General features: G+C 37.0%; 8 protein-coding genes across 10 annotated transcripts; 4 read left to right on the top strand and 4 right to left on the bottom strand.

Annotated features, from left to right (window-relative positions):
* Positions 1-49,740: 49,740 nt before the first annotated feature.
* Positions 49,741-53,135, bottom strand: LOC121431225 (plexin-B2-like). The gene is made up of 3 exons (XM_041628736.1): positions 53,107-53,135; positions 50,732-51,767; positions 49,741-49,773 (listed from the first exon to the last, which is right to left on the bottom strand). The coding sequence occupies exons 1-3, from the start codon at positions 53,133-53,135 to the stop codon at positions 49,741-49,743; spliced, it is 1,098 nt and encodes a 365-aa protein (XP_041484670.1).
* Positions 53,136-64,208: 11,073 nt separating this feature from the next.
* Positions 64,209-118,166, bottom strand: LOC121431224 (plexin-A4-like). The gene is made up of 35 exons (XM_041628734.1): positions 118,056-118,166; positions 115,557-115,763; positions 114,035-114,175; positions 113,536-113,657; positions 112,082-112,214; positions 111,321-111,474; positions 110,937-111,036; positions 107,194-107,308; positions 106,249-106,386; positions 105,483-105,581; positions 103,438-103,531; positions 102,937-103,127; positions 94,697-94,851; positions 93,982-94,096; positions 93,278-93,411; positions 90,871-91,047; positions 90,070-90,163; positions 88,991-89,230; positions 87,677-87,865; positions 86,489-86,717; positions 85,946-86,085; positions 85,392-85,513; positions 81,320-81,385; positions 79,748-79,825; positions 79,417-79,483; positions 72,544-72,690; positions 71,976-72,129; positions 71,079-71,179; positions 70,334-70,439; positions 69,917-69,999; positions 69,317-69,427; positions 68,428-68,594; positions 67,774-67,912; positions 66,595-66,735; positions 64,209-65,738 (listed from the first exon to the last, which is right to left on the bottom strand). Exons 1-35 carry the CDS (start codon positions 118,164-118,166, stop codon positions 65,652-65,654), a joined length of 4,647 nt encoding a protein of 1,548 aa, XP_041484668.1. The 3' UTR covers positions 64,209-65,651.
* Positions 118,167-118,583: 417 nt separating this feature from the next.
* LOC121431223 (plexin-B2-like) lies at positions 118,584-131,138 on the bottom strand. Its single transcript, XM_041628733.1, has 2 exons — positions 130,068-131,138; positions 118,584-118,691 (listed from the first exon to the last, which is right to left on the bottom strand). The coding sequence occupies exons 1-2, from the start codon at positions 131,106-131,108 to the stop codon at positions 118,584-118,586; spliced, it is 1,149 nt and encodes a 382-aa protein (XP_041484667.1). The 5' UTR covers positions 131,109-131,138.
* An 11,700-nt stretch (positions 131,139-142,838) lies between these two features.
* On the top strand, positions 142,839-154,962 carry LOC121430466 (monocarboxylate transporter 14-like). The gene is made up of 5 exons (XM_041627733.1): positions 142,839-143,106; positions 144,339-144,482; positions 150,612-150,959; positions 153,222-153,740; positions 154,780-154,962. Exons 1-5 carry the CDS (start codon positions 142,911-142,913, stop codon positions 154,905-154,907), a joined length of 1,335 nt encoding a protein of 444 aa, XP_041483667.1. The 5' UTR covers positions 142,839-142,910; the 3' UTR covers positions 154,908-154,962.
* Positions 154,963-161,750: 6,788 nt separating this feature from the next.
* On the top strand, positions 161,751-195,072 carry LOC121430632 (ankyrin repeat domain-containing protein 29-like). 2 transcript variants are annotated; one of them, XM_041627949.1, is made up of 10 exons: positions 161,751-162,194; positions 165,588-165,698; positions 184,115-184,213; positions 185,962-186,060; positions 187,072-187,170; positions 187,594-187,692; positions 188,587-188,685; positions 190,641-190,736; positions 192,119-192,217; positions 193,567-195,072. In XM_041627949.1, exons 1-10 carry the CDS (start codon positions 162,183-162,185, stop codon positions 193,654-193,656), a joined length of 903 nt encoding a protein of 300 aa, XP_041483883.1. In that variant the 5' UTR covers positions 161,751-162,182; the 3' UTR covers positions 193,657-195,072. The 2 variants fall into 2 exon arrangements, with proteins under 2 accessions (XP_041483883.1, XP_041483882.1); XM_041627948.1 differs by having other exon boundaries at positions 161,757-162,194; positions 190,638-190,736.
* On the bottom strand, positions 194,077-212,148 carry LOC121430631 (monocarboxylate transporter 6-like). Of its 2 annotated transcripts, XM_041627946.1 has the most exons (5): positions 211,878-212,148; positions 207,274-207,417; positions 202,487-202,828; positions 200,774-201,280; positions 194,077-199,995 (listed from the first exon to the last, which is right to left on the bottom strand). In XM_041627946.1, exons 1-5 carry the CDS (start codon positions 212,071-212,073, stop codon positions 199,850-199,852), a joined length of 1,335 nt encoding a protein of 444 aa, XP_041483880.1. In that variant the 5' UTR covers positions 212,074-212,148; the 3' UTR covers positions 194,077-199,849. The 2 variants fall into 2 exon arrangements, with proteins under 2 accessions (XP_041483880.1, XP_041483881.1); XM_041627947.1 differs by lacking the exon at positions 207,274-207,417 and having other exon boundaries at positions 211,878-212,146.
* A 7,070-nt stretch (positions 212,149-219,218) lies between these two features.
* Positions 219,219-231,213, top strand: LOC121431222 (monocarboxylate transporter 12-B-like). The gene is made up of 4 exons (XM_041628732.1): positions 219,219-219,264; positions 222,152-222,295; positions 223,498-223,857; positions 230,512-231,213. Exons 1-4 carry the CDS (start codon positions 219,219-219,221, stop codon positions 231,057-231,059), a joined length of 1,098 nt encoding a protein of 365 aa, XP_041484666.1. The 3' UTR covers positions 231,060-231,213.
* A 9,892-nt stretch (positions 231,214-241,105) lies between these two features.
* Positions 241,106-255,169, top strand: LOC121431219 (monocarboxylate transporter 2-like). The gene is made up of 5 exons (XM_041628731.1): positions 241,106-241,301; positions 244,011-244,154; positions 245,574-245,933; positions 253,211-253,726; positions 254,753-255,169. The coding sequence occupies exons 1-5, from the start codon at positions 241,106-241,108 to the stop codon at positions 254,872-254,874; spliced, it is 1,338 nt and encodes a 445-aa protein (XP_041484665.1). The 3' UTR covers positions 254,875-255,169.
* The last annotated feature ends 323 nt before the right edge of the window (positions 255,170-255,492 follow it).

Below are 255,492 nucleotides of genomic sequence, written 5' to 3'. Positions count from 1 at the left end.
GATACATTATACTTAAAGCAGAAATCCAAGGGGTTAAATTTTTGTTGGGAAATGTTTATTTTCCTACAAGAGACAAAGTAGCATTGCAATGTGATCTTTTAAATGATCTAGATAAAAGTATTCATAAAGTTTTTGATTCGGATTATTCGATAATATTAGGAGGAGATTTTAACACTGTAATGGACGGGAGTATGGATTATAAAGGGCCAAACATATCAAACTCTAGGTTTAGTGCAGTTTTGAAAGAATTTTTGAATAAGTATGATTTAGAAGATATATGGAGAAAAAGGAATCCTAATGCTCGACAACTAACTTTTAGACAAAGGTCGCCGTTAGTCCAAAGTCGTTTAGATTATTGGTTTATATCATGCAGTTTAGAAAAATTAGTGAATAAGTGTGAAATCTTAGTATCAGTAACATCGGATCATTCGGGCATTATTCTACAATTTCGGAATTTGAAAGAAAAATTATGTTTATGGAAATTCGTACTGGAAATTTAATAATAGTCTTTGTATGGATAAAGATTTTATTAAAGAGATGTATGATATTATATCTGAATTGAAAAATGAATGGGCACCTAGGTTTTCGAATAAATTAGTCTTTTGGGATTTCTTAAAAATGAAAATGAGGGAATTCGCTATGAAATACTCTCGGGAAAAAGCAAAATTACGAAAACGCGAAATAGAAACAGTAGAGGCTGAAATCAAGATTTTAGAAAAGCAGATACTCGAAGGATCATCGGGATCTGTGATTGATACAATTAAATTGAAAAAAGATAAGTTAAATGAATTATATAATTTTTCTCGGCAAGGAATTAAAGTTCGCTCTAGAGCAGATTGGTTTGAGGAGGGGGAAAATAATATGAAGTACTTCGAACAACTGTTAAAAATAAATAAGAGGAAAAGTGTTATTAAAGAATTAGTCATTGAAAATGGAGAAATTATTAGGGACAAAAATAATATTTTAAAAGAAATAAAGATTTTCTATGAAAAATTATATTCTTTGAAAAATGAAAGTTATTATGATAACACTTTATTTTTTAACGAAGTCTTAAAGTTAAGTAAACAGAACAGAGAATTATGTGAAGGTAAAATAACAAAAGAAGAATGTTTTAAGGTGTTAAAAGAAATGAAATGGAATAAGTCACCTGGAAATGACGGTTTTACTGTAGAATTTTATGATACACTTTGGCCAGTGTTAGGGGATTTGTTGGTAGAAGTATTAAACGAAACATATATAAGAGGGGAATTAACAATTTCTCAAAAACAAGGGACTATCACATTGATAGAGAAGGAAGGAAAAGATGCTTTATATATTAAAAATTACAGACCCATTACGTTATTAAATGTTGACTACAAAATATTATCCAAGGTTTTGGCAGCAAGGATCAAACAGGTTTTAAACGAAATAATTCATTATGATCAGGTGGGATACATAAAAGATAGAAATTTTGGGGAAGCAGTTCGACTAATAGAAGATATATTATTTTACTCTAGACATTACTTGGAGCAAGGACAAGGATTTTTGATTGCGGTAGATTTTGAAAAAGCGTTTGACTCTGTTTCTCATCAATACTTATTGAAAGCACTCAATTTTTTTGGTTTTGGGGAGTCATTCTGTTCTTGGGTGAAAATACTATATAAGGATATAAGTAGTTGTGTTATGAATGGTGGGTATTCCACCGGTTACTTTAATGTAGAAAGAGGGGTCAGACAAGGTGACCCACTTTCGCCCTACTTGTTTTTTATTGCAATAGAATTGCTGGCACATGAAATAAGAAGGGACAAAATGATTAAAGGGATAAGTTTGGGGGAGCATGAAATGAGACAGGTCTTGTATGCCGATGATATGACAATTTTTTTGAAAGACATGGATTCAATAAAAAGGTTGCATTATATTTTTGAAGAATTTGAAAAAGTCAGTGGCTTAAAGGTAAATATGGACAAGACACATTTTATGTACATGGGTAAGGAAAATGGAAAAACAAATGACCCTGTATATGTATTTGGCAAATATGTTAGGGAAGTTAAAATTTTAGGAGTAATATTTTCAGTTGACTTTAGATTAAAAGATGATCTGAACTATAAAGAAATATTAAGTAAAATAAAAAAGCTTTTAGGTTGGTGGAAACAACGAGACTTGACTATTATGGGAAAAATACATTTATTGAAAACATATGCATTGACAAAGTTAAATTATGTTTCATCCATCCTTGTTGTCCCCTCATGGGTGTATATAGAAATCGAGAAATTATCATTTGATTTTATATGGGGAGGGAAAGATCGTATTAAAAGAAAAATTATGTATCAGAATTATAATTGTGGTGGGGTTAAAATGATAAATTTTGAAATATTTGTTAGAACGCAGCGTATAATGTGGGTAAAAAGACTTTTGTATGGAGAAAGAAATCTGGGGTGGAAGTTATTTTTTGATTATTCCCTAAGTTCAGTTGGAGGAAGGTTATTTTTCTATGTGATTATGAAATGAAAAAGATAAAAAGTAAGTTGAATATTCCATCTTATTATTTGGAAATGCTAGATGCTTGGCAAAAGATTGATAATTTAAGACATTTCAATGGTTCTAAAAATCCAATCATTTTTAATAATAAGAATATTTGTATAAAAAATAAAATGATATTTGATAAAGATTTATTAGAACGAGGGTTAATTAAGGTTGAACATATCATTGACAATGGACATGTTAAACCAGTCGCATATTTTTTGAACCTTGGTATAGGAGGTGATCTTTTGTTTATAATAGGTGAAATATATCATGCAATTCCAAGTGATTGGAGAAATGATTTAGGTTCGATACAATTTTGTGACATAGACTTAATTAATTATAATATAAACTTGCTTCTGTTGGGGAGGGAAATTAGCTTTAAGGAGGTATTATCAAGAAAAATATATGAATATTTTATTAAAGAATTGCAAAAGTCATATGATTTACAGATAAGAGATGGACAAAATAATTATAATTATACAGAGAAAGAAATTAGTGAATGTTTTTTTAGACCAAGAATAACATTATTAATTGGAAGACAGAGGGAATTTCAATTTAAGCTTCTGCATGGGGCAATTTACACTAAAGTTAATTTGTTTAGATTTGGATTTGTTGAAGATAATCTCTGTTCGTACTGTAAACTGGAAACGGAAACATATTCACATATATTTTTGTCTTGCTTAAAGGTCAAACTGATATGGGAAACTTTGATACAGCGATTTGAATTAGATGAAATAAAGGACTTGAATTGGCGGGATATATTTGTTGGTTTGTCAGGCAATACAAATAGAATAAAAAGTTGTAATACTATTATCTTTATGGTAAAATATATATTATTTATATTTAGAAAGGAGGGGGTTTTACCAACCATTGACGATATACATAAACTTATTTTAGAATATAAGCATCAAGAAAAGAAAATAGCTATTAAAATGGGGAAATTAGGGCGGCACTTGCAAAAATGGGAAACAGTAAAATTGTGACAAGGTTAAGTTGTAAGTCTTTATTTACTTTCAATATATGTAATGCTTCTCCCGTGAGCTTGTTATATTCAAAATTTTTCATCGCTTTTGTTTTGTACTTTTAAACATGATTTATTTATAATGAGTGTGAGCAGATCTTCTGGGCAGTGTTGTGTTGGGTGTGGGTGTGTGTGTTTGGGTGTGTTTTGGTGGGGGGGGGGGAAGTTTGGTCTTTAAGCATTTTTATAATAACTGATTTCATTGTAGATTTTTTTTAAAAGATATATATGACTCATGATTTTGTTAAGTTAATGGAAAAAAGTGAAAATATGAAGTGTAAAGTATTATATATGATTTGAAATGATAAATTGAAATGTTATGTTCATGAAATCAGAATAAAAACATTATTCAAACAAAAAAAAAGTGAAAGGGGCGGGAGGTAGTCCTGGGCACCGTCTTACAAAGAGTTATGATTGATCAAATCAATCGTAACTATGGAAAGCCAGCAATGTTAACATCTAAAATACATGTTTGTTAAAATATTTTCTACAAGTGATGCATTCATTATTTTCCTGACAATTCAGTATACTTCTCTTTGTGTTCAAAAGACATTGAGCAAATTGCATAAAGAAAAAAAATTACATTGATGGATTTCCATATACAGTACTTGAGATTGATTGGATCAATCGTAACTCTTTGTAAGACGGGGCCCTGGTGCACATACCTTATGTAGGCTTCCTTCTGTATCTCCTATGAATGCCACTGTGTGATGTCTTTCTACGGTGGTCACAATTGAGGTTGAAGTCACATAAGGGATAGTAATGGTGGGTGAGGCAGAAAGGGGATTCGTTGCACTGACATACTTGTACAGTACAAACCCGTCTTCAAATATACCCCTACACTGATACCAGTCCGGGAGTGGGCCAGGATACTGTCAGGTAAAAGTAGAAATTCATAATGCTTTTTGTGGGCAGGGAAAGACTACTTAGACTGCATGTATAAAAATGAATCTATTCAGCATAATCGATTTATGTCGTGTTGACCTGTAGGTATAAAACAAAGATCAATGTATCGTCAGGATCAAGTAAGGAAGAATGCATGACTACTTGCGTTCTTTTGGGGGTATGGAAAAAACACTTTTCAAATTGTACTAATTTTTCATTGCTTTATTATTGAAATGTATATTTTATAAACATGGGTGTAAGCGCGGAGGATTATCCATTGTTCATGGCAACACAGGAGATAATTCTCTGCGATGACGTACCTTTCTACCTCACATAGTAATGTAAAAAAAAACACACACATATCATTGATCAAACTTTATTTTTTGCCAAGCCAAAGCTGCGGATCGAATCGCAAAAATTGAGGTTTGAAGTCACATAAAGGGATAGTAGTGGTGGGTGAGGCAGAAAGGGGACTCGTTGCACTGACATACCTGTACAGTAAATACCCGTCTTCAAATATACCCCTACACTGATACCAATCCGGGGGTGCGTTAGGATACTGTCAGGTAAAAGTGGAAATCCATTTAATGCGTTTGGTGGGCAGGAAAAAGACTACTAAGATTATAATAGTGAATATATTCAGCAAAATCGATTTATGTCGTGTTGACGTGTACATGTTGGTATAACACAAAGCTTAATCTATTTTCAGGATCAGGTGAGGGAGAAGGCATGACTACCTGTGTGAGTAGTATAATGATAGACCTCATCCTATGACCTTTGACCCCATGAAATTCGACCTTTAACCCATGCCCTTTGACCCGACATTTGACCTGGTCAGCCATGACCTTTGACCACATGACCTTTAGCCACATGACCTTTGACCCAGTCAGCCATGACCTTTGACCCGACCTTTAGTCCGGTCAACATGACCCGGACAGCCATGACCCAAACGGCCATCACGCAGACTACCGGTCAGCCGGTGACGTCATCCCCGGGAATTCCCCTTCGGTTATTGCGCCATATTGCGCCACCGTTACGTAAGTCATAAATGACACAAAGCAGCGTCATAATATATGCACCGTGACGTCATTCAAGGGAATTCCCCCTTGGTTATTGCACCATATTGCGACACCGTGGCGTAAGTCTGTCACACGTAGCAGCGACATTGCATTTATATTATAGCAAATGACACGATGCGAGGCATCTATATTGTTTTATATTCAAAAAGTGAAATCCGACTCTCTCTACCTACCAGCAGGTATATCAAGTTATCGCGTCAAGGGGTCTATGTCGGTTTCATAATTATATGCGAAAAGTAAATTTTCACTCATGTTGTATATTCAATAGGCAATTTTAAACTTCCTTATCGCTATGGCTGGCGTTAACTTTCCATCTGCACTACCATCGTAAAGGATTACAAAATAGAAATGGTTCAACGAGAGGCGGGGGATTTTGCTGCCGGATCAAAATATACGCTGGAGGAATGATGGACGGAGGGTGTGAATAGGAGAAGAAAGAGGTAATGCATTATTTAAATCAATTTATTCTCTTTTTATTTTTTTTTTCTTTGTTTTTGCATTGTTTTTGTTTGTCTGTTTGTTGTTTTTTAATGAATGAAAGAGGGGGTAGTACATGTGTTGGGGATAATTCTCTTCATACTTAAGAAACAGAGCCGGTGATTATGTAGTGGTAATTTCCTTACGTCATGCATATTTAAGTATCAGATCGTCATATTCTATTTATGGTAACACGAAACGTGCAATACTTATTGGGGTCACGGGTTATCAATTTTAGTACCATGACGTATTACAATTATTGGTAATCCAACATGTGATTATAATCATGATAATAGTGACATCTCACGCTCTACTTATGCAGCAGACTTCCCCATCAATACCCTGTTTTTCATACTGTGTTGTTCATACTTCCATACTTTTCATAACTCACACGACCTACCCGGCTCTCTGACTCGCAAAAAGTAAACCAGTAGGTGACTCCTTTAGAGCAACTTCATTCATCCGCAGTACAGATAACATGAAACACTATACAGTCAAGGATGATTCTTTATTATTATTATCATTTATTCTATTTCATTTCAATGTAGATAGAATAAGAGGCATCAACAAAAGAATAAGAGGCAAAAGAATAAGAGGCATCAACAAAAGAATAAGAGGAATAAGAGGCATCAACAAAAGAAACCTTGGATGGATGCAAAGACCCTTGGCCTTGTGCAGGAGAAGCACAGACAGTATAGGAAACTGCGTGATATGCTAAAGGATGTTAATCGTACAAGATACAGTGGAAGGGATATTGATGAACAACGCCAATGTTACGCCCGTTCAAGTAATCAGGCCAGATGGGCATGTAGAAAAGCTGTTCATAATTTTGAGGGACGTATTGCATCTGGATCTAAACAATGCCCTAAAGCTTTTTGGTCCTATGTAAAATCCAAGACCACTGTCCGTGAGTCAGTTGCCAACATTGTCAAACCTGATGGGAGTACCACTACTTCAAACAAGGAAAAGGCTGAAGTTTTGCAGGATGTTTTCACATCAGTTTTTACTCAGGAGAATATGAATGACATGCCAGCTCCCCCTGTGGGTGTTTTTATTGCTCCGTTTGATGACATAGAGATATCTTCCAATGATGTATTCAATCTTCTGTGTAAACTGCAACCAAGTAAAGCTCCTGGGCCTGACCAAATCCATCCACGTGTACTCAAGGAATTAGCTGATGTACTTTGCTTTCCTATTTCCATTCTGTTTCAGAAAAGTGTAGGACAAGGAGTTTTGCCTGAAGATTGGAAGAGTGCTAATGTGACCCCTGTATTCAAAAAGGGTAGCAAATCAGATGGTAGGAACTACAGGCCTGTAAGTCTGACATGTGTTATTTGTAAGTTACTTGAAAGCTTGATAAAGACACAACTTATTCGTCATCTCCAGGAGAATGAGCTGCTCTCTGTTCATCAGCATGGTTTTATTGCTGGACGTTCTTGTACTACACAGTTTTTAGAAGTTTTGGATGAGTGGACCCGCATTTTGGATGATGGCGGTAGTATAGATGTAGTGTTCATGGATTTTATGAAAGCCTTTGACACTGTCCCCCATCACCGACTTCTTAGTAAACTACAAGCTCTTGGAGTCAAAGGGAAAATGCATGCATGGATTAGTGATTTCCTGCTTGGTAGACGTCAAAGGGTCGTTGTCAGTGGTCAACATTCCCACTGGTCAGAAGTTTGCAGTGGAATACCCCAGGGCAGTGTTCTCGGCCCCATTTTGTTTTTAATGTATGTTAATGATCTCCCAGATATAGTGCAGACTTCAGCCAAACTGTTTGCTGACGATACTAAGTTGTATGTTCGTTCTGATGTTCCAGGGGCCACCGGTAAATTGCAGGATGATTTGACTGAGCTTGAGGCCTGGACTGAGAAGTGGCAGCTACGTTTTCACCCAGATAAATGTACTGTGTTGAAGATTGGAAGAAGTAGTTCTGACTCTGAGTATCATATGACCAAAGGTTCACAATCGGTTGTTCTACGTGAATGTGAGAGTGAGAGAGATTTAGGAGTTCAGGTAGACTCACCGACAAAGTTTAATAAAAACAGGTAATACCAGGCGAGTAAAAGGAACGAGATGTGTGTTTAATAAAACGCTAGCGGCCAAGAGGCCGATCGCTAATCGAACAGGAATATCGATAACAGTCATAATCGATTAACAATATTTACAACAACAAAATGGCGTGGCTAATTTCCTTTTGTTTCTTTTCCCCATGAAATCACAATACTAGTAGTAAACCATTTAAAACGTACTTTAGAAATAAACATCAAAACAGACACTATATATGTTTTCCTATATACAATCCCAAAACACTAATGGTTAAATACAGCAATCTTTCTCAAATCTTTTCATGGTTAAAGCCACTTAAATAAACAGTCTAACCTTTTTAACATGTCTAACAAGTCTTGTACATTTAACAACATATATGCATAAAATCAATTCAATAAACTTTGATTATAAAACAATGTAGAAGTACATGCTTGACACATATAATCCATCACCAACTTTAAGGATTAAATCCATAAACATGTATTACAATAGACCCACTAAACAAAACCAAATTGTATTACCAGTACACTCTCTATGCATCTATTTAATGTGTATTTCCTCTTCTTTTCCTTTGCAAAAGCTGTTAGATCATAATCACAATTACAATCGTATTAACAGTAACTAACCCTTCTATACTTAATACATTCCAATACACTGTTATCGGTTACATATGGTTGTTAAGGTATTGGTGCAATAAACATGGTATTCATGCAAAAGCACATATCAACTATCAATATCGTCATCAATCAATTACATGTAACTGAACAAACGCATATCTGCTAAATACATCATTAAATATAAACGTGAAATAAGCACAGTAAATTATGTAAGAAGTCTCACCCTTTTTGACATAATCTAAAATTAAACAACTTCATGATAAAGTCCTGTCATTCTAATACATACACTTATATCGGCATTGTTTCTTTCTCCTTCTTCGAAAAGAAAAAAAACAAACTGTAAATGATAAATCATAAAAACAAATAAAATGAAGGCATTCGTAGACTCTGTCAAAATACCATCAATACGACGGCAAAGAAATGCAAGAGTGATCACAATACAAGTCAAGGCTAGCTCCTTAAATTAATGACAACACACTTCACGACTAAAACAAAACTATGTAGCCATGCAATATGATATCGGTCTTGACGCCAAATCCAAGATAATGTGTTACTCTTTGATCAGATACACAAGACATAGGCGTTGTAACAAAATATAAAAGTATAACTACATGAAAATGAAAATACAAATGAAAAGGACATATCAGCAAAACTGTTAACCTTAATTATCATCAATAGGAGAAACACATAATATAAAAAAGGCAAAAATTATCCATCAAACAAAGTTAAGATGTCATCTCAAAATGTAGTACAAACGTGTCTCCAGTAGTGTAAAGCATTAATTCCTGCATCTCCCTGATCTGTGTAACAGGTAAAAAGGAAATAAACAGCTAAAAATTCGTACGATAGTGAAAAGACCAAATAAAAAAAGTAATAAAAATAACATGATAACCAAAACCTGCAAACCAAGTGGGGGCACATTGAACTTCTCAATCACAGTACATTCAAACAACCACATCCATTCACACCAAGCAGGTACACTTTCAAAACCAACCACACACATCAGAAAAAACAAACAACTGTGTGTAACTGTGTATCAAAACAAAGCATTATAATCGACCAACCAAGTATGTATTACCAATACATAAATAACTGTCATAAACCGTCATAAATGGCACTCTATAATACATGTAATACAAATATCAATAAATCATGAATTCTCCAGCACTGTAATTAAAATCCTGTAATGCGTAATATAATCAACAAGGCAAAAATAAAACAAGTACAAGAAAATGCGATTTTACACTGTAAACAGAGTCCACAGGATGAGGAGGCACTAGGGGGGTTTAAAAGATAGATGGGACAGCAAGGCATGCATTAGGGGAGAATGAGGCCACGAATGGGGGCTAGAGTTCAGGGTACACGACTCTGGAGGATGGTTGTCAGCTGTACTGAAAGAGCCAGACCAGATCCAAAAGGCATCGCTCCATGATGGGAAGTTGGGTCCAAGGGTAGTTGGATAAGTTGCTGCACCGCGGGGGCCCAGAGGCTGGAAGGCAAGTACTACATTAGCAATGGTACTGTAGGAAACTATCACATGATAACTAAGATGGGACCTACCGAGAGTAGCATGGGATATGGGGGATATTACATATGGACAGAAAGGGTCATGGGTATCAGGGGCTCTCGTCAACAAAGGGATGGGGACATCTATAGTAGATGGGAACTTGTTGGATGGGACGCTGTCATCGACAGGCGGCTGGGGGTCCGGTGAAGTATCAACATCTGAGTAAAATGAAAAATCTACGTAATTGGTGGGGGCATCTACATCTGCTGGTGGTTGGTAGCGAAGGTCGACTACATCTGTGGGAGGTGGGACATCTAGGTACATGTAGTTGGTATAAGCATCTACATCTGTGAAAGGTGGGACATCTTGGTAGTTGGTAAAAGCATCTACATCAGTGAGAGGGTGGGCATCTAGGTAGTTGGTATGAGCATCTACATCTGTGAGAGGTGGGACATCTTGATAGTTGGTATTGGCATCTATATTTGATGGAGGTTGGTGAGTGTTAATGTCATTGTCACAACTATTGAAGGTAGCTAGTTGATGATGGGCAGATTTGTGACTATCTGCTATGTTGATGGCATGTAAGTGGGACTGAGTTAGAGGCTGTTGGTGCTCTAGCCCAGGGTAGCTATTGGGCTCTGTGTGACTAGTGGTAAGTGAAGTGGTAGCCTGTGATTGATTGATGCCTGAGGTTGTGTGTGTCACTGTGTGAGATAGTTGCTGCTGTGTGGTAGCGTTTACACTGCCGACATCGATCTGTAGATTATCACATGAAACGAGCATTTCGTCACACGGGACGGGCGAGCACATTTCGGTACGCAGAACGTGCGAGTCGTTACGTGGAATGATCGAGCGTGTTACATTTGACTAATGTGAATCCGTCATGCGCAAATTGTTAACCGAGACTGGGATGTTTACATTTTCAAGCGCTTTATTGTTGCATGAAGTTGTGCAAGGATCAGATGTGAGGGGATCACTTTCATCATTGTTACCGAGAGTGGGGCAGATGTTATTTTGCCCTGACAAATCGTCACACGAACCTGTATGAGTAGCCCTAAAACTAATAGAACTACTCTCAACACTATTCCCTGAAGTGAGATGATTATCGCCATGGCAACGCGAATTGCCAGCGGAACCAGAATGGATATGAGAAGGTTTAACCTCTTCAGACTCAGGAGAATCACTAAGGATGGGCTTTCTACCAGATGAGCAGGGCTCATCATACAATGCATCCAAACTCTCAACAGGAAGGTTTTGCTCGGTAACCCTAGTAACGGGTACCAGTCTAGATTCATGCACCACAGAACATTGTTCATTTTCATCGTATTCAAAGATTGCATTGTTACTGAAAATAATCTGATGCCTTGAAGGTCTTACCATGATATCATTGTCCTCCATGAAAGGTGACCCAGCCACAATACCAACATCTTCACCAACAACTATTCCAAGATATTCCATTTTGACACCACTACTGACCAGACTAAAGTATGAATAACCCACAACATCATACTTGATATTAACTCTATCCATCTCGTACACATCATACATGGCTTGTTCACCAATAACAATCTCCAATCCTAATTCATCAATTATGTTCTCACCAATCATGTTAATTTCACTCCCACTCTTCAATTCTACTCTTATTTTCCTTTCATCATCATGATCAAGATTAGCATAGAAGTAAGGAGGTGATTTCTTACCAGTTTTAACAACACTAGAGGCTGACTGCACTCTCGAGTCAGAAACTGATGAACGGGAGCACGGGAGCGGCTCCCCGGCAAAACTAACCGCATCGCCCTCTTGCGAAGCGGTGCCCTTGGCCACAGGCATTATTACAACACAGTCATCAATATGCAAAGAGAGACAAAACCCGACCTAAACCAGTCACCGTAAGTACAACGGAACGCCTGGCCCTCAGAATATAGGCTTGATTACCTGTAGCATGGGTGGTAAGAAAACTATATCAGGCCCTCAGTCCGAACCACGAGCTGCCACCACGACAAAGTTTAATAAAAACAGGTAATACCAGGCGAGTAAAAGGAACGAGATGTGTGTTTAATAAAACGCTAGCGGCCAAGAGGCCGATCGCTAATCGAACAGGAATATCGATAACAGTCATAATCGATTAACGATATTTACAACAACAAACCATAATTATAAACATTATGGCGCACGTCTTTCTTTCAAGGAGCACATTTCTAAAGTGGTGTCAAAGTCTAATAGACTGCTTGGTATTATTAGAAGAACTTTTGTACATTTGGATAAGACCTCTATTAAGCTTTTGTTTAAGGGTATTATTCGCCCTATCTTAGAGTATGGCCAGGCTGCGTGGTCACCGTATAAGCTGGGTGAGCAGAGGCGGTTAGAAAGTGTCCAACGTAGAGCTACTAAATTGATCCCAGGTATTAAGCACCTATCATACTCTGAACGTCTTCGCCTCCTGAAATTGCCATCACTCAGTCATCGACGTAAAAGAGGTGACATGATTGATGTGTACAAATATCTGCATGGTTACTATGATTCAAGTTCTGAACTTTTCTATCTGAGACAAGGTGGTAAAACGCGAGGTCATTCCTTAAAGCTAGAGAAAAGATATTCGCGTCTTGATGTGCGTAAGTTTTTTTGCTAACCGAGTGATAGATGTGTGGAACAGTCTCCCAGAAGATGTAGTTACTGCTTGTTCAGTGATTGCTTTTAAGAATAGACTGGATAAGCATTGGGAGAAGATTGCCTATGACTTTGAGTAATTTTCGTTTCTTGTGTGTTTCCATGGGATTTTCACTGTCTACGATACCCCTGCCACCCCTCCATGCCAACATAAGTAGCGCATCTAATTTTGTCTGAAGGAGAGCAACAATAGACATTTCTACTTTGATCGATGAACAGGCTTCGTCCTACAACATCGTTGGAGTAAACTAAAACTAAACTAAACTAGATAGGTTCAGAAAGTGTATACACGGCAGATTTTAATACAAAGGTAACAATAATGTTAGTTATGTTATCAAATTATGTTGACATAACAAAATAACTGTTAGCTGTTCATTGTTAATTTTGAAGTGAAGTTCTCGTTTTTCTATATTTTCGCTTAACTCAATGGATTGTAACACATGTATATGGATGGCATTCGGAAAATATCGGCTATGAACACAATGAAGTTCAATCTCTCATTTAGGTTGACGACGTTTTCTTGGATTATTATTATTTGAAAAGCTGATGTTTGTGCCTTTAGTTGTAGACTTCATCTTCACCCGTCGTTTCTTCTCCACCATCATCATTATCGTCATCGTCAGCTTGATACTGAAATAAACCATCGAATTGTGAACCATGCCTGGCTAACACTCTCTGTACGGCTTTCCGGAATTCCATGCCATTCTCCAATCTTTCCGTGAGATCGGACACGATTTCATGATTGATGTCAGCGTCTTCGAGGTACACGTTCTGCTGCAAGAACTGAGAGTAAAGATCGAAAAAGAGGCGTTTGACCGCCCACAGTAGTTTCACGGGAGCCTTTGCTTTAGCGTCTTTTTCTTCCATTCCTTCTGAGATGTATTTCTGATATTTTTCGTCTCTCAAGTCCTTGGTGGCTGTCATGGCTTGTTTTAACCATCCTCGATAAGCAAGGTTGTCTTCAATTTCATCCATGTTTGCTGCCCGGGGGGAGGCACTCAGTATATAATGCATAGTGGGTATGTGCCGCGGAGGGGACGGGATAAGCCCGTCGGTCATAAGGACCATAAGTCATAATACTAACTGGTCATAAGGACCGCTAGTCATAACGTGTAAAATCCTATTCCCAAAAGCTCGCTAGTCATAATAGGCAAAAGGGGTCGCTAGTCATAAGGTCATAAGGACCATGGGTCATAAGGTCCGATTTTCATAATGCAAGATAAGGGTTGCTATTCATAATGGACCATAAGGGTAATTGATCATAAGGATCGCCAGTCATAATCAACAATGAGGGTCGGAATTCATAATACTAGATGAGGGTCGCTAGTCATAAAAAGGAAGAGGCTACATTGATCATAAGGGTCGCCAGTCATAATAGGGGATGAGGGTCGTCAGTCATAATGGTAGAAGGGGTTCGCCAGTCATAATAATGGATGAGGGTCGCCAGTCATAATAATGGATGAGGGTCGCCAGTCATAATAGGAGAAGGGGTTCGCCAGTCATAATGATAGATGAGGGTCGCCAGTCATAGTAGTAGAAGGGGTTCGCCAGTCATAATGGTAGATGAGGGTCGCTATTCATAATAATGGATGAGGGTCGCCAGTCATAATAGTAGAAGGGGTTCGCCTGTCATAATGGTAGATGAGGGTCGCTATTCATAATAATGGATGAGGGTCGCCAGTCATAATAGTAGAAGGGGTTCGCCAGTCATAATGGTCGATGAGGGTCGCTATTCATAATAGTAGAAAGGGTTCGCCAGTCATAATAATAGATGAGGTTCGCCAGTCATAATAGTGGATGAGGGTCGCTATTCATAATAGTAGAAGGGGTTCGCCAGTCATAATAATGGATGAGGGTCGCTAGTCATAATAATAGATGAGGTTCGCCAGTCATAATAGTGGATGAGGGTCGCTATTCATAATAGTAGCAGGGGTTCGCCAGTCATAATGATAGATGAGGGTCGCCAGTCATAATAGTAGAAGGGGTTCGCCAGTCATAATGGTAGATGAGGGTCGCTATTCATAATAGGAGAAAGGGTTCGCCAGTCATAATGATAGATGAGGGTCGCCAGTCATAATAGTAGAAGGGGTTCGCCAGTCATAATAATGGATGAGGGTCGCCAGTCATAATAGTAGAAGGGGTTCGCCAGTCATAATGGTAGATGAGGGTCGCTATTCATAATAGTAGAAGGGGTTCGCCAGTCATAATAATGGATGAGGGTCGCTAGTCATAATAATAGATGAGGTTCGCCAGTCATAATAGTGGATGAGGGTCGCTATTCATAATAGTAGAAGGGGTTCGCCAGTCATAATGATAGATGAGGGTCGCCAGTCATAATAGTAGAAGGGGTTCGCCAGTCATAATGGTAGATGAGGGTCGCTATTCATAATAGTAGAAGGGGTTCGCCAGTCATAATAATGGATGAGGGTCGCTAGTCATAATAGTAGATGGGGTTCGCCAGTCATAATACTGGATGAGGGTCGCTATTCATAATAATGGATGAGGGTCGCCAGTCATAATAGTAGAAGGGGTTCGCCAGTCATAATGGTAGATGAGGGTCGCTATTCATAATAATGGATGAGGGTCGCCAGTCATAATAGTAGAAGGGGTTCGCCAGTCATAATGGTCGATGAGGGTCGCTATTCATAATAGTAGAAAGGTTTCGCCAGTCATAATAATAGATGAGGTTCGCCAGTCATAATAGTGGATGAGGGTCGCTATTCATAATAGTAGAAGGGGTTCGCCAGTCATAATAATGGATGAGGGTCGCTAGTCATAATAATAGATGAGGTTCGCCAGTCATAATAGTGGATGAGGGTCGCTATTCATAATAGTAGCAGGGGTTCGCCAGTCATAATGATAGATGAGGGTCGCCAGTCATAATAGTAGAAGGGGTTCGCCAGTCATAATGGTAGATGAGGGTCGCTATTCATAATAGGAGAAAGGGTTCGCCAGTCATAATGATAGATGAGGGTCGCCAGTCATAATAGTAGAAGGGGTTCGCCAGTCATAATAATGGATGAGGGTCGCTAGTCATAATAATAGATGAGGTTCGCCAGTCATAATAGTGGATGAGGGTCGCTATTCATAATAGTAGCAGGGGTTCGCCAGTCATAATGATAGATGAGGGTCGCCAGTCATAATAGTAGAAGGGGTTCGCCAGTCATAATAATGGATGAGGGTCGCCAGTCATAATAGTAGAAGGGGTTCGCCAGTCATAATGGTAGATGAGGGTCGCTATTCATAATAGTAGAAGGGGTTCGCCAGTCATAATAATGGATGAGGGTCGCTAGTCATAATAATAGATGAGGTTCGCCAGTCATAATAGTGGATGAGGGTCGCAATTCATAATAGTAGCAGGGGTTCGCCAGTCATAATGATAGATGAGGGTCGCCAGTCATAATAGTAGAAGGGGTTCGCCAGTCATAATGGTAGATGAGGGTCGCTATTCATAATAGGAGAAAGGGTTCGCCAGTCATAATGATAGATGAGGGTCGCCAGTCATAATAGTGGAAGGGGTTCGCCAGTCATAATAATGGATGAGGGTCGCCAGTCATAATAATGGATGAGGGTCGCCAGTCATAATAGAAGAAGGGGTTCGCCAGTCATAATAGTGGATGAGGGTCGCTATTCATAATAGAAGAAAGGGTTCGCCAGTCATAATAATGGATGGGGGTCGCCATTCATAATAGTAGCAGGGGTTCGCCAGTCATAATGATAGATGAGGGTCGCCAGTCATAATAGTAGAAGGGGTTCGCCAGTCATAATAATGGATGAGGGTCGCTAGTCATAATAATGGATGAGGGTCGCCAGTCATAATAGTAGAAGGGGTTCGCCAGTCATAATGGTAGATGAGGGTCGCTATTCATAATAATGGATGAGGGTCGCCAGTCATAATAGTAGAAGGGGTTCGCCAGTCATAATGGTCGATGAGGGTCGCTATTCATAATAGTAGAAAGGGTTCGCCAGTCATAATAATAGATGAGGGTCGCCAGTCATAATAGTGGATGAGGGTCGCTATTCATAATAGTAGAAGGGGTTCGCCAGTCATAATAATGGATGAGGGTCGCTAGTCATAATAATAGATGAGGTTCGCCAGTCATAATAGTGGATGAGGGTCGCTATTCATAATAGTAGCAGGGGTTCGCCAGTCATAATGATGGATGAGGGTCGCCAGTCATAATAGTAGAAGGGGTTCGCCAGTCATAATGGTAGATGAGGGTCGCTATTCATAATAGTAGAAAGGGTTCGCCAGTCATAATAATAGATGAGGTTCGCCAGTCATAATAGTGGATGAGGGTCGCTATTCATAATAGTAGAAGGGGTTCGCCAGTCATAATAATGGATGAGGGTCGCTAGTCATAATAATAGATGAGGTTCGCCAGTCATAATAGTGGATGAGGGTCGCTATTCATAATAGTAGCAGGGGTTCGCCAGTCATAATGATAGATGAGGGTCGCCAGTCATAATAGTAGAAGGGGTTCGCCAGTCATAATGGTAGATGAGGGTCGCTATTCATAATAGGAGAAAGGGTTCGCCAGTCATAATGATAGATGAGGGTCGCCAGTCATAATAGTAGAAGGGGTTCGCCAGTCATAATAATGGATGAGGGTCGCTAGTCATAATAATAGATGAGGTTCGCCAGTCATAATAGTGGATGAGGGTCGCTATTCATAATAGTAGCAGGGGTTCGCCAGTCATAATGATAGATGAGGGTCGCCAGTCATAATAGTAGAAGGGGTTCGCCAGTCATAATAATGGATGAGGGTCGCCAGTCATAATAGTAGAAGGGGTTCGCCAGTCATAATGGTAGATGAGGGTCGCTATTCATAATAGTAGAAGGGGTTCGCCAGTCATAATAATGGATGAGGGTCGCTAGTCATAATAATAGATGAGGTTCGCCAGTCATAATAGTGGATGAGGGTCGCAATTCATAATAGTAGCAGGGGTTCGCCAGTCATAATGATAGATGAGGGTCGCCAGTCATAATAGTAGAAGGGGTTCGCCAGTCATAATGGTAGATGAGGGTCGCTATTCATAATAGGAGAAAGGGTTCGCCAGTCATAATGATAGATGAGGGTCGCCAGTCATAATAGTAGAAGGGGTTCGCCAGTCATAATAATGGATGAGGGTCGCCAGTCATAATAATGGATGAGGGTCGCCAGTCATAATAGAAGAAGGGGTTCGCCAGTCATAATAGTGGATGAGGGTCGCTATTCATAATAGAAGAAAGGGTTCGCCAGTCATAATAATGGATGGGGGTCGCCATTCATAATAGTAGCAGGGGTTCGCCAGTCATAATGATAGATGAGGGTCGCCAGTCATAATAGTAGAAGGGGTTCGCCAGTCATAATAATGGATGAGGGTCGCTAGTCATAATAATGGATGAGGGTCGCCAGTCATAATAGTAGAAGGGGTTCGCCAGTCATAATGGTAGATGAGGGTCGCTATTCATAATAATGGATGAGGGTCGCCAGTCATAATAGTAGAAGGGGTTCGCCAGTCATAATGGTCGATGAGGGTCGCTATTCATAATAGTAGAAAGGGTTCGCCAGTCATAATAATAGATGAGGTTCGCCAGTCATAATAGTGGATGAGGGTCGCTATTCATAATAGTAGAAGGGGTTCGCCAGTCATAATAATGGATGAGGGTCGCTAGTCATAATAATAGATGAGGTTCGCCAGTCATAATAGTGGATGAGGGTCGCTATTCATAATAGTAGCAGGGGTTCGCCAGTCATAATGATGGATGAGGGTCGCCAGTCATAATAGTAGAAGGGGTTCGCCAGTCATAATGGTAGATGAGGGTCGCTATTCATAATAGTAGAAAGGGTTCGCCAGTCATAATAATAGATGAGGTTCGCCAGTCATAATAGTGGATGAGGGTCGCTATTCATAATAGTAGAAGGGGTTCGCCAGTCATAATAATGGATGAGGGTCGCTAGTCATAATAATAGATGAGGTTCGCCAGTCATAATAGTGGATGAGGGTCGCTATTCATAATAGTAGCAGGGGTTCGCCAGTCATAATGATAGATGAGGGTCGCCAGTCATAATAGTAGAAGGGGTTCGCCAGTCATAATGGTAGATGAGGGTCGCTATTCATAATAGGAGAAAGGGTTCGCCAGTCATAATGATAGATGAGGGTCGCCAGTCATAATAGTAGAAGGGGTTCGCCAGTCATAATAATGGATGAGGGTCGCTAGTCATAATAATAGATGAGGTTCGCCAGTCATAATAGTGGATGAGGGTCGCTATTCATAATAGTAGCAGGGGTTCGCCAGTCATAATGATAGATGAGGGTCGCCAGTCATAATAGTAGAAGGGGTTCGCCAGTCATAATAATGGATGAGGGTCGCCAGTCATAATAGTAGAAGGGGTTCGCCAGTCGTAATGGTAGATGAGGGTCGCTATTCATAATAGTAGAAGGGGTTCGCCAGTCATAATAATGGATGAGGGTCGCTAGTCATAATAATAGATGAGGTTCGCCAGTCATAATAGTGGATGAGGGTCGCTATTCATAATAGTAGCAGGGGTTCGCCAGTCATAATGATAGATGAGGGTCGCCAGTCATAATAGTAGAAGGGGTTCGCCAGTCATAATGGTAGATGAGGGTCGCTATTCATAATAGGAGAAAGGGTTCGCCAGTCATAATGATAGATGAGGGTCGCCAGTCATAATAGTGGAAGGGGTTCGCCAGTCATAATAATGGATGAGGGTCGCCAGTCATAATAATGGATGAGGGTCGCCAGTCATAATAGAAGAAGGGGTTCGCCAGTCATAATAGTGGATGAGGGTCGCTATTCATAATAGAAGAAAGGGTTCGCCAGTCATAATAATGGATGGGGGTCGCCATTCATAATAGTAGCAGGGGTTCGCCAGTCATAATGATAGATGAGGGTCGCCAGTCATAATAGTAGAAGGGGTTCGCCAGTCATAATAATGGATGAGGGTCGCTAGTCATAATAATGGATGAGGGTCGCCAGTCATAATAGTAGAAGGGGTTCGCCAGTCATAATGGTAGATGAGGGTCGCTATTCATAATAATGGATGAGGGTCGCCAGTCATAATAGTAGAAGGGGTTCGCCAGTCATAATGGTCGATGAGGGTCGCTATTCATAATAGTAGAAAGGGTTCGCCAGTCATAATAATAGATGAGGTTCGCCAGTCATAATAGTGGATGAGGGTCGCTATTCATAATAGTAGAAGGGGTTCGCCAGTCATAATAATGGATGAGGGTCGCTAGTCATAATAATAGATGAGGTTCGCCACTCATAATAGTGGATGAGGGTCGCTATTCATAATAGTAGCAGGGGTTCGCCAGTCATAATGATGAATGAGGGTCGCCAGTCATAATAGTAGAAGGGGTTCGCCAGTCATAATGGTAGATGAGGGTCGCTATTCATAATAGGAGAAAGGGTTCGCCAGTCATAATGATAGATGAGGGTCGCCAGTCATAATAGTAGAAGGGGTTCGCCAGTCATAATAATGGATGAGGGTCGCCAGTCATAATAGTAGAAGGGGTTCGCCAGTCATAATGGTAGATGAGGGTCGCTATTCATAATAGTAGAAGGGGTTCGCCAGTCATAATAATGGATGAGGGTCGCCAGTCATAATAATAGATGAGGTTCGCCAGTCATAATAGTGGATGAGGGTCGCTATTCATAATAGTAGCAGGGGTTCGCCAGTCATAATGATAGATGAGGGTCGCCAGTCATAATAGTAGAAGGGGTTCGCCAGTCATAATGGTAGATGAGGGTCGCTATTCATAATAGGAGAAAGGGTTCGCCAGTCATAATGATAGATGAGGGTCGCCAGTCATAATAGTGGAAGGGGTTCGCCAGTCATAATAATGGATGAGGGTCGCCAGTCATAATAATGGATGAGGGTCGCCAGTCATAATAGAAGAAGGGGTTCGCCAGTCATAATAGTGGATGAGGGTCGCTATTCATAATAGAAGAAAGGGTTCGCCAGTCATAATAATGGATGGGGGTCGCCATTCATAATAGTAGCAGGGGTTCGCCAGTCATAATAGTAGATGAGGGTCGCCAGTCATAATACTGGATGAGGGTCGCTATTCATAATAATGGATGAGGGTCGCCAGTCATAATAGTGGAAGAGGGTCGCCAGTCATAATAGTAGAAGGGGTTCGCCAGTCATAATAATGGATGAGGGTCGTCAGTCATAATAATGGATGAGGGTCGCCAGTAATAACAATGGATGAGGGTCGCCAGTCATAATGGTAGAAGGGGTTCGCCAGTCATAATAGTGGATGAAGGTCGCTATTCATAATAGAACAAAGGGTTCGCCAGTCATAATAATGGATGAGGGTCGCCAGTCATAATAGTAGAAGGGGTTCGCCAGTCATAATGGTAGATGAGGGTCGCTATTCATAATAGTAGAAAGGGTTCACCAGTCATGATAGATGAGGGTCGCCAGTCATAATAGGAGAAGGGGTTCGCCAGTCATAATGATAGATGAGGGTCGCCAGTCATAATAGTAGAAGGGGTTCGCCAGTCATAACAATGGATGAGGGTCGCCAGTCATAATGGTAGAAGGGGTTCGCCAGTCATAATAGTGGATGAAGGTCGCTATTCATAATAGAACAAAGGGTTCGCCAGTCATAATAATGGATGAGGGTCGCTAGTCATAATAGTAGATGGGGTTCGCCAGTCATAATACTGGATGAGGGTCGCTATTCATAATAATGGATGAGGGTCGCCAGTCATAATAGTGGAAGAGGGTCGCCAGTCATAATAGTAGAAGGGGTTCGCCAGTCATAATGGTAGATGAGGGTCGCTAGTCATAATAGTAGATGGGGTTCGCGGGTCATTTATAATGGATGAGGATCTCCAGTCATAATAGTACATTGTAAAAAATGAGGTGCTAATCTAGCGCTTACAGTGCTTGTATAGTGACTGCACTGGGAGTGTTGATTTTCTAGTTTAAATGTGAACTAGAAAATCAGCACTACTAGTGCAGTCACTATACAAGCACTGTAAGTGCTGAATTAGCAATTCATTTTTACAGTGTAGTAGGGGTTTGCTAGTCATAATAGTAGATGAGGGTCGCTAGTCTTATTAGTAGAAGAGGGTTGCTAGCCATGATAGTGGAAGTGCTTCGCATGTCAGTAGAAGGGAACTTTGTTACATAATAGCTGAGGTGGGCGCAAAGCGTGAGAACACAAAAAAGGTGATTTTCAAGCCTAATATGTATTATGTTGTAGTTCAAGAAGGGTATTTAATTTCGAATAAGAGCACATTTTTATTTTGAAAAATGGGATTTTTTTTTAATCATAACCAGCAGGAGCTATTAAAAATGACACCCTTTAAAAAGATAGATTATCTCATGTTATTGACATTACTTTTGTGACCATCCTGAAATGTTTTATGTTGGACTTCAAGAACAGTATTTAGTTTTGAAAAAAGCGCACTTTTCATTTCGCCAAAAGGCTTTTTACTTTTGAAAAAGGGCATTTTTTTTTTTACCTACGGCGATTTTTTTTCATCATAACCAGCAGAAGTTGTTAGAAATGATACCCTCCCCTAAAAAATCAAATTATCTTTAGGCGAAAAGGTGAAGATTGTGAATAATTCCAATAACAAGGAAATCTTCTTTGAATATATGCATTTAAGATAGTGTTGACCCAAACCTGTACCACAGTACTTTCTAAAAGCCTTTTTTTCAATAGAGGTTGGTTTTTTTTTACAGAAAAATGTCTTTTCTATCTATATTATACTTATTTTTATTTGATGTTGAATATGATATGAGCATGAAATTATTCCTTCATATTATATATTTCATTTTTGAAAAGGAAAAAAACCCAAATATTTATTGTTTACAGGACACTCATTTTGTAAAGGATTTGGAAGAAAACATATTAAACGAGTGGGAGGAAGGTTTTTTTCTCATATAAATCATCTAATGCAATGCTATATTATTTGATAAAAACATACAACTTGTTATTAAGAGAGTAAAATGCGATACTGATGGAAACTATGTTGCTTATTTCATTGATATCATTGTATAGGCAAAATGACCCTAAATTTTTTAGATGTATAGAAAATATCTTATTGGACTATGATGATCCTCATAAAATCCTATGTGGTGATTGGAACCTGGTCCAAAGTTTTGAGTCAGTGAGTTAATTTAGTTGATCCATGGCGTCAGTTAAATCCAAATTCAAAATGTTATACTTGGAGACAGTCCACACCATTGAAGCAAATTAGAAAACATTATTTTTTGATATCTTCAGATAATATTTCTTTGGTTAGAAAATGTGATATTGATTTAGGATATCGTACCGATCACACAATGATCAGTTTAGAGACTGTGTTAGATGAATGTTTTTACAGTATCTTGATATTGATTGTCTGCATGATAAAGCTTTTGAAACTGTTAGAAAAGAGAAACTCAGATTTATTATTGAATATCAGTTGTTTTGTTTATACACTGTTCATAGGCGGATCTAGGGGGCCCGAGGGGCCCACCCCCAAAAAAAAATAAAAGGGGGAAGAAAGAAAGAAAGAAAGAAAAGAAAGAAAGAAAGAAAGAAAGAAAGAAAAAGAAGGGAAAAGAGAGGAGAAAAAAGAAGGGGAAACACAAGAAGAGGAAGACGAGTGAATAAAATAAGATGAGGGGAAGCCTAGAAAAATGATTTTTAAAATCCTTAATGTCACTATAAAAAAAAATCGCTTGCGCTTCGCGCCCGCATTGCATGTTAGGTGATTTACATATCAATATGGAGATTGAAATATCAAATTTGAAGTCAACATAGAAAACATATTTCAGCTCAGAAATCGTACTTTCATTATTTTGTTTGATTTACAAATTAATTTTTAAAAAGTGCTCTGCAAACCTTTTTTTTATGGTCTGAATTTTTTAAAATTTCGGCTCGCGATTCGCGCTCGCATTGATTGTTGAAAATCTATCAACTCACGCATCTTCTTCATAAATCATAAATACAAAAGTGCTTTAAATGTACAGTTTTCAGGCCATAATATTAATAGATTTCACGCTCTCACATTAGGCTTATTAGGTTAATAAATAAGATATTAATTCAAGAATCAAATTGTCCCTTTTTCAGAATGCAATATCGACAAGTTTTATCTTGCGCTTAGGAAGAGAAATAAGAAGATATAGTCATAATTTTAATATGATGACATAATGCTCTTGGAATGTCCTGGTCCTATGTCAAAACTCAAAGTAATAATAATGAAACTTTTGAATGAAATTAAAATAATGAAACTCTTTTTTTTTAATGTCATCCATACACACCTCACAATTTTTCCTACAAAGTGCTTGAAATACAGAGCTTAAATTGACCCTTTTCAGATCGGAATATCAAATGTTTTAAGCTCCCGCTTCGCGCTCACTTTATCGATTTTAACGATCAAAAAAGGTATTTAGAATGCCCACTCAGATTCTAGGTCTAAATCTGAAACACGCGCGCGTTTATTCAGATACGCAGCTTGTGCTCTGTATAAATCATTATCCAGTTTTAATCCACAATATAAAAAATTTGTGCTCGCGCTTTGCGCTCGCAATATCGATGTAGAAAGATATCCAATTACTCATCCTTTTCACGATTTACAAAACATGAATGGAGTGTCCCGTTTTTAGGTGTAAACAGCGGCGTAACAGGGGTCGGTGGCCAAGGGGGGGGGGGGGCAAGAGCCAAAAATTTCCCGGTCATATCATGGTATAAACAGGCGCAATGGTGTAATTAGGCGACGATTTCGAAAGGGCAAGACATTGTGTATCAGGCAGAATTTATCTTTTAAAAAAAAGTTCCGAGAGAGCGATGCGAGCGAGCGAGCTATCAAAAATTTTGACATTTTTAATACAAAAATCCAATTTTGTGATAGATTTTGACATGATATCCAGAGAATATATTTCACTCTTCTCTCTTTCCATCCCTTGTTTGTGATCTGTACGCCACTGTTAACAGGATTTTTTGCGGCAGTAGCGTGCAGAGTAAACAAAACAAAACTCAAGGGGGCGCAGTATGGCGCATATGCTTAAAAGCTGTTTAATATAAGTCCCGAGCGAGAAAAAAAATCACCTTTTCATGAGAATCTAACTTTGAGATATATTTTTTTACATGGTAAAACTTTTGGGGACCATGGCCTAACCCTTCCATACTCATATACGGCAGTGCTATGCGGTTGGGGTGTGGGGCGGAGCCCCCGGAACTTCTTGATCTCAAAGCCATTTAAACCTCGCAGATTGCCGCTATTTAATCAAATTGCTGGTATATACAGAATATAGCTTTTACATAACACATTTATTTATTTATTTATTTATTCTCGAATATTTATACAGAGTGGCCTGATCAGCATTAAAATACATACAATGCACGAAAAACATAGTAACAGGACATTATGAGATACAGAAAAAGGGAATAAATACAAGGTAAAAATACGAAAATGTGTTACGAGTTACAGATGGCAAGATACATGATAAAAATATGCAAAATATTAACATTAAAAGCTGGTCTACCTCAGGGCTCTGTGATTATATAAGCATTTAAAAGATGAAAGATCGTTAAAACACAAGGCAATGTATTATACAGTACTAATAAATTTACTTTTGGAAATAAAAAAAAACAAAAAAAACCAAGCAGAAGACATATTGCATCATTTGATAATTTTATCACTTATATACATCAAGATAAAAAGATAAAAAAAAACAAAACAAATAAAACACAACACGTTTCAATGTCTAGATAATAAGTGGTAATAACAGAAAGACAAGAAATGAGCAGCAATCGATACCAAATGTACTATAGGTACGGCACGGACAATAGAATAGTGTATGATAAGTGTATTGTATAATGATTAAAATGAACGATATGATTTGTCTATATGTGTTTAAGTTGGAATTTAAAGGAATGAACAGATCTTGAAAATCTTATATGTTCAGGCAGTTTATTCCAAGTGAGAGAGCCTGAAAATAGGAAAGATTTTTGGTAGAAGGTCGTACGACATTTTGGCAATCTCAAGAGCAATTTGTCAGAACTACGTGTGGTTCTAGAAGAGACATCATCGACAAATGAAAGTCTATCGTATAAAATGGCGGGCGATAATTTATTGACACACTTATACATAAGAACACATGCGGCTCTATGGAGAACTTTGTATAGAGAGGGCCAATTTAGTTCTTTAAACACGATTTCAGAACGTGTCATCCATGTGCGATTTGATATCAGATACGCTGCCCTTTTATGTAACCTGTTAAGCGTGTCATAATTTCCTTCTGATCTTCCAAACCAAACATTAGAACAATAAAGGATATGGGGAATGACATATACCCAATAAAGTTTGGAAAGTTGAGATTGATTAAAATAATGTTTATTCCTGCGAATAATTCCAAGCTTACGTTTGATAAGATTTGAAATTGAATTGGTATGTTGCTTAAAGTCAAGGCAATTATCGATTGTTACGCCCAAACACTTCACTTCATTTTTACATTCTAGAGTACAGCCATGTATATTTATTGATATTTGCTGATTATGAGTAGTACTTAGTTTTTGTTTTGAGCCTAAAAGCATTACTTTTGTTTTATTATAGTTTAAGATCAGTTTGTTATTTCTTATCCATGAATAGGTCTCGTATAGTGCCTGGGTTAGATTGGTTTCGACCTCTGTTTTAGTCTTACCAGATACTGAAATAGTAGTGTCATCTGCGTACATATACACTGAGGCACTAGTAACATGATTCGGCAAGTCATTGATAAATAGTGAGAACAGAACCGGGGCAAGAATTGAGCCCTGAGGGACACCTACATTAATTTCTTTTGTAGAAGACTTTTCATTACCAATAGAAACGAATTGTCTGCGATTTACTAAGTACGACTCAAACCATTTTAAACACGATCGAGAGCAGCCACATGATTTAAGTTTATTGAGGAGAAGCGAATGGTCTACGGTGTCGAAAGCACGACGTAAGTCAATGAATGCAACACCGTTCAGTCTCCCATTATCTACCTGCTTCGACCAATCATCAACCATACAAAGTAGTGCTGTCTCGCATGAATGATTAGGCCTGAAGCCAAACTGATTTGGAGACAGTATTTCTTGTTGAAGAAGATGTTTAAGAAGGCTTGAACTTACAGCTCTTTCAATGATCTTGGAGAGCACAGGTAAAATAGCTATCGGTCTATAATTCTGAACAAATGCTTTATCACCTGATTTGGGAATTGGTTGAATTCTAGCAGTTTTCCATTCGGTTGGAAACAGTCCTTCATTTAATGATAGGTTCAAGATATAAACAAGCGTAGACAGAACGATAGGGACTGTAATTAAAAGTTTTAACAGTTTTACAGACAAGTTATCATGTCCAGTAGCTTTCTTGCACGAGAGATTATTGATAGTTTTTACCACAAAGTCGTGAGTAATCAATGGTGCATTGTATTCTACGTTTTCAGTGCGAACATCATATTGAGATGTCAAGGAAAATGGAGAGATTTCATTTGCACTATTAATTTCACCCACAAGTTCTTCGATCGAGTTGGTAAAATAATCATTAAAGCAATCTGCCACCTCCTTAGGCTCGGAGATATCATTACCGTTCTCTGCTACCAAGGCAATGTGTTTTTCACTTTGTCTTGGTCCTTTAGTGATGGTTTTCATAACATTCCAGAGAGCATTCGGGGCCGTATGATTATCATTGAGGAGATAATCCATGTAGTTGGTTTTTGCTCTTTTGAGTTCATATCTAACTTGTTTTTTCAAAGATTTATATTCATTCCAGTGAACTGGTGAGGAAGTTTTTCTAGCCTGTCTAAGACAGTGATCGCGCTTATTCATTAAGACTATGATGTCCCCGGTTACCCAGGGGCATGGGTTTTTTCTTAGACGCTTTCTTCTATACGGTATATGTTTATTCACACATGACATTATTTTTGTATACCAAAATTTCCATGCTTCATTAGTATTATTGAAGTTAAATATTTTATCAAGATTTTGTTCCGTTAGGTCACTATGAAATTCTTCGGTATTCAGATGCTTGAAATCTCTCCATTCGATAATATTTTCAACAGATTTTGAACACTTATTACCATAAACAGTAAATACAAGATAGTGATCACTGAAAGATGTCGTGTATACACCTGTTATACTGTTATACTTCATTCGAAGGGCGTTCAACCCAGTTGAACCAAATATTTTGAGGGGGCAAAACATAGCAATGTGGGGGGGGAAGTCGCAAGCGAGCAAAGCTAGCTGGAAAAAAATTGCCTATTGAAATTAAATTCTAATTATGTGATAAATTTCTCCATTATATTCAGCAAATAACACATTTCATTGTTTCCATTCATTTCATTATACGTTGTCTCCCATAAATTCTTTTATTTCCTCTTGGGTGTTGAACCAAGACCCCCCCCCCGCGCCTGTACGCCAGTGATTGAACGTAAAGCTTAATGTAGGAAGGGTCCCTAAGGGGGGGGGGGGCGTAATAGAGCCATTTGAAGGTCATAGATGAAGAGCCCCTACTGCTTGGGGTCTGGGGCAAAGCCCCGGTAGCTTTTTTTGCATAAAATTTAGCAAGCTAATAGCACAATGTTGTATGCAGTTCCTCTTTCTTCCCGCTCTTTATTTTCTATCCTCGTCAGCCCGGTCGTGTTATTAAGTTTTTATTTCTTGTCCCTTTTCTTTGTTTTCCAATTTAGCTTTGGACTAATTCCATTCTACCTTCATTTCCCGCTATTGTTTGCCATCTTTTAATTTATTTCCCATCATGCTATTGCACTCTATAGGTCTATTTCAGAATGATTTGTTCTTTCTCAAATGTTTTTCTTTCGTTCTTCTTCCCGCTTTCCTTCCTTTTCTATTTCAAAAAATACATTTTTCCTTGTTTTCTTTCCACTTTTCCCTTTCTCTTTCCTTTTCCTCCTTTCCTTTCTCTCTTTCCTTCCCTTTCCCTTTCTTTCTCCATCCCTTTTATTTTTCCCGTTTTTTTTTATTTCCCGGTGAAATCCGCCGGGGGGCAGCTTGCCCGCTGCCCCCCCCCCCCCGCCTGTTACGCCACTGGTGTAAATCTCGAATTTTTCCGCTTGCACTTCGCGCTCGCATCAATTGTTTAGTTACATACTTATCCTTTTTACGATGACAAAAAGTGCTCAGAATTTCGTTTTTCAGGTAGAAATGTCAAAATTTTTAGCTCGCGCTTCGCGCTCGCCTTATTTGATTATTGAAATATATAAGGTTCTTAGGTTAACTGCAAGCAGTCGTTAACAGATCATTTTTTATTACATCAAAACGTATATATTAAAAATTTCTGCTCGCGCTTTGCGCTCGCTATATTAAAGGTCAAGTCCACCTCAGAAAAATGTTGATTTAAATCAATAGAGAATAATCAGACAAGCACAATGATGAAAATTTCATCAAAATCGGATGTAAAATAAAAAAGTTATGACATTTCAAAGTTTCGCTTATTTTCAACAAAATAGTTATATGAACGAGCCAGTTACATCCAAATGAGAGAGTCGATGATGTCACTCACTCACTATTTCTTTTGTTTTTTATCGTTTGAATTATACAATATTTCATTTTTTTCGAATTTGACGATTAGGACCTCCTTGCGTGAAGCACAAAATGTTAAAATAATGGAATTCCACGTGTTCAGGGAGGAATGAAACTTCATTTCACAGACAATGACGACAAAATAAAAATATTTCATATTTCATTTAACAAAATACAAAAGAAATAGTGAGGAGGTCAGGAGGTGATAATGTGAAATATGTAAAATAAAGGGGAAAATCTGAAAATATGTGTACAAAACAATTCGAGAGTTGTCCACAAAATCAGCCATTCAGTCATTTCTGCTCGTGCTTCACGTTTGTAGTAGTTATTCATTTGCATGCACATCTTTTTCAGAAAAAATACAAAAGATTTCCCAAAAAATTAGCTCGCGCTTCGCGCTCACATTATATAAATAAAGATATGATATTGTCTATAAATGTTTATTCATAGGAATAAAGCTAAGAAGTAAGTATTAGGATTACCCCTTCAAAGAAACCAAAAATCATCTTCGAGTGGCCGATCGGGGAAAATATGTCTGAAAAAAATCCGCCGCCCCCCCCCCCCACTATTGGCGAAGGCTAGATCCGCCCCTGCTGTTGATGGAGTTGAGAGCCGCGACTATATTGTATGTAATGAGAGAGAAGAGAAAAGAAGAAAGTGAAGAAAAAAACCTCGAAATTGAAATACTTAATTTAGAAAAACTTCTAGACCAAAATATAAATACTAGAGAAAATTTACAAAAAATTAGGCTACTTAGGAAATAATTAGAACAATTTAGATAAGACTTCAAATAATGCAATATGGAGAAAAACCGTCTAAATATTTTTTTATCTTGAAAAGCAGAGGATAGCAGAAATAAACATTTGTTGAATTGATTCATGATAATGGTACAGTATTGCAAAACAAACAGACAATTTTATGAGAAATTGGCTCATATAATGAACAGTTATATAAATATGCAAATAGTGATGCTGAAGAACTTTTTTTTATCTTATTAGAGAAGAGAGTTTCCATAGTCTTACAGAGGAAGACGATTCTTCTTAAGGAGAAATATCTTACAGTGAAGTTGATTTAGCATTAAAAAAATATGAAAAATAATAAGCCTCCTGGACGAGATGGATTTTCAACTGATTTTTTTTAAAGCATTCTTTCAGGACTTAGGTATATTCTTGGTACGAAGTATGAATTTTGCTTATATTTCTGAAAAATTATCCATCTCACAAACAATAATGGCTTGATAACATTAATTCCTTAAGGTGACAAAGTAAGAGATTTCATCAAAAATTAGAGATCAATTTCATTGTTAATGTTGTTTATAAACTGTTGTAAAATTGTATTGCTCACAGACTTTAAAAAGTATTACCATATAATTATTCATGTTAATCAATCAGGATTCTTGTCTGGACGATTTATTGGTGAAAATAGGAAATTTTTGTATGATTTAATTGTGTATACGGAGAAGAAACATACTCCTGATCTGATTTTTCATGATTTTTTGTTTAAAACGCTTTCCATTTTTAAATTTGGCAAATCTTTCATGACATGAATGAACGACATTTATCAGAATGCATTTTCTAGTGTTATAGTCAATGGGCAAATGACATTAAGATTCGTTTTTGCTATGCTCTAAAATTCATGGGTTGTTAATTCGAAATTCATACTCTGTCACATGAATTTATGTTGGCTTAAAAGAATACAAAGTTCTTTAATATGCGGATGACACAGTTTTATTTCTCGATGGTACAGCTGCCAGTTTCTGTAATGTACTAAATATTTTGGATTCATTTGCTAAATGTAGTGGGTTGAAGGTCAATACGCAAAATCTACCATCTACCTCAGCTACCATTATGACTATCGACCCCATCTACTATTATGACTGGCGAACACTTTCTTCTATTATGACTGCATACGACCCTCATCCATTATTATGACTGGCGAACCCTTTCTACTATTATGAATAACGACCCTCATCTACCATTATGACTGGCGAACCCCTTCTACCATTATGACTGGAGAACCCCTTCTACTATTATGACTGGCGACCCTCATCTATTATTATGACTGGCGAACCCTTTCTACTATTATGAATAGCGACCCTCATCTACCATTATGACTGGCGAACCCCTTCTACTATTATGAATAGCGACCCTCATCTACCATTATGACTGGCGAACCCCTTCTACTATTATGAATAGCGACCCTCATCTACCATTATGACTGGCGAACCCCTTCTACTATTATGAATAGCGACCCTCATCTACCATTATGACTGGCGAACCCCTTCTACTTTTATGACTGGCGAACCCCTTTTAGTATTATGACTGGCGACCCTCATCCATTATTATGACTGGCGAACCCTTTCTACTATTATGAATAGCGACCCTCATCTACCATTATGACTGGCGAACCCTTTCCACTATTATGAATAGCGACCCTCATCTACCATTATGACTGGCGAACCCCTTCTACTTTTATGACTGGCGAACCCCTTTTAGTATTATGACTGGCGACCCTCATCCATTATTATGACTGGCGAACCCTTTCTCCTATTATGACTGGCGACCCTCATCCATTATTATGACTGACGAACCCTTTCTCCTATTATGACTGGCAACCCTCATCCATTATTATGACTGGCGAACCCTTTCTACTATTATGAAAAGCGACCCTCATTTACCATTATGACTGGCGAACCCCTTCTACTATTATGACTGGCGACCCTCATCTATTATTATGACTGGCGAACCCTTTCTACTATTATGAATAGCGACCCTCATCTACCATTATGACTGGCGAACCCCTTCTACTATTATGAATAGCGACCCTCATCTACCATTATGACTGGCAAACCCCTTCTACTTTTATGACTGACGAACCCCTTTTAGTATTATGACTGGCGACCCTCATCCATTATTATGACTGGCGAACCCTTTCTTCTATTATGACTGGCGACCCTCATTCATTATTATGACTGGCGAACCCTTTCTACTATTATGAATAGCGACCCTCATCGACCATTATGACTGGCGAACCCCTTCTACTATTATGACTGGCGACCCTCATCCATTATTATGACTGGCGAACCCCTTCTACTATTATGACTGGCGACCCTCATCTATTATTATGACTGGCGAACCCTTTCTACTATTATGAATAGCGACCCTCATCTACCATTATGACTGGCGAACCCCTTCTACTATTATGAATAGCGACCCTCATCTACTATTATTAATAGCGACCCTCATCGACCATTATGACTGGCGAACCCCTTCTACTATTATGACTGGCGACCCTCATCCATTATTATGACTGGCGAACCCCTTCTACTATTATGACTGGCGACCCTCATCTATTATTATGACTGGCGAACCCTTTCTACTATTATGAATAGCGACCCTCATCTACCATTATGACTGGCGAACCCCTTCTACTATTATGAATAGCGACCCTCATCTACCATTATGACTGGCAAACCCCTTCTACTTTTATGACTGACGAACCCCTTTTAGTATTATGACTGGCGACCCTCATCCATTATTATGACTGGCGAACCCTTTCTTCTATTATGACTGGCGACCCTCATTCATTATTATGACTGGCGAACCCTTTCTACTATTATGAATAGCGACCCTCATCGACCATTATGACTGGCGAACCCCTTCTACTATTATGACTGGCGACCCTCATCCATTATTATGACTGGCGAACCCCTTCTACTATTATGACTGGCGACCCTCATCTATTATTATGACTGGCGAACCCTTTCTACTTTTATGAATAGCGACCCTCATCCATTATTATGACTGGCGAACCCCTTCTACTATTATGACTGGCGACCCTCATCTATTATTATGACTGGCGAACCCTTTCTACTATTATGAATAGCGACCCTCATCTACCATTATGACTGGCGAACCCCTTCTACTATTATGAATAGCGACCCTCATCTACTATTATGAATAGCGACCCTCATCTACCATTATGACTGGCGAACCCCTTCTACTATTATGACTGGCGACCCTCATCTATTATTATGACTGGCGAACCCTTTCTACTATTATGAATAGCGACACTCATCTACCATTATGACTGGCGAACCCCTTCTACTATTATGAATAGCGACCCTCATCTACCATTATGACTGGCAAACCCCTTCTACTTTTATGACTGACGAACCCCTTTTAGTATTATGACTGGCGACCCTCATCCATTATTATGACTGGCGAACCCTTTCTTCTATTATGACTGGCGACCCTCATTCATTATTATGACTGGCGAACCCTTTCTACTATTATGAATAGCGACCCTCATCGACCATTATGACTGGCGAACCCCTTCTACTATTATGACTGGCGACCCTCATCCATTATTATGACTGGCGACCCTCATCCACTATTATGAATGGCGACCCTTATGATCAACGAACCTTTTTCCTCCTTATGACTGGCGACCCTCATCCATTATTATGACTGGCGAACCCCTTCTACTATTATGAATAGCGACCCTCATCTACCATTATGACTGGCGAACCCCTTCTACTATTATGAATAGCGACCCTCATCTACCATTATGACTGGCGAACCCCTTCTACTTTTATGACTGGCGAACCCCTTTTAGTATTATGACTGGCGACCCTCATCCATTATTATGACTGGCGAACCCTTTCTTCTATTATGACTGACGACCCTCATTCATTATTATGACTGGCGAACCCTTTCTACTATTATGAATAGCGACCCTCATCGACCATTATGACTGGCGAACCCCTTCTACTATTATGAATAGCGACCCTCATCTACCATTATGACTGGCGAACCCCTTCTACTTTTATGACTGACGAACCCCTTTTAGTATTATGACTGGCGACCCTCATCCATTATTATGACTGGCGAACCCTTTCTTCTATTATGACTGGCGACCCTCATTCATTATTATGACTGGCGAACCCTTTCTACTATTATAAATTGCGACCCTCATCGTTGATTATGACTACCGACCTCTATGAACAAAGCCCCTTATGAATAGCGACCCTTATGACTATTATGACTAGCGGTCCTTATAACTAGCGGGTATTATGACCGGTGGTCCTTATGACTGGCGGGTGGACCCCGAGGGGACCCCCATTTTCACACTCAAATTTCCGTTCCAAGGCATAGCATTTTTGCCTTGTTGAGAAAAAGAACAAAGAAAGCCGCTCCAAGGCATAGCATTTTCTTCTTATCGAGAAAGAAGAAGAGGGAAATCCGCTCCAAAGCTTCGCATATTTTTCGTTACGCCGCTCCAATCGCATTGAATGAGTCGAATTTTGATGAAAAGCGGCCGCAGAGCTCCCCCGGCGCGTTTCCGTTTTACACCCTGGCGAAGGCATTTTCCGGAAAAGTAGCCAAAAGCGACTAGTGAAGAGTCTACACACGTCGCTGGTTGCATGCAGCGTGCGACACAGGCGAGTCCACCACCGCATGCAATTTGCACAGTTACTGATCAGAGCACAGAGTTCTTCGACACTTCATGTACAGAGAGAGCGGCAGTCAGGAGTGAAATCAATATACATCTCTATGAGTGAAATCCGAACATGCTTTTGCAGTCGAGTTGTTTATGATAGTTTTTTTTTTCTAAAAATAAATTAAAATAAATAGAATGACAGACAAAATCAAAATAAACAGATACTTATAATGGAAAGACAAATTGAAGTTTGATGGATTGATACACTTAGAAGCTGCCGAAAGATAGATATAGAAGACTGATAAATTATAGATAGAGACAAGATAGACAGATAGATAGAAATAGAGAGAGAGGTGGATAGATAGATAGAAAGAGAGAGAAAGAGGGAGAGATGGAGATAGAGAATTTGAGAGACAGATAGATAGATGTTAGATAGATAGAAAGATAAAGAATGAGAGAGACAGGATAGACAAATTAACAGATAGATAGATACATAGATAGATAGATAGAGAGAAATATAGAAAGACAGACAGATGGATAGATAGAGGATTTGAGAGATAGATAGATGAGAGATAGATAGATGTTAGATAGATAAAGAGGGAGAGAGACAAAGAATATTAACAAATTAACAGATAGATAGATACTCTAGTTAAAAAAAATAGATAAATAGATAGAGAGAAAGACAGACAGATGGATAGATAGATAGATAGGGAGAGATAGAGAGAATTTGAGAGATAGATAGATGTTAAATAGATAAAGAATGAGACAGGGAAGATTATCAACAAATTGACAGATAGATAGATACTGTAGTTACAAAAATAGATAGAAAATAGATAGATAGATGGATGGGGGAGAGAACTTGAGAGATGGAGATATGTTATAGATATATGGACGGAAAAAGAGAAATAGAGAAAAAGACAGACAGATGGATAGATAGAGGGAGGGAGAGAGATAGAGAATTTGAGAGATAAATAGATGTTAGATAGATAAAGAATGAGAGAAACAGAGAAGAAATTAACCGATACTGTAGTTTCATAGATAGATAGATAAATAGATAGAAGAAAGACAGACAGATGGATAGAGAGAGAGAGAGCTGGAGAATTTGAGAGATAGATGTCAGATAGATCAAGAATGAGAGAGAAGAGCGACAAATTAACAGATAGATACTGTAGTTACATAGGTAGGTAGAGAGAGAGAAATAGAGAAAGACAGACAGATGGATGGATAGATAGAGAATTTGAGATAGATAGATGTTAGATAAAGAATGAGAGAGACAGAGAAGATTATTAGATAGATAGATACTGCAGTTACATAGATAGATAGAGATAGAATTTGAGAGATAGATATATAGACAGATAGAGAGAAACCCAGAGAAAGACAGACATCAGCAAATCGGCAAGGCAAATGATCAAGGCATTCATTCGTATTGAACCTAGAAAGTATAAGCTCAGCTGCATTTGCAAATGTACGGTATGTTCTGCGGATAAATTCGGTGCGGACTTTGGATCGCGCGCCCAGCTGATAATGTAAACAAACGTAGACGTAGACTCTTCACTAATCGCTTTTTGGCTACTTTTCCGGAAAATGCCTTCGCCAGGGTGTAAAACGGAAACGCGCCCCCCGGCGGAGGCCGCGCTAGCTGCATCATGCACGCATGACCGTTCCATAGGGATGCATACGCATTCACACGCTGGCGATCCGTTCCAAGGACCCCCGTTTTCACACACATTTGTCGTTCCGAAGCCCGTTCCGAGGACCCTCCTTTTTACAATAAGCCCGCTCCAAGGCCCCCGTTTTTTGTCTCGCCCGCGGCACACCCCCACCACATTTTTTGTCGAGTGCCCCCCCCCCCGGGGTTTGCTGTCATTCACGATTCGTGTCCATTGATTGATTGATTGAAAACGTACATGACCAAGGCATAAGATAATGCTGCGCACGTGGCGCCCGATATTATACAACCGCGTAGCCAGGATTTCATTTTGGAGGGGGCGGTAAATGCACGCAAAGCGTGCCAACACTTACAGAGCGCGCGAAGCGCGCTCCCTAGGGGTGGGTGCAGGGAGGGGGAGTTTCAGTGTTTCAGTGTTTCATAAATTAAAATGAAAAGGAGCCGTTTCTCTTGTCTCTAGTACCTCCAATTCGGTTGACTATATTGCGATTTTGAACCTTGTTTTCAAAAGTGATTGTGAACGCACAAAAGAGGTATACAATGGAGGAAATTAAAATGATAATAACTCCGCGCGAAGCGCGGAAGCTAAAGTGTTTTATTAATTTTTCTTGCCATAAAAAGGGTACCGAGCAAAGGGTATTCTCAAAGATATACTGAAACTTTCTTTGGAAAGATCAGATTTGATTACAAACAATTTAGCATCAGTGCATATTTTTAACTCGCAAACAAGAGGAGAAGATTGGTAGAGGAAGATATTCCTCCCCGCGCAGAGCAATGAAACTCTGAAATTTCAAAGGGCGGACGTTTCATCAAATGTAGATATCTCTAATACCCAATCGGCTCTAATTCAATTGATTTTCTAAGATTATTGAACTTCATTACAAGGAAAATAGTGCGCAAAAAGTTGAAACTTCTGTGATTTATTGAAATTATCTATCGATATAAAAAAGGATGCCTAATTTTTTTACTTATCCTGAAGCGCTTCATTTTAAATATAAAGAAACTTAAGTGTCATTCAAAATTTCAAACTGAGGGCGCAAAACAGGACAGGAGATGAATGTATACAGGGAAATGACATGAAGTTTAATACAATTTGATAAAAAATCTTTTACTTTTTTATCTAATAGGACACGAATTCCATACCTTCCTCTTTTTAAATTACATGTAGGAACCTGTTTGCCCCCAAATTATGGTTGTTTAGTAATGAGCTGAAAAGCGGGAGAAGTTGACTTTATGGAGGTGACGGCAGAAACTGATATAAAGATTTTACCCGCTCGGAGCCGACCAGACCAGAAGTTGCGCGATCAATTGAAAAAAAAGATAACTTCATATATTTACTTCGGCCTAACCTTACTCAAATTCATGCCCTAATGTATACAATTTTAACTTTAACTGGCAAGAAGCACATAGCTGAGGTGGAAAAACAGGGTTAGAGAAAAGGTGGGGGAAACAATGGAGAACTTCAATATTGTCATTTAACCGCGCGCAGCGCGGAAGCAAAATTCATATATGAATTTAGAGCAAGAAGAGTGAAGGAGTTTCTCTTTTGAGAAAAAAATAAAGAATAAAAAGAAAAAAAAACACATAGCTACCTTTCTTCCCTTTCCTCCATTCCCTTTTCCTTTTCTCCTCTCTTTTTTCCCTTCTTTTTTTTTCTTTTTGGGGACGTTTTTTTTGGGGGGGCGACCGCCCCACCGCCCCCCCCCTTGGCTACGCGCCTGCCGATATAGGGCTTCATCTTTGAGTGAAGAATAACCTCGGGGATAGACATTATCATTCGCATCGTTGACACTGGCTCTCGCGATCTGTTACTTACAATTTACATGTATTTGCCATAAAGACGGACAAACGCATGTTACAAAAAACACAAAATTTCGGGAAAAAATGATATCCAATCCAATATTTTCACACTGGTCACTGCACTGCAACTCCCGATTACAAGTGGTGCAACTTTCCAACCAATCGACTTGCGCGCCCTGGAATTCCGGAATTTACGTATTGCAATACAGTATGACAGAGGTGCATTTGTGCGAACACAAAGGCCATGAGCGTAAGTTAAAAGATAGTTTTGACTAGATCTAGCCCTTGAAATTGACTACATTGTACCAATCCAGTAAATATAACCATAAAAAAAAAAAAAAAAATCCGGCGAAAATAGGGGGGGGGGGGGGCGCGCGCCCGGGGCGCCCCCCTCTGGATCCGCCACTGTTCAACCTTAATTGTATTAATACGAATCATGAAACGCACGCGAAGGTACTTTGATTATCATATATTTTTACGGATTCTTACGGATTTTTACGGATGTTTACGGATTCTTATGGACTAATGCTTTCATATAATCTCAAGGAAAATATATTCATCCACATTGGAATGACCCATGCTGCACGGGTCATTCTAACGTGGGAAATCCGTAAAATTCCGTAAACGCCCTTAAGAATCCGTAAGAATCCGTAAACATCCGTAAAAAATCCGTAAAAATATATGATAATCAAAGTACCTTCGCGTGCGTTTCATGATTAGTATTAATACAAGGTTGAATGTTAATATTCTTCATTTCCCAACAAATAATCATCAAGTCAACATGAATACTTTGGATATGTCCAACCGTTACGCTTGTTCACAATGCGATAAAACCTTTAGTAGGAAGTATATGCAGAGGCATGAACAAAATGAGCGTGACACTGGAGAAGAAACGAGTGAAGATGAAGAATCCGACCCACCCTCTCAACTGCAAAAAGTTGAAGAATCCAACGGTGATTCCGAAACGAGCCTATCAGAAAGCGATGGACACGAATCGTCAATGACAGCAAACATGGATGAAATTGAAGACAACCTTGCTTATCAAGGATGGTTAGAACAAGCCATGACAGCCACCAAGGACTTGAGAGACGAAAAATATCAGAAAAACATCTCAGAAGGAATGGAAGAAGAAGACGCTAAAGCAAAGGCTCCCGTGAAACTACTAGTAGACTTGTTAGCTGCAAAAAAGGGGTGAGCGCTGCATTTTTTAGTACAAATGTCCCACTTGGCACAAATGTTCCTTGAGTCAAAAGGAAAAGATTCATCCAAAGAGACACGCTGTATCTTGAATAAATCTGCATATTATGTCGATATGTAAAAACAAGTAATTCAGAATATATATTTCACCAAAACTGCCCTAAAATTGGAAATAAAGACCTCGGGTAAGACAGGGAAGAAAATTGTCATAAATAAAGCGATCAATGGTATGTCATTCGAGATAACACAATCTCAACATAATAGCTTCCATCGGCTTCTCGTATCGCTTTTGTTGGTATGTCTGCCACACCGTAATCTGTGCTATATACGGGTAAAATGCATTACGGTATCGGTAAAGCACTGTTTGTTTTATTTGTTCTAATTTGTTTCTCTTGGAAAATTTACAGGAGACATTGCTTTGCTGGTTACTGCTTAAATGAAGCTCTGGCACATGAATCATGGCGAATGTACCCCACCTCAATCCATATTTTAACTTTGTTAAAAAATATGTCTTTTGGAGACCCCGAAGTGGCAAAACTGCTTTCCCCCGCGGCATTCCCGGTACTTTACAAAACCAGTTTGACTTGTATTATCGACTTGGAAAAGACAGATATATGAGACATCAGTTAACATGTTTCCTGAAGATATTTTTTTTTGGTTTATTTAAGCCTACGTCCACGGGAGCCCTCCAATTTACTCCATATCCTCTCTGTATTTCGACACTAAATAAAAAAAATCGTGTTTAAAAGCCGCCGGCAAGGCAAATTGCGTTTTTTGTAGTGCAATCCTTTTTGCACGTTTCGTGTTACCATAAATAGAATATGACGATCTGATACTTGAATATGCATGACGTAAGGAAATTACCACTACGTAATCACCGGCTCTGTTTCTTAAGTATGAAGAGAATTATCCCCAACACATGTACTAACCCCTCTTTCATTCATTAAAAACAACAAACAAACAAACAAAAACAATGCAAAAACAAAGAAAAAAATAAAAAGAGAATAAATTGATTTAAATAATGCATTTGTAATTACCTCTTTCTTCTCCTATTCACACCCTCCGTCCATCATTCCTCCAGCGTATATTTTGATCCGGCAGCTAAAATCCCCCGCCTTTCGTTGAACCATTTCTATTTTGTAATCCTTTACGATGGTAGTGCAGATGAAAAGTTAACGCCAGCCATAGCGATAAGGAAGTTTAAAATTGCCTATTGAATAGAGTGAAAATTTACTTTTCGCATATAATTATGAAACCGACATAGACCCCTTGACGCGAGAACTCGATATACCTGCTGGTAGGCAGAGAGAGTCGGATTTCACTTTTTGAATATGAAACTGTATAGATGCCTCGCATCGTGTCATATGCTAAAAATATAAATGCAACGTCGCTGCTACGTGTGATAGACTTACGCAACGGTGTCGCAATATGGTGCAATAACCAAGGGGGAATTCCCTGGGATGACGTCACGGTGGATATATGACGCTGCTTCGTGTCATTTATGACTTACGCAACGGTGGCGCAATATGGCGCAATAACCGAAGGGGAATTCCCGGCTGACCGGAAGTCTGCGTGATGGTTACAGCCCGATAGACCGCGGGTCCGTTAGACCGCGGGTCCGATAGACCGCGGGCCCGATAGACCGCGGGTCCGATAGTCCGCGGTGTGTGTAAAATTATGATCAGGACAATATAGTGAAATCCATGTCATCAGGAGGTCAAAAGGTCATTGATACGAGTTCATGGGGTTCTATAACGATGACCCACAGGACAATCGCCCCCTGACATATACTACTCAAAAAAAAATATCATCTCCATATTTTTATCGTCGGGGACTGTTACCCCCCCCCCCCCCCCGGAAATATGCCCTCTAGACGCCATGCGGAGCCTCTAAAATGCCATCGACTTGACGACATGGCTAGATACTTTATCTTGCCATGTCGACTAAATAAGCTTATTATGTCCGCATGGCGAGATACGTTATCCTGCCAAGTCACTCCACTTATAAAAAGTTATATGTCAACATGGCGAGATATTGTATCTTGCCAAGTCGACTTAAATAATTATGTTACATGTCAACATGGCGATATATCGGGATTCTTGCCGGGACTTGTACACTTCATATCTCGCCATGTTGACATATCGACTTGGCAAGATAGAATATATCGCTATGTCGAAATAAGAAGCTTATTAATTACTTAGGCGGCGGGAGGGGGGGGGGGTGCTTTCCCCCTAAATTTGAGGTGGGAGGACGGTCCCCCTAAATTTTTAGTTGAGATCCTTTTTTGGTCGTCAATTTCTTTTCTACGTCCCCCTAATTTGAGGTAGACCACCCTAAAATATTTTTGTCCCCCCTTAATTTTGGTTGATAACCATCTTTTTTTCCTTGTCAAAATATTTTGGTGGTCCCTCCTAAATTTTTGGTTGATTTGCTTGTCAATTTTTACCTGTGTCCATCCCAAAATTTCAGGTGGATCCCCCTAAATGTTTTGCATTCGGCCGCCAATGATTAATTAAGACATGGTAAGATAAAGTACCACGCCATGTCGTCACGTTAAGGCATTTTCACAATTATTTTTTTCATAATTATCTGGAGAGTAAATTTCCGGGGGGGGGGGGTAACAGTCCCCGGCGGTAAAAAATATGGTGATAATATTTCTTGAAGTAGTTGTCAGGGGGTGATTGCCCTAATTGTGTTATTGTTATAGAACCCAGGCGCGGATCCAGGATTTCAAGGGGAGGGAGGGGGAGCAAATTCGACCTGATGTTTGGCGCCCATGTGTACTTTTCGAAAAATGGCGCCCACGCCCTCCCGGCCAGGCTAACTTAAATTATCTTATAATCACATTAAAAAAATAAAGACCACTTTTTAATATGTTCTTGAAAAAAAAATCCATGAATACATAAATACCAAAAGGTAGGGGGGACACAGGGGCGGTTCCAGCCTTCGCCAATAGGGGGGATGGGGCGGAAATTTGTTTCAGCCATATTTTCCCCGATCGGCAGCTCGAAGACAATTTTTGCTTGTTTCTTTGAAGGGGTAGTCTTCATTAGTCACTTCTTGGCTTTATTCTTATGAATTAATACATAATATCATAATCCTCATCTATATGATGCGAGCGCGAAGCGCGAACTAATTTTTGGGGAAATTTTATGTATTTTTTCCTAAAACTTGAACTGATTCTGGGCAATGTTTGTTATCGTGAAAAAGACATGTATGCGACTTAATAATTACTACGAACGCAAAGCGCGAGCTGAATCTTTTTGAAATTTTCACCCAAAGATAGGAAATTCTAAGCACTTTTTTAACTCAAGCAGAATAGGTATATGAGTAAACAATTAAAGCAAGCGCGAGCGGAAAATTTATAGATTTAGTCCTATAATATTTACTGAACGAGACACTCTATTCATGATTTGTAAATCCTAAAAAAATATGAGTATTAATAATGCGAGCGCAAAGCGCGAGCAAAAAAAAATATACGTTTTAAACTGGTACCTGTTAAGGACTGCTTGCACTTAGCCATGAAGGCGTCACATATTTCAACAATCAAAAAAGGCGAGCGCGAAGCGCGAGCTGAACATTTTTGACCTTTTAAAAAAAAGAATGGAAAATTTCAATCAGTTTTTGTAATCGTAAACAGGATAGCTATGTAATTTAACGATTGATGCGAGCGCGAAGCGCGAGCAGAAAAGAAAAATCGAGATTTAGACCTAAAATTGGGCCACTCTGTTCATGTTTTGTAAATCATCAAAAGGATGAGTAATATGGGGTCTTCCTACATTAATAATGCGAGCACAAAGCGCGAGCAGAAAATTGTGATATTGTGATCTGAAACTGGATAATGATTTAAATTAGAGAACAAGTTGGGTATCTGAATAAACATGCGCGAGCGTGTTTCATATTTAGACCTGGAATCTAGGCATTCTAAATACAACTTTAATCATGGAAATCATGAAGCTTTGATAGTCCGATCTGAAAAAAAGGGTCAATTTCAGCTTTATATTTCTAGCACTTTGTAAAAAAATTGTAAGGTGGATATGGATCGCACTTAAAAAAGAGCTGATAATATTATTACTTTGAGTTTTGACATAGGACCGGGACATCCTTACAACATGCCATCATATGAAAAATGATGACTATCTTCCTATTTATCTTGCTAAGCGCGAGATGAAACAAAGGGGCAATTTGATTATTAAATTGATATCATATTTATTAATGCCTAATGAGGGCGCGAAATGTGATGATATCATGGCATAAAAACTGGACATTTCACTTTTGTGATTATGAATAGGATGCATCAGTTTATATATTTTTAACCATTAATGCGAGCGCAAGTCGCGAGCTATAATTTTTGATAAACTGTCATGAAAAGGGGATTTTAAGTAGTTTGTTGTATAAACAATATTGAAACATTTATATAACTCGCCAATCAAAATGCGAGCGTGCAGCGCTCTAGCTGATGCGCCTTAATAATCAGACCAGAAAAGGGATATTTTGAAAACTTTATGGAATACACGAAAATATAGGTACCTGATAAATCAAAATCTGCGAGCGCGTAGCGCAAGCAACAAATGTTAACATTCGAACCATAAAATTGACATTTTTACAGAGCACTTTTTAAAAACCAATTTGTAAATTACACAAAATAATGAAAGTTCGATTTCTGAGGTGAAATATGTGTTGTATATTGACTTCCAAACTTGATATTCGAACTCCACATTGAACAATATGTAAATCACCTAATAGGCAATGTAAGCGCGAAGCGCGAGAAAAAGTTTTATATAGTTGCACGAAAGATTCTTTTTATTTTCCAAGTCTTCCCCTCATCTTATTTTATGCCTTCGTCGTCCTTCTCTTCCTTTTCTCCTCTCTTTTTCCTCCTTTTTTTCCTTCTTTCTTTCCTTTTCTTTTCTTTTTTTTGCTCCGCCAAGAGGGGGGGGGGGGGGGAGCTCGGCCCCCTGGATCCGCCTATGGGGACAAGGGGCGGGAAAATATGACAAGCAAAAAAAAGGTTATCATCGCCAAAGTAAGGTCATCTCGTCCCAAAATACACGTGTTTTATTTCGATTTAGAATGATGTATTTCTATGATTATCAAAGACCAAAATAGTAGGGGGACATTTGATATTGTGCCCCCCTACTATTTTGAGTAGGTGGGACACGCCCCCTGTCCCCCTGGGATTTCCGCCCATGATGTAATATCAATGGGAGCGCGAAGCACGAGTGATTTTGGGGGGTTTCAATTTGGTTTAACTTCTCACCAGAGTAGGCCCAACTAGAATATTGTGAACGGGAGCTGTAGTTTCTGTACTGTTGTTTTAATATACCCTTCAATATTATTAATGATAACCTCTAGGAAATATGCAGTCTCGACTAATTATCCTCATCAGTGGCGTATTTATTCAGCATGGGTGCAGGGGGGGGGGGGTTGGGCAAGGGCACCAAGATAAAAAAATAAATGAAGTGGGGGGGGGGAGAAGACGTTAAACAAAATCCGAGATTTTATTCTTGAAAAACACATTGAGGTATCTCACAAGGCCTAATTAAATAATGAGAACGCGAAGCGCGATCTCATTTTTTAAAAAGAATTTTCCTGTATTTTATCCTGAAAGCCTAAGTCAGGGGCGGACCCAGCTTCCGCTAATAGGGGGAGGGGCCATTTTTCACTCTTATTTTCCCCGATCGGCCGCTCAAAGTCCAAGTGCTGTAATGAGCCAACAATTTCAAGGGGGCTCGATATGGCGTATCGCATAAAATTAATAAGAAGTTGGCAGTGAGCGAAGCGAGCAAGCAAATATGTTGACACTTTTATTACAAAAATACAAGGTCGTGATAGATTTTGACATAATATTTGGAAAATAATAGTATATCTCATCCTACTCCCTTTCCTTTTCTCTCTATTTTTTCTTAGCCTTGATTCTCTCTTTTTTTGTTGGGGGGGGGGGCAAACGCCCATGTCCTAACAGTCATTTCCTAGATTTACTTTATTAGCAACTGAATGTGTTATAATCTCATAAGCCATATGCAAGCTACAAATTAAATTTCATGTATATTGTCCTGAAAATTTAACATTCTGGGCAATGTTTGTGAACCTGAACAGGACGCGTATGTAACTAGATAATTACCACGAGCGCGAAGCGCGAGCAGAAATGTTAAATATTATGGACTGGTCGAAAAGTTAGTCATTAAGACGATACATATTTCAACGATTAAACTGATTTTTTTTATATTCCAACCTAATAAGATGAGATTTCAAATCCCCCAATCGGACATTCGACATTCATTTCCATCTCTCTTTTTGTTATCTTTCTTCCCATCTTTCTCTCTTTTTAATATTATTCTCTTCCTATTTTTTCTTCTTCTTTTCCTTTCTTTTCTTTTCTTTCTTTTCCCTCTTCCTCTTTTTTCTCTTTCCCCCATTACTTATCCCTATTTCTTTTTCTTTCCTTTCCCCTTTTTTCTCTTTTAATTTTTTTCTTCTCCCCCCCCTTCCACTCTCTCTCTTTTTATTCTCTTCTTTTCCCCTCTTCCTCTATCTCTCTTTTTTCCTTATCTTTCTTCCCATCTTCCTCTCTATTTAAATATTCTTCTCTTCCTTCCTTTTTTTCTTCTTCTTTTTCCTCCTTTTCCTTTCTCCTAGCTTTCTTTTCTTCTCTTCCTTTTCCCTCTTCTCTTTTTTCTCTTCTTTCCCCTGTTCTTCTCCCTTTTTCTTTGTCTTTCCTTTCCCCCTCTTACTCTCTTTTCTATTATCTTCTTTTCCCATCTTCCTCTCTCTTTTTATTCTCTCCATTCTCTCCTTTCCCCTCCCCCTCTTTTTTGAGCGGGGGGGGGGGGGTTGGGTGAGGCAGTTCCCCCTCGCCCCCCCATGGATCCGCACCTGATAGAACCCCATGGTCTCGTACCATTTGACCTTTGGACCTCTCGATGACATTTGATATATCTGATCATAATTTTACACGCACTGCGGACTATCGGACACGCAGTCTATCGGACCCGCGGTCTAACGGACCCGCGGTCTATCGGACCCGCGGACTATCGGACCCGCGGTCTATCGGGATGTCCCCTGCGTGATGGTCGTTTGGGTCATGGCTGTCCGGATCATGGTTGACCGGACAAAAGGTCATGGCTGACCGGGTCAAAGGTCGGGTCAAAGGTCATGGGTTAAAGGTCAAAGATCATGGGGTCAAAGGTCATAGGATGAGGACTATCATTATACTACTTGTGTGCTTTTACGGTTATGGAAAATACACTTTTCAAATTGTACTAATTTTTCATTGCATTATTATTGAATCCCCTCCCGCCAACACAAGAGATAATTCACTGCGATGAATTTCCTTTATACCTCACATAATGTAAAAAAAAACCCTGATATATTTGATTGTTCAAACTTTATTCTTTGCCGAGCCACAGCCCCGGATCGAATCGCAAAAGCTTTTACAATCATTTTGCAGACACTCTTCTACCTGGTTCGAAATATTATCTTTACTTAAGGCCCCGGCTAATCTGAATCAAGACCAACGTGAAATTTTGTTTGAAAAAAAAAATACACCTGATATTTTTCCTTCTCAGGCTTTCTATCGTGGTCTCCTCTTCCATCTCTTTTTTCCCTAGTTTTCCCCCTTCTTTTCACTTAATTCTCTTTTCCGTATTTGTTTTCTTTATACATTCATATATGCTTTCTGATGCTCGAGGGGGGGGGGTAGCATGATGGATCCTACATGGAGCGGGGCGCGCAACATTTTTTGAGAGTTGCTGTTTACTGCCAGGGCCTTTTTTCATACTCTCCCTCTTTTTTGGCGCGGGTGTGTGGGTGTGGAGATGGGAGGCGGCGATGCATGTCAATTCATCACGGCACCTCCCTTGTACGCTATTATTATTCTGGGGATATTTATGTTTGTTGTATACCCGTTCATCTCCTAGTTCCCCCTCCCTTGTTTTCCTTTTCTCCTTTTTTTTTGTTTGCACTGGGCTAGCCCCCTTCCCCCGAGTCATCGCAGGGTTTATTATTTCACATACACAAAGTTGTGAAACCAACATCTCAAGTTTTGACACCTCAGGTCCCGTAGGAATGAAGCTACATTCGTTTTGAATCCTTCTCCGTTTTCAAATTTCGCAAGTAATAAAATCTCGTCATATTTTAATGTAGCAATATTTTTTTTTAGATGACGTCTAATGGATTTTTGTTTTAAATTAGTCATTTTTTGTTAAGGTTAGAGTGCAAGGAAACCGAGGGAACGAATTCTTGGTTCTGGTTCTTTTCATTAACATATCGTTGTAAGGATACATGTGGGCGCATACATTCGTAATTCCGAAGCTTCGTAATTCCGAAGGTTCGGTTATTCCAAAGGTTCGTATTTCCGAAGGTTCGTATTTCCGAAGGTTCGTAATTCCGAAGGTTCGTCAATCCGATTGGCCCCTTTTTTGGCTCCCGCCAAAGGAAAATACGTTCCGCCGCCACTGGTTGAAAGACGCATCGTCTTCATGCTTGGCTAACTGCAAAAAGTTCTTAAAATGTCCCCTTTAAATCAGGTCAGAGCGTATGTTTAAAATTTCTGTTCGCGTTTCTTGCTAGCAGTTATTGTCTAATTTTAGTTACATAGGCATCTCGCTTTGAAGATCACAAACATATTGCCCATCATATTAACAAAAATATATAGCTCGCGCTCGCATTATTTAACAAGTGGAATGCCTCTGGCCGTCTCACCTGCATCACGCGGTTCAATATAGCAGCAGTGCTGACTTTGAATACTACTCTAACTCGCACAAGATGTTCAGTGATACATGGTTACTCTTATTTCCCTTTTTTATGAACTAGACCAATAAACTTACAGAGATATGATGGTTATTCAACAAAAACCCCCAACATGGCCAAAGTTCATTGACCTTACATGACCTTTGACCTTGATCATGTGACCTGAAACTCGAACAGGATGTTCAGTGATACTTGATTACTCTTATGTACAAGTTTCATGAATCAGATCCATAAACTTTCAAAGTTATGATGGTAATTCAACAGATACACCCAATTCGGCCGAAGTTCATTGACCTTTGACCTTGGTCATGTGACCTGAAACGCGCACAGGATGTTTAGTGATACTTGATTACTCTAATGTCCAAGTTTAATGAACTAGACCAATAAACTTTCAAAGTTATGATGGTAATTCAACAGATACCCCCGATTCGGCCAAAGTTCATTGACCCAAAATGACCTTTGACCTTAATCATGAGACCTGAAACTTGCACAAAATTTTCAGTGATGCTTGATTACTATTATGTCCAAGTTTCATGAATCAGATCCATAAACTTTCAAAGTTATGATGGGAATTCAACAGATATCCCCAATTCGGCCAAAGTTCATTGACCCTAAATGACCTTTGACCTTGGTCATGTGACGTGAAACTCATGCAGGATGTTCAGTGATACTTGATTAACCTTATGTCCAAGTTTCACGAACTAGGTCCATATATTTTCTAAGTTATGATGACATTTCAAAAACTTAACCTCAGGTTAAGATTTCGATGTTGATTCCTCCAACATGGTCTAAGTTCATTGACCCTAAATGACCTTTGACCTTGGTCATATGACATGAAACTCTAATAGGATGTTCAGTAATACTTGATTAACCCTATGGCCAAGTTTTATTAACTAGGTCCATATACTTTCTAAGTTATGACATCATTTCAAAAACTTAACCTCAGGTTAAGATTTGATGTTGACGCCGCCGCCGCAGCCGCCGGCACCGCCGCCGTCGCCGCCGCCGTCGCCGTCGCCGTCGGAAAAGCGGCGCCTATAGTCTCACTTTGCTTCGCAGGTGAGACAAAAAGGGTTTATCATGTTATTACATATTTATTTCATTTTATAAGTATAAAGCTAATTATTGACTGTTAGGACTACCCTTTCAAAAAACAAACAAAAATCAACTTTAAGCTGCCGATCGAGGAAAATATGGCTGAAAAAAAAAATGCCCCCCCCCCATTTGACAAAAGTTGGATCCGCCGGGAGGGAGGCAGGGCGCACTTGCACCCCAAAAATGAAATAAAAAACAGGGAAATGCATATTTTTTCAAAAAATGGGAAAGATCCTTTTTCAAAGATAAATATGCTGTTTTTCATGTTTTCGAAATAAAATACTTTTTTAAAGTAAAGTTTTCAGGCTGGAATATTGCAAATTTTCAGCTTGCGCTTCGCACTCTCAGTTATTCGATTGGTGAAATATGTATCCTAAAGAGGTCACTAAATTCTTTCTTTAAGATTCCTTTTCTGGTCAGTATGTTTAAGCTCGCGTTTTGCGCTCGTGTTAATTCTTTAGTTAGATGTACATCTTTTTAGTGACAGCAGAAATCTGCTCGGATTTTTAAAAACTTGTTTCCATTTTGATTGAAATTCCATAAGTTTTAGCTTGTGATTCACGCTCGCAACACCTCGCAATAATGCCATTTAAAGAATAATTGACCCCCAAAACGAGTTTTATAACTTCACCTTTGATTTTTTCACCAAGCCGCTCGCTCATTATACTCTCTCCTGAAAAATAAAGGCTAAATATACATTTTGCCATAATAAGAAGTCATTTCAAAAAAGTTTGTTTTTCCAAAGTGCCAATCTTGACGTATGAGTTTCATTTTTTGGCTTTACCCCCCAAACGAAAATTCGTTTGGCCGCCCTTGCCTTCCCATCCTCATAACAATTATTGAACGGCAAGTGTCCACCACCCCCCACTCCCTTGCCTCTGCCTCTGCTTTCCTAGTTTTCATTTTTCGGATTAACGAACCGTATTTTGTTTTCGGATTAACGAACCTTATTTTTTTTCGGATTGACGAACCTTATTTCGTTTTCGGATTATCGAAGCTTCGGAAAAACGAACCTTATTTCGTTTTCGGATTAACGAACCTTCGGAACAACGAACCCTATTTTGTTTTCAGATTATCGAACCTTCGGAACAACGAACCTTATTTCTTTTTCGGATTATCGAACCTTCGGAATAACGAACCGTCGGAATAACGCCGCAATGTTCGGATTAACGAACCCTTTTTCGTTTTCGGATTAACGAACATCGAGGTGTAGGCAATTTACGTGTTTCGGAATTACGAACCTTCGGAATAAAGAACCTTCGGAATTACGAAGTGTAACCACATGTGGGGGCAAATCCATTCTACCAGTCTGCTCTAATCGCGAGATGGAAAACCTTGACAAACCTGTGCTGATTTGAATACCATTTCAATATGTCTATATAAATAGATAAATTTACTAAAAAAAGAAGAAAAAGAACAATCATTCATGGTCATCAAATTAAAACAATTTACCTTTTCACATTTACTTTCATATAGGAAGCTGTTCTCGGTGCCAGTGCCCTTTCCTAGAATGCAACCTAAGATAGCATCTTCAAAGCCCTGCTGGACATCGATAATCTTATACACACAAAGAGAAGACAAAGGTGAAGATGAAAATATCGCGTACAATAAGTCATCCGTGGTGTTGATGTTCATGGATTCAGCTAGCTGGGATCCTCCTGGTCCAATGTAAGCTGATTGAATAATATTCTGAGATCCACCATGTGAACATTGCAGCTCTATCTCCGTGTACGATTCGAATTCGTCGTCGGATGAATCACGACAAATACGTCCTAAATAAGTTCTCTCGCCTCTTGATATAAAGTAGTACAGATAATCCTTGTAAGAAAGAAGATGTTTAAATGCGAATTTACCTTGTCCATTTAGATCGGTTACTTTTATTACATTTAATTCTTGGTATATTCCAAATTCTGCAATGCTGCGCTTTGAAATAAAGCTCTTCGCCCCGGAATTCGCCTGACCGCTGATCCCGTTGAATAAGTAAAATGATCTATCGAGTCTACCATTTCCATTACTTTCATATTTGGTTCCAAGAGCAACGACTCCAACAGTACGTAGGTCTCCAGGACCTGTTGCCACAATATCTCCAGTATTTTCTGGATATCTCACGTCAAGTGATATATTAGCCAGGTTCCTTATCTGGCAGCCATTCCCACAGCCTCCACAAATGATTAGTGTATAGTTCTGAGGTGTTACCACAGTTATTAAGAGTTTGTTATCATTAATATTATCTTCATTCGGTAAATAGCACTTTCCAGTGTCCACAGCCTCTTTGAGATTCAGGTCTGAGTCGAGTTGGAAGAGCCTCTCTCGTGCTCCTATATAGATGTCCCCAGTGATGTTGTTGATCGCGATGTGGTTTAATGGTTGGTTGAAGTCAGAAACAGGAGGTGTAAAAGAAGATACCAAGTAGGAGGAGAGAGGAGCTGATTGGATTGATCCGATCTGACATGATATCAGAATCTGGATAAGAATTACTCCCAATGCACTCTGAGTCATGATCTAGGATGCTTCCTACGAAGTAGGCTTTTATTTGCAGATCCAGCTGAAAAAAAAGATCAGAATACGAAATTTCAGACGGCTCTTATGGTAAAATCACAAAACACGGAAAAGCTTAGAATTTTAGTCTTATAGCAAGTTTGTTTGTTAAACATCTGCTTGGAATTAACTCAAAGACAGGTTACCTTTTTTATGCTGACACATGGCTAAATATGGTATTAGCTGTTATGTCTGCCCTTTTTTCCTGATATATTTTAATCGAAACCTTTTCCAGCGAGCAATTTATATTATAATAGTTCCAATTCAACATTATTACCCCTCTCGCTCTTATTACATTTACACCACTGCTAGCAAGTCATTTTTTCCTTATTTAGTTCTCCCAATTTATGCATTAATTACTGTTCCATTCCATCTGAATATCCCTATGATTGTTAATGTGTCTTTGTGGGTCTTGCAATTTTTCTTGAAATGCTTGAATCAAGTTTCTCTGCAGTGAACCCTTCCCATTGACTGAACAAACTTTTGCGGAATCCCTTGAAAATGTTCAAATGGAACTTCCTGGTTGGATGATTTGCAAATAGATCGTAGGGGGCAGTACGAACATCTGGTAGTCTCATATGTTTTTGATTTTCATTTATTTTTTTTTTTTAGAATGAAGTAACAATAAGTATGGCAATGCTTCAGCTAATTTCGTTTTACAACGTCACCGATATATTGTGAGTATGCATTTTCTAAAATAGGCTTGATTTTGTAATATATAATCATGATAATTGTACATACAGTATAATCAGATAATGGTGTGTTCATTAAAAGGTACAAGTATGTGATCTTCCCTACGGTTTGTATACATAGGTTCCACCCATTGGTTTCTGTGTAAGTAGTACAACTCAATTGTCTTGCGGATGTCATTGCAAAGAGAAGGGGGCTAATCGTTTCATTCACCAGTTTGTGACAAAAACGTATATCACAGTGTAAAGGAAGTATGCGAATAAGAGAAAGTTTTTTTTAAGGGATATATTCTGAAATTACAACAACGGTCAGCCTAGAAGAAAAAATCTTCGACCATTTAGGGTCAATACTGTATAATGAAAATGAAAAAAGTAGGAAATGATATGTGTGTATATGCTAAAGAAACGTGCTTTCTTTTTATCAACATAAAGAAAAACTTATATTCAACCATTAATCATGTTCCTATTATAAGCTATAGGGGGAACAGGAAACGTTCAAAATGTAATAACACTTTTTATATGCATGCTAAAATGCATGCAAGTCATTTATTTAGAAACAGAAACATTGGCACACCAACAAATAGGTAGTGACTGAGATACCTCATAAATTTATCGGCCACGGTATTCATTTCTTTAATATTCAATTATACTCTTGTAAATGAGGTTGAAATGCATATTTTTAAGAGAGGTCCCACTAAGTACATTGATAGTTTATGTAGTCATATGTCATTTGTCAGCAACTACGCTTTGAGTTCATAGTAACACGATAACGTCAGCTTAACTTGACACATAAATTAATTGCCTTATTTTCTCCTTAAACAGAAATGGAGTAAATTAGACTGATTTATCAGAATATATTCGATACTCACTTTTCAAGATAAGTTAAGCAGGAGAAAACATTTCGCTGACTTTGCAGAGACTCATCAGTCGGACGGCAATGATGTATAAAATATCTGGTTAGAAATGGAACTTCGATTGATTTTTACACTTCTTCCGCTTTTAGAATGTACCATATCTTTAAAAAGGGTAATGTCATACATTCAAATGATAATTTGAAGCTTTCTAAGAGTACCTTTGGCGGATTATGAACTACCTTTCTCATTTTTTTATATTTTTTTTTAAGTAGTAACACAAAAAAGCACACATCGGTGCATTTTTGGTAAATGAATTATCCACATTTCACGTTAATGGGCTAAAATATCCCCAAGAATAATGGAATGAACCACTGTTCAAGCAACACAAAATAAACAGTCTGAACAATAAAGTGCAACGTTTTTTTATCGACATGCATATGGTATTTAAATATGATATTTCTTGTCCTCAATGAGGGCGCTCAAAAGTGTCACGAGGCTTAATGCAACAGGAAGGCAAAAAATATCTATTCCATCCAATCCATTCCCATTTCGGGGAGGTTTAAATTGATCTAGCTGATTTACAAAATTGTAGGATCAGGATTAGCCATCTAACACTGATCATAGAAAGGACAACTACTAAACGTCCTAAGCCCAAATTTGGAGGAACTTTTGGAACTATTTGACTGGTGAAAGAATAAAGGATATCATACTGTTTCAGGTGATGAATTTGATCCCGTTAGGAGATCCCGCAGAAAATTTCGACGTCATAAATGCCTATTTATTTTTAAAATGAGTTGGTGCAGTTACCATTTTTGGTAAGAATTGAAATGGCAGATATAAATTGTATCCTACCCACTGATAGTTAACAATTCAACCCACTAATTTAGTTCCTAATCTTTAATGATTTTCTTTTTAAGTTTTATTTTAACACAACAATCTATGGAAAAGGTTTCACACTTGCGAACCTTAAAATAGTCACACTTTACATAATTATAAATATTCCAACTTTTCGTAGACATCACTACAAGCAAAGGAGGTGAAGAAATATATAGTTGAATTGTGAGAATTGAAATTTGTATGAGACTTTCGGAGAAAATATTATTTACATCGGCAAAGAAAGTACTCTGGAAGCGTTTTATGTACACTCCTGGTATGGCCATTGCATTACTTATATGCATATAATCTGATTTCACGCCTAACATATTTGACAAATCTTTTTTTTAACCCGTTACTGAACATAAAGTTGCTAATATCATTAAGAATATCAGGTCTGCAAAGAGCAATGGATATGATGCTTTGTCAGTTGATATGATTCAGCCGGTTGTGTATTTCATTATTCAACCATTGACTCGCATATGTAATTCATTTTTTCAAACCGGTGTTTTTCCTGATATAATGAAGTTAGCAAAGGTCATGCCTGTATGTATCAATGTGGTTTTACGAAAGACTGTTTTAATAAGTTTGCATTAATAGAACTAACTGATTTAATTTCAAATATTATTAATAAAATTTAACATGAAATCCTTATTTTTATGGATTTATCAAAAGTGTTTATACTTTGTCACACTCTATCTTGTTGTTGAAGCTTTCTTAGACTTATTGAATGACTGATTTAATCCGATGACTGGAGTAATTTATCTGTTTAAGCGCTTCTGATGTATTAGGCGCTATATAAAAGCGGATTTATTTATTATTATCATTTTATGGAATTAGAGGCTTGCCTCATGCCTGGTTCTGCAGTTATTTAAAAGATAGGAAGCAATTTACCGCGTATAATTACCAGTCATCCAATTTTAAAATCATTCATTCAGGTGTTCCCCTAGGAAGTATTCTCGGCCCCCTATATGCTTAATTTACATAGATGACATTGTCAGCCCTTCAGACTTCGTTAAATTTGTACAGATTGCAGATGACACCTCATTGATTGCCTGTCATATAAACTTTCATTCTTTAATCCATACGATCAATATAGATCTTAACTTTTTTATGATTGGCTTGTTAGTAATAATTTGTCATTGAATATTTTGTAAAAACAAAATTTGTGTGATTTCAGAAATAAGCAGAATAACAGATTAAATTACTCTAGCGTTAAACAGGTCCAAAATGAAACAATGTTCTACTTTTACATACCTGGGCGTACAATTAGATGAGTTCCGTACATGGGATTCTCACATTAATACAAGTACGAAAATATCTAAAATTAAGTTGCTGGTATTATCAATAATGTTAAACATATGTTACCACTAAAACTTTTATTTACAATGTATAATGCCTTTATCTTGCCTCATGTTTTGTATTTTAATGTGTTTTGGGCTTCTCTATGCTTCTAAGTTATCAAGAATTTATTGCCTGCAAAAGAAGCCCTTCACATATGTGCACCTGAAATGCCCACTACCTAGATACTTCCTTGCCTTTATTTCGCCGTTTTTCAACGTTGAGTGTATATGACTCTAACAAATTATCAGTTGCTTCATTGATACAAATGTTTTTTTTTACAAAACGTCTCCCTCGTTTAATATCTAACTCAAATGTTTTGTTTAAATGAGAATGTTCATTCTTATTCCACCCAACATTCAACAAATTTTCCCCTCTGGAAAACAAAATCCAATCATCAGTCCGTCATCTTGGCCACATTATTTGAAAGTTTTTGCCTCCTGAAATTCGACATACTCAATTCAATGTACTTAAAAAAAAAGGATTGAAAATGTTTTTTCTCTTTTCTCTCCAATTTAAAGGGATGATCCAGACTAGATGTATCTATAGCTCAGTAGATTTGGTAAAATTCGCCAAGCAAAATGCTGAATATTTGATCGAAATCGGACAGCAAAATACAAAATTATTTCATTTCAAAACTTTGCATTATTCCGGTAAAACAGTTGTAGGCATGTATTCATGAATCTATTAATCAGATCGACTGACGATGTCATATCCCCACTTGTTCTTTTATATTTCATTATATGAAATTAGGTTTATTCAACAGTTTCTACTAAGAACTTAAACAATCGGATTGACAACTAATAGTGCATTAATTACTTTTTGCCGCAACTTATTTTGTCAGAACGGAGACACATTACTTACACATATGATCTTATGTAATAACATAAGGAAAGAGAAAGTGGGGATGTAACATTATCAGCCCACCTGATAAATATCCATGACGATGTGTATATAGCTGTTTCCACAAAACGATTTAAATCGCAATAACTTATTTGTTATCCGATTTTAATTAAATCTTCAGCATTTTGCTCTGTGATTTTTCTTTATTTACATATGAGTTTTTTTTTCTTTTGGCCCGGACAATTCCTTTAAATAATCGTTAAAAAAATTCTCCGGTATTTAATTTGATACCTCAAATACAGAAAATGGTCAAGAAATAACAAAGTTCTGATTATTTGAAATGATATCATATTTCAATAATTTCATAAAATAAAGATTTACCGGCTAGCGTTCAGACTCGCTCAACACTCCGTTCTTTTTCTTTCTTTTTTTACGATCAGACATGCAATTAAATCTTTTGTTAACCATGCGATAGCTTCGTGGAAAAATAGTAAAACGCGTAAATTTAATGAAATTAAGGTAATTCAAGCTTTGTTTCGAGGTACCTTTTTTGTGTTTCTTGACAATTTTCTGTGATTAAGGTATCAAATAAAAGAGCAGATATTGAATTTTTTTAGGCATGTGATTTTCTTTTTGAAATTCTGATACCCCCGCCAAATGAGATTTTGGTATCCTTTCTTCAAATTTGTTTTTGCTCATGCGTGAATGAGGAATAATCTAAGTAAATTTAGATGAAAGACGAAATTTTATTTTTTACATTGACAGGTCATTTGTCTATCATTTTTTATGATTATGTTATGATAAATCATCGCTGAATCTCGGTTCATTTTTATGGGACGCACTATATATATGTATATATAGCAGTGTTGTAGTCAAGGCTCAAACCTCCAAGGCTAAGGCCAAGGCCAAGGCTTTAATACCCAAGGCCAAGGCTTCAATACCCAAGGCTGAGGCCAAGGCATGGATACCCAAGGCCAAGGCCAAGGCATTTCAATTGTTCAATATATGGAACAATAAGACAACAATGCTTAGGCGGCAGACATGACACACAGGACCAAATGTATAAAAGGTGTGAGCGAGCGAATTGAGCGAGCAAAATTTTTGACCCTAGTACATTTAAAACGAAAATGATTACATGATAGATCATGTAGATGTAGACATAAAATTAAAATAAATATATAGTTACCTTTGTACATTTAATTATTTTTCTAGGCTATTCACATTGCAATAATTATTATTACCAAGGTGATCTGATCTTGGCATGCCCATTCTCAACATGTCTTTTTTCCTCTCCCTGGGACAGGGGATCGAGGCAGAATGTATTTTTTTTTGGGGGGGGGTCAAAGCCAAAAATGCACTTACAGTATATGTCAAAATGAGAATTTTGGTGCAAACAGATATTTTCAAAATGAGATTTTCGACTGTGTTAATAAGTTGTGTGTTTTGTGGAAATTAAGTTCAGCAAAGCCTTTTTAAAGTAATTTTTAATTGATAAGACAGATATTTTGATTTAGGCTTTAATTTTCCACTATAGAAAGCATAGCGACCAAGGAAAAAAGATAAAAAGAAATCAATTTTGAAGTTGTAAAACTCGATTTTTTTGTCAATTATGGTGCTAATCACTGTTAAAAGGGCATCCTTGCGAGATAGATGTAATAAGAAATGAAATTTAAATATTCCGAGCTGTTTTTGTAATCACGAAAAAGGTATGCATCTTACTAAACAAATAAACGCGAGCGCAAAACACGAACTGAAATTTTTACTGACCAGAAAAGGAAGCTTTTGTGGACTGCATTTAGTGACTCATAAATAGGGTATTAGGATACATAAGTCACCAATCAAATAATGCGAGCACAAAGCGCGAACTTAAAAATTTGTGATATTCCGACCTGAAAACTGGACATTCTTAGCATTTTTTGTGTACCGGTAAATGGAATGCGAACCTTACTTAACAATAATTTATGCGAGCACAATCCAAAATTTGTTGATTTTGGAACCTAAAATTTTGCTCTGTATGCCATGCTTGGCCCCTCAAAATTTTTGGCTCATCATGCCATTGATGCCATAGCCCATTTGGAAATGACAAAATTGAAGTTTGTGTTCAAGTTTACTGAATCTTTTCAGAATATCATTAAGACTTAAAACATTCTTGTTTGTCAAAGAAAATAATACAAGAAAAACCCTAATGGAATAGAAATCAACCTTGTTATCATTCTTTAGAGTGAGCTATTTTTAAAGTATAAAAATTGTTGTAAAAATTGCAGTCAGACCTCCCAGAATTATTCCTGTCATAAAATCACTCTTATCGGTGGCGTACCGTGGGTCACGGCATGGAGGGGGGGCACCAGCAAAAAGTGACCTAGTGAGCGTGCGAAGCGCGCCCAGTTGCCAGGTATACTGACCTAATAGAGATATTTTAAGGACAGTGCCAATAAACGGATATGTATCTCACTAGTCAAATAATGCGAGCGCGAAGCGTGAGCTTAAAATTTTTGATATTCAGCCCTAAAAAGGGACATTATAATCAATCTTTTCTAATCATGATACGTACCTGTCTCGCTAAATAATGCGAGCGCGAAGCGCGAGCTGGAATTTTTGTAAATATTGACCCCAAACAGGAACATTTTAAGGACTATATTTTAGGAATCTATTATGATTATACACATATCACCATAGTCATCTAATGGGAGTGCCAATAAGCGCTTGCTGATTTTGTTAGAATTACATATAAACATGCACATAAAGCACTTGTAATCATGATTAACATACCCATGTCACTAATTCAATCTTGCTACCGCGAAGCGCGAGCTGAAAATTTAGGAAATTCAGACCTGAAGAGGGGCATCATTTTAAGGCTTGTTTGTAGGAATTCACGAAGACCTTACGTAGTTCACTAACCAAATGATGCGAGAGCGAAGCGCGAGCTGAATTATATTCAGATCAGAAAACAGAAAAAGGGACATTTTATGGACTCATTCTAGGAATTGATGGAGAGCAGACATATTTCACCAATCCACTACTGCGAACGTAAGCACGGACAGGAAATGTTTTATATTAAGACCTTAAAATGGGACAAAGACCTTAAAATGGGACAATCACTTAAAGTATTCATGAAAAAGAAGCATACTATTGTACATGTAAAACAATAACTCGAAGTGCGAGGAAATATATTTGGTAGTTTGGTGTATATTGACTTGAAAACGGGAGGTTTTAGTATAACAGGATTATCTCGGTAAACAGACAATGCGAGCACCAGGAACAATGAAGACATATGCCCTGAGCAAATTATGTTTCATAAAGTTATGAAAAATATGTTTCTTATTTAATGTAACATAACATAATTATAACATTATAATGAACAATAATGTCTTCTTTCCCACTACGTTTCTCTTCCCTTTTCCCTCTTTTTCTCCTTTCCCCCTTTTTTTTTAGTCAGCCGATTGGGGTGGGGGGCACGTGCCCCCCCTGTAGTTACGCCACTGACTATAATCCTAATCATAATTATTATCATTATTATTGATATTGTCATCCTTATTAGTCATGATTACAACATATAACCAATAAATAATATTAATATTCATCACTTCTCTTTGTTACATAATTATGTGATGATAATTGCAATTGATGGCACTGCAAAGTACACTTACTGCTGCTGCTGCTGCTACTGCTGACTGGTAGTATTTAGTGTCACTAGATATACAGAACAATTGAAACATTTATAATTACTTATATAAAACAAATGACAGTACAAAATACAAAATGCCTTGAAAAAGCCTTGAAAATGCCTTGAAAATGCCTTGAAATTTCAAGGCTCAAAATCCTCAAGGCCAAGGCCAAGGCCCTCTCAAGGCCAAGGCTTGAATGTTCAAGGCCAAGGCTTTGAAAAAATAGGCCTTAAGGCGCCTTAAGGCCAAGGCCGAGCATCAAGGCACTACAACACTGATATATAGTAACAAAATATGCTGAAGATAAATGGTAATGCTTTCAAAGCCAATATAGTTTTTATTTCCTCGAATTTTCGACGGACCTCCGTCTTCTTCAGGAGTAAATACAATATTGGCTTTGAAAGCATTACCATTTATCTTCAGCATATTTTGTTACTATAGTATTAGAGAAGCCAATACGTGAAACTTTAAGATATATATATATATATGTGTGTGTGTGTGTGTGTGTGTGTGTGTGTGTGAGAGGGTGTGCGTGATTTTGTATGTGTATAAATATGCATGTATATACACACACATACATATATATATTGAGTTTCTTCGTTTAATTGGTGCGCCATTTAGGAGAGACACCAAGGAAAGATTTTTCGGCACTTTGGGCAATCCCCGTAATTGCCTTGTTCTTAATTCAGTTTATTTGTACATCTGATGATATCATTGTACGTGTTTTCAGATTTCCCTAAAATTACAGCAAGATGAATAATAAAAATTAATAAGCAATATTATTCAAAACATTCGTGCATTATTTTGTACTCGACCATTTTCTATTGTACAATAATTTCTTAAATGAGAAGGACACATTTGTTGTAGACCTACGCCTAAAATAAGTTCATTTCCATGCTTAACACATGTTTTGAATTCGTTAAATTTGTGCTTTTCTCAAACTGCATATAATGGTGCACAGCGTTTATTACGCAGTGCATTATATTGTGTATTGACGCGCATAAGTATATTTGTTTAATAATAGCATTCACTGAATGCTAGGCTATCATTCACATCACTTCATTGTTATCCAAATATTACAAAGGTTTCAGTCCAGTAAATCAAACAAAGCGATGAACCGAGGCACACAATGCCTTGCCACAGTTGAGTTGATTTAGTGTTATTATGTTCATTTGTATTGCATTAGGGAATTATTGATATCGTGACATCCCCTTCATTCAGATTGAAAACGAAAGGTGTAGGAAGCTTACCTGGTAATATTTTCTGCTGGTACTGGGGACTATTGGTTTAAAGTGTAATGTAAAAAAAATACTCTATGATAATGTGAGTTAATAGTTAGTGATTTTTTCCTCACATTATAAATTATTTCATAGTTAGCAAGCCGGGGTCCAATGCAGAAAGAGTTGCGTTTAAACGCAAGTCATCGAAATCAATTGGAAGTCCGAAACGCGCGCTGTCGATGAAAAATCAAGTTACGCGTGATTGTTAGAGTTGCGATTGTTTGCATCTCTTCCTGCAACGAGATCCTGGACATGTGTATTTGTGTGGTGGGTGGGTTTGGGCACGTCTGTGCCTGGGAATATTTTATCATTATTACTTTAATGTGCATAATTTCGAGAAATCCCTCACCAAATCAAGCATTAAAAATGTCCGTAATGTCATTGAATTAACTTCATTTTTTCCATTAATTCGGTGATTGTTTAGAAATATTTCACTCCTTAATTTTTGCCACTCTTAATCTCAAGATCTCATAAAACAAAAAATTATGACTGGTTCCTCTTTAAGCATATGCATATTAAGTTGATGATATTTGCATAACCCCGTTACTCTAAGGAAAATGTCAATTATTAATAGATGCGAAACACCTAAAAATATTACCAAAAAAATCCTTAAATACATTGTCCCGGCATTGGGTGATGTGAGGGTTAGCCAACCGTTCAGGTAGAAAATGATTAATCATTTTACTACTGGAAAAAAGCGGACCCAGTGAAAACTACACATACTCTTTTTAACTCAGTAGTCAACATGTTAAATGTTTGTCTCATCTAACATGTCAACTCACTTCCTTCGCTGTAGTTACCCCGTACCCTCTCTGCAACGTCATTTTCTCGTGCACTTCCTCTCATACTTGCTTTTAGGCTGACTCCTTGATGGCTCTCTGCTTTCTCTGTCTACACACTATAAGAAATAGAGGTTTGAATTTGTACTATTGAAGTTGTATAGCAGCAAGCCAAAGGGTACCCATGATTGCAATTACGCTTATGTGTGCATCTTTAAGGTGCATTAAGCCTAGATAAGCCAACTGTGATTCTTAGTAGAACCGTGTAATAAAGATAAATTTTTTTTTTTTTTTAACCTCAAGTACCATGCATCTTAAATGTTAAAATTTGCACCTTTAAGGGTGCCGACGAAATTTTATTGGTGAAAATAATAAAAAAAAAATCATTTTCACCCTTTTCAACTTAAGGAGCAAGATTACACCCCAAAAAGTTGGCTAAAGTGTTTCCTTAAACCGGGTGCAAACATTTCTCGGTGTGTATTGCTTTCTACCCCCCCCCCCCTTATCTCCCCTGATCTGTCTCTCTTGCTGTGTCTTTCTCCCTCTATTTTTATGACAACATGAAAAAACACACTTATGCCCCACAACAAACACGCCAAAACAGTCATTCACGTTTATGGTGGGAGTCAAGGACTTTGTTCGAATTAAGATTTTGTCACCCTACATTTAATACCAAGACCTACTTTTGTGCATTTGATACATGTCATATCAACAACCTTTAAGTTAGTATGAATCTCTTACATTAAAGATCATTATGAAACTTAACTATTAAACCGATCGCATTGTTGTGTTTATCTTTCGAATCGAGCGCAACTCTGCTCTTCTACAAAAGAGCGTATAATTTTGGACGGTTAAAATGGGATCGCGTGCAGGGGACGTTCTGGTACGACCCTTGTTATTCTGTTTGCCCTCATGTCAATTGAGGAATTCATAAGGGTGATATGACATAATCATGCCATAATCCGTCATTCATTCACTCCAGCATGTCGAGTGAGTGAATGAAACTACATATTTTACCATCACTCACTAGAGAGAGTGATTGATTGAATAGTTTTATCCAATCAGATAACTAAAAATCGTTATCAAGTCCCCATTCACTGAAGTGGTTGTACATCCATTCGAGTGGATGTACAACAACTCGAGTGAATGTACATCCACTCGAGTCAATGTACAACTACATCAGTTAGGGGGCCTCAAAACAATTCAGGCTCTCTGATTGGATAAAACTGTACAATCATCCACTATTACGAGTGAGTGGTGGTATAATACGTACAAAGCATTCACTCAATCAAGTGACTGAATGAATGACGGCTTATGGCATGAACGGCCCGTCATAGTCCTCATTTTCACATGCTCACACGGGCACATATTAACACCTTCACCCGCAGTCTCATGCACCCTTGCATACACCTGTTATACCCACTTTTATTACAATTTTCAATTTAATATTCACTTTCAAGCTATCTCTTTGTTTATGTTTTATTAATAACAAAAATAAAAATGGATAAATCAGCATCTTTACCATAAAAATATATTCAAATCATTGCCATTTTAATAATCACCAAGTTGATAATGAGGTTACCCAATATAATTTTTGCATAAAATGAAAATACAAAAAGTATGTCTCTTATAATAAAAACGATAATTAGTCTTTGTTAAACAATTATTTTTTTCTGTGAAATCTTTTTCTTCTTTATCTGCCATGGTGAGGTCAGTTCCGTACAATATACAGATTTAAATATGAAGTCAAATAGAGCCCATTTTATTGGCTATAATAGACTTATCTGTTTGTAAAAATAAACATCCATGTTTTGTTAATGTGTTTAGGATGATTTAAGTGAGACAAGGGGTGGCTAGACCACAATCCACGCGAAGATTTTAGCATGATAAGCTTTATTATAAAATATATACACTCCGTCGTGCTGCATCAGCTACATGTATAACGCCAGCTACGACAGCTACAGCGACGGTCCGACGGAGTTTGCAGGCTAGCAAGAGAAAGCCTTATCAAAAACGGGCAATTTTTTTGTGATGTGTATGAAATAATGAATAATCATATAGGTACACTTATTTTAAGACATGCATAACATAATTCATTGACTCGAACATACATCATTAAGGATATTTATAATAAAAATATACCAATCTTAAATTCTGATTTATCAAAGTATCAACTAAAGACCACCTTACCATTTTATCACTCTGCGTTAGTTTTACTACCCATTTTCATTTTCATTTTCTCTCTGTTAAAAGAGAGAACGCTACATTGTTATTTTAAGATCTACAAAATCTCAAAATGTAATTGACCAAGTTGACTCTAACATACACCATTGCGGACATCTATAACATACACACATCTTATGTTCTGGATTATTATAGTATTAACTTATATTTACCATGTAATATTCCGTGTTTCTACCCATTTCCATATTTTAAGCTGCAAGAAAGAGAGAACGCTACAGGATATAATAACACCCATGCATATTAAAATATAATATTACTAATATCATTTCCTTATATAAAACATATCATGATACACCAAGATTTTTTCACCATCAAATCAATAGTTAATGATACAAACGGTTATAGTGTTAACTGGTACCAAAATCATAATTTGAAGAATTTATTCCCAATGGGACTTAATTACAAATGAAATATACATGCACTCTTTTTAAGGTGTTATGGATTTTAGGGTCACGTTTGATTAATCGTCAGAATCAAATTGCATAAACATATCTATATTATAAAGATTAAAAAGTATATACACAAATCGGATGTTAGATACATGATTGATGGAATATATGTTTTGCATTATGTGTTGTGCAAGATCACGATATCATAGCTCATTTTCTTTATTTCCATTATTTTCATTGATATGGAATCTCATCTATCGTATTTACTGTACTCTTAAATAAGTAACTGTTTGTGCAAGTAAATAGTTTCCAGATTTTATGAGAATCCACAAACACAATCTACACTAGTCAAACAACAAATGGCATGAATGAATATTATCAAATGTCTTGCTCGGTACTAGTCATTTATCAATTAATAAACAAAACCGATCTTTTATCTTGTAATCCTTTAAGCTACCCACTATTCCGAAATAATTCCATGCCATGGAGAAGTTCCCAATGATTTTTTATGACATTAGTAGAGAGAAAAAATAAATTTCATTGTTAATCCCGAGACAGAAACTGGAAGAATACACATTTTTTGTCAATGGTATGTATTAATCTAAATCGTATGGCCTATAAGGGTTATTTTTTTTGTCAAGTAGTGAATTAAAATTTTGGTAACTAAGACCAAGGAAAGCTTGAACATGAAAAATACAGATAGTATGATTGGGTCGTCCCAGTTATACTACACTTATTTCGCAACGGAAGTATTCATAGGGTCCTCCCATTACCACCGTCCACATACTGGCGCCGATCACGGATGTTAATTTAATTGGCGCCTTTTATGAAATATTACTTGAAGGGTCACCGTGGCATTAAGGTTTTCCCACGCACTTTATTTCAAGAGGCCCTCTACTTCATCCTTGGTGAGGTTGTAAAGGTGCAGTAAATTCGAAAGGTGACTAAAATGACCTTTGAATTCCTATAATGATGATTAAATGAAAGGGGGAAATGAAAAATTAGGAACAAAATAGAAACATTGTGTTAAATCAAGGGGTTACTCCAGACGCGACAGGATTCTTTATTCACACATGTCATGTCAGAAACGATTGATTTAATCCTACATCCTTCTTAAATAGAATTTAATCGATCGTTTCTGACATGACATGTGTGGATTAAGAATAAAAATGGTAATGTACCGAATGATCCATTGAAATTGTTGAATTCTCATATCATCGTTGGTAGCCTTACACAAAATAGTTAATTTTGAACAATTTTCACCCCATGATTGAACTATTTACTCGTGATGAACGTGGTTGCAAATTTCACTCCATGCATGAGCGCTATAAACAAGGGTTAACCAAGCCATTGCTCTGGGATAAGGGACCAATGTAGGCATGTTTTTGGTTGACCAAATCACCCTTAGCATTTTCTTTTTAATAAAGAAATGTTTTACCCGAGATGCACAGTTGTCAATAAAAAGAGTGTAAAAAATTTACACTCTAAAACAAATCAAAACTGACTAGTTAATAGGACGTCAGCTGGGTGCAACTGTTATTCTAGTCATATTTGACTATTTTCTTGTCAAATTTTACTAGAACAGAGTTATTTCTGACTAGAATATATGTCAGAAATGTGAATATCAGTGATTGCCATATCAGTTGCTCCCAGCTGACTACTGGTCTAGTCAATTTGACTGATTTGTTTTAAGAGTGTAGACTGTAATTTTAAAGAGTTGTTCTAAAAACCTGAATATGCACGTGGGTACAACAATTTTGCTGAGACCCCATCCTCTCCTGAACAAGAATAACAATGAAAGTATTCTTTAATCAACTTACCTTTGTGATGGAGGAACAGGCTCTTGTTAACTTGAGTCTTGACTTGACCTTTGGTTGGCTTGATATCACAGAGCAGTAGTCAGACATCATCTGTCGCTGAAGCGGATGTTCATTGTAGTAGGGTAGATGATTTGATTCACTCTGATGGTATTAGCGGACCATACATAACGAAAAACAACAACGAATGAACGTAAATGTTTGGTTTGAGTTTAGGCATTTCCCAATAAGCCCCTTTGCTTTCAGTTGAGGTGAATTTTTTTCGTTTCCAGTGATTACATTTTTGATAGCCCCACCTGAATATCCATCAAGGAGATATCCCAAAACGCAAGAGCAAGTGGATTTTTGATAACTGCACAGAGATAACACAAGTAGAACGCTGAACGTTTCGTCAAAAACGGATGCTGAGCAACAGCGTAAAGTTTTGCATATTTTCACATGACAATTATGCAGAACACTGGGAATTAAAGGGATGGTTGGGCTGAAAGTATGTATATTTAATAGAGTACAATTCACTGAGCAAAATACCGAAAATTTCATCAAAATTGGATAACAAAGAACAAAGTTATTGAATTTTAAAGTTTACCAATATTTTGTGAAAACAGTCGTCATGAATATTCAATAAGTGGGCTGATGGTGTCACATCTCCACTTGTTCTTTTGTATTTTATTACATGAAATTAGGTTTATTCAATTCTTTCCTCTAAGAACTATAAAAATTGGATCGGCAACTGATTTAGTGCGTTAGATATTTATTGCTGCAACTTATTTCATTATAAGGGAGACATATTATTCACACAAGAATGAAATAATAAAAAAATATGATTTTATGTAATAACAAGAAAACGGAAAGTGGAGATGTGACATCATTAGCCCATCAAATGAATATTCATGACGACTTTTTTCACAAAATATTGCTAAACTTTAAAATTCAATAACTTTATTTTGTTATCCGATTTGATGAACTTTGTAGCATTTTGCTCAGTGAATTCTACTCTATGTATTAAGATTATTATACAATAATAATATTTTCAGCCCGGACCGCCCCTTTAACTGAAAGTGCAGATATTGATCATTTTTTCTTAATGTGGATTGTTTGAATAAAGGAGAAAACGAAAATGAATAGACAACTTGGTATCAAACATACTTTCTGGAAGACTAATTGTGTGATGGGTATATTTACCTGTGACAGCGCGGTGGTACTAGCTGCATCTGTAATGGCTTCAGCAACAGCGATGACACACCGATCAGCCGTTTCTGATCTTGGCATATCAAACAAAGATGGTAGGTTGATGAGTACTTGACACCAGAAGCGAGACAAGCTACGCAAGATAGTAAATGAGGGTAAACGCCGAGATGTAAAACAAAAATAATATATTCTGGCATTTTCGGGGAAGAGCTGCCTCCGTATAACAAAATGTACAGTATGTTACCTTTTGACAGGGTTTTCGCGTCAAGCTTTAATTTCGTAATTATGTTGCTTCAACAATGTAAAATGATGAGGTGGAGAAAAATAAAACCTAAACAAAATCGTGTGATGTAAAAGATGTAAAGGAACACAAATAATTGTTGATAATTCAGATCCTGGATGGACAACCAAAAGAAGACCTGGACTTCTTGGACTAAAACAAGACAAAATAAATGTCATTTAATAATGGGTTGGTTTGCGTTTAAAGCATTATTCCGTGGTTAGATTTAAAACCCTAAAAAATCAAGAATAGGTTGCTATGATAAGTGTGTCTGGGTCTGGATACCGAAGTATTTAGATGTTTTATTTACGTGTACTTCAAAATCATATCCAATGTAATAAAAAAAATAATACTAGAACTTGGCTCACCAATTCATCTTCCAATTTTGCGCACATTCCTTGGACGATTTCCCATCGGCGTACTTGACGGCAAGGTCATCAAACGTGTCAAAGAGATGCTTTACAGGTAGAGGGATCCGGGATGGTTTCTTGAACATAACCTCAAAGACTCCATCTACGTATGGACCTATTGATGCCTGCAAATCAACGATATTGAACCGATATCACAACATTCAAACGCGATTTTATGATGATCCAAAAATGATTATCATAGTTATAGTAATGACGATCGTCATGGAAATGGTAATACTGATGAGAATGCAAATGATACAATGTTAATAAATACAATAACAGTAATGCTTTACAATCATTATGATGATACGATACCTGACGGTAATGATTAGACCAGAGTCATAATTCTTTGAACCGGTGCCCACATGAGAAATTACATGTCACCAAAGACTGTAAGAGTTTCATTATCACATATAATCATACTGAGCAATTACTTATTAGAATTTGAAAATTGAATGTGAATATTAGCAATGGTCAATCATATCATTTCCATTTATATTCCCTTCGTGTCCTCACAGTCATGCTGGAAAGAACAGTGTCGTACAGATCATGGTAAGGTAACAAAGTTGACGGTGTGAATAATTATTCCCACTGTTAAAACACCCCGATTCACTGAGTGTGAATATACATGTATTTTCAAACTGTGAACATTTGAAACTTGACTGTTAATAGCGTGTTCCTTTGGTCGACTACATGTATGTGAATCACGCTCTTGCAGTAATCAAGTTTAGCAGTGTAGAGGTGATTTGACATTGTGTTCCACACTGTGAACACACTTGAACACTGTGTTATTTTCAGTAGGAGACACTGACTCCATTACCTTTGCATCGGAGATACAATAACTTACTTTCATTTTAAGCATGTGTGGGATAGCAAGATTTCGATCAAGCTCTGCTCTCTTTCTTTTAATGTTATCAGGCAGGTTGACTGCTTTCCTTGTTTGACCTTCAGCATCAATCTGGGCGATTTAAACAGTCAACAGAAAACATACTTTATCTACGCATTCAATAAATTGCAGCCTGCATACATATATTTGTAGATATAGGTTGAAAGGTCAGGCAGAGTGGATCTTGGAATGGTTCGTGGAATATCGATTTGCCCTTCCCCAAACAATATTGTTTACCACTTGAAAATTATAATAAGCAATGCAAAATAAAAATGAAATATGTCAATAATTGAAATTATTTTCAAGCATGATAAGCTATTAAACTTGGAAAAAATATGCCTTCTATCGAACTTTCATTTTGGGGGCAAGCTTCTTCTGTAAAATGTTGTAATTTTCGACATTCCTAATTTACATTTGCCCCCCCCCCCATGGATTTATGCTCCTGTGATGAAACATAACACAACTGTTGATATAAGTACGATTTTAAAAAAAGAGGAATTTTATCAACAACACGATAAAATAACGCAAAGCCATACGAATGTCACAATTCTAGCTAGAAACCTTCAAATGGACAGCATTCAAAGCCAGTTGAGATGGTCCTGATGTAAGATTCGCCTCATCTGATACAGGTATCAATGATTCATCTGAGGGAGGAGAAGGAAACTTTTATTACTATTTATAAGAATTCAAAAGTTTTTTTTTCAACAGATGACGATAACAAACAGTGCAAAAAAAATCGAATTCTCTGTTCTTGAAATTAGTCATACGGAGTTCGCCATTTACCGGCAATGAGTATTGGTATATGTCATGTTTGACGACTTTCTCGCTATATCATTATGTAAATCATTCTGGACTAGAAATTTGAAGGTCTGTTTCTTCACCCTGGGAAGATTCACTGGGGTTTAAGGAAGGCATTTTGTTTTTTTGAGCAAAAGTCATGATAGCTACATTTTAAAATATTCAGATAAATTAGCTTACATGTGTTCGAAGATAATTCTTTGACATAAAGAGCTTGGTAGCCATTGACAGGTGCTTTCGGTAGCTGGTTCTTACCTACCAGTGCAACACGAGATCCGTTCCTAATCTAATGAATAAAATGCAAAGTTGAAATTCGATGTATCAATACTAAACCTCTCTCAGTAGACCGTTACCCCCAAAAGATATCAATCTAATGCACACAAACTGAAAACAAAACAGCAACGTTGCGTATCTTCCTGGGGACACTGAAGTTTTATTGCAGGAATACAGAAGAAAATAGTAGGGGGTAAAGTAAAAAAAGACCAGTATCTTTTGGATATAAAAGGTACATGTTGGCAAACGAGTACACGTCGTGAGAAGATCTGGCTTTGAAAACAAATCTACAAACTCTTGCCCCTTTTGGCTTTGGAAATTAATTAGCAGATTTTTATCAAGCCCATAATTGACAACCATGCACCATGTCAATACATTTTCATGTGCATAACGCTTGTGTGTGTGTGTGCGTGTGTGTGATTATAACACCCGTGCGTCAGTAGATGTGAATAATCCAATTATTCCGTCAGAATGCCTCATAATTGAAGTTTACTTGACTCATTCTTACTCCATACTTACTTTTATTGCTGTCTTACAGTGATTACAGGTTTGTAATTGCTTAAATGAGTGAGCATCTTTCTTATGATGTGAGTATAAACCACTGGATTTATAATAAATATCACAAAATAAGGTAAAAGAAAAAATTACGAACCCCATAGCTCTTCAGCGTATTGAACATGACCTTGCATTGTGTCTCAGACATGTCGTCCACATCCTGAAGCAACGTGTAACTTTCAGGGGATTCGATCCAAACTGAAAAAAATGTATATGAGCGTATAACTGAATATGAAACGTGAAGTATTGATCTTATCGGCAGAATGATAATCCATTTCGTTGTGAATCAGGCATTATTGAATATACTACTGTTTTTTTTTAAATACTGGCAGTAAAAACGCCTACATGAAATCCCTAATATCCAAATTCAATTTAATTTGATTAATATTACGGCCCTACAGGTACCATGAAATTTGTGTCAAGAAAACCAACACCTCCCCCATTAAACACATCATGAATAGGGTACCGAAGCGATGACGTCAGTTGCCATGGTGTTTGGTGGCCTGGTTCTATACAAATTAATCCGCTGAATGAAAGCGTGTGTTTCTCATAGGAGAAAATGGCTGCTATCGGAATTTAATCAATTGCAACATTTTTTTTTCAGACGAGCCAAAGTCATGTACATACGATCGTCAGCTGTGACTCTGTTTAGAACCAGCCTGTCATGACACCATTGCAACTGACGTCACACTCCATTACTCAATATTGCTTCAGCTGCACCTGTCCATTTTGTTCTGGTAGTCGGTTTATTGCGTCTTTTTCCGAGTTGATCAATCCAGTCCTCAAATGCTCGGCTCCAACACATCTTTGTTGATCTTTCAAGGTATCACCACTGGGGTTTTTCTTCTCCTCTATGAATTGTACATACATATTCATTTTCAGCATCATGAAATAATTTACCTAAGCGTCAGAATTTACATTAGTATTAGAAGAAGTCTTATGGAGCTTAAATTCAACACCTATTCTGATTGCCCTATAGTATAATTACTCTTACCGAGGTCAACTGCATCAACATCCCTCGGTAGCAGGCAGAAACTCTTCATCCAAAGGCAATCTAGGATCTTCTGTTTGGCCTGCTTCACGGTATCAACATCCAAAACGTTTACTCGAACAAAAGCATGGCCGTCTTCATCAACAACATCGATGTTCTATATCAAGAGGAATGTGAACGAAAGTAAAGCAAATAATTGAGAGGTTTGTAGAGTTCTGCATTTTCATTGCAAAGGTATAACCTGAGTTTTTTTTGTTATCTGTACATTTATGCAAAGTACTTGAGCAAAAAAAAAACATTATTATGATAAAGTATATGATGTGAATATTCGTTCATATAGTTCATTTTTTTATTATATGGACGTATAGACTTTTTAAACCAACAATGAGATCAAAGATTTTTTTTCATTTCAGACGACGGCCTCCATCTAAATAAAGTCGTTTATATAAAATGACACCCCTCATGATCTACCAATACGGTCCGAAGTATATTCTACGACTTGAGTGGTTTCATTTAACGGGGAAGTTTGCGACCAGTCCCATCTTCTATATCATAATTTCCGTCAACGTACAAGAGAATGAAAGTCGATCTCTTCATCTATGAGTTTTCCAGACTCCAGTGTGTAGTACGCAGCCCCTGTCACGGCATCTATAGGACCTTTCTCTGCTTGGGTTTTCATTGCTTGGTACATCATGAATAGTGAATAGAGTCCATATACCTGAAGTAGTATATGAAACGAGAAAGTAAATAGAACGAATTGTGCTTGAGCGAGTTCAACATTAAAAGTGTAATGGTGTACATTATACACTACCTTCTAATTACGCTTGAAGCTAGTGATTAATTCCATTCAATAGCCATGACACATATTTTCAAACAGTGGCGTAGACAGGTCCTTAGACCTGGGGGGATGATCCCTAGCTGGGTCATACTTTATATATATATATATATATATATATATATATATATAATATATATATATATATATATATATATATATATATATTGTCACGAAATGGGTTTTATTTCGTGTTAGGAAATTATATTTGGTTGATTTATGATTTTGTCGTAGCTGGTGATATTACATGCATGTTTCTACACTAATAATGACGTAGATAAGACATTGAAAGTTATGCATGTTTTGAACCGTTTTTGTGGAATAACAATTTTCTGGAGATGCTTAACTGATTATTATGGTTATCACTAGCTTGATCTAAATGAAAGCTTTAATTTGATATGTTATTCATGCATATCCGGTTTTGGAGACCAAAGTTATAGCTGTTTTAAGATTGTAACAGAGGTTAACTATAACAGATATTGTATAATTAATGCATAAGTACAGTAAGTTGGTGTACTCGTGAGGCTTTGCCGATGATCTGTTGAAATACGGCGCCCACGGGGTGCATTGCACGTAAAGTATGCAGATCGATTTGGATTCGCTATCCAATAAATAAAGTTGGTGGATGCGATCGAAATGATTTATATGATCGTTCGCATGTCTTTCCACGGGGAAACCTAGAACCCTAGGCGACGACTGTGGTTAGATTTCCTTGTATGTTGGGTCTTTTGCACGCCAGCAAGAGACTATACCAGGGCTTGCTCTTTTGGTAGTCTGGTTGGTCTGGAGGCGGACGGTTCGGAGTCTGGAGCAGACGGGTTGGTCTGAAGCGGATGGTTGCTGGTCTGAAAGCAGACGGTCGGAGGTCCGGAGCAGACAACGGGGAAAACTACAAGTAGAGCAGAGCCAATGGGTGTGGTCGTGGGAGCCTGACTGCAGAAGGACCCATACATATGGTCGAAGAACCAGACGTCGTTCCGGTACTGAACAGAGGTCGCTGGTTGCAGTACGGTAACAGACGTGGTTGCGGTACTGAACAGACGTGGTTGCAGTACGGAATCAGACGTGCTTGGTTGCAGTACTGAACAGATGTCAGTGGTTGCAGTACGGACTCAGACGTGGTCGTGGTACTGAACAGACGTGGTTGCAGTACTGAACAGATGTCAGTGGTTGCAGTACGGACTCAGACGTGGTCGTGGTACTGAACAGATGTGGTTGCAGTACTGAACAGATGTCAGTGGTTGCAGTACGGACTCAGACGTGGTCGTGGTACTGAACAGACGTGGTTGCAGTACTGAACAGATGTCGGTGGTTGCAGTACGGACTCAGACGTGGTCGTGGTACTGAACAGACGTGGTTGCAGTACGGAATTCAGACGTGGTTGCAGTACGGAGCAGACGTGGTTGCTGTACTGAACAGACGTAGTAGCTGGTCGTAAGCAGACGACGGATGAAATTAACAGAGTCCATGGGTATGGTCGTAGGAGTTTAACTACAGAGAAACCCATACCTATGGTCGAGAGAGCTTAACTACAGGAATCAGATGCATATGGTCGTAGGAGCTTAACTACAGGAATCAGATGCATATGGTCGGGTGAGCTGTTGGAGCTGATAACAAAGAGTGTAGCCGTCTGGAGGTTGCCTGGTGGTGGTACTGACAGGATCGAGGCGTGTGCAAGTGTCAACTGCGGCAGTATATCTCTGCCAAACGGATCCACGACTTAGAGTTTGGAAATCGACGTGGCGACGCACCCGCCGGCGGCAGGCATCCTGACAAGAGCGAGCTGCCGGCGGACCGAACCCACGCCGCCGCCGAGCGGTTCCGTCACAATATATATATTATATATGTATATATATATATATATATATATATATAAATATAAAGAATGAAGGAGATAACGTACTCGATAAAAACAAAATATCATGGGCCAAAGCAGACGAGTCAAAGATATCAAAATAACACGATCTGCCTCATGGATTATCTCGTTTGTCTTTTAATCACTTTGCTTTCAGCAATAAACAGGGCATCCAGTAATAAACAAACTTCCTTGCATATTTTTCATGGCAGTAATCTTTTGTTTAATTAATGACAATGAGTAAAGATGATCATAAGAGAAATGTCATTTGTCGGATGTCTAGTTATCATCTTGGTCATGACAGTCCTGCTAAACATGATCTAGAATAACCAGTATTCCTTATTTTACTAGTATAATAGTATACTCTTTTAAAAGTAGCGATATTGTTAATGATCAAACGAATGAATCAACAACTAAAGGATTAAACAAATAAACAGCCAAATAACTAAAAAAATATCAATTACAATTATAGTAATAGGGGTAAAATAAAAAAGCTCAACATTATATTTCTTATCCACGTGCAGATATGCGGACACTAAAATGATAAGCACACTCTGTTTAAAATCACCATGATTACAAAGGCTTGATTGGAAATGAAATAAAGCTCACCGGGTTGTCGGAAGTAAACTGTATAGATAGTAACTTGTTATAATTTCGATTCATTTCTTATTATGTACCTTGTTATGATGATTATGATAAAAACATAGGTAAGGAAATGTAACAGTTTATAACCTTCAAACCTAGAAGACTGCGCACGTACAGAAATCACTGGTATAAGTAATTCCAAAATACATTGCGCCCTGACTTACTTCTTCTTGAAACTGGAAGACGCTTATTTTCACCCAATATAGTTATGCAAAACAGTCCTTAACAGTAAAGGATTATAATGCCCAACATGAAGGAAAAACAGGCATACTAATGCTTCATATGGCAGTATCAGGTAACACGCTCGAAAGGAACATACTTGCTAAGTTCCTATTCTCTTGAACGATTCAATAATCAGTACATGTATAAGTACAAAAGTATGAACGCTTAAGTGCTTAATGTCCCAGAAGTCTCTTGTAATCTAGGTTAAGAAAAGCCCAAATGTTTGGCGCCTCTTCTCGCTTCTGGCCGCGAACTCCTTGGCGAGATTTTGGACAGATATGTTGTCGAGCAGGTCATGATGGCTGTTACACACGGCAACTGCGTTCAGCCTCCGCTGAGTCATTGTGCTTCTCAGCCATGTCTTGAGGCGCCGCAGAGCAGAGAAGCTCCGTTCGCATTCACTTGATGAGACCGGACACACGAGGAGCAACTTCAGAAGTGTAACAACTTATGGGAACAGGTTTTGTACTTCCTTCGCCATGTTACGGTATGCGACTTCTGCTTCATGCAAACTACACGCTCCCGTCGTCTGCTTGAACATAGCCAGCTGCACTGCCAAGATGTCCTTCTTAAGCTCCGGATATTTCTGGATGAAGCGTTCGTCCGCTACTTTCCCAGAGAGAAGCATATCCTCCAGCTTCTTGTACGAAGCCATGTCAGTCTTGGAAGGATCATACCTGTCGTTCAGTTGAACTACCACAGCATCGACAAAGGTCAGGTACTGCGTCCTGTAGTACTGTTCTGCACTTGTTGGGTTGAACGCCGTTGCTGGTCCTGTCAAACGTCGAGGAGGATTCCTTTTCCTTTGGGAGGCGAAGTGGATCTAATCCAAGTTCATCTGCCTTGGACACTGCTTTTTCATGCAGTACGTGGAACTCCTCGTCTGTCCGCCATGCAGTCAGGTGGTTAGTTGTCACACTGACAGCTTCTAGCATACCCGCACAATGACAATTTGGGCGAAATTTAAAGAATGATTAAAACTGTATGAGAACATCCGAGAAAATTGCTCTTATCAAGAGCGTAAAGTCTCATGGATTTCGAAGTTCTAAGTTTCTTAAAACATGATCTTAAAAGTAGTTTCAAAACAGAGACACTTTACTTCTTCCACATTCTATGCTGAATATTCATGAGTAATTTCATATACAATAATGTAATGCGGCAGTGTAAGTATCTTACCTGAAACGACAGCTGAGCGGGCTTGGCAGGAACGATTCAGTTGCTCTAGAGCTGCTATAGGCTTGGTGACCATCTCAAGGCTGAGGTAGGTTTCTCCCTTCTCAAAGCGATCGAGGAGGCCATTCGCCTTGGCAGCTGATTCTGTAGAACCCGATGACGCCATCTCTCTGAGGCTTTCGAGAACAGCCTTGTAGTTATCCTTGACGGAGAGGATGGCAGCTAACCTACATAGCCAACGAGTAGGACACAAAGGCCAAATTGTCGAAGGCTTCATCGGCTGATCATCAGAAGAGCTCTCTTGTGCAATCTCCTCAAAGATGGCCTAGATGGGTTTAAAAGTAAAGAATGGTCTATCATTCATAAAAGTAAAGAATGGACTATCATGAGTATATCAACATGATCGATGTGTTCTTTATTTGTAATTTTATCCTAATAGCTCACATCATTATAAGTACTACACAGACGCAAAACAGACTCAATTGATTTAAGATACATTAGCAAATATAAATTGAAGTAGAAGTTTTAAATATAAACGTAATGTCACTTACTTTGTACTTTCCAGATCTCTTGAAAAGAACACCCAGCTCATGCACCCACTGGATAGCATCTCGAACAGCGGAACACTCCGAAACTGCATGCTGCATGATGAGATTTGCTACATGGGATCCACAATGAAAATGCAATGCGAGCGGTTGTCGTTCTTTCACTCTAGCTTGACACCCCCTGTATTGTCCCTGCATGTTGGCTGCACCATCATATGTCTGGGCCCTCAGCGCAGGCACTGGAACACTTTTAGAAGGGCTTTGCTTGATTCCTCCTGTTGCTTTCTCAGATTGCTACTCATTTGTGCGTCAATTGCTGGCTGTGATTTTGAAGCAACTGCCAAGGCGACTCTATGTGACTCAGAGGCTTTGTGGCTCTCAAATCTTTCTGTTGCCTTTTTCCAGTTATCAAAGCCGGTAGCCCCAAATGCTGGTTCCTTGTTCTTTGCCATTTTTAGATGGCCAAGTTTTTCTGCTTTCATACAAGTAAAGCACAGTACTCCTTTCAATGATGGATCGTAATGGATCCAAGGGTTCATCTTGTACCATTTTTCCTGGAAATAGATTTTCTGCTTCTGCCTTTCCTTTGGCGGAATAGAAGGGGCAGGATGATTTGGACTCATCCACTCTGATTCAGTTGCTTGATTTCCATCATGTGGAGTCTTCTCAACTGGAGCATCCTCCATGTCTCCTCCATCCCCACTTGGTGTTCTTTGTTCGTCCTCCAACTGTGACGTTGATGGCCGATCTTCATCAGTTTCTTGACAACTTTTGAAGAAGGTCGTAATTTTTGACGTTTTCAAACGCTTTGCTTGCGACATGCTTGGACAATTTCACGTCATTACATTGACCGAAATTCACAAGGTTGAATTGAATCTTGTCTAGAAATTAGTCAAATTTTTATCGCGTAAATGCGCGAGATGATTATGTTTTTTGTCAAAGGTCCGACAATGAACACGCTGAGGGTCGAGTTAGGCTTGTTCTGTGATCTTAGACCATAAATTAATCTTATCCATGGATTGATTCAATCTGCCTTCGTGAATTAAGGCATGTCTATATATTGGATGATTCTACCTTCTTTGAAAAGCGCAAAGTACTCTGAAAAAATAGTGAAATAGTTCACTCTTTAAGGAGTGAATATATGAAAGAGTGAATATTGAGTGAAAAAACCTCGGATATCACTGAGGCCATCCAAAATTTGCACTTTCATTCCAAAATCATTCATTTACTAATTCGCTCCTTAGAGACTGAAAATTTTCACCTTTCCTTTGCAAAGTAGGGGTTGAGGACATGGCCAGCAGGGAAAAGGGTCAGTGTATGTGTATAGGTAATTTCTTATTAATTCGTTTGAACAGTGTTAATGTGTTATGAAAGCAATTGCTCTGAAAGGGAGTGATTAAGCGACACTTTCTTAAATCTGTAATGAAATATTTTGAACTTATCTCCTTTGCAAATACATAATTATTATAAGGAAATGTACTTGGTGAAACTCTGAATAACGATCCTTAAATGTATATGACGACGCAAGACAGTTGTTATTACTTAAAACTTGCAAGTTGTAAATGCATATAAGATGATTGACTCTGAATAAAAGTCCAATTTTGATCATGTTTGTCATTGCTGTACGTTATGATTATTACTGCTATTATTATTGATTGATTTTAACTAGCATTCATTGCTTTATTACTGTATAGTTTTGCTTCTTCCCCCACAGAAACCTGGGGGGGATGATTGTACACACCATCCCCCCACCTAAAATTCTGGGGGGGATGCATCCCCCCCATCTCCCCCGCTATCTACGCCCCTGTTTTCAAAGGTATTTTTGTTTTTTAAGCTCTCTTAAACGAATAAAAAAAAACATTACGCAATGCTACATTCAATATACCACCGATCAAAATTCTAAAGGTCCTATTATACGTATAACGTGTTTACCAAAATGGAACAAAAAAAGTTTAATCCATGTTAATCTAATACGAAAACTAGTGCATTTTGTGTGCAGGAACATATTTATGTTTTATGCTGACTTAATAACTACACAAATCTGTTTTTCTCCATCACCTATGATTTTGAGTTAAATTGAAAGTTAATACTACAATTTGATACTGAGAAAATGGGTAATAACATTTAAAGATTTTTATTTCTTTTTTAATTGGGAATAACAGGCCTCACCTGTAGGTACTCGAACATGCAGATTGAAAACCAATTGCTGATCAGTTTCTCGGTGATAGATTCAGTTCTTAAATGAGAGGATATACAATCGTGATGATGCAGAGTTTAGATGTATGTTCAAGATAATTGCATGACAACGATATGCTAGACTTTATATATGTAATGGTCTAGTATCATAAGTTGACGTCTCTTTCTTAAAGCTTAATATAAGACTGTGATTCTGAGGTTCGATCTTTCGTTTTCTTTAAACGTAAATTAATAAGCACTGTTTACTTTACATTTATGCATGGCAATGATAACCCCAAACCCTACCCAGGGATTAATTTCTTACTTTGTGAATAGTTTGTCCATTGGTCTTCTGGATTCAGATGCCCCCATGATTTCATCTTCAACAAGAGCGGTCATCACTCTGAAAGTTGATTAAACGGGACAAATGAAACATGAATATGAGCATTAAGTTAGTCATGCCAAGAACCCTAGCCCATGCTTCTAAAATCGTCACACTGGCTATGCAACCAAGGTGTGTGTTGTCACAAACTTCCCCAGTACTTAAAAGACAAGTCAACCCGAACAAAAAGTTGATTTGAATAAAAAAGAAAAATCAAACAAGCATAACACTGAACATATCACCAAAATCGGATGCAAAATAAGAAGGTAATGAAATTTTCAAGTTTCGCTTAATTTTACAAAAACAGTTTTATCAGCACCTGCTCGGTATGCACATGAGGGGACTGATCACCCACTCACTATTTTTTTGTATTTTATTACATGAAATATTTCCATTTTCTCTTTATTGTTATGAGAAAGGTTTCATTCCTCCATGAACATGTGGAATTACCATTGTTTGAACATTTTGTGGTCCAACCAAGAGGGGCATTATTGTCCAATCTGTGAAAATAGATATATTGTAAAATTCGAACAATAAAAAACAAAAGAAATAGTGAGTGAGTGACATCTTCAACTCTATCATTTGCATATCACTGTTTTGTGAAATATAAGCAAAACTTTTAAGTGTCATAACTTTCTTATTTTACATCTGATTGTGATTGAATTTTCAGCATTATTCTTCTTCGATTTAACATTTTCGGGGTGGACTTGCCCTTTAGTGTGTTTAACTTAAATTTCCCAGTTGCATCTAGTCCATCGCAATATCAGGTGCTTTTTCAATACCAGGACATAAAATACAGGTTTCAAAACATTTTTATGATTATACCATGGATGAGTTATTTTTCCCATTATATTGAAACCTAAAAAGAGATGTTAGGTTGGATTTCAGTGTCGAATGGGCAGGAAAGATGGATTTTGTACATCATTTTGGGTCATATCGAATTTTGTTCGCAGTTGACAGTCAAGTACTCTCAGCTTTCTTATTGTTCGTCCATCTTTTCTCAAACTTGCATTGATCATATTCTTCCAATTTTCTTTTTACACGCAAGCGTGCCTGTTTTATAGATTTCATTTTCTTTAAAATGTGCTGCATCTTTTGTTTTTGGAGAATACAGTTGTTCTTCATCAAGGACTATACACGTAGTCGTAGATGTGGACCAAAAGTAATGGGTACAAGCGTATATGAATCATTTTGATTTGTTAATCTCTTTTCATCTAGAATACATTTTATGTAACTCTGCAATTCTTTACCAAAAACGAAATCTTAGGGGAGTTTTTAAAATGCGGCTTGCTTCCATTTTTTCTGGTATTTTTGTGCAAATTTCGATATGTGGTACTTTTGTTATTTGTCTCTTCCCTTATCTTATGAAGGACACGGTTTGTTAAAAAGTGTACATAGCCCCAAGTTGGGATTTATTTCACACTTTGACAACACTAATTGTTCCTTTATCTATAACTAGGACGGTATATAGTATTTTCTCAAATGAAAACAAAAGTGAGAAAAAAATGAACTTACTCTGTAAAGACAATTGAATTCCATTCACTGACGAACGTGATTGCTAACAGGGATGCAATTAATTCCCTACATGAAGAAAGTAAAAATAAACGTAGATCTGAATGTAATAATTGTTGGGCGCTGTACCCGATTAATGGTGACATTTCTTGAGCATGCAGTACTTTTTATTGAGATTTTTAAAATGATCTTTCATACAAGTAAAAATTTGCTGGTCCGGAATCTACAGTTTATATTATTCATTTTGTTTTGTTTTATTTTATTTACTTATTATTTATTAATTCTATTTGTATTTATTTATCCATTTATTTTATTTAGTTATTTATCTTTTTAGGGGGGATTCATGCATCACCGCACACGCACATTCTATCATTTATGCTATCATTTATAGTTATCCGAGACAATCTGGTTTCTAGACCGAAGTACAGAACTGGGGTGACTGGTACGGCATTGCAGTGGTTAACATCTTACTCGTCTGGAAGGGAGCAGAAAGTGCGCGTTCAAGACAACACCTCTGATTCAACACAACTGCTGTGGGGCGTGCCTCAAGGATCAGTAATCGGCCCGATTCTCTTTATCTGCTAAACTACGCCAATTCAGGACACCATTTCAGGCACATCATTTTTCTACACAACTTATCCTCTCCTTAAAGTCTTCAGAAAGGGAGAATGTTGTATCGGGAGACTTGAAATGTGCCACCAGGAAGTACGAAACTGGATGGTAAGCAATCATCTGAAACTTAATGACAGCTAAATGAGATGCTTCATGGCTCATCTTCTTTCAGACGAATTCAGAAGGCTCTCCCTCTGACGTCAATGGCCATATTCTGCCATTAGACTGTGGGATGGTCGCTAAAATTGTGACGTTCCGTGGCCGGGGGCGGCAAATGCAACCACGGTTCTTGGACATGATAATATGTAAAATATGAGTGAATACATGCAATATGTTGCCATCGCTAAATTCTGCTCCTGACCTCAAAATTGAAATAATAATATGCGAAATTGTACCATTGAATCGAGTGGAAACTCTGCCATTCAACCCGTGTGTTAAGGACTTCCGCGAACGCGCGCAAGCGTGTACAATGCATGTAACCTCGTTCGCGTTTATTTTTTATTCGTTGTAGAATCTACGATGGCGGATAAAATGTCGTCGTTTTTGTCGTGTTTTGACAGCGAAAATGACGATTTACCAATAGCAAATATATGCTACATGCACGTCTTACCCAAGGAAAGAGGGCCAGTAAATTTCTTTCAAGTAAAGAGCTAGAACAAATTTAAGCCTTTGCTGCATTCGTTGGTGTAGACTACCTGGGACTTCAGAATAAAAATAGCTATTCGTGCAGCAGAGAAGTTTGCGATTGACTTGCATGCAGCACGGCCCCGGGAGACCAGCCCGGCCAGCATTTCAGCAAGATCCGAATGGATCAAAATAAATATAGATGTACCGCGTAACTTTCAAAAGAGGGGGAACACCTCTGTTTGAATGGCATTTTTACATTTTATTATTTTTTGCTTCTCAAAGGGGGGGGGGGGGCAGGCAATGGCGTCATGAGGCAAGATTTTGAGGGGCGATATGGTGTATCGGGTAAAAAAAACAAAAAACATTGCGAGTGAGCAAAAAATTTTACATTTTTATTACAAAAATACAATTTTAGATTTTGACATAATGTTAAAGAAGATAACATATTTTTCACCCTTCGCTCTTTCCTTTTCCTATTATTTCTAGGTCTGTACGCCACGGTAAACAAGATTTTGTTTATGATTTTGCATGCTCGAGTCGATTCTTTTTTTTTAAATCACTTTTTCATGACAATCTATAACTGTTCTTCTTTCTTAGTTCCAGTTTTCACTTTTTATGTTTTTCTTAGTTCCCTTTCCCCCTTTCCTCTTTTTTCCCTTTCTTTCTCCCCTTTTCTTCTTTTCCTTTTTTTTTTATTTCCCGGTGAACTCCGCCAGGGGGGACAGCTTGCCCCCCCCCCCCTGTTAACCCACTGCTCCCCAGGCCGGGCTGCATGCAAGTCAATCGCACGAATAGCTATTTCTATTCCGAAGTCCCAGGTAGTCTACACCAACGAATGCAGCAAAGGCTAAATGTGTTCTAGCTCTTTATTTGAAAGAAATTTACTGGCCCTCTTTCCTTGGGTAAGACGTGCATGTAGCATATATTTGATATTGGTAAATCGTCATTTTCGCTGTCAAAACACGACGAAGACGACGACATCTTATCCGGGGGGGGGGGGGGCACTCAGTATATAATGCAGTGGGTATGTGCCGCGGAGGGGGCCCCCATTTTCACACTCAAATTTCCGTTCCAAGGCATAGCATTTTTGCCTTGTTGAGAAAAAGAACAAAGAAAGCCGCTCCAAGGCATAGCATTTTCTTCTTATCAAGAAGTAACGCCGATCCGATCGCATTGATAAGCTACAATTTTGGTGAAAAGCGGCCGCAGAGCTCCCCCGGCGGAGGCCGCGCTAGCTGCATCATGCACGCATGACCGTTCCATAGGGATGCATACGCACTCACACGCTGGCGATCCGTTCCAAGGACCCCCGTTTTCACAAACATTTGTCGTTCCGAAGCCCGTTCCGAGGACCCTCCTTTTTACAATAAGCCCGCTCCAAGGCCCCCGTTTTTTGTCTCGCCCGCGGCACACCCCCACTACTTTTTTGGTCGAGTGCCCCCCCCCCCCCGGGCATCTTATCTGCCTTCGTAGATTCTGTATATAACGTATATCATGTACAGCGAATTAAAAAAAAATTAACACGAACGAGGTTACATGCATTGTACACGCTTGCTCGCGTTCGCGGAAGTCTTTAACACACGGGGTGAATGGCAGAATTTCCACTCGAGTCAATGGTACGATGTTGCATATTATTATTTTGATTTTGAGGTCAGGAGCAGAATTTAGCGATGGCAACATGTTGCATGTATTCACTCATAATAATTTACATATTATAATGTCCAAGAACCGTGGTTGCATTTGCCGCCCCACGGAAATGAAAAACTAGAGACATTTTCCTTGTCCATCCTACAGTCTACATCCCTTTCAGTATGTGATCTAGTGTCATCTTTTTACAAGAATATAAACATGCGCCGTCACGTCAACATGGTTCGTCGCAATGCCTCATTTGCTCTGATACGTATTGGGATGATTCGGTCATACCTTAGAAAGAATGTGACTGAGAAACTCATTCATGCCTTCGTGTCTTCCCTTCTCGATAGCCGTAAAATATCTTGGATAGAATCCCAGACAAAGATGCAGCAAAGCTCCAAAGAATCCAAATTTTGGCCGGAAGACTTGTCACCAGATCCAAGAAACACAACATCACACCAATACTAAAAACACTTCACTGGTTACCCATTAAATCACGAATTCATTTTAAGTCATTCTAATAACATTTAATGCTGTCCAGGGTCTTGCCACGCAATATATCTCAAAATTAATTTCTCCTTACACCCACTCAAGAACACTAAGATCATTAACCAAAAGGCTCCTCAAGTACCTAGATTAAGAAGTAAGACGCATGGTGATAGGTCTTTCTCCTACAGTGCCCCACCCCTGGGAATTCTCTACCCGGTAATATCCGATCACAAAATAATCTTGGTCTTCTCAATCCCAACTTAGAACATTTCCCTTCAATGAAGCGTTCCATTGTAATTACTTATGCTTGTGTCATATGTATTTAATTAATATTGATATTCAGTTTAAGTGTAATTTTAAGCAATGTATTGTATAGTATGATATTATTTCTATATATTCCAAAGAGGTCTGAAATGCGCTATATACATGTCAGAACGACATTATCAGTATTAGTAGTAGTAGTAGTAGTTGTTGTAGTAGTAGTAGTAGTATAGTAGTAACGTTGAGTTCACGAATGGGGTCTGACTACCGAGTAGCCTTTGTTTTGGTTTCTTTGTTTTTCTTTTTTTTTCATGACAAATTATTGAAAAAACACAAAACATGAGTAACAACCTCTTCATTCAATGGGACATCATACTGCTGTCAATGTATGAATTATGGTTATGTTTATAACGTACTTTCAGGGAAACAAAAAACAAAATAAATTCCGTCGTACCTTTCTCGACCTTGTCCTGTTTTCTTCGTTTCCAATTGCCTGATGAATTCTATCATTTTCTCCTTCTTTTTTAGCATTCGGTAGAATACAATAACTGAATGCTCCATAAAGTCTTCCATGTACTGAAAACATAAAGTGAGCATATTGAATATATTAATTTTTGTGAGATTCAAGGAGACTTTAATCCAGTTGAATTTATATGAAATATTTTTTTTTATCTAAAAAAATAGACCATTGAAAAAAATAGTAATTAATATGAAAGTCAAGAGCATTTGGATATCGAGATCACTATTAAAGGCTATGAAAATCCTCTTATTGGCAATGTGACCTAGATTGGCGATATCATATTTGTATAACTCCAGCATATTTCAAATGTAAAATACAGTTTGCAGTATTATAGAAGAATTGTTTTGTTTTTGTTTTTTGCTGTGGTTGTTATTGTCATTTTAATGATTATTATTAATGTTATTATCATTGTTGTTCTAATAATTTGAATCACTTAAAACAAAAAGAGATAAGATAACCAGTATTTAAAATGAATGATAGATTGATACCTCTGGATCCGATGTTTCTGGGTGAACACCTAGCCCGGCAAACATCATCAGTGTCACATACTGGACATTCCCCACAAAAGGAACTCCTTGAGACTGAACTCTGTTATCAGCATCCGTCATATCTAAACTTGTACTAGAGACTGATCATAAGACAAAGGAATTAGTCGATCGAAGGTGAACATATATTTCAAACGAGTCTCATTATATTGCTGCCGATTTGAACTGTGAAAAATCTCATATTCTATAAATGAAATAAATGTTTTTCATTCGAATTTTTGTTTAAAATAAGTGTTATGACTATATTAGTCAAAAGGTCAAAAAGTAAAAAATTATTCGGACTGTATAGATCGCAAATACCTCAAGAGAGGTAATAATGTATGTCAATGAATATCAATAAAATGAATTTGCCTCCCATATTTTTCTTGCATTCCATGTATCAGCTACTTTCTTTCATTTTAAAATCAAATGTGATACATTCTCTCCTTGGGAAAGTCAAACGGGAAAACACGACACATTAACTGAAAGAAAAAACGCACTAAATACCTTCGCGAACTCTTTTCAAGATGTTCATTCGAACCATAGCTACTTCTTCCTTGGCGCGTTTCACTTCAAGCCGTTTCTTCCTATACCAAAAGGCAATAATAATTGTAGGTATGGTGATGAAGATGATCAAGACGATAACAGTGGGTATTACGGTAGCTATTAACGGGTTCCCTTCCGTAGGCCACGCTGAAACAAATCCCGGATAGAACTTTAGGTTTCCGTGTAATACCTATAGAACATAATTGAAATATTGACCATGCTAGTAAGCGAGAAGTTTCGTGTGATAAAATAAAACTGATTCGGAGCTTCTAAACTTTGTCTATCCAGAGTAAGTACTCAGACGGTGTTTTACCCACTAACACACACCAACAAACGTAACGACACATCAGCACACATAACATCCACAGTCACAAACACACACAAACCCATATTACTCACACGTATATACCCAGCCCAAACAACACACAAACACTCACACCTACACCCTATTGTTGATGCGCGTAAGCTCACGCGTTTTAATTTTCACCTTTACCCATATAGCCTTCACACTTCCTCGTGCGCATCTTTCGACGTACACGCCCTTGTACATAACAATCGAGACAATCAAATGTGAATATAACATTGTGGGTGGTATCGTTCAACTTGTGACTAAAGCAAATGAAATCTAAATGCATGTACATGTAACCAGCCACCCCTAAACCATGAAGTCGCCTGAAGTGATGTACAAATGGTTTTTGATCTTGAAAAGGTAGTACAACCCACGCTTTAACATGGTGTATAACTTGTCAAACTATATCAGGAATAGCCATCACGATAACGAGTTGAAAAAAAATATAAGAGAAAACAAGGTCTGACGTTTGAAATCACTCAAGCATGAGATTTGCTTACGTGCAATTTCAGTAAAATAAAAATCGAGCAGCCTGCAAAGACTGGTGTCAAATAAACCCTTTTTCATTCAACTTTACAACTTATGCAGAATGTTGACAGTGTGAAGGAAGATCAGTTATTCTTTCTGACAAAGATATTTTTGTTAAGAAAATTGTATTTTGGTTATTTACAAAAAGATCTCTCCCTGGTGAATTATTGTTGGTTTGTGAGTGACTGGTCACGAAGGGACGAAGATTCATCATGTGTTCGTTTTGTGTGGAGCACTGTCCCTATACAAACAAATGTTCAAACTTAAACTACCGTCACTGCTGGTAAGTTCCTGGTGGCTCCTTCACCGCGTGTTCCATTCTCATCACCTGCGATGGGTCTCTCTTCGGGCAGTTGACACCCAACAACATCGGTTTTAAGATAATCCACATCACATGCACTGCTTGGTCCAAGTAGAATTTGAATATCATCTTTCCTACTTGCCAGATCTAAATTAAATCCCTGGATATTAGAAAAAAAAATAACATTCGTCAGTATTCATGTCATTATGATTAATATTTCATTTCTATTTTCTTTTGACATTAAAGACAGAGAAGCTGTAAAAATACATTTACTTTTTTGTCTTATCAAGGCGTGTCATGGAAATGATGATGTACAAAGCGAGAAACTGGATTGAAATTTCAGAGAGAGAACTATGTTCGCTCAGTTGTCAGTCATTAACCTCATGAGAATTGATTCGTAAGAGGATGTTATTTTTTCCAAATAAATTTTATAACAATTCAATACATGAGTAATTTGATAAACGTTATGAATGAACAATTAAAACTTAATGTTCAAGGTCAAGTTCACATCAGGAAAATGCTGATTTGAATAGAGAAAATCAAACTAGCATAGTGCTGAAAATTTCATCAAAATCGGATGAAAAATAAGAACATGACATTTAAAAATTTCGCTTATTTTTCACAAAACATGTGATATGCACAACTAGGTGAGTCAGGCAATGATGTTCATCACTCACTATTTCTTTTGTTTTTTTATGGCTGAATTATACAATATTTCACTTTTTATAGTTTTGACAATAAGGTCCAAATTGACTGAACCATATAGTATTAAACAATTCTAATTCCACATGTTCAGGGAGTAATTAATCGTTGCATCACTGGACAATGAGAAGAAAATTATAATATTTAATTTTCATATAACAAATTACAAAAGAAATAGTGGATGACGTCACAGCCTCCTCGTTTGCATACCAGCCAGGATATACCGTTTTGTGAAATTGAGCGAAACTTTGAAACGTCACAACTTTCTTATTTACATCCGATTTTGATAAAATTGTCAGAGTTATGCTTCTTGGATTTTCTTTTTATATATATTTTATTGCACTTGTCCTTTAAAGATGGTTTTTAATTCAGCTATTCTTGAGTTTTTCGGTTCACTTACTGCTATATTACCGGTACAGACCATTCACTCTTAATAATTATCAGAGAACTGGGGTGCATTTAAATCAACACTGGACTGTAAAACTGACGAGGTTTTTGATAGTTCTTCTAAGTATGCATTTATTCTTTTTAAGGATATAAAACAAAATTGCGAGACGAGTGAGGCAAAAGGGAATATAATTACTGTTATTTCAAGCCTCCCGTTGCTGCTTTCATAGAGTCCGTTTGGTCCATCGAAGCTTTCATAAATTGGGTCTGGGTAGTATTCTATCAAGCCGCCATCGATTATGTAACCATCGAAGTCAAATGTCAAATTTGCGTAAAACGTGATTACGTCAGATGCTCTTTTCCTTAAGGTGGAGGCGACATCGTCAGGAAATTTTGGCGATGGGCATACGAGGAGAGTATCTGTTCCATTGCAAAGCTGAGATATATTTATTAGAAATGCTGCAAGGTTATTTATAATGCAATATAATCTATACACTATTATACCTTATGCAGGCTTACTACCTGGAACAAATGCTTGCATGTCATCTAATTCGATCGTATTCAGCTGCAACTGCAACACATTATTCCTGCACATGCAGTGCAACATGCACTGCATGAACAGGAGAGATACAATAAATTGACAGTTTTCAAAAATCAAACCTCTACAACTGATTTTCATGTGCCAGTTTATCATGTTTATGATCACAGATTAGTGCTGAACCTCAGTTCGGCTGAACGCATTTCACATCTGAATAGTGCATCGGCAACAAAATCATTTAAAAAATAATATATTCATTCAAAATTGATAAATTCGATTATAGGAAACAAAACGAACTTTTAACACCCCTTCCCCCAAAAACACACGCACCCTTCCAAACACGCACATCCACACCAAATAAAATGTTAAGGCCAACGCAAAAGTTACGATTGGTCTGCAACCCAACATTATTAAAACATAGTAGGATTTGATGCTAATATTGAGAAACAAAATGTCTTTACTCCGCAATGTTCTAAATCGTCGTATGAACACGCATGGTAAAATCTTTGACTATGCTATCATCCTTCCAAGAATAAAAAGAAAGATAATACCAAGTCATAATGACATCATGGCAATCGTACGACTGGCTACGATTTTAAACTAATCTGGCCTTTACTCCAAAGTAAAGGTTAAAAATCATACAACATTCTTATGATTCTTTCAGTTCAAATGATAAATCACTTTCACTCGCATTCTCAGAAAATGAGTAAACTGCGACTTTAGAAATTGTATCTTACCTCAAATGCGCTAGTTGTTGTCGACGTAACAATTATCCTGGGGATTTGGACCAGATCAAGCCGTTCTCCTGTTATTTCAATATTAAGACCTCCCCTATGTCATACAAACATTCAAAAAGATTGAGAGTGGAATAATCATTTGGCGGTTCTACACGAGAAAAAAAATCCCTAAATCCTAAATCGTTCATATGGATTTATTTGCGTTGAGCCTGTGCCACATTTCCATAAGAGAATCAGAATATTCTCCATAAAATTTATTTACTCCAAGTGGATATCTTTCATAAAACAAATATGTTTTTTTAAGATGAAGCACATATACACATTCAAACCATTCATAAAGGCATATATTTCAGCATACAATATACCATGCTCTGGGATGACATACTATATTAGGTTCTAAGTTGGCCCATTCGTGTAGGCCTACTTGGCGCCTAATCTGTGGAAAGCCAATCTGTTTAATACGCGCGTGAACTGACGTCACGAATTCATGACGTATCAAATGACAAAATGGACCAGTCACGATCATGGGCGTTGGAGAAGAACAATATTAAGTTTTGTATTTGGAGGGACGCAACAATATTGATCCCCACCCCAAGAACAAATGACAATCACTTGTGCTGACGCCCATGATCACAGTACAAGAATACAACGTTACGTATCAAATGAATATTTACACAAGGCGACGTATCAAATAATAAAACAGTGACGTGCGTTTATGAACAAATTGGCTTTCCATATCAGTTGCATTGTCGAGTGAGTCAACATCAAATTGTTGAAAAGAAAGATGGATAGTGGACTTACGACATGATTGCTTCAGATCTGTCAATATCAATAATTACTGGGTTTGACTTGTAAGTGAAGCTGTAGTCTCCAAACATTCTTTCCACTCCATCAAACGACATGATGAATCTCACTGAAGTCTCTTTATTAATTGTTATACCGCTTGTAATACAGGTCGCTGTCATAACACCAACAGTCCTAAAAAAAATATACATTTATGAATTGTTGCCTCAGAAGTAGCAAGTAGGTAGTGAGGTCAATCACCATATTTCTCTACCATCTATGTAAAAGTATTCTAATAAATGTGTGTTATTTTTTCTGAGAGAAATTGATTTTATGAAGGGAAAATAAAGACTATGACTGAATCGAATATTATTTGATATAGTATCGCGTTTTTCAGTGTATCGTAAGTGATCGAACTCATCCTCGCAAAATTGCGATTAGACATAATTTCACCTTTCAATGATTAGCCAAATACAGGTTGAAGGGATGCTCCGGGCTGGATATGTTTATATCTCAACAAATAGAGTACACTTCACAGAACGAAATTCCGAAAATTTGATCAAAATTAAATATCTAATAAAGACAAAAAGATTTTAATCATTCCAGTAATAACAGTTCTAAACATGTCTTCATGAATATTTATTAAGTGGGCTGATGATGTAATTTCCCCACTTGCCTTTATTGGATGTTACTACACAAAATCATACTTATTCAATTTTGTTTAGAAATGTGTAAATGATGTATCTCCATTATGACGTAATAAAGGCCTGGTCACACCGCCCGAGCGTTGTTGGAGCGGTCGCGGAGCGGAAGGGAAAGAGAGTCGAATTTCGCTCACAAATTTTTGGGGAAAATCGAAAACAAAAATCGAAATCGAAAATGGTGAACGGTAGCGAGCGGTGGTGTGACCGGCCTTAAGATGCGCAAGAAATAACTAAGGCACTTAGTTTCTGTCTAAGTTCTTGGTAGAAAAAAATAAACCTAGTTTAATATAATGAAATACAAAAGAACGAATGGGGATATGATATCATCAGGGTCCCGCAACACATAGGTTAGTGATTGATCGTACGCTTGATTTTGACGATTGATTGCACATTGTAGTCAATGCAATCAATCTCAGTCAGACCGCAGGTCCCTACGCTAATGAGCAAAAAGGCCAGATTCATTCAAATCTTCTCGTGGCGGAATTCTCCTCCTTGCAAAATCTCGTGATTCGTGAGATTTTCTTTCTCTAAGAATTTACCTGTTTTAACTTCAAGTTAAATGAAATATTATTGCACCATCAGAGAGAGTAAAAAATACTCTTTCATATTGGTCATTTAATTTGTATACAATATTATGTTAAATAAGTAAATTTCTAGCCTAAAAATGTGCCTCAAAACTGAATATTCTTCCTCTGTTTTCTTTTGCAAATTGTGCAAAACTTTTTATTTTGAGCCTCAATGACATCTATATCACCATAAAGCTGAACTTTTGTACTTTCTCACAATGCCACTCTTGATATGCGGCACCTTTTAATCGGGTCAAGATCACACTTTTCCCACCAAGGTACAAGACTAGATTTCTGAAATTTTGTACTTGCATGAAATCCAGAGTTCTGATTGGCTGGATAAGGTTCACAGAACAGGCGCGGGGTATTTGAGATTACCACATGGGAAGTGTGTCCTTCCCACGAACCCAGGCACTGGAACCATTGGAATTTGCAATTATGTGGTCTCTTTCACCAATCAGAGTGCAGTATTCCTGTTTTCAAGCTGCTTTATGTACTAAGCAAATGAAAAGTGTGATCTTGACCCGGTTAAACCAATTCTTATTTTGAAACCTATATCATATCAAAGCATCTATATTCAGCTTTATCATGATATAAAACTCATTTGGGCTCAAATAAAAAGAAAGTGTGAAATAGCAGCTTTTTTCAGGTGAAAATATTTATTTTGTAGCATATTTTTGATCAAAATTTTAACCAATATTACAAAATCTTTGAATAAATCCAAACACATAACCTAAAAGAATGTTTCTTCCTCTTTACAATGGTACCAAATTCATGAAATTCGATGCACAATTAGAGCAGCAATGACCGAATGAAAAGAGTTGTTTTGGTCCGCATGAAGCTCATTAAATATGCAAAACATCTCAAGTCATGACTATCACTTGGATGAAAGAAGCCACTTTCTTGGGACCTGCAGTCTGACTGATCTAAAGAGGTCATGCTCCTTGCAAGCCTATTGTTATTAGTATTACCTAAGTGCGCACATCCATTGATGTACCCAATATAACTTTATTTTAACACAACACATTTTTTCCCCTTTTTTGTCAAAAGATACAAATCCTATTATAATCCAGAATTCCAAGCAAAGTATTACAAATTAAAAGGTATATGTATTATGTTACACTAAAAATAAGAAAAGGGTTGAAGGTTATTCACAATTCGGCGCAGTGTGCTTCGCCCAATCTAGCTTCGATGATTCTTCCCGTGTTGAGGTACATTCCTGTAATTGTGATTCGGGTCCCTCCCGCTGCCTGTCCCTTAATAGGGCTAAACCCCGAGATCATGGGATCCTATAAAAACACAAATAGAGGTTTATTTATCCATCGGTTGCAAACATTTCTGTTTCAAAGAAGTTCGGTAGGACGGGAAACAAACAAAACAAAATTGGCGTCAACAACTGCGTTGGACCGTTATGAGGTGACCGACGTGTTATTGCATCTTTATGCACACTTAAATAAGTAGATATTATTCCATGGTGGCGTCCCATGATATTATACCTTATTAACTTGGATTTCTTTTTCGAAATGAGCATGAGTGGAATTTCCTTTCATTCTTTGAGGAATTTTGAATGACACTCCAGATTAAAAAAAAAGTAGACCTATTAGGCAATAAAAAATGCACATATTAAACTTGTTTTAATGTATTGTGTGATTGAAAAACAAAATCTTTATCATCAAGTGGAATGCTATATGAATCTAGTTGAATCAATGCTGCATTACTAGCTCCACCGAAATGTTTTTAATAACTGTCCAATGTGTATTCGTAAAACAAAACGATAGGTTTACTAATAAAATTCATCAAAGCGTTTAGTATGCCTAGTGGTACAAACAAATGATTATAGTTCCTTTGAATGTACACACCCTATAGTAGAATTGATCTTCACTGTTTCCGGTCCTAGTCCTCTCACCGGACCATATCTTAATCGTGATTCGTCCTGATGTTACCGCGGGAGATAACCCAGTTAGGCAACTTACACTGAAAAGAGAGACGGTTTGTCATTTGATAACTTCTCTACAGATGAAACTGATATGTGTGCTAAGAATGATAGTATCGTATAAATTCTTTTTTTTTTACTATATTTAATGAATAGCGCATCAGGGAAATAAGTAGAGATGACAAGCAATATGGCACTAAACAAATGGCGCACACACACTGTGCACTGAATATAATAAGTATTTGAATTATGGCCACGTTTGCCAGGAGGAGTCGTAGGAAGGCGATATGCAAATATGAGTTCAACACGCGCGTAGCTTGCATCTCCTACAAAAAATTACCTAAGCTATGTTCTTGGAGTTTGATTTTTTTAAAAATTTTTTTTAAATAATCATGATAATTCCAATTTGTACATTGATGAAGTAAAACAATAATGTCTTCTTGTGTAGCATGTTAGCAGTAGGCCCTTAAATTTTGCCGGAAGTGAGCTCTAAAATCACAAAATGTAAGCAATTTATCTTCTAATGAGAACGTCGAACACTCTTCATTTGTCTGTAATATTACATTTGCTGTAAAGGGTCCTGCAAGGGCTGTCCCCCGCAAGGGCGGCCGCCCCAACCTTTCCCGATACGACACCGTTACCTCTGTCCTGGTTGATAGTAGGAATCCATGTCTGTTAGGCTACACACCAAGTCTCCTATAGTAACCTCTAGAACATCAATAAATGCCACTCCTAGATCGGTTCCGATGATTTCCAATCTTGTATTGCCATTAATTGGACCTGATAAAGGGTAAAACTATAGAGGAAAAAGATTTGTTGTGATCTTTTGATTTGGCACATACAAAGATCATTATAATTCCTAATTACATTAAATCGCAAAGGCATATTATGCAGGATGGTTATCACTTGACTATGTATCAGTTCTTTACAATTTTAGTTGTGGAAACTACATGATGGAATCATAATATCTTTTATTGCTAAATACTAAAGAAAAAGACTCTAAAGACACCCTGTCAGAATTCAGAACAGCGTCTTTCCCCGAAGGAATCTTGCAAACAGCTTTTCATCGAAAATCATCAGAGAAACCAGTAAACATAACAATGACAAATGCAGGAAAATTGCTATGAAACGATCCTTATAGTCTAGGAGCCAGGGGGCTTTATTCAGAATTTTTGGTGGGGAAGGCTTGACAAGCTTATCCGGGGTAAAATTGTGCGCTGATTCCAAAAATGCCACTCTTATTGACCGTACTCACGCCATTTTGGTCATTTGGGCCAAATTTTGGCCAAAAATGACCATTTTGACCACTCTTGGGAAAATGGTCCCTTAACAGACTGCTTTTGTATATTAAAAGGGTCTATCTTAAGTAAAAATGCACACAGATTTCAGATAAAGTGCTTTCATTTGCCAAAGCACAAATAGCAGTTGTCATTTTGGCCATAATTTGGCCAAAAATGACAATTTTCATGATTTTTTGGCCGAAATGTGTTACAAATATTGATCAGAGCTTCGACTGGATGTTTTTAGAAATCCACATTTATTTTCAAAATGTGCACTGGATCATAACCATCAAACTCATGTAATTTATTCCGTCAGTTTTGACCTATGAGGGTCATTTTGGGTACTTTAGACATAACTGACCATTCACGCAATTTGCATTATTAACTGTTCAAATAGGCAGGAAATTGAGGTCTTCAGCATGTTTTTTCTTCTTCCCTTATAAAATGAGAATGCATTTAAATGTCCTTCATGTGTAAAATTTTATGCTGATTCCAAATATATCAGTCTAAATGACCCTATTTAACAGTTTAAGGTCATTTTGGCCACTTATGACCCTTAAAATGACCAATGACATCAGTTCAATTTATCCAAAAATACTTTGAATGTTACCAGAATCGTTACAAGGGCATACTGTGACACCTAACATTGGTGTATTAATCCTTGAAATTGAATATCTCAAAAGTATTTTGACCTCATGCAATTTATTCCATCAGTTTTGACCTATGAGGGTTACTTGGCGTACTTTAGCCACAACTGACCATTCACGCAGTTTTGCATATAATAAACTGCACATAGACAGGAATTTCAGGTCTTCAGCATGTTTTATCTTCTTCCCATATAAAATGGAAATGCATTCAAAAGTTCATCTTATGTAAAATGTGATGCTGATTCCAATAAGTCTTAATGACCCTATTTAACAGCTTTAGGTTAATTTGGCCACTTATGGCCCTTGAAATGGCCAATAACATCAGTTCAATTTATCCAGAAATACTTCGAATGTTACCAGAATCTTAACAAGAGTGTGCTGTAATGATGGTAATACCCAACACTGGTGAATGAATCCTTAAAATTGAGCATCCCCAAAGTTGACTACCTTGGTCATTTTGGCCACCTTGACCCCCGGCCAGCCCTGCTCATTGTGTATGTTAATTCAGGTGATATCGAACATGGTGAGGAGAAATTTTGGATTGCGTTAATATTAGCATCAATTATTGTTAAATGGGGAAGTTTGAAAGCTTCTTGGTGGAAATCAATGAAATTATTCCACACAGACCATAACTATTGGACCCTGTGGTCATTTTGACCACGTTTCCCTCAATATTGAGTCTTGACCAGTGACCATGGACCCTAGGAATCTCCAATTAGTGGAGAGATCAGCTAAGAGAGAGACCTTGCATGCTTTGATGAGTCAAAAAGGGCTCAAATGCTGGTCAGTATCATTATCAGCATGAGCTACCAATAATCGGTGAAGAGTGTCGATAATTGTGATAAAATCCTTTACATCGTGCATACATAAGGTTGTTTGACCATGGCACTGTGGTCATTTACATGATTTTAGCCACCTTGACCACACAGTAAATGTTTATGGAAACCTCACATATATGGGGCAGTAAATTCAGGAATGAGACACTTTAGCATCATTTACATGTTATTTTAAGACACTTTTCTAGATTAATGTAGATTAATGATTCCAAATATATTAGTCTTAATGACCATTTATGAGCTAGTGGTCATTTTGGTCGCTTTTGGTCCCGACAATGACCAATCACATTTGCATGTATCAAAGAGGATTCAAATGTTGTTGTCGCTCCGTATTGTTAATAAGATGTATTATATCAATTATTGATTTCAATATGATATGACTAATAGCACATTATCAAAATTTTGAAACCAATTTGGCCATTTTGACTATCTATCGCATGTATGACTTTTGTAAATAAACATGACAGGAGCAATTGTGGAAATGCGTTCAATCCCTTTCGATTGGAAATATTAAAAGCTCACCTTGAGTAAAAAAAAAATGTGCCAAATACCTCACCATTTGGTCATTGTGTGGTCATTGAGTAGCCATAACATCATTCCCTCCTTTTTTATAAATTATACGGATAAGGCACTAATCCTGAACTCAAAGGTGCGTCATTACAAAGCTATTGGTCAAAGTGGATTTCACGAATAGATTTAACCATGGTGCATTTTTATTACCTTTGCCATTTTGTGTAATGTTTCACAAACCTCACATTGGCATGATTGGTAAAGTTGAAAGTGGAAAACTTGCCCTAAATTGTTAAAGAGTGACCAAAATTTGGCACAGAGAATAATTTCATATAGAGAATGTATTTTATTACCCAGTACGTCTTCAAAAGAATTAAGGGTAAGTTTGCTGCTCACCAATCATGCCAATGTGAGCTTTGTGAATCACTGTACAAGAAAAAACAAAGATTGTAAAAATGAATGATAGTCAAAACTCTTTGTGAACTTCACTGTGACCTATTTTGCTTTGTAATGATTCTCAGCACAATTTGACTTTAAAGAAGGAAAATAATTCTGGCTATTTAGGAACATACAGTGATCAAAGGGGCCACAGTAGACAGTCACATGATATTTGGCACAATTTTTACTCAAGGTGAGCCTTTAATATTTCCCATGAAAAGGGATTACGCATTTCATCATGTTCATAGACCTACAATTGCTGCTAAGTCATGTTTATTTCAAAATTCACGCATTTTGAAATAAACGGTCAAAGTGGCCAAAGTGGTCACATTTTGATTATGTACTATTAGTAATATCATATTGAATTAAATAATTTGTCATTGATTATGATTGATACAACAAATCTTACAAAAATATAGAGCAAGAACATTGGAATACTTTTGATACATGTAATTGTCATTGCTAATTGTAGGGACCAAAATGACCACTAAGTAGTCATTAAGACTGATATATTCTAAATCATTGTATTAATCTGGTGCAGAAAGTGTTTGTCATATGTCCTATCTAACATTATTCTTAAATTCGTTTCCATGAATTACAAAATGGTTAATGTGCCTAAAATCATGAAAATTACCAAAGTGCATGGTCAAACAGCCTTATGTGTACTTGATGTAAAGGTTTTTTATCACATTCATTAAGCTCTTGATTATTGGTGTAGTAGCTCAAGCTGAAAATAATATTTAGCAACATTTGAGCTCTTTTTAAATCAAATAATGTGTGGTCACGAGAAATTATTGAGGAAAGGTGATCAAAATTACCACAAAGTCCAATAGTTCGGCCAATAACACTGATTTATATGGAATCATTGCATTGATTTTCACCCCAAAGCTTTCAAACTTTTCCAATTTAACAATAATTGATGATAATATTAACACAATCCTGAATTGTCTCCTCACTATGTTCACTATATGCTAATTTAGTATACACATTGGGCAGGGGACAATCTGGCCAAAATGACCAAGGTTGTCAAAAATATTTTTGGGACACTCAATTTAAATGATTAATACACCAGTGTTAGGTGTCACAGCACACCCTTGTAACGATTATAGTAACATTCAAAGTATTTTTGGATAAATTGAAGTATTGAACAGATGGTATTGGTCATTTGGGGCCAAAAAGTGGCCAAAATGACCATAATCTGTTAAATGGGGTCATTAAGACTGACATATTGGGAATCAGCTTGAAATTCTACACAAGAACGACATATGCATCATTCCCATTTTATAAAGGAGGAAGATAAAGCACACTGAAGACCTCAAATTCCTGCCGATTTGCACAGTTATTATGCAAAATTGCACGAATGGTCAGTTACCCAAAATGGTCAAAAGTCAAACTAATGATATAAATTACATGAGGTCAAAATACTTTTGAAATGTTCATTTTAAAGGATTAATACACCAATGTTCGGTGTCACAGCACATCCTGGTAATGATTCTGGTAACATTGAGGTATTTTGGATAAATTGAATTGATGTTATTGGTCATTTTAATGGCCATAAGTGGCCAAAATGACCATTACGTGTTCAATAGGGTCATTAAGACTGATATATTTAGAATCAGCATAATATTCTATACAAGATGAACATTTAAATGTATTCCCATTTTATAAGGGAAGAAGATAAAACACATTGAAGACCTCAAATTCCTACCTATGTGCGAATGGTCAGTTATGTCTAAAGTACCCAAAATGACCCTCAAAGTTCAAAACTGATGGAATGAGGTCAAAATAATTTTTGAAAATGTTCAATTTTAAGGATTAACACACCCCAATGTTAGGTGTCGCAACACACCCTTGTAACGATTCTGGTAACGTTTGAAGTATTTGGGGGTAAAATGATCTGATGTCATTGGTCATTTTAAGGGCCATAAGTGGCCAAAATAACCATAAGCTATTGAATAGGGTCAATAAGACTGATATATTTGGAATCTGCATAAAATTCTACACAAGATGGATTTTTGAACGCATTTGCATTTTATATTGGGAAGAAGATAAAACACGCTACATATGAGACCTCAAATTCCTGCCTACATGTATATGTGCACTTTATTATGCAAAACTTTGTAAAGGGTCAGTTATGTATAAAGTACCCCAAATGACCCTCATAGGTCAAAACTGATGGAATAAATTACATAAGGTCAAAATACTTTGTGAGATGTTCAATTTAAAGGATTAACACACCAATGTTAGGTGTCGCAGCACACCTTGTAATGGTTCTGGTAACGTTCGAAGTATTTGGGGGTAAAATGAACTGATGTCATTGGCCATTTTGAGGGCCATAAGTGGTCAAAATTACCACAAGCTATTAAATAGGGTTATTATGAATGATATATTTGGAATCAGCATAAAATTTTACACTTGAAGGACATTTAAATGCATTCTCATTTTATAAGGGAAGAAGAAAAAAACATGCTGAAGACCTCAATTTCCTGCCTATTTGAACAGTTAATAATGCAAATTGCGCGAATGGTCAGTTATGTCTAAAGTACCCAAAATGACCCTCATAGGTCAAAACTGACGGAATAAATTACATGAGGTTGATGGTTATGATCCAGCGCACATTTTGAAAATAAATGTGGATTTCTAAAAACATCCAGTCGTAGCTCTGATCAATATTTGTAACACATTTCGGCCCAAAAATCATGAAAATTGTCATTTTTGTCCAAATTATGGCCAAAATGACCACTGCTATTGTGCTTTGGCAAATGAAAGCAGTCTGTTAAGGGACCATTTTCCAAAGAGTGGTCAAAATGGTCATTTTTGGCCAAAATTTGGCCAAAATGACCAAAATGGCGTGAGTACGGTCAATAAGAGTGGCATTTTTGGAATCAGCGCACAATTTTACCCCGGATAAGCTTGTCAAACCTTCCCCACCAAAAATTCTGAATAAAGCCCCCTGGCTCCTAGACTATTATCATTACAGCGGAAGTTCTTTTTTAAAAGACGCCACATAGACTTAAGAAAAATTGACATTTTGTCTTTTAACTATACACAACAAAAAAGTAAGCCCCCCCCCCCCTTGAACAAACATCAAAAATTTCCGAACCAATGCGAATTTTTGATATATTTTTATATGAGCGTGTAGGTAATTTTATAAGCAACCCTCTGAGTAAATGTTTTGGATGTATTTTACGTCATGCTTCAGTGAGCACCGTCGAAAGGCAAAACTGTCACTTTTCAAAAGTCACAAGCAAAATATCATGACTTTGATTCCATTTTATAGGAACTGATTCCACATTCTCATCATGAAAAATAGTCAGAAGGCTTGTAAAAGGTACTTTCTAAAAGACGATACAATTTTTTGGGGCTAAATTTCACGGTTGAATAAACAAAAGTCCTAATTTGCTATAATTGGATTTTTAACACATTTTTATCAATAAAAATGATCGAATATGATGACGATTAGTTTTGGGAAGAGTATCTTCAACAATATTCATCGTTTCACGGTTCAATGAACATTTATTGAAAACAAAAAATACGATTTTCAAATATCATAGGCAAGTATTGTGTCATTTTGGTAACTGAAACTGATCTTTTATCAATTTTTTTGTTATGTTCATGAGCAATTAACATGCTTCAATGATTCAAAGGCGTTTAATTAAACATTCACGCTTGAATGAACATGTGGAATGTGATTAGCTCTTCTTTACGTTATTGGAAAAAATGCAATTTGTAACTATGGATATCTGTCACAAACCTCCTTGCATGGTTCATTTTATTTGATTTTTATGAAAATCCCGATGTTTAATGCATCAGTGAGCACACAATATTCGAAAATTATGCAAATGGGAAGAAAGTTCAAGGCCTTGGCCCCACTCTGTGCCGTATCGAATTGTTATTTTGGTGTGCGCGCCTTTTTGATAGTGTTACCCTGAAGTCATGTGCGAAGTTTCATGAAATAACTGTTGGCAGAAGTAACAAAAACCGTCCATGAAACAAACCCTTATTTCATATTTGTTAAAATTTTGACTTCCTCTCCCATAGACTTGTGTAACGTATGGGTGCATATGTTTAAGAATAAGTTAGCCCTTATTAAATATGGTGGAACTTTTTTCAAGGCTGTCTTTAGCAATGTCATTTGGCAGAAATGTTTATTAACCTATGGGCAGAATTCTGTGCAAAAATGAAATCGATTTGTTTATTCATGGATGAGTGAGCACGCATCAAAGTGGGAAAATTGCTATTTTCAATTTCACAGACTCATTTTAAAGGGTAATTAGTTGAATACTGGGGGCAAATTTGGTTTTAAATGTGACTTTAATTGCTGTTGTTTTTATCATCCATCATTTTTATCACCACACACTTTCCGAACTGTTAACATTTTCATGGTTGAGCGAGCACATTCGAAAGCTTAGGAATGAATACACTTTATACAGCATAAATGTATTCTTTTCCTAACAAAGTCTAATGATCAGTTTAATTTATGGACAAAATAGGGGTGGATCCAAAATTTAAAAAAGGGGGAGGGGCCCATAATCGAGGTAGCCACCAACATTTTTAAATTTTAATAAGAACTGACAAGTTGTAGAGGATACAACCTAAAACCCTTATGAAGATATGTCCCAATACAGGGGCCGCGGAACGGTTTTCAAATTGTGGGGGAGGGGCTGAGCCAAAGGTGTGGGGGCTGACCATGCAAAAAATCACAATCGTATGGTCAATTTTACATTTTTGTACATGCTTTGGGAAAAAAGTGGGGAGCCCCCAGCCCCCCCCCCAATCCTGCTTCTCCGACCCCTGCAATATTATGCTCACTCAACCATGAACATACGATATCAAATTGTGTGTGGAGTGGCTAAATGATGGATAGTAAAACAGCATTAACACCCTAACATTCATCTACAAACAATGTTTGCCCAACTTTGTATTTGGGCAATCTAAAAAAAGACTCTTGTGACTTTCAAAAATTGTCATTTTTAATTCAATTTTAATTATTCATGCATGACTCAACCGATCAATCTCATTTTTTCCAGGAGTTGCTTAATGAGTGTAAAAAACTACCTACGAAATATCATATCTCAAAATAATTCCGTTCAAATGTTACAGCAATTTGATTTAGGGGGGACTTACTTTTTTTGTTGTGTATATTACTTTAAGAAATATGACACCTTACTCCGGTTATTACTGGTGCTGAACAAAGATTGGTCTGATTCTGATAGACAAATCGATTGCTCTGACAAACATCACTCTCAATGACATTACAGTCAATCCCACACCAGCCACAGTTTAGGAACGAAGGTGTTGCTTCTGGCGACAGACACCGGCTGCAGCTTCCACCGTTGGCAGAACACTTGTACAGAGTCACTTCATGGCAAAAGAAAGTATTACAAGATATTTTCGCAATCAGGAATACAAGCCCCTCACATTTTACATACGAATATCTCAAAAATTGTTTCACCATATCTTTTAACATTGCGGGCAATGTATGTTAATCAAAGTTAAATAAATTGTCGTATACTTTTTATACTGATAATAAAGAATTTTACACTTTAAGTGTTGATCACAGAAGTTGAAATACATCACAGACTTTTACTATTGTGCCTAAAAATCGCAATTAATAGGTTAATGTTTTAAGAAGTTTCAAATTAGAAGATAGAGAATAATTTTGTCATACCATATGCATCATTACGGTCATCTATATAATGTTGGCCATTCCATTGAACGGAGACGCTCACATTCTTCTGAAGGATGTCGTCAGCATAAATGTACTGTAAAAAAATGTTAATAATTAAAATAGAGATCTAGGCTAGACTCAGCGCTTCTCAACCGGTGGGCCGCCGCGGCCCACTGGTGGGCCGCGAAGCTCTCTCAGGCGGGCCACGAGAAGCTCAAGAGCAGAAAAAGTAATAGGGGGAAATTATTGTTACATTACATTGTTACATGCCAAAATAATCACAAAATCGGCGGAAATAATGTAACAAGTTCTATTCAATGTCCAAAAATTGTATGTTTAACTGGTCTCCGTGGGTCAAACAAAGCTAAACGAAAGGCACGCCTGTTACGATCTTATAAGCGAAGCGTGCTTATAGTGTAACTCGCCGGGTAAGTTCGCGTAGAAGAGTTCTATTGCAAATATAATGTACGAGCGCACAGTGAATGGGTAGTTTTTGCGAGAAAATCACTTCAGTACAAAATATTCACGCACAAACACTCTGTATGTTTCTTTTATTCTTAAGTTAACTACCTAAGTTTTTCTTTTGGGGTGGGGGTTGTAGTCCGTTCTAAAAAACACATCTTTCTCATCACAAAATGAAAGAGATTTAATAACCTGGTAAAAAAAACTGCAGCATATTTTTCATTTGAGCAAATCATAGGCGATCGTGTACGTGTGCATGCAGTGGATCATATGCGTGCATTCGGTGCGTTGGTGTACCAAAAACGGTACCAAGCAACACAGAGGCAGTGCGTGCACACACTGGACACATTTTCAATAAGCTAGGGAGCTAGTTACACTACACTATAGCAGGAGTTCACACACGCCTATAGGTAGCATGTTGTGATGTACATACACATTGTGTGATGGTTTCGATCTAACTTTGATGTGAACCTCGGGCCTCATGTATGCATACTGGGTATGTAGTTAATTATCGCCCATTCACCGGACCTTTGCAAATGCATTTATTTCTCAAACTGATTGATTCGAATGTGCTTCAAAACATATACTTTCATCAAAATGGACTGTGTTTTAGAGTGAAAAGATGAGGACGGGAAACAAATCTACTGTTGAAAAGTTTCAGAAGGCAACTGTAAGAAAATATGACCCTGAATATATTCAATTTGGATTTATTTATCATAACTGCGCAATAATACTCCATATCAAGCCCCCTCATTTTTTTGCTCATTACGCCACTGCAGCAGAAGATCATAATGCTCTTTATAATATTATTGTCGAGATAATCTTAGAGTCGAGACAAGTAGTCATATCCTTTTCTTAATTAAGCTTAGTAGGTGGGCCTCGAAAAAAATCGGAGAGTCAAAGTGATCCTCGAGTAAAAAAAAGGCTGAGAAGCACTGATAGAGTATACTTCATCTATTTGAATAATTAGTATTTGCTTCCCAAGAGGGTTGGAAGATGGATGTGTAGGAAAATTCTCGTACGTAATCTATTTTCTTGTTAGCGCATTCTGCTTGGTCTAAATAAGCCTCCCCCATTGAACTTTCCTGAACTTTCCATATAAATGCTATTAACTGTCATTGGTAATGACACGGAGCTATTAATTGTTAATAACTGTATGGAATTCAGGTCAAACGTACTTCGTGTCCCTGTACCAACCTCACTCTTGTATTAAAGAGATGTGCTAATCGGGAGGGGAAGTGGGCGAGATAATATCGATAAAGTAAAGCTAAGACATAATGTATACGGGAGTTTCAATGTTCGCATGGGAAAAGTTCGACAAGGATGCGGTTTACTGAGCGATTCTGTGATTTGAATTGGTCAAGATATGGAAAAGATTGTTTCTGATGAAAAGTACATATTAAATTTAGTATGTGAAGCATGGAATGTGCGCTGTAGATATTAAAAAAATGTTTATGTACATCGGCATAAATATTTAGAAAGTAATTTAATACTTTTAGTTAGTAAATTATAAAATATATGTATTTCGCAGGATAATGACGCTACATGATATGACTTGAATACTGTAAATTGGTAATGTTTACCCCTTTAGCCCCACACAGAACATAACTTTCATTGACGAATGCAGTTTCTACTCGTGTCTCATCTCCATCAATAAGAAGAATGCAATCGAATGACTGGATCTGTGCACATTGAATGAAAAAAAGATAATCAAATACATATTTTGTCATCAACAGTATTATAACGATTTGATTCTTATCAAGAGCAAAGGTTTGCTGCGTTCAATACTTAATGATAACAATGATACGTATAATAAATTGATTATGGTAATATTCAATCACTGTGATTTAAAATCTGCAGGATAATTAGTCTAGCCGTGTCAGTAGAGCAATAGGTATACAATCCTGTTTGTAGAATCGTTTGTGGCTATTCAGTCGAATTAATCCTAACATTCAGAGAAACTAAGTGCAGCAACAACAGCCGCACCAGCAATATTAACTGCAGTAGAAGTGTCTATTAGTAGTCTAGCCAAGTAAGAGTACTATAGTTGTAACAGCAGCAGCAGAAACGGCAGTAGGCTTTCGCCTTGTAGCAGTAATAATCATAATGGGGGTATGGTAAGATGCACTCTAAAAACTGAAAGGACGGAAAGGGTAAATAATGAAATTAACCGGCTGAAAAGTGACAAGGGTGAAAAACGCTGTCTAATCACTGCTCGGCCCTTTTCCATCCGTTTCGCTTTTTTTTAAAATGTATTGCAATGAGTGACAGTGGGCCAAATGTCGTGAATGTAGTTTAAGTGTTAATATAAACGTTCAGGTTACAACTGTCATTACATCACATCAGTACCTTTGTTTGATCTGTAGGAATATTTCTTGCCACAAATGAGAAACTAGAAGGAATATTCACTGGTATGAAGAAGGTTTCTGATGTACCAACCAGCTGAGGACAGTAAATCTGTCCTTTGTCTCCAGAGCCTACGGGATTCTAAATGTAGGAAATTCAACGGGTATAATCAGTTATGTGTTTTTAATGACATTTCTAAACCAATGTCTAAATGGAGAGCTTTAAATTTTTTCAATCAGTTATATGTTTCTTATGACATTTCTTAACCACATTCAAATGGAGAGCTCTATATGATTTCAAATATAAAATGCTAAATAATAAGGGTAATATTGGTAACGATAATATCCATGATGAGACATAATCACTAAATTATAATAATACATGTTTTGATAGTAGTACTAGCAGTAGCCAAGTATCGTATTATGATTATAAACGGATAGTATTACTAATGACAGCAGCAAAGCAAACATAGAAGAAATAATTATCATAACGAACTATGATACAATGATGATCAATAAAAAAAAATGAAGATGATAATCAGTTATGCCAATAAAATCATAATGAGGTTACTAATGTATCAAATTTGTTAAACATGATACTATTACAATGCTGAAAAGCATGAATCAAATAGGGTACATCTACGTTCAAAGTTTTAATATCGATTTGCCTGAAGTAACTTGAATAAAACCAACAATCAAGAGATAATCTTAAGGCAGTTTTGATTAATTAAAACTACTAAAATTATCATTAACAATGAAGATTAAGTTTAGGACGGATTAGGATTAAGCAATATCATTTTTACAATATATCAACATCGAATTTCATTCAGCGACCTGCTAAAGTATTGCCTTGAATCGCTTTTGATCCAAAAACTAAATACCAGGTATCTCGGAGACAAAGGTAAAATGCTACAAGGTAAGCCTATTTTTTCACGGATAAAATGCTTACATTTTCTCCAATCACCACTATTTCACCTTCCTGGCATGAGCTGCTCTCATGCGTACACATGTTATCATAAACACACCAGTCACATGGCCATGCACTTGAGACACAAGACGAACAACTGAAAAAGAAAACTCAGTTATATTCCTTTTAGTACTACCATGACTACAGTGAAATTGACTTTTTTTCGAAAGGCATTTTACTTATTTTATACCGGTCAAGCTCCAGTGGTGGATCCAGCTTTCGCCTATAGGGGGTGGGGACCATAATTTTTTTTCACCCACATTTCGCCTATCAGCCGCTCAAATTTGATTTTTGTTTATTGCTTTGAAGGGGTAGTCCTAACAGTCACTTATTACTTGTATTCTTATAGAACAACATGAATATGTAATAATCTCATAAGCCCCATTTAAATAGTGCGAAAGCAAAGCGCGATATATAGTGCGTATCAAAAAAATTTACATTTAAAAAAATCCTGTAAAATGATACATTTGTGACATCCTGAAGATTTTTCTAAAATTTTAACATTGGTACAGATATATTTAAGCAAATGACGATATAACTGCCGAAAAATATTTCCGCTTGAGTAACCACCACTTATTTTTGAAAAGTTAGTGAAAAATGATTTGCGCAGAACTTTGAAGTAGTTATGCGAATAAAAGTATACCTTAATCATGAAAAAACATAGAATTTAGCTAGTAAAATTGATTTGTAGATATCATTTACCTTTTTAAACTTGCTTTCTGGTCCGAAACACTTTGAAAAGTGCATTGCGCCCCATCCCACTCACACACAAACCGAGGCCATCGTAACGATTTTTGCTTTGCACTGAGCTGTAATTTACATGGCTTAGGCTTGATTTTCATTTTGTTAATCATTGTCAAGCTTCGAAAGAGTGGAGAAACAAGTATTAAATGAAAAATAAAATGTAAACCCACTTTAAATGTGATAGTGAAAACATGCTGGAGATGTCTGATATAAACTTTTGTTCAGATTTAGTTATGTCCCCAGATTAAGCTGGCAAAAAAGATGAAGTTGTGCTTACTAAGTGTTGACATTTCAATTCGGGTGGCAACATTGTTACAAAATGCTTGAATGTATCCGTTTTATTTTAATTGACTAAAAGTGCAAGGGAAATGTTTCGCAGGGTAAGTTTGATTTCGCCCTTTCCCCTGACACAGCGTGAAAACGAGCATTTCTGCGCAAAGGGATTTCTGCAAGCTTTACAAAAATGGACAGTGCTCACTCAAGTGTAACATTCTGTCAAAACTTTTACTTTCATTAGATAGATGATACCCAAACCCAAGATTATAATTTTATGTGAAAAAAATACCCGCATGTTTTAAACTTTTTAATTCCCAGGACTTTCAAAGTGTAAACCTTTTGTGATACGCACTGTATATTTAAAAAATTACATTTGCTGTTATGATCCTGAAAATTTAACTTTCAAGCCAATGTTTGTAATCCTGATCAAGATACGTATGTAACTACATAATTACTGTGAGCGCGAAACGCAAGCATAAATTCTTAATATAGGTTCTGGCCTGATCGAAAAGGGACCTGCTAACTGTTTGTTGTTAGCCATGAATAGGATACATGTTTCAACAATTCAATAATGCGAGCACGAGGCGCAAGCTGAAAATATTTGACATTTCGACCTAGAATATATGGACATTCTGAGCACTTTTTTTAAATCATGAAGAACATAATTGATGCGAGCATGAAGTGTGAGCTGAAAATAAGACAAAACGAGATTTCAGACGTAAAAAAGAAGGACACTTTATTTATGTTTTGTAAATCATGAAAAGGATAGTTATCTACCTACATTAATAATGCGAGTGCAAAGCCCCAGCAGATTTTTTTTATATTCTGATCTGAATGTGTATTATTGAAGCACCTTTTAAATAAAGAACAAGCTACGTACGTATCTCAGTAAACATGTCTGCGCGTATTTTTTTTTTAATTTAGACCTACTTTATGGCCATTCTAAATTATTTTGTTTTATCATGAAAATCAAAAGAGTGAACGCAAGGCGCGAGCTGAAAATATTTGATGTTCCAATCAGAAACAGAATCAATTAAAGAATTATTTTATTATTTTTTATTATAATGGGGCGGATGTGGATCGTACTTAATGAAGTATGCGAGCGCGGAGCGCGAGCTGATATTTTTAAATTGTTATTTTGACCTAGGACGGGGACATGCTAGGGATTTGATGACCATCTTTCTATTCCTCTTCCTAGGCGTGAGATGAAACTTGTCGATAAATAATGAATTGAATTGATTGAATTGAATTCCAGCGCAAAGCGCAAATTAAAAATGTTTATATTCTGACCATAAGACATTTTTACCGAGCACCTAAAACAAAAAATCAATTAAATCAAACAAATGAAAGTTCGATTTTCGTGCTGAAATATATTGTATATATTGACTGCCTTTTGAGCAAAAATTGTATAGTTAAATGAAAGATTAAAAAAATATTTTTCAAGTCTTTCCCTCAACTTATTTTATTCACTCGTCTCCTTCCTCTTATTTTTCTTCTACTTTTTCCTCCTTTCTTTCCCTTCTTTTTTCTCCGCCTGTTATTTGCTCCACCAATGGAAAGGGAAGGGGCGGCCCTTCAAGCCACTGGATCCGCCAATGCAGATTTAGAAAATTCCCATATTCATAGATTATGATCAGAGATAAACTTTGGTTTGATATTATTATACATCAAACAAAATGATATTACCACTGACTGACCGATAAATTTTGGATAAGACAAGTTTTAGTCAAAAGTAATCATAACGTAATTAGGAGAGCCATTGTAAGTGCAAGAATGAAATACTAATAAAAATAATGTGGATCTGGGTGGGTGTGCATGAGGGTGTTCCGATTTGACGTCTGTTTAAGCATTAGAAGCATTATGCCAGATATGATCAGGCCTGGATATGGTAATAAATATACGTTCAATAGTTAAGATATTCTTCGAAGCTTGGACTGGCAAGAGTCTCACAGAATAACAATCCTACAAAAGCGTTGGAAAAATGCTGAGGGGCCTGATACCAATTTATGATCTGACACATTTACTCGTTCATCAATTGATGTTAAAGTCCGCACCGTGTTACATTTTCTTTTTCTTTGGCTGTAGAGAGATCTGAAACTCATTACAGTTTGTATTTAAGTCAACAATAAAAACAAATTTGATCAAAAGACGTGTGTATAAATATAATAGAGACTTGTCTCGAGATCAGTTGAGTCAATATGGGAGCGACTTATACATGTAAAGCTAAATATTCCTCCGAAAGAAAATAGTATGATTATCTGTATGGTGAATGTGTCTTGCTTGACAACTTCCCCTGCACAACTTCTTTAAAAAATAAAATCGCGACTACATTTTCTTTTTATTAAATCAAACATAATACGTAGCCTGTGGAATGTGTTATTATTACCATGATTACGTATGATTATTAGCAAGAATGAGCTCAGAGAAATGTGAACCATAGGGCCAGTGTAACACCCTTTTTTACTGCAAATTAAGTGAGTTACTTGTAAGTTCTTATTCGTAACGAAGTGGCAGATTCTTTAAGTAAATACACGATAGATGCCATAACTTATTAGTACGTATTTCCAAGATGCTCCTGAAATTTATCTAAGCACATGGGGCATGGCAAAACTTATCACATAGAGGAAAAACAACAACACTATCATGACTATACATATCATAAAGCGCTGTGTTAAGATATCCAAGCAGTGAAATTTGTTACATACGATTTATGGTGGGTGCAGTCAAAGAGGATAAAATCCGTGCTTATGAAGTAAACTGTGGTCTCCGTTGAGAAAATGGAAAGAGTCAAATTCTTATGGTCATCTAGTGGTTGAAACAGAATAAAAACAAAACAAAGAGAATAAAAAATATCTTCCAAGGGACGTTAATGACCTGGTTAATGAAAAGGATCTTTTCCAGTATATTGCCAATGGACCCTCATTCGTAAGTTGCAACAGAATGGGTGATTTTTAGATGCTTAAAATACAAATGTTTAGTTAAAATTACAGTCATTAATCTGGGGAAAAAGACTGAGGTTTTCGAGTTTTCGATATGTAATAATGGTAAAGCCATAAGAGCCTCGATGAGACTAAAACATTTCGCCTCACCTTCTTCAGGGATTGTGGGCAATTCGTCCACAGGAGGACTTGTACACACTACTGTATCAGACGTTGTAACAGCATCGATCAGGTAAGAGTCGAAGGCACACTGGTATTGGTGGTTGTCTTTCAGGGTTGGAAGCTGCTGTACAGTAATGGTGATCTAGAGTAGGTAAAGAGAAATTTTAATTTTTGATAGCAAATTGTTTTAGATAACTGAATGGCCTCTTGTTACATGTTGATGACGAAATAAAAATATCTTTCGATTTTGTTGTAAGAGCGAACTTTTCAATGTTTCATTATTAAACTTAGGCATACATTTTTATTGAATACAATAAATTATTCATTATTATTTTGTTTTATTGAACACATTTATAAGGCCAATAATCAGTAGGCCCAGATGTTAGTAACTCGTCTTACAAGTTGAACAAGGTGTATTTAGTGCACTGAGTTCGTTCCCATTGGATAGCTTCCAAGTTTCCAAGATTTCTGTTAACATGCCGTGTGTCTTTCCACCTTAACGTTTATGGTTCATTTAAGTATTTTAGTAATTCAACAGTATTTTCACGATTATCTCGGGCCTTTCTTTCAAGTCATTTTAGATGTAAAATCTGGCTGGATTACTGTGAGTTTCCATTAAATTATACAGAAACATTTGGTTAAAAAATGTGTCATAACCCTCACTAGGAAACTGTAAGACCGTGGCTGAACTTGAGATCACCCAAGAACATTCTACTCCAAAAAAATTTATGTCTAGGAACACCACATACCTCTTGTTCTGTAATTTGATATGGTAGTCTATTATCAGGCTGGACATCTGAGATGGATACACATTGGATGGCATTATAAGACAGCCACCGGGTAGATTCATCAGGGGAAGGACATTCTTCGTATCGGGTACACCTTTCGGTGGAAAGGATATAGGTGAAAGTGAATTAGGAATTATATGAAGTATACGTAAAAAAAACCCATGAAATGTTGGGGACTATTTTACTTACCGACCTAAAAAAAAATCCCTTGATTAAGCTATTGTATATTTTTTTTACAGAGCCCTTGAAAAAATGTAATTTTTTTTAATAGTTTTAAAAAGCTTTATATTCCGATGCTAATAGTTTACAGTAATACTTTGCTAATGACAGCACAGCACAGTAGATGGACTGTCTTAAAAAATGTAATGGAATGGGTCTAAAGGCTTTGTAATGTTGCTGGACCATCATTAAATACTTCGAAAAGTTCAGGTTTTAGTTTAGGAAATGTTAATAGAATTTTTTTTTCAAAAAATCGATTGGAAAAGTGTACTTCAAAAGACTCCATCTGGTGTATTTTAATAAAAATATGATTGATGCTTACGAAAAAACTTGGAATTAAGACGTAAAACAAAAACAAAAGTATTATTATGGAAATGCCGATATTTACCTTTTAAGGCAAAAAATACTTCCAAATACAATTTATTTGATTATTGCATTTAACACTGGTGAAGATGTCAGGCAGCAGTTGTTATCTGGTAATAAAGATTCTCTTTAAGAACTAGGTGTTTGTTTTGGAAGCAATGGGCATGCTTAGACATTCTTAATATTGGAGATATAGTTATCAACGATGGGTTATTGGATATTTTGTGTATTCATGCAAAGTTAAACAAAAAAAACTATTTATGTGAATCGAAAATTATTCTGGAGTTGTATACCTCAAAAATTAAAATCATTTTGTTGAAAATAAACAACGCTCAAAATATTTAACTTCAAGCTATTTCCAATTAAATGACCTTGATCCTGTTTAAAATATAAGACAAGATAAACTTCAATCTGTTAACCTTTCTAAAAGGTTATACAACTATTTAGTGGATAAAAGGTTCTTAGGCCAAAATGTTGAACAATATTGGTCACTTGTATGTGAAAGAAAATTTGATTTTGAACAATATCTGGAAAGGAAAAGTTGCTTTCACTGAAGTCATTTGTTTAGCAGAATTCAACTTATGATGTTTGCATGAACTTTTGATGTCAATGAACTTTTTAATGAATTAATTGATTTAGCTTCTTGTACAATTTCCCTGCTAAAAAGAAAATCAAATTTTAAAGAAATTTGAAAAATTCTCTCCATGTGACGATGTAAATCAGAACATACAATAAAAAGAGATACTAAAAAAATAAAAGGTGATTAGCATTTTACTAAAGTTCACCGATTAACATATGGGGAGGGGGAGAAAATAAATATACTGCAAACTTACCTTGCCTCTAAAGTACACCATCCACAGTAAGGATCTCCATCATTTCCACCATCCTCACCAATGCACTCCTCGCACGTCTGGTACTGTCCACAGTTGACTAAATCGATTGTAACAACCCGATTCTTCACAAAAGAGGGGAACAAATATTGTACCGGGATTCTTTTTTTTATAATTACAATAAAGACTTATTTTTGAACTCTTAATAGTAAACGTAAGTCCGTTTCATGTTGATAACACGCGGTGTCCGTCTCCATATCACACACACACAAGAAAATCTTCTCAAAGCTCTTGGAAACAGAGATTACCACTTTCGTGTGATGCCAGAGCTAAAATTTATTTTATTGCTTTTCCTAGTTTATTTAATTAAATTTTACCAAGTGCACTAAAATGCTGGATTTAAATTCTCACACGTGTACTATTTGGTTATTAAATGCTTATTTCCATACATTTCCATAAACTCCCATTATTTCAAATAAAGTTTGTACAAGAAAATTCTCACCTGAGTCGAGTTTTGGTCTGAACTTGTGGCAAGTGTTAGTTGCTCTTTTGATTCATCAAGGAACATCTCTTGCAAGACAGATCCACCTCCAAGAGAGACATCTTCATACACGTACCCGAAAGAACTGTTCACTATGTTAATCTATTTTGACGAACACAGCAAGTGATAATCAGCATTTTAACGTATCGAATATATTAGGCCTACGTTGAAATACGTCTTTCCAACAATTAACGATTTATATAACATCTTGATAACGGCAAAATTAAGAGGAAAAAAGACGACCGCATAATCGAGATGTGTCGATGGCTCTAGTTTATTCATGGATAAGAGGCTTCACAACTACTTCCACGTGATATTTTGAAACCGTTTTAACGCATTATCTGTCTGTCTTGTTGTTGCAATAAAGATCATTTACAGGAGACGCTGAACGAATTTGTGGTTAAAACGTTTGATCATAGAGCTATTGCAGAATTGTTTGATGAAACGTTAGATCATAGAGTTATAGCTCTATGGTTAGATAATTTATTTTAGAGAATTATTTTGTTTTTTTAAGATGACGCGGTGCTGGTAGATTTGAGATAAAAAAACACTTCAATTGAACAGTTTTAATTTTTTAAATGTCCTTTTCAAGCCAACTCAAGAGCAAGGGATAAGCAGAAAATGACGAACTTCTCGAAAATCTCATAAAGCATTCATATAAAATCAATCGTCTTAGCCCATTCCTCAAGAAATATCATCATCAATATTGGTGACACTAGTCAGATTTAAAAAAAACTAAAATCAAATATTGCACAATTATTCAATTTGTGAAAATAATGTTAATAATAACCCCGCATATTCATCATTGTATATAAACGTGAGGATATTTTTTTTCAAGCAAAATCTTTCTGTATTTTCTTCTGTTAAAAATTCGCAATAGGGAATGTGATCGTTTGCATATACAATATTTCGTTCCCTAAAATATTCATCAGACTTTTCCTAAAATAGACCCCAAAAATGGGCTTAATGGGTGTGCAGCTTGTGTGTGTGCAAAGTGTTTGGATGTGTGTGAAAGGGGTCAGGGAGGTAGTCCTGGGCCCTGTTTTACGAAGAGTTATGATTGATCCGATCAACCGTAACTATGGAAAGCCAATAATGTAAACATCTAAAATACACGTTTGTTAAAAATATTTTTTTAGAAGTGAGGCATATTCATACATTCACTCACTAGCGTACCTACGGGGGTAGACTGCCCCCCCCCCTGACGAGTCACGGCCCATGCGAGGGACTGACGAGAGAAGTTGAAGAGCTTTTTTTTTTGCTTGTCAATTTTTTGGCGGACGATTTTGCCCCCCCCCCCCCCTGTTGAAAATCCTAGGTACGCTACTGCATTCACTGTTTTCTTGACAATTCAGTATGCTTTTCTTTGTTTTCAAAGGAAATTGAGCAAATTTCCTAAATAAAATAAAATGACATTGATGTATTTCCATATACTTGAGATTGATTGGATCAATCGTAACTCTTTGGGCCCTGGTGCACATACCTTATGTAGGCTTCCTTCTGTATCTCCTATGAATGCCACTGTGTGATGTCTTTCTATGGTGGTCACAATTGAGGTTGAAGTCACATTAGGGATAGTAGTGGTGGGTGAGGCAGAAAGGGGATTCGTTGCACTGACATACCTGTACAATATGTAGCCATCTGGAAATATACTTTTACACTGATACCAATCCGGGGGTGTGCCAGGATACTGTCAGGTAAAAGTAGAAATTCATAATGCGTTTGGTGGGCAGGAAAAGACTACTTAGACTATAATAGTGAATCTATTCAGCATAATCGATTTATGTCGTATAGATGTGTAGGTACATGTATGAAACAAAAATTAATCTATTGTCAGGATCAAGTGAGGAAGAATGCATGACTACTTGCGTTCTTTTGGGGGTATGGAAAAGACACTTTTCAAATTGTTTTTTTTCCATTGCTTTATCATTGAAATGTATATTTTAAACACGGGTGTATTAAAGCGCGAAGGATTATCCATTGTTCATGGCAACACAAGAGATAATTCTCTGCGATGACATACCTTTCTACCTCACTTAGTAAAGGTGGTGTCACACCTTGGCGTTTTAGACAGCGTATGCCCGACGTATCAAAATTTCTCTAAAACGTCGGCATACGCTGAACTTTGATTTTTTTTGTTTCAACTCTGGGCGTATACTTAGCGTATTCATAACGAGTTGGACGTATACATAACATATTAGTAACTTACATCGAACGATTCGTTAACTTATAAGTAACGTATTCCAACGAATGCTTAGCGTATTGCTGGCGTACACAACTTATGCCCTACGATAGCCTAACTTACAGCGCGCGGCAGCGTATCGCTGACGAACACGTGTCGTAGCCTATAAGAAGACACAGTTTTGTCTTGATGTCCAAGAGGAGCAGCTCATGTGCGAATTCCTTCAAGAAAACGCCATGATCTGGGACATCAAGAAGACATGAGTTCCTCCTGTGAACCCCACCTTTATATACCAATTCCTATAAAAGTCAATACGCCATTATACGGTAGCTGTAAGTTATAAACACGTTCAGTAAGTTTTGTGGTCGTCGGGAGCACGTCTTCATACGTCTTTATACGTCAATATACGTTGGAGTTAAAGTTATACATACGTTCAAAGCACATTACTCATAGGTTAGAAGTAAGTTTTAGAGTACGCTGGACATTATCTCGACGTACATCGACTTATGAGTAACTTACGAGTAGCGTGTGTCAACGTGTTTCAACGATCGCGTAACTTGCCTACAACTTATGGCCTGCGTATGCGGGACGTATGAGCCATACGCTGGCATACGTCGAAAAATTTTGTGCTTGCACAAAATTTTTCGACGACCTCGCCGTATGACGACGTATACCAGCGTGTTTTAGCGTACTCTTAACGTGTGCAAATCTTACCCGTAACGTATTCGACGTACGCCAGCGTATTCGCCAAATTCCTCATACATTGGGCATACGCTGTCTAAAACGCCAAGGTGTGACAGCGCCATAATTGTTCAAACTATGTTCTTTGCCGAGCCAAAGCTACGAATCGAATCGCAAAAACTATTGCAATCATTTTGCAGGCTCTCTTCTACCTGGTTCGAAATAATATCTTGACTTAAGACCCAGGCTAATCTGAATAGAGACCAAAGTGAAAATTTGTTTGAAAAAATAAAACAATATTTTCCTTTATGTTTCTGTCTGTATTTATTGCTCAGGGGGGGGGTGAGCATGATGGATCCTATATGGAGCGGGCAACAACTTTGGAGAATTGCTGCTTACTGCCAGGGCCTTTTTCCACACTTCCTTATTTTAGGTGCGGGTGTGTGTGTGTGTGGAGATGGGAGGCGGCGCTGTATGGTGCCATCATGCCATCGACGAGAGCGGACGTGTAGCAAATGAGCTCTCCAGCCAACACCCAATTTTACTTTTTCATATGATTTCTCCCATTGGATTTGACTGAAATTGAATTTTGTTGACTGATTGTCGCCGGTTTTCAACGATTTTCGGTCGGAGTTGGTGATATAAAGTCGTTTTGCATTGTTTTGTATTGCGGGGAAGCTGTTTTTTATAACGATATTTCATACACGTGCATGAGATACATGTAGAACAAGAAGAAGCATGATGACTCGCACGCAAGCCAAAGAAGGTAAAGCCACTACTTCTATAAATCAAAACCACCCGTCGCCTCTGTGGCAGCGGAAGTTGAGGATGGAGAAATAGAGACTCAACCTTCACTCGCAGATCTGCATGTCAGCATTCTAGATTTTAAGAATTCTGTATCGTCTAAATTGGACCACATTGCTGCAGATATTTCCTGTATGAACAAGAGGTGTAACGACCTCAAAGAGAACGTGGACTTCAACTCTGAACGAATCTTGGACATCGAAAAGAAAAAAATGCCGGTATTGGAAGACTCACTTCAACAAAAAATCAAGTCCTTAGAACAAAAAAATCATACTTCTTGAAATCCATAATAGGAAGTCAAATTTACTTTTTTACGGACTTCACTCTACAGACGGGGAAAATGTCTACCAAGTGCTCAGAAAGGCGCTTGTCTCCCTTGGGATAGAGGAAGAGATAGCAATGCTCATAGCAATAGCCAACGCCCATCGTCTTTCACGACGGGAATCCGAAGGCCAAGCCGCCGGCGCCCAAGCACCCCCTCCGATTATTGCAAGATTTTGCTACATGCATGATAGAAACAGGATCTTAACGGCTTTCGAAGATCATCAGAGGAAGCGTACGAGCGAGGAGCTCCGGTGAAACCAGCCATACTCTCACTCGACTTACTGTGCGAACCGATTTGCCGCCAGCAATGAAAATCCGCAGGTCGATTCTCGCGAATGAAGCCTACAAGTTAAGGAAGGAGAAGGGAGTTTCTACAAAGATCTTTCAGAAAGGTACCGAGCTTCACCTGCTATGGAAGGAAAAGGGCACAAACAAGTGGAATAATCATGATATGTAAGATTTAAAGCTATATGATGGTGTGTTTCCTGTGTCTAGACTAGTTACCTATATACAGATCTTTCATTTGATCATGGAGCTAGATTTGATGGAGATATGAGTGTGAATACTGTAGTGAAGGAGAAGTAGCGGTTTATACAGGAGATGATAATCAAGGGGACCATGAACGACCTGGAATGGAAGAGGAAATGTGAAGGCAAGTGGATCATGAGTCAAATATTACAAGTTCAAAATTCAGGACCTGCTTCTACAGTGCGTATAAAAAAACGGGTCAGATTTGAAAAGTCTATAAAATTTTTGTTTCAAATAATGATGTCTATATTTTGGTGTTAATAGATGCTCTAATGTCTCATCTTTGAAATGCAATTAAAAAAAATAAATTTTATTCATGCTTGAGCGAACACGGGACGTTTTTGTTGGGGGTTCAAAAAGAGGATTGCGCCAGAATTGCAGAATATGTGTAATACAATGATCAGACTTCTTGCTAATCAGGAGACTTCCTCTTGACCTTTTCATTATCTTTGCCATAATTTTCGAATTGTGCTCTCAAATTTCATTTACAAAGTTATTTATTTAATTGAATTATTTTGTTTTTTTTTTCATTTAAACTTCTCTTACCTTTTAATTTTCCTTCCTAAGTAACTGAGAAAAGAATTTTTGTCAACCCAAGCAAGAAGATTTGAATTATTAATTGGGAAAACTTGTGATTATTCGAATCGTTTTATTATGTGAAACACATTATGTTATGTACCTTTAAAAGACATTAATCTATTTTTCAATGGGTCATTAATTCCTTGACCAAGTTTAATTGCTTGACAGGAAACAAAGGAAGGGATTCATGTCTTTCAATGACAATGGTGTATTGAGTCAATTTTGAAGGAGCTAGATATGGCAGATCGGGTAAAATGTATTAAAAAGTTGTGAGCGAGCGAAGTGAGCACGCCAATATTCCCACTTTTATCAATTACAATATCAAATTTTGTGATAGATTTTGACATAATATTCAGAAAATAATATCATATTTTACTTTCTATCTTTCCTTTTATTTCCTGTCCACTTTTTTCTTGGTCATGTTTTTTTTAATTGAGGGGGGGGGGGGGAGCAACCCGAGGGCCCGCCCATCTGTGTGGCTTTGTTTAAAAGGCACCATAACCTTTGTAGCACATAATGAAAGGATTTGAATAAAAAATCCATGCTCTCCCATAATTCGGTTGAAGAAAAATAATTTTAGCTTGAAGAAGGAATATTCAAAGCTAACAGAGAGCATATTAAAAAGGAATAACAGAATAATTCAAGCAAATAAATAGATCTGAAAATGAATTTTGACCGCATGATTTGAAAATTATGGCAAAGATAATGAAAAGGTTAAGAGGAAGTCTACTAATTAGCGAGAAGTCCGATCATCATATTACTCATATTCTGCAATTCTGGCGCAAGCCTCTTTTTGAACCCCCAACAAAAACGTCCCGTGTTCGCTCAAGCATGAACAAAACTAATTTTTTTTTATAACATTTGAAAGACGAGACCTTAGAGCACCTATTAACACCAAAAACATAGACATAATAATTTGAGACTAAAATTTTATAGACTTTTCAAATCTGTCCGGTTTTTTTTTATACGCACTGTATAATAAAGATATTCTTATTCTTTGAAAACCAAAAAAGGTTGTTTAATTGTTTGTCTTAATCCGATAAAAGTCATGGTGTCATAATAGACCTTGCAGGGCCTTAACTTCTGATTTATTATTTATATTTAAAACAAAGGAGAGTAGTAAATGCAAATGTCCTTTGTTAGTCTGTAATAGTATTGAGACAGTTTGTTTTTGCTGACTAAAAGAAGAAATATCACTATAAGGAGTAGACATTGATTAGATTAGCATGTAAATAATAATTTAAAACAAAGAACCGAAGATTGATTTATAAGTTAGAAAGTTTAAACAGATATGATGTTTGAAGGTATAGAAGAACATACGACTTCTGATCATTTTACATTATGGAGGAATGCGTAAACTGTTTTTTTTTATTATCATGTTTGATCACTATAGGGGAAGGAAAAAAAACCTGTAGTAAAAGGTACAGGGCTTTGTTTTCAGAGTTGGAAAACACTGTCTGGTTTGTGTTTTCAAAAAGAAGGAAAACAAAACCTTCAAAACAAACAGATGAATGAAGAAGAATTCACCAAAGAAAGTGAAATGGACTTTTTGTCTCACCAGAGTGAGACTATATAGGCGCCGCTTTTCCGACGGCGGCGGCGGCGTCAACATCAAATCTTAACCTGAGGTTAAGTTTTTGAAATGACATCATAACTTAGAAAGTATATGGGCCTAGTTCATGAAACTTGGCCATAAGGTTAATCAAGTATTACTGAAGATCCTATTAGAGTTTCATGTCACATGACCAAGGTCAAAGGTCATTTAGGGTCAATGAACTTTGGCCGAATTGGGGGTATTTGTTGAATTACCATCATAACTTTGAAAGTATGTTGGCCTAGTTCATAAAACTTGGACATAAGAGTAGTCAAGTATCACTGAACATCCTGTGCACATTTTAGGTCACATGACCAGGGTCAAAGGTCAATGAACTTTGGCCATAATGGGGGTATCTGTTGAATTACCATCATAACTTTGCAAGTTTATTGATCTGACTTTTGAAACTTGGACATAAGAGTAATCAAGTATCACTGAATATCTTGTGCAAGTTTCAGGTCACATGATCAAGGTCAAAGGTCATTTAGGGTCAATGAACTTTGGCCATAATGGGGGTATCTGTTGAATTACCATCATAACTTTGCAAGTTTATTGATCTGACTTTTGAAACTTGGACATAAGAGTAATCAAGTATCACTGAATATCCTGTGCAAGTTTCAGGTCACATGATCAAGGTCAAAGGTCATATGAGATCAATGAACTTTGGCCGCATTGGGGGTATTTGTTGAATTACCATCCTATCTCTGTAGGTGTATTGGTCTAATTCATAAAACGTGGAAATAAGAGTAACCAAGTATCACTGAACATCTTGTGTGAGTTATAGTAGTTTTCAAAGTCAGCACTGCTGCTATGTTGAATCGCGTGATGCAGGTGAGACGGCCAGAGGCATTCCACTTGTTTAAACTATTGATGGTAAAGACAAGACAATTAAATAAGAACATTAACCCATTTTTTCCTCTTTCCCCTGTGGTCACGAATTCCTCCTGAAGAAACAGAGATGAGACAGATAATTATCAATGAGTTTAGTAAGTGCAGTTGCTGTTTTCATGTTCGCCCTTCACTATTTTGATTTTTTTTAAATCATTTAATCGCTTTTGCGTTGTTCCCTCAACTTTAGGTAAAGATTTACTTTGTTTGTATATATTTCTCATTTTGTGAGAAAAAGTCAGACTACGGCATTTGGGGGGGGGTCGGTCAAGGTGTGAATAAAAAAATGCCAAAACTCGAAAATTGAATTGGGATTGTGATTGGAATCCTTTAATTATTGTCTAACTTGGAGGTTTCAAGTGCACCTTCAGGATAAAAATTTCAGTTGCCTTCGAACAAGTGTGAAGATAGGGATGAATTCCGATTACATTTCGGTAGTAATAGTTGGGTCGTGGGGCCACATTTTTTTTCTGTGTCTCCAGTAGTTTAGCTCTACTTTGATTCATGCAATCTTGAACGGGTTATAGGTCAGATTTGCATCACTGGGTTATTTTGGTGCCTATTGTAGGCAATACACCAAGCAATACTAGGTAACAGCATCTCGTTTTATTTCTTTTTCTTTTCGTGAATGGAATTGATGTGGTGAGCTTAGATCATGTAAATTGCATATACAAAAGAGGGAGAAGAATGTGATCCAAATAATATACCTATTATTGTACACTATACAGTTTATGTATTACAAAAATGTATAAGGGGTGATTTTTCATTGCGAGCAAATACGAAGTGTAAATGGGGGCATTGTCATTCAGATTTGATTAGAGCAAATAGGTCTTTAGTCCTCATTAGCAAGAGAAAAAAAAGGGACTGGAATGTTGATATCATTGAAAACGGGTATATGCTCAGAACAGGAACAAGAATTCATTCCTTAATTATTTATTAATATCCTGTATTGTGTATGGAATGTAATTGCTTTTTACGTGCAAAGTGCAGGTGTAGTTAACCATTCACGTGTGTAGGTCTTTCTAGCTTTTTATCTCTGCTCTAATTAGGGCTCTGATGCATAACTCCGGCAAGGCAGGGCTATCAGTCTTTGGAAAATACTTGTGAAAAAAGGAATGCGATTTGATTAGTAATACCCCTTTTCCACTAGGTCCAGGACAGCGTCAGGACAAGGCGCGGAATGTAATAATTGCAATCCGCGACCCTTCCGCAACCTGTCCGGACATTCCTGGGAGTGTCCGCACACTGTCCTTAACCCTTCCTGGTGTTCGGGAAATCAAAATTTGTCCGCATCCAAATTTTGGTCGAGACCAAAATTTGGACGCGGATATTGAATTCCTGACACCTTCGGGACCCTGTCTTGACGATGTCCTGATGATGTCCTGCCCTTCCGCGTCTTCCGGAAACCATCCGCAATCAGGTCAGCTTCAAGAAGGAAAGAAGAAGCCATGCGGAATGTTTCAGGAACATGCCGATTGGAATAAGAAGGCAAGCGGACAGTTTCAGAAACGTGCGGACAGAAATAAGAAGGCAAGCGGACTGTTTCAGGAACGTGCGGACAGAAATAAGAAGGCAAGCGGACTCTTTCAGGAACGTTCGGACTGGAATAGGAAGGCAAGCGGAGTGATTCAGGAATGTGTGGATCCAATGCTAATATGTATGGAACGAGTACACAAGTAGCAAAAGCCATTTTTGGTCAGTGCACTAGATGGGGCAACTAGTGGCGTACCTAGGATTTTCCACAGGGGGGGGGGAACCGTCCACCCAAAAATTTGAAAAAAAGGTCTTCAGTCACAAATAAAGGATATTGTACCAGAAAAAAAAGTGACAAGCAAAAAAAAAGGTCTTCAAGCTCGTCGGGGGGGGGGGTCTTTCAAGCTCGTCAGGGGAGGGGGGCAGGGATACGTCCATGGCATGGGTTGTGACTCGTCAAGGGGGCGGAGTGCCCCCCCCCCCGTAGGTACGCTAGTGGGGGCAACGGGATAATACAAGACAAGAAAATTACAAAAATACAAAAAAGTCAAAGGGCCTATAGTATATCACTAAACAAACATGAAAACCTTATATTTCAAGCAGTGTTATAAACAAATTACGCGAGCGCGAAGCACGAGTTGTTTTTTTTTTTTTTTTGGGGGGGGGGTTACAGACTTGGAGGAGGAATATTTCAAGCATTTTCTTCTGATCCGAAAAGTGGACTTTTCAAATACTTCTTGCAATAGTTAAGCTTGCAATGATGCGAGCAGATTATTTTGTTCTGTACTGAACATAAAAAGATGTTTCATGCAACGTTTGATTATGAACTAGATTATTTTAATGTACTCGACTGAAAAAAAGGCCGTATAGGCAGCGCTTAATCAATTAATGCTAGCGCGCAGCGCGAGCGGAAAATGTTGACCATAAAATAAAGTTATTTTACAGAAAACTTTGAAATCTATACTATGTGTAAATCAAACAAATTGAAAACTTAATGTCTGAGAAATGTTTTTTTTTTATATTTTAAGCTCAATATAAGTCTATTGAGCAAGTTATGTATCTCATAGATTAGGCAATGCGAGCACAAAACGTGAGCGAAAATTTAACATGGTGACATGAAATCCCCTCCCCCCTCATCTTATTTAATTCACTCGTCTTTCTCCTCTTGTTTTTCTAGACTGTGGGATGGACAGGGAAAATGTCTCTAGTTTTTCATTTCCGTGGGGCGGCAAATACAACCACGGTTCTTGGACATGATAATATGTAAAATATTATGAGTGAATACATGCACAATGTTGCCATCGGTAAATTCTGCTCCTGACCTCAAAATTGAAATAATAATATGCAAAATCGTACCATTGACTTGACTGGAAATTCCGCCTTTCACCCCGTTTGTTAAGGACTTCCGTGAACGCGCGCAAGCGTGCACAATGCATGTAACCTCGTTCGCGTTTTATTTTTTTTTATTCGCTGTACGTGATATACGGTACCGGTACGTTATATACAGAATATACGATGGCGGATAAGATGTCGTCGTCTTCGTCGTGTTTTGACAGCGAAAATGACGATTTATCACTAGCAAATATATGCTACATGCACGTCTTACCCAAGGAAAGAGGGCCAGTAAATTCCTTTCAAGTAAAGAGCTAGAACAAATTTAAGCCTTTGCTGCATTTGTTGATGTAGACTACCTGGGACTTCAGAATAAAAATAGCTATTCGTGCAGCAGAGAAGTTTGCGATTGACTTGCATGCAACCCGGCCCATCCCAGGGAGCAGTGGCTTAACAGTGCAGGGGGGGGGGGCAAGCTATCCCCCCAGTTCACCGGGAACTTAAAGGGGAAAAAAGAAAAGGGGGAGAATGAAAGGGAAAGGGGAAAAAGAGGAACTGGAAAAGGAAAGAAAGAAGAACAGATAGATTGTCATGAAAAGGTGATTTTATTTTTTTAAAAATAAGCATGCAAAATCATAAACAAAATCTTGTTTACCGTGGCGTACAGACCAAGAAAAAAAAGGAAAAGGAAAGAGAGAAGGGTGAAAAATATGTTATCTTCTTTAACATTATGTCAAAATCTGAAATTGGATTTTTGTAATAAAAATGTATAATTTTTTGCTCACTCGCATTGTTTTTTTTACCCGATACACCATATCGCCCCTCAAAATGTTGCCTCATGACGCCATTGCCTGCCCCCCCCCCCTTTGAGAAGCAAAATACTAAAATTTGTATATAATTTATAATTTATATATAAATATGCCATTAAAACAAAGGTGTGCCCCCTCTTTTGAAATTGAAGACCCTTTTTTTTGTCTACGAAATATACTTCATTTGTGGGTGAAAACTTTTATTTTTATTTTTTTTTGCTTGTCAATGGGGGGGGGGGGGGGCTGGTCGAAACTTTCCTCTGAAAAATTAGCCCCCTTTTGGAAAATCATGGATCTGCCCCTGATAAGACCGGATATTTTTTTGCTCTTGCCCCTCCTGCATGGCCACCGACCCGTTACGCTCCTGCCCAGCCCGACCAGCATTGCAGCAAGATCCGAATGGATCAAACTAACGTTATAGATGTAACGCGTTACATCTTGCTCAGAGCCAGGTCAAACATCGTTCGTATCACCAGCATTCCAGCAATCGAAGGTGAAAAAGATACAGAGGATGATTTTGAGATGGTGATCCTTGTTATAGCGATCTTTGTCCATGCCAAAATTGTTTCACTTTGTGCTTTTGCATTTCATTCTCTGCAAAAGTGAAGCAGTACAAGCTTTGATGATTTTTGTATAGGTCTAGGTCTAGATTTCTTAATTGAATCGATACATAATGTGACTCATGTCATGACTTACTTCACCGCCACATTTACAAGCCTATGAATAAAAGACGAAGTAAGTCATGAGTCACATTATTCATCGACTCAATTAAGAAATCTAGATGTAGATCTATACAAAAATCATCAGTTTGCACCGCTTCACTTTTGCAGAGAGTGAAATGCAAGAGTACAAAGTGAAAACAAATTACCTTCGATCACTTGATTGCTCAATGCTGGTGATATACGAACGATGTTTGACCTGGCTCTGGGCAAGATGTAAACGCGGTAGGCCTACATCGAACATCTATATTTATTTTGATCCATTCGGATCTTGCTGAAATGCTGGTCGGACGTCGGGCTGGTCTCCCGGGCCGGGCTGCATGCAAGTCAATCGCAAACTTCTCTGCTGCACGAATAGCTATTTTTATTCTGAAGTCCCAGGTAGTCTACATCAACGAATGCAGCAAAGGCTTAAATTTGTTCTAGCTCTTTACTTGAAAGGAATTTACTGGCCCTCTTTCCTTGGGTAAGACGTGCATGTAGCATATATTTGCTAGTCATAAATCGTCATTTTCGCTGTCAAAACACGACGAAGACGACGACATCTTATCCGCCATCGTACATTCTGTATTATAACGTATCATGTACAGCGAATAAAAAAAATAAAACGCGAACGAGGTTACATGCATTGTGCACGCTTGCGCGCGTTCACGGAAGTCCTTAACACACGGGGTGAATGGCGGAATTTCCAGTCGAATCAATGGTACGATTTTGCATATTATTATTTTAATTTTGAGGTCAGGAGCAAAATTTACCGATGGCAACATTGTGCATGTATTCACTCATAATATTTTACATATTATCATGTCCAAGAACCGTGGTTGTATTTGCCGCCCCACGGAAAGTCACAATTTTAGCGACCATCCCACAGTCTATTCCTCTTCATTTTCTCTTCTCTTTTCCCTTCTGGTTCTTTTCCCTCTCTTTCCACTTTTTCTTTTTTGCTCGTTCCAAATATTTGGGGGGGGGGGGGGGGCATTTGATATCAAATGCCCCCCCCCCCTTTCCAAAAAGTGAGGGGACGCGTCGCCCCTGCCCCCTTGGATTTCCACCAATGTATGCAATTTGATTTGAAATAAACTATCCTATATAGTCTTTGTAGTCGAAGAAAACCCAAATAACACCCCTAAATTCATTTAAAAAATACATGAATGATAATTTTCATGGAGTATTCGCAAGTTGTCCGATTGTCCTTGAATTTACCAATCGTGACGCTGTCCTAAATGTCTCCGGTTCTGTCCTAATGCGATCTGCATGCTGTCCGCACCGAACGCCGACAAATTTATTTAAATAGTCTTGTCCTAGGACAGTCCCAGGAATGTGCTAAGACAATACGCAGGCAGTCCTGGTCGTGTCCTAGGACAAGATCATTTGCATAATCTTTTACGGAATTTGGTTGCGGACAGCATGCCGAAATGACAAAAGTTGCTTCCGCAACCCTTCCTGGTCTTGTCCGCGCCCTAGTGGAAAACAGCCTTAAAGGGGAAGTTCACCCTAAAGAAAACTTTGTTGTAAAAATAGCAGAAAAAGTAATATAAAAAATATTGGTGAAGGTTTGAGGAAATACCGTTAAAGAGTAAGAAAGTTATTAGAGTTCAAAGGTTTGGATTTGTGACGTCATAAACGAGCAGCTGCCCCATGTGTTATGTAATATAAAATGCATGAATTTCAAATTTTGTATGGTTCCTGATGACTTAATATTGTTTTCTATTCATGATCGGGTGTGAAATGATTTGTCTATTGATATACAAAAGGTACAGTGAAAACCATTTTCAATTTTCTGAGAAAATGACATTTCATTGATTTTTTACCATTCGCTATGTAGGAATGCTGCTCGCATATGACGTCACAAATCAAATAATTAAAAAATTCTAATATCTTCTTAATTACTTGATGGATTTTTCTCAAACCTTTGGCAATATTTTTTATTATTTTTTCTGCTATTTTTACAATAAACTTTTGTCAGGGTGAACTTCCCCTTTAATGCGCCTTAATGAGTTGGATGTAATATGTTTGGGTTATTAACTTTGGGTTGGCATATTAGATATGCATAGCTACCGCGTTGATGGCATGGGAAAGTGTGGTTGAGTGTATGGCGAATTGTTGCGTTGGATATGTTTGGATGTTGAATGAATTTGATTAGAGTGGAAAAAAGGATTTAGTCGTCATTGTCAATGAAAAAAGAAGGACTGGAATGTTGATATCATTGAAAACATGTATATGCTCAGAGCAGGAACAAGAAATCATTCCTTCATTATTTATTCATTTCCTTTAAATGTGTATGGAATGTAATAGCTTTTTACGTGCAAAGTGTAGGTCTTTCGAGCTTTTTGTTTCTCTCTGCTCTAATTAGGGCTCTGATGCATAACTCTGGCAAGGCAATGCTATCAGTCTTTGGAAAATATTTGTGGAAAAAAGAATGGGGAAGTGTGATTGTGTGACTGGCGAATTATTGTGTTGGATGTTGAATAAATGGGGGTGTTTGGAGTGTGATACTATGAGAGGGCGTGGTTGTATTGAGTTTTGTGTTGCCTGTTTGCATTTTATGAATAGTCTTTCATGTCTTTCATTCATTCAAGTTCTCTTGTATTTTTCGGATTTGGTAAATGTGTATGGATAGAAGGTTATATTTTACTTTACTCACTTTAAATGTCAGGGGTCTCAGAGACAAGGCTAAAAGAAAAAATATTTTGGAATTTTGTAAAAATAAAGGGAGTAATATTGTGTTTTTACAGGAAACCTACAGTACAGAAGAGGTTGAAGAGAAGTGGAAATTAGAGTGGAATGGGTCTATATTTTTTAGTCATGGAACGAACCATAGTAGGTTCCTTCCTGCCATAAAATACAAAAATATATTGCGGAAAGTAGGAAGAAAAATGCTTAGCTTTAAAATTTGGCAAATTGAGTTTGCATGTTAAGAAATGGGAAGAACTGAAGGTGAATGAGACATTGAAAGCAAACAGGTGTGATGCGTCTGCTGGTGCTGTGAGTGTGTAATGGTATGTCCGCGTGTGAATGTGAGTGTTTGCTGCCTGGGAGGGGGGGGGGGTGAGTGAGGGCGTGTGTGTTTTGGAGGTTGTATGATTGTGTTGGAGGGAGTGTAGGGTGCGTGGGTGAGTGAAAGATTATATACATGTATATATAATCTTCCTCTTAAAGGTTTGTAGAGTTTCAAAAAAAAAGTAGTTTATTTGATTCAACATAATAAATTTTGATATTAACATGATATAAATATTGAGGTAATTTTTGTTTTCTTTCACAAAATAAATGTTTCACATTGTTAGAGAAGAGAAATTTTGCAGTTTAATTTCATTTGTAATCATTTTAAAAATATTTTTAATCTCCTTGATATTGATATATTTATTTGTTTGATTGTTTATTTAGTGTATACATGCAAAGAATCTTTATTATATGAATTGTGATTGTCAACTTATTGTTTTGAAAGAGGAAGAGAATAAAATACTATTTTTAAAAAATGTAAATTCGTCACGGCACTTCCCTTGCACTATATTTATCATTATTTGGAGGGATATTTTTGTCTGTTTTATAGCCGTTCATCTCCTAGTTCCCTCTCCCCTGTTTTCCCTTTCTCCCTTCTTTTGTTTGCACTGGGCTAGCCCCATTCCCCTGCGTCATCACAGGGTTTATTACTTCACATACACAAAGTTGTGAAACCAACATCTCAAGTTTTGACACCTCAGGTCTCGTAGGAATGGAGCTTCATTCATCTTGAATCCTTCTCTGATTTCAAATTTCACATTTTAAAGAATCTAGTCATAATGTTGCAATGATTCTTTTGTAAAGATAATGTCTATACGATTTTATTTTAAATCATTCATTTTTGTTAAGTTTGTAGAGTGCAAGGAAACCGAGGGCACGAATGCTTGGCTCTGTTTCTTTTCATTAACAAATCATTGTAGGAATGCGTGTAGGGGTAAAGTAAACCTACCAGTCTGCTCTAATCGCCAGGAGAATCTTGACAAACCTGTGCTAATTTAAATACGATTTTAATTTGACTATATAATATATAAATTTCCAAAAAAGAACAATCATTAATAGTCATCAAATTAAAACAACTTGCCTTCTGACATATACTTTCAGAAAAGAAGCTATTCTCAGTGCCAGTGCTCCTTCCTAGAATGCAACCTAAGATAGCATCTTCGAAACTCTGCTGGACATCGATCATTTTATAAACACAAAGAGAAGACGAAGGTGTAGATGAGAATACTGCATACAATAAGTCATCCGTGGTGTTGATGTTCATCGATTCAGCTAACTGGGATCCTGCTGGTCCAATGTAAGCTGATTGAATAATATTCTGAGATCCATCATGTCCACACTGCAGCTCTATTTCCGTGTACGATTCAAAGTCTCGGTCGGGTGAATCACGACAAATACGTCCTAAATAAGTTTCCTCACATCTTGATATGAAATAATAAATATAATCATTGTGTGAAATAAGGTTTTTAAAATTATTCTCACAATGGATGGGCATGACGTAATGGCCAGGTATATATTGATGTGATTGCAAGTCTGACAGACTACGCTTAGATATGAGATCGACATATGCATATTTTCTTCTAGTGATTCCAGTAAATAGGTAAAACGATTCATTTAGATTTCCCATTCCATTCCATTCATAATCGGCACCAAGAGCCACGACTCCCACAGTTGGTAGGTCTCTTGTTACAACATAATAGGTATTGTGTAAATATCCCAGATCAACGGATATATTTGCCAAGTTCATTTGCTGGCAATCACTGCCACAGCCACCGCATGAAATCAGCTTATAGTGCTGAGGAGTTATCACCACTACTAAGAGTTTGTTATCATTAATATAGTCTTCATTGCCACGAGAACACTTTCCGGTATCCACAGTCTGTTTGAGGTTCAGGTCGGAGTCAAGTTGGTAGAGTCTCTCTCGTGCTCCTATATAAATATCCCCTGTGATGTTGTTGATGGCGATGTGGTTGAATGGTAGGTTGAAGTCAGAATCAGGAGATGTAAATGAAGATACCAAGTAGGAGGAGAGAGGAGCTGATTGGATTGATCCGGATTGGTATGTTATGAGATCCAGATAGAGCACAAGTGCTTTCATCATATACAGGCTTTTCCGCGCCATGTCCGATTTTTTCGACTTCCAAGCTTATGCTTTCACAGTCTGCATGAAAAACACAAAACGAGTGAGATAAAAAAAATTATTAACGATATTGCTCAGAACGCTTTTAACATCTGAGAATGCACAATCTACGTATATAAGTTCTAGACTAATAAAACACATTTTCTTCGATACCGCGAAAAGCTTGATTTGGACATGTTTTAGAATGAGAGAATAATTGTGTTTTTTTATAGAAGCGTCACCTACAAAATAACATTCGATCAATCTGTATGCATAGAAAACGAAAGACACCCAGTTTTTAAACAGTGAAACTTTGAAATATAGTTAAAGGGATAATCCAGGCTGAAGATATTCATATTAAAAAATCAATAAAATTTACAAAGCTAAATTGAATCTTAAAGATTTGCATTATTCTGGTAAAACAATTCTAGGCATGTCTTCATTAATATTCATTTAGTGGGCTGATGATGTCACTGACATCCCCACTTTTTTATGTTATTACATGAAATAATAATTGTTTCATTTCTTTATAAATGTGTGAATAACGTGTCTCCTTTATGATGACATAAGTTGCAGCACTATATAACTAATGCACATGATCAGTTGTAAATCCAAGTATTTTAATTCTCCGTTGATTTTTATTTAATAGACCTGATTTCATATAATAAAATACTCAATAACAAGTGGGGATATGGCATCAGCAGTCTAGCTATAATTATTAATGAAGACATGCCTAGAACTAATTCACTGGAAGAATGCAAATCTTTAAAATTCATTAACTTCATTATTTGTTTTCCGGTTTTTGTAAATTTTTCAGTATTTTCAACATTTTGCTCTGAATACAATCTACACATTGAGATATAAATATCTTCAACCTGGACCATCCCTTTAAACATACAAGTATACGCCACTTCGGGCAAGACCGATGGGCTAAGAATACGTCATAAAAGATTGGTAAAGGGAACGAGAAGTATATATCTGAAGCATACAATGTCATGTGACCATGGTGACGAAGAAGAAAGGGAAACAGATCTCAAGGCAGAAACGTAGTGAGACAATTCTTTGAAGACACCAACAACATAAACAATGCGTTATCAAACAAATCTGAATTAACCGAATATCTATTAAAGTACTTGTAGTAATAAACTCTTTACAAAGCAAGGACCAATGTTTTCAAGAGAAACAATTTATAGCAAATAATACCATAGGGCATAATACACCACCCTACCGCTAATTCAAAACGATAAGAAAATACTTTAATCCATTGTGTGTGCTATTTTTTTTACAAGCAATGATATTACCTACCTGATTGGTTTAGCTTTAAACAGAAGCTGTAAAGGAAAGGTTTCGTCATCCATTTTGTGGAAACAAAAGTCGATTTCATTTAAGTCAATTCCATACTTTTGTTTTCCTTTTTTTGTGCAACTCTCTCTCTTTCTCTCTCTCTCTAAAACTGTCTTGAAGGATACATACTTTATACGTTTACCAACATATAACTACTAGGATAAATGATCTGATATAATTTTTTTTTTTACAAACATTGAAAATATGCGCTGGCGAAAGAAAAAATATTTACATATCAAGACTTACCAATCCCAACTGGATTCAAAAACGATATAGAGTGAACATCCATGAGGACCACTAAAAATATAGTTATTGCATATCTCGGCTGTGATTAAATTGAATACTGCTTCCTCTTTTAGAACATACCATTATAGCGAAACGTGAGTGTGTACGGTCTATGTTTTTCAACCATTAATCTTTTTACAGTTTAGACAAGTCAAGCTAATCTCTAGTATTTAATACATGGTTAACCAGCAATGTCTTTAAAATGAGGAAGGACATCTGGTATTTAGAAAATGATCAGTGAATAAACAACGCATACCGATTTCACCCCTTTGATCACAGTGGAGCGAGCTCAAAGGTAGATCTTCCTAAAAAGAAACACCATTGTTATTACCCCTATAATACTATACTTCTGATCGTTGTATAAACAATCACGCCTACAGTGGAGGTTCCAGAATTTTGAAATTGAGGGGATCAAAATAACACATTTTGAAATAGAAGAGTCGCCGACGTATTTTTTTTTAGATGTCGCTTTATTAATGCAAACGATTAATGGGGACATTCATCAAATATAGCGAAAGATGTTTCTCCTGCGCCCCGGCCACCGGCCTCGATCTGCAACCGTGCTCATGTTTCCAGACTTGTTTTTGTACCGTTATGTCACAGGCTGATGAACATAGACTGGTATAATGTGACATTGCTTTATAGGGACACGATGTAAAGAAATTGCCATGCTATTCCAATCTCTGATGCTGATCTTTACAAGAGCTCTGGCGAAAAGATATCTAATCATCCATGTCATCAGTATTCGTTGAATAGATGTGCGACAATACTTCGGCTCTAACCTTTGAACAAGGTCCTTTCTAAAAAAAACAAAAACATGAAAATGATTTTTTATCGGGATCTTTATTATGTACGTACATGTATTAACTACCAGATTATTTGACAAACGCTCCTGAAGTTTTATGCATTTCATACGTCACAACAAAGATGACAAAGGCCTGGCGGCAGCTGCTCGGTACTTACCATGCTTACCATTACGTCACAAAATCAAAAGGTACAAATTCTATTCAATTCAATTCACATAAACAATTATTTTCTTCAATTTCATTACATTTTCTGTAAACATTCATTCATACAAAAATCAATTTATTATGAAAAAATATTAATATGTACATGTTGGGTTGAAAGAACAATGCGTATACCTAAAAGCTGAGGCTTGTGGCGGGATATGCTCATAGATTAAAAAAAATACAACAAAGGAAAGGGCAGAGAATAGAAGAGAAGAAAATGGAACGAGAGAGGGAGACGTAAGCCGGAAGACGGGCATGAATTACTGAATAAAATAAATAATGCTCAACAAGCGTATCAGTTGGGGTAAAATATAAATGCCGCAACAACAATTGTCCGTGGTTCATGTTATCATGTTAACTTAAAGTCAAAAGGTGCGTAGGATGGGAAATATTCATATATAAAGTGACAGAAGCATTTTTTTTTTTCAGACTAGTTGTCGATTGAGATTTTTTTACGTAATCCAGAATTTCATTCCATATTTTGGGGCCCGTATAACGAATATTGTGTTGGAAGATTTTTTTCTATGTTTGTGGATGAAAATTTGATTATTTGAGCGGGGGTCAAAATGATGTATGTTGGAAACATGCGTAAATGAATCACGGAACTTTTGTTGAATTTGAGAATTTGTTTGTTTATTTTTTACTACTTCCCATTTCATTTCATTTCATAGTCGGTGTTTTCAGTTTGGGTTTTGTACAGGGACGTCGCTACGGCATTGCTACCCTAAGAGGGTCGTCGGGTAGGAGATCAGATACGGCCAGAACAGACTCCAAGAAATGGGGCATTAAAATCAATGTCCAAATGACTCCAAATTGTGTGGACTATTTAAATGGAACAATATATTTTAACAGACCTATATCAGCAGTACAGAAAGTAACATGGTAACCCCCTCTACGTCAACCGACTGTCCAATCCCCCCCCCCTGCCATCATCAAATGAATCTCCAGCGCGGTAGCGTCACACAATCGTCGCTCTGTTTTAACGAGGACCCCGACGAGGACGCAAACCGAAATAAAGACTACCCCTTTAAAGATGCTCTAAAGATATGGGGCATGACGATGATATAAAGTAGAAGGAAAGAAGACACCAAGAGCAAGAGAGGAATAGGAATGAAAAAAAAATCACAAACCGTAGTAGGAGTATCACATGGTTCATTAAGCCATTCAGTGCAAATGTGAAAAAATGTCGCCCGGGGAAAAATCTTGACCCCTGTCTCCAAACACTTTCCTGCGGGGTACATACTGCACCCGATTTTCAATGAAAACACAATCAAGTCGACTACGGTTTCATGTGAAACATTAATATTCGGATTGCCCCTTCACTCGATTTTTTGATGATTTTCAAAAATACACGCTCAAAAGGGAAATAAAAATCTCTTATTGATTTTGTATACGGCATACCAGGTGTAAATTCTTCAATTAATTTTGATACTTTATATTCGATATTTTCTACTAGGTGTTCAAATTAGTGTTTCTTTTCATCATTACAAAAGAAATATAAATGTCAGTATGAGATAGAACGCGTTATGAACACGCTACAAAATAAGTTTATTGTACATCTTGATGGGGAGAGGCACATCCAACTATTTTCTTTATTGTATTTTGATTTCTATACATGCGTCATATATTTTTCTAATGTTTTAAATGTTTTCTACATTTGATTACATGATTTGTGGAAACCAAATAATAAAGAATTTCTTTGAAAAAAAAACAGTGTGTATATCTGCAGTCTGTAGATGAATGTATCAAATCACATTATGGTCAACATTTGTAGATACAAAATATTCTAGCTCACAGACTTGATGAAATGCGACTGTTCAAAGCAAATTTCCTATCCAGATGGGTTTTTATGCGGATGGTGCAGACGCCAGAGGAAGCCGATATGCGCAGACACGAGTGTAACCTATCCGTATCGTCTGTAAGTCATCCGTTACATCCGTAACGTGGTCTAATGGTTACCCGGGGGGGGGGGGCCACTTCGATTCACGAGTGGGTACCATGCGCGACCATGGGGCCTCGAAAAGCACCCTAAACACGTAATTTCCATATTCTGAAAATGCACCCCGTAACAAGTATTGGCGTGTGAAACCCTATACCCTTAACAAGTATTGGAAACAAAACGATACTCTTGGCAAATATTCCCTAAAATGAACCCCTAAACAAGTACAGGAATGTTTTATTGTTACGGGTCCTTCGGTGGTCGGCTTTACCTTATTTGGTTTAGTACGACCCCACCTACACCTCGCCCAAATCGGACTCTAAACACGAAGTGTTGGGGCAGAAAGGACATCCATTATGAAACATTTTAATTTTGTTTTATCATCCCCGCAAATTCGACCCTAAACACGCAATTTCCCTAGCGAAATAGATACCCTTTTTCATTATTTTTGTGGTTTTGACACCCTTATCATGTTACGTACGTAACGTACCCTATCATGAAAAAGACATCCTTTTTACGTATTTTTTGGGGTCGCGCATGGTATCCACTCGTCAATGTAAGTGCCCCCCCCCCCCCCGGGAATGGTTAAGGCATCGGCGTTCAAAGCTGAGGGCCAGGTTCGATTGTCCTAAAAGAAAATAGCCTATTTGAATATATTCAAAATGTAATATCACTAATGATAACTAATCAACATGATCAATAATAGTCAGGCGTGCGGATCAATTACGTATGTTACGTATTGTTCCGATGAGTTTAGTATGAGTTACGAATTTTACGTATGGACATGGTGGATGGAAAACGTATATTCTGCGGATGCTTGCGTACATGTATACCCAATACGCAGCAAAATTTTGAGAATTTCGAAATTCCCACTGCGGATCTGCATAGTTTATTGTTACCCTTGTTGGCTGAACATCGTCACAGCACCTCAAGGAATAATAGATAATCCTCCGTCCCCTGGCCAGGTCCATTATATCTGTGTAGAGACGAGCTTAACTTTATGTATCATGAGAACACTTAATTTAATTAGAGTGTATGCTGTGTGAAAACAGCCTCTACTTATAACAATAGACATTCCCCCTCTCTTGGATACAAGATGTTCTATTATGTTAGCCTTAAGCTGCTGCATTGGGCAATTTATAGGAATCTAGTAAAACATCATGCCTTGATCATTGATGTTTGGTAATGACATATTAAGGCACAGGGTAGGCATATATATATATAAGCTAAGACACATTTTAGTTGAAGGTGTTATGAGTCGATTGGATCCACCGCTGAATGCGTACCGGCCTGAGCAAGCACCATACCCCGGCAGCTACACTACAGCTAGGATTCAGAGCGCCCTGACAACGGCACCTGACTTCATCTAGTTCGAGTTCCATTCCAGGCCTTTATCGAACTTCGAGATCCATATCTTAAGGTTATATTAGGGCATAGGTTATCGTAGTTTAAAGTTTATAGGCCACGGTACAATATCTTTGGACCATGCGGATTGAGTTTCGGAGGGATACTGATGCTTTAGGGATAATACGGATCATTGTGGATGCTTACGGAACCCTAATTTGCCATGTGACTGTAGCATTAATACACCAATCACAATAAATCCTTCAATCATAAGAGATCTAAAAAACATTACTTCCTAAGTACATCTGGAAATAAGTGAAAACACCGACTACAAACTCAACTGGGAGGAAGGCCTAGTGAAAAAGTCAAACTTAACGAAAGGTTATCTTTACCTTGAGGAGAAATACATTATTTTGGTGAACAAGCACACCCTCAACAAAAGATCGGAGCCAATCACAAAATGCAGACACTCGGGATCGAGGATTCTGCCGTAGAAAATGGACCAATGCACGCCACATGGGAAGAAAGTCACGTGGACAGCCGACCGCCCGATGATCACATCTGTACACGTAAGACCCAGGGTAGCAGAGCGTACGCGTTTAATGTTCTACACGCTCTACCTCAAGGCATTGATCACTTTTTAGTCCAGTCAATATAGGGTGTGACCCACCACTAATTGCAACACTGGATATTCCACTGCAATGCTTTCCAGGAAGGTCCCTTGAACAACATACTAAAAGTCTCAAAAAATCCGAGCAGTGGAAATTAATGAAATTTGCATATTATGCAAATTAGCCATAAAAAGTTAGAAAAAAGGGAAAATAGTCCAAAAATGTCAAATTAAGTGTCCAAAACAATTTTATTTGAGCGAAAATTCATGATGAATAACTTTAATCAATGTTCTTAATCAAAAGTGCAAAAAAATCTACCTCATTTGCATAATATGCAAATAAGCATCCTTATATGGAAAATTGTTTAGATATTGTGATTTTTCTCTCATTGACTGCTTGAAAATTTCAATAATGTTTAAATTAATATGCTGCTATCACTATAGGACGTTGAATACATTTATATTAAGCCTAGTGTCTGTAGTGACATTTGCATATTATGCAAATAAGTATCTAACATGTAATAAATATTCAAGAAAACACACTGGTGATACATTCCTCAAAAAATGCAAGTAGATTATCTATTGAAATTTGAATATGGCAATGCCTTACTGGAAGTTAACACCATATCAAAAGTCATTGAATAGACAAGCATAGGGAAATCACAAAATTTGCATTTTATGCAAATTAGCCATAAAAATTTGCAAATGAGGAAAATAATCCAAAATTTGGAAATCAAGTGCGGAAAACAATATAAATTGAACGGAAGCTCATGATAATCTTTACAAATTTAATAATTCTTCAAATAAAAAAGTAAATAAATCTACATCGTTTGCATATATAATTATGAGCATCCTTGTATGAGAAAAACAAGCCAGAAAAACCCTCATACCACACAGAGCAAGACCTCTGAAAGACTGCTGTAAGACTATAAAACTTGCTTAATCTTTCTAGGGTCTTTCAACGAACTTTTAAAGATCTCCGATGTCTTTCACGATTCCTGATAGATCTTTCAATGATCTTTGTGGTCCTCGTGAGTCCCAAAACTTTTTGAAACGGATCAAAACAGTCAGCGGTCTTACAGGAAAATAATTTTTTGATGGTCTTTCAATGAACTTTCAAAGTTCTTATTAGTCTTTCTATGATCTTTTGGCAGTCTCTCGAGATTTTTTCAGAGATTACTGTAAGACTCATGAGAGATCATTGAAAGATCTTCGAAAGATAATTGAAAGACCAGACAAAGTCTATGGAAAGATGCATAAACATCTCTGAAAGACCATTGAAAGATCTATATAGGACAGGTGTCTTTCAGAGTTCTTCGAGGGGTCTTTCTGAGCCATTCCACAGAGATGACTAATTTCAGTGACTGCTGTATACGACCTTGCCAATTTTTGGTCTTTGAAAGGTCCTTCAAAGGCCTCCCCTCTGTGGATCTAGATCAATATATGATTACTAAGAATGCCTAATACATTAATTATCAGCTTAATATCTGAAGTGGAATGTACATATTATGCAAATAAGCATATGGCATGTTATAAATAATCAAGAAAACTTGTGATATTTTCGTCTAAAATTCCACGTAGATTATGTGTAACTTTGATGACCTTGCTTGGTTGATACTGATTTTTTTCATGAGCAGTTACCACCGGAGCAGATACTCCACTCATATTGTGCAATGATGAGTCAGTTCAACATGGGTCCCACTGTTTGAATGCTTCGTATTTCTATCCAAGTCATGCTCTCTCCTTGACTTGGTAGAGTCTTTGCGTTTCTTGCTATTATAGTCCACGCTAGCATGCTCCTTGATTGTCAAGTGATCAGTACAATATGTCACACCCAGTACAAATAAAAGCTCGTTAGCTTTGAATATTTGGTCCTTGTAGCTCACCACTTGTCTTGGTGGTGAATATAAGTACTTCCTTGGATCACAAGATCTCTGTGCATGGTTTATAAGAGTACCAATGAGCATTTGCCCATACGAGCGACATCAAAGCCATTCATAGAGTCATGATAAAGGCTTAAAGTGTATAGATATAGACATCTTTTTCAGATACAGGAATCATGATTAAACGTTCTTGCTGAATCCAGTTGCTGCTTCAGGATGAAGCATCCATTTTCTTTTCTTTCCTCTATGAAAGGATGGAAACTATCTCCAAATATTGTAGCTATAGTTTCTAAGCAAATCGTATGCAAATAATATCAATTTTCTGATATTTGTGGCAAATGGAAATTCCTCAGTGAGACAATGAACAACCAAGTAGACGTTAACAGATGAAGAATAAACCTTTCAGAAATTATGGTACGACTACGGATGTTCGTCTGGAGGAATGCTGACTTTCATAGTGTCATGCAGATGTACTTTGGAGAATCATACATTTCTCTGTACTGAAATCCAAAAGTCGAGCATAGGAGATTGGATGTCAATCAAGAGGACTTTGAAAAGAACCAAACCATTACCCTTGTCTTCTTCCGACACAAGTTTCCTCAATGAGACACTGGACATAAGTTGTTTCAGAAGAAAAGTTTTATACTTTTTATAGGAAGGCTTGCGCATGTTGAACTCCTAAAGCATCAGTAAGGTGAAGCTCAGAATTACAACAATGCATTAAAGAGGACAATAGAATGGTTTGTAGACAAGCCTATAATACACAATTTGTTGACCGGATTGGCAGTGATCCAGGCTGTAACAACTAGCATGTTGGAAGCCCTTAATATCATGCGCTATGACTACATTGGAATACAACAGATTTTTTTAGTCTTAGTATTTACCACTGATCATGATGATGATGATGACGCTGCTCTGCAAGTCCTGGAACCCTGTTCTGACCCAGACATGCATGGCCAGAAAACATTTTTTTTCAAGCGGGTGTAGCCAAACTACTGAAGAAATTGTTAAAGAAAACAATCTTCATGAAGCTACATGTACTAGGCCAGATGGAATCTCTGTTAAACTTCTTAATGAGGCTACTTATCAGATCTCACCTGCCATAAGTTTGCTTTTCTTGGCCTCCCTTCTGTCCTTCCCATCCATATAAGAAAGGGATGTCAGCTCTAATAAACTACTCACCAATTTCAAATACTGTGCTTTGTTCTTGCCAATCCCATCATCTTGGTAGACATGTTAGACTAACAACATGGCTTTAGGACGTGAATGGAGCACATTTCCAGTATTTTCCCTTAAATACAAATTATATTAGGATAAATATGCATGCTTAGTGATAGCAGCATAATGATTTGAACAACGGTCAATGTGAGAAACTCAAAATTTCTTGACATTTTCCATATGTGGATACTTATTTGCATAATATGCAAATGAGGCAGATATGCTAGCTTTTTAAAATAAAAACATTGTACTTATTTATTCATCATTAAAATTTTGTTCAAATTACTTGCTTTTGACATTTAATCTGTAATCTTTGGATTATTTTCCTTGTTTTCTATTTTTAATGGCTAATTTGCATAATATGCAAATTAATTTTCAGGGATTGTGATGAATTTCCATGCTTAGTGATAGTAGCATATAAATGTCTACATAAATGAAATGTTTTCAAGCAGTATATATGAGAACAATTACAATATCTTGACATTTTTTCCATATAAGGATGCTTATTTGCATGATATGCAAATTAGGTCGATTTGTTGGCGCTTTTGAATAAAAACATTGAAACAGTTATTTATCATTACTTTTCGCTCAAATTAAATTGTTTTGGACACTGAATTTGTAATCTTTGGACTATTTTCCTTATTTTCTAGCTTTTTTATGGCTAATTTGCATAATATGCAAATTTCATGTATTTCCACTGCTTGGATTTTTGGGGACTTTTAGTATGTTGTTAAGGGGACCTTCCTGGAAAGCATTGCAGTGGAAAATCAAGTGTTGCAATTAGTGGCGGGTCACCCCCCTATTCTGGCTAGATTGACTGGACTATTTCTAATACCCCAATAAACAAAATAAGCCTTTATAAATACATCATACATCATCTGAATTACATTTGTCATCTCTTATTATTATTTTGCAATTTGATTTGTGTAAGTTTTTCATATTTTGCGAACTTGCAACTTAATTCACAGATGAATGCAGAATAAACTACAGATTTAACGAAGCTGTAGCTTATTTGTTGTGTATATTAAGATAACAAATTAATAGAAGCATCACGTTATTGACCTCAACGCACTATACAGTGCGTATCAAAAACAAGTTTACACTTTGTAAAAGCCCTGGGAAACAGAAAATATACAACATATGGGTAATTTTTTTACATATAATCTTGGGTTCGGGTATTATCTATCCAATGAAAGTAAAAGTTTTGACAGAATGTTACACTTGGGTGAGCACTGTCCATTTTGTAAAGCTCGCAGAAATGCTCGTTTTCACGCTGTGCCAAGGGGAAAGGGCGAAATCAAATTTACCCTGCGTAACATTTCTCATATACTTCCATTGCACTTAATAGACAATTGAAATAAAACGGATACATTCAAGCATTTTGTATCGATTTTGCCACCCAAACTGAAATTTCAACACTTAGTAAGCACTTGTTTCTCCACACTTTTTCCAAGCTTGACAATTTACAAAATGAAAATCAAGCCTAAGCCATTTCATGTAAATCACAGCTCAGTGTAAAGCAAATATCGTCACGATGGCCTCGGTGTGTGGGGGAGTGGGGTGGGGCGCATTGCACTCTTCGAATTTTTTTGGGCAAGGAAACAAATTTAAAAAGGCAAAAGATATCTTCAAATCAATTTACTAGGTAAATTCCAAATGTTCTTCATGATTAAGGTCTACTTTTATAAGCATAACTATTTCAAAGTTCTGCTAAAATCATTTTTCAATAACTTTTCAAAATGGTGCTCACTCAAGCGGAAATATTTTTCGACAGTTATGTCGTCATTTGCTTAAATGGATCTGTACCATTGTTAAAATATGGAAAATCTTCAGGACATGACAAATGCATGATTTTACAGGATTTTTTCTAAGTGTAAAATTTGTTTTATACGCACTGTATTATGCTTTGGTACTTATATCAGTGCTTTGTGCAACCATGCATATAGCTACGTAGTTGGGTATATGATAAACAAATCGTATATACATTTTACATATGGTTCATATCAGTATTATGCCTGCATTATAAGGATATACTTATATTGGTAGGTTTTTTTCTCAATGATAACGTGGGAAAACAAGCGTGGTTCTCAGGGTTATAGCTAGCTTCATTCATTGGCTACTGCAACCAGGCTACTCATCAGCATATGAACATCTAGTCTTGACATTCTTAAAATGGGAACGTGTTGCGAGTTGTTGTCCTCTCCAAGTTTACCCGTAGTCGTGTGTATCTTTCTGTACTCGTCAACACATATCGGCATAATGAAAGTCATCGGGATCTACATCAAAGACATCAACATTGATCTTCGGACGACACCAACCGATATTGGAGTGGCACTCGGTCTTCTGAATACATTCTCCTTTATTACAGGTAGGGGTGTCTTTATTTACCTTGCTTTACTATTTTATTTTTCCCCCTATTTTACACCATTTCAAACAAATTTTAAGGCAATATTATAGGTTCGAACCAGATTCCATGATTAGATTAAGGAAATTTAGATTCGAATTGTGGCGAGTACCTTTATTTTCTGCCTGAAACAACTAGAAGTGGGACCTATATTGTTGTTGATGTTGTTTTAATGTTGTTGTCGTTGTTGCATTCGACCATACCTATTGATGTGATCAACATGATCATGATAGCGGGTATAAATCGCCTTCGTATAATGATGCCTTACAAAGATCGATTAAAAGTATTAGCTAAACACTAATCACGGTAATGGATCAACTGGTAATGTTTTCAGCAACGCAAGGAAGTCGATGTGCTATAACAAAATAATGGTCCATCTTTCATCTCGCAGTTTATCATTGGCAAAATCAATATGGATGCAAAGATCCTTCTCCGATCGTCTGAAAGTTCTACCACGCAGCATACAATTCAATTCAAATTAATTTCCACATTTCATTGAAAACACAAGTACAAATTCATATACAGATAGATAGATAGATACAATAAAAAAAACATTGAAATGAAACATACTTCGAAATGTAGTGGGAATCGATAAAGGGCGAGGGCCTCTCAGGGTTATTCCCAAAGGAATAGAACTTATATTAAACGCTTCTTAAGGATATACATAATAACTTGTTCAAAATAGAAACAAAAACAATAGAAAAAGAAATAGACTCTGACACATGGCATCCAGAAATATAAATGTAACTTAAGTGAGAAACATTCGCGTACTCATAGAAATATTGAATTTTGACACGTAGGCCCTATTGGCAATTCTAGAATTTAAAATGTGGCGGTATTTTTCGACAAATATCCTTGGGGTTCGGTCTCTTCTGTCAGGCGTCGGTATCCCCCCCCCCCCCCACCCCCTGTTCCCTTCTGGTAGCCAATTTGTTTTCTGAATCGTTGTCTAGTCAATAATTTTACAGACGCATTCCGACACAAGCACGCTTTCCGGATGTTTACGCCTTTTCCCAATATATACTGTATTTTACATTTACATTAATTGTTTTGTATTATATTATTGATCTGTATATCATTATTATATTGCATATGAAACATGAATGGAATGTCAATCGGATAAAAAATAAATGTTTCATCTAATTGAATTTCATTCAGTAAGCAGATTGTATCTTTTTTTATTTTCTTGATTTTAGCTCCTGTAGGCATTGCCCTATTTCGATGCCATTCCATTCGCCGTCCTCTGGTGATATCCGGTGCTTGTCTCCCTGCTGTAGGTGTGGCGATGGCTTCAATGGCAACTAGCAACGGCCAGGTTGCAATCTGTCTCTCTGTAACAGGTAATATCGAATGGTAATTTGCCAATTCGTCTACTGCCAACTCGTCCACTAACCACATGGTCTACTTTCATTTAGTATAATGCCGTTCCGTCCATCAACATATTTGGTCTAATTATCACTGCTTCTAATAATTTCGTCTAAGACCATTTCGTCTCATAACCAGTTGGTACGATATTTATTTTATTTCTATTCATTTTGCACAATTGACAATTAGTCCAATTAGACCAAATTTTAAATGGACTCAATGGCTATTAGACCAACTGGTTGTTAGACGGAATGGCATTAGACTAAATGAAAGTAGACCATGTGATGAGTAGATAAATTGATGGTAGACCAATGATAGTAGACGAGTTGGCAATTGGACGAATTCGAAATAAACCATATCAAATCATAGCCTTAATCGTCTAAACTATTAGTTACAGCTATTTGGATATTTCCACAATGCTTGTCAAGGCTATTCAACATGCACCATTTCATTTAGAAATTCTTTAAAATATCACCGCTTTTCACAAAGAAATACCAAATTCCATTAATTTATAATCTGTTTCTCATAATTTGTGGAAGCTTTTTTCTAAAGTGACTGTTGTTCGAAAGCTTGTGTTTGAGCTTGTTTTTGTGAGGCCTGCAATTGATAAAAAGTTTTTCAAAAGAACTTAACATGTAGCTTATAGGCTCTTATTTTGATAATGATAAAAACATATTCAATCAAGTTATGGACCAATACATGTGATGAATAGCTGTGTTAGAATCTGATTGTGTCAGATATCATGCATTCACCAGAGAGGTTACTAAAAGTGGGCCAGTGATATACAATGAGTGGTTATTTCCAGTCAGTAACTTCTCTATTGTGATATATTTTGTACGAAATCATCGAGTCACCTTATTTGACCGGTTTGCGAGTTTTTTTAATCAATCACGCATGTATATTAGAACACCCACGGAAAAAAAATATTTCGTGTCTAAAAAAAATATATAAAAACACAAATTGGTTATATGACATCGCTCCGCTAAAAAAAATCTATAATCCAATGGCTTACTTCTGACGTAGGCCATTGAATGAACCCTGAGTGTTACACTGTACCCTAACCTATCCCATGGGCGGTGAAACGTATTTTCGTTTGGGGTGGGCTAAAACCCCCACAAAATGGCACTTATATCGATGGGCTTTACGATGCAAAAGGATATTTTCACTTATCATCTGCGTGAAGGGGTTGCATGCTTTGATGTATTTAAGTTTCTATGTGCTACATATCCTTAGAAGAGCAGTCGCCGTCCGAAATAGGCTCATACTTTCTGAGTGACTTCTGATTGATAATATTAAAATTTAGGCTTTCTTTTTTTTTCCGCGAGGGAGCATAGGAGTACAAAATTCGATACTGAAATGATAAAAATCCCTTTCTGAATGATTATGGCGCTAATTACTGTTAAAATGGCATCCTTGCGAGATGTTGCGAGCGCGAATCGCGAGCTCAATATTTCAGACATTTCATGCAATAAGATAAAACAATTAAACTTTCCGCGAGCAGTTTTTGTAATCATGAAAAAGATGTTTATGTAATTAAAGAGTTAACCCGAGCGCGAAGCACAAGCTGAAATTTCTATTTAACTGACCAGAACAGAAATTTGTCAATGACCGTATTTAGTCACTCATGAATAAGATACGTATCCACCAATCCAATAATTCGAGTGCCAAGGGCGAGCTGAATTATTTTTATATTTCACCCTAAAAAAAGAGCTAATAATTTGTTTTTAACCAGAAACAAAATTAGAAGTGCCTTAGTGCCAACAATAGCCTGATGCGAGCACGAAACGCGAGGCAAATATTTGTGACATTCAAACCCATTGGCGGATCTAGGTCAAGTGGCTCCAGGGGCAAGTGTTAAAATGACGCCTTAACACACGCCCAGTCAAAATAAAACATAATTGCAATAGCTAGTGCAAATGTTTTTCAATATTACAACACTCTAAAAACAATAGAGTTATTAACTTAACATTTGAAAGTTGGAGGAGTAACAACATTTTCTAAATGTTGCATTTACCACTTTAAATGGTTCTACCCAACACTTCAAATGTTGGATTCAGCTTTATACAAGGTTGGATGTAACATTTGGAAAAGGTTGTCACTCCTCCAACCTTTCAAATGTTGATTTAACGTTCCAACTGAATTCTAGGGTTTTTTCATCATACCTAAATAGTCCAGGATAGAAGAGGCATAACCTTGTTTCTTTCATATATACAATATTTTTTATTGCTACTTGTCGATTCGAGGGTGCTGATTACGAATCTGAATGATGCCACTTGTGTAACCTTGAGCATTTTCCGCAAATTAGCAAAATCCAATAAGGCCGCCAAAATATGCAAATTACCCATGAAAATTATAACAATTGTTTTACACAACATATTCATTTTCTGGATATTCAAAATGGCAGCCAAAGGCCCTTGTATAGTCTATTACGTAAAATATGAATAGAGATAACTAATTTTCACCAAAAAATGAGCACTAAACACAAGAAATTGTGATCTATGAGTGAAGTGTATGCAAAATAATCATTAATAACAAGATCTATCATTTATGATGTCATGTATGAGAACATTGCTGAATTTTGATATTTAAAATAGCCGCCACTGTCCCAAACAGTATTAGTATTATGTACAATGGCAATGGGGGCCAAAAAAAAAGAAATCACAAGAGTAAGCACTAATATTATCATAAGGAGTGGAATACTGACTAAAACATAATTGTTCACGAAATATGTTATTTAATATGCCATGTATTTGATAAATGTTGTATTTTGATATTCAAAGTGGCTGCCAAAGACCATCACAGTATTTTGTACAATGGCATTGGGGCCACAAACTTCACAAGAATGAGCACTACGTGTAAAATGCATATTTTTAAGATAAACGAATGGAATACTGATTAAAAACAAAATTATTACGAAATATATCATTCAGGTTTCAAGTTTGTGTTAAATACTGTATTTTTAATTTCAAAATGGCCGATTCGAAGGTACAGCAGAAGATTTAACACAGGTGATTGAGAAAGCCGTTGAAAGTTCTATTTTTTAAAATCAAATATTAACTGTTGCTCAGATAGATTTCCGATCTTGGTTTCGATGCGAGTCTCATGCTCTGTACACTGGAGATGTATACGGAAACGGCCATTAGTATACTCAAGCCAAAATCAGCGTCGGATGCAGGATTTTGAAATAGGGGGGGGGGCGCCAGCGGCGAGGGAGCGAAGCGACCGAGTGGGGGGAGGGTGTGGGAGGGGGGATACCCCCCTCCCACGGCAAGGACTTTTTCAAAAAATCATGTCCAAAAGTCGTATTTTGAGAGCACCTTTAGAAGAAAAATGCACACTTAAATCACTGTAACTTCATGAATAAAAGACACATACTGACTCATTTAGGAGCTGGTTTCCAGTCACACACCGTATAAGCGGTCATTCAAAACATACATTTGGCAAAGGCTCTTCACTTGCTTGCATCGTGTGATTGAAACGTCAAATTTAAATGATACGAAACTGAGACTTGTAATCGATAAGTTCCGAATAATCCATTCTGTTTATTGTCATTTGTGTATTTACATTGTGTGTTTCAAACGAGAATTGTTTAGTCGTATGGCAACATGCATAAAATTTGGTTCTTTTTTCCCCAAAATGCACAATAAACTACAGAAAAAAACGACATCATCTTCTGGTAATCAACCTTTTCCCTCGTATTATTTTCAAATCATCTTCAATAATCCAGTCATTCTGCACAACCTCAAAGTAATATAATGCTTCTTAAGGGGATTCTCATCATTTTTATTGTTTACGTTCAAAGTCTCTCATCGCGTTGCCATCTTAACTTATGACCAGCCAGGATGAAATTGTATTTATATTTATTTTAACATAAGATAATCAATTTTTACGAAGCACTTGTTAAAACTATACCACAAATAATTAAATAAGGTCAATGATAAAATGCTAGAAAATACATGTAAGGAGCTTTGATATCCAGTCCATAATTGTTATTATAACTATCAGTGGCAGAAAATGTAAAATAAACCGAGGCTCGTCTTCGGTATACAGAGTTCAGAAGGCATTTTGTAAGCTTTTCATTTATGAAATTACAACTTGTTTAGACCATGAATTCATATAGGCTTCCAATTTGATGTTTTTTCTACATGTTGAATCAATGTATACTAGCTTTCCAACCAACAAAGTAAATGTTGTAAACTGTATTGATTGCCTTCTGTTGGGCAAAGCTATTCCTGCCAAGTTTGAGCTCAATCATGACTTTTATTTTTTTAAGATGAAAATATGGAAAGTTTATTTATGCAAGACAAACGAAGAACAGACGAAATAGTGGAATTTAATTACTCACACTATAATATATAAGGGATATACTTTTAAAGCTCTGCATTATATAGATCCCATTTGCTGTCTGTGCAAGTCTCGAGGTTCTGAGTGTTCTGTGGGCATAGCCACAAAATATTATATACGTTTTTCGTAAGTGAAATACTTCAGTAAATAATTTAATAACGAATATCACACCCAAATGTATTTCTATGACATGCATGATTAATTCAAGGAAGTTTTGCCGTACAATGCATTATCACGTAAGCGCGATTGAAGGAATGTTATGAGAATGTCCCGCTTTAGATTTAATACCGTGTCCTCCCATTTTGTCATAATTATATTGTGTTAAGATACTGCATACTTAACTAGTTCATCATCATTACAATGTTGTGATTGCTTTCAGCTAGGTTTGTGTCTGTTCAGTGGTGTTGATCTTTTTTTTTGCGTAATCGCTGGTACAAATTTAGTTTCTGAAAAAGAGATAATGATTTTTTTTCATATGGTGGAGCGGTAAATAGTTATTTAGTCTGCAGACTTCTATTTCATTTTTTCATACCATCTTAGAGAAAATTGTGACTTTTTTTGGTCTGGGTTGCAAGATAATGGTTTTGCATTAGGGTTACGGAATAGGAATAATGTTTAGGACTTACAAATTGGCCCGTGGGTTTGGGAAAATGCTGGCAATTTTTTTTAAAGATATATTGAAATCAGCAAACCTATAGATTATCAAACATTAAAAATGGGGTAAGGGGGGGGGGTTAATGTCACAATTTCTACTTTTTAACAATACACAATGTGTCCTCGGGACGTTTTTCCCCAGCACGAAAGTATTTTTATTCTCCCCCCCCCCCCCCCGTCACATAAAAATCTTCGCTCCTTACGCTGACATATAGCTGCCTATACACAGCAATAGCGGAGTGGGGTCGACTGGTGATTGAGAATATACAATTTTGCTCCTTGATAATTCGTTGGAATGATTGCTTCGGCGAAACTTAGTTGGGGCGCCCTGGATAATATGCCTCTGAATCTACCAGAAAGTGTAAAAGTTAGTTTACATTAAATACAAATATGTCTGACCTATACATTTCAGTGAAAACGTACATGACCAAGGCAGAATGATAATGCTGCGCACGTGGCGCCCGATATAGGGCTTCATCTTTGAGTGAAGAATAATCTCGGGGATAGACATTATCATTCGCATCGTTGACACTTTCTCTCGCGATCTGTTACTTACAATTTACATGTATTTGCCATAAAGACGGACAAACGCATGTTACAAAAAACATAAAATTTCGGGAAAAAATTATATCCAATCCAACATCTTCACACTGGTCACTGCACTGCAACTCCCGATTACAAGTGATGCAACTTTCCAACCAATCGACTTGCGCGCCCTGGAATTCCGGAATTTACATATTGCAATACAGTATGACAGAGGTGCATTTGTGCGAACACAAAGGCCATGAGCGTAAGTTAAAATATAGTTTTGACTAGATCTAGCCCTTGAAATTGACTACATTGTACCAAACCAGTACCATCAAAAAAAAAAAAATTGACTACATTGTACCAAACCAGTACCATCAAAAAAAAAAAAAAAAATCCGGCGAAAATAGGGGGGGGGGCGCCCGGGGCGCCCCCCTCTGGATCCGCCACTGTAAAATAAAACAGATTTGCATCGTTCGCCCGTTCAAACAGGTGGAGTTCAAGACGCAGAAGCATGGACTTTTTTCTTGAAAATATTCAATCAATTTTCAACTTATTATTCTACTTTCACTTTCAAACAGGAATAGGAATAGGTATTTTGAAGGCAAGCTGTGTCATGACATTGCATCGTGTAGCTGGGGAAAATTACAACCTATATTTCAGCCTTGGTTTTTCTGGATACGGTTTCGGAATGGTGCTACTACCACTGCTCGCTGAATCACTGCGTGCCCCTTACGGCTGGAGAGGTGGGCTGCTCGTAATAGGCGCGCTGATAGCACACATCATCCCATGTGCTGTTGGCATGAAGGTAGATCTCGACGGGAACAGCACGCAGAAACGTGAAGTCCACTTATCCACAGCCTCAGGGCCATCTACGACAGATAGCGAAGGAAAAGAGGAGCAAGTGATACGATGCCAAAGTGCAAAAGGTAAACCCAAACGGTGATTTCCACATGGCAATTTCTAGATCATAAATTAAAAGCAATTATATTGGCAGTAATACAGGACTGTCATTTCGGAAAAAGAAATTACACTCATAGAATCAATTTTCTACCAATGCTATATTGATACCAGGTGCTTACAGATGAAACGATCATCTCATCATGAGGCAATATTAATACAATGACCTAAGATCACTTCCAGAGCGAATTTAGGAAATGAGATGTAAATGGCTCTCACGTTTGACCATTTTACTATGAGCAAAGGTATTATCAATTACTTATACAGTGCGTCCCAAAAAAACTATACACTTTTGAAATTGCTGCCAAATAAAAAATGAAGAACGTTGGGGGGAAAGACTTAAATATATGGAAAACCAATAAAGTCAACTTTCAAACTGCTCCAAACAGTTGGAAAACTATTCATGCTTGAGCTAGCACTGCCCACTGAAACAAAGGGTATGAAATTAGGGTGGGCTGGAATTAGCCTTCCAATTTGTGTCAGTTTTTGAGAGGCAAATCCTTTCGAACTTGCAAAGTTAAGGGCGTTGTGATGAATTAATGATCAACTGTAACCAGTTTTGGTTGCTTAAGTAATTTTTCTTATAAATTATTAATTTGATTAGAAAAATCATGTGGATCTTAGAAATGTGTTCATGGGAGTCGGGAGAATAGGGGGTGAGATAGGACTTAAGTGGGATAAATAGGTTGATGGAATAAGGGTCAACAGAACATTCAGTCCCGCCCCCTCCCTCTTTTCCCTTCCCCTCCTGTTGAGAGACTGACAGAGCAGAATGTTGATTTAATGATTAAATTCTGAATTGGGGCATAAACTTTTTCCTATCAATCGTTTAATCAACAATTTATTACTAAATCAACTCATTCAATGTGCAATGTGATCAATTAAACATTAATTTTTTTTTCAATTAATCATCATAATCATTAAATTTCTTGGTAATCATTCAATAAAAAAACTGATAATCAGCCACCGGTCATTTGGCAGTTAAGATTGAATATGCTACAATCGAGGAAGTGACACAGAGAGGGGGGGGGGGCTGGGAAAAAAGGTGGAGAGGGGAGGGTATATGTGACTTCTTTTGTAAAAGGACAAAAAGAAGAGGAATGCCCTTTTTACCAAGTCTTAGCATATCTCTTGCTTGTAACAGGTACCTTCACATTGCTCTGACTCTCACGAAAACACTTCTGAGGTCCACAAGATGAATATGCTACACTAAAATTACAATTCCTGTTCATTCATGCATTAAATTTCAATTTAGTAACTCATGAAATTAGCTTATCTCACTCATTAACTAAGCTTAGGAAGTTCCAAAGGACCAACTCCTGTTCATTCATGCATTAAATTTCAATTTAGTAACTCATGAAATTAGCTTATCTCACTCATTAACTAAGCTTAGGAAGTTCCAAAGGACCAACCAGTAAAAAAAAACTGTAAGGCTAATTCCTGCCCAGCCGAGCTAGGTTAAACTCTAAGGAGAGAAGCGGGGGGGGGGGGTGAGATGGGTGGCTAAATGTTCTGTTGACCTTTATCTCGTCAACGTACTTCACTTACCTAAGTCATATTACCCCCTCTTCTCCTGACTGTCATGAACACATTGTTGAGATTCACATGATAAAGACAAAATGCTGCACTAAAAATTGCAATTCATGATCACTCATGCATTAAATTTCAATTTCATAACGCATTGAATTTTCACAAACAACAAACTGAGCACAACTGCTCTTTAATTCACCAAATTACCCTCAACTTTGCAAGTTCCAAAGAAAAAAACCCTGAGATTTGGAAGCCTAAATCCGGTCCACCCTAAGGTTCATACCCTTTGTTTCCGTTGGCAGTGCACGCTCAAGCATGAATAGTTTTCCAACTTTTTGATGTCATTAAAAGATGACTTTATTTGCTTTCCATATCTTAAGTCTTTTCCCCCAAAGTGCTACATTTTATTTGGCAGCCATTTCAAAGGTGTATAGTATTTCTTTTTTTTGGGGGGACGCACTGTATAACTATTTTGGGGGACGTCAACTAATCCATATGGTATTTATCTACATCTAAATGTATGCAAAGTTTAAAATACCATATTCTGGAAAACAAATCCGAGTTCGTCCATCAAATAATACTGCACTTGATATTTTTGTAATGTATCTTCTTATTTTATTACCCAGCTTGATATTGTTATCGCAGAGGCATCGATAATATTTATGATTTTTATTTTCTCCTTATATTACTTCTTTTCAAAGGAGGAAACTTCGACCAAAGCGAGTTTGGTGTCTTCCGTAAGATTGCAAACGGCTTCCGTCAATCTGATTTTTACACGGATCCCATCTTCAATGTGGTATTCGGGGTATCTTTTACCTACTATATGATCCACTGCGGATGGCATTCCTTTCTCGTGCCACATATCCTTCGAAGAGGAGTCTCTGTCCAGAATACGCTCATACTTACTTTCGCAGCAGCATTAGGAAACACCTTCAGCAGAGTCATTGTAGGTGTCCTCACGAACAACTGGTTCACCTCTGTCGATGTCTACATCGTCACTACCACCCTGAACATTGTTGCTCTTCTCGTTGACGTGTATTTCGCCAACTACTATGTGATGCTAGTAACTTCATGCGTATCTGCAATGTCGATCGGAGGAAGGGGAGTGGTTGGGACCCTTGTTATCAGGGATAGAGCCTCTCCGGATCAATTCGACGTCGCATTTGCAGCAGAAAAGTTAATCTCTGGACTTGGGATGTTCCTTGGTGGTTACTTGGGTGGTAAGTGGCAGTAGGGTCTCGAAAAAACACATCTTCACACATCGGCCTACTAGGTCTGTGAGTGTGCTTCTGTTCTACATGTAGCAATTGCATACCTTGTTATTAGATATCAGCCCACTATTAAGCTCATTTTTATACTTTGCGCAATATTAGTTGTTATCTTTTTTACGTTTTTTTAAGACCGATCAGCCAGGCTGCATACTCATATGTGTGTGTCTTTGTATTAGGGGGAGAGGTACGGTCCCCAGTCCCAGGTATGCGCCCATGATGTAAAAATGAGCAGAATTCATTCAGGTCCCCTTATTACTGCCAAATGCTCATCTTTGTAGTTGAATAACTTTCTTAATCGTTGATGGATTTTTATCAAAACTTTCCCCAATATTTTCAAATAATTTTCATCAGGGTCAACTCCCCTTTAAGAGGGGGGGGGGGGATGGGGCACATTCCTAATCAATTTTTTAAAGTACACTTGGGCCCAATCTTACAAAGAGTTGCACTTGATTTAATCAATGGCAAAAATGGAAAGCAAGAAAGTCAACATACAAAATGCATCTTAATTTTTTAAAAAATCTCGATAAAAATGTATATCCATAAATTCATTGATTTCTTAACAATTTGGTGTGATCTCCTTTGTTTAAAAAGGACATTTTGCAAATTTCCTGTAGAAAAATATGACACTGATGGATTTCCCTAGAATTACGACTGATTGGATCAATCTTAACTCTTTGTAAGACGGGTCTCTGGGCTAATGAATCGCCAAACATTCTGCGCAAAACAGTCTCATCCATTTTTTTTCATGAGGTGAATTCAAGACCACGCTTCTAATAAGTTCATAGAAACTCTTAAAGAAATAATAATAAATAAATAAAGGAATAAAAGGAATGACATCAATGTCATCAGGTCACAGATCAAACACACACACAAACTCGACAGAAGAAATAAAAAGAAAAACATTTGTTTCCTTAGATTCATATCTACACGAATTTTATTGACCAAAAATATTGACATTCTAATATTATGAAACATATTGTCTTTTCAGGTGTACTGGCAGATCACTTTGCATCTTACAACGCTACATTCAAAATGTTACCAGCCATCGAAGGTGTTAATTTCATCCTCATTATGATCCTCAGATGTAATCCTAAAAGGAGTACTAACTCAGAGTGACCATGAGACCCGAGGCGGACTTTCGGTTCGCAAACATGAAATGAACACGATTGTGGGGGAAAAAAAAGAAAGGTTGCTTAAGAAAACGGACAGATTGAATCTTGACGTTGTTGTTGATTTTCTTTTTCTTGTAGCTGCATTTTCTTAGGTCGTATTTTGTTGGCATTTCTTCCCCTCATTTTAAAAGGACTTAACACTGGGACAGGAGGGTTGGTTGAACAAAGATACTAAATTTCTGGTGAAAAAAACAAAGATAAATGTCTTACAATCCAGTATTTATCTCTGTTTCATTTTGATGAAATATTTTGAAAAAAACAAACAAACAAACTTAGAAATGGCTAAAGCCAGGTTTAATCAATGGGATTTAGGGGATGATTACAATAAAACCAGGGTTAAATTTCAATTTCAAGTACTAAAACTTCGGTTACTTTGCCTATACACTATGTATTAGTCTCAAGAAAGATAAACCCTGATGATGTTCATCATTCAGTCAATTGGAAATCAACAGATAAATTGCAGACAGCTTTATGCAAGTTATCGGTTTTACGGTTAATGAATACATATATGTATCTTAGTGAGATGACCTTGATGTGGTATGTAGTATAGTGTCCCGGAACGTTAAAAAAAATATCCAAACTGCGTGATTTCCTCCCACAGCAGACCCTAGTTACTTTATAATAAGCTACTGTCATGCCTCATTTGATGGACTGCAGTATTGCTTGGAGACACACATTTAAGACCCATATACATAGATTCCAAGAAATGTTGTTAGATACATATTTTCAGATTGTATGTCGACAAGTAATCCTTTGTTTTTACAACTGCAATTCACTCATTTTATGAAATGGTTTCTGATAACTATGTAACATTTATGCTTAAGTGTCTTAGAATAGTATGTGCTAAAGAAAGGATAGCTTGACTCTTTTCTCGATTCAAAATGCTGTATAAAAATGCCTTTTTCAAAGATTACAGTCAGGTATGAATGTATAAATGGTGATGAGTTTGTAAATGAGTAAGGTCTCCATGTGCGCAGGGGTGGGTTACATGGGGTTTGTGTGTGTGTGTGTGTGAGGGCGTGTGCGTGTGTGTGTGTTGGTGTACGTGTATGGATGAAGGAGGTGGGAGTTACAAGTGTGCATTCATTATATTGTTACATCGTTTGCTCTTAATTATACTTCTTGTAAATATGTTACTCATCACATAGTAGTTGGCGAATATATGTTTGCGATATATGTAAAGGGGGCCCGTCAACAAGCTGTGCGTCACTGTGGTCCCTAACCCTATCATGCTGCATGTTCTAAGTTCTTAGATATTATGCATTGTATAATTGATTTGGTTTGAATAGACTATACTATACTAAACTCCTCAAAAAAAAGTTTGGAAATCTGACTTTTATCGAATCCCTCTTCGGTTTTAGTAAATATCAATGTGTAATTAATATCAATGAATAGAACATTGAATTTTCTTTAAGATGATACCCTATATGATATGACTATGGTTCACATGGAGGTGCAGTGCCTTGAAATGTGGGGCAAGGTCAAAATCCAAAAGCTGCAAAATGACACAATACTGTTCTTTTCCGTGGCGATGAGTGAGTTTCTCAGCGGTTTTGCTTTTACTTTGACCGATAATTCCTCATTAATTTTAGTAAATATTAATGTGTAATTAATATTAATAAATAGATCATTCAATTTTCTTTAAAATGATACCCTGTATGATATGATTATCATTCACATGGAGATGCAGTGCCTTGAAATGTGGGGCAAGGCCAAAATTCAAAAGTTGCAAATTGACGCAATATTGACAGTCACTGTTCTGTTTTCATTGGTGATGAGTGAGTTTCTCAGTAATTTCTTTTGTTTTCATGCACCTTAACATCAACATTAACATGGAATCAAACATACCTCTGCACAAGCAAAAGCATAGCAAACAAACATGCATGGGTATTTCAAACCATGTTATCTCACAGAACCATCACTACAGAAGCAGGGGCTTGGTTTGAATTGATTTTTATCTCTACTGACACAGACAAAAGAACCATGTTCTGTATTGACCCTTCATGGCTATTTCTGCTCGTTTTGCAGCTTTCCAATTCAGACCTCATCCAACACTTTTGAATCCTGTTCTTTTCGTGATAGCATGATCATAACAGGCATGCTGTCATCCTTAAAGAGAAATAAATGATCTTTTGAATGATATCAAATGTGCATTGTGTAAAATTTGGAAATGGGAGAAAGGAATGGTCAAACACAGATTTCTAAACCATTTTTGCTCGTTTTGCAGCTTTTCAATTCAGACCTCATCCAACACATTTGAATCCTGCTCTTTTCGTAATGAGATGATCATAACAAGCATGGTATCATTTTAAAGAGAATAAAAATTATCATTTGCATGATGTAAAATATGCATTGTTTAAAATTGGGAGTAGGGAGAAATTAATGGCCAAACACAGATTTCCAAACTTTTTTTCAGAGGTTTACATTATTTACCATAGTAACCTTTATTGTGATCAGTTTTATATGAACCATTTAAAGGGGAAGTTCACCCTGACAAAAAGTTTATTGTAAAAATAGCAGAAAAAATAATGAAAAATATTGCCAAAGGTTTGAGGAAAAATTCATCAAATAATTAAAAAGTTATTAGAATTTCAATTATTTGATTTGTGACGTCATATGCGAGCAGCATTCCTCCATAGCGAATGGTAAAAAATCAATGAAATGTCATTTTCTCAGAAAATTGAAAATGTTTTTTACTGTACCTTTTGTATATCAATAGACAAATCATTTAACACCCGATCATGAATAGAAAACAAAATCTATTCATCAAGAACCATATAAAATTTGAAATTAATGCGTTTTATATTACATAACACATGGGGCAGCTGCTCGTTTATGACGTCACATATCCAAAACTTTGAACTCTAATAACTTTCTTACTCTTTAACGGATTTTCCTCAAACCTTCACCAATATTTTTTACGATTTTTTCTGCTATTTTTACAACAAAGTCTTCTTCAGGGTGAACTTCCCCTTTAACAATAATAGGAGCCGTGGGGTTAAAGTATACCTACTGCATTATATATATTATACAAATATACTTTGCCTTGAGAGTTTCTGGTTAAAACTATGGGCAAGAGGTGACTCCAGAATAGTACTATTCACTGAGGGGGCAGCCCCGAAGTGAATGGTACTATTGGAGGCACCGAGGCCCATAGTTTTAACCAGAAACTTGAAATTATTTGTTTTATATTTTCGATCAAAAATTTTAAACAAAGGAATATACAGAATAATGGCTTTCCTTTTATCCTCTCTTGTCACTCTGATGGTCTTGTGCTCTTTTCTTTAATAATATCAAATTTTAAAGAAATCCAAATTTTAACAATAATAATAATAATAATAATAATACATTGTATTTATATAGCGCTTAATACGTGATGTATCTAAGCGCTTTACAAAACAATTAAGTAACATACATCAATAACATTGGACAGTTAACATACAAGAAAGGAAATGTACAGTGTAAAGTATTTTCATATAACAAATTACAAATTACCTAAGAAAAACTGCCTACTCAAGTTGGGAAGTACATGAACAAATAATGAAAATAATAAAAACTATGACGTTTATTAATTAATCAAATAGTCAGAAATACCATGACATATGCATTATGTTCGAACAATAAAACAGGCAATAGCTAAACATAAACAAACAAGAAATCAAGGAATAATCGTTTGATATTGACAAGATTAACTTAAAACTTAAAGGAAGAATTGTAGAGGTAAGTTTTGAGAGAAGCTTTGAATGATTCGAATGACGGGGCATCCCTCAATTCTATGGGAAGGTCATTCCAAAGCTTTGGAGCAACAACACTAAATGCTCGGTTCCCATACCTTGTCCGAGCTCTGGGTCCTTGGGCCAGTTGCAGATGAAGATGTGTAGAAGATCGGAGTCGAATGGAGGTTGTCGGGATCCTGGGTGAGAGAAGGTCGGTAATATAAGAAGGGGCTTGACCATGTTGGGTTTTGTAAGTTAGAACCAAGATTTTGAAGATGATACGTGCAGAGACAGGAAGCCAGTGAAGAGAACGGAAGATAGGGGTGATGTTGTCGTGCTTTCTGGAACGAGTTACAAGCCGAGCAGCCGTGTTCTGGATACGTTGGAGAGGTTGGATAAGAGTCTGGTAAGCCGCAAAATAAGCTATTGCAGTAGTCCAAATTTGATGACACGAATGCATGAACTAATCGTTCAGTTGCACTTGGGGTCAGATACTTTCTTATTTTCCCTATCCTGGAAATTCCAAAAGCTGCTGCTCGAGACTTAGATCGGATGTGGTCAGCCATGGTGAGATTCTTATCAAGCATTACACCAAGATCACGGGAGACCTTATTACATCCGACTGACGTTCCATCTCCTATCTGCAGTACAGGGAGATCCTGAGCACCTCTGAACCTAGAGAAGACATGTAGAACCTCAGTTTTAGAGTCATTAAATTGGAGATTGTTCTTTAGTGACCAGTCCTTAACATAGTCAATGAAATTTTTTGAAAAACCGAATTGCTTGCATGGACTTCTTCGTGTACAGATCTCCCTTCTTGTTACGTGGTATGTCTGAATGTCTTAGTGTGTGTCACCTAGAGTGCATGGCATATTACCCTTCGCGAAATAGGGTAGAAATTATTTCGTAAAGAAGCTTGTGTTAAAAATTGATCTATACACAACAAAAAAGTAAGTCTCCCCTTAAACAAACATCAATAAATTCCGAACCAATGCGAGTTTTTAATATATTTTTACTTGAACGTGTAGGTAAAATTGTAAGCTATCCTCTGAGTAAATTTTATGGACGTAATTTACGTCATGCTTCAGTGAGCACCGTCAGAAGGCAGAAATGTCACTCTTCAAAAGTCGCAAGCCAATTATCATTACTTTCATTCCATTTTATTGGACCTAATTCCACATTCTCATGAAAAATAGGCAGAAGGCTTGTAAAAGTTACTTTCTAAAAGACGACACAACTTTTTTGGCTAAATTTCACGGTTGAATAAACACAAGTCCAAATTATCTCAAGGGTGTCATTTTAACACCTCAGGGTGTGGTCCTCTATTAACACCAATTGGTGTCAGTCTTAACGCCACAGTTTTTACAGTGATATAATTGGATTTCTTACACATTTCTATCAATAAACATGATAGAATATGATAACAGTTATTTTTGGGAAGATTATCTTCAACAATGTTCATTGTTTTACGGGTCAATGAACATTTATTGAAAACATGAAATACGATTTTCAAATATTATAGGCATGTATTGTTCCATTTTGCTAACTGAAAATGATCTTTTCTCAACTTTTTCGTTATGTTCATGACCGGGGTTCATGACAAATTAACATGGTTCAATGATTCAAAGGTTTTTAAACATTCACGCTTGAATGAACATGTGGACTGTGATAAGCTCTTTTTACGTTATTGGAGAAAATGCAATTTGTAACTATGAATATCTGTCACAAACCTCCTTGCATAGTTCATTTGATTTGATTTTTATGAAAAACCCGATGTTTAATGCATCAGTGAACACACAATATTAAAAAATTATGCAAATTGATGAAAGTTCAAGGCCTTGGCCCCACTCTGTGTCGTACCAAATGGTTATGTTGGTGTGCACGCCTTTTGGATAGTGTTACTCTAAAGCCATGTGCGAAGTTTCATGAAATAATTGTTGGCAGAAGTAACAAAAACCGTCCATGAAACAAACCCTCATTTCATATTTGTTAAAATTTTGACTTCCTCTCTCATAGACTTGTGTACATTATGGGTGCATATGTTTAAGAATGAATAACCCCGTATTCAATATGGTGGAACTTTTTATAGCAATGTAATTTGGCAGTAATTTTTATCAAACTATGGTCAGAATTCTTTGCAAAAATGAAATTGATTTGTTTATTCATGGATGAGTGAGCACGTATCGAAGAGGCAAAATTTGTGTTTTCAATGTCACAGACTGATTTTAAAGGGAAATAAAGTGAGTATTGGGGGGAAAATTCGAATACATAAATGTATTATTTTCCTATCCATTTCTTATGATCAGTTTAATTTATGGACAATGGGGGAGGGGCCTATAATCGGGGGAGGCACCAACATTTTCATATTTTAACATGATCTAATACCATAAACCTTATGATGATACGTCACAGTACATGGGCCGCGAAACGGTTTTCAAAGTGGGGGGGGGGGCTGACCATGCAAAAAACCACAATCGTATGGTCATTTTTACATTTTTGTACCATGTATGCTTTTGGAAAAAAAGGGGGGGGCGCTTCCGCGGCCCCTGCAATACATAGTGCTCACTCAACCATGAAAATACGATATCAAAATTGTGTGTGTGGAGTGGCTAAATGATGGATAGTCAAACAGCATAAATATAATTCACCTAAAAACTTTTGCCCAACTTCGTATTTGCACAATCTGAAAAACGACTCTTATGACTTTCAAAAATAGTCATTTTCAATTAAATTTTTAATTAATTATGCATGACTCAACTGATCAATCTCATTTTTCACCAAGAGTTGCTTAATGAGTGTAGAAAACCCCCTACGAAATATCATATCTCAAAATAATTATTTTCAAAAGTTACAGCAATTTGATTTAGGGGGATTTTTTTACTGTTTTGTATACATGACAAAGATTAATCAAATTTAACGCAGATAATAAGTAAGATATAATTAGATTAGCTAGCATCCATAAGCTATACTATGTGCCCTACAGTATTCCAGTACTGTTTATATACCATTTATTTCTCACAACGGTTTTAGACAATTAATAACCAAGCAAGCTGTGTTTAGTCTAGCCCCATCAACGTCCTCATATAAGATATGCTGACAGCCGCATTAATATTTTAATGGCTATTCGAGATGTAGACGTTTGACCCCGGTACTCCTGTTTCACTGCGCCTGGAGATAGGGGCGAGTCAGTGTCGTAGGCTCCGATGTCGAGAACGAAAGCCCATCACATACCTTACATTCCGTACTAAATTCTTCTGGGCTTGTCAAAATACGTTGCCTGTCCTCAGCTCGGTTTACGGAGACAACATCATCATAATGTACAATCCAGGCACTCGAGTCGACCCGCTTAGTATTCGTTTCGTCTCCTGAATTGGACAAATATACCCAGGATTTCTAGCAAAGACGACGGGTTGCATCACGAGACACAGATATAGTGAAATTCACCTGGAGTCTTCCCCGTTCAAACCTTTGTAGAATTCGGAAAACAAGTTAAGTTGGTCAGCATGTCTGCGAAGGTATGTATTCTTTTGTTACATTATTGTTGGGACATTTGCGGTCACATTTGTGGTGACACTCTTTGCAATATTATACGTGGTACTCCTCTATGGAGATTTTATTTCGATCTTAAAAATTACCTGGAATGATTTTAAGTAAAGGCGTGCCTTTTGGGAGCTTGTGCATGAGTCATTCTACTCCATGTATAATCTCAGTAACATAGCAGACGATATCACAAAAGAACTGGTTATTGATCAGTGTTGGGGCTGCGCTGGTGCGCAATGTTTTGTTATGCACGTGCCTGTCTGGGGTGATATTCTGTATTGATATCCCCTTTCAAACAAGCATTGTATGAATTCGTTGGCTTATAAATGTGTTGTGATACGAACGGTTGATTAATCAAAGACGTACTAAACACTGCATGGCATATCTAGTGTACCAAACCATTGTTTGTGTGGGTAACGTTATGCTAAAAACAAGGAATATGATACAGACACTGATATAAAGCTAAACCATTACTTCCATGTTAATACAATGTAAGAGAGCTTTCACATGAGCACACAACGATTTTTTTTCGACTTTGGACTCTGTAGATCGGAAATCATGATTTCGCAACTGGGTGTGAATGGGGGGGGGGGGGACAGGGGAGATGGGTCGTCTTCGGCGAGTGAAGGGAAATAAAGTCCCTTCGAATTGAATTCGAAATACAAAGAAGTATGTATTTTTAGGTGTGGGCCCATACTGCACTCCTGTCATGCCTGTACGTGTTATTGAACGCGATCTATCACCATCTCACATCTCACGTATTAACTCTGTTGCAATTGTATTCTTTCTGCAAGGGCAAATATTGAAAAAGTACGAATCAATAGATTGTTTGTACTCTGCTGACAGAAACTTCCTTGTGTCAATGGAGACAGTTCATTATCCTTTCAATAGAAATGGGGTTCACGTTGTAAACCTTCCACGGATTAATATCGAGTGCATAAGAAATATCATATTTTGAGAGAATAATATAGATATTTGCCAAAGAACAGCAATAAAGTGATATTTTTCCCATTCTTGGCGCAGCACACATGTGTCAAACGATTGCAGACGATTCTCCATGATATACTCTATATCTTTGGGACCCCACCATCTCTACCCTATGCACCATTAAACCCCTTCGTCTGTTGAAATGTGTGGAATTTTGTTTGTTTTGCCATTAATCTTTGATGTGTTTGTCTCAGTAGTTGGACTAGATATTTCATTGACGTCTTTCCTCTTGTGACCTCACTACACTGCTTAAATAAATGATAATGTACACTTATCCATATCAAATCTTTATTAACTTTTTCTTTCCTCATACCAACTACAATAACTTCAAGAGAGTTATTGTTTCATTTAATTTCAAGTCAGTTCGTTTACTGTATTTCATTTTCTCTTTCATTTTAAGATGACTACAATAAAATGGACAGCCAGAGAGTCGCCAAAGCAAAATATTTGTTCACTCCATTTTAAAGCAATTCGTATTAATCTATTTTGTTTTCACATTTAAGAAAATTGAAATAAAGTAACGACGCTCGAGTGGCCCTACATTAAGTCGTTATGCTAAATAGGGCTTATCTGGGGTTAAATAGGAATGCACAATAAAAAAAAATAGGAGGACTGTAAAAAAATTGTAAGATGTATTTCTGTAGAGCCCTATAAAAAGAAAATAAAACCTTATTCTAAATCCCCTAAATTATATATATCGTGTTTAACTGCTTTGCATGATTTTTTTTTATTTTTTTTTTTTTGGGGGGGTGGTGAATTAATTCATATTTTAAAGCGTCTTCCATCCATGCATCATAAGCCTAATGGCTTCGTGGTCGTGTGTCTCAAAAATTGAAACACGATCTTTCTGCGAGAATTGCGATAAGAGCGCATGAAATTAAAAAAAGACGGATGATGTTCATCATATAATCTGACAGTTATTGTAGATAAAATTTTCCACTTCTTCTCAACAAACAAATCACAAATGATGATATGCATTTCATTTTTAGTACTGCAATATTTTTAGGTAAATTAGGCCAGTTACACAGACAGATAGAAAACGTTGTAAAAATACAGCCATCTTACATAATCATAGAAAGATTCAATATCAAAGTGAATAATAAGCACACAAAAATATTTGCAAAACTGTCAGAGAAAAACGAATGGAGTGAATGAAGGACTTTTTAAATACAGAATAGTGGAAATGAAAACATGAACTATTTGTTTTTATCTAGCGGAAGGAACGTTCTTGATATGCCTATGCCTATGACTGACAATAAAGCATAAGTAATTACAGTTGAAAAATGTGGCATATTCTCTCTAAAAATGAATTCAATTTTCACATAACGATGAGGCCGGATGGCGGGGATCACCAACTTGCTAGGTCACCATCAGATGGTTTGATTTCATTCTTGAAAATGTTGTTCAATGAAAAAAGTAATTACCGAAGAGGTCAGCTAAACTATTTCAGCCACCAAGCCGATTACCTATCCACCCAATGGAAAAGAAGATATGTAGTAAAAGATTAATTGGTAAACGTCCCTGGTGAGAGATCAAAATGACCCAATGATTTATTGGAAGGTATGTACTTCTGGGGGACGTTCCATATCAAAGGCCTTACGGTTTTACTTAGCGGCGAATGCTTGCGATTGTAGGTCGTTACGGGATTTCAGATTTTGTCATGATTCCTGAAAATGTTGCCAAATGATACTCGTAAGATAAGTTCGCGAATCTAAATGTTGCTGCATTCGTAAGCATTTGCCGGTCAGTGAGACCCCCCCCCCCCCTATACAGCCGCACCTACTACCATGAAAATCTAAGTTGTAAGTGGCAGCTAAGCCCCACAGGATCGACAAATTGAAAAAAAAGTCACTCTTCATTAAACGCGCACCTAGTCCTATGTCCCTGGTCCTAGTGCTTTCATGGGTTTATTTCCAATTCATCTCATGCCAATTTGTCCAATTGCCAACTCGTCTCCTATCATTTGGTCTACCATCTGTTCGTCCACTAACCACATGGTATTCTTTCATTTAGTCTAATAATCAGTTGGTCAAATACCAATTTAGTCCATATACCATTTGGTCTAATTGGACTTGGTGTTTAATCGTGCAAAATGAGTGAAAACTAAATGGATATTAGGCCGACTGGTTATGAGACGAAATATATAGTCATAGACGAAATGATGATTGGACCAAGTGGCCAATGGACCAAATGGTTAGACGAAATGTTAATGGACGGAATGGCATTAGACGAAATGAAAGTAGACCATGTGGTGAGTGGACGAGTTGGCAGTAAACAAACTTTGGCAATTCACCCTGCAGGGCCGTTCACTGGCATAAACAGTTCGTTTTATTTTAATCAAAGTTTATCTATTTTAATCAAATTTATTCATTTGTTTACAGAAAGAGTCTATGACTGATCATCAACTCCATTTAGCAGCTCTGCAGGGGGATCTGAACAAACTACGGCTAATTCTGGACTCGGGCAAAGTTCACGTTGACTGCAAAGACAAGGTGAGAATCAAAGCTGATTCGCGTGAACACAACATGGACACAAGTGTGTTTTTTAAAGGGACCATCATATTTTTGGAATAGATTTCTGAATATATACACATTTGAAAGGGTTGGTCAAAGTAACCAATGTTTTGGTTAACATGCGTCCGACCGATAAAATTGTTTTGGTATCAAGAAAAACTCTGGTAGTCTCTAGCCAATACATATTTTAGCCATTTATATCAACTGGACACATACATATTGTAAAAAAAACATTGGTTATGTTGAGTAATCCCTTTCAAGGGTATAGGGAGCGTATAAAAATGTAAATCAACTGTGTTGAAATCCATGATTATCATGTTTTTCCTTCCAGAAATCTGCACAATGCCCTATGTGAACAAAGGGGAGGCACTGTATTGTAAAGACACCCTTGAATATATGAGTATAAATAGAAGACACTCTGAACAAACAAGCATTTTGACGTTGATATTGCAGCCTTTCCATTATTATAGTTGTTAATCTTTTCAATCAATAACAATGAAACTCATTTGTAAAATTGGTTCCATGTAATTAAAAGTTGTGAAATTGACTATTTAATTTGACCGATCTAATTTTCGATTAACGTTATTTTGATTCCGCTTTATATAAATCGCGTACAGAATCTAGCATTTGCCCCGCCAGAAAGGATCATGAACGCTCCGGCAGACGAATGCTCCTTTTTAAGCTTGTATCAACGTTCAAATAAATTGGTATTGTTGTACGTTCTCATGTACGTGGACATAAGCCACGAACTCAGTCTTAACCCTGGTAGAGTTCTTGTTAACGATAATGATAAAGTGATAATTGAGATTCCTGTGAAAAAAACGATACTTTGTTGCAAAGTGTAGTACTGAAGAAAAAAAAATGATTTTGGCTCGCAAAGAATCATAAATCAGAGCACAATTTTTTATCTTTCTATATAGGCCTACACCATTTTGATTAAGAATGGAACGGTATATATTTTTTTTCTAGTGAAAAATTCAACAATGAAAACATGCATGAGTTTATATTTCATGTGACTAACTCTGAATTTCCATGATACAGTGACCTTCACATATATATGTGTAATCACGGTATCCCAAGCAGGATATTGCAGACGCATTGGCTTGCATGACTGATTCACTCAGTCCACATCAGATTTAGATTACTAACTGTCCTGTCTTTGGGCAGGATGGCTGACGAGCATCGCCACAGTCTCTGATTCACACCGGAAATCAACCAAGGGTGGCCTTAATAGGAAACACCATACTGGCACTGCTGCATTTACATTTTAAATGCTGACTTACAAGCGGAAATTGAAACGGTATACCACAACTTACCCTGCTTATTACATTAATATTAGTATCATTTCTCATGCGATTTGCGCAGTATTACAAATACTGGTCTTCCTTATTGAGTAGCGAATTTGTCTGCTTCGCACTTGCCACCCACTTTCCTTCCTCAACATGTTTCATTCTGAATCCCTGTATGTGTGCCTCTATTGTTTTATCCATCGTCTTTCAACTTTGTATCTTGGATAATATTGCACTATTATGTCTTACCAGATACTCTGTGTTTTGGTTATAAATTTTAAGGGGATTGGCGATTTGGAATTCTTTTCTGACACATAAATTTCTTCCTATTGAACGCATATCATTGAAAAAATGTAACGCATAGTTTGTTTTATAAATCATTCATAAATATTTGATGTAAATATCTATCATAAATGATTCATGTGACTCGGACATCACTACGGAATTACAGTGGTTGCTATAGGTTGCTTCTGTTAATAACATTCCCTCAGCCTGTATTTCGAGGTTTTCCTTTACTTGATATTCATGGAAGTATTACCACATTCGGAAGATATTAGCCATGTATTCATGGTAATAATCTAACAATTTAATGAGGTTGCCTCAGTTCCAATCTTTTGAAATAAACTTTCTTTATTCACGGGCTGCAATGCATTTGCGCCCAGTAATACCGTGCCCACGATTGGGTAAAGAATAAGCAGATGGAAAGCGCAAGATAATTACATGGTCGGGTTCTTCCCAAATTCAATCACTGATTCCTTTTCCTTTTATCTCCATCGCCTCTAAATTTATCAAATTGAAACCTGTTAGTTGACCGCATTGCATATTAACCAGCTGCTATCTTTTTTTCTTCTACCATTTGAAATTTCACTGTTTCAGATAATGATTGGCGTACGTACGGGGGGGGGGGGCTAAAAAATGTGCTCGACAATTGAGGACCCCCCTCGTACATCACAAAGTCCCCTCATTATTTCGACTCATTACACTACAATCGATATTGCAATAATTGCATACCCATAGACTCAGTGATCATGGTGATTGTGTGCTGCAATTCTGGCCATACCATATCATGGGATGGCCTCCCATATTATAATCTACTCCTTTATAGGTAAAGTTCACCCGGGATCATCTGTGCTTTATTTAAAAAAAAAAAGAAAGAAACGGACAGAGGTTTGGACGACAGTCATTCACAGAAAAGTGATGTATGAATTTCTCAAGCTTTGATTCATATGAAGTCACACGAGAACAGCCCATCAATAAATTCCCTTTTTCTCAATGGTATATAGTGAGGGTTTTTGTTCGACAGAAGCATGTGTGCAATGGTTTTGGTCATGCGCTGAATGCATGTGGCGTCAATAAAAATGAACTCATGAAGCCATTGTTCTTTAGCGGATAATAAATAAGCATTCATAAACAAATACATCGATCAACCGCCTTTTAAGCTACATTGTATTTCTGAGATATCAAAACTTATACTCTTTTCTCGTTTTCACTTTCATATTTGTATGAGCGTAATATTTATCACAATAATGATGATGATATTAATAATAGTAGTGATAATAATGATAATACCAATAATAATGATAATCATAATATTATTTTGACATTAATGATATTCATAATTATGAAATTATCAATAATTATACCAACAGATTAATCTAAATTACCAATTTCACGGCCCTTCCGTCTATGACGGAAAGCTTAAGTCGCAGTCACATAAGCGAAAAACGACTCCAGTCCGATCAATATTACGTTACGTTTTTCAGTGACATGTTGGCCCCATTTGGAGCCGGTTTCATCGGTCTGACTGCGTCATTATATGATCGAATGGAAGCGATGTACACGCATGCCCTATGGACGTATAGGATTACCAGATGAACCGGTAAACAAGCGTGCATAATGATGACACTTCTTGTCACATTCTAACATCCGTGGGGACGCTTACGACAAAACACTTATAGAATGTATACGATTTTAGTAAGACCTGATAATATGAATGATACAGTTTTGTTTCCAAAAGAGAGAAAGCGGGAGGGATGGTGTGGGGATCAAGTCAAAGAAAGTGAGGAAAGGGAGATAGATACATGTAGATAGGTAGATAGATAGATAGATAGATAGATAGAGAGATACAGATAGAGAGATGAGATGTGTATTAGAGTATTAGAGGGAATTTAAAAGTAAGAAAAAAAAACGAGGTGACGAAAACGGGATTGTATGGGGGTCGGGTATGCTTGCCTGTTTTTTGCATTTAAAAAAGAGGATTCATAGAGAAAATATGTATATACATGTTAATATACATTTCATACCGGCGCATTTGATTTGTTTAAATTCAAAGATGACGCAATACAAATGCTGTTCATATACATCATCATGATTCTCTTGATCAACAGTGATGATGATGATATATTATTCATAGAAATATACTATATGCCAATATGGTAGTTATACCATTCTCCGTTTATCTGCGTCGCATCTCCCATCGCAGCTCGAAATTAAAGAGGCCCACATCGTTTGATATGCATATGTAGGAAATCCACAAGGGGAAAAAACTACTAGCAAACACCAATCCACCCACTCCCCAATCATTTCATCGCAGAGTGTTCTGATGTATATTTTTTTCATTTGGCAATGGGGCTACACTGTCTCCTGCCAATTTCCCTTCATGCGTGCCAATGACATCTGGATCACCATTTTCAACTTGTTCGCTAGTTTTCTGGGGCCGGCTTTGGGGGTTAAACCCAATTGATGGATACAAGAAGTACTAGTTTTACTTTCGGGGGGGGGGGATGGACACTTTCATTCTCATTGATTATTGTATGATATTTCATGTTTGTATATTTTGTAATTAAGGAAGAAAATGTTCCATTGTCATCCAATAATGTAGCTGTCATGTACTTGATCACCTGATACTACGGCCTGGAAACCGCTTTGCCTTTTTTCAAAATTTTGCTTTTAGAAATGTCATAAGAGAAGAACAATTAATGGGATTAGCAGTATTGTAATGCTTATTCATATTTCGCTCTTATGAGTGACAGGGATGAATGTTTTGCATTGTCGTTATTAGTGTCATGGTTATTTTCTTGCCATCTCTGCACCCCCCCCCCCTCCACTCGATCCACCCCCTTCCTTCTCACTTCCCTCCTTCCCAGACTTAGCTCTCTCTCTCATCTGCTTCTTCCCTTTGTTCTGTCTCAGCGTTATCGTTACTTGGCATCTTCTAGCATAGACGGGAAGATATTCCCTTTTCAAGACGGTAGTAGGCCATACTTCCGATTCCCTGCTGGATACTCATTCTACTATGACAAATCATGAGGTCAGGCGAGTAGACGCGGAGCAGTAGCACATTACCTTGTAAGCTACTCCTGCTCTCGGGTGTAGTTTAGTCCGCGTGGCGCGGGGGGGGGGGGTATGGTGCCAACCCGAGGTATTTTCGACATGATATCACCTTTATGGAAACACTGCAATGAATGGAGCTTGATCATGATAGCGGACTCATATCATAGCTTGATTTTGGAGAGTCAGCATTGTGCCTGTGAAAAAAATACTGAAAATGGGAACTAATGAAGGCACATGTCTCGGTTATTTACTTATTTATTTCTTCTTCTTTTTTGTTCTGTTCTAGCTTGCATTATCGTAATCAAGATGAATTGGGGAAATCCAGTCTTGCATTGGGAACACGAAATAGAAGTTGGTTGATTTTGATATTTGCACGATGTGTACGAATGCCTTGCTGTAAATTATCAATATTAACATCTTATATTTGATTCATCTGTACATTCGAAAGTAATAACAATGATTACTCTTTGCACTAAGCCTATATCAGATTTTATGTGCATTCACATGGCTAACACGGGAATATTAATATATTGCACATGCACCTTGTCGGCACTGCAAGTTTTTAAGAGGCACTTGGGTTTCAAAACAGGCAGATGAATATCAATCAAGTTGCCATATTGCGTTTCATTGGAAGGATGTGACCGTACGTTAAAACCCTATCAGAGTAATGGTTTCTACAGATCACCCCAAGATCAGACCATGCTCCCTCGAGGCTTGGCTCCCCCACGCTGCACGTGTTTCCACTATCCACTGAGCGTTCGCTCTATTCATTAACCGTCTTTAGTAGATAGTGACCGATTATACCCGCAAGCTTACAGGTAATTTGCAGCAGCCGCAGTGCATGTAATGATATGACCGATAACCGCTGCAGGCTAGATGCTCATTAATTTAGTGATACATTTTGTAAAGAGATACTTTCTAAAGATATGAAATGAGTAATGCCGCTGGTGTAGCCCCAACAACATCTAGAATATAGAATTTTTTTTTTACATCTATTGAAGCTATAATACCACGTTTTTATTAGGATGGAGGTTTGTAATCCTGATCCAATACGTTACAGTTCCCCCCCCCCCCCGTTGTAATATCAAGGACCTTTCATTTCTACGAAGGATGTTTCTGAAATCAATTGTCTAATAAAGACGGCATAAATTATTGGCAAGCACTGCAATCGTCTTATCCTACAGGCCTCCACCCCTTTTTCCCCCAACGACTGCCACCTTTTTTGTATTATGGACCCTTTTTAAGGAGAATATTCTCCATATTTCTCCCTTGTGTGGACAAGAAGTTAATGCATACAACTTTTGGTTGTTCAATTGCGTAAATAGGAGCAAATTTTTACATTTCATCAAGAGTCTTAAACAACTGCTATGATACAAATGAGGCACTTTTGTAAGAGAGAGAGAAAAAAAGAGGGTGCAGTGGCGGATCCAGAGGGGGGCGCCCCGGGCGCGCGCCCCCCCTATTTTCGCCGGATTTTTTTTTTTATGGTTATATTTACTGGATTGGTACAATGTAGTCAATTTCAAGGGCTAGATCTAGTCAAAACTATATTTTAACTTATGCTCATGGCCTTTGTGTTCGCACAAATGCACCTCTGTCATTCTGTATTGCAATATGTAAATTCCGGAATTCCAGGGCGCGCAAGTCGATTGGTTGGAAAGTTGCACCACTTGTAATCGGGAGTTGCAGTGCAGTGACCAGTGTGAAGATGTTGGATTGGATATCATTTTTTCCCGAAATTTTGTGTTTTTTGTAACATGCGTTTGTCCGTCTTTATGGCAAATACATGTAAATTGTAAGTAACAGATCGCGAGAGAAAGTGTCAACGATGCGAATGATAATGTCTATCCCCGAGATTATTCTTCACTCAAAGATGAAGCCCTATATCGGGCGCCACGTGCGCAGCATTATCATTCTGCCTTGGTCATGTACGTTTTCACTGAAATGTATAGGTCAGACATAATTATTTGTATTTAATGTAAACTAACTTTTACACTTTCTGGTAGATTCAGAGGCATATTATCCAGGGCGCCCCAACTAAGTTTCGCCGAAGCAATCATTCCAACGAATTATCAAGGAGCAAAATTGTATATTCTCAATCACCAGTCGACCCCACTCCGCGTTTGCTGTGTATAGACAGCTATATGTCAGCGTAAGGAGCGAAGATTTTATGTGACGGGGGGGGGGTGGGGGTTGGGGGAGAATAAAAATACTTTCGTGCTGGGGAAAAACGTCCCGAGGACACATTGTGTATTGTTAAAAAGTAGAAATTGTGACATTAACCCCCCCCCCCTTACCCCATTTTTAATGTTTGATAATCTATAGGTTTGCTGATTACAATATATCTTTTTAAAAAAATTGCCAGCAAAATCGAAAAAAAAATGGGAGGATACGGTATTAAATCTAAAGCGGGACATTCTCATAACATTCCTCCAATCGCGCTTACGTGATAATGCATTGTACGGCAAAACTTCCTTGAATTAATCATGCATGTCATAGAAATACATTTGGGTGTGATATTCGTTATTAAATTATTTACTGAAGTATTGCACCTACGAAAAACGTATATAATATTTTGTGGCTATGCCCACAGAACCTCGAGACTTGCACAGGCAGCAAACGGGATCTATATAGTGCAGAGCTTTAAAAGTATATCCCTTATATATTATAGTGTGAGTAATTAAATTCCACTATTTCGTCTGTTCTTCGTTTGTCTTGCATAAATAAACTTTCCATATTTTCATCTTAAAAAAATAAAAGTCATGATTGAGCTCAAACTTGGCAGGAATAGCTTTGCCCAACAGAAGGCAATCAATACAGTTTACAACATTTACTTTGTTGGTTGGAAAGCTAGTATACATTGATTCAACATGTAGAAAAAACATCAAATTGGAAGCTTATATGAATTCATGGTCTAAACAAGTTGTAATTTCATAAATGAAAAGCTTACAAAATGCCTTCTGAACTCTGTATACCGAAGACGAGCCTCGGTTTATTTTACATTTTCTGCCACTGATAGTTATAACTTATACAATTATGGACTGGATATCAAAGCTCCTTACATGTATTTTCTAGCATTTTATCATTGACCTTATTTAATTATTTGTGGTATAGTTTTAACAAGTGCTTCGTAAAAATTGATTATCTTATGTTAAAATAAATATAAATACAATTTCATTCTGGCTGGTCATAAGTTAAGATGGCAACGCGATGAGAGACTTTGAACGTAAACAATAAAAATGATGAGAATCCCTTAAGAAGCATTATATTACTTTGAGGTTGTGCAGAATGACTGGATTATTGAAGATGATTTGAAAATAATACGAGGGAAAATGTTGATTACCAGAAGATGATGTCGTTTTTTCTGTAGTTTGTAACAATTTACTGTGCATTTGGGGGAAAAAGAACCAAATTTTATGCATGTTGCCATACGACTAAACAATTCTCGTTTGAAACACACAATGTAAATACACAAATGACAATAAACAGAATGAATTATTCGGAACTTATCGATTACAAGTCTCAGTTTCGTATCATTTAAATTTGACGTTTCAATCACACGATGCAAGCAAGTGAAGAGCCTTTGCCAAATGTATGTTTTGAATGACCGCTTATACGGTGTGTGACTGGAAACCAGCTCCTAAATGAGTCAGTATGTGTCTTTTATTCATGAAGTTACAGTGATTTAAGTGTGCATTTATTCTAAGGGTGCTCTCAAAATACGACTTTTGGACATGATTTTTTGAAAAAGTCCTTGCCGTGGGAGGGGGGTATCCCCCCTCCCACACCCTCCCCCCGCTCGGTCGCTTCGCTCCCTCGCCGCTGGCGCCCCCCCCCCCTATTTCAAAATCCTGGATCCGCCCCTGGGGTGGACTGGGAAAAGGGGGGGGGGTAACTGTTCGAATGCAAATAAGTTTGTTTTCCCGGTGCAGATTCTCGCTTCCAGTGATTGTTTAATTTTCTTGGATTCTGCTTCGACCTACTCATTCTCGTTTGTTTAATTCCGTCCTACTCCCGTGGGCATTACCTTTCGCTCACGCGGTCAAGTATCTATGCAAATACGACTGATCGGACTGAATAAATACTATGATGATTGCACACCGGTGACACGAGATCGAAGGTATGTGGACAGTTTCTTGGTGCGGATCTTTTGGTACTTACAGTCGTGCGGATCCCAAGTCCTGTCCTTCAGCTTCTTTTATTCTTTTTCGTTTATCTGCCTTGGAGTGTTTCCCTCTTCCTGTCCTTCAGTTCGACTAATTAACGCAAAAATCTTTCCCGACACACGAACACGCGTATAGTTATACCTACCCCTCAAAACAAGCCCACACGCACACATACACAGCGCATCATGTGATATTAGGCCTACGTTAACCGACACGCGCTTTATATTGGCAATCCAAAAGGGAAGCAGTGTTAAAGTCGTGTTGCTTCTCTTCGTTTTATGTATGTATCTAAGTATGTATGTTTTTCTATCAGTCTTGGAAATGAAAGGAAAATTTTCGGTGAAAATTTCATTTTATACGATTTCGGCAAAGGGAAATAGACCTGGACATTCGTGTTCCCATGTATGATGTATTCGTTTGATGAAATGAATACATTATTTAGCAACAAATTATTTAAGTGATTTTTTTAATGTATCATGTATCTTAGAAATTAAACAGTAATTGATGACTTAAAATACTGCCGTGAAAAAGGAAGGAGCTATACCTAGATCAACATCGACAATTGCAATTGCCATGACAACGATTTCATTTATTGGACGACCACTCCTGGGGAGTGAAAAAAAATGTTTGTCTTGTCATCCCTCGTTAATTACCCTTCCTTCATCACCTCCGTGGGTGGCAAAGGACAACCTTCATTGATTGAACAAGAGGAGCACGTAACACAGGCCCATAGGTAGTCTGCTATTTGACAGGTCCTTTCTCGTAACATCATAATGATTTGATGTTATTGGAATGAATGTGGTCGTGGCCTTTCACACGAAATGAATAGTGCTGGATTGCATGGAATGCAGTGTACGTAATGAAAACAGAAAATAAAAGTTCATGTTTCATTGTGAAAGTCGGCAGGTTACAGAAATCATAGTTTCATTAGCATGAAACAAAATACCAAGAGAAGAAGAGAAAGGGAGATGGGGTGGGGTCGAGATAGTTTTTACCTTTAAATAGATATTAATTCAGGTCAATTTGGAAACGGGTGAAAAAAAGAACACAACAGAACACTAATTTGTGCAAGTCTTCCTTGACACCCAATACATATCATCCTATAAATATAGCATTTCCCAGCCTGAAGTCTAGAATCTTCACGGATGCCACCAAAGCGAAGTCAGGAAATCGTCTTATGTGGAATTGACCGAATAAAATTCTTGGCAAATGCCATGGATAATAGAATTGTCTATACTCTTCTGAATGGGGATAGGTTATATCTCTCTCCTTTCCTCTATATCAATATTTCTCCCCACACCTTCACCTCCCTTTTATCAATTTTTTTTATTACATCTCTCTCCCTTTTTCTCCTACTTACTTTACCTTTCATGCCTCTCCACCTTTTCCCTTTCTTTATCTCGTTTTTTTACATGTTTATCTGTACTACATCTCATGTTTTATTTCGATTTTCACCTAATCCAAGGATATTCCACCCATTTACTATATTGTATCCTTTGACATATTTGACTTCTTGTCTATTCTGTTTACTCTACTCTCATTTTCAAAATGATGAACTTGAACAATTCATACATGTACCCCCAATTTATTTATGACTTTACGTAGTGTTGAAACTATTTCAACAAGTAAAGTGGAAGAATCGACAGAACGTATTCCTCATGAAAGAGAAGACTTGCTTCGATTTCTGTCTGTGTCACTGAATTAAAAAAACAGGGGAATAGATACACTGTTAAAAATATATCCTTAAAATAAAAGAAGTTCCTGCAGCAGAGTCTCAAGAACACCTGTAATCTTACCAGATTGCATAATCTTACATTATATCATATAAAATTACAGGAAAATTGGTATTTGGTGTATGGAGCCTTACAAAAATAAAACACAATTTCCCCCTTTTTAAACAGACCTGTTCTGTTCAATTGTAGAAAGATTCCTGTCTTATGAATTTACAGAATGATTCTGTTATTGCTTTGTGCAAAATCTTGCTTTTTCTGTAAAATCAGGGTTTTTTAACAGTGTAGTGATTATTGGTTTGCTTGGGAAGCGGCTGGGGAGAGGTAAAGTTGTCCCTGGTAAAGGAAACACCATTCACTTTATTATCATTATTTCCATCATGAACATACAAAGTTATGTACCTGTTAATCGGGGGCGTTTGTTAAATCATCAATAAGGACAGGGAAGTAGTCTTGGCTTCTCAAATGTAATACTCAAAGTCTCAAATTTATTTGTTTGCTATTATAGAAGCGAAAACGGTCCATCAAGTAAGCAGTGAACAGAAAATAAAATTGATGACAGGAGTCATGTGCCACACCCTAACATCACGTATTAGGCATGTTAGGTGTAACGTAGCGAAAATAAGCGCTAATATCAACAATCATTACGTATAGACTTCCCTTTACGGCAATAGTAGCAAGGCGTGAAGGTAGACAGCATTTTGTCACGGCCGGAAATAAGATCTAGAGTAGATGTGAAATACTCGCATGTTGTGGAAAATAAGGCTGCGTGACAAAATGCGGTTATCAAAAGAAACCCGATAATATTCGAATCATTTTTTAAAGTTTTGCTAAGAAGAATTTATGAACACAATGATTTTTCATGAATTTAAGTTAATAGATGTATGTAAAATAGAGTATGCAGGCAACATTTTTGTTGAATTATTATTGGGGTTGTATCATTTGAAATGAAATTAGCAAGAATAATATTAACGTCATCAATGTGATTACGAAAACATGACTTGTCGTTGATACAATGTCACATAGAATATTTGTAATTTGATCATGTTATTGTATTTATATCCACAAAGGCAATGCTGTGGTTGTTGGTTTTCATTTAGATTTTTTTTAACAACGAATCTTTCAAACGCCACGGTTCCGTTCGCTTATTTTTTGAACGGAATAACAATATTTTTTTTTACATTGTATGTATGATTTTTGTAGTAAATAAAAAGAAAATGAAACTCCTGATGCCATTTCAGTGGCGCCTAGCAGCAATTTAAGTGATAGCTGTCCAATTACGGATAAAGTGTTTCTGGGCCATTCTGTTCGATTCCTTTCAATAACTCCAGATTTATCAAATCCGGCAAAATGGAAGATGAAATGAGAGCTAAAAGGACAATGAATAAATTTGGGAAGGGGAAAACTAGTGGTCGAAGACCATACCATTTAGAAGATCGTATTAATTATAATATCGTAATCGTAAACAACCATTTATTGTCATGGTATTTCAAATCATAGATGTGATAGATTTTAACTCTGAATGAGGAAAGGAGAGATGTACTTACATCAACATAGAGGGAAATATACACACACCCTTCCCCCTCTGCCAACCCTCCCACACACACACACTCACACATCGAGGAATATAGATAGATAGATACATAGATAGATACATAGATAGATACATACACACATACTTACATACATACACGCACGCATACATACATACATACACACATACATACCTACATACATACATACATGCATCGATATGACAAAAAAGTAGATAGATAAAAGAAAACGAGAAAGAAAGAAATATAATGTCGATAAGCAGAATAATACAGCAATGTGATAAGGAACGTCGTGGTATGATTTTAAAAGAGAGACGTAAAGATGCCTAAAAGGGATATGATCATATTCAACAGATATACAGGATGATGCATGGCCCTCCCTGTGTCTAAATGCCAGATTCCTTCAAGTAATGGATGTGTCTGGGAAACGATACTGACTTCCAGACAAAGTAATTTCATTATTGACTCCGTGTTAAGTAAACGATAGGAGTAAGGAAGGAAGGAGGGAAGGATAAAGCAGGAGATGGGTAGCCATGCATTGCCACCGTAGTCAAATAGAGTTGTTTGTTGGTGTGGAGGTTTTTTTTCTTTTTAGGCAAAGGTAAACAAGGAGTGTAATAGTGGACGTTTGATTGGGGAAGGGATCCAAACGAAACAGATGAAAGACGATACAAAGATAGAGAGAGGAAGAGAAATATACATTACATATACATGTAGCATGAGAGAGTGGTGGATATAGCACGGGGGTTGTGATGAAAACGAATAAAGTGGGGCTTTTATTGCCACTACTGTTTTATCCTCTCCTGGTTGATATCACTTGACGATCCGCAATAAATTTGCTCAGCCTATTTTTAGTAAGGGGCTTGCTCACACGTTATAAATGTAAATTTTGTAGTTTTCATATTAAATTCGAGTTGGCTGAGTTGGTTTCTTTTGGCACACACTCGATGTATTCTTTCCTGTACATCCATGCTTTATTGCACTCCTAAGTGCTTCTTATTTAAATATAATTCTAAAAGCAAGGTGCTGCTATTGCACCGACATGGTAATTCCATGTCAGAGTAAAACACGATGAATTATTAGAAACATTCAAATACTATAATGCTACAATGATCATTCATTTAGAACATTACAGTAGCATGCTATATTATTATTTTTTGGCGATGTTATTGCTGTCTTATTATTGTGTGCTAAGCAATTGCTCCATGGATGACAATTGCAAGTGTTACTTTGAAATGTTAATGTTTAATATCGATCTTACTTCTCCACCGTTTGCACTGGCAAATTTTACGTGCATATGGTTACCGTTATTATCGCGATGTAACATTAATATACATGATAATTAAATTCGACGAATGTGAAAAATTGCACCATTGTCTTGCGAAGATCTGATATCTACCAAACAGGCTATATACATGTAATAAACTAGAGACATGGCACGTTGAAGGAAGGAAATCAAAATACGTTGGGGGTCGTTGAATTGGGTCACGCATCACAATGTGGGCCGATAGTAGAGGGTAATTGGCCCCCAGTGATCTGATTAGTGATGCCTCATTGCTGTCTGATTATATACAGAAAGTATCTAGAGTCAGGTGCATACTGGTCGTACTAGCATATAATTTCCAGGTAAAATGTGTAACTATTAGGTCAGTACTAAGTACATTTTGATATTATTTGTTGTTATATTCTTGTAAAAATATTTTATCAATTATCTTTATTCTATTTTTTGTGTATCATTTCATGTTATCATTTTTTAATTCATGTATGTTTTTTCAATTTATTCATTTATGCACAATGCCATTTAAAAGGAAAATGATTTTCTTTTTTGTCATATTGTCCATAACATTTATAAATGTTATTATTTGTTTTTATATTAGTTCATCATCATTATCATTGATATTATTAATCACATGAATATTATCATCATCATCATTATCATTGTTATTTTTGTTGTGATTGTTTGAATGTCTTGGAAGAATAAAGAGGAAGAATAAGTACAAAAAATAGTTATGCAATTGAAGGAGGTGAAATAAAGTGAATTGGATGTACTTCATGATTTTTCAATGGATGCTGACAAGATATGAGAACATGAATTATATTAGATTCTTCCATCGCCCACTTTTCTCTCTAGAGGGGAATTCTTAAACCGGGACTATCCCTAACGATGAAATATGCAGAACAAAATCGTGTATTTCAAACGGCGTTAATGTCTATTTAAAATGTGAAGATGTGAAGTAGGCTATTGGGCGGGTCACAATACGAAAACTCATGTATTTCCACCAGCACCGGCGATATAATTAAATCAATAACGAACTGGCAATTAACATCCATCCCCAGTAGACGGGTCTATTAATTGAAATGGCCAGATGTGTATTCCTACTCACGCCCGGGATATTTGGGACATGTACAATTCGATGTGTTTCTTGTGAAATTTCTAAAATGTGTGTGGGGGGGGGGCGGGTGGCTTTTCAAAATTGTCATGTTGAAATGGGGTCAAATATCTAAACCCAATTGCTGAATAATAAGTTTCTACCAACATAAAGTGTAATTATATGCGATATGCGTGATGTTCTTGAAAAAATATTTTAAATTGGTTCTAGTTGTGTTCGTCGTAATAGTACATCTAATGTGAAAAAGACAGCAGTGAATATCTAGATTCCAGTAGCATTAGTAAAATATTAAGAAAATAAGCAAAAGGTAGTAGGATAGTTGCCTATTAGTAGGCGAGTTGTATTTGTAATAAATTACTTATTTTGAAAATTGGTTTTGTTAACAACCTAAAAAAAAATGGTGCTCTTCATTTTAGTAGAAGTAGGGGTACAAGTAGAAGTCGTAGTAATAGTAGTAGTAGTAACAACAGCACTAGCTATATAAAGTTCATCTTAGCTACGAGTCTCTGCAATAGAACAGATATTAATACATTGTTTAAAAAATAGAACATTTACATAAGAAAAATTAAGGAAAAGAAAATACCAAATTTTTGCCTTAAACATATACAAAGTTTCTGATGTTTTACAGAAATGCGTGAAATTTTACACAGAGCAATACAATTACATGTGTTCTCGAGACTCTGCTGCAGGATTGTTTTTTTTTTATTATTTATTAAGTATTTATTTTTATTACAATGTACATGCAATATTGCAATATTATATTGTTAATACATCAGGGGGAAGATAATTATTTGTCATTCTCTATATCAATTAATAACAACAAACCCAAGGGACTCGTAAGATGGCGATGCGATCTTCATCTTCATCAACCTTAAAGGTCATCTTCATCATCTTCCCACTCACTAGGCTTATGTTCTGATAAGGGTCAAAATTGGCGTCGCTGATGAGGTAATTATCTCCGCAGATTACGCCATTAAAAATACAGTTGAGTTGGTATGGTCTGCTTATCATATTCAACAAATACAAGCATATTTGTTGCCTTGAAATGGAGAGACACATGGGAGGGGAGATAAGATGTATGCGGACGGAAAATACTCATTATACTGGTTACAGTTAGATTGTTTTCTGGTGTAAATGTTACTTTCTTAAGATTTCTTTTTATTATGTCTCAATAAAGCAATGTCGGATTCCGTTTGTGTGCCGTACCTCACCAAATTTTCAAGGTGTTTTGAAACGTTTTACAGCTGATATCCCTCCAGCACAACATCTTCAGTAAAGGGTTTTGGACAACTGTGAACAATTCGACGTCGAACGCTATGAATACAATGAAGGCCATGTTTAGCTCCATCACAAACAAGCATTTTCTTGTACCCCCCCCCCCGTATCTCTTTCTACTCTATATTTTTTACTTCTCCTTCTCCCCACCCCTTTATATTTCTTTCACCTAACACTTATCCTAACTTATGAATTCTCAACCTTGTTTCATGGGTAGAAATTCTATAAAGGTCCGATGCGTTACGAAAAGCATGGAAAGATCATACCTGCGTCGTATTGAAGCATATGTAAAGTAACTATGGTGTGTGTTGATCACCATCTCGTATTCAAATTGAAGTGAGTCACCGTACTCGAGTTATTTGACTAGCCTTCTGATCGTGACAGATATATGGTCATTAACCTATGATATACGCAGTTGGCGGGTGCTATCTCACCCAGATATGAAACTATTTGTCAGCGCTAATAGGGGGTATTCTCATGATTGAACCCAGAATTCGGCAAAATTGTAGTCCATTCTTCTCTTGAACGCCAAATTATTTTTGTTTCATTCTGGGCATATATTTTTCTGATTTAATTGTATATATTCTGGGATATGTTTTATTACATAATACAACGGAGATTCCATTGCCCGACTGCATTGGTCGTATCCATTAAAAACAGGCGTTTCTGTGTTTGTATAAATGCATTGTGTATGTGGGTTTGACTGTGTGCGTGTGTATATGAAATGTGATGTGATTGTGCCATGATGCAATAATGTTTGGCATTAAGAATAATAGTAATAGCAGCAGTACCGATAGAAGTAGTAGTAATAGTAGTAGTAGTAGTAGTAGTAGTAGTCATGGTAGTAGTAGTGGTAGTAGAAGTAGTAGGAGTAGTAGTAGTAGTAGTAGTAGTAGAAGTAGTAGGAGTAGTAGTAGTAGTAGTAGTAGAAGTAGTAGGAGTAGTATAGTAGTAGTAGGAGTAGTATAGTAGTAGTAGGAGTAGTAGTAGTAGTAGTAGTAGTAGCAGTAGTAGTAGTATTTCTACTAATGCAATTATCAATATGACCAGAATTAATTAGTGGGTAGTTTTTCCATTACAGAATTTCCTGTACTAAAGAAGTAGGCCTACCAGTTATTTATTCTTTACTTTATTTAGATAACTGTCTTCGAAATACCATCTGAGTGAATGCGATGGCAAATCTTACTTTAAAGTACTGCCCCAAAACGCTATATAAATCAGGTTTTTGTTTTGCTATTACAAAAGTCTTTGCACAATTGCACAACGCGTGCAAGGGCAAAATTCTAGCAATCTGGAGATATATAATTTCGCGAAGTGAGATTTTTTTTCACAGAACTTAATTATGGCTTTATTCATTCATGTTTTGTCAACTGGATGTGCGAATGTTTTCACCGGGCTCCATCTATGGCTATACATGTTTTGTTGACTGAATAACGGTAAATGCCGTTATCTCACCAGCATCATGCGTGTTGCATGGTGTAACCCGTTGACCCCTCGTACCACCTTTTCCAGGCCCCACTCTTTGGAGGCAATAATGTCTTCCCAACATGCACAATGTGTTTGGGTGTGTGTGTGTCTTATAGATATAGTAGAGGAAGCGACGAGCGTGTTGGAATGTGCGCCAATGATATTATGTGGGAATGTAGCTGATGAGTTTGTCATCATCACCTACACACATAGACAGGAATGAATCACGTGATGATAATGATGATCATTCGAGTCATGGTGATGTGTCATTCGCTTGACTGTCTGTGATGCTTCATTTTGTCGAAGACATGTCACGCATACTGAATATTCAATTGGTACACTAAACAGTATGAGAAGACATGTATCTAGAATGATGGGACACTGCGGGGTATGATGGACGCTTATAATAATGTAGGCTTACAAAACAAATCCGTTGACTGTTGGAGTGCGCGACAATATGAACCATTTTTGTGATGATTGTAGATGAGACAATTATATGCAAAAGCAAGCATTGAAACCAAGTCTCCATTCTTTCTTAAGTAATATAAAGAAGAGATATGGTGAATTATGATGGAAGTACTTACTGAATCCAGATGGCACGTCTACAGGTCTTCAGACAATTTCCAGCTAATGTTGAAACATGAGGAGTGAGGCTACTTTATCATTACCACTCACTATCATGTTCAAGATATGTTGATAATTATCCATAAGTGATAACATATGACATAATTTCCCTCCACGCTAAAATAATTTCCATATTTTGGGGGTTTGCTAACAGCAATAACAACCAGATGGAATGATAATTTCACTGTAAATATTTCTAGTTGTACCCTGTCATAGGCCAAATGCTTCGTCTTTAATCTTACCTCTAAAAGTATATTTCTTCCCATTTTTATTCCAACTACTAGCATGACTGTTGGCCTTGTTTGATAAAACATGGTTTGGGAACCTATTAAATGATTCATGTATTTCAATATGTAATCGTTCCAGAATTTTAATAATTCAAATACCTCCTCAATGACGCCATGGCTGTGATGTCATAAATTTCCATAATGCTTAACGGCTCCGGTTGGGCAACTTTTGCATTGAATTTCGGGTAAAATTTTTAAACAATAAATGTTAAAATTTTGAGTGATCTTTATCTGAAAATGTAAAACCACGATGATAAATTATCTCCCTCTCTCGTCTTTAGGATGGGACTACTCCTTTGATCTTGGCGGCTGCCAATGACCACCTGGAGTGTGTGAAGGAGCTTATAAATGAGGGTGCTGACCCCAACGAAAGGAGAACAGTACGTATACCCAACAATTGTATTAATTTGATCTGTTTACTAGTATTATACCAGTATGAGAAAAACAGAATGTTGTACTTTGGCCAAAAGTAACTGTAAGAATGAAAAATAAAAGGCTTTTAAAGAAATATCATACCACAAGACTATGTGAACACAGGGGCGGCGGAAGCAGAGGGGCACTTGCCCTTTTTTTTCAAAATGAAATACCCTTTTTAAGAAAACATTAATACATTTTAGGTTAGAAAAGCACAAATCTGTTGGCTCGCGTTTCGCGCAATTATTGTCTATCAAGGTACTCATTCTGTCCTAGGTTATACAAATGCTGAGAATGTTCAATTTTCAGGTTGGGATATCACAATTTTGGGGCTCGCTTTCTGCTTTCGCATCAATTATTGTTTAATAAGGTACTCATGTTGTTCTTCGTTAAAAAAAAGTGCGAAGAATGTCCAGGTTTCAGGTTAGAATATCTTCAGCTCGCGCTCGCATTATTCGATTTGTGAGTTATTTATCCTATCAATCAGTCACTAAATGCAGTCCTTATCAGGTTCATTTTCTAGTCAGTATATCAAAATTCATTGCTCGCGTGAATTCTTTAGTTAGATACACACATTTTTCATAATAAAAACTGCTTCGAATGGTTTCTTTTCATGACTTATTAAATGAAATGTTTGAACTTGAGATTCACGCTCGCAACATTTCGCGAAGATACCCGTTTAAATATAGCGCAGTAATTAACCAGAAAGCGAGTTTCACGACTTCAGAGTTCATATTTTTTCAAACCATTTGCTCGCTACGCTCGCCCGCGGAAGAAATAAAGCCTAAATATATTTTTCATCAATCAGAAATCACTTCAAAAAGGCTTTGCTCAAGTTAATTACTACAAAACACACAACTATTTCATGCCGATAATAATGTCATGGTGAAAATATCTGTTTACACCAAAATGCCAATTTTGATATATTAGTGCCTTTTTTTAAATTTGTCCCCCCAAACGTAAATATGTTACGCTGCCCCTGTGTGAACTTTCAAAAGGGGACTTCCATAAACTGTGACACGCGGTAAGGATGTCCGTTTCTTCAGGAATCTGTAATTTCTAATTGTCTATTTTTCCCTTCGGTTGGTATTCAAAGTTTCGAAGATACTATCATGAAAAATGAATATTGTTGTTCTGTGTTAACCGAAGAAAACAGAGAAGTTGCACGTACTCAACACCTATTTAGTACGTATAAAGATGTAACTTTTTTGACAATATTAATTCGCCATTTGTCCGGTTGATTTACACATCTACCCATTTTTTGTCTATGTTTCGGTAGATTTATATAGAATACAGATCATGAGAGAAGGTATAAATATGCATTTTAATGGGAATTACCAGACCATGTCTCTCTTCCATGTCTTGATGCTGGGCAATCTTTTTTTTTTACTTTTTACTCCCAATTTAGTTTTCGTTCTTTCCAAGTTAATCATTATAATATGTACAGTTGTCGAAGTGCATGAATGTCACCAGTGTACTGCGATGCGACAAATTGCCAATAACATGAAGAGATACCATGAAGCAGGGCGTTTAAATTGTTATCGGAACAGTTTGTATTTATCTTGAAGGCCCTAATTGTAATACATTGGTTCAACTGCTACATTTATGTAGTTTCTCAGTGCTGACTGTAGAAGAAATATACTAAAGATCATTACGTATTATTATCACATGCTTATGGTAAACCATCTGTTTATTTTGTTTTTGTACCTTCCAGACCGGGACCACAGCTCTCTTCTTCGCGGCACAGGGAGGTTTCTTAGAGATTGTTAAAGAACTCATAGAGCAGGGAGCACAGATCGACTTACCAAGCGAGGTACATATTAATGACATCAAAACATGTATGACGATCTGCCTTGGAGAACTAAATTACTATTTTGGCTATTTATTAAGAATGTTCCCTGGCTACTTAATGTTGTTTTGGCGATGGAAGATCACAACAATAGTGGAGAATAGTTTCGATTTGGTAATATTCTTAGCCTTGATGAGGGCAGATGCAAATCTAGTATGAAGAGGTGGTGTATATGTATAATGACGAGAGCAAGAAAGAGCTATGTGATTTTGCAATTTTACACACCCGTTTTATACTCCTTCCAGTGCCCAAACCTCAATGAGGAATGTAGACAAAACTACGTAATGGCTGCAAAAAAGCCCATGAAGGCTGTGCAATGTGCCAAGTGCTGGCAAGATGTCGTGCAAAAGGCAGTTCTGTGAATGATAGTCAAAGAAGAAGAATCATTAACTCTCTCCTGGTAGTTAAAAAGGAAGTTGAAGTTGCTCATTGACATGCTTACAAGCATTCATGCTTTCTTAGCAATCAGGGGAAAAATCAGCACCAATAATATAACTTCATATTTTTTTCACGTGTTTAAGTAATTGCTAGCCGACATTTTTTTGGTAGATTTAAACTGCGTATGGTTACATTAAAAGTCTTTTAATAGTTAAAAGATATCAGGCTTTGTTATGGTTAAACAGACACCAAGAACCATTGGCGGAATACCACATTTTCTCTTCAATTGTTCTGTTCAATGGCCTTGGAAATCATGGAACCATTTTTACATCCATCGTTCGATCCTTCTGTTGCCATCGGGTTTATTTGGCACCTGTGTATCTTGATAGCAGGTTTAAAGACAAACTTAGGTGAAATCATTTTTATAACTGAAATACAGGATAATAGGACCAAAAACTGTTATTCTCATCCATTTTTTTTATTTCATTGTTATTTTTAAAATTCGATCACTTTTCGGAAATCATAGTAGGTGACGGTCACTCATCTTGTCATCTTCAGCCGTGTTTTTCATGCTGTTTTAAATATTTTCTATTCCAGGATGGTGGAACACCGTTGTTTGTCGCATGCCAGTGCAATCATCTCGATGTCGTCAAGGAACTCGTAGCACGGGGAGCTGAAATACATAGAACAATGACGGTATGGTGAATTAAAGTTTTGGGACTCGAAAGTGGCATTGTGCAGGATTCTCTCCTTAGATTCTAATGCAGTGTATACGTTGGTAAAATGAATAATTAGGGTATAACTCGGTTTATTTTTCCCCCCATTTACCTTTATATATTCATTAATGCAGTCATTTTCCCCGTTGTGTGGGGGGCACAGATTAATTTGATAGATGTTCTCCAATAAAATTTAAAAAAACAATATGAAGTATTTATGGTATCCCAATTCAAGCCATTGATTGAGGTAGTCCCCAGAATGCCTCAATCACAGGCTCACTGTAACATATTTTGAGACGAATAATACGTATGTCTTTTTATTTAATTGGATGTATATTTTTTCTGCTGATGTTCTTTAATCAAAACCACGTTGATATGTTTGTTGTTGTTATCTTGCCTATAGGACGGAGCTACCCCTCTTTTCATCGCAGCTCAGAACGGTCATTATAATATGCTGAAGTACTTAATATCACAAGGAGCAAAGGTCGATCAAACGAGAAAGGTAAGATTGAAAGTTTACGGGTCACCCAATGGCAAGTGATTGTTTGAAGGGCTGGAGGCATTCTGCTAGAAAACTTTCTTGTAACGGAGGTAGTGGTAAAAAAGGCTAGATTCCTCTCTAAATCGTTAGGTTCTTATTCAAATGATACAAGAACAGGTGAGGGGAGCTGGAAAAAAAAAGTGAAAAGAAGGAAAACTGCGTCCAACTACACGAGTTACTTATTTTTTAATCTAACCCCCATCTCAAGTAAAACTATATAATAGAAAGTTTATACGCATTGGTTTATCATGTCTCCAAAGTTTACTAGAGTATTAATTGGTTATTGGACATTTCTTTGAAAAAAAATATTTGTTTACTTTCACTGTTGTTGCGGTTATGATTATATCAAATATTTCACTGTTTATACATTGTTTTTACTTTAAAAAATCTTTCTCAATTCAGCCACTGGCTGCGATGAAATGATAATAAAACATTCAATTCGATTCAATCTCATTTATCGAACTCCTGATACTACCCCCATCTACGGCGAGTCAGCTAGTCTGAGGAAGCCTGTAGAAACGAGACGAAAGCTATAAATAAGGTTAGACCCAGCATTCAGTGTGAAAAGATGAAGACTTATTTTCATTACATTTGACTCCCGTTTGTTTTTTCCTTGAAGAAAGTGTCTGACACTGACCGAAAACTTGTATCACCAAGACAGGGGGCCTTTTCGAAATATTTGTATCAAGTTCATGTTCCTTAACTAGGCCATTATTATCATCATCATTGTTATATTCTTTCTTACTAATCCAATTGATTGTATCACGCTCTGTGATTCTCTAAAATATAACTCACCTTGCCAAGTCCCTGGATATAAAGTTGACATTTTTCACATTCTTTTAATCTAATTTACAGGACAAAGCTTCGCCGTTATGGATAGCAGCTCAGATGGGACATAGTGAAATCATCAAGGAGCTTCTCTTATCGGGAGCAAAGGTGGATGAAGCAAGGGAGGTAAGACAGGAGTTCGATGGCCCTTTTGCGCCTCCTGTTGGAGTGATCTCTGTAAAAATGATGAATATCAGGGAATTCGTCGAAACCAAAGTTTGGCTTACTCCTATTTATGTTTAGTGTAACACACAGAGGAGCTCGGCATGACAGCATTTTTGCTGGTAAACGCCAAGTTGTATATAACCAATTACCTAGGAATCATTTTACGTCGTGGGTTAATCAGTCATAGTGGCTGACTTTATAGATTACTCTTGGGTCTTTTTATCAAAGTGGAGACAATGGCAGAGTGGGTATTCGATCTCACAACTTTGCAATTATGAGTCCCATGCTCTAAACACTGGACCACACGACTCCGAACCATGTGACAATAATTTCCGATTTCCTTGAATGCCTCAGCCTTTCATCGTTTTGTTATGTTTAGAGCCAATTTTCAAATTATTTATTTCTCATTATTAAATGTGTAATAACAAATTAACTGCAGAATGGCAAGGTAAACAAGTCTCGGCCAAAGTTAATGGAGGAAATAATCTGACATATATATGTACTAATCTTATATGCTTAATTGCCGTAATCCAGTTGGCTTAAGTTTTGTTTTGATGTGCTTTATTTTTCATTGCCATTCGATTCATTCTTTATGTTTCTAAAGTAACACTATTTTCGCACATTATTTTGTCATGTGTTATAATTTAAATTGGATTCTGTTGTCCCTGTTTCAGTAATGCAAGCGATTGTGAATGAATCCTTTGACGGCGCGAATTTGTTTTTGTTTGTGTTACAATAAGTTCTTCAAGGGCAGTCAGTGTTTTGGTAGATTTTTTTTTTAGTTAAAGCTTTTTTGTAAACATTCTTATTGGATGGATGACTATTCACTATCAATATCATATTGCATATCCAGGTAATTAAAATTAATATCACCCTCAACTGCAACAACTTGAAATTTTAACAACAACTTGAATATGCCACAATCAACAAACATAATAATCATATTATCGATAACCCTCCTTCCCTCAATAAGTAATTTTAAGTAGAACAAAATAATCCGTTTCGATTTGTTTTCCAGTTTCAATATTTGTGTAATGAAAAAATCATGATAAAAGATCCATAAACTATCTCTGAAAAAAGAAAGGGCAATTACATAGCAAACTTTGATTTTCTAATTGGTGTTTTTTCTATGTTCACTTTTGTTTAACACTTTGTATTATATCAGAGGGAAGATGAAACTATTGTTTTATTTTTTTCTGTCTTTTAATCATTTTTACCCATAAGAAATATAATCAGAGCGAGGCGTAATTTGTGCCCTAAAAGATACCCGAATAAATGAAGAAAAAAAGGTTCGGAGACACATTTGAAAGCAAAGCTAAAAAAAAATGGGCCACCAAAATTATTCATGTGTACATTATAAAGAAGCTGTATATTCTACACGTATCGATTGAATCAAATCAATTTAAAACTAGTACAAATCGAAATGTATCACTTTGGCGGGAAATGGGTGTAAGATGTTTTGTTGACATGGTTGAGGTGGCAAAGAATTAAATTGTGAATTACCTTATACGATTAATATAAAGAGTCAGGATTATGTTTGCCGTGTTTCCTTTTCTTGCCAAATGTGTTTAAGTAGGTAGAACCTGCTTTTCCTGTACGCTCACATCCATCGTGTCCTACTGTTATGCTCGTCGTGGTAGTATTTTAATTCTAATATGCATACGCATTTTTGTTCTAAGACTGATTTAAACGCTTTGTTGTTTTTTTCTGATTTCACACGAATAATTTAAAATTATTTTCCCTTTTGGCCACGAATGCACACTTTCCCCTCTGCCTTCATGGACACTGCGGGATCGTTACATCACCTCACGATTTGCATACGATATGTTTTTCACTGAGTTTGCAGTGCTGCACGTATTATGCATGCATTTTGGTTTCACCTGTTCACCATTTTTGCCTCCCAATTATCCAAGCAGGATGGGGCAACCCCGCTTTTCAAGGCAGCGCACAAGGGCTACACAGACTGCGTAAATGACCTGATAATGAAGGGTGCTTCGCTTGGACTACTGCAGGTAGGTAGATAATTTAGATTCCCATGGATATTTTAGAAAGCGTTTTCAATCCAATCAATTTAATATTCCAAACCATAAAGAAATCAACATAAATTCGTTAATGGACACTCGTCTCTTCTTAACCGATATTTTGATCTATATTTTCTGTTTTTTATTAAACAAACATTTTGCTACACACTAAGAAATAAGGGTGCAAGAAAATTGCAACCTTGCAGGAAAGGGTGCAAAGCGAGTATTCGAGCATAGTTGCACCTTTTACTTGCCACCGCGCCTGCGCAGGCCGGTAGTGGATGGCTGGGGTGCAAGTGACCTCTCGTTTAGTATAGGTTCCTGTCATACTTCACCCTTATCAAAATGCTCGCAAAGTTGAACCTGCTCTGCAATGAAAAAGTACTTTTTGGTCGTTTGTGTAAGAATGTGCGTCTTGTATACGTGATGTGACAAAACTATATTTTCACTGGCGTAATTGCTTCTAAATAATGTTGTATAGAGTTAAAAATCACTTACTCTGAAACTTGTCAAGTTGGTTAAACTCTGCACCTTTAGAAGTGCAGACCAGATGACAGAATGGGAGCCCCCTTAAGGGTTAAGCCTTTCCTGATGAAAATAAGCACATATTTGGTGGCATTCTGCATCTTATAGGTGCTAATTTGAGGAAGAGTTCCATATGTAACCCCACTAAAATTAATATGAAAATATGGAGGTTTAAAATAATATATCTAGCCCTAATATAGACCATATGTGATGGGAGAGGGGAAATACATACCAAAATATATCTTTATTCCCTAAAATTTTCGAGCAAGATCGAGTGCGTGTAATTGTCCATAGACATCGGTTTATTTAGTCAGTAATGGTTCTGTAAGTCTAAACTAGTCGAGCTATCGACAAATGTTCGCTAAAAAAACTCCGGTATCAGCGCTTCTCGCTAGCATAGCGGGAAGCGGTCTTGACTGCAGTTACAACGAGGTAAGTTCGGGTCCCAAGCAAGGTAAGCAAAACCTAAAAATCCATAGAAAAATCTTAAGTGAACAAACCGGAGTGCCGACCATCTTTTGCTATTTTGGTGGGGGTACATATTTTGGAACTCTTCCCTACTTTGCATATTTCAGAGAGGTGCAAAGTTGTACCTATTTTTCCAAGTGTGCAGGATGAACTTTCCCTCTAACAAAAACCGAACGCCTTTATTTTGTAACTGTCATTTATTTCTACATGTTTGTTTATTTTTTATAGTTTTTCTTTTTCATTTTTTTCGAATTTTGAATTCTTCAGAACTATCTTGTCCTAATTAATGACACGTGGAACAGAATATCTGATCAATAAACTAAAATTGTTGGGACGACTAACTCGATCACACTTTTTACACTCTATGTCTCTGAAAACAGAATGGTGAGACAGCTCTCCACGCAGCGGCACTGTTCGGTCATCTTAAAGTGGTGAAACAACTAATTGAATCCGGGTCGGATGTCACACTAAAGAACAAGGTAAGAACATAAAAGAAGTGATCTCTTTATTTCAAATTTGTCTAATACTAATTCATCCAATTGCCAACTCGCCTACTATCATTTGGTTTACTATTTGTTCGTCCACGATCCACATGGTCTAATTGTCAATTCGTACACTCATCATTTTGTCTAATAACCAGTTCGTCCAATTGCCATTTAGTACAATTTGAATACATGTGTTAAGTGAGCAAAATGAATGAAAATAAAATGGATATCAGACTGGTTATGAGACGAAATGGTCATAGATGAAATGCTGATTAGACGTAGTGATGATTGGACCAAACGGTTTTGGACCAAGTAGTTGTTAGACGAAATGTTGATGGGCAGAGTGACTTTAGACTAAAATTAAAGTAGACCATGTGGTGAGTGGACGATTTGGCAATTTACCAAACGATCTCTAAAGTATATACTTGAGGTAGACATACATGCAAATTAAACTTCAAAATTTCAGTTCAGTTCAGCTCAGTTTCAACTGAAAGTATAGAAAAATGAGAATGAATTCAAAATACTCAAAGAAATTTCACACACATACACATTCAAGTACAGCGACGCAAGGGATACTGTTACGAGTTGTTTAGTAAGAAAAACAAAATCTTAATGCATCAAGATTACTCATTTTCATACCAATTACTAATGATGCCACAAGTAGTAATACAACAAAATAACATTCAAAGTTGCTAGCAATATGATTGTAAATGACGTTAATACTGACCTATTTGACTTCCATCCATGCCATCCTTGTGAATGTTATATCTAAAGCTATTTACTGAGTCTTCTGATCTGGCAGGCAGTGACAAATTCTGTAGGATTAGATATACTTTCATTTAATTTTATCCTTTTCATTTCATTTTTCTTTTATTCATATCTCTCACACTGATCAATATATATCTATATTGATCAGGTAATGATATTCCGCCTATCGATTGCTCTGCTAAATGCTTCTGTTCACCAAGAACAAAATCATGTTAACTTTATTTTTTAAATAGAATATACCCACTGTAAGGAGAAATTATATTGTTTTTATATTGTCGCAGGTCACTTGATGGAGTGTATTATCATTGAGCAGTTGATCGTACAAGATTCATTTTGAAAAAAAGGGTAATCAATATTTTACACATGCATAACACAAATCACATTGGAGAAAGCGATATTCGTTTATATTTTTGTATTATCATTGAGCAGTTGATCGTACAAGATTCATTTTGAAAAAAAGGGTAATCAATATTTTACACATGCATAACACAAATCACATTGGAGAAAGCGATATTCGTTTTTATTTTTGTATTTAAGAATGTCCTCCATTTCTGGCTGTTATTTTGTGATTTCAGGATAACGTCACAGCAGCTGAAATGGCCAAGGACGCTGGATTTGACGTCATCGCTGAGTTCCTCACGAAAAGCGCAGCTTCAAAGTCGTAAAAATAGGACAAAGGTACCATGTGCTGTACATCATTGGTGTCGAACTCTGATAGTACTAAAAGCAAAGAGTCGAAAATGCTGAAGGAAGGTGTACTGAGCGTGGGCTGACTGTATAGGTCCGTGTTTTGATTCAGATCTATGGCTATCCTTCTGAACGCTGTGAAATGACCTATAGCATCTAAGCAGACTGCCGTCCTTGAGGGCGCTGTTGAAAGATATCTACCAGGATTATGGTTGTTTTGGGAACAATGCAAAGATTTGCTGTTTGATAGTTCCTGGTGCTTATGGAAAATATTTTTTTTGTGATTTAAATGATCAAAATGGTCCACGTCGTCACAAGCACGTCCATCCTTAGATATTTTCTGAAGGGCGTTGTAGAACCATCGGAAGTTTTCTCAGTATTACCTTTTTTGGATACACGATACACATTGTGTCGCAAACTCATGATGTTAATAGAACAAATACCTGCAGAAGTTTATGACATAATTGTTTGCAAAGGTATTCAGAACTGTTTGACAATGTTGATTGTATCTTCTCCTTGGCGTCTGAATATTCTATTCTTTCGAATAGCAAAGGTCCTATTTTGATGTGATCACGACAAAAATCTTTGTTATCTGGGAGTGAGATATATTGTAGGAGCGATCCAACTCGGTCGCCTGGAGCGGAACAAAATATGGACAATATTTAAAAGTATGTTCGCTACTTCATGAGATTGACAAATGTGGCATGAAGGTCATAATACATTATCACGTGTAATTTATTTAGTTATTCAGCATGTCACTTTGAACATGATTGGCTTGTGCAGTGACTTGAATATCAATATATCGAGGCTGTTCGAAATTCGTTTAGATAAAAACATACTTGAAATAATATTCCTACCGACAATAGTCTGAGAATAATGATTGGAGAGGCACAATTCAAAATCAGAACGCCGTGTTGCTGCCAACGTATCTATATAGGCCAACCGATGACAGGCTTAAGCCAAATAGCTGGATACACCGATACAAGATTTTTTGCACTACTTACCAAATGGCTTTATTTATGCTGATTTTGAAACATTATAGACTGTTCTCATCGACCAGAATCATGCTATGGGAGATGTGTTGTGTAATTGCATGCATTTTTATTGTAAACAGAAAAAAATATGTTTGCTTTTTCTTTTTATCCCATGATAGATAGTTTCAAAGGTCTTTCAAATGAAAATAATATGTATTTATTACCAAAAAATAGGGGAATCTAATGCTTTTGGAGATAGAGCCTTTGGGGAAAATGACGCCACAATGGAAAAATCAACGTCATGATATGAGAACACGAACAAACATTGACAGATCAAATCTGTGATAAAAAAACTTACCTTTTTAAATTTAATTGTGGGGCCATACCAACATTAAGAAACGACACACACACTCAAGGGGGGGGAAATATGCGCACTTGGCCTTTCGGTCAGTAACTTTAAGTGTTGTCGGTGGCCTCAACAGAGGCTCTTTTTTTTCTTTCAATAGATGGTATTTACCCACTTGCATTAGTTAAAATTGGTTATTTACTAATGCGAGCACTATTTTCATAATTTAATTTCACCTCATTACATTAACAAGTGTTACACAGTTTCTACTCTCTGGAGACCGATTATCGTGACATAAGTTTATTTTGCAATCATTTTTGGTGCTATTTCACTTAGTAACCACGATTTGTAAATACGAATTATCTGTTAATTTCTTTACAAAATGCAGAAAGTACTATGTTTGTGGAGTTATGCAAAAATACGTTTATTTTCTTTCTTACCTGAAATCTTCTCGATCATGTTGGATTAAATGTACATAAATGTACATAATATTTATATGATCGTTTTTGCGTTCCTTTCAAGAAATATAATTGTGTGAGACGTTATGTGGATAAAAATTATTGTTAAGGTAAAAGGTTATTCAAAAGATATTGTTGAGATCTACATTTGAATACATTTTATCAGAACGTTTAAAATTTGCCTTCGTATGATGTTATCATAATACGTGAAATAACCGTGACGATGACTTTGTGTAAAAAAATCAAAGGTGAATATTTGATTTTGAATCATCCTTACTATTTTTTTTTCATTCTTGAATATAATTTGCAATGATTGTAATCCAAACATCTTTTAAAGCCATTCTTGCCCGAGATCTTTTTTTTTCTTTTCTTTCCAAATATAGATTTTAGTGAAATCACTGATTATGTGTACAGCCATGCATTTACTCTCACCAAAAAAATTACTTGATTTACTTGATAAAAAAAAGTATTCTAATATATGTGGTTTTGATGGATTAATCTGGTCCTTGAATAAAACGTAGGTTTGATTGTATGTATCTGGTATGTTGGTATATATTGATAACTCGAAAAAGCAATGAAATAACATTGCATACATGTAATATTGACGGATTTACGAAATAGTAATAAAGCGTTACATGTCTTTTGTATTTCTCCAAATTTATTATTTGATTCCTGGAGAAATAACTCTGTGATATTCTGATTCTTTATTTGCTATTATTTCGGTAACTAGTGTTGATTGTTAGATATAAAAAAAATGAGGAACATTTTCTTCAAAAGTAGAAGCAAAATTTCATTTCAATATCTAAAGCTGAAGGAAATCACTGAAATGTATTGGTGCATATGCATATGATGTATAGGTAATTGTTATGAGTTGCGAGGCTTGCATATAATTGTTGCGCCTCGATTTGGGGCAAAAAGAGAGTCTGAATGTTTTTTAATTAGTAATTGATAAACTTTCGTCACAACTAGATGATAGAAATACTGAAAGAAACAAAGATATTAATGGCTGTAATTGTAATGAATATAATAATCACATATAAACTGATGAATTATTCATTCAGGATATCTTTAGGAATTCAGTTATTCTTATACGAAAAAATCTTCCAACCATTCTTCTTTTTTAACATTTAGCTATGAATTAAAATGAAACAATTGTTTTGTATGTTAACCTATATGTAAAGTTGACTTTGTCTAATGTAAAATGAAAAAGAATAATTTTTACACCGACAATAATAATCACATTTATTGTATTTATTATAGTGATGACAATAATAATTTAAATTTCGAAATTAAAATGCATCAAACAAATATTATTGCGAAAAGCAATTGTATTCTTGTTTCATCGTATCATTCATTGTATGCGCTTTTATATTATAATATTAAGGGATGGAACATTATGGATTACTATAGCTAGTTTCAAAATTTGGTAAGAATTGATTTTTTATTAAAAACGTTATAATTGTCACTACAGAGAAATAAAAGTAGTTGCAGTAGACACTCATTTCATCAGAAAGTCTGTGAATAGGGTTATTTTTTTTGCCATATCACCCTAGATCTAAATTTGGTACAGTAGCATAAACTGAACTTTGTGAATTCCTGAAATGTAAAGCTGAAAACGATCACTCTGTAGATCACCAACGCAGATAAGCACATGTGGGACGGTACATTATTTGAATTCCTAGGAAAAAGACCCGACGATTTGGTAACATGTCATGCTAATTTTGCCCATTTATCAGCATTTTTTTCAGAATGCTTCGGCACATATTTCTATTCACACATTCAGAGACTTAGGTAGTCGTTGTAGGATTTTTTATGAACTCATTTTGAAATCTTTACACCTGGAATTCATCTTTGAAATTCATGGTTAGTTTTCATGAATCCCCAAACTACATTTGCGACGAAAATCAAATAAAACATCTAATTGAATATTTCATCGATTTCACATCACAATTCATTTTGATCGGGTACACAATATCTGCATATTTTGTTTTATTTATAAGACCACCCCCCCCCCCCCACACACACACACAATTTGAGCCCATGAACCAGAAAAGAATGAATGATTTTCAGCCTATGGTGTACGTCATTACTGATTATTTTGCCGATTCAAATAAGATTAAAAAGAACATAATGCCCTTATAAATGTAGCATACTTAGATATTTACATCGTTTACATCTCTAATAAAGCAAAAAAAACATCACCTTGCACCTATGACGGTATGAAGTATCATTTACAGTATTTTGAGTGAAATAAGTCCTTTAAACAGTGCGTTTCAGAAAAAAGGTAATCCAAATCTAAAGGGCTGATATTCGAATTATATTTAATTTTGTGAGATTATTGTGCATGAATATGAAGGAACAACTCACCAGCTTTCTGCTGATACCCTATGTGTGCCATTTGCGCTACGCATGACCGAATTAATTGATGTTGAAGACAAAAGGTGCAGAGACCACTGTTTCCAAGTTTTTGAAAACTCTATGAAAAGGCAGAGGCTGATGAAAATACCTTCATCAATGTCTGAGCTGGCAAAAATCTTAGATTGGACCCTTTCTCTTCCAAACGAGTGCTATTCAGTAAATGTACTTCCACACCATTAACAAGGAGATCATATCACAGTTGGACCAACATTTTGAGAGACATTTGTAAGGAGTGTACATGCTTCTTTGGTGGATTCAGGATGGCGCTCCTGCCCTTGGTTCCAAGATATTCGTGATAGACTCAGAGGACTCTTTGGACATTGAGTTGTCGCCCTCAACCATAGCATTGAATGGCCACCAAGAGCGCCTGACCGCCAGCCCTGAGATTATTTCCTTTAAGGGACACTTAAAAATAAGTTTTTTGCAAGTCCTCCTCAAGATTTTGATGGCTTGCAGTGCCTAATTCGATATGAGGTGGATGATTTGCACAATGATCCGGCATTGCCATTGGTGAGACCATGGTGAGACGAGCTGTCCAAGATATTCTCCCTCTCTTCCTGCTTTGTTTTCAAAAGAGAGGAGGGCATGTTGACGGTGCTGGTCATTAATACCACGCAGGTCCATGATAAGACATTAATTTTCACTAATTTCTGAGAAATGCCTCAAGTAACACTTCATTCCAAAATTACTTTGGAAAACATATTATTTTATCGAGTGCACATTTTACCCACTTTACCAAAACTTGGAAAAAGTGATCTCTGCACCTGTTGTCTTCAACATAGCACAAATGGTAGAAAAAGGGTATAAATGGAACGCTGATAAGTTTCTCATTTATATCCATGCAGAATTATTTCACAAAATTAAATATATGAATATCAGCCCTCTAGATTTGGATTACTTTTTTTCTGAAACGCACTCTATACTTCTAGGATGATAAAATATTGTTACAAATTCGTATATTTAAAGGTAATGAATTCCAAATATTAGATCCTACATGTTTAATTAATTTGTGAGATAGCACTTTTGGGAGTAAATACATAAAATCAAACAAAAATATAAATTTCGAATTGAATAGCTATGAATGTCTCAATTGCCTATTTAAAGTAAAATCATGAAAAAAATATAATGGTATAAAGTGATTTTTATTTACTCATTTTCATATAAAGAACTACAACTTAAATATCAGGAATGACAATAATTTTCAATGTTTTTAACAAATCGCCACAATATGTACATAACACCATCGTATTAACTCATGGCGATACTGGTAAAAAGTATATGCGCCACACTGATTTGCCACTCCATTGACCCAAAACCAACAGTAACTCTCCCGATATGAATTTTGAGATTTTTATTTTGAAAGGGGACATTCTAAGGTTTACAACGATAAAACTTGTCAACATCTATAAACAACTTTTCAATTGAATGTTGAACAATACCAATGAGAGCTTTACCAAATATCAAGGAAAACACAGATTTCAAAGTCCATATGTTCTTTCAAGCATGGTATGTAAATGAACCTCCTGCTCGATCTCGGTGAAGCGTCTGAGCAGATTCGAAATACTAATCTCCTCTATCTCGTCTGTTTTAAACTTTACAACGTCAAATTTTGACAGTCTGAAGAAGATTTTTTTCAGATAAGTTTATTTTCAAAGTTCTAGTTTTGGACCACTCAATTTTTGCGTAAGCTATATCCAGAAAACCTACCCTTGGCGATGTGTTGTTGATTAGGGGTATTTGACAGCTAAGCTACATTTACGTAGTGACAGAAACATAACCACAACACTGAGCCCTTGAGTCAGAATTTATTGAACTAAAACGAAAATGTTGATAATGAAAACCATGTGATTGCATATCTCGTCAGGTGGATGACGCTTAAAATCTTTCGTAAAATTATTGTGCATGTTTGACGAATGATGCTGTAAGATTTACCGTTCTCGATTTCCGTTCAGTATCTTAAGCTATCTTCTATTTTCTAAATGGACTTTGATGTGTTAACGTCACGATTGATTTTCTTTGGGTTACATCTCATTATCAATATAAGAATGAGGACCACGGCGTCGATGATTGGTAGCATTGTGAATGTAGCGTTAAACGACGAAAAACGGTCTGCAACTAAACCTGTAAGATGATAAACAATAACAGATACATATGTTGAATAAAATCAAAACAACGACTCCTGGTCACGCTGGTGAGAGAATTGGGGATTGTTTCCAGATTATTCACTAACGTTTTACCTTATTTTCAAGATTCCTGTCCCTTAACATAACATTACTCTGCAGTTTTACACCCTACCAGATGCAAACGAGTCCTCACAGATTACTTGTTTGGGTACTCATCAGTTTTGTGGTAGTTTTTAGTGCTTTATCATTATGCAGAAATTAACACCATTACAAAATAAGCATGTAGAACTGAGGCATTCCCACCGTTCAATCTTAATGTCCTATCACTGTCCTACCATTTTTTTTCAGGGGGATCGCTCAATATCTTAAAATTTCCAAAAGCTCATTAGTAGGAAGGAAGAATAAGTATGTAAATATGTTGTGAAAAGACGTCAATAGGAGGTAGGGGGTGCAGAGCGACGCAGAAAAAATCCAAGATCACAGGAAATGTATTTTAAATGCAAGACAAATAACAGTGACTAGCTAGAGAAAGGTCTCTGTCGAAAGTTTGGTGAACCGGAGGCAGTTTGGTCCTAAAATTTCAGAACTGCAACTAGGTCGTTTGTCCAGGATCCAGGACGAAACTGCTGTTTTGATTCACCAATTTTCGACAAAGAGTACTTGGTTGCTCTTTGTCAGGTAGGGCATTTGACAATTATTTCCATATTCTTAAAAAAAAACATTCTGCGTGACGGTGCGAAAACTCAGTAATGTCTGATTATGCCGCGGTTACCTACCTCCAATATAGCCACCGAGGAACATTCCAACCCCAGAAATGCACCGGCCAACTGAAAAGGCGACGTCAAACTGACCAGGGGAGGCTCTATCCCTCACAATAAGCGTTGTCACCACCGCCCTCGCTCCAATGGACATTGCGGAGAAGCATGACGTCACCAACATGACGTAAAAGTTGGCGACAAACACGTCAACGAGGAGAGCGCCGATGTTGAGGATGACAGCAAAGATGTAGACATCGATCGGCTTGAAGAGGTGGTTGGTAAGGACACCCACACCAAGTCTACTGAAGGTATTCCCAGATGCTGCTGAGAAGGTTATGATGATCGTATTCCTGACAGAGACTCCTCTTTGCACTACGTGCGGTACGAGAAATGAGTGCCAACCACAGTACACCATGTCAAATGCAAACTGCACAGCGAATATCACATTAAATATTGGATCCTTGTAAAAATCAGTTTGCCGTAGCCTGTTGGTGATTCTATGAAGAGCTCCGAGTCTGATATTTTCTGTTTCGGGAAAAGCAGATTGGGATAAAGATGCTAAACGGGAGGCAATGATTATAATTAAAGAACCCTGATAAAAATCCGTTGGGTTTAGAGGTGGCTCCGATGCCGGCTTTGAGGCCGCACCTTTATCGTATGATCGTAACGTAATTTGAAGCCGCCTCGATATCATTATCCCCCCTGATAAACATTGTTTGAAACCTGCAATTGTGGGTCTACAAATAAGCCGGCTTCGTGTAAGCCGTACCGCCTATTCACGTGACACTAGTCACCTGACTTTTCATGTAAACTATTTCATCGTTATTAATTCTGTTCCACTTGGGGTAGTAATTGCAGGAGTGAAACCGACTTCAGATCACATTGAAAGGTAGGCACAGTCCGAGCCGGCGTCTGTCTGGCTTTGTAAAATAAGGGGGTGATCAAGTAAGCCGAGACCCCCTCCGACGCCGTCATCGGTCCACTATCAACGTATGTGTATCACCACCCTAATACCTTGGTCACATTTGTTCTACGGCGGCCGTACGGCGAGTCAAAAAAGCCGTTTTATTAAGTTTTACTAAAACCACCTATATGTAGCTGGTACAAATAAATGTTAAAACGTCTGTTTTCGACTCGCCGTACGGCGCCGTAGAACAAATGTGACCAATGTATAATTCATGGTATTTAGAAATTCAAATAAATTTGCATACTCCGTTGCATGAGGTGGCATACCATCAGTACTGTTAGATGCAGTACACGTTCAATACATTTTCTTATAGGAAATGTTATTTCCCTTAGTTGTCTTTCAGGTTAGGGTTTGATTCGTTGAGACCAGCACTGATTAAACCTGCTTTGGTACAACGATCAAAATTTGTTTTTGAAAGGAAACCAAAACCCAGGGAGCGAATTGAAATAAACGAGAGAAGCAATCTTAAACAAATTTAATCAAAATCAATTTTAATAAAACTCGATTGATTCGGTAATTATGTTATGATTTCCTTTAAAATTCTAGACAAGGATTTTAAAAGAAAAAACATGCATTTGTTCCTATTAGCATTCAGAACTAATCTGGATTTTTTCTAGTTTCATATTTTTCGGTTCTCATGACATTAATTTGGGTGGTTAGCAACGATCTTTCAAAAAGATAGAGGAAATGTCTTCCCCGTTTGTTATCATTGTTGCTCTGTCTATTTTATGACACTAAAATACTGGAATGATGATTGGCCTCACCTTCAAAGCTATGACTTATACTCGTTTCACCCTTTTCTTCGTCTAAACCCTCTGTAGACAGTCGTTGGACCGTTTGAACGTCATTTACCTCGGTGATCATCTTAGTTGATTCAATTTGAATTCCTACAGCACATGGGATGACGTGTGCTATGAGAGCGCTGATGATGAGCAGTCCTCCTCTCCACCCGAAAGGAGCACGTAAGAAACCAGCCAAGAGAGGGAATAGAACCATGCCGGCGCCATAACCACTCGAGCCGATGCTAAAACATAGGTTGTATTTCTCTTTTGCCACCCGGTGCAACGCCACAATACAACTAACCATCAAGGCACTAATCCCAATACCTTTCAAGTATGAACAGAAAGTAATACTTTATTAACAAATGAATAAAACAAAACAGAAAATTGTAAAGGGCTTCCTGATAAATAGGAAAAAAATATTAGAAAATTTAAAGTCAGCGAGTGCCTTTCTCAAAATAGCCTGGATTTTACGTCTTGACTCTACAAGGATGTATGGAAGTTGACGACTTGTATAGGTTTTCTCTGACTATTCGATTTACATGAAATAGATAATGAGAATAAGATATATTATAGAGTACCACTTTTTTATAGCAGGTTTAATCAAAATCTTCATCGTGTCCATTGTACAGCTGGGGTCGCGCATGGTTGACTAGATTCATCAGAAAGAGAAAAGGCCCAGAAAGACTTGCTTTGTTGTGAATATACCGTGACCTGTCTTCTCATTCAAATTCTGTCAATATAATGAGGATTTTACATTTGGACGTGTTAGAGGATGGCCATGACATAGCCCTAGGTAGGCGATGTCAAACTGTTTGCTTAATCACATTGCTTGGCAATTACAATTACCTTTTGTCAAAGACACAATGATTCCTCAGAAAGAATCTGAATTTTGATCAGTGTACGCGACATGCCACCAAACGGGTTAAGCGATGATTTCCAATTACCGGAGTTAGAAATGAATATTCATTATGAATGACGTATTCTGTTGAATCCTGGGGGTGTTGAATTTCGGGAATAGACCAGTTCGTAGTTACTTCATGGACAATTTTGTTCAAATGACTTTTCATTTCTTTCATCATGATAGGCAGATTTCAAAGCAAGATATTACGCAAGCTTGCCTTACATAGCAGGATGAAGAAATTGAATAGACCAGGTGACTAGAATGCATATCTTAGCATATGTTGCACAATGTACTTTGCAAACTGTGAAATACCAGTCGTTCGTGGAAGCATTGTTGTTTTTTGTGGATATAAATGAAAACGACAATTCAAAAGAATATATGAATAATCAAGACATCAAAGTTGGTGCTTATCTCATTAGATTTTAAAGCACCATATTACTTTAGTACAAATGACCTTCTTCTGATCATGCGTAGAATCTTTTGATCATGCGCAGAAAGGAACTACGAACTGGCTTATTGAAAAGTCATAGCAGTGTCATAGCGCGCGTAATTTGATAGCGTTGTAGAGACGTACATACTATTTGGGTGGTGCCAAAGAGAACTCGTTTGGAGAAGGGTGTAGAGAACTTATGTTGGTTACCAGACTTATTTTAATTTGTCTTCTCGATCTCGGTAGGTAGGTAAAATATTTTAATCTGGGTATACCCTTGAGCTGAGGGTCAAGTTTGAGAGATAGGCCTAAATAGCAGCTAGACTTAGCTGGCTAGCTAGACCTACTTAGTAGGCTACTGAGCCAGAACTAGTCTTAGCCTTAGCAGAGCCTGAGCTGAGGTAGCTCACTAGAATACCGTCTAGGTAGCTACCTCAGCTCAGGCTCTGATACCATATGAATTTGTAACCCCCGATTTCTTTCACCTAATTTGATGCTTTTAATCAGCCGGGGCAGCTGCGCGCACACACGGAACCGACTAAGCGTACAATAGTCGCTCAGCTGTGCGGTTGAATCTGATTGGATCGGATGGGATCATGCTAGGTTCGCGACCGTTCTATTTAGAGCAAGGGTGACACGGAGGTGGGCATGGTGGGAGGGACACGTACGGCGATTTATTGAGACTGTTTATTTTCAGCAAGCATTGTTTTTTGTCATTTTCTTTTCAAGGAATGTGAGATGCAATTCATTAGCTGTCTCATCGCTCTCTGCCTACGTGATCATTTACTGAAGATTAGTACAAATGTCGCCTCTCTTCTTCATCTTTTTCTCATTCAATCTCATCGATACCCGGTGTCGGGTTTCTCTTCCCCTCCCTCGTGGAGAAATGAAATGCGCAAATGTAGCAAAATTCCCCAAATCAGACGGAGGCTCCAATTTGTTTAATATTTTGACGGGGTTTTTTTCATCCAATGAGAATCATTTATATATCGGAGTGTTCAGAATGAACTGACTGACTTGAATCTTTTTCCGTTGGTAAAAAAATAGCCCACTCCCGGCAAGAAACCGCCAGATCTATCCGAAAACGTTCGGTCAAAAAGTTCAATACCACAGAAATTTTGACCAAATTGATGGAAAATAAACAAAAAAAATGACCGTGCGATGGCACAACAAAAAAATCGTGATTTATACATCACCATACCCAGAAGGAAAATCCAGTTCCACTGGACCAGTTAGACCAGTATAATTTTAACTGGTAACTCTGGAAATTGGAACATCGGTTTACTGGTCATACTGGTCCATAATAGTTTGTACGTCTCTACAACGCTATCAAATTACGCGCGCTATGACACTGCTATGACTCTTCAATTCCCGAAATTCAACACCCCCGGGATTCAACAGAATACGTCATTCATAACGAATATTCATTTCTAACTCCGGTAATTGGAATTCATCTCTTACCCACAAAACGCCCGTGGGCCCACTTCCATTGACAGGTAGATACCAGGCGCGACCACGCGTAAAAAGGGAAAGGATGGGTAAGTACGTTACGTATAGGCCTATGTAACGTTATAAGGGTGTAAAAACGATGATTAAAATACTGAGAAAAGGAATACATTTCCAATACGTGTAGGGTGTCACAAGCCAAAGAGATGCATTTTTTAAGAATCTGGAAAAGCCTTGCTTCCCTTGTTTAAGGTGCTTTTTGAAACCCCATGGTCACGCCTGGTATCCACCCATCAAGTGAAGTACAACCCCCCCCCCCCCCCCCCCGGGAAATCCCCCATTTCTGTGGAAATTAAAACATAATGCCCATTACATTGTGTGCGAGAGGCATATCGTTTGTGTAGAAGGAGCGGGCAAAAGAAAAGAAAAAAACAAATTCGGATGTAGTTCAGACGTATCATGGTCTAGTGCATGCTGTGTACATATCAACGCATGCGAAATTATTTCGGCTGGAGAGGTGATCTGACCCAAGGAATCAATTGCCAGTGATCTACAAATAATGCAAATTATTATGCAATAGCAATTCGATGGACTGTAACGATCTATATCCAAGCCCTAATTCAGTAAGTTTTTTCCTTACTCAATATGTATTCGATTTCTTTCCAAAAACACTTTCTTATCCATGTCATAATCTACATTTTGCATGTCTCCAGCCAGCTGGAGTCATAACAGCCAGGGGCCGCGGAACGGTTTTCAAAGTGGGGTGGGGGGCTCAGCCAAAAGTTGGGGGCTGATAATGCTAAAAAGCACAATCATATTGGCATTTTTACATTTTTGTACTCGGTTTTTGAAAAAAGTGGGGGGGGGGAGGGCTGAAGCCCCCACAAATACTTGTCAAGAGATGCATTTTCATAATCTGGAAAAGAATTGCTTCCCTTGTTTAGGGTACTTTTCGAAACCCCATGGTCGTGCCTGGTATCCTCTTATCAATGGAAGTGTTCCCCCGGAATTTGAATCTAATCCCCCATTTCTGGGGAAAGTAAAACATAATGCCCATGATTACATCGTGTGCTATAGGAATATCCTTTGTGTAGGAATAAATAAAAGAAACCCGCGAGTTCACAAACGTATTGCATATGATGTGTATATATCAACGCATGCGAAATGTTCGGCTGGAGAGGTTGATCTGAACCATGAAATCAATTGCCAGGGATCCACCAATAATCCACATTTAATGCAATATCGATTCGATGGACTGTAATGATCTATATCTAAGCCTTCATTCAGTAAGTTGTTCCTCACTCAGTTATGTACTCGATTTGTTTGAAAAACCACTTTCTTATCCATGTCATAATCTATTTTAGGTCCTACATTTCGAATATCTCCAGCCATCAGTCGTAATATACATGCATGAATGGTGCGGGTGTCGCGGGAAAGGATTTTGCTCAAGAAAGGCAGATCTGTAGGGCGTGTAACCCCATAAGGTTTAGCAATGATTGTAGAGCAGTTTTCTACGTTTGATTCTATTGACTATAATGTACAATCAATCTTAAAAATCAAGTGTATGATTAAGCGTTAACTTTTGTGTTAGGGGACCCTAATATTAGCGTCCGTGAGGATTGCGAAAGGTCCCGATTGTAGCAGTTAAACGCGGCATGAACGGCGTAACGGAAAATATGCGAAGCTTTAGTGTGGATTTCTCTCTTCTTTTTTTTCTCGATAAGAAGAAAATGCTATGCTTTGAACCGGCCTTCTTTGTTCTTTTTCTCAATAAGACAGATATGCAATGTCTTGGAACGGAAATTTGAGTGTAAAAAATGGGGGTCCCCTCCGCGGCACACACCCACTATGCATTGTATACTGAGTGGCACATATGATGAAACCTGGGGTATTTCATATTGGCATAACTTCTTCATGAAGATATGCAGCTTCACTGTTATCATAATATGATACAAAATGGGAACGAACAGTGAAAAAAAAGATGTGTATTACCAGTCAGTGAGAGGTAAATGGCCATTTGAATGCTGTTGGTTGCCGTTGAAAAAAGGGTCACTCCGATGGTTTGGAGACACGATCCACATATAGCCAACGGACGACGGAGAGAATTCCGTCGATAGAGTGCAGCCATTATTGGACCTTTATGAAATAGAAAAATGAGGCTGTCAAACTAGCCTATCCGATATGCGTCGGGCTAGTGGGCAAACTACTCACGGGCGAGGCGTAGCCCGCACGCCTGTCATCACTGGTGAAGGCGAAACATGATTTTTTTATTATTACCTTGTTTTGTTCGTAGAAATTCTACGAACCCCCAACTAAGCTTCAATCTTCTTCTTCTTATATCGGTTTGAGTGGCGATTAGTTATATTTGACTATTGTCGTCATTTACTCTATTAATAAAAAATCTCACTTCTCACGTAACGATATTATCACCAATATGATGTAAACATATATGAAATATTTTTCTTGTGCATCCTTCTAATATGAAAAAGAATAATTATGGTATGTACAAAAGTTTGCCGTAACTCTAGTCAAACAAACAATCTTCACCAAAAACAAATCGCTATCTTCAGCTCAGTTCCAACTAGTTGCGCTTGCCCTACCCTTTCAAGATGCAATCATACCGGTCAGCACGGTACATTGTGCCGATTTTTCGGACATAAATGCAATATAAACATTCATGACTGTCCGCGAACATGGCCCAATAAGCGACGGGCCTTGACGTAAGGTATTATGAATATTAATGAGCTCACTTCGTTCAAAATGGCGTTCGCGAGAGATTTCAAGTCTGACAGAATTAAAGAGAGTTTGAAATATGCTGCCCGAAAGCTCAGAATAGACGACTTAAAGGACCTGCCGGCTTTAGCGATATGTTCAGTACTTCACGGAGAGGATTTTTTCGTAAGTTTACCGACTGGAATCGGAAAAAGTGTAATATACCGTAGACGCCTAAATAGTACACATAAGTGTATGGGAAGAAATTAAGATGGTGTTTCCGGTCACTTTATATTTCAATTTTTGAAGCACTAAATAATCATTTTCGAACGCAATTTTTTTCTGGGCTTCATTTTTGTAACATATCACAGACACACAGGGGCCGCGGAACCGGGGGGGCTGGGGGGCTTCAGCCCCCCCCCCCCCCACTTTTTTCCAAAACCGTGTACAAAAACGCAAAAATGATCATACGATTGTGATTTTTAGCATGGTCAGCCCCCCCACTTTGAAAACCGTTCCGCGGCCCCTGACACAGGTGACAAGTATGACCTTCTAGCTCAGATTTTTTTAAAAGTTAAACCAATGTTAACCAATCACTTTAAAGTGATTGGTTAACATTGGTTTAACTGTGTGTTGACTGGTTTAAATACACTGTAGCAGCGCGTGACCACGCATGTTCTCACTATTTTTCGGTGATGTTGACATCGAAACACCCACTGAAGAAAATGTGTTATTCCGTGACGTCAGTGATTGAATAGAGCACTATTCCAACATTGAAGTATCAGAGATTACTGACACGAATTATGCAATGTCTCGCGAGCAAAGGTCGGCGAGGTAAATCTACAGGGCAAGTAAGTCCCTTAAAGAATCGGCGCGCAGCGGAACGCGGATTTGTGCCTGCGCCGCGGCGCAAATCCGCGTTCCGCTGAGCGCGTTGCTTTAGAAAAAGTAGGGCAGTCAGCGCAGTGCGTTATTTATATTTTGGTTCAGAAAAAAAAATCATGAACTATGTTAGCTATATTAGCAAGATCTATTGTTATCATACAATGCAGGTTATAAAAACAAATATACCACGCCTTTATTTCGAAAGTACAGAGGGAAATATTCATCCACGGTTGGACTGGCAATATTACTTTTTTTCAACTCGGTGCTTCGCCCCTTGGGAAAAATAGTTAATGCCAGTCCAACATCGGACAAATCATTCCCGTTGTACTTGCTATAAATAAGGCCTGGTATATTTGTATACTGTAATAATATTGATAATAATAGTACTAAATAATGGCTTTGATAATTACAATAATGATAATAGCAAACTAAATGTGAACAAATAAAATAATAAAAAAAACATGAAGAACTAGTGTATTATTCTCAAAAAATGTTCAATTAATATCTTTATTATATCTAAATCATTGTTCGAGTGTGCATTCCTTTTTGGGCGTCACTAGCACCAATTATGTGGAACTGTGCGCCAACATCATTTTCGTTGTTGTTTTTATCATTGTTTGTGTTATTGTAATAAGTATTATTATCTTCCTTATCATTATAATCATTATTATTATTAATATTATTGTTGTTATTATTATTATCATTATCATGCGAGGCAGAAATATCCTGCTTTCGGTCATATAAATAGCTAATTGACGCACTGCTCTGAAACTTTTCATTTTGCTTTCCTTATATATAGTTGAGTGGTGTCTGCACAGTTATCATACAGGGGCCGATTGCACGAAAGGGTCTTTCCAAGGACCGTCTTTCGTGTCGCCCATCTTTTATGATACGCTATAAGCGGGGTGTTTCTGAAATTTATGATAAAGAATAAGATTCGTTAGCTTGCTTTTTATTTTTTTATAAACAAATATTTTGTTAATTTTAACGGACGAATGAAATATGTTTGCAGGTGATTTATTTAAAATGCGTTTCACATGGCGCATCATAAAAGATGGGCGACACGAAAGACGGTCCTTGCAAAGACCCTTTCGTGCAATCGGCCCCAGTTCGCTACGTCCATACATTGGCGTATATAGGTGACAAGGGGTAGGTGCTCCTGGAGCCACACTGTAAAAACTGTGGTGTAGAAACTGACACCAATTGGTGTTAATAGAGGACCACACCCTGAGGTGTTAAAATAATACCCTAGAGATTGAACATAACACCAAAGAGTGTAAATGTAACAACCATAGGTGTTGTAATAACACCTATAGGTGTAAAACTAACACCACCTATTTAACACCGGTGTAAAATAACTGCTGTGGTCCTCTATGTACACCGGTTAACACCACAGTTTTTGCTGTGCACTTTCAGGGTACGCCCAAAATGAAAAGGGGAGAAAGAAAACGAAATAGATGAATAAAGTGAAAAGAAGAGGAGCGGGGGAAAAAAGGAAAGGAGATGGAAATGTAAAGGAGAGTCAGATACACTGAATAAGTGGACGGGAGGCCTTGGAATATATAAAATATCTTTCACGTATCTCTGTAGTAATTAAAACTTATAATTTTATAATAATCATCTTTGCGCACACATTGCATGTTGATGAAATTCACAGAGCCATAGGCTCGTATTCTGAAGTCGGGTTTAACTTAAACTCAGGTTTAAAGTTGTAATTTAACTATGGAGAGCCAGTTGTTACATGAATCTATAACAGTAGAGGTTCAATGTATCAGCTCATTGACTCCCAAAACATCATTAGCTGCCTGGGAAGGATAAGTATGACAGTTGTCTTCACCATTAAAAACTCAGTAAAGAGCACAGTAAACATGAGAATCATTCACTGTAAACAAAATTTTGAAACGTTTGGCTTCCCATAATTTTAGCACAGAGTTAGACCATTGTCTAAGTTAAACCCGACTTCAGAATACGGGCCATAGAGTCTTAAAATATCAAGTTCTAAAGCCAATATATATTTAAGCTTGCATATCGAGCTATGACTACTTTGTGAAATTCACAAAATTAATTCTACAATAATTGCCGAGAAAACAAAATTTCAGCTCACATTGCTTGCTCGCATTTTTTTTTATGTATCCATACCGTTCTAAAAAAAAAATCAGGTCTTATTATCGAAGCTAGCACTGTGCATTTTAAAATTAAAAAAAGGTCACGCTCCAATAAGGGATACTTATTTTAATGATATATTGAAAATGTCAAAAATTATTAAATCAATACATTATAGTTTTCATAAATTCGTAGATATACTACAAAATTTTGTTTTTATCTGATCTGATTATCAAGAATTGTCATCTCTCGCTTCGTGCTCGCATAATGTGTTTTGGAACACGTCTTTTTTCATGAAGTGCTAAGAATGCCCAGTTTGCAAACAAAAAAATTGATAAATAAATAAATCTGATAGCTCTTGACGCCTGCATTGCACACAATATAGAATTTGTCATGCTTATTCCTAAATAATTTATTTTACTTTGTGCATCAAGTCAATATATGTATATATATATATACTGATTTGATAAAGGCACATGCATATATAAACATAAGGATTTGTGTGATGGAGTGTCAGGGTGTGTGTGAGTGGGTATAGAATAGTTAAAAAGGGCGTGATTTTAGTTCTTGCCCTAGGCGTCTTTTATTTCCTAGATACTCCACTGCATATATGCATGAATAGCCAGCTCAAGTAAGTCATTCAGCTTCGCCCCCCCCCCCCCCGAAAAAAAACCTGATATTAGGAACAAAACAAATTGAGTGATAATAAGTATTGGGAAAGTAAACCAAACCTACGTTTTAAAACTACCCAATAAATTCCCGTTTTAACAATAATGCAAACGTTAAAATAGTTAGCAGATCAATACATCTAAACTCTCACTCAGCATACTCTACGGTTTGATTGAAACCTTTGATGGCTAAAAATCAGAAAATTTTTATGGAAGAATAAGGCTTACTCGGAATGAAGAAGAACGCATTGAGGAGACCGAGCGCCATTCCAATGTCCATTGAACTGATTTCAAGATCACTTTTGATATCTTCCAGGTATAATCCAATTGCCTTTACAATGCCTACATGACCGGATGCTGATAAGAAGATGCATAACACTACGGGAAAACTTGGCGAAGAGACAATTTTTTGGCAGCTTTCCATCTTTACATCTGAATGAGCGACCAAACAAATTAAATGTGTACGCCTATGTTAGCTATCAACCAAAATATAGCTGCAGCGGATTAATGGCTTGACGGAAAATGAATTGATGACCATGGGGGGGCACTGCATTGTTTGTGAACAATGCCGTGCCCCCCCCCCCCCCAATGCTTTGTCTCCTCGGGGTCACGGTCCGCCACTGTTGATGACATAGCCCTATCACAACCTACGAACATTAGTAGAGTTATATGTTTGTAAGTGAAAGGTAACAGGTTAAATTCAGCGCGATCGGCAAAATCATTGAATGAATGTGCATTTTCACCACTTTGATTTCGATATACCCTACTTATTCCATTTTTTTAGTTCCAACTCTCAATAGTCCTTTATGGTTCTTGGCAAATATTGCGGTTTACCACGAGGTTGTACTATTATTATAATCATTATTACACCGTCATCATCATCATCATTTTGTTCAAGCGATATTGTTTTGAGTATATCACACTGTCATCTCTTTCGTGCGTGGGTGCAGACATTTGTTGACATCCCTGGTCACGGGTAGTGGCGTAACAGGCGGGGAGCAGGGGGGGCAAGTTTCCCGCTCCCCGTGGCGAATTTCACGCGGACAAAAAAGAAAAACTGGAAAAAGGAAAAAAGAGGAAGAAAGAAAGGGAAAGAAAAGGGGAAAATGAAAGGAGGAAAAGGCAAGGGAAGGGGAAACGTAAAAATAAAACAAAGAAAAAAAAAGATTTTTTTTAATGGAAAAGGAAGGAAAGCGGGAAAATGTACAAAAGAAGAACATTTGATAAAGAACAAATCAAATCCGAAATAGGCCTATGTAATGCAATAGCACGGTGGGAATAAATGAGAAAATGACAACATGGCAAACAGTAGCGGGAAACGAAGGTAGAATATAATTAGTCAAAAGCTAAATTGGAAAGCAAAGAAAGGGACAAGGAAAAATAACACAACACTAAATATTATTTCATGGCTATTGACAGATATTGCGGTTTGCCACGCGATTATATTACTATCATTTATTATCATTATTACTATTATCATCATCATCATCATTGATATCATTGTTATTATTATTATTATATAAGGTCACAATCAAGGTGCGCAGTGAATGATGTCGCTAGTATTTTTGGTGACGAGATCCGTCTTCGTAAGAAATAAAATTCGTAAAATCCCCAGTGCCAGGAAGGGTTCTGTATATATATATATTTTTTATAATATATATATATACATATATATATATATATATATATATATATATATATATATATATATATATATATATATATATATATATATATATATATATATATATATATATAGTTCGTTTTCAAATGTAGAAATCTAAATAATAGGAATGTACAACGTTAACACATCTGAACGCTAGGCAAATGAACTGCCACAAAGGTTTAACCACAATCGCACTGCATTCAGATTTTATGTATTTTTAGTCCTTGCCCTCTGATCAATGAACCATTTTCATCCCTTTGTTTGTTAAAAAGGTCTGGGTTGCAATACTTCATTCATGAAAAATATCATATATATCACGGAGCTTTTGCGTGATCGCATTTTGATTTTTCATTGTTGACTGCGATGTGATAGAATATCCCCCCCCCCCCGCAACTTTGGAAAAGCCTACGCTGCCAACAGAAACACATGTTGCCAGGCGAAGTACTAGATCTTTTCTTTCTGTCAAAGTGGAGGTGCCGTGGCCGGGTGGTCAAAGGCACCTATACAGAAAAGTCCGGGGTTCGATCCCCGGCTGCGGCACCTATACGTGGAAATTAGTTAGTAAAATTGATTTTAAGATATCTTTTACCTTTCTAAACTTGCTTCCTTCCCCAAACACTTCGAAGAGTGCATTGCGCCCCATCCCACTCCCCAACACACCGAGTCCATCGTGACGATATTTGCTTTACACTGAGCTGTGATTTACATGAAATGGCTTTGGCTTGATTTTCATTTTGTTAATCATTGCCAAGCTTGGGAAAAGTGTGGAGGAACAAGTATTAAATGAAAAATCAAATGTAAACCAACTTTAAATAATAAAAACTTAGTGAAAAATGCTGGAGATGTCTGATATAAACTTTTGTTCAGATTCAGTTATGTCCTCAGATCCAGCTTGCACAAAAAGGGTAAAGGTTGTGCTTACTAAGTGTTGTAATTTCAAATTTGGGCGGCAAAATTGTTACAAAATGCTTGAACTGTTGAATGTATCCGTTTTATGTCAATTGGCTAAAAGTGATAGGGAAATTTATGAGAAATGCTTCGCAGGTTAAGTTTGATTTCGCCCTTTCCCCTTGACACAGCATGAAAACAAGCATTTCTGCGCAAACAGATTTCTGCCAGCTTTACAAAAATGGACAGTGCTCACTCAAGTCTAACATTCTGTCAAAACTTTTACCTTCATTGGATAGATGAGACCCAAACCCATAATTATATGTGAAAAAATTACCCACATGTTGTATATTTTTTAATTCCCAGGGCTTTTTTCAAAGTGTAAACTTTTTTATACGCACTGTAGAGGATGTTTGCATCTACACTGTAGGCCTAATTACCAGAGTAGAGTAACCTAGAGATATCGAGAGTAGTGGGCGGTGAGTTATTTTAATTGGATCGTATTGCAATAAAACCTGTCTTTTATAATGTAATATTCAGGAATTGTTTTTTTGCATTTTTATTCAAACTGCAGTTTAGTTATAGATGATATAAATGTATATTTTTATCAAACCTCAAGTGTGAAGCAAGAACAAAGAAATGTCATATTGAGACTTATAATCATCATATTGTGTAACTATTTATTGAAATAATTGTAAGTTATCACATGGAATAAATGTTGTACATGGGTCATATGATGTTATTTTATCAATATATATTTACATTGTATTTTTATTATTCTTTGTCTCTGCAGCGAGGCTGTTTTTCGTAAAATAAAATACCTGAACTACTGCAAACCAGTCTGAGCTTGGCTTTCTTTCATTAGTATTTATCTCTTTGTTTATTTATTTAATTATTCATTTAAAAATTTTCTATGATTAATTCATGTATTTATTATGTTTTATTCATTTTTACTGCATTATTGGCCTGTTTAGTTTTGAAACAAAAATTACAAAGGCGCACCGCAGTTAAAGGACAAGTCCATCCCAACAAAAATACGACTTAAATAGAAATAGAAAAATCAAACAAGAATAACACTGAAATTTTCATCAACATCGGATCTGAAATGATAAGGTTATGACATTTAAAGTTTTTCTAAATTTCACAAAACAGTTATATGCACACCCAGGTCATTATGCAAATGAGGGGACCGATGACATCACCCACTATTTATTTTGTATTGTATTGCATGAAATATGAAATATTTGAATTTTCTCCTCACTGTCATGCGGAAAAGAGTTTGATTCCTCCCTGATCATTAGGAATTCGATTGCTTTAACAGTTTGTGGTTCAAACAAGATGGTCATAATTGTCAAATCCGTAAGAAATAAAGTGGTGCATAATTCAAGCAATACAAAATTATAGAAAGAGTGAGTGAGTGACATCATCGACTCTCTCATTTGCATATCACTGAGTTGAGCATTGAACTGTTTCGTGAATAATAAGCTACACTTTAAAATGTCATAACTTTCTTATTTCCCATCCGATTTGGATGAAGTTTTCAGCATTATTCTTGTTTGATATTTCTCTATTTATTCAAATCAACTTTGGACTTGACCTTTAAACACATTTTAACATGAAATTACATCATAAAATCATAAACTGCAAATATATCATTTACATCACAAACATTTTAAAAATTCATATGGTAAATGGAAAGAAAAAATCGGGAGTGGATAAGGTTTAATCCGAAACGGGCTTAAAGTCAGGGTGTCCACTAAAAAAAAAAACATGTACAGGATTTCTTTTCAATTCGATCCTTGCGCGGGGAAGTTACAAGGGGCAATTTAAGGAAAAATGTGTCCTGCAAGTTGGGGTTCGTTTACATATCAATTATTTGAGATAAATTAAGTAATTCAAAAACAAGAACACAATATTGAAATGTTATGCACTTCTCAACTGAGTACCATTCAAGTGTGTGTAATGAGGAGCGTTGTTTCGTATGATAGTCTATAATCAGAGTCAGAATCAATCAGAATCATTCTGACATATTTATTTTCGAATTTTGTTCCTAACTTAAAATTAGTTTTAGTACAGCTTTTTTTTTAAAGATCAATTAATAAAGTAAAATGATGACAAAATGAAGATTTTTCATAAGTCAAACCGGAGTCGAGCATGACACCTATGTATTTGCTTGGTCGTAGAGAGTGTAACGTGGCCAAAGATATCTTTGAATCTCAATCCAACGTCACCCCAACTCATCACAATAGACGACACATAATTTTTGGAGACAGGGAGGCATTACCTGTGTTTCAGATCTCTTGCTGCAAACTCCGTTTTAATCACTAGTCTCAATCAAAACTCGGATGCGTCACTCCATGTTTCAAATCTGCTATCCCCCCCCCCCCACTTGCATATTATACATTGATACATTACTGATAATAATGGATTTGAATAACTTATTCTTCATCTGTAGTTACTGCGTTTGTTTTCATGGGGGAATTTCGCATTCGCATTAAATCTACATTTACGTCAATATCTTGAAATAAAACAGCAACAACATTTTTTGGTTTGTTTTCTGGCCTGAAATAGGCACATATATCTACAGTGGCGGACCCGTGACCCGGAGGAGACAATGATTGGAGGGGCATTGTATTGTTTGTGAACAATGCTGTGCCCCTCAAAGGCTTTGTCTCCTCCGGGTCACGGTCCGCCACTGAATATCTATATTCAATTTGATGATAAAGAAAACTCGAGAAATGAAAGGGTTTCGATCAGCTTTGAAGGAATGAAAATGTTTGTCGTTGTGATGTTATATCGTTTTATATGCAGAATAACAATATGGGAAACGGACTAATCTAACGCCTCCCTAAAATATGTACATACAACAGCAGACACAGATATGCTCTTTTTTGTTGTTATAAATACACTCTAAAAATATTGGGGAAAAGTGCTCCATGAGGGTAATTATGTGTCAAACCACCATTGGGCATCTCTGGGCATTTGCCCATTGTAAAGCAATTGCTGGTTATTGTTTAACCTTACTGGACAATATGCTTCACGCGTTGGGTAAAATGCTGCCCAAAATTGGGTGGACACATAATAGCCTCGTGGTGGTAAAAGATTTTACTCAATATTTTGTTATAGTGCATGATGTTATCATCAGCAAAAAAAATATTTCATATCGATAGTTATTTCTATTTTCAGCATGATCACCGTTGCTCATTATCTTCCAATTACCATTGAGCTATACAAGAGTTAGTTGCTAGTTCCGTTATGATATCTGCACTAAAAGGGTTATAATTCAAACTTATCTAATCAGAATGACATTGTCTTCTAGGAAAAGAAGTTATGTGAACTATTTCATTCCTTAAATTTTTTAGCTCTGCCATTATCACCTCTGCCATATTTACATCTGCCATTTTTACCTTTGCCATTTTTACCTCTGCCATTTTTGCCTCTGCCATTTTTACCTCTGCCACTATTACCTCTGCCCTTTTTAACCTCTGCCAAGTTTACCTCTTCCCTTTTTACCTCTGCCATTTTTACCTCTGCCATTTTTACCTCTGCCATGTTTACCTCTGCCATTATTACCTCTGCCATTTTTACCTCTGCCATCTTTACCTCTGCCATCTTTACCTCTGCCATTATTACCCCGAAAGGAAACAAGAAAAAGGTGAGGGGAAGAATTGGAAAATATACTTTATATCAAAATTTTCGCTCGCGCTTCGCGCTCGCATTGCCTGTGTAATGAATCCCATTCAAGAGGATTAGATGGCACTTATATATCCAATTCTGAAATCAATTTTCACACAATATTTTAGCTCGCACATCAAGCTTTCATTATTTTGTTTGATTTACACAAATTGTTTATATGTATCAAAATTTTGTTTGATTTGTGAGTTACCTATCCTCTTTGTAAATTCTTACCAAAATTTGTCAAAATGCTCCTTTATCATGTCAGTATATCAAAAAATTAAGTTCGTGCTTCGCGCTCGCATTTAATAGTTTGAGACATATAGCTTGTTCTTTATTTGAATAAAAACGCACTTAGACTGTTCAGTTTCAGGTCGGAATGTCATAATATATTGAGTTCGTGCTTCACACTCTCATTATTTAATTGGTGATACTTGTATCCTCTTCATTAATCACTAAAAACAGTCCTAATTGAGTCCCTTTTCACGTTGTTATAGTAAAATTTCGGCTCGCGCTTCGCGCTCGCATTATTTAGCTGGGTACTTATCTTTTTTCATGATTATAAAATCTCCTCAGAATCTTCAGGTCTAAGGACAAAAAATATCAAAGAATTTGAGCTCGCACTTCGCGCTCGCATTGTATATTAAGACTACGTGAGATACCTTATCTTGTTTATAACAATAAAACAGCATACACTTAAAACTTAAGTCTTTAATTAGGACTATACCCCAGAACCCCCCCCCCCAAAAAAAAAAAATCTGATTATAGCAGTCAATCGATAAAAATGTTGATGAAAATATTTTCGACCCCCCCCCCCCCCTAATGGCGAAAGCTGGATCCGCCCCTGGAGGACCCTTCTTTTTACAATAAGCCTGCTCCAAGGCCCCCGTTTTTTGTATCGCCCGCGGCACACACCACTACTTTTTTGGTCGAGTGCCCCCCCCCCCCCGGCATGCTTTGTTGTTGCGAATATGATGAAGAGATAAATTTTCTGTTTATTTTGTTATGACGACATTCCTTTCAACCATAATTTTTTGTTCAGCACATACCCAACAATATCTCCTGAATATCTTTTTGTGCCTACCTCAAATCCGGTTGCAATCATACTGTTAACTCAATATTCAATGTGTCATAGGTTTGTGAGTGTACTTTTGCTGAAGTGCTGTTTCAATCTGCATTCGTAATTCATAATGGGCAGCTGTCATGAAATCATTTTTTCTCCGAGTTTACCTGTAGTAGTATGTATCTTCCTGTCAGCATCTGGACATGTAGGTATAATAAAGGCAATAGGATTCTACATAAGCGACATCAATGTTGATCTGAAAACTACATCAACTGACATGGGAGTTGCACTTGGTCTCCTGAACACCTTTTTCTTCATACCAAGTAAGAAAGAAAACATTTTTTTTAATCATTAAACATTATGTAATGAGATAGAAATGGATAGTTAAAAAGACCATATTCTTTTAATTTTGGACTTAAAAGAGTACTCCGGGTTGAAAAAGGATATGACCTAAAAAAATCATTTTTTTGTCAAAATCGGACAATGAATAACAATGCCATGACATTTCATTTCGGTGAACAGTTTTAATCATGTCTTCATGATTCATGAATATGAGCAAACTCATGATGATGTAGTCCAACTTGTTCTTTTGTATTTTAGTATATTAAATTATTTTGATGTTACATATAAGAAGAATTGTAAAGGCAATTACATTCATTTATTCAGTGATTTCCTCTTTAAGGATATTAATAGCTTAGAATGATCAAGAACGTTCCACAACATGTTTGTAAAAGCTTTTCTTAAGCAGGCCTCGCCTATTTAAAGGCCAAAGAGTTTTTATTTTTTAATAGGAAAAGCAAACAATAGATTGCTACACAATAGGATTAGCTATGTTGTTGATTTCACTGAGGTCATTCAAGAATGTTTTAGAAATGTAGAATGCTCCAGAAAGAAGGGAATGTTCTAAATGTAGAGAATACTAGAAGTCTCTAGAATAGTTGAAATTAGTATATAAAGCTGGCAGATTCTTCAAGGACATCATCACATCATACCAGATCACTTCATCAGATCAGAACTCAGAGTTTCACACCAGACTTTTTGTCAGAGCAGAGTTTATTTCCACCTGGGCTATTTATCTTCTGTGGAATTATTTACCCGCCATCAATGAACTGTTTGCAGTTTTTTTTTTGAGAGAGAGAGAGAAATTCTCAGTTCTCATCGAGATCATCAACCTGTTTAATGAACGCTTGTCAACCCATGGATTGCTGAAATTGACTGTTAATGATCATCAACATCGTCTTTACGGACATTTCAACTCGATACAGTGACTCTTGTTATCGTGTTACAACATCAGTTTCATCATCGCTATCATTAAGGAATTTTCGCCAGTCAACTTGGACTTTTATTCGGAATTAAACTAATCTCAAGAGACGTAAGATCAATATTTATTTATGTTTTATTTTATGATTGTAAATGTATAATTAATTTATAAGAAAAGAGGAAATCACATCTAAATTAAAAATATTTCAATGTTATTTCATTGTTATTTGTTGCAGTATAGTAACATTGCTTCCAGGAATTCATAAATTGGGTTGACATCTAATTTATGAAAATCTATGATTACATGTAATAACACAAGGAAAATGAAATCATAAGCCCAGCTAATTAATGTTCATGACAAATTGCGTATAACTGTTTTCACAAAATATGGCTAACCTTAAAAATTCAACAACTTCTATACTAAATTTGGATACAATTTACATTATTCTGTTTAGTGAATTTTTGTCTAATTATTTAGATTTAATTGTTTCAGCCCGGAGTCTTGCATGAGAAGAAGTGTATTTGAAAATACTCGTTACCCACGTGAAGTGTAATATGAAAGTGTTTAACAGTTATGGACCTTTGAATAAGTTTATAACATATGTAATTACTGAATTATAATTATAATTAGAATAGCCAGCGGTGTAACCGAATTACACCCCCCCCCCCCCTCCCTAAAAAAAGTTATTTTTCTACGATCAAGTAAAGAATGTTGCTGTGTATATCTGTGTGTGATGAATGTTTCCTTTAAATTCAATTCAATTTGACAGCCAGCAGTTTAGAAAACATAAATGAACCCAACCCCCCCCCCACACACACACTCACAAATTATATTATCACGTGAAAACTGATACATTTTTTTTCTTGTTCACTCCGTGAGGGTGTGCTCGCGCGCGCGTGTGTGTATGTACTCTACTTGAGATTTTACTCCCTCTGGTGCCTTTCTTTCACGTCGCCTACTAAAAGACGTGTCCAAGCCCTTGAACATCGTATATCGTGGATTCATCACATGGCTATAAACGCAAATGTAGACCTATAACACCGGTGCCCGTCCCCCCCCCCCCCCCCTCTGAGAGGCACAATCAAAATTTTTAATGTAAAAATGCCCTCAAACGAGAAGTGTGCCCCCTTATGAAGAAAGATCCGCCCCTGTGTGCGGCTTCAGGTTGGACTATTAAAGAGTAACGCAGATTTTTTTTTTTTTGCTGGGCGAACAGCAGGCGTATACTTTTTCGGAGAAAAGTTCAAAACAAAGGAGCGAAGCAATCAAGCTTTTCATTGAGGCACTTTCGCATTTTGTAAAGTGGAATGAAAGGATACTGTGCATACTTTTGATGAGTTTTCATTAGAAAAAATGTAATTTAAAAAAAAAATGGGGCCGGTGCAACTGCCCACACCCCCTGATGCGTGCGGCCATGATCATTTAGCAGTTATAAAAATGTGGAGCGTTGTGGCCCAGTGGATTAGTCTTCGGACTTTGAAACAGAGGGTCGTGGGTTCGAATCGCAGCCATGGCGTAATTTCTTTTAGTAAGAAATTCATCCACATTGTGCTGCACTAAACCCAGGTGAGGTGAATGGGTATCTGGCAGGAATTTTTCATTGAAATGCCCCCGCGCTGTAAAAGGCTGCGGGGCTAAATCCAGGGTAATGATATCTTTAGAAGGGCATGGGACGTTACTACATAATGTGATATGCGCTATGAATAATTATCATTATTAAACATATTTTTTGGCCCAGATTTTTCATTTAGCATTATGGATCAAAATCTTCTTTGGAGAGAGTTGTTCAAAATTTTGTCCTTATTTTCATTCCAGAGAATCTATTTTTATATCATTAGTAGTAGTATAATAGCAGCAGAAGTATTATCATCATTATTACCATTTTAGTTATCATTATTCGGTTTTTCTTTGCTAGCCATTCACGATCCGTCCTTATCTCTTTTCCAAAGGTCCAATAATTGCCGCCCTCTATCGATATCATTTTCTTCGTCGCCCGTTGGTTATATCTGGGGCTTGTCTTCAAACATTAGGAGTGGCGTTCTTATCATTGGCAACGAGCAAAGCCCAAATGATCATCTTTCTATCAATGACAGGTAATTATTCTAAAAGACGTTCCACTCGTATTTTACAGATTGTTTTCCATTACCCAACCTCTTAATTTATACCACGAATTGCATGGTCCCGAAAGGTTGGTTAAACTGATGGTTGGTCTAATATTTCTTGGTCTAATCTTCAGATGGGCTAACATTTGGGCTAACCCCACTTTGTCCGATTTTCTTTTGGTCTAAGGACCACGTGGTCTAATGGCCAATTAGTCTAATGATCACTCCCAGTGTGAATACTGCTCATGAGACCATATTCAACAGTCTAGTGTGCATGCATGTGTGAAATATACGTGTACAGCAATGAATGTAAAGCGACGCGCAGCATAGACCACAAGTACACTTAATGACGTCATAATGAACTCAACGCCCAATTTGATCTAATGAAGTGATGATGCCATAATTACCGTGTTTACACTTAATCGGCTTTTGCATCGGCTTTCTCATAGCGAATAAATTGTAAATTGATTAACTTGCATCGGCTCGCGGTTCAGAATCGGCTGTTTGCACCACCAAAAGTAAGATGTTCAGAACCGCGAGCCGATGCAGAATCGGCTTTTTTACTACGTGTAAACAGAAAGCCGATTCTGCATCAGTGCACATTTCATTTACTTTACCATTGTGACGTAATTGTAAGCGCGCGGATCCAGCGTTGTCTTTATTATGACGTATATTGTTGGTGTGTGTATCATCGCAGGTTTTTGACACGCGAGCCGATTCTGCACCGCGAGCTGTAATAGCGTGTAAACGCAGTGCAAGATAACCAAAAGCCGATCAATTGTTAACACGGTAAACGTGATAAGTGATATGACTTGTTTAATAAGATATCTCCTTTGTAAGGGGGGGGGGTAGACGATAATAGCTGTGGCTTTATTTCACGGAATGCCAGAAACACGTCTCTAGTTCCAATATTCCACTCATCTTCATTCATGTACGATTCGTGGAACATTTGCCCGAACTCTTAGAATATTTCTGGTATTCCATTCTGAGCCATGCAATATGGGGGGCGTTTCATCAATTTTTTTCGTCCGACAAGTTGTCAGATCTGACAACTTTCTGATTGGTTGAGAAGCACTGTTACTATAGTAACTGTCGGATAAAACGTCTGACAAGTCCTTTCATGAAACGCTCCCCAGGAGTGTCTGTTATGCATGTATAAAATATGTGTTGCTTGAATTTATCATATCAAACAGGTTTTGGAATCGCTACCTTGATGACGTGTTGTATTTTGACATTACATCATGTGGCTCAAGAAAACTACAATCTATGTTACGGCCTTGGTTTGAGCGGGTATGGCGCCGGTATGATCCTTTTGCCAATCGTAGCTGAATTCCTACGCAACCCGTACGGTTGGAGAGGTGGATTGCTCATAATAAGTGCCCTTATAGCGCATACCATCCCATGTGCCATGGGAATAAGAATGAAATTTGACGAAGTGAGTACACACAAAAACGGTTTTAAGCCAATCGAAGGCTCGTCTACAGGACCTTTGGAAATGGACATAGCGGAAGAAGGCGAAGCAGCTAAACGTCATGGCTCAGCCCTGTCAGAAGGTGAGGTCGAAGGTCGCAAAGATACTACAAGGGGAAGATCGGACAGTACATAGACCGCGTAATGAAAAGCTTGGGAAGAGCGCCGGCTACAACGTTGAGTAAGTAACGACCTTTTTTGACCTTTGCGTATCGCGAGATGGTTGTGTACAAAACATATGAGAGAAATGGTGAAGGGGTGAAGGAATAAACGACTTTTACATCTTATTTTTTTTTTTCATTCAATTTTCCCCCATCAAATTTGAGATGAATATATTTCAAAAATTTCTTGGTAATAAAATGTGGGATGATTCTCATGTGCCACCCTTGAGCCCTCTCCTAACTCCCGTCTCTCATTTTCCCCATATGTTTTATACACATTCGCGTGCCGATATGCGAAGGTTTACTTACTCAACGCTGTTGGGCGCCCTTCCCCATAAGCATTTATCGAGCGTTTCAAAAAATCGTCGAAGTGTCCAATTAGTCCAAGAGCATTAGGTTAAACATGGAAATTTCTGGTAACAAGCTGATTTTCTCAGGATACGTCCAGAAAAATGTCTAGAATAACATACTAAAAGTCCCCATAAATCCTCCGTGGGGGTTTTCCGTAATCCAAGATGGCGTCCAAAATGGCCGCCATTCACAGATAATGGACATAACTGACTCATTATTCACACTAAACACCACATTTCGGTGCATATCTATTGGTTTAAAGAGGTAAAAGATCTAGTGATACAGGTTAGAGTAAAAAATAAGCAGACTATGGTACCTAAAAATCCAAGATGGCGTCCAAAATGGCTGCCAAAGCCTAAAAATCCACCATTCACCTGTTACTTCCTTTAATGTCTTTAATTTTGTTTCTATTTAATTCTATTTAATGGTTTTAATGGTCAAGTAATAGATTGGTACAAGTTACAAGGACATTACATGGTCAAGTATGTCCAAAATCGAAGACAGCTTCCAAAAATGGAGTCTAAAATGGCTGTTTTTACTTACGAATGGACATAGTTTATTTGATATATGCCTGAGACATATGATTTTTGGTGTCTAAACCATGGTTTGAAAGGTCAAATAATACATTTGGACACGTTAAAAGGAAATTTAGTGGTCAAGTATGTGCAAAAATCCAAGATGCCTTCCAAAAATGGAGTCTAAATTGTCTGCTGTAAACTGAAAAATTGTCAAACTTCATTAAAAATTCCACCAGAGAGATATAATTGTGGTGTGTTTACTCTGACTAAAAGTTTTGAAAAAAATAAGTAAGCAAACGTAGAAAGGACAATCAGACGTCCAGTATGTCTAAAAAGTGAAGACGGCTTCTAAAATGGAGTCTTAATTGGCTGCTGTTACATACAAATTGACATAGGTCATTTAATATCTGCATGGGAGATAAGATTTTGGTGTCTTAACCATGGTTCGAAGGGTCAAATAAAAACATTGGGACAACTTTCAAGGACAGCCAGTGGTCAAGTACATGTATGTCCAAAAATGGCTTCCAAAAATGGAGTCTAAATGGCTGATGTTTCTTATAAAATAACATAGTTAATTTGATTTCCGCCTGAGAGATAATATTTGGGTCTCTATACTTTAGTTTCAAGTGTAAAAATAATACTTTGGGACAGCTTATGATGATATGCAATTGTCCATTTGCTTCATAATCCAATATGGCTTCCAGTATGGCATGTAACTCTCATCGCTTAAAAATAGTCATACGCAATATTCACATGTGAGAAATAAATTTTTGTTTCTGCACTATGGTTTCAAATGTCAAATATATATTAAGTACAAGTCGATCGCAAGAATGTTCAGTTTTCCACTATATGTGCTATTTGGTTCCTAAATTGAGCAATAATGCCTGCTATTACCTACTCCTAAATCGTTAAGATTACTTTTCCAAAATGTATTTAAGCGTAGACACCACTACTTCTCACATGAGGATATTTCATGAGTCATGATAGTATATTAAGTAAATCATTTACATGCCATTTTGTAAGCCATTTTGGATTTTTAGGAAAACCGGAAAACTGCATTATGATAAATAATATAGGATTTGTATAGCGCACGTATCCATCTTGCTAAGTGCTCAAGGCGCTCCTTTATCACCCCGGCTAAGCTAGTCTACCGATTCTGGTGCACACAGCTTTTTGAGGAATTATTTCCTGCCGGTACCCATTTACGTCACCTGGGTCGTGTGCAGCACAGTGTGGATAAATTTCTTGCTGAAGGAAAACACGCCATGGCTAGGATTTGAACCCACGACCCTCTGTTTGAAAGGCGAAAGTCAGAACCACTAGACCACGACGCGCTCATATCATTGTTTACAATCCCAAATTATTATTTGACCCTTCAAACCAGGGATTAGACACCAAAATCATATATATCAGGCAAATATTAAATTCTCAAAAGTCATTTATTATTATTATTTGTTTTGGTGTCACCTTTGCCTGGGAGGTGAAAAGCAAACTGAATCACTGTGACCCACAAGTCTTTCCTCCAGATATAACTGATTTATACTCCATTTTTGGAAGTTAACTTGGATTCTGAACATACTGGACCACTGGCCTATGATCTAGACACCAAAAACATATTTCCTAGGTGAATATTAAACAAACTGTCGATTTTTAAATAACAGTAACCAATCATTTATACCCAATTTTTGCAAGCCATCTTGCAGTGTTGGGCATAATTGACCACTGTCTGTCCTTTGAATTAGACCACATGTATGCAGATATTAAATTAACTTTGTCAATTTGTATGTTAACAGCAGCCATTTTAGATTCAATTTTTAGAAGCCGTCTTCGATTTTTTAGACATACTTAACCTCTCTGACTGTCCTTTTTACTTGTGCTTATTATTATTCAACACTTAAAACAATTGTTTAGACACCACAATCATATCTCTCAGGTGGATTTTTAATGAGGTATGACAATTTTTAGTATCAGCGGTCAATTTATACTCCATTTTTTGGAAGCCACCTTGGATTTTTGGACATACCTGACCAATTAGTATCCTTTTAACTTGTCCAAATGCATTATTTGACTTTTCAAACCACGGTTTAGACACCAAAATCATATCTCTCAGGTGGATTATTTTAACGAAGTATGTCAATTTTTCAATAACAGCGGTCAATTAAGACTAGTTTTTGGAAGCCATCTTGGATTGTTGGACATACCTGACCACTGAAGCTTCTTTTAACTTGTCCAAATGTATTATTTGACCTTTTAAACCATGGTTTAGAAACCAAAAATCATATGTCTCAGGCATATATCAAATGAACCATGTCCATTCGTAAGTAAAAATAGCCATTTAAGACTCCATTTTCGGAAGCCGTCTTCGATTTTTGGAAATACTAGACGTCTAATTGTCCTTTCTACTTGTGCTTACGTATTATGTCGACACCTAAAGTCATAGTAAAGACACCACAATCATATCTCTCAGGTGGATTTTTAATGAGGTATGACAATTTTTCAGTAACAGCAGTCAATTTAAACACCTTTTTTGAGGCCATCTTGGATTTTTGGACATGCTTGACCATTGAATGTCCTTTTAACGTGTCCACAAGTTAGAATTTTACCCTTAAAACCATGGTTTAGACACCAAAAATCATATATCTCAGGCAGATATCAAATGAACTATGTCCATTCGTAAGTAAAAACAGCCATTTTAGCCTCCATTTTTGGAAGCCATCTTGGATTTTTGGACATACTTGATCATTTAATGTCCTTGTAACTTGTCCCAATCTATTACTTGACCATTAAAACCATTAAATAGAATTAAATAGAAACAAAATTAAAGACATTAAAGGAAGTAACATATGAATGGTAGATTTTTAGGCTTTGGCAGCCATTTTTGGCCCATCTTGGAATTTTAGGTACCATAGTCTGCTTATTTTTTACTCTTACCTGTATCACTAGACCTTTTACCCCTTTAAACCAATAAATATGCATCGAAATGTGGTGTTTAGTGTGAATAATGAGTGAGTTATGTCCATTATCTGTGAATTAATGGCGGCCATTTTGGACGCCATCTTGGATTACGGAAAACCCCAACAGAGGATTAATGAGGACTTTTAGTATGTTATTCTAGACATTTTTCTGGACCTATCCTGAAAAAATCAGCTTGTTACCAGAAATTTCCTTTCTTAGGCATATTTTGGCCTAATGCCCTTGGCCTAACTCTTCCTCTCGTAGTATCTTTGGCATAAGTGACAAATCCGTTGAAAGCTCAGTGGGGCCAGTATTGTTATGAAGTTTTGACCCTTGATATCGCGTGATTGGTCTTTGTTGAAATGTTATCAAGTTTTTTTTTAATGGCAAACATGACAGTGAAGCATATTATGAACGGTAAAGAAAAGGGTGCTACTGATAGGGACTGCAGAGGCAAAACGTCGGTTTCCAAGAAGGCCTTACATTCTTAAAATCGGTAACAGGGCTGATACACACATACATCTACAGTGCGTTTCAGAAAAAAAAGGTATTCCAAATCTAGAGGGTTGGTATTCGAATTATAATTATTTTTTTATATTGTTCTGCATGGATGTGAAAGAAAACCCATCGGCTTTCCATTGATACCCTATTTGTGCCACGCATGAGCGAATTAAGGATTGTTGAAGACAACAGGTGCAGATCCCACTTTTTCCAAGTTTTCGAAAACTTTCGAAAACTTTATGAAAGTGCAGATGACGATATGAATACTTCCATCGATGCCTGAGCTGGCAAAAAATGGTTTTGTGTTCAGAGGAGAAGAGGACATGTTGAAGGTGTGGGTGAATAAGACATTAACCTTTCAATAATCATTTCATAGGATTTGCTTGACTCTTCTTTCCAAAAACTACTTTTTTACATTTTATTCTTTCTTATACTTTTTTACATTTTATTCTATCAAACACACATTTTACCCACTTACCTGAAACATGGACAAGTGGTACATGCACCTATTGTCTTCAACATCAATTAATTCGGTCATGCGTGGCGCGAATGGTACAAATACATGTAGGGTATCAATGGAAAGCTGACGAGTTTTCCGTTTATATCCATGCAGCATAATTTCACAAGATCGGCTGTGGTCGTGTTCGGGCCTGCCGGATTCTCGGTGTAACTTGGGTCCTGGCGACTTTTTCCGTCATCTGAGACGAAGGATTGCAATCTGTCTCTGGGATTCGAGTTGGTTCGGGTATTCGGCTGGCCCCGGTCTGGCTTAATTTGAGGTCCATTCAATTCAGAGTATAATCATGCTAAAATGAGTACACATACGTCATGGTCTTATTTTTTTCAATGTTTGTTTTTTATCTAAAATGATTTTATCTATAGGCCTACAATTACTTTAATTACAAATTAACTTGATGGTTAACAGTTTATTAAACTTTCACCAAATGTTCCATCTTATATGGTATTTTAACTGTATGTAACTGTAACGTTATGTTAATCTGCCCTGCTTTTGTCAGTAATGTGACCGTGTCCTAGCCTCTCTTTTGTTCTGTTAATGTATATGTATTGTCATTCTTATACTGTTCCTTTATTGCTTTTCCCAAAATAAAGTGATGCATAAAAATATGTATATACAGTGCGTATCAAAAAAAGTTTACACTTTGAAAAAACCCTATAAAATTACACATTTGTAATATCCTGAAAATTTTTACACATTTTAACATTGGTACAGATCCATTTAAGCAAATGACGATATAACTGTTGAAAAATATTTCCGCTTGAATGAGCACCACTTACTTTTGAAAAGTTAGTGAAAAATGATTTGCGCAGAACTTTGAAATAGTTATGCAGATAAAAGTAGACCTTAATCATGAAGAACACGTTGAATTTAGCTAGTAAAATTGATTTGAAGATATCTTTTACCTTTTTCTACTTGTTTCCTTGCCCAAAACACTTTGAAGATTGCATTTTGCCCCATCCCACTCCCCCACACACTGAGGCCATCGTGACGATATTTGCTTTACACTGAGCTGTGATTTACATAAAATGGCTTAGGCTTGATTTTAATTTTGTTAATCATTGTCAAGCTTAAGAAAAGTGTGGAGAAACAAGTATTAAATGAAAAATGAAATGTAAACCCACTTTAAATGATAAAAACTTAGTGAAATAATGCTGGAGATGTCTGAAATAAAATTTTGTTCAGATTCAGTTATGTCCTCAGATCAAGCTGGCACAAAAAGGGTAAAGGTTGTGCGTACCAAGAGTTTAAATTTCAATTTGGGTGGCAAAATTGTTACAAAATGCCTGAATGTATCCGTTTTATTTCAATTGACTAAAAGTGCAAGGGAAATGTATGAGAAATGTTTCGCAGGGTAGGTTTGATTTCGCCCTTTCCCCTTGACACAGGTTTAAATCACTTCCATTGAAACGTTCACAAATGATTGGTGTTTTTTATTATTTCTGCGCAGATTTCTGCGAGCTTTACAAAAATGGACAGTACTCACTCAAGTGTAACATTCTGTCAAAACTTTTACTTTCATTGGATAGATGAGACCTAACCCCAAGATTATATATGAAAATATTACCCACATGTATATTTTTAAATTCCCAGGGCTTTTTCAAAGTGTAAACTTTTTTTGATACGCACTGTATATATCTAACCTAAAAAGTGCATTGTACTAAAAACAAAATATAAGTAAGACGGACGTGTCGTGATTGCTATTTACCCATCTATATATATATATATTTGCAGGAGACAACCGACATGGTGATGGCTTTCGTAGGTTCACCAATATCATTCATGAATCTGATTTCTACAAAGACCCTGTATTTACCCTGATATTTGGTGTGGATTTTGCATTCTATATGGTCTACAGTGGTTGGCACTCTTTTCTCGTTCCCCATGTTCTGCAAAGAGGAATCTCGGTCCAGAAAACCATTATCTTGACATTCTCAGGAGCAGTAGGGAATACTTTAAGCAGATGTGGTGTAGGTGTCATTACAAACCACCAATTCAAGCCGATTGATGTCTACATCCTCGCTACGATCCTCAACATCGGTGCTTTACTCGTCGATGTGTTTGTAGTCAACTATTACGTCATGGTGGTGACGTCATGCTTCTCTGCCATGTCCATCGGAGGGAGGGCGGTGGTCACAACCCTTATTGAGAGGGAAAGAGCATCTCCCGACAAATTTGATGTCGTCTTTTCACTTGGAAGATGTATTTCCGGAGGGGGGATGTTTCTTGGAGGTTATGTAAGTGGTAAGTTGGAGTTTATACCTATCAAAGACATTGACTAAATTATCTCTTCATTCCCATCAGGGCATTCCTATCAGGGTCAGCCAGTATTATGCAACTCCCAAGAATGTTCTGTAATCTGATTGGTCGAAATCAGATCACATGATATACAGCGAACTGCACTATTGCATCCAAAATGCACTATCCTGCACTCTGACGTCATACCAAAAGTACAGGATAGTGCGAGGTCTGGAATTATCTAGAATTTAGTTCAAATATAGCATCAGGGCAACTCTTTCATGTCAGTAACATGGTGGAGGGGGGGGGTTGTATAATACAAACAATTCACGCATTCTTGTGCATAGATGACCTAAATAATGAACTCTGCGCTCGACTCGCCAAATGGATATTTGGCGAGTCGAATATATCGTAGGTCGATTTAGTTTTCACGGCTGTTTTCGACTTGTACGGCTGCCGTAGAGCAAAACCGAGGTATATAAATAGAAAGGATGGTGGTCCAGCTAACGAAATAAACACATTTACGGTAAATGATTATCAGACATGCAAACGCAAGCAAACATACAAAACACCCTTTGATCTACAAAAAGGCATCCACACACTCATGGGCGGAAATTCCAGGGGGACACAGGGGGACGCGTCCCCCTACTCACAATAGTAGGGGACACAATACAAATGTCCCCCTACTATTTTTGGTCTTTTGTGATGAAAAGAAATAAATCATTCATAATCGAAATAAAACATGTATTTTGCACGAGATAACCTTTAATGGGGGGGGGGGGGTGCTTGTCATATTGGTTTTGGTCGAAATGACCTTACATTTTGGGTGATAACCTTTTTTTTTGGCTTGTTAATTTTTTCAGCCCCTTGTCCCCCCCCCCCCCCACCTTTCGGGAGAGATTTCCCCCTGCTCACACTCATACCCGGACGCATTCGTAAAAAAAAATACGTGTAGAAATAAATTTTAACGTACGTTATCTTTTTTCGTTATTTTATTTCCAGGCTTAGTCGCTGATACTTTTTCCTCGTTCAATGCTACGTTCACGATGTTACCAATCATTGACGCTTTTGTTCTCTTCCTGGTCCTGGTGATGAAACGTAACCCCAAACCTAATACCTTATGATATTGGCAATTTTCAATAGAGAAATATGTCCACTCCGGATGACGGATAGCAAAGCTTTCCGGAACCTTTAGATTCCTCATCGCATATTTTCTCCTTGCAGGAACGTCATCATGAATAGGAACACTTATTGAGTTTAATTTGCATTATTCATAAATACGTTTCATGTGCATAGACAATTCAGATGCATTTTGATTGACATGTTCAGCTATAATCAGGGATACTTGTTTAAAGATACACATATACTTTCCATGAGTTCGTAGACAAGGGTTGGCTGATTAAAATCACGTTGATTTAAATCAATATGATTTTTATTCTAAATCACAGGTTTAAATCACTTCCATTGAAACGTTCAAAAATGATTGGCGTTTTTGTCTCACCTGCGAAGCAGAGTGAGACTATAGGCGCCGCTTTTCCGACGGCGGCGGCGACGGCGGCGGCGGCGGCGGCGGCGACGGCGGCGGCGACGGCGGCGGCGACGGCGGCGGCGGCGTCAACATCAAATCTTAACCTGAGGTTAAGTTTTTGAAATGACATCATAACTTAGAAAGTATATGGACCTAGTTCATGAAACTTGGCCATAAGGTTAATCAAGTATTACTGAACATCCAATTAAAGTTTCATGTCACATGACCAAGGTCAAAGGTCATTTAGGGTCAATGAACTTAGACCATGTTGGAGGAATCAACATCGAAATCTTAACCTGAGGTTAAGTTTTTGAAATGTCATCATAACTTGGAAAATATATGGACCTAGTTCATGAAACTTGGACATAAGGTTAATCAAGTATCACTGAATATCCTGCATGAGTTTCACGTCACATGACCAAGGTCAAAGGTCATTTAGGGTCAATGAACTTTGGCCGAATTGGGGATATCTGTTGAATTCCCATCATAACTTTGAAAGTTTATGGATATGATTCATGAAACTTGGACATAATAGTAATCAAGCATCACTGAATATTTTGTGCAAGTTTCAGGTCTCATGATTAAGGTCAAAGGTCATTTAGTGTCAATGAACTTTGGCCGAATCGGGGGTATCTGTTGAATTACCATCATAACTTTGAAAGTTTATTAGTCTAGTTCATTAAACTTGGACATATGAGTAATCAAATATCACTGAACATCCTGTGCGCGTTTCAGGTCACATGACCAAGGTCAAAGGTCAATGAACTTTGGCCGAATTGGGTTTATCTGTTGAATTACCATCAAAACTATGAAAGTTAATGGATTTTATTCATGAAACTTGTACATAAGAGTAATCAAGTATCACTGAACATCCTGTGCGAGTTTCAGGTCACATGATCAAGGTCAAAGGTCATGTATGGTCAATGAACTTTGGCCATGTTGGGGTTTTTTGTTGAATAACCATCATATCTCTCTAAGTTTATTGGTCTCGTTCATAAAAAAGTGGACATAAGAGTAACCATGTATCACTGAACATCTTGTGCGAGTTAGAGTAGTATTCAAAGTCAGCACTGCTGCTATATTGAACCGCGTGATGCAGGTGAGACGGCCAGAGGCATTCCACTTGTTTATTATTATTTGTGGCAGTGTTATGTTTTTTTACTCAGAATAGAAATAATTTATGTACTTTATATCATTAAAACATAAAGAAATCCTTCATATATATTCAAAACAATTAAAATCACATCAATAAAATCAGTTTCATCTTGCAATGTCGCATATAAGCGGATAACTCTTCGCCCCCTACTTCACTTTCACCATGATCATGATGATTTTTTAAAGTCATTGATTTAATTCACTTCCATTGAAACATGCCCAAAATGCTTTAGTGGTGTTATATTTTTTTTACTCAAAATAGAGATTTTATTAACTTTATATCATCAAAACATAAATAAATCATCCATATCAACTAAAAAAACAATTGAAATCATGTCAATAAAATCAGGTTGATCTTGCAATGCAGCCTGTAAGCGGTTAACACTTAGCACCCTACTCCACATTTTATCAGTGGACTTACAACATTTTCCCCATTAAATTCTTCTTTGTTGATAAGAAAATAGATTTCTCATTACTTTATGTCACAATGTTTTTGAGACATGTTTTTAGACAGCAGTTTTTTTTTTAAATATGAGTCAGAGTTTAAAAAATGTTTTTTGGCAGTTCTTGTTTGATCATTCACATGATCTACTTTTGCCATGTCATATGAAGATGAACATTTTCAACTTGCAAACTGATAAAAAAATTAACACTACGTGTACATGAAGTAACAATCACTATCATAAGCTATGTCAGATTGAAAAAAAGAAGAAGCTTTGCTGTGGTTTCTATTCTTTGGTTGGAAAGTAAGCAAAAACATTTCACACATAATTTTTGTAAATAAGTTAATAATAAATAAAATGTATAATTGTAAACCCATAGCAATGGTACTCAAGAACAAAAGAAAAATGTGTAAAAAGGGAATTTAAAGAATAAACTCTAAAGTCATACTATTATAGGCCTTAATATTCTAACAGAGAATTTAGCCAAGAGGGGTTGAACCAAGGCCGACTGTCTGTTAAGTTGTGCTTCATTTATCGGGTACACTGAGAAAGGTTCAATGATGCACAGGAAATGCTCCTGCCAAACTTCACTAAATCATGGCAACAACCCTACATAAAATGGCCTTTGCTAAGACTGAGCATTCATTTTTATTTATTTCTCATCGACTCTGATGAATTTAGTGCAAAAATACACAAAATCTGCATTGCCCCGGGTATATAAATAAATAAAGTGAAACACAAGTTCTCGCTCAAATTACTTACCGACAAAAAAAGAATAGTGTGAAATTGGGTCTAGATTACAATGCAGAAAATATAATTCCGACAGCCTTTCATACAACATCCTTAGATTTTTAATAAACTTACCTAAAAAAGGCGAGTCAAGATCCGATACTAATTTTTAGAGCGTGTTTATTTACAATTTGAGGGCAACTATAGCAGCGGCAAACCAGCGCAGCAGACTTCTCACATAGAGTTAGTACGTATTTAACTCTAATACCTCTCATTAAGTTCAGTCGGGTAGAAGCCACGCGCAACCTAACCAGGAGCTGTTTAGCATTAACTCGACAGGCCTAGAGTAGGGCTAGGTCAGGCAACGTTGGATGTGATCTAGAATGGTTAAAATCAGAAGGACTAGGTCCACAAGAGGGATGACAAATATATATATATGTCAGGCGGTTCTTTCGAAAGCATAGTGGGAATCATTAATTCTTGGTTTGACTCGGACTGGCAATGTAACCATTTTCCCCTCGGGGCTACGCCCCTCGGAAAAAAATGGTACTAGTAATTGCCAGTCGAACCTCTGATAAATAATTACCACTATACTTTCTCAAAACCTAAATCGCTAAACTTAGAGTGGGAAGAAAAATTAACTAAATTGAAACAGACACTTGACAGCTGGTCAAAACGAAACTTAACTATTTTTGGTCGGGTAACTATTCTTAAATGTTTAGCACTTAGTCAAATAATACATTTGAGCATTGTTGATTCCATTCCAACGAAATTCCTGACAATTTTAAATAATATAGTGTATAGATTCATTAGGGGAACAGAAAAGTAGAAAAAAATAAAAGATGTACTTTAACAGAAAATTACATCAATGGTGGAATAAAAATGACTGATGTTCACCATCAAATGTTAAGCTTTCGGTTAAAATGGTTAGGAAGGTTTTTGAATGACAAAACAGAAATATGGGAAAAAATGTGTTTATATTGGTTTGACCTCCTAGGAGGTATCTCGTTCCTTTTAAATTGTAATTTCAGTATTAAAACACTGAAAATTGAAAACGAAAGGAAAATACCAACTTTTTGCAAAGAAATATTTAGAGGCCTGGGAAATTTTTAGAACTGTTACCACATTGAAAGATGTGTGTATGTCTAACCCTACCTGTAATGATATTCGAAATCAAATACTTTGGCATAATAAACATATAATATTTGATAACCAGTCTTTATTATATAAAGACTGGTATAGAAGTGGTATAGTTTACTTAACATACATTATTGAGAGAAATGGTTACATACCAATGGAAAACATTCAGAGAAAGATCGATATAAAAAGAAGTAAAAATACTGTTATTTTCGACTACACAAAATTAAAAAAGGCAATACCAGCAATTTGGATAAACAGTTTGAGCGATAATAGTGGCATCACTATCCGACTTCATGGTTTTATTGCTCCCCAGGTATTTATTGGAAAAAGTTTGAAATGCACCAGTGATCTGAGAAGTAATACTATATATAACCTGTTTCCCTCAAAAAATACTTTTTCCAATAAAGGCTGTTTACATTGGGAGAACAAAGTTGATATTAATGTAAATTGGGCAAATGTATTTAAAAATAATCTTATTCAAGTTAGAGAAAATAAATTACGAGAGTTCAATCTTAAGTTATTATATTATCTCTTACCAGTAAGAAGTAACCTGTTCAAATGGAATTTTGCAACAGATGATTTGTGTCCAACATGCAAGGTTAAAAAAGATATTATACATGCTTTTACTGACTGTGAAGTAAACAAATCCTGTTTCAAATATATCAAAATTATTTTGCGAGAAGTTTACAATGTAAAAGTGGAAGTAAACATCAAACAATTACTTAAAGTTGAAAGTGATAGTAAAACAAATATCTTTGTAACTATTGCATTTTGGTCAATATATAAAGTTATTTTGGATAGGAACAAATCAGGAATTGAAAAAAGAAATTTTGTTTTGAAACATGTATTTATAAAAGAAATTAAAAAACGGATAGAAATGTACAACATTGATAGTAAAAAGACCAAAGAAAAGGATGAACTGCCCAAGAGCTTGTTACGATTCATGTTAGAAAACCTATGTAACGTAAATATGACTTTGTAATTATTGTAATAATACTTATATGTTTCATGATTTATGATTGTGTAACCTTTGATTTGAATGTGATTTATTGTGTAACCCCTGATTTTGATGTTAATAAATCCTCTAATAGAGGAAAAAAAAAATACTTTCTCAAAACCTAATATAATTGCATGATATATGGATCACCGGAGAAAGTAAACTTTCAAGCTCGGAAGTTATAAGTGCCGATAATTGTATAGATAGATTTTATTTAATCTGCATAATCAGAAAAAGAAAAAGAAAAGAAAACATCATATGTATGCTGCAAAATACACTGATTTTGTCAAACACATTATACGGTTCGATTAACTGTATCCAGATATCGTTCAACATCCATGCCTTGATGTTTATGGCAGCTATTTTATGTATTTAAACTGAATTATGTTTATATGCAACACTTTATAATAAGTCATTGCTTTGTTGTCATTTAGAAATAAATTTGTTCAAACTGAAATCAAGTCTTCATTGACTATAATTAGTTTTTGTGTACAGAAACTCTCTTAAAGAAATAAATATTTTTTGTCTAAATATCAAATGTAAAATATAGGTCTGGTGTAATGTGCCGAAAATATCCAGTAGAACAGACCTGGGAAATGAAAAAAAATCTGAATTTGTGCAAGCGAACGAAGAGAGAGAACCAAAATTTTAACGTTTTGTTTACGATGGTTTTATAGACTTTGATATGATATTCAGGAAATGGTATGTTTCACTCCTTTTTCTTTTCTTGGCTTTGCTGCTTTCTTCATGTTCTTTGGTCGCAAAAATCAGGGACAAAATATCTGTAAGTATGTATATATCGGTTAACTCGCCTCAAATAATATATCTGCCAAGGATTGTCACATGAATTATGATGTCACAATACGTAAATAAGGTCACAATCAAGGTGCGCAGTATATGCTGTCGCAAACATAAATGCTGTTTTAGGTGACTAAATCCGTCTTCCTAAGTAATAAAATTCGTAAAATCCTGTGCCAGCAATAGTTCTGTATATAAATAGTTCGTTTTCAAATGGAGCAATCTAAATGATAGGAATGTACAACGGTAACACATATGAACGCTAAGCAATGAACTACCACAATGGTTTAACCATATTGCATTCAGTTTTTTTACGTATTTTTCGCCCTTGCCCTCTGATGATCTGCTCAATGAACCATTTTCATTCCTGTTATTGTAAAGACGTTCTGTGTTGCAATACTTCATTTAAGAAGAATACTTTATATCAGGTGCAGATCCAGGAGGAGGGCACAGGGAGCTCGTCCCTCCTTTTAAGAAGCAAAATTAAATATTTTTAATGTAAAAATGCCATTTACAGAGGTGAAGACTTTTTTTTTGGGGGGGGGGGCTTGTCAAATATTTTCGGGTACGAAATATCCTTTATGTGTGGTTGCTAACCTTTCTTTTTTCTTAGCTTGTCAAAGTTTTCCTCCGAAAAAATTGCCCCCACCCCCTTTGGAAAATCCTGGATCCGCCCCTGCTTTATGTCACGGAGCTTTCACGTAATCACAATTTGATTTTTCATTGTTGATTGCAACTTGGGAAAACGCCTACGCTGCCTACAGAAACGCACGTTCCCAGGTGGAGTTCTAGATCTTTTTTTTCTGTCAAAGAGGAGATGTGGTTTTCACATGTTTGGGGGCTTTTAATAAAGGCATGAAGTTGGCCATTTTTAAACAAGAAAACTTACTCATTTCATCTATTTATTTACTTACGTATTCATTTATTAGTCTTCGGACTTTGAAACAGAGGGTCGTGGGTTCGAATCCCAGCCATGGCGTAATTTCCTTCAGCAAGAAATTTATCCACATTGTGCTGCACTCGACCCAGGTGAGGTAAATGGGTACCGGCAGGAAGTAATTCCTCAAAAAGCTGTGTGCACCGAGAAGGTAGCCTAGCTTAGCCGGGTAATAATAGCAGGGCCCGCTGGGAGAACAGTTTTCGGAACTGAAGTGGCTACCCTGGGTAAATATACCTTTATTATTATTATTATTATTATTATTATTATTATTTCTTTCTTCATTTGTTTATCTATCTATTCATATATTTATTCATTCATCTAATATGTATTTAATTTTTAAGTATTCATCTAACTATTTCATTTTTTAATTCGGTCCTTGCGCGGGGAAGTTGGAGGGGGCAATTTTTAAAGGAAAATTGTGTCCTGCAAGTTGGGGTTTCTTTACATATCAATTATTCTAGATAAATGTATTTAAAAAAACGAACAATTATGATCTTTTTTCAAATTAAAACAGTTGTTATTCTAACGTTAAATCAGGGTAATATTCTCTTCTAGGAAGAGAAGTTATGTCAACTATAGTATTCCTTGAACTATTGAAATTTCTGACTATTTGTTTTTCTAAGGTGGCGAAAATTTCGTTTCCAAATTACTTCGGACCTGTCTGACAAAACAAACTCGTTCTATTATAAACTGCATAATATTCCAGCAAATGTATTTAAAGATCCTTGTAGTTAATCACTGATTTTGTATTCAGTGACTCTGTATCAATCTTTAGCAATGTATTAGCTTCCATCGCTTTAATGTATGTACGACCTTTTTATGCGTTGCACTGTAAACAATTTTGGGTAAGATTTTTACAAGACGAGGATAATTATGTGTCATAACAATTTAGGGCAGTATTTTACCCAATGCAGGAATCATATTGTCCAGTAAGGTTAAAAATATGCAGTACATAACTTTAGAATGGGCGAAAGTTTCATCACACTGGATAAATAAAAAATGCCCAAAAGCAATGCCCAATGTTAGTTGGACACATAACTACACTAATGGAGCATTTTACGCAATATTTTTTAGAGTGTGGTTCATACTATCGTTAAATTTGCAGCAACCATATTTTGTTGTTGTGAACCTGGTGAAGAGAGAAAATATCATATTTTTATATGATTATATTTTTATTCTCAATCAGTGACTTTCTTTGGCCGTGTATTAGCTTCTACCGAAGCTCCTTCCTGTATATGACTCCTGGGGAGCGTTTCATGAAAGGACTTGTCAGACGTTTAATATCCGACAAGTCCCATTTTATCCGACAGTTACCATAGGAACAGTGCCTCTCAGCCAATCAAAATCATGGAAAGATGTCAGATCTGACAACTTGTCGGATGAAAATATTGATGAAACGCGCCCCAGGTATGTGTGACCTTTTTACCCTCTGGTTCACACTATCTTTAAATCCACGACAACCATGCTTCGCTGTTGTGAACATGACGAAGAGAGACAAGTTATGACTAAATTCCTTTCAACCAAAAACTTTTGTATAGCCCATATCAAACAATATTTCCTGAATATCTTTTGTGTAATATTCAATTCTGGTTCCAGTCGTACTGTTAACTCAATATTCAGTGTGTTAAATGGATGCACTTTTGCTGAGGTGCGGTTTCAATTTGTGATCGTAATTCATAATGGGTAGCTGTCCGGGTTAGCTATTTTGAAATCATTTCTTCTCCGAGTTTACCTGTAAAAGTATGTATCTTCCTGTCAGCATCTGGACATTTAGGTATAATAATGGCAATAGGATTCTATATAAGCGACATTAATATTGATCTGAAAACCACACCGAATGATATGGGAGTTGCACTTGGACTTCTGAAAACCCTTTTGTTCACACCCCTTCCATTTGAGAGGCAAATTTAAACAATTTTAATGTAAAAATGCCGTTATAACAGAGGTGACTTTTTTTTTTTCTTGACAATTTTTTCGGGTACGAATATCCTTTTTTGTGGTTGAAAACTATTTTATTTTTTTGGCTTGTCATTTTTTTTCTCCTTCCCCCCCCCCCCCTTCAGAAAATCCTGTGTCCGCCCCTTGACTGTCACGACTATGAATGACTTTTTTATCCGTTGGTTTCAAAACAACCATATGAACATGATAAAGAGAGAAAAGTTCTCTTTTTAGTACTATATGTATATTCCTTTCAACCATAAACTTTTGTAAAGCCCAAACCCAACAATATCTCCTGTATGTCGTTGTATCAACTCATTCTGGTTGCAATCATATACTGTTAACTCAATACCCAATGTGTTATGGGTTATGTGAGTGTACTTTTGCTGAAGCGCGGTTTCAATTTGTATTCCTAATACATAATGGGTAGCTGTTATAAAATCATTTCTTCTCCGAGTTTACCTGTAATAATATGTATATTCCTGTCAGCATCTGGACATGTAGGTATAATAAAGGCAATAGGATTCTTTATAAGCGACATTAATATTGATCTGAAAACCACACCGACTGATATGGGAGTTGCACTTGGACTTCTGAACACCGTTTTCTTCATACCAAGTAAGAAAGTAAAACAATCTTGGGTTTTTGTCTCACCTGCATAGCAGAGTAGGCACCGCTTTTCCGTATTGATTGCTAATAAGTGTACTTGTCTTATAGCCTCCAATTGTATTTTATTGTGGCTGCCGCCCTTTATCCTCGATAAACTGACGAAGCTTCGGTTACATACTCTCACTCCAAAAGAAATGTATTCACAGACTTTAGCGTGGCTTATGTGGAACTTTATTCCGTCATCCCACGGTCCAAAATCCGAGATAAAATACTGTAAACAAAACAGATATAGAGTCTAAAATCTATTACAGAGATAGATCTAGAGCTCTAGGTATACCTAGGCTAGATTTAGATCTAACGTTAGATATCATTGCTCGTGCCTGCGTTAGGCCTATCTAAATCTAGAACCTATTCTAACGTTAGACCTAGATCCTGGGACCTAAACTTTGATTACATCTAGATCTAGAAATACAACTATATCTAGGGGGATTTAGGCCTAGTACTTACATTAGGGCCCGCTGGGAGAACAGTTTTCGGAACTGAAGTGGCTACCCTGGGTAAATATGCCGCTATTATTATTATTATTATTATTATTATCCAGACCAGATCATGATTTTAGATTATTATAGATCCACTCTAGATCTAGAAGGTCTAGATGTACATTAACATAGATCTAGATTTGTAGGCGATAGATCTAAATTAGCGTTCTTTATAACTGGTAGACTTAGATCCTAGGCCCAAATTCTCACAAATTTCTTTCCTAGTTAGTCATGTGGTCACGTGAATATACGTAGAAAAGGTTGCCACGAATCTGCTGCAACCTCCTGTAGATTTATCCGTTTCATGAATGGAGGTTGTGGCGGATCGGCTTGCCATTCTGGTTACATAAATATTCAAAGAAAAGGTTGCCACGGATCCGCTGCAACCTCCGGTAAATTTACCAGTTTCATGAATGAAGGTTGTGGCGGATCCGCCGCAACCTTTAAAAGAGCTATCGGCAAGTCTATTGTGCATTTGAAAAAGCAACCTGGTATCTGGAGGAAGAGTGATGACGATGATAAGATCTGTATTAAGACTGGAAACGAAAGGGACTCATTATGTCATATACAGGTACTACTTATAATATTATACTGGAATAAATTCGCTCGTTTGTTAGGTTAAAACAGTAGTCCAGTTCATTATTTTTAAGGCACTTGCCGGCTTGAAACCAAACTCAAATTTCAAGTTCATTTCCCCAGAGTGTTTGGCCCATTGAAAAAAAATGCAAAAGATCGCATCCGAAATCCACAACCCGAGTAATTACGAAACGCGCACGCGACCCGACTGAATAGTAACTGCCCTTACACCCGTGTGGCTGCAGGTGGAACTATAGTAGGGGAAGGCGGGGTAAGTTGAGCATAGGGGCAAGTTGAGCCACCAGCCCCAGGCCAATAATGAATGAGTCAGACATTGTGGTGGTGTCATGTATTGATGACCCATAGCATAACCCCTAACCCCACCACATTGTTTCCAACTTTGAAACAAAAAGTAGTTTTTTAGAGGGAAACATATGAATTTCAGCCAAAAAAGTAAAAAAGAGTGTGAAATAGATAAGTGCTTTATAAACACACACATCTTTGAATATAATAAAGACATGATAACAATATTATTAGTCCAGGTATGGATCTTCATTCTTGTCATAGTCTTTTATATGATGGATGCATAATAAATTTGTGGATACAAAATTATCGCACTAAGTTCGGACTGGGGTAAGTTGAGCCAAACAGCATGGGGCAAGTTGAGCCATGGTAATTCCTATGGTAATGTATCTTAAAAAACAAACAAACCATAAAAATAGATTGAAATGCAGGCTGAAAGGAGCAAATATACATGACTGCTCTTTTCCTTTTACAGGATGTTAGTATTTATAGAGAATTAGCAAGTGAAAAGACTTTAAACCAAAAATTGACATGCTGGTTCTCCCCCATACATTTTGTACATAGTTTTTGTGGCTCAACTTACCCCAGAAGGTGGCTCAAACTTACCCCATATATGGGGCAAGTTGAGCCATTTGACATCGGTTTTTTCAAAGGTCACGATGACTTTCATTGTTGGGGTAGAAAGTTATATATAGGTGGAAAATATTTCAGAAGAATGAAATTTCAAGGCAAGGTACTTATTTCGACAAGATTATTAATCATATCAATTCTAACATGCAAAAAGCAAAAACTGTCACAACTTCCCCCGCCTTCCCCTACAGTAGCAGTAAGTTGTATTTTTACATGGCCCTCTACAGAAATGTTTCGCTTGGGGAATAGCACGTGTACACTTTCGAAAAAAATCGAAAGTAAGGGAGTGACGCGGCTGAGCTTGCCATTGAGGCGCTTTTCCATTTTGTAAAGTGAAATGAAAGGATTTCGTGCATAATGATGAATTTCCATTTGAAAAAAAAATGTAAAATTTCAAAATTTCTGGGGCCGGGGCAACTGTCCTAATGCTGCATAAGGCCATGATTATATAGCAATCATAAACATAATTTTCGGCCCAAACTTTTCGTTTACCTTTAAAGATCGAAATCTTCTTTGGAGAGGGCTGTTCATAATTTTGCCCCCGTCCTCATTCCAGATAATCAAGTAGTAGTAATACAATAGCAGTTTTGTTACTATTATTACTACCATTATTATTATTATTATTATTCGGTTTTTCTTTGCTAACCATTACGTTATCTCTTTTCCAAAGGTCCAATAATTGCCGCCCTCTGTCGATATCATTTTCTTCGTCGTCCGTTGGTTATTTCTGGGGCGTGTCTTCAAACATTAGGAGTGGCGCTCTTGTCATTGGCAACTAGCAAAGCTCAAATGATCATCTTTCTCTCAATGACAGGTAATTATCCGAATAGACGTTCCATGCGTATATTTTACAGAATGCTTTCCATTATCCAACTTCTTCCTTTATTGAACCACTAAATTGCATGATCCCGATAGGTTTGCTGTTAGTCCAGTATTTTTTTTTTAGTTTTCACTTGGAACAAATTGCAACAGACTTTATTCCAATGTAGGACATTTTTTTTAGGTGTATAGAAGACCATACTTAAAGTCCCAAAAACTCCGAATATGGAAAAGTGTTCTAATTTGCATAATATAATGGTTAGTTTTGGTCATATTCGCTCATTTAGTTTACGCAGTAGACGACGCTAGTGTAACACGGTATAACTTGCATCGGCTCGCAGTTCAGAATCGGCAATTTGCACCACCAAAGTAGTAGGTTCTGAACCACGAGCCGATGCAGAATTGTCTTTTCTACTACTAGTATACTTATTAACTGCAAAAAAAGGGGTGAACGCTGCATTTTTTAGTACAAATGTCCCACTTGGCACAAATGTTCCTTGAGTCAAAAGAAAAAGATTCATCCAAAGAGACACGCTGTATCTATGCAAATAAGCAAGTAATTTGCATAAATTTGCATATTATGTCGATATGTAAAACAAGTAATTCAGAATATATATTTCACCAGAACTTCCCTAAAATTGGAAAATAAAGACTTAGGGTAAGACAGGGAAGAAAATTGTCATAAAATAATTGGGATATCCTTGTTTATTATTACCTAATTTACATAAATTATGCAAATTATAAATTAAAAAGAGTATTTTTTTTCAAGAATCCTGAACTGTTTTATAAATAACAACAATTAATACAAAATGTCAACATTCTACATGAAAGAGAATATATTAGCGAAAACATCGATATGCTTCATGACAGTATTAGTGTCTTAATTTGCCTAGAAAGAGGGCAAATATGTCAAAATGTATGACGTGATATTGCGCTAAAACGAGACCAAAACAACCTCTATGTCACAGTCACACTCACGAATCGGACAATAAAGCGATCAATGGTATGTCATTCGAGATAACACAATCTCAACACAATAGCTCCCATCGGCTTCTCGTACCGCTTTTGTTGGTGTGTCTGCTACACCGTAATCTATGATACATACGGGCAAAATGCATTTCGGTGTCGGTAAAACACTATCAATTTTGTTTTATTTGTTTCTAATTTGTTTCTCTTGGAAAATTTACATTGCTTTGCAGGTTACTGCTTAAATGAAGCTCTGGCACATGAATCATGACGAATGTACCCCGCCTCAATCCATATATTAACTTTGTTAAAATATATATCTTTTGGAGACCCCGAAGAGGCAAACCTTACATTCTGAGGAATCCAAAAAACCCTAAAATATTCAGGTGTGCCTGTTATGCATGTATATAATATGTGGGGTTTTTTTTCAATTCATCGTATCAAACAGGTTTTGGAATCGCTACCTTGATTACAAGTTGTATTTTGACATTACATCATGTGGCTCAGGAAAACTACAATCTATGCTATGGCCTTGGTTTGAGCGGGTATGGCGCCGGTATGGTCCTTTTGCCAATCGTAGCTGAATTCCTTCGTCACCCGTACGGTTGGAGAGGTGGATTGCTCATTATAAGCGCCCTTGTAGCGCATACCATTCCATGCGCTGTGGGAATAAGAATGAAATTCGACAAAATAAGTACACAGAGAAATGGTTATAAGCCAATCGAAAGCTCGTCTACAGGACCTTCGGAAATGGACATAACGGAAGAAGACAAAGCAACGAATTTCCATGGGTCAGGCCTGTCAGAAGGTGAGGTGTAAGGTCGGAAGCTTAAGTAACAGATCCGTTGAAGGCTCAGTGAGGCCAGTATTTTTTATGAAGTTTTCACCCTTATATCGCTCGATTGGTTTCTGTTTTTTGAAAACGGTAACAGGGCTTACCCACATACATACACGCACACACACCTTCACCCGCATACACACCCCGAAGGGGGGGAGGTAGGCGACACTTCCCAGAAGGAAAACCAGTAAGACCAGTAAGGATTTTTACTGGTTTCCAGTAGAATTTCACTGGTTTCCTCTTTCCAGTATATTTTGACTGGGCCAGTTGATTTTTAACTGGACCAGTAAAAATCAATTGCATTCCAGTTGAAGCAACTAGTGACACCAGTTAAATTGTTTTTCATCAAAGATATGAATTTGTGACCCCCGATTTCTTTCACCTAATTTGAAGCTTTTAATCAGCCCGGGTCAGCTGTGCGCACTCGCAGAACCAACTAACATGACTCGACTAAGCGTACAATGTCCGCTCAGCTGCGCGGTTGAATCTGATTGGATCGAATTGGATCACGCTAGGTTTGCGACCGTTCTATTTTGAGCAAGGGTGACACGGAGGTGGGCATGGTGGGAGGGACACGTACGGCAATTTATTGAGACTGTTCATTTTCAGCAGGCATTGTTTCTTGTCATTTTCTTTTCAAGGAATGGGAGAAACAATTCATTAGCTGTCTCATCGCTCTATGCCTACGTGATTATTTGCTGAAGATTAGTACAGATGTCGCCTCTCTTCTTCATCTTTTTCTCATTCAATCTCATCGATACCCAGGGTGACCAGACGTCCCGTATTTCCCGGGATTGTCCCGTATTTTGATCCTGTGTCCCGGCGTCCCGACAAACCCTTCCCGGACGCCTATTTGTCCCGTATTTCAGAATATTGAACAAAATGTAGTCAATACATTTACAAGTGACGAATTTTCATGAGATAACCAACAGCTGACCAAGCAGGGACAACAATCAAATCGATAACACTGTAAACTTTTGCAAGTTCTGCGGTGATTTCTTGCTAACCCAATACATTGCAAACGAACTGGCCTCCTGCCTGTGTGTGGCATGCTACTATACAGTGCGTCCCAGAATAAACGAAACCGAGATTTAGCGATCATTTATCATAACTTAATCATAAATAGAATAGACAAATGACATACCAATTTAAAGCTTAGAATCTCCTCTTTCATCTGATATTACTTAGGTTATTTCTTATTCAGGCATGGGTGAGCAAAAACAATTTGAAGGAAGGATACCAAAAACACATTTGGAGGGGGTATCTGGGTTTCAAACAGAAAACAACATTTTTGAAAAGTTTAATTTCTACTCTTTAATTTAGTACCTCAATTACAGAAAATGGTCGAGAAATAAAAAGTTCTGGTCATTTAAAATTAGGCTTGCATTTCCATAATTTTATGAGATAAATGTGTTTTCACTGGATTCCCACAGAAGCTTTCGCATGGTGAACGATAGATTTAATGCATGGCTGATCGTGAACAAACGGAGTGTCGAGTGAGTTTGAAAGCCAGCGTGGAGAATCTCTTCATTTTATGAAATTATTGAAATTCAAGCCTTATTTCAAATGACCAGAACTTTGTTAATATTTTCTTGACCATTTTCTGTAATTTAGGTATGAAATTAAAGAGGAGATATTGAACTTTTCAAAAATGTGGTTTTCATTTTGAAACCCAGATACCCACCGACAAATGATTTTTTGATATCCTTTCTTCAAATTGTTTTTGCTCACTCATGCGTGAATGAGAAATAATCTGTGTAATATCAGATGAAAGAGGAGATTCTAAGCTTTAAATTGGTAGGTCATTTGTCTATTTTATTTATGATTAAGTAATGATAAATGATCGCTAAATCTCGGTTTCGTTTTTTCTGGGACGCACTGTATAGGCATGTAGGATCGAAGCAAATTCTCAGTGGTGAAAACAATCTCACATGATAAACAGTTTTTCCACCAAAATAATCACAAAATCGGCGGGAAATTTTATAATTATACAATGGATTCTCAGACTAATGATTTGGAGATGCAATCGGAGGAACAAATTATTTACTTTTTGTAGATCTAATTGTTTCAGCTTTCGTTTTGAGTCTTGGTGTGCACGATGCCGCGATGTTTCATCTAATTTTTAAGTTTGACAATATGTTTCACTTTTAAATTTTATTCATTTCCAAAATATTTTATTTCTTGAATTTTAAAAATACATTAAAAAAACACCAAATAAAATTATGATTTTTATTAGATGATTGGATTTTTTTGTTTACTTAAAGTTTGAACTTTTCCCTTTTCTTTCTTTTATATATACCCTATCCTTTCTGCTTGTCCTTTTTCGTTCCATCTATTTTTATTTGTATCAAATATCCTTTTTTTATTTCCTTCATTCTTTCTTTCCTTATAATTACCTTGGCTTCCTTCTTTTTTCGTCTCCTGTTTCTTTATATTCTTTCTCTCCTTCCATTATTTTCTTTTTTTTCGTTCTCTCCTCCCTTCCATTCTTTCTTCCTTTCTTTATTTTCCCTTCTTATTCTTTTCCCTTATTCTTTCTTTCGTTTCTTTCTTTCCCTTCCTTCTTTCCAGTTTTCTTCTTTCTTTCTTTCAAAGAATGAAGGAAACATGTTTATTTCCTTCGTTATTTCTTTCCTCCCTCTTTTTCTTATCCCCTTTAATTCTCTCCTTTATTTTGTCTTTCAGACATTTATTCATTTTCCCTTCCTTTCTTTTTCTTTCTCTCTTTTTTTTTCTTTCTTTCTATATTCATTTCAAAGAATGACGGAAACTTTTTTTTATCTCTTTTATTAATTCTTTCATCCTTCTTTTATTCTAACTTTCTGTATTTTTTTCTGTTTTCCTTTATTTTCCTTCTCAATCATCTCTTTTCTTTCTCACCTTCATTATTTCTTTCTCTCCTTCATTCTTTCGTCCATCTTCCCTTCCAATTCTTTATATTTTTTTCCAAAGTCTAACGCTTTGTGTGGGCTTCTTTGTTGATCTTCGTTTGTCAATTGTCCCGTATTTCATTTTGTGAAATCTGGTCACCCTGTCGATACCCGGTGTCGGGTTTCTCTTCCCCTCCCTTGTGGAGAAATGAAATGCGTAAATGTAGCAAAGTTCCCCAAATCAGACGGAGGCTCCAATTTGTTTAATCTTTTGACGGTTTTTTTTTCATTCAATGAGAATTATTTATATATCAAAATGTTCAGAATGAACTGAATGACTTGAATCTTTTTCCGTTGGTAAAAAATAGCCCACTCCCGGCAAGAAACCGCCAGATCTAGCCGGAAGCGTTCAGTCAAAAAGTTCAATACCACAGAAATTTTTGACCAAATTGATGGAAAATAAACAAAAAATGACGGTGCGATGGCACAACAAAAAATCGTGATTTAACATCGCCATAACGAAGAAGAGTTAAATTTTCTAATGCTTTTTCCGTTGGTGAACTAGGCCAATCGGATCAAAATATATGGTTGCAAAAAGGGGGGAAATGGCACATTTTTGCGGCTTTTCACGGCGGCGCGCGGTGTGTTTGAAGAGGTTGACGCTTAAGTGTTAGGGTAAAATCCATATGGTGAGGCTGGTGTTACTGGTCCAATAAATGGTTTCCAGTAGATGTTTACTGGTTTCCAGTATATGTTTACTGGACAAGTTGATTTTTAACTGGACCAGTAAAAATCAACAGGAGACAAGTTTAAACAATTCCATTTATACAGATGAAGCAAAGTAGTAATACCAATTAAATTATATTTTATCAAACTAGTGTTACTGGTCCAATAAATAATGACTTTATTTCAAGTCAGATCATTTGACGAATTATGGAAAATGAATCTTGCAATTCAGAGAAAGTTATTATCGGTATCATTTATCATTGTTATCATCGTTCTTCTTATAATTATCATTATCATTATTATTATGATAATTATGATTATTGTTGTTATCATTCTTTTAACTGTTATCATTTTTATTGATATTGTAATTATTATTATCATAGTTATCAAGTATTAACATTGTCATTAAAATAATTATATCCTTTAATTAGGATTAAGATCAAAGCAAGATATATTCCTATGGGCCCTGTTGTACAAAGAGTTACGATTGATCTGACAATCGTAACTATGGACGGCCAGCAAAGTCAACATCTATTATGCATGTTTGTTCAAAATATTTTCTAGCTGTGATGTATATTCATGCATTCATTGTTTTCTTGAAAATCCACCGCGCTTCTCTTTGCATCAATAGGACATTGTGCAAATTTTTCGTAGAAAAAATTATGACACTGATGGATTTCCATAGTGACGATTTATCGCATCAATCGTAACTCTTTGCACAACAGGGCCCAGATATAGTCAACTGATCTAAAATATTTCAGCATACCGACGCCCACCGAATCTCAGGGACCTCATTGTTCGTGCTGAATTGCCCTCCCTCACTAACCATTCTTCTCCCATACAGCATGGCACCTTCAAATGCACCAGCAACAGGTGTATCATATGTGAAATACACATTCATGAGGGCGACACTCTCACCAGCAACTCTACCAGCCTTTCTCACCGGACCAAGGGTAACATCACATGCACTACCACTAATGTTGTATATCTCATCACTTGCAGAGTTTGTAGGGTACAATACGTAGGGGAAACCAAGACCACACTCAAGAAACGATTCTACGGGCACAGATCCACCGTCAACACAGCAAAGCTGGACACTCCAGTTGGCCGCCATTTTAACCTTCCCGACCACTCCATCACTGACATGATGCTACAGGGCATCGAATCTTTAGGTACACGTCCTGACTCAGTCCGTACTAGCAGAGAGAAGCTCTGGATGAGACGACTTCGCACCATCCAACCTCATGGCCTTAACATCCAAGAGGGGAACGACTGATTACCCCTTCTTTTCCACTTTCCATTTGTGTACACATATTTTTTCCCTCAGCTTTTTTAGATTAGTCACTTTATAGTTTCTTCCTCTACTTTCCTCCCATATCTCATACAAGCTCAGCTCTATTTTTTCTCCCTTATTCAGGCAATATTATAATCATCATATATTTATTCATTTTTGCTCTCCACCCACCTCTTAGATTTACCACTTATTAATTTTGCCTTTTTAATGTTTACTTAATACACCCCCTCTCTCTTACAGCATCAGCTTCTTTATTTGCTTTTACCCTTTAGGCATTTTGCTTCCCTTCCATATATACAGGTGTTTTTTTTTTTTTTTTTTATATATAGTCTGCTGGTTTTCCCCCACACCCAGCGGATCACTATATAAGTTTTGTCTACCATATGTATTTACATTTATATATTTATTCACATAGATTCCTTCCTGGTTATATTTACATACTTTTATACTTACAGATTTATTTTTACACTCACTTTCCTCTCTTAGTTTGTTTTTTGCTCTTTCATACATACTTATGTCTTTTTCCCCCACTCTTTTGCACCAGTTTTTTATGCCTTTCTTTGTTACCTGTTTGACCCACCTCTCACTAATTCTCTTGTTATTCATCTCTTCCTCATACCCTTTATCACTGTTTTGTTCCAGATCCTGTTTGATGTTGCCTGCTCCATATCTTAATCCCTCTTGGCTTGAGGTCTTTCTTTGGACTTACACCTACTTCCCTTTGTGTCTACCCACTCCTTTTCTTTCTTCCCCTTCATTAACCTGATTGGTCATCTCTTCTCACTAATGCCCCTTTTGTCTCCTTGTTTCTAGCGTTGCTGTTGGATGTTTGTGGTCTATATCATGGTTGTTTCACTTTATATGTTTGTCATTTTGCCTCCGACGAAGATTCTGCTAGGATCGAAAGCTTAGGCCCCTTTTGACTCTAAAATATTTCATTGTTTGAAATTGAACTGGTCAAGACCAGTAATACCAGTAATTATGATGATGCTGATCACGTGGTTTACCTCATTTGCATATTTCCTTTTTTTTTTATTAAATCAGGATTTAGAATGGAATATCCTTCCAATGGCACTCATTGTTGTGTAAAAACTTTCTTAATAAGTGTGTGAACTAATTCACAATGAAAATGTCCAATTTCATATATCACATTTCAAATGACAGCAAAAAAGATTAATTTACTAACCATCTTTTCCATCACATTTCACTGACCATGGTAAATAACAAACGAAATGCGTACAATAGAGTATCCCAAAGGGAGCCCCCTGTCTACACCGGAGAGACAGGACGATGTCTGGACGGTGTCGTTAGAAAAGGACGGGATCATGCGGTAACCTTTAAGATACGATGGTCTTTATAATAAATAATAATTAAAAAAAAAGGAGGGGAACGATTTTTTAAAGACACGTCGAAAAAAAAATTGGCCTAACGAGTTGGCGGTAATTGTCAAATATGACTGGTCGCCATTAATTTTCAACAAACAACAACATAAATTGATCCAGTAAGACCAATACGAGGACCAGTCAGACCGGACGAACAGACCAGTAAGGACTAGCTAAAATTGGATACCAGCATGAAGACCAGTTTAATTTTTAACTGGACCAGTAAAATATAACTGGACCAGTGTGACCAGTTAGACCAGTAAACCGATGTTCCAACTTCCAGAGTTACCAAATATTATACTTGTCCAATTGGTCTACTGGTCTAACTGGTTTTTCCTTTTGGGTTACATTAACGAGTGGATACCATGCGCGACAGGTAATTTTGCATAATCTGAAAATGCACCCCTTAACAAGTATTGGAAGCAAAAAACAATACTCTTGGCAAGTATTCCCCGAATTGAACCCATAAACAAGTACAGCGATATTTTAATTGCAATGCCACGGATGTCGGCCGTCGGTTTCACTTCTACCTACCTCATTAGTTGAGTACTGCCCCACCTCCACAAATCGTACTCTTAAAACGTAATGTTGACTGTTGGGACGAAAGTACACCCTTTAAGAACATTTTGTTATACCATCTAAAATTTCCGAGCGAAATAGATACCCTTTGGCCTCTTTATTTCAGTATTTTTACACGTATTACGTTATCTTGAAAAAGACATCCTTTATGCGTATTTTGGGGTCGCGCATGGTATCCACTTGTCAATGTAAGTGCCCCCCCCCCCACACACACACACCCAGATATATATATACATGTATGTATATCTAAACCAAACTTTCCGTAGTAGGCAACCTCAATGGTACAGATAGCAGCTTGACTGTCTAACGTTAACAGTGCAGTGTATTGAAAAATATCAGTAAGACGGACGTATCGTGATTGCTATTTTCCTATCTACATGTATATATTTTTTTCAGGAAACAACCAATATCGGCATGTTGATTGCTTTCGTAGCTTCACCAATATCCTTCGTGAATCTGATTTCTACAAAGATCCTGTATTTACCCTGATATTTGGTGTGGATTTTGCGTTCTATATGGTCTACAGTGGTTGGCACTCTTTTCTCGTACCCCATGTTCTGCAAAGAGGAATCTCGGTCCAGAAAACCATTATCTTGACATTCTCAGGAGCAGTAGGGAATACTTTAAGCAGATGTGGTGTAGGTGTCATTACAAACCACCAATTCAAGCCGATTGATGTCTACATCCTCGCTACGATCCTCAACATCGGTGCTTTACTCGTCGATGTGTTTGTAGTCAACTATTACGTCATGGTGGTGACGTCATGCTTCTCTGCCATGTCCATCGGAGGGAGGGCGGTGGTCACAACCCTTATTGAGAGGGAAAGAGCATCTCCCGACAAATTTGATGTCGTCTTTTCACTTGGAAGATGTATTTCCGGAGGGGGGATGTTTCTTGGAGGTTATGTAAGTGGTAAGTTGGAGTTTATACCTATCAAAGACATTGACTAAATTATCTCTTCATTCCCATCAGGGCATTCCTATCAGGGTCAGCCAGTATTATGCAACTCCCAAGAATGTTCTGTAATCTGATTGGTCGAAATCAGATCACATGATATACAGCGAACTGCACTATTGCATCCAAAATGCACTATCCTGCACTCTGACGTCATACCAAAAGTACTATCTTGCACTCTGACGTCAGAGTGCGGATAGTGCGAGGTCTGGAATTATCTAGAATTTAGTTCAAATATAGCATCAGGGCAACTCTTTCATGTCAGTAACATGGTGGAGGGGGGGGGTTGTATAATACAAACAATTCACGCATTCTTGTGCATAGATGACCTAAATAATGAACTCTGCGCTCGACTCGCCAAATGGATATTTGGCGAGTCGAATATATCGTAGGTCGATTTAGTTTTCACGGCTGTTTTCGACTTGTACGGCTGCCGTAGAGCAAAACCGAGGTATATAAATAGAAAGGATGGTGGTCCAGCTAACGAAATAAACACATTTACGGTAAATGATTATCAGACATGCAAACGCAAGCAAACATACAAAACACCCTTAAATCTACAAAAAGGCACCCACACACTCATGGGCGGAAATCCCAGGGGGGACACAGGGGGACGCGTCCCCCTACTCACAATAGTAGGGGGACAACATACAAATGTCCCCCTACTATTTTTGGTCTTTTGTGATGAAAAGAAATAAATCATTCATAATCAAAATAAAACATGTATTTTCCACGAGATAACCTTTAATAGGGGGGGGGGGTGCTTGTCATATTGGTTTTGGTCGAAATGACCTTACATTTTGGGTGATAACCTTTTTTTGGCTTGTTAATTTTTTCAGCCCCTTGTCCCCCCCCCCCCCCACACACACCTTTCGGGAGAGATATCCCCCTGCTCACACTCATACCCTGACGCATTCGTAAAAAAAAATACGTGTAGAAATAAATTTTAACGTACGTTATCTTTTTTCGTTATTTTATTTCCAGGCTTAGTCGCTGATACTTTTTCCTCGTTCAATGCTACGTTCACGATGTTACCAATCATTGACGCTTTTGTTCTCTTCCTGGTCCTGGTGATGAAACGTAACCCCAAACCTAATACCTTATGATATTGGCAATTTTCAATAGAGAAATATGTCCACTCCGGATGACGGATAGCAAAGCTTTCCGGAACCTTTAGATTCCTCATCGCATATTTTCTCCTTGCAGGAACGTCATCATGAATAGGAACACTTATTGAGTTTAATTTGCATTATTCATAAATACGTTTCATGTGCATAGACAATTCAGATGCATTTTGATTGACATGTTCAGCTATAATCAGGGATACTTGTTTAAAGATACACATATACTTTCCATGAGTTCGTAGACAAGGGTTGGCTGATTAAAATCACGTTGATTTAAATCAATATGATTTTTATTCTAAATCACAGGTTTAAATCACTTCCATTGAAACGTTCAAAAATGATTGGCGTTTTTTATTATTATTTGTGGCAGTGTTATGTTTTTTTTACTCAGAATAGAAATAATTTATGTACTTTATATCATTAAAACATAAAGAAATCCTTCATATATATTCAAAACAATTAAAATCACATCAATAAAATCAGTTTCATCTTGCAATGTCACATATAAGCGGATAACTCTTCGCCCCCTACTTCACTTTCACCATGATCATGATGATTTTTTAAAATCATTGATTTAATTCACTTCCATTGAAACATGCC

This window comes from Lytechinus variegatus, chromosome 17 (genome assembly GCF_018143015.1).
Source record: "Lytechinus variegatus isolate NC3 chromosome 17, Lvar_3.0, whole genome shotgun sequence".
Lineage (NCBI taxonomy): Eukaryota > Metazoa > Echinodermata > Echinoidea > Temnopleuroida > Toxopneustidae > Lytechinus > Lytechinus variegatus.
The sequence above is the reverse complement of the archived record's forward strand: the minus strand, read 5'-3'. Positions and strand labels throughout refer to the sequence as shown.

Bases quoted from the DNA above. Each gene is read 5' to 3' on its own strand.
- LOC121431225 (XM_041628736.1), bottom strand. From the start codon at position 53,135: ATGAATACCGTGGCCGATAAATTTATGAG. The intron at 51,768-53,106 runs GTATCTCAGTCA...CATGACTCAGAG, and splicing joins GTGGCCGATAAATTTATGAG to TGCATTGGGAGTAATTCTTA. The intron at 49,774-50,731 runs GTAAATTGTTTT...AAATCCGAGCAG, and splicing joins ATGAAAGTAAATGTGAAAAG to ATTTCTGCTGTCACTAAAAA.
- LOC121431224 (XM_041628734.1), bottom strand. From the start codon at position 118,166: ATGGGCGTTGGCTATTGCTATGAGCATTGCTATCTCTTCCTCTATCCC. The intron at 107,309-110,936 runs GTATGTAACAAA...TTTCTTTTTCAG, and splicing joins GACTGCACCCACCATAAATC to TTGTTCGTCTTGTGTCTCAA. The intron at 103,532-105,482 runs GTAAACATTACC...ATTTTTTTACAG, and splicing joins TTCTGTGTGGGGCTAAAGGG to TACATTTATGCTGACGACAT.
- LOC121431223 (XM_041628733.1), bottom strand. From the start codon at position 131,108: ATGGCGCGGAAAAGCCTGTATATGATGAAAGCACTTGTGCTCTATCTG. The intron at 118,692-130,067 runs GCAAGTTGTTTT...CTTCCATTCCAG, and splicing joins CTGAAAGTATATGTCAGAAG to GTCGTTCATGGTCCCCTTGA.
- LOC121430466 (XM_041627733.1), top strand. From the start codon at position 142,911: ATGGGAACGTGTTGCGAGTTGTTGTCCTCTCCAAGTTTACCCGTAGTC. The intron at 143,107-144,338 runs GTAGGGGTGTCT...TCTTGATTTTAG, and splicing joins TACATTCTCCTTTATTACAG to CTCCTGTAGGCATTGCCCTA. The intron at 153,741-154,779 runs GTAAGTGGCAGT...TTGTCTTTTCAG, and splicing joins CCTTGGTGGTTACTTGGGTG to GTGTACTGGCAGATCACTTT.
- LOC121430632 (XM_041627948.1), top strand. The intron at 187,693-188,586 runs GTAAGATTGAAA...TCTAATTTACAG, and splicing joins AGGTCGATCAAACGAGAAAG to GACAAAGCTTCGCCGTTATG. The intron at 190,737-192,118 runs GTAGGTAGATAA...CTCTGAAAACAG, and splicing joins CTTCGCTTGGACTACTGCAG to AATGGTGAGACAGCTCTCCA.
- LOC121430631 (XM_041627946.1), bottom strand. From the start codon at position 212,073: ATGGAAAGCTGCCAAAAAATTGTCTCTTCGCCAAGTTTTCCCGTAGTG. The intron at 207,418-211,877 runs GTAAGCCTTATT...TATTTCATAAAG, and splicing joins TGCGTTCTTCTTCATTCCGA to GTCCAATAATGGCTGCACTC. The intron at 201,281-202,486 runs GTGAGGCCAATC...TTCCCGAAACAG, and splicing joins TATAAGTCATAGCTTTGAAG to AAAATATCAGACTCGGAGCT.
- LOC121431222 (XM_041628732.1), top strand. From the start codon at position 219,219: ATGGGAGTTGCACTTGGTCTCCTGAACACCTTTTTCTTCATACCAA. The intron at 219,265-222,151 runs GTAAGAAAGAAA...TCTTTTCCAAAG, and splicing joins CACCTTTTTCTTCATACCAA to GTCCAATAATTGCCGCCCTC. The intron at 222,296-223,497 runs GTAATTATTCTA...CATATCAAACAG, and splicing joins CATCTTTCTATCAATGACAG to GTTTTGGAATCGCTACCTTG.
- LOC121431219 (XM_041628731.1), top strand. From the start codon at position 241,106: ATGGGTAGCTGTTATAAAATCATTTCTTCTCCGAGTTTACCTGTAATA. The intron at 241,302-244,010 runs GTAAGAAAGTAA...TCTTTTCCAAAG, and splicing joins CACCGTTTTCTTCATACCAA to GTCCAATAATTGCCGCCCTC. The intron at 244,155-245,573 runs GTAATTATCCGA...CGTATCAAACAG, and splicing joins CATCTTTCTCTCAATGACAG to GTTTTGGAATCGCTACCTTG.